General features: G+C 46.3%; 1 protein-coding gene across 1 annotated transcript; it reads right to left on the bottom strand.

Annotated features, from left to right (window-relative positions):
- Positions 1–90345: 90345 nt before the first annotated feature.
- On the bottom strand, positions 90346–265256 carry LOC147665628 (low-density lipoprotein receptor-related protein 6-like). Its single transcript, XM_086949634.1, has 7 exons — positions 264717–265256; positions 205732–205857; positions 200608–200715; positions 178440–178679; positions 167315–167774; positions 133175–133304; positions 90346–90452 (listed from the first exon to the last, which is right to left on the bottom strand). The coding sequence occupies exons 1-7, from the start codon at positions 265177–265179 to the stop codon at positions 90423–90425; spliced, it is 1557 nt and encodes a 518-aa protein (XP_086805760.1). The 5' UTR covers positions 265180–265256; the 3' UTR covers positions 90346–90422.
- Between the last annotated feature and the right edge of the window lie 23102 nt (positions 265257–288358).

The raw sequence follows: 288358 nt of genomic DNA, 5'->3' as shown, positions 1-288358 counted from the left end.
ATTGATCATTGTACTAGCATATTTGTGCCATGGCTGTGACCTTTAAAAAGTGTTAAATCTTTTTCCTGGATTTCCTGTCATTGCTCCATGCTGTGCTGTGTATTTATTAATATCATGATCATTACTGATTATCTCTGTTATTGGCAAATGTGTTTTTCTTATCCCATACCAAGACAACTGTAAGAAGTGGGTTTCTTTATCATTTTTGTATCACACTGTTTATGTTGTTGTTGTTGCGTACCTGCGAGCTGTGGTTACTAGCGCTCATCACCTTCCTTGAGTAAGCTGTGGTCTGCTTTGATTTGCTGCGCTGAGACAGTCAAGTGCTACAAGGGGTTACTTGGTTCTCAGTAATTGCACCATTATTACTTGTGTAATTGAGCCCTTATTACTTGTTAAGCACTCGAATCCTTCCCAATTAATAATACAATTTCTTATAATAACAGAGATGTGCATTTTTCATCCAGTAATGGGTAAACGGTGGTATTGGAATTAAGGCTGAGGGATGTGGGGAGGCCTGGGAGTGCAGCAGCATCCCCAGATATCCAGTGCCATCAAAAACAAACTGACACTAGGTAGGCCCATTCATCTAAGTGCTGCTAATTCTTTTACATGGGGAGCTGCGTTTACTGATTCTTTCTCTGACTGCCATTTTATTTTGTAATTCTAAGTATTTACATATAGATAAAATACAAAACGTGGACAATTTAGAAAGAGATTAACAAATATACCTCAAAATATATATATCAGGATAATGGAAAGTACAAACGAGGCACCGCCCAGCACTCCCCCTCAGAAAAATGCCTGCAATAGTGCGGGCACACCTGAAAAGCTTATGGTAAACGACAGTAACACACAGTTCACTTAAAACAATTACTCATATATCCAGCATTTAATCATTTTCATATTCTAAAATGGCAACAGAGTTTAAATGCTCTGAAACAATAGTCCTCATTTAAAAAAGCCATAGAGCTCACTCGTATTTACCTCACTTAAATGATTACAGTAAACGTAGAGGTAAATGTTGCTACTAACTGTTCATCCAAAGCAAGGTTGCTTACTTTTCCCGAAGTTTGTCGATCGAACCGGAAATGCTAACATGTTGGGACACTAAACCCGTCCTTGTGAACAGCGTGGCTCAGAGACTGTCCTGTTGCGCACTTGCACATGAGCTGTAACAGCCAGGCTGCGCTTTTTGAGATACAGAAGCCCCGCCGCAGAATGAGAGTGTCTGCGCTGAACGGCAGCACATTAATTGGCAGCGATTGTGGTAGCGGGTTTCTAGAGGTATGAATCGGGAGGCGGGAGACTAGTCTTCAAATCGGTAGTCTCCCGCCTGAATCGGGAGGGTTGGCATGTATGCTATAGACTCCTGTGCTCACGTTTGTCCGCTCGCCTAGGCATGGTCAGATCAGGGGCTGCACCTGGACCCTTCCTGAAGCACGTTGTATACAGTAATGCCCAGAGCTGACCATGATGTTGGATTAGCAGGATGAAGGTGCGGTGCTGAAACCCAGACTATTCGATGTCCATGTCCTTATTTGCAAAAGTGTTCGCGCTGTGCATTAGCCTCAGTGGTTGTTGCGCTTTACCACCGCCGCCCTGCCTCCACTTTGCGAGGATGTACCCTGGCAGGCATGTACTTTAAATACAGTTCAGATTCAGTTATTTGTTTTATTTGTGGAGCGGTCCTAATTAAGAACCATTCCCTTCCTTTGCGTGCACCTCCGTTTACCTTTCCTTAGCGAGTGTGGTACATATTAAGCCTTCCCCTACTGCCTCTCCTCGCCCCCCGTTCGCATGCCTTGGATTTGGGCATACAGCCATAACTGTATTTTTGGAGGGGGGATTACTTTATACCGGATCTGCCACGGTTTTTTCCTAAACAAAAAATGTTATGCGTCTGTAATTTCCATATTTTCCATTCCTATATGCTTGGTCAGCTTTGCATGTTTACTTCACATTAATCAGTAAGGTTATTAAAGGGAATACACGCGATTTGTCCTTACTTCTTTTCCTTCACATACAATGTGCCAAATTAGTTTTAGCTCTGTTCCAAGGTTTTAGGTTGTCTGCATCAACATGTGTTTCAGGCATCCACTTTGTATCTCAGTAGAATAGGGTGAGGCAGGCAATTACTACGGTTGCTTCCAAGGCCACGCCCAGGTCCTGACATTGTATTTTATTAGTATTTGTATACTGCTTTCCTACTCATTGCAAAGCCCAAAGCACTTTGGGTGGTTACGGAAGGCAGCTATGCACTTTATCATCTGCAGGCATGTGCATCGAGTGGCTCCTGAGCTAGCAGTAGCTCTCCATCTCCATTTGAGTAGCTTGCCTGTGTGCAGCCTAGCCTACTTATACAGAAGCTTTAGCTTGGTTGAATTATTATATGTATACCTATATACAAAAACACTTATTCAAAAATGAAAAAGGTGTGCATTTTCAGAACTCAAAAGCTGATGTTTGGAGAGAAAAAAGGTTGAATTTTCAAATTGTATTGAAAGATATTTGAGATGGTGAGACTTTTTACTCGCATCATTTTTTGGCTTGCAAACTGCTGCTGAAATCAAGTGTTAAGTAGCCAATATCATGCATGATTCAGGTTACCAGAAGGCTCCATGTTATTGTTAGTATTAAAATCACCATCTCTATCACCCAGATGCCTTGTGTCAATCCACTGGCATACGGAATCAGTGGAATTTGGTAATTATGCTGCCAGTTTAGTTTAATGAAGGGGAAAGTAACTGGCAAATTTCAGATGTGTGTTGTTCAATAACTATTTACACCAAGAGGGTGTGAGTATTTTAAAGCACAGTGGTTTGGTGTTCTCGGTTTACTTGCTCTTTCCACTTAGTGTAAAGGCTGTTGTGTTTCCAGTGGGCACCATGTTGCAAGGTTGTTAAAGCAAAAGAATAGCATTTCCCTTTACTTATGTGAGTGTGCATCACATCTAGACGCACACTTCCTCAATTTTATGTATGGGCCATGTGTTAAAAGCTCACTGCAGATACCAGTGGGCTGTTCTAAAATACAAGTACAGGTCTTGGCTCCACAGACATTGACAATGTCAGTAGTTCTCAGATTACCAAGACCTATCGGCTTTGTCAATGCTTTTATCATTTACCATGGTCCGGCAAAGAAGTGGGCCTGATGCTGCGAATACAGGATGCTGAAGAAGCTGAAGCGACTAAAGAGATGTGTGGAGTGTTCCTGGGCCACCCTAATATCCAAGATAGGCAGGGGTCATCTCCGGACTCAATCTTTGGGTTACAGAGATACCTGCTGTTCCTTGCAGGTAAGTAAAGTAAAAGTTACTTACCTTCGGTAAAATAATATGTGGTAGAGATACAGTCTAGCCACAGATTAATTAACTTCTGAATTCTCCCCAGGCACCAGTCTGGATCCGTAAATTTTTCAGCAATACCACTGTACACAGTTTATTTTTTATTTATATGTTCTATTACAGTGATCATGGATTCGATTAAGAGCCAGGCATTTGTTTTGCTATTGCTACGTACATTTGGTCGGTTGTTAGTTTTAGAAAAGGGCGATTCTCTTTAAGACCTTTTGTAGGAATAGTTTGCAGACCCGCCTCTAGGGGGTATAGCTATGGTATTTAATTCAAAAGTGAATGAATCTGCAGCTAGATGTCTATCAGATGTAAAAGTTTACCTTTGGTAACTTAATATAGCCTTATAGCCCGCCGTAGAGGGCTATACCGGCTATTAAAGGCACTCTCCAGCGTTAAAGGCCCCGAGGCGAGGGCCTTTAACAAGGGAGAGGGATTTTAATAGCGGTATAGCCCATCTACGAAGGGCTATAAGGCTATTAGAACATTCTGTCACTAGAGGACAGAATGTTCTAACAAAAAAAACAAAGCCTTTTAGGAGCATGAGGGGATTGGAATCCCCTCCGGTTCCCTGAAGCCTTTGTCATAACCAGTGCTGTGAACAAAGAAACATTGGAATGTTGGCGCTCCGGGCTTATACCAGCCATTATAAGCCCAGAGCACTCCATTGTTTTCAATGGAGCTCCCAACATTCCAATGTTCTAATATCTGGTAAAGACAGTCCAGCTGCAGATTCATCAACTCTCTGCCCATCCTCACCGCTCTGCGAACGACCGATGAATTAAGGATTATACCAGTGGTTCCCAAATTTTTTTGACCCGTGGCTCCCTTGACCTAATTGGCAATTGGCCGTGGCTCCCCACCATTTTTTTTACCCGTGGTGAGGATGTAAGCCCAACCTCTGGAGTACTTCCTGTTGTCTTCCTTAAATTAATTGGGATGCAATGAAGGTATTATAATCATATTTGTAAAAAAAATAAGAGAACAGTTGTTTAATAAAAACTAAATCTGAGACCCACATCTGCTTCTCTCTTTTCGACTTATTTTTCACCTCTGTCTCTTGCGATTTGCCTTTCTTTCACCTCTTTTCAGTTTTGCCTTTCTGTGCTTTTGGCTTTTCCTCTCGCCACTTTCACCCTTTTGCCCCTTTTTATCATCTTTAAGGCCGTGGTTCCCAAACTGTGATGAGCATTTCACTATCATTATTTTTACTGTAAAAATGGAGCACATTAGAAATGAGACGTAAAATATAAGCCAAGCTAAGGCCATCACTCAGAGAGCAGAAGGCCTTGGCTTAAATTTTATGTCTGATTTCTATCGTGCTCCGTTTTTACAGTAAAAATAATGCTGGGATGTGGGTGTAAAGCGAAGGTTGGGCAGGGGATCGGCATGGCTGTTAGTAAGACGAACCTCTGCTTTTAGTACCCACAAATGTGGAACTTTTTTTTCAATATCGCTCTCATTTGAGTGTGTGGCTTTAAACTTTTTTATAGCACCCAGCTTGATTCTAATTGAATCTTGGAGCTGACTGTACTGCCCTCCATATGAATACAGGGAATTACCCACCCTTGTGCTCTCAATAGCAATGCATTCAGCCTGTGCCTGCCTATGATGTGTAATGCCTTGCTTCTGGGTCTGGAACATGAGGCTAAAAAGGTCTGATCAGCTCGCTCAGTGATGTTAGTTTACATTTTTGCAGGTCACTCTTGCACTTTCTGGCCTCAGAATTTGTCTTTGTTTCAGTTTCGTCAGATCTCCATTGAAGCCCTGGGAATGAACTGCTAGAAATGTGTGGCCTGTCTCTGCTGGCCCAAAACAAATGCTTGTGTTCAGTTTTTGCCCTTCCAAACTGCCGCCCTGTTTGTGGTTAGTATTTAAATTATCCAGGCACAGGCCGATGCTAAAAGCGCACTATTGGCATACAGCTCGAAAATGAAGAGCGAAACATAAGAAAATAAATACCAGAGTGTCGTGTCTATTCACTAATAAAGACAGACACGTGGGTAGCTATTCAGGAGCTTTATTATATACCTCTTATCACGTCCCTGTCCCTACTCTATCTAACCCCATCCTGTCTACTCTCTTCCTCTTCCCTTCCACCCCAGCTAGCTCCGCCCACCCAGCTACTAGACTGCTAACCACATAACATCTCCCCCTTCTTAACAAAATAACAGAACAGTGTGCTAGTCCATTTCTTCAATGAGTCTCTTTGGCGGCTGGATATCTCGACGGGGTCGCATAGACATAGCTCCAGTAGCAGCACCAATCAGGGGTTCACTTGGCGGACCCCTGCTCTCTCGGTCACCTTGGTCACACTCTTACAGAGTGAGCATGTCGGTCACACCCATCAAAGGTCCTTTCAGGTTTCGAGAACATTTCTTGAAATGCGATATGTTTCTGGTAACTCGCCGTTGCTCAGATTCAGCAGTTAGCATGGTGCCCTTCTGCTGGGTAACCAGCAAAGGTTCGTCTCGGAATCGACAGTCACTCTTTCTTTGTTACTCTTGCTTGACGAAAACAATCTCCTTCGTGCAAGGACGGTGACCTCGCTCTCCTCTTGGTATCAGCATATGATTTCATTTTTTCCTTGTTGCGCTTATCAGTCACCATCATCTCTTGATGATTGTGGATTGGTGATACAGCTTGTAAGGCCCCTTCCCAGGTTGGGATGCGATTTCTCATAGGACGCCCTAGCATGAGTGTTGCAGGGCACTTTCCAGTGGTCGAATGAGGGGTTGTCCTATATGCCCTGCGAATCTCGTTGAGGGCCACTTGCAGGTCCTTCTTGTCAGCTGTGGCTTGTTGGAATGTCTTTTTGATAGTGGCCATAAACCTTTCAACAGTGCCATTCACTTGTGGCCATAGGGGTGTAATTTTTCTATGATTGAAGTCCAGGTGCTTTGCAAATGCACTGAACTCATGCCCATTGAATGGAGGTCCAGTCTGTTTTCACCTCTCTGGGGACGCCCCATGTTGCGAACACTTCATCCAGCACCTTGAGAGTGCTGGCGGCGCTTGTGGATGGCACGAATTGCGCGATGGGATATCGCGATTTTTCGTCGATTATGGCTAACACGTATTTGCCAGAGGATAATGGTCCGTAGAAATCCATGGCGAGCTCTTGCCATACTCCATTTGGTAGAGTGGTCATTTGCAGTGGGGCCGGTGGGTCACCTTTGTTGGTCAGCTGGCACAGATGGCAATCTTTCAAGGTGGACTCCACCATTTGATCAAGGGTGGGAAACCGGACGCGTTCCCTGAGGGCTCGCTTTGTTGATACTACTCCCCGATGCCCTTCATGTGCAAGGTCGATGACACCTTGCCGCAGTTGACTGGGGACCACGATCCGCTGACCTCGTAGTATTGATCCATCTGTGGTAGCAGACAGTTCGTCACAGACGTGTCGGAATGCTTGCATCTCCTGCTTGACAGCCGGGTCATTGTCTTCTTCTTCAGGATCATGTCTCCACCGGTTGGTTTGAATTCTGCGGAGTACTTTCTGCAGGATAGCTTCTTGCATTGTGACTTCTCGGATGACTTCCATGGGAATGGCTGGTGGCAATGCTTGGTCGGCCACGAAGTGGATGTCTTCCTCGGCGATGGAAGGGTTGGAGTCTGATGATGCATGAGGATGACGGGACATATAGTCAGCCGGGTTCTCTGCCTTCTCGGGTTTGTGAACAATGGTAAAAGTATATTCCTGGAGTCTCAGGCCCCACCTCTCGATTCTCGGAGGCATTTTGGATCTGGGTTGCCTTAGATGGTGACTAGCGCCTGATGATCGGTGATCAAAGTAAAGTGCTTGCCATAGATGAAAACATGAAAATGTTCACATGCCCAGACCACCGCAAGACTCTCTCAGGTTGCGAGTATGCCCTTTCAGGATCGAACAAACTGCGACTGGCATAGGCAACGATGCGCCTCTGGTCAGAGTCATTATCATATTGTGCTAAGATAGCCCACAGCCCTACAGGGCTAGCATCTACAGTGATTTCAGTCTTCCGTTTAGGATTGAAGTACGAGAGGTTATCAGCAGACTCCACTGCACGTTTGATCTCCCTGAACGCCTGTTCACACTGGGGCGTCCAGTCAAATGGTTGGCCTTGTTTGGTGAGGATGCGAAGAGGATGGCTGACGGTCGCATAGTCTCTGATGTAACGAGCACAGTAGTTGGCCATCCCTAGGAACAATCTCAGTTCGCTGACATCCTGAGGACTCTTGGTGTTCAGAGTCGCTATCTTATCTGGATCGGGTTTCATCCCTGCACCCGAGAAAATGTGGCCAAAGAATTTCAAAGTGGACTGGTGGAACTCACACTTGTCTTTGTTTAATGTCAGGTTCGCATCTAGCAGGGCGCGGCAGACGCGATCAAGTGCTATGTCGTGTTCATGGACATCCGAGCCATACACAAGGATGTCGTCGCTGTAATTTAGAGTGTTTGGGATATGTTGAATGATTTGCCGGATCGCCTCCTGAAAGATTTCCGCGGCTGATGACACCAAAGCTCAATCTCTTGTATCTGAAGAGTCCTAAATGGGTTGCAAATATTGTGATGTAACGGGACTTAACATCCAATTCGAGCTGGTGATAGCCTTTGTTTAAATCCAGCTTCGAGAACACCCTCGCCCCGTTCAAAGCAGAGATCATGTCGCTCAAATATGGCCCAGGATGTCGTTCTCTCTCAATCGCGGTGTTGGGCAATCGCATGTCGACACACAGCCTCACCTTGCTGGTGGTGCTTTTCTTGGGCACGATGACCACTGGCGATACCCATGGGGTCGGACCATTCGTCCGTTCGATGATGTCTGCTGACAGAAGGTCATGAAGTTCATCCTCGACGGCTTTCTGGAGATGGAATGGTACACGTCGAGGGTGCTGTGCTACAGGCCTGATCTGTTCATTGATGTGTAGATGTATTTGACAGCCCTTCATCTTTCCTAGCCCTTGGAACAGCCTGGGAAACTTGCTGACAATGTCCTGGTCATCATTGACCTTGAAAAGGATCTCAACAAGGCGGAGACGCTCCGCAGTTGGCAGGCTGAGTAGACAGTCGGCCTCTGGGCCCTTGATGACATGTATTATTGCCGGTATGGTGATGTGTGTTTGAGTGTGGTTGGGAATTTTCCCAAGCATTGAAGTGGTCTCTTGGACATCCAAGTGAAAACTCGGACTGGTGCATACGTCAGTGGAGGCTTAGGGCTCATCCTCTCATATTCTGTGACTGGGATATAGTTCAGCGAAGCCCCACTATCTAGCACAAATTTGGTGTCATGATTCCCTACTTTTATGTTCAAGCGTGGATATTTTTTGAGTTGGTCAGGGTCCGCAATCATGTTCACGTATTCAACTGTGTATGCAGAGTCTCTGGATGATGATCTGGAGTCCCGGGATGGTGATCTACGCTCCCACCGGGATCTTCGCGACTCTCGGCTCGAGTGTGATGAACCTGAGGATAATGTGGTCTTTCCTTGAACGGCCCTTATGTGGTGTTTTCTGGTGTCAGAGCGAGACGACCTCGTCGGTTCACTTTGCCTCTCTTTGTGATAGTCCCCACACATCGCTTCGAAGTGGTTCGTCCGCCCACATTTCCTACATCTCTGACCCATGGCAGGACAGGCATCCACATGAGGGTAGTCATATCCACACCTGTAGCATTTTTTTGTCCTTTCTTGTCTCCTTTCTCTCCGCCCAGGTTCTCGCCTTTTATGCTCTGGGTATCTTTGATAAGATGACTGTTGTGATCTCCACTGCTTATCTTTCGAGCTTCTTCGACTGCTGCCTTTAGCTTGAACGCGACGCACTTGTTCATGGCTCACGTTGCACCCTGTTTCAATGTTGGTGGCGTGTTTCCCTGCCTAATCATAGACGCGCGTCATTTCTTCAATCTCGTCTAGGTCATGAGGTTTTCTTAGCAGCCGCTTCCTGAGAGTTTCTGGATGACACCCATCTATGATTTGCGATTTTATGGCAGCATCTGTTGAAAAGGTGTCGAATTCAAAATGTCTGGATAGCCGTCGCAGTCGGGTGATGAATGCGCTCATCGCCTCATCCTTCCCTTGGCGCGCTTGGTGAAACGCATGACGTTCGTAGTCCACATTTCTCTTATGGAGAAATTTCCTGTTCAGTGCTTCACGTACTTTGTCATAGGTTCCGGCATCTGCAGGGGGAAGATCTTTAATTATTTTGCTTATCTCTCGACCTGCCAGGTTGCGGAGAGCAATTAATTTCTCTTTATCAACAGTCACTTTAGATCCCTCAATGTAGTCTTCGAAATCTTCAAGCCACTCTTGCCACTTGGGGCCCATGCCCCCTCCTGTGGTCAATGTTAGGGGTTCCGGGGCCCGCAGGTGCGACCCTCCTGCAACGATGGGCTTGACTTCATTTTGCTGTGGGGATACATCTGGGGTCACAATCTTGGGGACGCGTGCTTCCCGCCTTTTCTGCCTCTAGTCGACCTGTTTGAGGGTGCTTGGATAGGTTGATTGCGGTCGTTTCTCTTTCACTGCTAATTTAGCTTTGCTCGTTTCTTTTTGGTCACTCGTTTCGTCTCACACTAGTTATGCGTGTCTTTGTGGCTCGTGTGTGTCGTTTCACTGGCAAAATAATATGCCTGACTTCAAGATGGCCGCCCCACCATGACCAATGGGTATGTCCTCAAATTTGCCTGACTTCAAGATGGCCGCCGTTGCTATCTGCACACAATGCTTTCTCCCTCTCACTCGGCACCCAGCTGGTTCACTCAGGACTCACCGGCAGGCGATTTCAGGAGGCAGCACCCTTCAGGATTAGTTCTCCCTAACAGCTGCTACAACCAGGTGAGGTTGGGGTGGGCTCCCGCCTTGCTGTGCCAGGTACCGCGTTTACTCGGGTCTGTGAAGCACTCAACCGCAAGTTCTTGCACAAAAAGAATGTTGATTATGAGCGATATACATTCAACCTGGCATCGCAAGAGAAAGGCGAGCAAATGAGTATTTGTCACACACCTGAGATGCTTAGCAAGATATTGTGACTTTGATAAGTTCTCCACCGAGGATGCCATCCGACTGCGAATTATAGAAGGCTGTCTGTCAGAGCCCTTGAGACGGAAACTGCTCAAGAAAATCTACCTGCTAGAGGAGATTGAGGAAATGACAAGAGTTGATGATCAAGCAGACGAGCATGCAAAGAAGATGGAAGCCGGGAGGAGTGAGAAACATGAACAGGCGTTCAGGATGCAGTCTCGACAAGCGCACAGACGGTCCCCACCTCACGCGCGCTCCTCCAGATCCAAGAAGCAATACCACTCTTCAAGTAGTCAACGCAGAAGCGCAAGTCGCACCAAGAAAAGGCCAGAAAGACAACTAAAATGCTACAGATGTGGCTATGACTTTCCACATGCAGACGCATGCCCAGCCCTAGGACAACGATGTCGGCAGTGTGGTAGAGACAACCATTTCGAAAGCATGTGTGGGATGTCACACAAGGATGACCAACGAGAACATGCCCGGCAATTGCACCCCTCGAGCAGTCATCATCATGTCCGAGCAGTACAGGATAGACGAGACTCATCCACTGGGTCGTCACAATCCAGCTGCCACTCCTGCCGAACATATCAATCTCGACGATCATCAAGTGAGTCAAGATCCCTATCACCTACCTCACAAGACCGAGATGAATATGTATATTTTGTAGCAGATCCGGATCGTCTAAAAGAGTTTCCACGGCTAGACCTCAGAGTTGGCTCTCATCACACCAAGTTTGTGCTGGACAGTGGGGCGTCACTAAACTACCTACCTGTGGCGGAGTATCAAAGAATGAGGCCACCTCCCAAATAGCGCATTCATTGCCTACAACCCGCTGTGACAGCAGACCCCCGGTTACGGCCAACCTTCCTGATTGTCAGGACTCGCCAGTACCGCTCGCTGCCCAGACGGAAGAATTATTCAGTAACCTTGGACGATCGCGTCTATAACCAGGATTTCAACCACGTCATCCTGCCAAAGCTTGAGTCACTGTTCTCATCGACAACCCCGTCCTGATGAGGATCCCGAACAACTGGGATCGAAACGCCGTCGACTAGACAGCTTGAATCTCACGACGCATTTCACGTCTTGTGCTCCCATTCCAATAATTGTGTTTCAAGTAATGGTTACTTGTCTCTGTTGGGGCCATTTTCTGATGTTTGAAATCTTGATCAATGCGTCGCCATTGCTGTTGTTTTTAAACACTTGCACACTCACTTGTCACTGATTGTATATAGCACCTGCACCAAGTGTCACCGGGTTGTCACAAGATCCACTCTGTACAGTGCTGCTTTAACTGTATTGACCTTTGAAAGTTTCTTACCACTTATGAAAATAAGACTACCTTCTCTGAAAATTTCTTGACTCCTTGGTTTCCTTTCTTTGTAATGCATATTGCATACGTTTTCTAAATTGTCTCCGCATAATACCTGTTGGGAACTGTTTCTACTCACATGATACACCCATCCCAACGTGGTTTATGGGTTTTCTCCTGTTATTTTCATACACCTCCCAAATTGGTCAGCGCCCATGTGCAAGTATATACGTGGATGTCAAAGAAACCACTCCCCTGTCTTGGGAAGTTCGCTACCGATCTATTGTATCAAAATCGCACGATTCAAGCCTACATTCACGTCATCGAAGGGCCTGAGGCAGACTGCCTACTAAGACTGCCCACCACAGAACGACTAAGGCTGGTAGACATACTGTACAAAGTGGATGACAAACCAGACATCATTAAGAAGTTCCCCAAGCTCTTCCAAGGTCTAGGGAAGATGAAAAACTGCCAAATCAGACTGCACATCAACGAGCAAATCACACCAGTGGCACAACACCATCGTTTTATCTGCAGGAAGCCGTGGAGAAAGAGCTCCAAGACTTACTCGAGGCTGACATCATAGAGAGGACTGATGGGCCAACCCCATGGGTCTAGCCGGTTGTAGTGGATCCAAAGAAAGGAGAGACAAACAGAGTTAGTCTATTTGTGGACATGAAAGCACCCAACACAGCGATAGAGAGGGAGAGGCACACAGGCCCTCACATCAGTGACATGATCACGTCACTCAACTGAGCCAAAATATTTTCAAAATTGGATCTTAACAAAGGATATCACCAGTTAGAGTTGCATGAGCGGTCCCGATATATCACGACATTCTCAACACATCTAGGGCTGTTCAGGTACAAAAGACTACATTTTGGGGTGTCCTCAGCAGCAGAAATCTTTCAAGAAGCAATCAGGAGAACAATTCATCATGTTCCCCATGTACTGAACTATAGCGATGACATCCTGGTCTATGGAGCAACCACTCAAGAACATGACAGGGCGCTAGATCGGGTCTGTCATGCACTGACGGAAGCCAACCTCACACTCAATCAGGACAAGTGTGAATTTCATAAGCCAACGCTGAAATTCTTTGGCCACGTCTTCTCTGGAAATGGCATGAAACCTGACCCCGAAAAGGTAGCAGTGCTAAATGACACACCGATCCCAGCTGACGGTGACGTACGCTCATTCCTGGGCATGGCTAGCTACTGCTCCAGATACATTCCAGACTACGCCACAATAAGTCACCCCCTGAGAACGCTCACCAAACAAGGGCAGCCGTTTGAGTGGTCCACCCAATGGGAACGGGCGTTCAGAGAGATCAAGGAAGCTGTGGAGTCGGCTAAAAACATGGCTTACTTCAATCCAAAAAAGAAGACAGAAATAACAGTGGATGCCAGCACAATATGACAGAGGTGAGGACCAACGGCACATTGTAGCATATGCCAGTAGGAGTCTAACAGACACGGAGAGAGCATACTCCCAGCCAGAAAAGGAAAGTTTAGCTGTCGTATGGGCTTGTGAACATTTCCACATATTCATCTTCGGAAAGCACTTCACTCTGGCCACTGATCATCAAGCCCTGATTACAGTTTTTGGAAACCCTCGAGCAAAAATGCCGCCACGAATAGAGAGATGGGGCCTCAGGCTGCAAGAATACACCTACAACATTATACACAAGCCAGGGAAAGCCGCAAACCCTGCCGACATCATGTCCAGACACCCCACTAGGACCAGCAAATCGGAACAATCAATTGCAGACGAATACATCCACTTCATGGTAGATCAGGCTAGACCTCCTGCAGTTCCGCTGGAAGCCATCTGTGAGGTGACACAGTCCGACGTCACCCTACAAGAAGTGAAACGCCGGATACAAACCAATAGCTGGCGACATTCACAAACAAATGGACAAAACGACCAAGAGATGGCAGCGTTCAAACATTTCCACGAAGAACTGTCAATAGCGATAAATGGGCTCATCCTAAGAGACACTCGAATTGTGATCCCACGACAACTAATGAAGGACCGGGTTTTTTAGAACCCAGCGGCGTCAGGGAGAACGCCTGAAACCTTCGAGTTCCCCTGTCTTGGCAAACAGACACGGGATACTTCTTGATGACGTCAAAGACCAAAGTTTATTGGCTGCAACCAGGAACAGAGATCCACGAAGCACACACGGGTGGTTCGTTAGAGACTGCACAAATTCAATAAGCGGAGCATGGTCTTTTATGCCAAAAATCAAGCCTCAGGCAACATTTCAAATTAGCATTCGGTGCATACAAACTGACCAATGACAGTGTAACATTTTGAAAGTAGCGTATGATGACAATCTCAGACAATCCCATTTTCCATTGTCCAGCCCACCAGAAGTGACCACGCACATTTCCAAGTTTCCTGTTCGATCAGGCCGGACAAACCCATCATAAAGCCTTCAACCCAAATCAATGATTATGTCGTAAAGGAAAGGCAGAAACAGATTAGAAAGGAGATAAAAAGGTGGGAGCAGTGTACCATAAACTCGGGCACGTCCTGCTCTTTGATCTTTATCAGACCAGCTGCTGAACAAGGAACTGGCTCAGCGAGGTCGGCCTCGGGCAAGGAGTCAGTTCGGCCAGGTCACCCAGAAGTCAGCTAAGGCATAAGTGTCTCAAGGACTCGTTCGGCCACAGTCATCGGGCCTATGTTAGGGCAACCACACAAAATGGCTGCCGTATACAAAATGGAACCCGGAGGTTCAAACTATATCCTCCAATACAGAGTGTTCTCCTATATCGATTCATACGAAAACACTCAGACACACTACACTCGCCATTTGTGGTCTGCTGACACCAAAATCGTCCATTTCCGACAATCTTTAGTGTACGGGTTCGGAACCATCGAACCCAGTTCGCGAACCACGGAACCACACTAAGACTAGGAGTAATAAATCTAGCACATGAAGGACACTGGGGCATAGTAGCCACAAAACGAGCAATCCGCGAGAGAGTCTGGTTTCCAACACTGGATCTAATGGTGGAAACAACACTGAAGGACTGCCCACAATGTCAGCTAGTGAGCCGTCCAGATCCCCCTGCACCGCTGCAAATGTCTCCACTGCCGGAGGGTGTCTGGCAACACGTTGCATTTGATTTCTTTGGACCAGTCAAGTCCGGCCAATATGTCCTGGTCATCATGGACGAATACTCCAGGTTCCCCATTGCACAGTTGTGCACATCCATAAAAGCCTCCAGCGCCATACCAATTCTAGAGGAAGTATTTGCTGCGTGGGGCATTCCTCACGTGGTGAAATCTGACAATGGGCCCCCATTCAACAGCCACAACTTCGCCGAATTTGCTCAACACCTAAACTTCAAACACCGGAAGATCACACCACTATGGCCTCAGGCGAGCGGAATGATTAAACGCTTCATGGCCACGGTCAAGAAATCCATTCAGCAGGCGGAGCTCACTCGAAAGAACATTCAGACAGCACTCAACGAGGTACTACGAGCCTACCGAAACACGCCCCACTCCATCACGGGCAAATGTCCTGCCACACTCATGCTAGGCCGATCAGTGCGCACTAGATTACCAATGATGAGCATCCCAGCGAGTGAACAGTATCCCGATTCTGACCATGAGGAGATCGCGGCCATAGATAAGCTGAAAAGAAAGAAAAAATGAAGGACTATGTGGATGAACGTCGACATGCCTCTCGCGCTGAAATTCGAGAAGGAGACTGGGTTCTGTCACGCCAAGAGTAGCACCGAAAGACTGACAGCAAATATCATGAGAATCCGCTGAAAGTGGTGCAACAAAAAGGAACTATGATTACCGCGGAAACCAACGGAAGGCGAGTCACCAGGAATGTGACGCACTTTAAGAAGTGCAGCCCTAATGTCAAAGAATTAGTGACTGAACTGCGAGCTAAGAAAAGGGAACCAGAGACATCACCCAACCGCAGTCAAGTACTGATGGAGATCGTTGATGAACATGAGCGAGACATCCCTGATCATCAGTCGCGCCCCAGACGGACCATGAGAAAACCGTCTCGCCTCATTGAAGAACTGTCAGCGACGTGAAAGCAAAGGGTGTAGATAGATTGATGTGTTTTTTTTTGTTTTTTTATTTTTGTTTACAGAGGGAGAGATGTAATGATGGACACATATGGGCTCTAGGACCTGCCCTAGGAAGGACGAGGGCGGAAAGGGAGGGACCAGGGACGGCAGTTAGCCGATGACCACGAACGCAGAAGGATACCAAATAAAGCAGCTCTCGACTAAACCCTGTGTCTGCGTCTGTATCTGCCAAGCAGGACACTACAGTGTTACACCCGGGTGGCCATCAGTTGGGGAGAGTTTGTTATCTGCACTGTGGGTGGGGGAGGTGGGTTCTAGAGCCCCTATTGGCGCTCCACAGATCTGGAGAGGAGGGCTGATTTTTTCAGACTCGTAAATTGAAATGGGGGTTACCACATGCAAGACTAGGGGAAAAAACAAAGAGACTTGTCTACGACTGATTGGAGGGCGGCCATGTGGAATATCTAGGGCCTGTCAGCTGTCCTAAGTGCATAGAGTATACTCCTACCAATACAATACAGGGTTCAGACTGCTGTCCTCCAATAGTCCCATCTACTAAGGGCAGAGATATCCAAACTAGGGAAACACTGGAGGGGACATATAGCCTCTTACTCCACTATTGTCAGGGAAGCTGTGACCTGGATTGCTGCTGGGGTTCAATTTCTGGAGTGGTCTGCTGAGGTGGCCCCACTGGGCAGCTGTGGTCTTAACTGGGCTCTTTGACGGGAATGAGAATGGTCCTGTGAACACATATGTGCCAAATGTGGAGGAGGCGCAGTTTTATTCAGACATGAGGGCCTGCTTAGCGCCTTATATAGGCATTTGGTTTATTTGGGTGGGGAACTTCACTTACATACTAAACTGGCAGATGGATAAACAACCTCCAGGGCCAGGTGCCAAGCCTAAAATGGAGGCAGTGCTTCAGGGTGCTTTGACGGACCTTAACCTCTTTGAAGTGTGATGGCATCAAGACCCCTGGGACAGGTCTTTCTCTTTCTACTCTCTGGTCCATAGCAGGCTGGACTTTGTGCTTAGATGCACAGATTCTTCTGACTTCTATACACATTCTGCATATCTTAACATATATCTCAGATTACTTGCAGTAGCTTGTGGTGCTGTCCCTGGATTGGCAAAGGCCCAGGATTCCGCTGTGGTGCCTCAACGCTGTGACTCTTGTGGCCCTGAGGGGAGAATGCTTCGCAGTTATCCATGTGGTACGTAGGCAACTGGAGGCAGACTTTAATGACCCGGAGAGCGAACTGGTCTGGGCAAGAGCCCTGGGTCCTTCAAAATGTAACTGCAGTGAAGCAGCGGATTGGCAAAGTGTGGGCACGGTTAGAGAAGTATATTAGGATTCAATGCAGGCTACGGGCTGACGGGCACCCTATCATAGGCAGGGAAAAGATGAAAACTTTCCCAGACTACCTGAAGCTGGAGTTCACAGGCATGGAAGATGCTGCACACGCCTAGCTTGATTGCAAGCTCTGAGATTTAACTGCCTCACCTCATGGTTGAACAGAGACAGCTTCTAGACCCTCTAATTGTGCTAGAAGAGATTAGGACTGCCCTCGTAAAGGCGCCAGGGGCTGACGGGATGCCTGCAGAATACCAGTCCCTGCTGGTCTCCATCCCGGAGAGGCTCCTTGAAGTTCTTCTGGAGGTGAGTGAGAGAAGGATACTGCCCCCTACATTGAGAGAAGTGGTGTTGGTCCTTATCCCCAAGGAGGGTTGGTATCCACTAGTCCTGGCCTCCTATGGGCCACTCTCTATGTTGAATACAGGTTTAAAACTGTTGTGCAAGGTCCTAGCTGAGAGGCTCTTCTGGGTGGTGGTAGCCCTTGCGCACCCAGATCAGACTGGGTTTATCCCATGCAGGTTAGGTGCAGAAACCATGTTCTACATATGCTGGACTCCTCTCAGGAGGACTATGTTCTTGCTGTCCTGATCTCGAATGAGTCTTTGACACAGTGGTGTGGCAATATATGTGGGTGGTCCTCTGAAGGATGGTGTTGGAACGCAGTTTATCCAGCGGTTTCAGCTTTTGTATACAGATCCAACGGCTAGAGTGCATATTGGCAGAGTTGTCTCAGAAGCTTAGGCAGTTTAGTGGGGAAGCAGACAGGGGTGTCCACTCTTTTTGGTGCTATTTGTGCTCTAACCCCTGGCATGCCTACTGAGAGCGAGACTTGTGCCCTGGGGATTCAGAATTGCAGGTACTTTGCATGAGGTGTCCATGTAGACGGACAACACCATGGTGTACGGAAGACCTGGAGCAGTATCTCTGTTTGGATGAGCTAAGCATGTTTGCCCCAATGTCAAGATTGCATAAGAGCGAAATGAAAGCTGTCCCATCTGGGGACGCTTGGATACTGTGTTGGGCCTGCTCAAACATCTGTAGTGGTAGGGACACTGGTTCCGCTAGAATCTGGGTGAGGCATGATCCTAAAGAGGATTACAAACTGAGTGTGGGGAGGGTCCTGTCCATCCTGGAACAGTCAGTGGAGTTCTGCACTGCCCTACCACAGTCATTGATGGGCTACATGGCTGGTGAAATTGGAGCTCCTCCCCCAGTGCATGTATGTACTGCTAAATGTGATGTGTCCAGTCCTGAGAGCTACTTATGCACACTTAGACTGCTGGAAAACGAAGTAGGGTCAAACTACATCCTGAAGCTCCTGTGCTGGAGGATGGGCTGAGATTGCCTGACAAATAAGTTCTTTGGTAACAATGTATCTGTATGAAACACATTCGCTATAGATTCCTTACCTTAGAATTACCCCCAGGCGTCAGACTGGATCTAGAGAAATATTTTCATAGCAGTAGCCTTGTACATCGGCAGGTGACGTCTGTCGACTCTGTGTCCATAGTCTGCCTCGTGGTTGCCTGGATGACGTTGCAGTGTCTTAGACGCCGCCCCTGCATGTTGACAACCGTTCTACTTTCCACGCCAGAAGCGCAGAGCCATGCAAGACACTGACCACTGGTGCAAAAAACTAAAGCCCTGTAAGGGAGTCCCTATCCCTAGAAATCAGTTCACAGAACAGGGAGGATTGGTGGGGCGGTAAGGAATCTATAACTAATATATGTCTCTTACAGATACATTGTTACCGAAGGTAAGTAACTTGTTCATCTGAAAGACAAAACTAGTTACTTACCTGTACACTATGGTTCTCTGGAATTATCTTTCATAGATTCACATGCTTGTATCTTCCCCATCGTCATGGTGGGAATCTCCCGGTAAAAAGAATAACCATAGCAGTAGAAGAAAAAACTGCATGGAAACCATAGAGGAACATAATATTAGGCAAACTCTCCTCCTCCTTATGTGGTCCAAACCACCTCAGCTGTCACACCATCCCCAGCTGAGCCGGCATACCTCAGATTTCCAATAGCCCAAGAGTGAGCTACGGAAAAAAACAGAGATAAAGGTGGTCTACCTTAGAAGAAACAGGTAGGTGGGCGGGCCATATGTGAATCTATGAAAAATAATACTGGAGAACCATAGTGTACAGGTACGTAACTAGTTTTTTCTCCAGTTTTGAATCTTTCATAGATTCACATGCTTGTATCAGAATAGATAGCAGTCCTTTTTCCAAAAGGCGTTTCTAGGCTAGACCCCTTTGTCTCAGGGCTCTGCTGTGTCTTTTTAAATACATGACTTATTAAGAATGTTGCAACAGCTTTTTACAATTGAAAATATCTGTCTATATACACAATCACACAATTAACGAATTGTAATGAGAGAAAACAAGTACCTTAGTGAAACAGGTGCCGCAGAACTGCTTGACCCACTGCTAAATCTGCTTTCCACTGTGTCCAGACAATGTCTGGTAAATGTATGCACATTTGACCAAGTTGCTGCTCTGCAAATGTCTGGGAGCGAGACGCCTGCCAGTAATGCTGTTGAGGTCGCCATATTTCGAGTAGAATGAGCACGCACTCTTGTGCACAAGGGCTTTCCCGCTTTTTCATGACAGAAGACTATGGCGGATGCAATCCATCTGGAAATGGAGGTTCTTGAGAGAGCTAAACCTTTCCTTGGTCCAGAATAAGCTATGAACGATTGATTTGATTTACGAAAAAACTTCTCTATGTAAAAATTTAGACATCTCCCAATGTCCAAAGTGTGCAAAGACTTTTCTGCTGTGGTGGAAGGGTTCTTGAAATATGTATGCAGAATCACTGGTTCATTGAGATGAAAAGATGAAGGAATTTTAGGGATAAACTTCGGATTTGTTCTGAGAATTACCTTATCTGATCTGAACTGTAGGAATGGATCCAGAATGGAAAAGGCTTGGATCTCGCGGACTGTCCTTCCTTGCTGAAGTGAGAGCAAGAAGTAAGGCTACTTTCCATGAAATAAATTGCAACTCAGCTTTGTGAATTGGTTTGAAAGGACCTCTCATGAGCTGCGACAAGACCGTGTTGAGCTGCCAAGGAGGCGGTGGATGTTTAACTGGAGGAAATTTCCTGAATAAACCTTTTAGGAATTAATTAATTAGCCTTTGAGACCAAAGTGACGGACAGTCTGGAGATCTGCGGTATCTGGAGATTGCCGCTAAATGAACTTTTATTGAAGTATGAGATCTGGCTAACAGAAGCAGATATTGGAGAATTTGCTCTGGAGAAGACTTAAAAGGATGTACATTATTTGACATACACCAGTTACAAAATCTCTTCCATTTTGCTGTATGTCTAGTTAGTAGACATTGCTGTAGAGCTCACCAGTATTTCACGACATTCTTGAGGAATATTTAGTGACTGAAATTCATGTTCATAAGGTTCCAAGCTGATAATCTTAGAGGTCAATTGTGGGTGAAGAACTTGGCATTGGTTCATGGAAATCAAATTCTGGATTAACAGCAACTCTATCCTGGGTTCCACCGACAATCAGAGAAGTTGCGTGTACCAAAACTGTCTCGGCCAAGCTGGGGCTATTAATATTATGTGGCATGGTTCTGATCTCATCTTTCTCAATATCTTTCGGAATTAGAGGGAATGGTGGAAACGCAGAAGCGAACATCCCTGTCCAGCGACGATGTAGAGCATTTCCTCTGGATCATTTTTGTGGGAATCTGCTTGAGAAATGTTTGAATTTCTTGTTGCCTCGATTCTCAAACAAGTCCAAATTCGGATTGCCCCATAGGTTGAATATTCAAAGAAGTTGATCTTGATTTAGTTTCCACTTGTGGCAAATGGCAGATCTGCTTAACAAATCTGCCCTTGTGTTGTCCACTCCCGAAACATGTTCCACCTGTAGAGTAATGTGATGCAAAAGCCAATTCCAAATTTTCTGGGCTTGAGCAGACAGGGGCTTTGACCTCGTGCCACCCTGTTTTATAAGATAAAACATTGTTGTTGTACTGTCTGTCCTTACCAGTACCGAAGAGCCACAAATTTAGGGAAGAAAGGCTTGAAGACCCAGGAAAACTGCTTTCAATTCCAAAAGATTGATGTGTAGTTTTGCCTCTCGAGGTGATTAATGACCTTGAATCGCTAGGTATTCCAGGTGCGCTCCCCAACCCTGCAATGAAGCGTCTGATGTCATGACGTAACTGGGAGATTGAGATTCAAACAGAAGGCCCTTTGTCAAGTTGCTCCCGATACCCCACCATGACATTGCACATGTGATCTGAGTGTTGATGACAAGTTAGTCCTCGAATGAACCTAGGGCTTGAACCCATTGCTTGTCTAGGGATTCTTGCTGTGGTCCCATATGCAAACAGCAGTTGGGAACTAAGGGGATGCAGGATGACATCATTCCCAGTAAAGACTTGAAGATCCTGATTGCAGTGGACCTTTTTGATTTTATGGATGCTGTCAAATTTAAAATCTTTGCTATGCGTTCCTCCGAGGGAAAAGCTTTCGCTTCCTGAGTTTTTAATAGGGCTCCAAGGAATTGGAGTGATTGTGTTGGAGTAAGGGAAGACTTTTCTCTGTTTATCCGAAGACCTAATTTTCGGAAAAGATCCATACAAATTAGTAGAGACTGTTGCGTCTCCTGGTACGATGCGCCTTTTATCATCCAGTCATCTTGATATGGAAACATTTGGAGACCTTGTTGCCTTAAATGAGCTGCAATTGGCGCCATACATTTTGTGAAAACCCTTGGGGCCGATTTGAGGCCAAAGGGCAATACTTTGAACTAGTAATGGCGCCCTGCAACCATGAACCGCAGATACTGTTTGTGTTTTTTGTGGATTGGGATATGGAAATATGCATCCAAGAGATCTAAAGAAACCATACTTGTGAAGTAAAATGAGGATTTCCTGTAAGGACAGCATGCGGAACGAGATTGTATTTGTTCAGGTCTCTGAGGTCCATTACCAGCCTCCATTTGGTAGAATGCTTTTTCTTTATTAGGAAAACGTGCAAAGAGAATCCTGTCCCTTGTTGTTCTGGTGGAACTTCTATTGCCCCTTTCATAATGAGAGTTAAAATTTCCATTTTGAGGGCTGATAGATGGTTTTGATTTCTGTAAATCAGTGGGCGATTTGGAGGTTTTTGTGAGAATTCTAGGGTGTGACCTTGTGTTATGATATCTAACACCCATTTGTCTGATGTTATTGATTCAAAGGATGGTGGTCTGAGCAGTCCGAAGTTAAAACTAACTAAATTAATCCAAAACTTTTTTTCTAATATTTAGATCAGTGTGCAGTGCCTGACAGTGTACCACAACACTCCAGGTAGAAACTAAAGTGTAGGCTAGCTAGCTAAACTGCCTGCTAGACTCAGGTATGCACTACTGTGAGAAGTTGGCCTGATATATAGTGCTCACTATTCTAGTGATCACTCTGTACCATTCCAAACAACCCTTATTGATGATTGGTTGTAAGTCAACCTTATAGACCAGCTATCCTAGTAGCATGGACAAGAGCAGTCTTTAGGCTAAACTCTAGAGGGCGCGTTAAGCGAGCTGTTTTACCATCACATATACCCCTTGAACACCAAGTGATAGGACACCACACAAGTTGTTATAAAAATAAAGTGTATTTATTAATAACAAGACTACCCTGAACTCTTTATGAGTCAGGGAGCTAAGCACAATACAAAACTCTTAAGAAAATACTGTAAGTTGCACAAATAACACAAATGCCCGAGGGGCACGAAAAACCATATACTCTAAAAGTGGAATGCGAAATACTAGCAGGTAAGTAACACGATCCAGAGGCTTCAGGACCGCTAGGACTACCTTACTGGACCCTTAGGTTAGGAGCAGGGGGCCTAGGGAACCCGGGTGCAGAGTGTGAACTCTTACGCGGGATGCGGGACAAAGTCTATGGGTGCTAGCAATTCTAAAGTTACTGTTTCCGGACGAATCCGACTAGGTAGACTAAACACGAAAGAGGATCTGGACACTAGGATAGTGAACCTGTGCTGGAGCACCAAAATGCTCGGGTTACCTAGCCCAGGGGCTGCGGCTGCATAGGGTTCAAATGACTTTGGGAATCCTCGTTGTAGTCTATGGAGCCTGAAAGAAGATGTTGCTGGCAGGCGACCAGTGAAGATGTTCGGTGTGATCCAAGGCTGGATCAGTGAAGAAGACGACCTGAAAGCAGAGGGGACTCAGTTCTCAATCACTAGCCAGTGATTGTGTGGGCACCAGAATGGCACCGGATGAAGTCACCGCGATCAGGTGAGTGGGTGACGCTGGACTCTGCAGCCACACGGGCCAGGAGGCGTTGTCGGCGACCAGGCTGGAGGTGCGAGCTGTCGCACGATGGTGTCTGCTGTCGGCAATGCTGAATCAGGATTGGAGCAACAAGCCTTGGCAAAGGCAAGCCCACGCGGCCGAGTCAAAATGGCGTCTGGAGTGGACCAGGAGGGTCCAGGGCACTTCTTGTTGAACAAGGAGCAAGGGCCAGTCTAGAGGACCTAGACCAGCGGTGAAACGGCGTGGTACGTCGTCAGGAGGGCCACTAGCCAACGGGCAAGTGAACGGACAACGTGGCAAACAGCAAGGCAGCAGAAGGGCCCCACGCAGATCTCGTGGACGCTGGGGGGCTGGACTTCGGTGCTGGAGCTGCTCAGGGTTGGGGCTTCTCAAACCCCAGTGCACCCACTCGAGGATCCCTCGGCAGTCGTGCTAGTTAAGCGTCGTGCAGGTCTTGAAGATAGCCGGTCCCACGGGTCTCGTCGCACCCATGAATCTCAGCTGGGCTGATGATGCAGGTAGAGGTCAGAGATGGCAGGGAATCCGGGTCTCGTCGAGCTGGTCAGTCTTGATCCGGAGGATGGACGTGCAGCAAACCGCAAGCGCTTAGGTGGTGCCTGCTGGTGCAGGGTGGCTACTCCTTAGCCACAAGGGAGAGTCTTCAGAGAATGACAAGAGTTCCTTTCGTCGAAAGTAGTTCAAGTTTCAAGATTATCCAATTTGGGAAGGGTGCCCGCTCCTACCTTTATTCTAAGAAAAGGGGCTGGCACGCGACTAGGTCCTGCCCATGGGTGGGACCATGAGGGGGTGGTTACACCCCTCACCTTTGTCCAGTCTCTCCCCAGCTCAGGGGCTGGTGTGCCCCTGGAACTGGTTTGAGCCGGCATATGCACAGTGAGCACCGGGGTGCCACTTGCAGTCACCTTCCTCTCAGCCCTGCCTACCTGGGATACACAAAATCCTGTCTGGGATGGTGCTGGCACCGCCCCTGACAGGAAACCCTTTGTCCAGGCCTCCCTCGCTGGAAGGACTCCCAGCAGCAGGAGGTCAGACTCGTGTCTCAGTGGCAGCATCCATTTTGTGGAGCTGAGGCTGTGTTTAACTTTAACCGGGGTTACAGCTACCAACATGTCTTCTCCCTCTAGAGGGGTGGAATGCTACCCCCGTCGCCAGAACTGGAGAGGGGGTAGTATTCCAAAGCGTATGACACCTTACACGACATGTTTAGATAATGTCAGACCAAAGTTACCATAACCGCGAGGATTATAAGGCACTTAAAAGTATATGGTCTGACGCTATCATGGAAACGGCTAAGGGATAGATCCCGAAGGCCGCAGACAGGCTCAGCTCATGCCAGAGCACCATCTCACACGATTCCATGTACTCTGCCTTCAGGATTGTTAAGGCCTGCCATAGGAGTGACTGATAGGATATCTGTGTGCCCATTTTAGGTTTAGATATAGGTATACTATATCTAAAGCAAGGGTGATTACACCAACTTGCCCCAGCTGTCATGCAGCCAGTTGTGTCAGATTTGGATGGCCAGCCAGGGGTGGCATAATACATGCTGCAGCCCCTGGTAGGCCCTGGGTACACCTAGGCCTTGGGTACCTAAGGTACACTGTACAGGGACTGATAAGGTGACTCAGTATCCAATTGGGTATGCACCTAAGGTACATGGAATCTATTTTACAGAGAGAGCAGTGGGCCTGGGGTCCTGAATAGCAGGGCCCCAGGTCAACTAAGTCGAAAAACCAGCAAAACACCAGGCAAAAAGTTGGGGGCAACCATAGTCCGATATCCACCTTCCTACATAACCCCCCCCCCCCCAAACAAAAGGAGATCAGGCTATCCTTGACCAGGTAAGCCTATATTACCTGAGTGGCCATATTAGGTGGTATATGCACTGGCATGGTTACCCCCTATCTCATGGTCCACTAAGCAATCCCTCACCCTAAGGGTATCTGAGGGTCTCCACCATAGGGAATCTCAACCTGTGGTGTGTTTTGGAAAAGTAAAAGGCTGGTGCTGGGATGGAGTACTGAAGTGAGACTCCACTAATGTTGGGCTCAACTTCCTCCAATCACTATTCACCATATATGCCTTTCTTTCCAGGACTGAGTTGCTGTATGCTCTCAGGGTCAACCTCTGGCTACCTAAAGCTGGAGGCTGGGTCCCTGTGTTTGGCTTACTGGAGGGACAGGTCAGGTTTGGGGCCCTCAGGTCCCAGGTTTGGCTGTGCCCAACAGTGTCCATCTGTGGGAGGTCCCTAGCTAATTTTAAGGGGGATCCCTCAGGAGCTGGTTTTATTTTCACTTGGCTAGGACTACTAGCTTCAGTGCCCTTAATCTGCTGATTGGGGAGTTCTTTTGGACAGGGGGCCCTTTGGGGCCCACCACTGGCCTCCCTGACCTCTACAGCCCTGGGCTGACTGAGGCAGGGTAGAGAGGGGCAGGTTACCTGCTCCAGACTGGGTCCCACCTTGGAAGGGTCCACTGACGTCAGGGGTTCTGCCAGGCTAGGCCTGACTACCTCTGGGGCAGTTCCTTCACAAGGGGTCAGATCAGTTCCCTGAGGAGGCTGATCCTTTCCTAAAGTCTGGTGGGAGGGAAATTTATCTTCCTCCTCAATGCTCTGAGTGGAGTGATCCATAGTTTCAGGCTTCACAACACTATTATCTGTCTGAGTTTGAGCTGTGGCCATCACAACTCCACCAACCTTTTCGGAAAGGGACTCAGTTTGGGTATGGGCTGTGACCATCACAGCCTTGCCAACCTGTTCAGGGAAGGAATCTGTCTGAGATTGGGCTGTGACTGGCACAGCCCTCCTGACCTGTTCAGGGAGGACATCTTGGACTGGGGCTGTGGCTATCACTGCCCCACTAACCTTACCATGGAGGTTTACCATTTTAAAATGGGTTTCTTGCTCTACCTCAGCCCAGGCTGAGATCTCTAAATCATTCCCCAGTAGGCAATCTACAGGCAAGTTTGATGACACTGCCACTCTCTTGGGGCCAGTGACACCTCCCCAGCTGAGATTGACCACTGCTATGGGATGATCTCTCTGCACTCCATCAATGTTGGTCACCTGGTATGTGGCTCCAGGTATAAGTTGCCTTGAGGGGACTAGGTTCTCAGTCACCATGGTGATGCTAGCCCCTGTGTCTCTGTAGGCTTTAACCTTTGAACCATTGATGAGGGGCTCCTGTCTGTACTTGTCCAAAGTGTTGGGACAAGCTGTGAAGTTGGCAAACCCCATGCCAGTCTCACAGGCAAGAGTATCTAAGTCAGGGGACCTGGTTAGGCCAGAGTCCCCAGGAACTCCCAAAGTAAATGCACCCAAATTCTTGGGGGCACTCCCACCACCTGGGGGATTACTACTAGTAGTAACAGGAGGCTGGGAAGTGTTACTTGGGGGTATGTTCTCCTTATTGTTGTTGGCCCTTGGGCAACTGCTATCAGTTTTCCAATGGCCTACCTGTTTGCAGGTATGGCAATAAGGTTTCTTTTGGGTATTGGAAGGATTCTGGGACCCACCCTTTTCAGAGGATTTTTGGGGCCCTGATGTGGTTTGATCTGAAGATTTATTCCCACCCTTCTCTTGAGGCTTGGTTGATTCCTTCTTTTGGTCACCATCCTGGTTCTTAGGCCTAATCCTGGTTCTGACCCATTTGTCTGCCCTCTTACCCAATTCTTGTGGAGAGGTCAGATCAGAGTCTACCAGGTGCTGGTGTAATAACTGGTTCTGACAATAATTTAAGACTTGCTCTCTCATAATAAGATTATACAATCCTGTGAAGTCAGTAACTTTACTACCCAGTAGCCAGTCTTCCAAAGCCTTAGTGGCACAATCAACGAAATCAGTCCAATCCTGAGCCTGTGTTTTCTGGGTGTCCCTGAACAGCAACCTGTACTGCTCAGTGGTTATTGCAAACCCATCAATTAAGGCACTTTTCAGGACTGGGTATGTGTTTGCATCCTCTTTCCTAACAGAGAGGAGCTGGTCTCTTCCTTTACCCTCAAAGGAGAGCCACAGTATAGCTGCCCACTGACTTTGGGGTACCTGCTGAACTTTGCAGGCCCTCTCCAAAGCAGTTATCCACTTGTGGATGTCATCACCTATCTTGTAGGGGGGGCACAATTTTGCTCAGGTGTCTAGTATCAACCCTGTCTTTAGTATCTCTGTCCCTAGGGACAGAGCAGCCACCAGTGGGTTCCTGCCCACACAGTCTTTGTTCCCTGGCAAAGGCAAGTTTCTCTTTGGCAAGGGCAAGTTCTTCTCTCTCAATCCTCAGATTAACTTCCCTCACCTTGGCATCATACATCATCCTCTCAGGGGTAGTTAACCTCCTTGGAGGAGGGTTGTTGAAGCCATGGTACACAACAGAACGCCTGGACTCACGAGATGGAGACCTGTTCCTTCTGTTGTGGTGGTTAAGGCCATATGGGATAAAGCCTGAGGGTCCCCCAGTATTCATCTCATGCAGTCTTAAGTTGGCCTGACTCAATTGACTAATTGGTCTCTCGCCTATGTCTACCTCTCCCTCAGATTCTTCATCCTCCTCCTCTCTACCATTTACATTTCCTGTATCTGGTAGAGGGGTATCCTGATTGTCCTCTGCAGAGGGTATGCCTCCATCTATGTTGCCTTCTAAGGCATCTGAAGCTTCTAAGAGCTCTAACAGCTGGAGGGTGGTAGGGTTAGAACCCTGTCTCAGGTTCCTAGAGGTGGCCAATTGCCTCAACTCAGGGAACTTGAGGAATGAATATCTGGAAGGTACCTGTGGCAGGTTACCAGCAAGGGGTGCTCCTGTGGAGACTCCTCGGTCAGACATTCTGTCTAGTGTAAGTGTGGTGTACACTACCTACACTATGGGTTTACCTACTGATCCCTCGCTAGAGTTGTAGTTAGGGTATGCTAAGTCCTGTTACACTACAACAGCTAGTTCAGTAGAACTCAGAGTATTCTAAGCTAAGTTATATGTACCTTGGTACTTATGTGATCTTTCAAATGATATTCTTAGGATACGTGTGTGGTAAAACAGCAAGCTCAAATCCCAACCGCTGTTCACCAATGTGAGAAGTTGGCCTGATATATGTTTCCAATTCTGGAACCACCTTGTATCAGTCCAAACAATCCCTTATGGTGTCTGCTGTCGGCGATGCTGGATCCAGGATTGGAGCAACAAGCCTTGGCAAAGGCAAGCCCACGCGGTCAAGTCAAAATGGCGTCTGGAGTGGACCAGGAGGGTCCAGGGCACTTCTTGTTGAACAAGGAGCAAGGGCCAGTCTAGAGGACCTAGACCAGCGGTGAAACGTTGTGGTACGTCGTCAGGAGGGCCACTAGCCAACGGGCAAGTGACCGGACAACGTGGCAAACAGCAAGCCAGCAGAAGGGCCCCACGCAGATCTCGTGGACGCTGGGGGGCTGGACTTCAGTGCTGGAGCTGCTCAGGGTTGGGGCTTCTCAAACCCCAGTGCACCCACTCGAGGATCCCTCGGCGGTCGTGCTGGTTAAGCGTCATGCAGGTCTTGAAGATAGCCGGTCCCACGGGTCTCGTCGCACCCACGAATCTCAGCTGGGCTGATGATGCAGGTAGAGGTCAGAGATGGCATGGAATCTGGGTCTCGTCGAGTTGGTCAGTCTTTATCCGGAGGATGGACGTGCCGCAAACCGCAAGCGCTTAGGTGGTGCCTGCTGGTGCAGGGTGGCTACTCCTTAGCCACAAGGGAGAGTCTTCAGAGAATGACAAGAGTTCCTTTCGTGGAAAGTAGTTCAAGTTTCAAGATTATCCAATTTGGGAAGGGTGCCCGCTCCTACCTTTATTCTAAGAAAAGGAGCTGGCACGCGACTAGGTCCTGCCCATGGGTGGGACCAGGAGGGGGGTGGTTACACCCCTCTTTGTCCGGTCTCTCCCCAGCTCAGGGGCTGGTGTGCCCCTGGAACTGGTTTGAGCCGGCATATGCACAGTGAGCACCGGGGTGCCACTTGCAGTCACCTTCCTCTCAGCCCTGCCTACCTGGGATACACAAAATCCTGTCTGGGATGGTGCTGGCACCGCCCCTGACAGGAAACCCTTTGTCCAGGCCTCCCTCGCTGGAAGGACTCCCAGCAGCAGGAGGTCAGACTCGTGTCTCAGTGGCAGCATCCATTTTGTGGAGCTGAGGCTGTGTTTAACTTTAACCGGGGTTACACCTACCAACATGTCTTCTCCCTCTAGAGGGGTGGAATGCTACCCCTGTCGCCAGAACTGGTGAGGGGGTAGTATTCCAAAGCGTATGACACCTTACACGACATGTTTAGATCATGTCAGACCAAAGTTACCATAACCGTGAGGATTATAAGGCACTTAAAAGTATATGGTCTGACGCTATCATGGAAACAGCTAAGGGATAGATCCCAAAGGCCGCAGACAGGCTCAGCTCATGCCAGAGCACCATCTCACACGATTCCACGCACTCTGCCTTCAGGATTGTTAAGGCCTGCCATAGGAGTGACTGATAGGAGATCTGTGTGCCCATTTTAAGTTTAGATATAGGTGTACTATATCTAAAGCAAGGATGATTACACCAACTTGCCCCAGCTGTCATGCAGCCAGTTGTGTCAGATTTGGATGGCCAGCCAGGGGTGGCATAATACATGCTGCAGCCCCTGGTAGGCCCTGGGTACACCTAGGCCTTGGCTACCTAAGGTACACTGTACAGGGACTGATAAGGTGACTCAGTATCCAATTGGGTATTCACCTAAGGTACATGGAATCTATTTTACAGAGAGCAGTGGGCCTGGGGTCCTGAATAGCAGGGCCCCAGGTCAACTAAGTCGAAAAACCAGCAAAACACCAGGCAAAAAGTTGGGAGCAACCATAGTCCGATATCCACCTTCCTACAACTACTATTGTTGATATACAAATCGTTCAATGATGGTTTAAACAAAGTTCATTCACTTCAATTTATTTTTCACAAAATGTTTTTTTGTTATGGTTATTCAACTTCCAATTTTTTTTTCTTCTTTTCTTGGATGAAACATTAATCAAATAGATGCAGACAGTATTATGTGTGAACAAAAAATCCAAAATGTATAATAACTTTCTTCAATCAAAATAGATGTTGAGAGCCCAAAGCATTTCGGGACGTTGTCATAGTCCCTTCATCAGGGGAAACACTGAATCAAAAACATGTAAATCAGCACATTTAAGAAGATCCATAAGCATCATATTATTTAGCCAAAACAATGTCAAAATTATCAACTTGTTTTCTACCATCATAGGAGTATATAAAAAAAATCTATTCAAATTGTAAAAATGTCATAATACAAGTCTCATGAATTAAACAGTCAGTACATTAATTGAGTAGTGGTATTATTGCAGATTAACCAGCACTGATGTTTTGTTATAAGCGTGTAAAATGAGAGAAAGCCACCACCTTTTAAGACACCCAGGTGTACAACCTCCAAAAGAAATATTACTTACTCCAAGTTCTAGAAAATATCACCCTTCTAGGTGTTTAACTAATGTAGCAATCCAACAAATAACCTAATCAGTAAAAACAAGAAATGACAACCAGTCACCCTCCATAACCAAGAATTTCATATTTTCATAAGGATAAAGCCACTTCGCAATACTTACGAAGGCTTGAGTTTCCTCTGTTGCTCACCCTCAAGATTCAACCCAAGAAAAATACTATAAGGGCATAATACAGGAGACTTGACTATTATAAAGTCCCAGGATACAGAGCAATCCCTTAACGTACCTTGTAGAAAAGAACGTGAACTTTCACTTCTTACTCGCGTTGTATGCCAATGTTCTGCTGAAACAATCCCTACAAAATCAAGAGTCAAAAACTAAGGAAACTAATCTATTGTACAGAAATCTTAAACACCGGATCCGAACACTATTCTTCGCTTACCTCAATGTAGGAAAGATTGGGTGTCTCAAGCGTCTCCTCGTTCGTTCGTGCAATAACAGGTCATATGACACTCAAACGCGAACGCGATTTTAAACTCGCAGACCGGATTGGCATTCTTCATTACGTACCTACGTCACCTAGAAGGCTGAACACCTCTAGCATCTCATTCAAGGGAATACCGGTCACATGAGCGAGTGCAATTACGTGTCAACTATGCCAATGCCAAATGGTGCTTGGTCGTTGCCTAACCAACCTTTTCTCACAACAAAAAGCCTGATTCATGCGAAACTTTATTGAGCGCTATGCCCAATTCGCAAAACAAATTCAGACTATTATTCCTCTGACTTAATCGATCAAATCTTTAAAAGACAGGAGGAGGAGCTTAGCGCGCATCCAAGATGGTCGCGTGAGCTGTGAGCTCCTGAAACCCTCGCCGCCTCCACTGTCTATCCTGGAATAAATCCTGTTTCTGACGACGGGTACTAATAGCTAAGACTCTCCTAATCTGAATGGCCTTTTTCAGATTTTGAATCGGATACCGGACGCCCAAATTACTCGTTCCTGAAGCCTGGAGGCCTACACCGGGGCTCATCCCGGGACTTGGGCATCTGGAGCACCCCGAAAGTAATTGAACAACAACGGCCAGTGGTAGGGGACAGCTACCCGGGGCGTACTTTCGGTTTCGATTTCTTTGGCTACAAAGACTGGAGGTGGCTGCTTAGTGACCAAGCTGGCCTGTGAGTGCTGTCGCGTGACAGATCTTCGTAGTCGCCCTGCATTTCAGTCTCTCGTTCTCCCTTGTGGGGAGCCATTTACACCAGGTCCCAAAAGCCCCTGAGGGGCGCGCAACCCACCATGGCGGCCAAGTCTGATAGTGAAAAGCGGTCCCTCAAGAACACGACTCGCGGTGGTGGGACTCAGACCACCATTATGGACAGATTTGCGCGCAATAAAGGCTCGCCCAGCGGGACTGGTAAAACCCCGGAGGACCTTTGTGGTGGCCCCCCTGAGTCGGAGGACCCAACTCTTCGAGACGTGATGGGCGCCATCGCTAGCATACAATCGTTGATGGGCCAACAGTACGAAACCTTGGCAGCCAAGATCGACACAGTGGCGGTGGATGTGGGCCTGATCAGGGCGAACTTGGCCAAGACCAACGAAAGAGTCAAATCGTTGGATGTCAAGACAGCCAGTCTCGGGGGAGGAGCCAAGATGGCGATCGACACGGACGTGTAAGCTCCCGGCTCCGTATGCCTTTGAGCCCCGCAAGACTATCCTGAGCACGATTTCGGCATTAAATGACAGCGGGGCGAGGGCGAATGCGCGCAGAAGCCGGATGCGCTGTTCCGGTGTCCCTCCCGGCCCCGCGGACGGACATATTGGTGGAGTTAACCGATGGCCTTCCACGACCCTGAGCCGCGCCCTAGACTGCTACATAGGGCCGGGCACTGACTCATCGGCGGCGGCCGGCGAGACCTGGGCGGAGTCGGCCCATCGGGAAGCAGCAACTCCGAGCGGTCCTCTCTGAGGGAGCCCCGGCTGTCGCATAGTGCGGATGGAGTGCATCCTCGGAATGGTGGTTCGGTACCTGAAATTGACTACGGAATTCGAGAGGTGAGCCTTTCGGCTTTGTTTACTATCCCGCCCGGATATTGCTGGCCGCTCCTGTATTTAAGAATGGGATTGAGCCGGGAAGGAGATGGCCAGCGCCACTGATTGCTTTTTGGGTCCCGACTTTGGAAGCCCTCGAGACTCAAGCAACGATCTGCCTGAACCGGACCCGGCCCTGCCCAGCCTTTGTTCTCCTATCCAGCTGGAAACGCTTAACGGGTGCCTACACAAGATGGAGTATTACACCCTGTCCACTGAAGTGCTGCGTGAGGGCGAGTGTGAGGCGCCGAATGGCTCTTCGACGTGGGGATCTCAGCCTGTGCTGTCCCGCTGCGACATCCTTGCGGCTCTGCTTGACTTTCAGTCTGCTTGGAGTGATGGCTGCCGGGCGCTTGGTGGAAGGCTTGACGATATTGCGATCGCACTAAGGCAACTGCGTTCAGATGCCCCCCAGATTCGTGAGGTATTGTCCCCATCTATGTCAGAGGAGGATCCTGCGGTTTTGCTTGGATGCGGAGGGGACTGGACGATCCCGGATAGTGTGGATGTCTGGGACAGAATGCCTACATGTCTCCATTGTTCTGAAGGACGCCTTCCCCAACATCTGATGATGGCCCCGTCCGCTACAGCGCCGCTGACGACCCAGACACTGGTTCAGCTGTTGATGCCTCTCATGACTGCCACTTCTTCCCTCGCCCCCGCATTTCGGCGGTGGTATGCTTTTTCAGCCTTGGAACTGGGAGTGATTATCTACAATGGAGGAGACTCTGTCTGTGGCCGGCGTCTTCCATTTTGTGATGGCGAGCTGCGCCCCAGCCAGATGTGGACATTTTGTTTTCCTTTGTTTGCTGGAACGGCATCTTCTTTGCGGGCATGGTGCAGGGGACTTACAAAAACGGGCCAGGGCTAAATGTTCTCCACTGGTGTTTGGGGTCTGTGTGGCTGGGGGGGGAAGCGGACTGGCGAGTTCCTACGATATGCTTATCGGCGCACTACGTGATGTTTTGTCCCCATTTTTACTGTAGTAAGTGACTGTACTAGTCGATTGTTTCTTTTGGGGTGGCGATTATACTAATGGCAAGGGAGACCGGGAGCCTGTTAGGTTTGTCCTCCTCCGGTGTTATATTAATTCTTTTTCTTTTCCTTTTTCCCTTCTCTTACTCTAAACTTCGGGTTTCGGTTTTTCGGGCGACAGGCACACTGCTAGGGGGGGGGGGGGGGGGGGGGGGGTAGGCCGTAGCCTCCGCATGCGTGCAGGGTGGGGGGTTGGGGGGTAGGGTCTTCTGTTTCGTTTCAGTTTCTATGGGCCTTATTTTTCTCCTCTCTTCTTGGTTCTTTTTCTTTTTCTTTCTTATCTTGGGTCAGTACGGTGGTTAGGTGTTACGCTGCTTATTGTTTTTGTTGTTAGGCTTCACTAACATTGGTTACGATGTTCCACATCCATGGGGCGGGCAATGACCAGTGGGTATTGTGAATATGTGCTATCATCCTGAAAAGTATCTTTTTATGCTGATTTTTCAATTGCTACCCTCCGTTTTGTTGATATCTTGCTGTTATCATTGCCCGCTATGTGCTTTCGGTGGATTGAATGCGTCTGATCCTTCTTATCTAAAAAACTTTTTAAAAATTAACCTAACTTATCCTGTATCCAGCGGTCCCCTTTCCCCATACGTCATGTTCTGGATACTTGCTGCTCTTCGTCTCCGGGACTGCTGGTTTGTTCTATCCTTGCTTTTTGTGCTATCAATCGATTTCGCGGCCGGCCAGAATGGTTGTGGGCCCGTACCTGTATGCTTATGTTGCACAATAAAGGTTTCAAAAATTTAAAAAAAAAAAAAAAAAAAGACAGCCAGTCTCACCACAGATGTCTCCGAACTCCAGACTGAGATCCGGACTCTTCGGACTTCAGGTGACCAGTTGGCTCGCCGGCTTGAGGACTTTGAAAGTCGCGCTAGGCCCAATAATGTCCGCATAGTCGGAGTTCCGGAGTCCTCGGCCGATCAATCGACGGACTTGCTGGTGGAAGATCTGATCCTTAACCACCTCGCCCCTAAGGGCCTGAGTAACCTATTTGCCGTGGAGCGTGCCCACAGAATTCCGGGCGGCAGACGCAAGCAGGGGACTGCCCCGCGACCCATCATTTAACTTCAGAGACAGGGACGCCATTTTGCAGGCCTCGAGGTCTAGCGGCCCCACTAAGTTCGAGAATGCGTCCATTAACTTTTACCCGGATTTTACCCCTTCGGTGCAGAAGCAGAGACTGGGATTTTCTGGGGTGAAGCGGAGATTAAGGGACCTGGGCATGAAGTATGCTATGCTTTTCCCCGCCCGACTGTGCATCAAACATAATGAGCGGGTGCTCTTCTTTGACATGCCAGTGGTGGTCAGTGACTGGTTGGACACGCTACCTATGCCACGGGAGAATGCGGAACAATCCAGAGGTGCCGAAGACAGCCAACGGGACCAGGAGGAGTAAGGGAGCCGGTGTGTGCCACCATCGTATTGTGTTACGGTGGATTGTTATCCTTATTGGGTCGAGGACTTTCTTACAGACAAGCCCTGGGGCGGCGGGGAGTTCGGGACTTTTTCCTCCTCCGGGGGTGTTTCCTTTTCTACTTGTAGTTTAGTTTTTTGGGGTAGGGCGACAGACACACTGCTGAATGGGGTGGTTTTTTGGTTTCATTGCAGGGGTGCAGGGTGGGGGGTTGTTGTTTTGGTATCTTGGGGGAGGGGGAGGGGGAGGGGCTTTCTTTTTCTCGTTTGTATTGTTCTTGAGGCTACGTATTGTTGCATGACTTATTTTGTGTTTCCTTCGTGGGGTTTGGGGGACCCGACTGCTCATTTTCAGGGTGGGGGTAGGGGGTTGAGAGTCTTGAGTTGGAATGTCAACGGCTTGGGGGACAAAATAAAGCAGGGAATTGTACTCCAATATGTGAAGTGCCATTATCCAGACATTGTCCTACTGCAAGAAACGCATCTGGTGGGGAACATGTTCCATGCAATGAACCGGAGGGGCTACCGGCTGGTGGCACACTCAGGATTCACTTCGGGCTCTAGAGGGGCTGGTGTTATGATCCGTAGTTCCCTTCCCTTGGAGATTGATGAAACGATACTAGATGACAGGGGAAGGTATGCAGCGATTGTTGGTAGGTGGGAGGGGAGAACGGTTGCCATCCTCTCGATATATGTCCCCCCCCCGGGTTTGCAGGCCACTACATTTGTCGACCTTGAGAAATTGGTACTGCGGCTTCCGGAGGGGCTCCTGGTGGTTGGAGGGGAATTCAACTCAGTGGTTGATGGTCTGGAAGATCAACATCCTCCCAGGGCTCTTACACCGTCACAGTCCTGCCTAAACAGTTTCTTGGAAACGTTTGGTATGGTGGATTGTTGGCGGATGCTTCACCCAGGTCAGGCCCAATATACTTTCCACTCCGGGGCCCATGGGAGCTTCGACAGACTTGACTATATTCTTGTGCCCGCAGCCCAGGCCACGACGGTGCGAGAGGCCCGACATTTGCCCAGAGGCATCTCGGATCACTCCCCGCTTTGGATCCATATAGATCTCCATTTAGACGCAGGAGGTCGGGTCGCCCCAATTAATCCCTGGCATTTCCGGGTTCCAGAGACGAGGGCTGGGGTGCTTAAAGCTATAGACCATTACTTCGCTGACAATGTGGGATCGGTGTCCTCGTCTGTGTCCTTATGGGAGGCCTTTAAAACTGTGATACGGGGTCAGACACTGTCGCTGGTCGCCAGCTCCAAGAAGCGCCACAATGAGGAGGTTGAACAACTGGAGTCTGATATAGCGGCTTTGGACAAGGATCTAGAGTGTGGGGTAACGCGTGAAAAAGTGCATGTTTTGCAACTGAAGCAGTCTGATTATAGAGCCTTGGTTACGAATGCCGCGAAAGCTAATAGTCGTGAACAACAGGGCCATTTGTATGATGTGGGCGATAAGGCGGGGAAGTTGATAGCTTGGTTGGACAAGAGGGAGAGATTGAATCGTGTAGTGCCTGTGGTTGAACGAGTGGATGGTGTACGTGTGACTGATCCATTGGAGATTGTGGAGGAGTTTGCTTGCCACTTTCGTAAGGTGTACGCTCCGGTCTCAGATCGGCCGGAGCAAGACTCCCATCTTTTGCTTAGGGATATCGCTTTGCCTTGCCTGTCCGACTGATAGAGAGCTAATGGAGGCGGACTTCTCCACTGATGAAGTAGCGCTCGCTATTCGCTCCATCCGCTCTGGAAAAGCCACGGGCCCAAACGGCATCCCCATCGAGCTGTACAAGTTGTGTCCGAACAAAATGGCGTCATATCTTCGCTCGATGTTTTTGGAGTCCAGGGAGAGGGGTTCGCTTCCCCGTGACCAGCGCTTAGCATCTATCGTGGGGATCCCTAAAGAAGGAAAGCCCCATGACTTCTGTACCTCCTATAGGCCTATTTCACTTCGGAATGCGGAACCTAAAGTTTTGGCGAAAAAATTAGCTAACCGTCTGATTAAAGTGATCTGAGATCTGGTGCATCCAGATCAGTCTGGCTTTATTCCAGCCCGTAATAGCGCGCTGAATTTACGGCGTCTTCATGGCGTGCTGGCGAGGGCGGAAACGCTGCGTGAACCGGCCATTTTGGTTTCTTTAGATGCCACTATGGCATTTGACACAGTGGAGTGGCCATATCTATGGGCGGCTCTGGCGAAGTTCGGTTTCGGGCCGGTGTTCATCGGGTGGGTCCGCTTACTTTATGAGGAGCCCCTGGCCCAGGTAGTCATTAACGGTCAAGTGTCGGCTCCCTTTGTTCTGGGGAGGGGTACGCGGCAAGGATGCCCTCTCTCTCCGTTGCTTTTTGCCTTGGCTCTTGAGCCCTTGGCCGCTTGGTTGCGATGAGAGCCGTCCCTCAAGGGTATCAGGTGGGCCCCCGGTTTTGAAGATCGCATCTCACTTTATGCGGACGATATTTTCCTTTACCTCACCTCGGAAATCACTGGGGGTCTTGTTCGACGTCCTTAATTCCTTTGGGAGGAACTCTGGACTGGTCATCAATTGGGGCAAGTCTTGTGTGTATTCGCTCACAGACGATAATCCACTCGTACCGCGCAACTGTCCAATACAAATTTCGTCCACCGGGTTTAAATATTTAGGTATTTATGTTTCGCCTGATTCGGCTGTCGGGTATCAGCGCAACTTACTCCCCCCGCTAATTCGCTCAAAAGCAGACGTGAAAGCCTGGAGCAGGCTGCCGCTGTCCCTGGTGGGCAGAGCAGCCTTATTCAAAATGATGTCCCTTCCCAGGTTTTTGTATGTGCTTCTGAATACATTGGCTCTTGTGCCTTCCAGCTATTTCCATGAGATCGAGTGCTTACAAAGGAAACGGCTGTGGGTCGGACGTCCCCGGATTGCCTTGGCTAAGCTTACGCTGCCTTGGTATGATGGCGGTATTGCGCTGCCGGATATACGACGGTATTACTGGGCCTCACAACTGAGCTCTGTTAATCATGCGATGTATGGTCCAGCTTCTAACCCGGCTTTCGCTATGGATAAATGGCTGCTGCCGGGCGGAGACTATAACAGGGCGCTTTATTCCAAACGGTCCGATGTGGCTTTGACCGGGCCTACCAGAGTAGCGGTGCGGGTCTGGTACAACGCTAATGCCGCTATGGGCTGGTCGGATACTCTCACTCGAGCGACTCCACTTTACGCTGCTGAGAGGTTGGGCAATTTGTGGACTACCAAGGGTTTTGATAAATGGGACCTTATTGGAATTAGCAAGGTGGGGGACCTTTGGCGGAAAGACAAGATAAAGTCTTTTGAAGAGTTGCAACTAGAATTCAAACTCAGTCATCGAGAATACTTTCGGTACCTACAGGTCCGACACGCCCTTTCCTATGTTTTTCCGGCTGGCACGCCTGTCCCAGAATCCTCACCACTGGAGGACAGAGTACTCGATGGACACGTCCCGGACAGCACAATCTCTCTTATATACAAAAAACTGATAAACGACCGAGCTGACCTTTTACAGCTCCGTACGGCTTGGACCGGCGATGGACTGGAACTTGATGATGAAGACTGGCAGGCGGCGATATCCTCCCCGAAGGAGGTAGCAATCTCGGCCCTTCTGAGACTGGTGCAGTTAAAAATCCTACACCGTGTGTATATGACGGGTCCTCGCTTGTTGTGTATGGGGTATGTCTCTGATGATTTCTGTAAGCGTGGGTGTGGCATGGTGGGTACGTTCCTTCATATACTGTGGGAGTGTCCGGAGGTGGCGTCCTTTTGGAATCGTGTGCATGGGGTTATGACTGAGGTGGCGGGTTTCTCGCTTTCGCCCGAGGCCCGAAGGGGTCTATTGAATGTGTGGGAGCCTAATGATTATAATGTGGCACAGACGCAGTGGGTCTCCCTGGGTAATAGGATCGCTAAGCGCGACATTGCGCAACTGTGGGGATCGTCTAGGGCACCCAGCCTGTCGGCCTGGTCTAGAAACATGGACTGGTGCATGTTTCGTGAAAAAACAGTTTACATCGCCCGGGGCAGGCCCAAGAAATGGGGGAGGGTATGGAATCAGTGGAATCAATATTGTGGCGAAATATGTACCCCCCCATTTGAGCCTCCACCGGAAGTGCTGCACTCCCCCTAGCGTGATGTTCCTTCTGGTTGGGAATTGTCTATATATCGCTTGCTATCTCTCTTCCCCCCCCCCCCCCCCCTCCTCCCGTCTGCTCTTCCTATAAACTATGACACAGTTGTGGATGTGGTACTCCCTCCCCAGAAGGATCACTTATGTCTTTGTCTTCAGTTTTAGCCTCTGCAGTTTTTTCCTTTTTTGGTTGGTTGGTCCTTTTTAAAAAACACAAAACAAAAACCTGATTCCTCCTGTGATGTAATGTACGACACAACATGATTATCTAATTGCCGCCGGGCCCTAGGGTTGTCGGCTGAAGGGCTGTGTATTTCTTCATCCTGTTATGATTTTTGGAAAGGTTGCCAGCCGACCCGATGTGGCTGTATGATTGCAAATTGTATCTTCATGTTCATTAATAAAGGGTATAAAAAAATAAAAAAATAAATCTTTAAAAGACATCAAGATATGTCATGTAGACCACGTCAGTAATCTCCACGTATACTTTAAAGTTTGCAAGGTACTCAAAACAATTATTTTTCTCTGAGCTTCAAATGAAGAGACCAGCTTATAAATTCAAAAAATAAAACCGCAATGACTGGAATAAAACAGAAGCATTTACTCAATACAGAGACAATGCCCATATATTTCCACTGAAACAATCTACACCTAGTAATCAAACCATGATGACTGAAATAAAACAAAGGCAATTGCATATGGCCATGTCTGAACTGGGGTGGTGTGGAGTGCAAAAAAACAATGGATTTAGGCCCAGATCTCTGTACTGGGGTGAATGTATGACATTGTTCTGTATTCTGTCCATCAACTGTGGTTTTTGCATTTGTCACCCCGAGTGGGATGGGTATGCTCAGACGTGAGTCCCATGCTCTCCACACCACTGGATTCAAGCAAGCTGGGCTGAAGACGGCTGGAATGCCAGAAACCGGCCCTCGAAAGCTTGTTTCCGGTCCAGGGAAGGCATGGCTTGGCAGTTCGGGCTGGACTGTTCCCATGAGGCACAGGGTCAGACTGATTTGCATATGGCCATGTCTGAACTGGGGTGGTGTGGAGTGCAAAAAAATATGGATTTAGGCCCGGATCTCTGTACTGGGGTGAATGTATGACATTGTTCTGCATTCGGTCCATCAACTGTGGTTTTTGCATTTGTCACCCCGAGTGGGATGGGTATGCTCAGACGTGAGTCCCATGCTCTCCACACCACTGGATTCAAGCAAGCTGGGCTGAAGACTGCTGGAATGCCAGAAACCGGTCCTCGGAAGCTTGTTTCCGGTCCGGGGAAGGCATGGCTTGGCAGTTTGGGCTGGACTGTTCCCATGAGGCACAGGGTCAGACTAATTTGCATATGGCCATGTCTGAACTGGGGTGGTGTGGAGTGCAAAAAAACGATGGATTTAGGCCCAGATCTCTGTACTGGGGTGAATGTATGACATTGTTCTGCATTCTGTCCATCAACTGTGGTTTTTGAAATAAACCAAAAGCATACTCACAGTGCAAAAACATCACCAATACTCTAAACCCACTGAAAACAAAGTCTTCACCTGCTGATCAATCTCATTCGATATGAACAAAATACCACCTAATGAATCAATAAATAGTGTGATGTGAAAATAAGAAATTGAGAAATTGAGGATATATGTTTTGGTTAATAATTCAAGGGATGTATTAAAAAAGAGAAAGAAGTGCAATCAATCACTGCATATATACATTTAATCACAAGAAGCAACTCATTTCCAATCGGTCATTAAGACCCCCTGGGGTCATTGTGCCCGATCGTTTTATCCAGAATGTCTCCCTTTGGAGCAATCTTTTATTCATGTCTGTACCATCTATTTCTGACACCAACTCTATGATTTGAAATCTCATCTGCGCTATTGTGGGGTGTTTTTCCGACTAATGTGTTGCTAGTGCAGAGGTAGACCCTTATTTCTGATTCTACTTTTATGTTCAGAAATCTGTATTTTGACCTTTCTTTCAGTTTTGTCCACGTAGAGTAACCCACATGGACACTTTATTGCATAAATCCCGCTGCTCGTATTGCAATCTCCCTTGTAGTATAACTTGATCTTTTCTCCAGTGTGTAGATGGGAAATAATGTTACTTTGAATAACATTGTTACAGTGTACACAGTTTGCGCATCTCCGCATGCCAACATCTTCACGTTTTGATGGTATGTTTTTCCTTTTGCTTAGTAGTTCCTTAATGTTTTTTGACCAAGTATAAGCGAATAGTGGTCGTTCAGAACAGATATTTTCAAAATCTGTTTCTGACTGAAGTAGTCCCCATCGTTTATTGATGATGTTCCTCATTTTTTGTGAATTTATTGCAAATTTTGATACAAAAACATTCCTTTTGTTTTCTATTTCACTAGGAGAGTGCGACTTTTCTGTTCCAATGCTTTTGTAGCCGCATCATCAAGAGGTTTAACAGGATACCCTCTTCTGTCATACTTTGCGTTGAAGTCAGAAATGTTCTCAAGACAATCTTCTTTGGAAACTATGTGCTTGAGTCTCAAAAACTGAATATGGCAAGCTGTTTAATAAACTTTGAGGGAGACTTCCCCCCTCCATCATGGAACAAAGCTTCCATTACGCTTATCTTGAAACCAGGCAAAGTAGCTACAGCCTGTGGCTCATATCGCCCAATTTCAGTCCTCAACGCTGACTATAAGATTTTCGCGTCTATACTAGCTAAACGAATGGGACAGGTAGCCCCCTTAATTTTACACTCTAACCAGAAGGGTTTTGTTAAGGGTCGCCAACTCTACGAATTAATTTACGACCTTATAGGTGCAATTGACATGGCAACTACTTCATCACTGCCCTTGGCCATTCTTGCTTTAGACACTGCCAAGGCCTTCGACAGGGTCAATTGGAAATACCTGTCGGGGGCCTTGGAAAAATTTGGGGTGGGCCGAGCTTTTCGTAGAACGGTGGAACTATTATACCATGAACCTTCAGCCTCGGTCTTGGTCAACGGTGGGCTGTCGGAACCCTTTACCATTACAAGAGGCACCCGGCAGGGTTGCCCGCTCTCGCCCTTACTTTTTGATATCTATATGGAGCCTTTCGCCCAATTGATTCGTGAAGAAATTAACATCGCTCCATTTAGTCACAGAAATTGGGAAAAAAAAGTGTCTCTATACGCGGATGATCTCATGATCTTAACTTCTGATATCAACACAGCATTCCCATTAGTAATTAATCTTGCACAAAAATTCGGCAAAATTTCCGGCTATGAAATCAACGCCACAAAAACCGAGGTAATGGTATGGAACATCACTAATACGACATTTCCAGTACAACCCTGTGACAATATGAGATATTTAGGTATTAAAATTTTAAATGATATCAACCAGATTGCCCACATAAATTTTACCCAGGTAGCCAAAGACTGCAGGAACTTAATGAATTCTTGGAGACATCTCCCATTGACGCTCTTAGGCCGCTCGAATCTGGTCAAGATGTCCATCCTGCCTAAATTGACCTTTATTTTCAACAGTTTACCACTTTACTTTGAGAAGAAAATGATAGCAAAGATGCAAAGTGACATTACTTCATTTATATGGAGGAATAAGTCTGTAAGAATCTCTTGGAATAAACTAAGGCGCCGTAGGGAGAAGGGGGGTCTGGCTGGCCCCGATATCCAAATCTATGCCTGGGCATTTCAGTTGGCACATGCTCAAATCCTATTTAAAACTCCAAATGATCAGGGCATAGGCCTTATGTTTTCTACACTACTAAAATGTGAAGGTTTAAATCAAACAGGATTTTTATTTAAGTTTGGAGATCCAAAATTTTTTAAGAAAATTAAGTTGAAGATACTACAGGGCCTAGCAAGAACCTGGTACAACCTTAGAACTACTACCAAAATAGGCTACTATTCCAACGGTTCTCCTATATGGGATCTTCCAGCTCCACCTGAATGGACTAAAGATGCATTGATAAGCCCGCTAAAAGAAGCTGGGATTTTGACTTGGGGAGATCTCTTTTTTGAAGGGGAAATGTACTCCTGGGAACATCTAGTGAGTAGGGTAGGCTCAAACTTATCAAGACTGAAATTTCTCCTGATCTCTAGTTGGGCGGCAGCACAAAAATCTGACTCCAATCGCCGAATAATCCCTTCATTGGGTGGTATCAGCCAACTAGAATCCTCCCTACTTGACAATGCCCTAAAAACCAAAGAGGTTTCCCATTTCTACAATTTAATCTTAGAGGAAATAGACGGAATATTCCATCTTCCAGATCATCTTTGGGGTCGTCTATTGCCGATAACTAATCTGCATGAACTATGGGAAATATCCTTTACCGTGTTATGGGATATTGTAAAACCAGCGTGGCTGCGAAGAAACCACTTCTTTACCCTCCATAGGGCTTATTATTCGCCTCAGAGGTTGTCCAAATTCTCACCTGGTACACCAGTGGCTTGCCCTCGGTGTGGACAAGTCGAAGCCTCAGATGCACATATGTTTCACGATTGCCCACATTTAACATCTTACTGGCAATCAATAAGCAACAGACTAACATCTTCTACAGGCACCATGGTGAATATAGATCTAGGCCTTGTAATCTTTGGAGTAAACGACAAAAAGCGTAGTGCAAATAATAACCTTTTGTTCTACTCAATATTGGTGGCTCGACGAGAGATTTGTAAGCGTTGGAAAGAGGCCTCCCCCCCGACACTACAAGATTGGAGTTCCTCCATGCTTTCTATATCGAAACTAGATTTATCTAGAGGAGGTAAACCAGAAAAAAGAGCTTTTTGGTTGAAACTCGATTGGTCTCAATAAGTAGAAACTGGGTTTTTTTTTTTTTTTTTCCCAGTTCCTATGATTACGAAGCCATGTCGAACTCCCTTTTGCTTACTCACATCTGTCCTTCATACCCAAGGTCAATTGTGGCATAGGCGGTGGTGTAATTTGGCTAATGGCAAGTTCCATCTTATATTGTTAAAGGGGTTGTGACTTAGTGTTAAGCTAATCTAGCTGTAGGGTCTTGGCGCTCCCTCTTAAATCACCGACCCCTACCAGTCATGTACTGAGACAGCACTTTAGTCTTTCAAGTCACACTCTTGCGAGCCCATGGCTCTGATGGTTCAGCCATGGTTGAGATGAGGAACAAAAAAAAAAATAAATAAATAAACTTTGAGGGTGAAAGCTGCAATAATGTTGCAAACTGTTTGTCTGTGGATTTCTGATGCAAGCAATTAATTGATGGTTAGAGATCTCTACCCAAACGTCCAAAAATGCAATCTTTTGACTACTCAATGAGTGTGTGAACTGTATCCTGGGATTTTTTGAATTCAAGTTGATGTTTTGAACCAATTTGGATTCTGTGTCAGACCAGACAATAAAATTATCATCAATGTATCGGCAAAAAAATGTAAGGTCTTTGATCCAATCACTGGTTTGAAAGATATGTTACTCCTCATAATTCGGCATAAAAGTATTGGCGTAAGCAGGAGCCCCGGCAAAACCCACTGATGTTCCATTCAATTGCATGAAAAATGTGTTGGCCCATTCAAAATAACTTCGATGTAGACAAAAATGAGTGAGTTCTAGTAGAAAGACAGGGTTTATCTCAAGTTCAGGATGTTGTAAAAGCATTAATTCTTGCGCTTCAAGTCCTTCCTAATGGGCAATTGATGTGTACAGTGATACTACATCAATAGTACACAGTATATATGTTTTATCAGTTGATAAAATGATTTTCTCTAACTTCAAGATGAAATCCGATGTGTCCTGAATATATGTGTGCCATTTCTGAATCAATGGTTGCAAACAAAAATTATGATTTTGCCAGCTGGTTCGAAAAGTGAGCCGCATCCCGACACGATAGGTCGAAATGGGGGATCTTCCAAGCTTTTATGCACTTTCGGCAACATATATAATTTTGGTCTCCTTGGAAATTGTCATGAGAAACCCAGCCATCTTGTCAGTTATCCAGTCCATGTCAAGCACTTTGTTTATAAGTTGAAGCAGTCTCAGTATCTCTAATGTGGGATCTTGTTCTAATGGCATGTAAATATTAGTGTCTTCCACATGAAGATTAACCTTGGTGTTATAAAATTCTGTGTCCATAATGACAAGAGCGCCGCCTTTATCAGTTTTTTGAAAGGTTAATTCCGGTCTGTTACCTAATTGGGTTAGAATGCTTTTTTTTCGCTCTACTCAAATTACTGGGCATCCTGTAATTCCGCTTGTAATTCAATTTTTTCAGATCTTTCAATACTAGAGCTTTAAACAGATCAAATGTTTTATGTGAAATAGGAGCTTCGAATGTACTCTTAGGTCTGAAGACATCAAATTGTGATCTTGCAGTTTCTTGGGGTGGAACAATGTTTTCAAAAAAATCTTTAATCTTCGGATCGTCATGAATTTATAAAAGGAAACTTTGTCCTCAAAATTTGACCCTGAATATGTTGGAACAAATGTAATGCCTTTATTCAGAATTTATTCTTCCTTGGATGTCAAGTTATGTTTCGAAATATTAATTACAAGTGTTTCCCCTGACTCCTCAGACCTTTTTTCCTTTTCTCTTTCTCCTTTTCTTTTTCCTCGCCTTGTTTTATGTTTTCTTTTTGACTGGCTGTGTCCGGCATTTGTTTCAAGTCTGTGACCCGAGATAAAAAAGTAATCTGTTGGCCCGAGGTACCAGGTTTATCTGTTGATTTTTCTAGAACAGATGGTTGTAACAGTTTAATTGGAGCTCTTGATGCATCAGTATCTCTGTCCGTGACTAAACTCTCCTCCAATGATATATTTGGGTGTCTATTGAACCATCTTTGGGCATATACCTCTGACCAGGTATATGCCTCGTTTAATTTATAATCAATAGTATCCCGTTAAAATTTACTGAGTTTGGTCTCTTGGAGTTCTTTGCCATATTCATCACATTTTAAATTTAGGTCTTCCAGGAATCTCCTCCAATCGCCCTCTGGCATTCTATCCGAAGGAATGCTTGAAATCTCAATATTTAGTTCCTCAATAGTTTTAGCAAGTTCTTCTATGATTAGAAGGATCAAGTCCAGAGAGCACTTATTTAAAATCTGGAACCACTTCTCCATGAATTAGGGGTTATGCTGTAATCGATAGAGCATTGGTTTAATAGATAATCTTAAGCCCCGTGGGATCCTCTTGAACTTGTGGTATTGGATGAGTGTTGATGCATGGAGACACCGATTCAATTCTCTTCTTGCACTGAATTCCAACTGTTTTAATTGAGGACTTATGGACCCTCTATGTGCTTGTGATGAAGCGAGATACAGAAGATTGTGTGTACCTCATTCAGATCAATCACCTCCATAATAAAGTAATATATTAATTATGATTGCTATGTATTAACCAAAACACACACATTACATGTGGGAAATGCTTTGCACTAACAGGTTTAAATAACATTAATTGGTGATGTAAAACACATGTTTAATCTATTTTGTGCATTTAAGTTGTGTAAAATGCATGTCTGTGTTATAATGTGCATTGTGCATCTGCATGTTGCTTTTCTGCTTTATTTTAATGGCTTGCAGTGAGATGCTTTTCTGCTAGGTAACAGTTTTAAAGGGTAAATATTAGCATTGGTGGTTGGGGGGACAAAAAACACATTTTATGTATTCACATTGTCTTTTTCTGTTTATCGTACTTTTGGTGGGTTGCCATATCCAAAATGGCTTCGCTTTTCCCGGTTCTGCGCAGTAGAAAGGCTTAAAAATCATTTCGCTGAAAGAAACTGACAAACTTCACGACCTCAGCTAACTGATTCGAGGCCACTTGATAATGAATGCTGGTGAAGTGGCTAGAGGGCAATGTGATAACCACGAGAACAGTTAATGTCTGCCAAGGACAAAAGCATAGTGCCTTTCAAAAATGACCACATGGAAACAGCAGAATCACTGAAAATGATCGTTTAAACAAAAAGGCCTAATGTCGAACAGGAACTGTCGAACGTTTATTTATCAGTTTGCAAACAAAGTTATTCACGTACATCCTGGAAGTTTGAGAAATGTATGAACAGTCGAATTCGTATCTGTCAGCTTTTAATCAGCACGTTATTCATGGACATCCTGAAAATTAACAAATACATTGTGGATTAACGAACATCCTGGAAGCTAATAATTTCAATGTCATGTCCAATCAGAGAATGGAAACCGGAAAGTGTTGAAACATTTGAGAGTAGTGAGCCAGAAACTTCAGTATAAATATTAGAGCACAATTGGGGTTTTAATGTCATTGGAGCTGATCGCAGAGGGAGAAGCTGTTTGCACTGCAGCTGTTTGCAGAGATGCTGGAAGCCTGAAACTATGCCAGACTTGCTTGCTGATAACCCCTGTAGGTTGGAGATTCGTTGCGGGTCACTGAGAGCCTGGGTGAGGGACTGCGTCTGAGGAGACTTTGGATTAGTAAGTATAGCTTTGGGTTTAGTGCTCGGTAGGCAGGTTTTTAGTGTAGAAATCTTTAGAATTAAATACATGTTTTAACTATGGTTCTCTGATCTTTTCATGCAGAATTTCACTTTCAGTTGCATTGACCAAGGTTTGATGTTTTATTTTAGAGAATAATGCAATTAATGTGAACCTGATATTTCTCTTTAGGATTAAACAGTTTTACTTGATTTATTGCCTGAATTAATAGCCATGCTCAGTGAGAATTAATGACAGAATAAATGCTAATTTTCTTTTATGCAAATTAATTACATAAAATCTTTTAAATAAAAATTAGATAAATGAAGTAAAAGCTGGTCTTTGATTCTTCCTACGCCTAATTTTCGTTCTAGCAGATCCATTGCCATTATGGTGGTGTGTCTGAATAAATAGGTGTTTAAATGAAACCATGGTAATAGTTTTAAAACTGCAAGTGTAATTAATAAATAGTTAAATAAGTTTAGACACTCCACCAATGTTATAGTAGGACTCCTGGGTTGTTGACCAGATCTTTGAAGCTGAATTATATGAACAGAGTAAGTATGCAGTGTAATTGGCCCCACTGTTGAATGTTGTGTGTTTCTGAGGTTTTAGAGAAATTGCCATGGCAAATTTGAGTTAATTTCTGGAGTCGTGCTGTAGCACTTGCAAATTGCTGACCTCATTGTTTAAACTGTAAACTTCAGATGATTGTTCCGTTGTATATGCTCTTGTGCTTGCTCTATGGTCTGTTAAAGAAGCTATCGATTCAAATTACATTTTTAATCCAATGGGTGCTCTAGAGCAAAAGTGGGTAAATATCAAATCAAAGGATAATGGTCTGAGCACTCCTAAGTTAAAACAAACTAAACTAATCCAAATAATTTTTACTAATATTTAGATCAGTGTTCAGTACCTGACAGAGTGTACCACAACACTCCAGGTAGAAACTAAAGTGTAGGCTAGCTGGTTAAACTGCCTGCTAGACTCGGGTATGCACTACTATTGTTGATATATAAATCGTTCAATGAAGGTTTAAACAAAGTTCATTCACTTCAATTTATTTTTAACAAAATGATTTTTTGTTATGGTTATTCAACTTTCAAAACATTTTTTTTTCTTTTCTTGGATGAAACATTAATCAAATAGATACAGACAGTATTATGTGTGTACAAAAACCCAAAATGTATAATCACTTTCTTCAATCAAAATAGATGTTGATAGCCCAATGCATTTCGGGACGTTGTCATAGTCCCTTCGTCAGGGGCAACACTGTGAATCAAAAAATTTAAATCAGCACATTTAAGAAGATCCATAAGCATCATCTTATTTAGCCAAAACAATGTCAAAATTATCAACTTGTTTTCTACCATCATAGGAGTATATAAAAAAATCAACTCAAATTGTAAACATGTCATAATACAAGTCTCATGAATTAAACAGTCAGTACATTAAATGAGTAATATTATTGCAGTGGTTAACCAGCACTGATGTTTTGTTATAAGCATGTAAAATGAGAGAAAGCCACCACCTTTTTAGACACCAAGGTGTACAACCTCCAAAAGAAATATTACTCCAAGTTCTAGAAAATATCACCCGTCTCTGTGTTTACCTAATGTAGCATTCAACGAATAACCTAATCAGTAAGAAGAAATGACAACCAGTCACCCTCCATAACCTGGAATTGCATATTTTCATGTGGATAAAGCCACTTCGCAATACTTACGAAGGCTTGAGTTTTCTCTGTTGCTCTGTTGTAAATTTAAACGGGATACTATTGATTATAAATTAAACGAGGCATATACCTGGGCAGAGGTATATGCCCAAAGACGGTTCAATAGACGCCCAAATATATCATCGGAGGTGAGTTTAGCCACGGATAGAGATACTGATGCATCAAGAGCTCCAATTAAACTGTTGCAACCATCTGTTATAGAAAACGCCAGACACAGCCAGTCAAAAAGAAAACAGAAAACAAGGCGAGGAAAAGGAAAAAGAGAAAAGCAAAAAAGGTCTGAGGAGTCAGGGGAAACCCTCGTAATTAATATTTCGAAACATAACGACATCCAAGGTAGAAGAAATTCTGAATAAAGGCATTACATTTGTTCCAACATATTCAGGGTCAAATTTTGAGAACAAACTTTCCTTTTATAAATTCATGAGGAGCTTAAGATTAAGGATTTTTTTTAAAAACATTGTTCCACCCCAAGAAACTGCAAGATCACAATTTGATGTCTTCAGACCTAAGAGTACATTCGAAGCTCGTATTTCACATAAAACATTGGATCTGTTTGAAGCTCTAGTATTAAAAGATCTGAAAAAAAATGTATTACAAGAGGAACCACAGGATGCCCAGTAATTTGAGTAGAGCGGAAAAAAGCATTCTAACCCAATTAGGTAACAGACCGATATTAACCTTTCAAAATGCTGATAAAGGTGGCGCTCTTGTCCTTATGGACACAGAATTTTAGAACGCCAAGGTTAATCTTCATGTGGAAGACACTAATATTTACATGCCATTAGAACAAGATCCCACAATAGAGGTACTGAGACTCCTTCAACAACTTATTGACAAAGCGCTTGACATGGACTGGATAACTGACAAGATAGCTTGATTTCTCATGACAAAGTTTCCAAGGAGGCCAAGATTATATATGTTGCTGAAAGTGCATAAAAGCTTGGAAGATCCCCCATTCCAAACTATCGTGTCGGGATGGGGCTCACTTTCGAACCAGCTGGCAAAATTATAGATTTTTTGTTCACAACCATTTATTCAGAAATGGCACACATTCAGGACACATCAGATTTCATCTTGAAGTTGGAGAAAATCATTTTATCAACTCATAAAACATATATACTGTGTACTATTGATGTAGTATCACTGTACACATCAATTCCCCATTCAGATGGACTTGAAGCGCAAGAATGGATGCTTTTGCAACATCCTGAACTTGAGATAAACCCTGTCTTTCTACTTGAACTCACTCATTTTTGTCTACATCAAAGTTATTTTGAATGTGAGACTTCGCATTTGAATCAACTTTATTAATGTCGGGGACCCGATCCAAAATGGCCACCCGACGTCGGATGACACGATACGCCACGCGTCATCACGTGGGCAGGTGCCTCTGCTGGTGTTTATTTGGGAGGCGGCAGCGGAAGCAAGTGTGAGAAGCGTTCTTGGCTGAGAGGCGGGCTGTGGAATGCGCTGTGGGCAGCCGGGTGATAACTATTTGAAAGACCGAATCCTTAGCGCTCAGTTGTTTTTTTGGAGTCGTGTCCCTGTTTATGAGAATTGGGCGCACTTTGAGAGTAGCGCCACAAGCCGCGTCTGTATGTAAGTCAAGGCAATATAGTTTGAGAAAATGGGATCGCTAGTCGGCTTTCTCAATGTTGGGCTCCAGACGCACAGTATAATGTCAGTGCAGAGGCATAATGATGGAGTGTCCTTGGGTTGTCTGTGTGTTTTGTTCTGCAGGGGGCCAGATATTTATTGCGCCACCAGAAGACATGTGATTTATTGACACACGGTCTAATGCTTTTGATGGTTGCAGGTATGCAGTAACTAGCAACCATCAGGTAACAGTGAATTCAGTCATTGCTGTGTGTCTTTCATATGTTTCATGTTGCTGTTTTTACATTTGTGGATATATGAAGTCCTTTGCTGTGGACTCATATTTTCTTCTGCTGTGTTTGTTTTTAAATATCACTACAGGTCCTGTGAACCAACAAGAGTAAAGATTGAAAACAGAACCCCAATTTTGCCCTGACGAAGTTGCTGAAGTTTATAGCAATGAAACATGTCGGCATCAAGTAAAAATGTATGGTATATTACGAACTATTTTTAATTGGGAAGTCTTGCAGCATCAGAATAAAGTGATAAAGCCAGCAAGTCTTACCACATTTTAGTAGTGATTGCCAATTGCTCTTGGCTATCACAGGGGTTCTAGGTGTACACATTTTCTTCACCTTTTTTGGATTAGTGGACATATAGGTTCTGTTCACTATTCGTGCACCACACTAGTATCAGTTGGGGAATCACTGTTTGTTGTTTTTTCCTTTTTTTTCTTTACTCACAACAAAGAGAGTGGCCGATGATGAGAAGTGGGTAAACTGGCAATTGTTTGCCAGGAACCCCCTCGGGTGTTGCCACCGTGAGGTACTCTCTCTCTGTTCACTTTATTTTTAAATTTTTAGAGTGGGACCAGACCTGGGTGTTACTTATACCCAATAGATTAGTGTTTAAGGAACACATCTAGGGCAGCAGTACAAATTGCCACTTAACTCTGCTAATGGTTCAATGAGAATAGGTGCGAGGTGGGTGAGGCCCTTGTTGTTGAATACGTAATGAAGAATGCCAATCCGGTCAGCGAGTTTAAAATCGCGTTCGCGTTTGAATGTCATGTGACCAGTTATTGCACGAAAGAAGAGCCGCTTCAGACGCCCGGTATTTCCTACATTGAGGTAAGCGAAGAATAGTTTTAGGATCCGGTGTTTGTGATTTCTGTACAATAGATTAGTTTCCTCAGTTTTTGACCCTTTATGTTGTAGGGATTGTTTCGGTGGAACATTGCCACACAAAGCGAGTAAGAAGTGAAAGTTCACGTTCTTTTGTACAAGGTACGTTATGGGATTGTTCAGTATCCTGGGACTTCATAATAGTCAAATCTCCTGTATTATGTCCTTATAGTATTTTTCTTGGGTGGAATTTTCAAGGTGAGCAACAGAGGAAAAACAAGCCTTCGTAAGTATTGCGAAGTGGCTTTATCCACATGAAAATATGCAATTCTTGGTTACGGAGGGTGACTGGTTGTCATTTCTTGTTTTTACTGATTAGGTTATTCGTTGGATTGCTACACTAGTTAAACACCCAGAAGGGTGATATTTTCTAGAACTTTGAGTGAGTAAGATTTCTTTTAGAGGTTGTACACCTGGGTGTCTAAAAAGGTGGTGGCTCTCTCTTTTACATGCTTATAACAAAACATCAGTGCTGGTTAATCACTGCTATAATACTACTAATTTAATGTACTGACTGTTTAATACATGAGACTTGTATTATGACATTTTTACAATTTGAGTTGATATTTTGATATACTCCTATGATAGTAGAAAACAAATTGATAATTTTGACATTGTTTTGGCTAAATAAGATGATGCTTATGGATCTTCTTAAATGTGCTGATTTACATGTTTTTGATTCACAGTGTTGCCCCTAACGAAGGGACTATGACAACATCCCGAAATGCATTGGGCTATCAACATCTATTTTGATTGAAGAAAGTTATTCTACATTTTGGATTTTTGTTCACACAATACTGTCTATCTATTTGATTAATGTTTCATCCAAGAAAAGAAAAAATATTTTTTGAAAGTTGAAGAACCATAACAAAAAATCATTTTGTGAAAAATAAATTGAAGTGAATGAACTTTGTTTAAACCTTCATTGAATGATTTGTATATCAACAATAGAAGTGCATATCCAGGTCTAGGAGGCAGTTTAGCTAGCTAGCTTACACTTTAGTTTTGATGTTATTGATTGTCAATAATTTAGAAATTGAGAGAGGAAATGGAACTGTTTGAGATGAGACGGGCCGGTGGCGCCAAAAGAACATCAATGTCTTCCACCAGAGTCTTGCGCATTTGCTCTTGCAGCAGATTTTCTCCTTCCTTGCTGTTGATATGATGTGTTAGAGGACCGATACTGCTGATTGTTGGAGAACTGACGGGTACCCCTGTTGATGAGAAGGCTGGTACCTTTTCAATTGAAAAAAGGAGCGTTGAGGGAATGGTCCTCTCGATTCTCTGCCACGAAAATATTGAAAGCCGCCTTGTTGTAAAGACCCCAGAGCTCTAGCTGTGTCAGTGTCTGCTTTTATTCCTTGAAGCGCCTCATCAATGTGCTTCCCGAACAGACTTTCTCCATCAAAAGGCATGTCTATGATTTTTGATTGACCTCAGGCCTTAAAGATGTTGACTTTAGCCATCTTTGCCTACTAAGAGCCACCACTCCAATAATTTGTCGAAATCCTACGGACACAATATCCATAGCTACATCAACGGACTCAGACGCTGATCTGGCTCCATCTTGAAGAATTGCAGTTGCTTCTTTTTTGTCCTCTGGGAAATGGGACAGAATTGGTGCGATGTCCGACCACATCTGCCTATTGAATTTACTGATTAGTGCCAGTGCATTTGCTGCCTTGATCGAAGCTGGCGCCTGTAGGAAGGTGGATATCTGACTATGGTTGCCCCCAACTTTTTGCCTGGTGTTTTGCTGGTTTTTCTACTTAGTTGACCTGGGGCCCTGCTATTCAGGACCCCAGGCCCACTGCTCTCTCTGTAAAATGGATTCCATGTACTCTAGGTACATATCTAATTGGATACTGGGTCACCTTATCAGCCCCTGTACAGTGTACCTTAGGTACCCAGAGCATAGGTGCACTCAGGGCCTACCAGGGGCTGCAGCATGTATTATGCCACCCCTGGCTGGCCATCCAAATCTGACACAACTGGCTGATCAATCAGCTGGGGCAAGGCGGTGTAGTCACCCTTTGCTTTAGATATAGTATCCCTATATCTAAACCTAAAATGGACACATATCCTCCTATCAGTCACTCCTATGGCAGGCCTTATCAATCCTGAAGGCACAGTGCTGGGAATTATGTGAGATGGTGCTCTAGCATGAGCTGAGCCTGTCTGCAGCTTTCGGAACCAAGTCCTTTAGCTGTTTCCATGATAACGCTATACCATATACTCTTAAGTGCATTATAATCCTCGCGGTTATTGCTAACTTTGGTATAGGATTATCAAAACATGTCGAGTAAGGTGTCATACGAATTGGAATACTACCCCCTCGCCAATTCTGGCGACGGGGGTAGCATTCCACCCTTCTAGAGGGACACGACATGTATGTAACTGTGAACCCCGGTTAAAGTTAACTCTAGCCTCAGCATCACAAAATGGATGCTGCTGCCACCACAGACACAAGTCTGACCTCCTGCTGCTGGGAGTCCTTCCAGCGAGGGAGGCTTGGACAAAGGGTTTCCTGCCTTGGGAGGTGCTAGCACCACCCCAGACAGGATTTTGTGTATTAGGTAGGACAGGGCTGAAAGGAATGACATGCCTGGGGCACACAAGGTGTCCCTGTGCATACACCGGTCTAAACCAGTTCCTGGGGCACCCCAGCCCCGAAGCTGGCGCAAGACCGGACAAAGGAAAGGGGGTGTAACCACCCCCCTTCCTGGTCCCACCCAGAGGAGGGACCTAGTCGTAGTGCAGCCCCCCTTTAGCCGGATAAAGGTAGGAGCTGGTCCCATTCCAAATTAGATTATCCTGAACAACTTTGCAAGAAGAAACTCTGGACTTCGACGTTCTGCTCCACAGAAGACTGAAGAAATCTCCCTTGTGGGCAGGGAGTGTCCACCCTGCACAAGGAGGCACCATCAGCGTACAGCAGCTTCCCTTTGTCGTCTTCCTGCAAGGATCCAGACTTCAGAGCCCGACGAGACCCGGATTCCCAGACCTCTCCGACCTCAACCTACATCTGCAGCACAGCTGAGATCCGTGGGTGCGATGAGACACGTGGGACCGGCCATCTTGAAAGAAGCAGCACTTGATCCAGCACGACTTCAGAGGCATCCTCGTCCAAGTGCTTTGGGGACTGAGAAGCCCCAACCCAGAGCAGCTCCTGCACCGAAGACCAGCCCTCCAGCATCCACGACATCTGCGTGGGGCCCTTCTGCCTGTTTGCTGATCGACGCGTTGTCTGGTCACTTGCCGGCTGGCTAGTGGCCTCCTAGACGACGAACTGTGAAATCTTCACTGCTGGTCTGGTTGCTCCTGACTGGCCCTTGCTCCCTTCCAAAAGAGGAGCACCCCGGACCCTCCTGGTCCACTCCAGACGCCGTTTCCACTCACCGCGTGGGTTGCCTTTGCCAAGGCCTGTTGACTCCTAATCCGAAGACAACACCGCCGACAGCGAGAGCCTGCGTGGGACAGCTCGTGCCTCCATCCTGGTCGTCGAAGACACCACCTGTTCCACGTGGCTGCAGAGACAAGCGTCCACCTTCACCTGATCGCGACAACGACAGCTGGTTCCACTCCTGGTTCCACTCCAGTCACTGGCTAGTGACTTTGAACATTGTCCCCTCTGCTTTCAGGTTCTTCTCTTCACTGATCCACCCTTGGATAGCTCCGGACATCTTCCTCCTGACCGCCTGCAGCATCTTTTCCTCCAGGCTCCAGAGACTTCAACGCCGGAACCCGACACAACTTGGCACCTATGCATCCGCAGCCTGTGGGTGAGGTAAGACGAGAATCTCGGTTCTCAAGGGTAGCTTGACTCTCCTAGTGTCCAGTTCCACAGTCGTTTTGGTCCTATTTAGTCAGGGACGTCTGTACTCACCTTTTTCTTAAAACTGTACTGTCCATAGACGTTTGTACGCATCTCACGTGTGAGTTCACACTCTGCACACGCGTTCCGTGGGCCTCCTATTACTTACCTCAAGTTAGTATAGCGTGGTCCCAGCGATCCTACAGCCTCTGGACAGCTCCATTCCTTTGATTGACTTTCACATTCCACTTACTTAGTATATGGTTTGTCGTGCCCCTAGGGCACCATTGTAAATCGTGCAACTTAAACGTATTTTTCCTACGAGTTTGTCATGTGCTTAGCCCTCTGACCTCATAAAGAGTCCAGAGGTGTATGTTAGTTAATAAATACTTGTTTATTTTCATAACAACCTGTGTGGTGTCCTTTCACTTGGTATTCAAGGGGTTATATGTGGTAAAACAGCTGGCTTCACATGCCAAAAGAGTTTAGCCTAAAGACTGCTTTTGTCCATGCTACCATTAGGATAGCTGGTCTATAAGGTTGACTTACAACCAATCACCATAAGGGTTGTTTGGACTGATACAAGGTGATCACTAGAACTAGTGAGCATCATATCAGGCCAACTTCTCACAGCGCCAAAACAGCAAAGCGTTTTCCTATATTATCCATTCTTTTACCTTCTTTATCAGGAGGAGCCAAACGGGCAGTCACCGGATTTTTGGAGCGCCTCTGCGCCGCTTGTGTAACAACTGACTCAGGACGAGGATGTCCAATCAGGCATGCTGGGTTTGTCTCAGGAGCACGTTATTTCTTTTCAATTTTTGGAATTGAGGCTGGAACTGAGGCCGGATTTTTCATTAATTTCAGTCCTTCATCCCATATATGCTGCATTATCAGAATATCTCTTACTGACGTTTGAGAGGATTCTTTAAAATCATAAAGAAAACATTCACTTTCTTTTACAGGCATTGTAAGTTAAAATCTCTTTGCAACTTTTTCAATCAGGTCATGGAAACTGGCTATATCCTCTGGTGGAAAACTCGCTTAAGGTAACAGTGACGAAGGCGAAGTTGGAACAATGTATTGATCCCATTCATCCCCAACTAGGTCATTTTGGGGAATCTCTCCTGCTGCTTGGTCTTCATGATCACTCTCCATTAGGTCATCCCTAATAGTTATTATTTTCGGGGTGTCTATTCTTTGCACTAGAGGCGGAGATTGAACCACTGGTGTTTCAGGTACAGGTTGAGAAATACTCGCAGGAGCAGAGGCTGAAGTTTTATCCTCCGGAAAACGGCAATAATAACTGTCAAACATGTGCCTCAAATCAGAGATTAAGGATAAAGGAACCAACATAGCCTCTTCCTGAATACTAGGACTCACTTCTTCCTCCTCTTCATAATTATATGCCTGATAGAATGATTCATATCGCTTTAAACCTTGTGCTGGTCGATCTTTAAAAGAAAATTGCTACTGAACTTCCTGAAAATCATTCTGATTCCTGACTTTTAATGTGCAGTTGAGAGGGACTATAGGCTGCTCCATAAGGACCTTCATTCTCAGATTCTTGGCAATGTATAATTGTGGATGGCAGAAGTGGAGAAATTTTAGGTGTTGAAAATTCAGCTTTTTTGCCAGTCGACAAGCCCGTCGATGGTGTAAATCACTTAATAGATATAAGGGTTGAAGTTTTCATCATCGATGGAGATTTAAATACTGTCACAGTCGACGACTTGCTAGTCGATGACGGGATCAGACAGAATCGTCGACCGAATCGCCAACGGGATCGTCGATGGACTAGTCGTCGACGTGGATGTTGACGTCGACAAAGGTCTAACTCACCGTCGACGGAGTGGTCATCATAATCGCTGTCGACAACGCAGTCATTGTCATAGTCGTCGGGGTAGTCGATGCCTTCGTCGGCAATCTGACCGGAATTTCTTTCGTTTGACAGCGGCAGTGATGACGGACTCTTCTTTTCTAAGGTAGACTTGTGAGGAGTTTGAGTTAGAGAAGAATAAGAAGATTCACCTTCTTTGATTTTTCCTTATTTTTGTCTCTTTTGATCTCCTTTCTCCTCGGAGGACTCTCTTGTGTTTTCTAGAGGAATGTTCTTTAGCATCTCCATCAGACTCAGTCTGTTGCTTTCTTCTTCTGAAGCCTAAGTAATAAGCGTGCTTCTCTGTCCTTAAGTGTTTTAGCAGAGAAGGGACGACAATGATTGCAGTCCTAAGGAACATGCTTGAGATACAAGCAGTACAAGCATTCCTTATGTGGGTCTTCAGAACACAATCTGGATTTTCCACAGGATCTGCAAGATCTGAACAGTCTCTTTTTAGAGCCTTCAGACATCTTTAAAGAAATAAGATGGAAAATCAGTACCTCACTTCCAACTGTAGAAGGTCAAATGTTCAGCAAAGATCAATCTGAGCTCAGCTCAGGGAGACTCCTTCTCACACGAAGGCAGTTGGCAATCTGAAGTATGGTGGCTCTGTTGGGGATGGTGTATCTTGGGGCTGACAGCTGATTGGCTGTGGTTTGGACCAGATAATGAGGAGGAGAGGTTGCCTAATGTTATTTTCCTCTATGGTTTCCAGGCAGTTTTTTCTTTTACTGCTACGGTTATTCTTTTTACCGGGAGACTCCCACCATGACGACGGGGAAGATACAAGCATGTGAATCTATGAAAGATTCAATACTGGAGAATATTAGGTATAGATTCCTTACCTTACATTAGATAACCTAGCAATCCCAACCAGAGGTGGGTCTGCAAACTAAGTTCACACCAGGAAGTCCTGGGGAACAGAACGGCCTAAGAACCAGTCCCTCCAGACTTGGCTATCCAGGCAGTAATGCTTTGTAAACTTGTGCAAGGATGCGGATGTGGCTGCCTGGCAGATGTCAAGTAAGGGAACTCCACGCCCAAAAGCTGTATTGGCTGCCGTCGCCAAGGTAGAGTGGGTGTGCAGTCCCACTGGAGGATCATTTTTAACCAAAGAATAGCATATTTTAAAGCAAAAGAAAACCCATCGAGAGATGGTACTTTTGTGCACTGCCTGGCCTGTCTTGGAGCCCACATAACCCACGAAGAGTTGATCATCCATCCGGAAGACTTTAGTGCGGTCAAGATAGAAAGACCGCGCACGTTTGAGGTCAAGACGGTGGAGTCTCTCCTCCTCTTTGGAAGTGTGTGGAGACGGGAAGAATGTAGGTAATGTAATTGTCTGACCTATGTGGAAAGAGGTAACCACTTTGGGCAGAAAAGAGGGCCTAGTATTGAAGACTACTTTGTCCGGATGGACAGAAAGAAAGGGAGGCTTGGAAGAGAAGACCTGGAGCTTACTCACCCTGCGAGCAGAGGTGACGGCAAGCAAGAAAGCAGTCTTTAAAGTACTAAAGGAGACGTAGAGGAAAATTATGTAGTAGCTCAAAGGGAGCACACAAGATAAGAGGACACAGTTCAAGTCCCACTGGGGCATTACGAAAGGAGGAGGAAAGAGATTAGTAATGCCCTTCAGAAATCCTTTAACTATTGGGGACTTGAAAAGAGAAGGTTGATCAGGAAGGCGAAGACATGAGGAAAGATAGCCTTTAAGAGTGCCCAGAGCAGAGCCCTGCTGGGCCAAAGAAAGAATTAAGAGGAGAACCTCTGAAAGAGGGCCAGAAAGGGGATCCACAGGCTTTGCTGTGTTACCATGCCACAAATTTGTTCCATCTACAGCTGTATACCGTTTTAATGGAGGGACGCTTGGGTGCCAAGATTACATTACAGACTTTGGGAGGAAGGTCGAAACCTGTCATCTGTCGCTGCTCAATCTCCACGCAAGGAGCTGGAGGCTTGACCGGTTCGGGTGGAGGACCATCCCCAGCTGCTCCGACTGAAGATCCTCCCAAACAGGTAGTCTGATCGGAGGATCGATGGCCATGCTCAAGAGCTTGTGGTACCAGACTATTCGTGCCCAGTCCATAGCTACAAGAGTGACTTGGGCACAGTTGCGCTTGATCTTCAGCACTCTGGGTAGACGTGGTACAGGCGGAAAGGTGTACAGGAGGCCGTGAGTCCACTCGCGATGAAGTGTCGCCGAGCAAGTGCCGCCTTGGAAACTCTAATGTGAAGAACTGCTGACATTGAGCGTTCTCTTCGGTGGAGAATAGATCTAACCAAGGCTCTCCCCACTGCTGAAAGACTGTGCACCACCTCAGAGTGAAGACGCCATTTGTGATCTGTCATGCACCGGCGGCTGAGTTTGTCCGCCCTTGCAATCAGGGAACCTGTCAGATGTTGAACCACCAGAGATATGCCCTGATGTTCCAGCCATGTCCAAAGGCAAAGTGCCTCTTGACATAGGGTCCACAACCCCACCCCACCTTGTTTGTTGCAGTACCACAGGGGGGTGGTGGTGTCTGTGAACCACTGTACTACTCTTCCTTTGACAGAAGGAAGGAATGCCTTCAGTGCAAGACTAATCGCCCGGAGCTCCAGAAGGCTGATGTGGAGCCCAGACTCCGCCGTAGACCAGAGGACACTGATCTGCACCACTCCCATGTGGCCGCCCTATCCCAGGAGTGATGCATCCGTCACTACTGTGAACTCCGGTTGGGGAAGGAGAGGGATCTGCCATTGACTCAATCCTGGTTCGCTAGCCATCACTGCAACGGACTTGTAACCCCCTGCGAGCTCTGGACATCAGGGAGATTCCCCTGATGCTGCGCCCACTGGAACTTCAGGTCCCACTACAGAGCCCGCATACACCACCAGGCATGATGCACCCGCAGGATGGCGGCCATGAGGCCAAGCATCCACTGGGTAATTCTCACTGAAATCCGGGATAGAGGCTGAAGCATCGGTATCATAGCCAGAATATCCCAGACTTGCTGCTTGAGAGGATAAACCCAAACTGCACTGTATCCAGAACTACTCAGATGAAAAGGAGCTTCTGAGAGGTAATCAGGTGTGATTTCGGCACATTGATATTGAACCCAGCAAATGCAGGAGGTCCGCCGTAGTCTGGAGGTGGGAGACGACACCCTGGGGCGAGTCCGCCTTCAACAGCCAGTCGAGATAGGAAAGACTGGAACCCCTGATCTGCGCAGATTAGCTGCAACCACCTCCATCACTTTCGTAAACACCCGAGAGTTGCTGGTAAGGCCAAAGGGGAGCACCGTAAACTGAAAATGCTCGTGGACTACTGTGAACCGTAGGTAATGCATGGTGGGCAGGCAAGACGGGGATTTGAAAATAAGAGTCCTGCAAATCCAACACTACCATCCTGACTCCAGGGTCGAGGGCAGACAAGAACTGAGTCAAGGTTAACATTTTTAACTTCCCCTTCCGGAGGAAGCGATTGACGTTCCGGAGGTCTAAGATAGGACGCAGGCCTTTGTCCTTCTTGGATAGCAGTAAGTAGTGGAAGTAGCAACCACGACCTACTTCTGGCCCAGGGACTTGATAGATAGCTCCCTTGGCCAAGAGAGCCGTAACTTCCTGGCGGAGAAGAGCCAAGTGATCCTCTGACATGCGATGGAGTGTTGGTGGTATGGAGGGAGGGGTAGTCTCGAAGGGGAGGGATTAGCCCCTTCAGACAATTTGCAAAACACTTTCCGACTTGATGTTGCACCAGTGGGGGAGGAGATGGAGAATCCTGCCGCCCACTGGCAACTGGTGGCCCTGGAAGGTCGGACTAGGAAGGTTTGGAGACAGCTGAGAGGGGGGCATTGGTGGGCTGGCCTGCCCACCTGCCCGGACCTACGACACTGGGTCCCACATCCCAGGCTGTGCAGAGGATGGGTATCTTGCGCAGGCCTGTGGCTCTGGGGGGATTGTGGTGTGGCATCCCTTCTATAGCCATGAAAGGCAGACTGCATGGGGAGAGAGGTGGCAGCGAGGCCCAAGGATTTGGCTGTAGCCCTAGAGTCATTGAAACACTCTGGCGCGTTGTCCGCCTTGTCGCCAAATTGGCACCAGCCATCCAAGGGCATGTCCAAAAGGGTCAATTGGAAATCCCCAGAGAAGCCAGTGGACCTCAGCTAGGTGTATCCTCTCAGGACTACTGACGTTGAAATAGTCCTACCCAGCCAGTGTGCGGTACCCAGCCCACACCGGATGGCAAACTTCGCTGCGTCTCTATCCTCTGCGATAGTGCGTGAGCACGGCCCGGGCCTTCTCCAGGCACAGTGGCAGCACTTGCGCAACCATGTCCCACACAGAGCGTGTGTAATGGCCCAAGAGACATGCAGTGTTCACTGACCGCAGTCCTAAGCTGGCAGAAGAAAACTTCTTCCCGAGATGGTCCAGCTTGTTGGATTCCCTATCTGGGGTAGCAGTAGGGAACGTGCCTTTGGATGTTGAGGCTTGACCACCAAGCTCTCGGGGTTAGGGTGTTGGGAGAGGAATCATCCTATCCACAGGAGCCCCTGTGCTGGGCTTGGACCAAGTGCCCAGAAGGATGTCAGTAAGGGCCTCATTAAAAGGCAGCAGGGGCTCCGAAGAGGCCACTGCCGGCTGAAGCACCTTGGTCAGGCGGTTAGTCCTGACTGCCACAGTAGGAAGATCAAGGCCCAAGGCCTCAGCTGCCCTAAGCAACACTACACCGTAGGAGGCTCCCTCCTCCGTGGCAACGGTAGGGGGGAAAAAACATACCAAGTCTGGGGAGATATCCAGGCCCCTGGCATCCGCCAACTCCTCTCGCCAGTCCTGCTCCTCAAGTTGGTCTGATAGAGCAGAGTTCTTCAATCTGCGGGGCGCCCCCCCTGGGAGGGCACGACACCATCTCAGGGGGGGGCACGCACTCAACCCTAAAATCTTACTTTTGTTCGTCTCACTGTCACGCCATGAAAGTATTCACCCATTTCAAATGGGGTTTCTTTTTCTTGTAGAACTCCGGTAACAGAGGCTTGGAGGGGGGAGGGAGGGTAAATTGACGAGGCACTACGTGCCTGTGCTTTTGTTCTGTTAAGAGCAGAGGCATTAACCGTCCCATGAGGGGGTTAATTCGTATAACTGAAATGCTTCAGCTGGAGGCAGGATGTCTCTCTCCTCTGCTAAAACCGAAAGCAAACAAACTGACTGTTTGTTCCTTTGCTTTCTATTTCATAGCAGAGGAGACTCCTTGCCTCCCACTGCAGCTGAAGCATTTCAGCTCCACAAATTAATGACAGTGCTTAATTTGTAAAATAAAGTGCCAGTGCTAAATATTTCTCAGAAGAACGTGGTCATTGCTATCAAAGGTCGAGGTGGTGAATACTAAGGCTGTGTTGTCTTGATTTTGATTTCACCTCATGCCTCTCGCATTCACCACCAGAACTCCCTGTCCCTTTACCCCCCACTTTCACATTAATTTTCCTCCTTTTTCTCCCTTTGTCACTATTTTTCAGTTTTTCTCTTCCTCCTTTTCCCTTTTTGAATTTTCTCTCTTACTTGGGATCAAATTATGTTAAGAAAAAATAAATGCTAGTACCTAAAATAAGTGTTGGTGGGTCCTACCAGCAAACACTGGCTTGAAATAAAGATTGCAATACTGTAAATGGGACAGAACTGATAATTCGCTATAAAACCTTATATATTCAAGTGTGAAGTGCCTGCCCTGTTCAAAAGCAAGCACAACTTTTAATGAACCGATTTTCAGTATACCAGGCACTGTTCAGCAGAAGTACATTACTCTATGTGGGAACAGATACTTCAAAACAACTATTTTTAGTGGCACAGCACTGACAGCAGCAATATAAGCAACGAAGAGTATGCCACTTCCCAGCAGAACAGCAACTTTTCTTTCTTGTACTTTTGGGGGACTGTACATAAGCACCTGGTGTATGTTTATATCCTCCTCTGTTTTTAACCCACACCAGTGCGTATTAATGTATAAATTAGTAGCATAAAACAGGTGTCAAGTGTGAGGATCGATGATGGCGAGAAAGGGAAAGAGCAACTAAGTGAGATAGAAAAGAAAAGAGAGGAACGGAATACAAGGCAGAGTGTGGTAGAGATCAAATGAAGGAGAGAATTAGAGGGAGAGATTGCTCTGTTTTCCTATGCAGCGTGAAATGACAAAACATGCTGTAGCAACCGCTATGTAAAAGCAAAACAACAATGCACTCTAATTTCATGCCCTGAAGGTACTAATTCAATAATTCACATTTTCATTGTTAGTATGCGGAGCTATATAGAGAAGTTATTTAAGAATAATGTTATTAACCACCCAGAGGGAATTTAGGTTGTGCCACGCAACATACAGTGGCCCATAGTAACATCGATACTATGGAACACAAAAGGTCTGGACTAGATACCCAAAGTTGTGTGTCTTAGCTGTCAAGCACTTGGAGGTGTTAGGAACTAGAAATACTCGGTTATGCAGGCATGAATCTTGGCTCATGCTCTCACAGCCGTAACACTCATTGGGACTCGAGAGATGAGAACACTCTGCGCTGAGTCAGAGTTAATTATATCATGAATGCCATATGTGATGTGCAGACGCGTGTAGACCCGGCCCTGATACGCAAGTGCCGGAGCGAAGCAGCGGAAAGCACTGGCACAAATTAAGCACTGATTAATGAATGGTGTACAGTATAACCAATGAGACATTGAAACAAATAAAATATGCACAAAGAAACACTGGAACAAATATAATAAACATTAATATGTACTTATTGTCTGTGTGACTAAAAAAGTCGGATTTGTGAACTATTAATAGGTGCCTATAGTCAGTGTAGCTAAAAAGGAAGGATCACCTGTGGCATCAACTCGAGCATGGGTAGGGGAGAAAATGAAGGAGTCATTGAGTTAAGAATGTTATTAAAGTTGCACAAAACAGAGCACATGGGGAGCTAAATCCAGAATGGGTGTGTTCTGAAAAAACGTTATGGGTTTTATATACTCAGGATGGGCTCAACTTGAGCTATATGAAGCAAAATCATGAGTTGCTTGCAGGTTTGGGGGTTGTACGTCTTCAGAAATCTAAATGTCTGCTTTAAGTCCGGTCTGTCAAATTCAAAAACAGGTGATGGACAGAATGCAGAACAAGGTCATACATTCACCCCAGTACAGAGATCTGGGCCTAAATCCATTGTTTCAATCCATCGGATCAAACCCAGATCTGTGACTGGGGGTGAATGTTTTGCCATTTTGCAACATACCATCCATCTTGTGTGTTTTGCTGTTCACCCTGTTTGGGAAGGGTATGCCCAGACGTGGGTCCTGTGCTCACTACGCCACTGGAGTCCAGCTATCCTGGCTGAAGACGGCTGACAGCTAGAAACCGGTCCTAGGATGCTTGATTTTCCAGTATTAGGGGTGTCTTTCATAGATTCACATGCTTGAATATTCCCAGTCGGCGCAGTGTGAGTCCCACGGTACATAAAATAGCAGTAATATATGCATAAGTAAAATTATTATAATTATAAAAAATACATATATATACAATACAGTAAACCCAAAAGTACCATAGAACTTAATAGGCCCATAGAAAGCCTAAGGGAGAAAATCAACTTGGTAACATATCAGTGTCATTATGTTTTGGTCCAAATTCCAGCCAATCAGGCTGTAGTTCCCTCTAGAACCTTCTCCTCAGAAGCACAAGACCTCAGATTTTCTACCGCACGTCATGTGAAGGGAGTCTCCCTGAGCTCTGCTCAGTTTTCTTCAACTCTATCTGTTTATTTCTGCAAGAAATGTCTTCAAATAAGAAATCTTTGTTTAAAGACTGCCCCTCTTGTGGTAAACTGCGCCTTTTCTATGAGGATCCACACAGTAAATGCATTTACTGTCTCTACCAAGACCACAAAGTAAAAAACTGTAAGTACTGTCGCACTTTTCCTCCCAAGACTCTGAGGGATACAGAGGCCCGTCTCCTTCTGTGGCTACAGAAGTTGAAGACTTCAGAGTCTGTGGTTTCTGAGGTAGAAAGTTTGTCATCTGGTATTTCTAAATCCTCTCAGAAGCGTGGGTCTGAAACTGAGGTTCCATCTCCTTTTCTGAAGAAGAGCAGACTGTTGGAATCCTCCAGGATTGTTTCCCCACAGGATTTGCTTCAGGGCACGACTACGGGACCTGGTTCTCCGATGTCTGCGCCCAAAGCCTTGCCTTCCTCAAAAATCTGGCATTGGCTCGTCGACAGGCTCGTCGACGTCTTCAGCGACGACGAAGACTGTGGCTGTAGCCTCTACGTCGACATGTACTATGTCATCCAGTACTGCGTCGACGACGATCACCTCGTCGACGACAGCCCAGGAGGAGAGAACCATTACTTCCATTGTAAAGATCTCGTCGACTAGTGTCAAATCAGTACCGTCGACGAAGAAATCATCGTCGACACGTCCATCGTCGACGCGAACACAGTCGACGCTCCCATCGTCGACGCGAACGCCGTCGACAAAGACCAAGTCATCTAAAAGCAGCTCGTCGACGGGCCCATCATAGTCGACGGCAGTCTCGTCGGCGGCACCTCCGTCGACGGCCATCATATCGTCGACGACTTTGTCGACGGCTGTCATCCCGTCGACGTCTACATCATCGTTGACGAGTAAAACTCCAATCTCGTCGACAGCTCCGTCGACGGACAAGAAATCTTCGTCGACAAAGAAAAAGCCTTCAATTTCAGCGTCGATTACATCTATGACGACGACGCAAACACCTCAGGTTGGTTGTAAAACTGCCGCAGTTACGTCAACGGGCTCGTCGACATCTCATCTACCTTTGGCCACTGCTGCCACTTTTACAGTGGTTACTGCTTCTTCTTTAAGGACAGTGCCTCTCATTCAACTGAGTCCAGTGAGGAGTGGAACCCGTCTTCCAGACAAATTGTTTCAGTCTGGTGGGGAAGAATCCGGAAACGATTCAGAGGTGGAACAACTGTTTGGATAGGCATCTAGTCCATCTGATTTGCACATTAAGTGCCAGGAATATAGTGATGAGGGTGACGAAGAGGAAAACGTTGAAGATGGGAACGAATTATTTCCTGTTGACGAATCAGAAGCAGTAACCTCAGAGCCGGTTACGCAAATACCATTATCTTTGGTCATGAATTTGCAGCACATGCTTGATGACTATAACCGCAGGTTCCCTCCATCTACACCTGCCTCTCCAGCATCATAACTTCCTCCACAGCCTCAACCTCCACAAGCACCTGTACCTGTTCCACCCGCGTCACCGGGGGGTACTCATCCCGACACAGACAACGAGGATCCTGATCCTCACAACACTGATGACGACGACAATGACGTTGATATGACTGATTGGGACAATTATAGGGCTCAAACACCTTCCACTCCGCCCACCTCGCCTCTTGCATCGCCTCCAGTGGACATTGCAAATTTCCCTACTTTGATGGTCCGTGCTGCAAAGCGCTTTCATCTCACTGTCGAAAAACAACAACATGAAATTGAATGCTTCTTCTATGATTTTAAGGACGTTTCACAAAGGCAATCCCACACAATACCAATCATTGACTTTATTTGGCAGGAGGGCCTTAAATTAATGGAACATCCAAATTCAGTACCTGCAGTCTTGCCCAGGTTAGACAAGTATAAGGCTCCGGCGTCTGCTCCGGCCTGTTTGGTGTCACAACCAAAAGCAGATTCGGTTATCACTCAAGCAGCACAGAAAAGCTCTCTCAATCCTGCTACACCACTCACGTCTCCTCCTGATCAGGAAGGCCGCAAGTTGGACTCTATAGGGAAAAAATTTACAACAATGGCGGCTACTACTGTCAGAGCGGCAAATACCTTGGCTATTTTGGGCTGTTACGACCGCCAAATGTGGTCCGAAATTGCCGCAATGATTCCTCAAATACCGAGGCCATCCGGGCAGAAGCGCAGGCCATTATTCAGGAGGGAGAGATAATTTCGTCCGAAATTATCGAATGCGCGCTCGACATTTCCTCCACAGGCTTTCGACAATTGGCTGGGGCTGCAGTCTTGAGGCGTCAAGGCTGCCTGAAATCTACCACCTTCCGTCCAGAGGTACAAGCAAAAGTCCTGGACTTGCAGTACGATGGGGAGTCTTTATTTGGCAAGCATGTAGACGATGCCCTTGAGGCGATAAAAAAGGACACCGACACTGCAAAGTCCTTAGCTACCCTCCAGTACAAGAAACGGCCCTTTCGGGGGCACGAGGTAGAGGCGGAGGTTCCTCTACTTTGAGGATCAGGCCAATATCGTTCGTACAATACCTACAACGATAACCGGCAGAGGGGTTCTTACCAAACCCAAAATAGTCAGTCCTCCACCAGACCATACCAACGGAAAACAACTTATAGAGGTGGCGCAAACAACAAAAAGCAGTGACAGTCTCAGTTCCTTTCTTCTGCCGACTGCGCATCTTGGAGGTCGCATCTCAAAATAGTTTCGCAAATGGTCCGAAATCACCTCTGACCAATGGGTCCTGGACGTTATCTTTAAAGGACATACCCTGGAGTTTACAAAATGTCCTCCCACTCGTCCACCTTCGGGGCCACCCTCTCCCCACCTCAAAGAACTTTTGGCCCAGGTAAAATTGATGATCAAAAAAGGAGCCATCGAGGTAGTGCCGCAAAGTCAACGCGGCAAGGGATTCTATTCCCGATTTTTCTTAGTCAAGAAAAAGTCGGGAGAATGGCGTCCAATTTTGGATTTACGGGGCCTGAACAAATTTATCATTTCAAAACCTTTCCAGATGTTAACTCTGCTTCAAATTCTAAATTCTCAATCCAGGGGAATTCTTTTCATCCATCAACCTCCAAGACGCATATTTCCATGTGCCAATTCACCCCAGACACAGGAAGTATCTACGCTTCACAGTCGGACAGTTGCACTTCCAATTCAAAGTCCTACCATTCGGCCTCTGTTCAGCACCGAGGGTCTTTACCAAAATCATGGCCCCGGTAGCTGCCTTTCTGCGTCTACAAAGCATACAGTTTTATCCATACCTGGACGACTGTCTCAGAAAGGCTCCGAACCTCCAACTGGCAATCCAGCATACACAGTCCTGCCTCTCCCTGTTTCAAGACTTGGGCCTTTCCATCAATTTCCAGAAGTCACACTTTCGCCCATCTCAGCGGCGAGATTTTCTAGGACCCTCACTAGATTCTCAGCTGGCAATGGTTTTTGTCTCCCAGGAAAGACAAGACCGTATGCTCCAGATGGTACGGTCCCTCCAGTCAAAACTGTCCGTTTCAGTCCAGATGTTGAAATCAATCCTCGGCATGGCTTCCTCTGCCATACAGTTGATTCCCCACTGCAGACTACATAGGAGGGTCATCCAAGAGGAGTTAGACAAGCAGTGAAAACAGATTTCAGGATCATTCAACAACAGGTCCCTGGAGGGCTCGGGAGCACATCTTGAAGGTCTATCAGTACAAGGAAAATTGACTGCGGTCCAACGCACTTGGCATATAAACCGCCTAGAGCTTCTGGCGATCTTCCTTGCCCTGAAGTCTTTTCAACAGATTGTTCAGGGTCAATCTCTGCTGGTGAGGACAGACAACACCACCAGCATGCATTACCTGAACAAGCAGGGCTGCACAAGGTCCCTTTTGCTTTCCCAACAAGCACAGGAGATATGGAATTGGGCGATTAGTCATCAAATTCATCTAAGAGCCATCCATGTGCCGGGTGCTTCCAATGTTCTGGCGGATTCACTTAGTAGGTCTTTCTCGGACAACCACGAGTGGGAACTCAATCAACCAACTCTCGAGTTCATTTTCCGCCAGTGGGGCCAGCCGCAGATGGATCTTTTAGCGACTATCACCAACAGGAAATGCCAACGCTTTGCAAGTCTTCATCCCCACAGAGAGTCGAGAGGAAATGCATTTTCTATCAGCTGGTTGAACGCATTCAGCTACGCTTTCCCTCCGCTTCCTCCGATTCTGCGCTTGTTGCACAGGATGAGGCTTCAACCCTGCCACATCATCCTGATCGCACCCAAGTGGCTGCGGCGCCCATGGTTCTCTGATCTACTCTTGTTCTCCCAGAACGAGCCAATTCTGCTTCATCCACTGCCTCACCTCCTCACGATGCAGCAGGGGCAGATTTGCCATCCGGATCCAGCATACCTCCAGCTCCATGCCTGGAACCTGAACACCACGAATTTGCGCGTCTGACCATCAACGCAGACTGTAGAGAGGTGTTAGCGCACGCCCGTGCTCCTTCCACCAGCTCCTTCCACCATTAAAACCTATCAGTTGAAGTGAAAGCGTTTGTGTCTGGTGCCACACCAAAGCCTTGGATCCGATGACCGCCAAACCAGAACAGATCCTGCCTTTCTTCCTATTCCTTGCAAAGTCAGGACTTTCCCACTCCACTCTGAAGGTATTTCTAGCGGCTCTCTCCCGCTTCAGTCATGATGGTTCTACCTCACTGTATTAGTCTAGAATCATTCAACAGTTTTTCACAGGCCTCTTCCGTATGTTTCCACCCATTCAGCGTCCTCCGCCTGTTTGGCGCTTAAATCTGGTTTTGTCTCAGCTCCTCCTAACTCCTTTTGAACCCATCCACTCAGCAAGCTTAAAATTCCTCACGTGGAAAGTTGCCCTATTGCTCGCCTTGACGTCATCTAGGCGTGTCAGTGACATTCAGGCATTCACAATTCAGCCTCCTTTTCTCCAGTTCTCAAAAGAGGCTGTTACACTACGTACTAATCCGAAATTTATTCCGAAAGTTCTCAGTGATTTTCATCTCAACGAACCAATCATTTTAAAAACGGTCTTTTCTTATCCACAAACTCCTGCGGAACGTTCATTACATTCCCTGGATGTGAAACGTTGTCTTAAGTTTTACATTCAGCGTACTGCATCCATCAGGAAATCTGATCAACTGTTCGTGGCCTACGGCCCGATCTGCAAAGGACAACCTGTTACCAAACAATCTATTACTAGGTGGATTTCTTCCGCCATTACCTTCTGTCATCAACAGGCTGGTAAGCCTCTTCCAGCTCCAGTACGTGCTCATTCAACTAGAGCTGTGTCAGCTTCTACTGCCCTCTTTGCGGGGGTACCTCTGCGACACATTTGCAGGGCTGCTACGTGGTCGAGCAGCCATACTTTTACGAAGCACTACTGTCTGCAGTCAACAGATGCTGCAGATGCAGCAGTAGGACAAGCGGTGCTGCAGAATATTTTCCATTAAAGGTGAGCCTCTGTTGCTACCCGCCTCCAGTCAAAGGTTTTTTCTCCTTAATATGATATGTTTATTATATGCTTGAATTTACTGTTACCTTTATGACTTATATGATGATTACTGCTTTCTACTCTTATTCAAGCATGTGAATCTATGAAAGACACCCCTAATACTGGAGAAGAACATAAGTTACTTAACTGTAAACTGTGGTTCTCCAGTATTGGTGTCTTTCATAGATTCACATGCGACCCTCCCGTCCTCCCCTCAGAGGCTCTCTTCAGGCACTTTTGGTTACTCTGTGCTACGAAAATCTGAGGTCTTGGGCTCCTGCGGAGAAGGTTCTAGAGGGAACTACAGCCTGATTGGCTGGAATTTGGACCAAAACATAATGACACTGATATGTTACCAAGTTGAGTTTCTCCCTAAGGCTTTCTATGGGCCTATTCAGTTCTATGGTACTTTTGAGTTTACTGTATTGTATATATATGTATTTTTTATAATTATAATAATTTTACTTATATATGCATATATTACTGCTATTTTATGTACCGTGGGACTCCCACTTAGACGACGGGGAATATTCAAGCATGTGAATCTATGAAAGACAAACACTGGAGAACCACAGTTTACAGGTAAGTAACTTATGTTCTTCCGGTCCAGGGAAGACATGTCTTGGCAGTTCGGCTTGGACTGTTCCCATGAGACACAGGGTCAAGGCTGATTTGCATATGGCCATGTCTGAACTGGGGTGGCTTGGTGAGCAAAATAACACTGGATTAAACCCAGATCTGTGACCGGGGGTTAATGTTTTGCCATTTTGCAACATTCCGTCCATCATCTTGTGTGCTTTAAGTCCATTTTCCTACCATCTGAGGTTTTCGATCTCCGGTGTGTTTTTCAGCATTATCCTGCCTTCACACGTAAAAGAAGCCTGACTGTTCGCAGAAGGCCCATATACTGTATATCGTTTTACACCAAAATACCAAGACCGCAATCTCTATTCCGGTGTTGCTGAATATATTCTTACCTATTTGGGAGGCTCGCATTGACGGGGGGGGCAAGCGCGTTCGTGTTTATGTATACCTCTATGCGCCAATGTCTCCACGAATAGATTTATCAACACTACGCCACTTCTTTGGATGACTAAGAAATCGCTTTATGATCCAAGGGAATTTTAAGAAGAATCACGTGTTATTTCATTATCAACAGTGAAGGAGGGATTACGTTGTGAACGTCCACATCCCAGACCCAAGCTTTTATCAATTGCGTGTTGTCATTTACATCAATTTGCTGAATCTGAGCACATCAACAAAATTATATCATCGTCCTCAAACAACTGAACTGTGTGGCTCCTGAAGAAGGCATTTTTGAATACGCCGAAACGCGCGTCGAGTTTACTCGCCACTGCTCCAGAACACCAATCATAATTATATAAACTTCTTTCTCTAGGGTGTTCCTGCTTTATTTAATTCTGTGTATAAACTGTAGGATTTTTTAATGATTGTATTGTTAACATATAGTCTCTGTTGTTCAGTATTCTATATGATTTTTAATTATGTTTATTAAAATTATGATGGTTTTTAATTGCCTTTTCTCATCCCTTCCTTTGCTGTCATTTTAAGTCACTTGTTTTCCTAATACTGTAACTGCCTGGGAATTCTTTTCACACATTGTTATCCCTGCCCTAGGAGTTGTTTGACACTATTGTCCAGGGGTCCTTGATTTTTTTCAATCCCTGTTCCCATGAGGCACAGGGTCAAGGCTGATTTGCATATGGCCATGTCTGAACTGGGGTGGCTTGGTGAGCAAAATAACGATGGATTAAACCCAGATCTGTGACTGGGGTGAATGTTTGGCCATTTTGCAACATTCAGTCAATCATCTTGTGTGTTTTGCTGTTCACCCTATGTGGAAAGGTAATGCCCAGACGTGGGTCCCGTGCTTACTACGCCACTGGAGTCAAGCTATCCTGGCTGAAGACGGCTGATAGCCAGAAACCGGTCCTAGGATGCTTGATTCCGGTCCAGGGAAGACATGTCTTGGCAGTTCGGCCTGGACTGTTCCCATGAGGCACAGGGTCAAGGCTGATTTGCATATGACCATGTCTGAACTGGGGTGGCTTTGTGAGCAAAATAACAATGGATTAAACCCAGATCTGTGACTGGGGGTGAATGTTTTGCCATTTTGCAACATTCCGTCCATCATCTTGTGTGCTTTAAGTCCGGTCTGTGAAAGGGGACCAACATTTTAAAGCAGGAGTTTTAAAGTTTATGCTGACCTTTCCAGACTAACTACTCTGTAGGCATGTTTGCAAGTTACACTGCAGCTGAAATGGGTCTGTTCCTTGTTTTTGGTTTTAGCAGAGGAGATGTCCTGCCTCCCACTGCAGCTGAAGCATTTCAGCTTTACGAATTTAACCCCATCTTGGGAGGGTTAGGTCTTCCCAGAAAGGAGACAATGTTTTTTTTTAAAATTACACAAGCAGACGTGCAACGCCCACCAGGCTGAAAGGGCTTCAAGTTGCCAAAAGAAGAATGCCAGCCATGTGTTTAAACAGCCTGCAAATTGCTTGTCTTGACTCTAAATAGGGTTATAAATAAAAATGGATGTATTCATTAGTAATGTGACTTTTCTGACTTTACCTTTTATGATCAGCCATGGATCATTCAAGCTGCCCTAGAACACAATTAAAAGTGCTTTCTATTTAGATATGCTGTTCGAAGTATGCACAGACAAGTGCTGACAATACAGCTTTAGGTGACTGCTTTTATTTGTACGGCCTGGGACATCAAAATAATGAGCTGGCAACACTAATAAAACTGGAAGTTTGTTGCAAGATCAGCACATTTCCTCCACCCTAGATCCCTGGTTAATGCCATAATAGCAATAGTTTAACTTATATCTCAAACCCTGCTGTCAATAACATGCTAAGTTTCTTCAAGTGTTTGGGAATGCACCTTGCATTCAGACAACTCGCTCCTCATGCTCACCCTTCACTTTCACGCTCACCCGGCACTCACAGCGATCACATTACACCAACACTGATCCCCTTGCACTCACACCATTCACCCGCTCACCCTGCACTCAGTGATCACTCTTCACTTACAATGCACTTGCTGTGTTCACCCTGCAGTCATTCAAGCACACTAATCAACCCGCACTCATGTGGCACTTCACTCAGCTGTCCCCCTCACTGCCTAATCTGAAGTCTCACTCAAGTAAGCACATCGCTAACCATTCATTCATTCATCCCACTCTGCACTTACATCCGCACTCAAATTCATATGGTCACCTCACACACGCTACAGTCACTCCTTTTACCCTACTCTCAAACTGTTGCATGGCTCACATGCACTCACAAGGGCCCTTCTGCCACCCACACAGCGAGGTGGTTTAAAAAAGGTGAACATTATTTGCCGGATATGGCTCGGGATATGCGTGTGGCAGTCGATTATGTAGTGTACCAGATTCCAGAAATTTCTGTTAGGTAGTGGGGGTGGGGATTGGGGGAACCCAACATCTAAGAAAATTCAGCTGGTGGGGCTCAACTTCCAGAAGTTTGAATACCTCTGTGCTAGAGGGTCACCAGTCCCCTCCCATTCCTCCTCCTCTGGCTGCCACTCAGAGCGGTAGGGTACCCCTGGGATGAACAGTGGTACAAAAGTACCCTCCAGTGCCAGGACAGACGTCAGTCGACGTCGATCCAGCGCTGTGTCAAAGTCAGAGGTGAGGCTGGGGTCCACACCAGCTGGGGGTGCTGCCAGCGTTGGGGGTGTCACCACTGGGATCGGGGAAGGTGCCATGAGGTCAACCGGCACCTATCCCGATCTAGGCCTGAATCCATGGGGCCCTGCGGTGTAGAGGCCAGAGCCGCCACCATCGAAGGCCTCGAGCCCCCAGTCGAGTCCGCAGGACCCAACGGTGCACCGCCAGAGTCGGGCTGTCCAAAGATGGAGTGGAGGGCTTCATAAAAGGAACAAAGCTGGGCAGGGGTCACTCCAACTCCCGGAACGGGAGCGAAGTGTGGAGCCGTCCCAGCGGGCTCAAAAACCAGAGCCGGGGAGCGGCTATGCTCCGGGTCCTGCGTTGTGTCGGCTGATGGATGGCAAGAAGGCGAGGAGCAGTGATGCTTCTTCGTCTTCTTGTGCTTCAAGTTACCCGATTAATGCGAACAAATTAGACGACGAATGGTGATGTCTCTGCACTGGTCCCACGACCTCCCCCTCGACCGGGACCTCCAGCAGCATGGAGCGGACTGCCGAGTCTCCAGGAGCTTTCAGGATCGCTCCCACAAAGACTTCAGGTTCAGGGCCAGACAGCCTGAGCACGACTTCGGGTCGTGCTCATGCTCCAGGCATCAAAGGCACACAAAGTGCAGATCAGTTATCGACATCAACTTGTGACAGGAGTTACAGGGCTTGAAACGGGGAAGACAGCTGGACATCCCTCATGCACCAGGCATCGTTAGACTCAAAGATGTTGACAAAACTCGAAAAAGAGTTAATCAAAAAGTGAATAAGGGCACGTTCTCTCCAGATCTGCGCTGGCTGGCGCAGAAAAGGAAGAACTGACGCCAGCATGCATGGGCGGCGTCTATATGGACACCGCAATGTCATCCCGGCGACCACAACGCCAATGAGTGACGCGAAGTTGACCATTGCCACCTGCCGACCCGCTATGGTACTGCTACGAAAAAAATTCTCCGGATCCAGTCTGACGCCTAGGGGTAATTCTAAAGCAAGGAATCTTTAACTAATAGTCTCTTTCACATTTTCCTTTACTACGGGGTGGCACAGCTCCAGCACACTGAGCTGGTTTAATATGGGCCCAGAGGGAAAAAGGGCATTCTGGCTAGCACCAATTGCATGCACTCTCCCAGAGCTTTTCTTAATGGGGAGAAGCGTTGCAACCAGCATCCCCATATCTGGTTCACTTGACTACCATTGCATGGCACAGTGTGGTCACTAGAATTTTTTGTTAGGCTCCCTTTGGGGAGAGACTGCCCCTGTAGTCACAAACTATTCAACAATTTGCAGATGAACATGAGTTGTGCAGCATGGCTGACTGGCCGCTGTCTGACAGTGGGTGATTTGGACTTAAATAAAGGATGCATCACCTTTGCTGAGACACAGAGCAGTTTCCCCTTCCTGCTGCTGCGTCCCCTGTGGCCCGCCTCCGCCAGCTCGCACATTCAATCCCACACCAGCCTCCCAGCTGATCCTCCCTCCCACCTCCCCTTCTTAATGGGGCCGCGCTGCTGGCGTGCCATAGGCGCACCTAAGGCAAGCCAGTCTGCGCCTGTCCGTGCCTCGACCGTGCCCAACCCCCTGGCCCCCGCGAGCTACGACACCCGACGCCAACTTCCTCCACAAACTCAACACTGGCTGATAATCCACCTGCTTCCAGGCCACCCCGATGCTCACCCACAGACCCTTCTCCTGCCGTAGCTGCAGCTTAACCAGCCACTGAACATCGGCACGTGCTGCCCCTCCCACCAGGGCAGGTCGCAACCACCTCAGATGCATACTAAACACCCGCTCCGTCCACAAGCATGCCATCGAACTCTGGGACCTACTCAACTCATCCTCTCCGGACGTCGCCTTCCTGCGGGAGACCTGGATGAACCCCTCCTCGGCACCCGACATTGCCATAACCATACCGGATGGCTATAAGATCACCCGCAGGGACCACACCAACAAACCAGGAGGAGGAATCGCCATCGTCCACAGGAATGCCCTCGGAATTTCAACCAGCACCAAAGACACTCTCAGCACTGCCAAACACCTGCACTTCCAGATCTACATCAAACCCAACACCACCCTCAGAGGAACCCTCATCTACAGACCCCCGGACCTCGACCACAGTTCTGCGACTCCATCACTGACGTAGTCAGCATGCACGCCCTTGCTTCCACAGATTACATCCTCCTCGGAGACCTGAACTTCTACCTCGAGAACACCAACAACAGCAACTCCACCACCCTGCTCGACAACCCTGCCAACTTTGGACTGAAACAGCTTGTCATGATACGCTTGACCCCATCTTTTCCACCAGCAACCACGTCACTGAAAGCCACACCACTGAACTCCAATGGACCGACCACTGCTGCATCCACTTCTCTTTCAAGAAACACACCATGCACAACCCACAACGAATCCCCCACCACAGCTGGAACAAGGTCAAAGACCAGCTAATCACCACCCTCGCCAGAGACCCACCAACCAATCCCACTGACACAGCCGCCCGCAACTTCAGGCAATGGATCGACCACTGCGCCAACACTCTCTCCCCGATCAGGAAACCCTCAAACAGACGCACCGACAAGAGGGCCATCTGGTTCACCCCTGACCTCCAGGCAGCCAAGCAGACTTGGCGAAGACTCGAGAAGAAGTAGCGCCACAGACAGACACCGGACAACCATGCAGCCCTCATGAACGCCAGCTGCAAGCACCACCAGCTCATTCGTACCGCCAAAAGGACCTCCTTCAAGGAACGCATCAACAATGCGCACAACAGCAAAGAGTTCTTCAACATCGTGAAAGAAGTGAACTCTCTAACCCCAGCGACATCCCGTCATCGCAAAACCTCTGCGACTCCCTAGCCACCTTCTACCACCGCAAGATCCCAGACATCCACGACCGCTTCAACACGCAGACCCCCCGACAGCTGCCGACACTTCAAACTCACCACCCTCCAACCACATCAGCCTCCTGCTCTCCTAGAACTAAGTCAACGACGAAGACACCATCAAAATCATGAACACCATCCACTGCAGCTCACCATCCGACCCCTGCCCTCACCACATCTTCAAAGCGAGCTCCATCATCGCACCCCAACTCCAGAAGATCATCAACAGCTCCTTCGAGACAGCCACCTTCCCTGTGAGCTGGAAAAACGCTGAGATCAACGTCCTACTCAAGAAACCCAAAGCGGACCCAAATGACCTCAAGAACTTCCGGCCCATCTCCCTGCTCCCATTACCAGCGAAAGTCATTGAGAAGACTCAACAGGCAACTGACCCGCTTCCTCGAGAACATCCTAGACTCATCCCAATCTGAACTCTGACAAGACAGAGGTCCTCATCCTCGGTCCCACCCCCTCCGCCTGGTACTACTCCTGGTGGCCAGCACACTGGGAGCTACACAGACACCCACCAACTACGCACGCAACCTGGGCATCATCCTGGACTCAACACTATCCATGACCCAGCAAGTCAACGCCGTCTTCTCCTCCTGCTTCAACACCCACTGCATGCTTCGCAAGATCTACAGATGGATCCCGACTGGAACCAGAAGGATAGTCACCCAAGCCCTCGTCAGCAGCAGTCTGAACTACGGCCACGCCCTCTACGCAGGAACCACAGCCAAACTCCAGGGAGGACTTCAATGCATACAGAATGCCTTCTCTCACCTTATCCTCGACATCCCGCCACAACCACATCACTGCCCACCTGAGGGACCTGCACTGGCTCCCCATCAACAAGAGGATCAATGTCATGCTCCTCACACACGCTCACAAAGCACTCCACAACACCAGACCAACATAACTCAAATGACCCACCTACACCCCGAACCGCCAGCCTCGCTCTGCTGACCTCGCCACCATTCCACGCATCCACCGAACTACCAACGGCGGCAGATCATTCTCCCACCTCGCTGCCAAGACATGGAGCACAAGTTACTACTTGTGTAACGATATATCTGTAAGAGACATTAGTTAGTGATAGATTCCTTACCTTAGAATATCCCCAGGCGTCAGACTGGATCCAGACAATTTTGCTTAGCAATACCCCTGCGCGTCGGTAGGCGTTGTCTGCAGCTCCGCGTCAGTCGTCGGCGTCGTTAGCGCCGGAATGACGTCGGAGCACTTAGAGGCCGCCCATGCGCGCCGACGTCAGTTCTGATACACAGCTTTTCCGCGCCAGATACGCAGAGCCATGATAGAACCAACACTGGTGCCATGAAATTAGGGCCCTGAAAGGGGATGACCTTAACCCTAGATATCGGTTCGCAGAACGGGGTGGATGGGTGGGTCGGTAAGGAATCTATCACTAACTAATGTCTCTTACAGATATATCATTACACAAATAGTAACTTGTGCATCTGAAAGAGACACGTTAGTGATAGATTCCTTACCTTAGAATAGATACCCCAGCAATACCAACCCCGGTGGTGGGTCTGCGAACCAATAATCACACCAGAAAGTCCTGGAGGACGGAACGGCCAAAGAAGCCATCCCTCCGGACTTGACTGTCCAGGCAGTAGTGTCTTGCAAACGTGTGCAGCAAGGCCCATGTAGCTGCCTGGCAAATGTCCTGTAAGGGGACTCCTCGGCCCAGGGCAGTTGTTGTTGCCGTGGCTAGAGTGGAATGAGCCCGCAATCCAGCAGGGGGCTCCTTTTTGGCCATGGAGTAGCATGCCTGAATACACAAGATAATCCACCGCGAAATGGTCCTCTTGTGTACCGCCTTACCCTTCTTCGCACCCACGTAACCAACTAAGAGTTGGTCATCCACCCGGAACTGGCGTGTGCGATCTATGTAATAAGAGCGCACGTTTTGGGTCCAAACGGTGGAGCCTCTCTTCCTCTTTTGAGGGATGCGGAGGCGGAAAGAAGGTGGGCAAGGTAATGGACTGCCCGATGTGGAAGGCCGTGACAACCTTGGGCAGAAAGGAAGGTCTTGTCCGCAACACCACCTTGTCCGGATAAACAGAGAGGAAAGGTGGAGTAGAAGAAAGAGGCTGGAGCTCACTCACTCTCCTGGCAGAGGTGATGGCAACCAGGAAAGCAGTCTTCAGGGTAAGAAGACGGAGAGGACAGTTATGGAGCGGCTCAAAGGGAGCACACATCAGATAAGTGAGAACAAGATTCAAGTCCCACTGGGGCATCACGAAGGGAACAGGAGGGATTCATGTGTGTGATGCCCTTCAGAAATCTACTTACAATGGGGGACTTGAATAAGGAAGGCTGATCAGGTAGCTGTAAGAAGGCGGAAAGAGCAGAAAGGTACCCCTTAAGAGTGCCCAGAGCAGAGCCCTGCTGGGCAAGGTAAAGAAGGAAGAGTAGAACTTCAGAAAGGGGTGCAGAGAGAGGGTCCCCACGTGCAGGCGTATACCGACTTTGTGGAGGGACGCCTGGCTGCCAGAATGATATCACAGACTTCGGGAGGCAAGTCGAATGGCCTCAACTGCCGCCGCTCAATCTCCAAGCTTTTAGGTGGAGACTGGACAGGTTCGGGTGCAGGACCGTCCCCTGCTGCTGCGACAGAAGGTCCTCCCGAAGAGGCAGACGAATCGGGGGATCGACTGACATGCTGAGTAGCTCGGGATACCAGTAGCTTCGTGCCCAGTCCGGAGCCACAAGGATAAACTGGGCCCGGTCGCGCCTGATCTTCTTCAGCACTCTGGGCAGAAGTGGTATAGGCGGAAAGGCGTACAATAGACCGCAACTCCACTCGCGACGAAAAGCGTCTCCGAGCGAGTGCTGCCTTGGAAATTCCAACGCGCTGAACTGATGACATTGCGCGTTCTCTTCTGTGGCGAATAGATCTAACCAAGGCTCTCCCCATTGCTGAAAGAGGCCTTGCGCCACGTCCGAGTTCAGACGCCATTCATGATCCATCATGCACCGATGGCTGAGTTCGTCCGTCCTGGCATTCAGAGAGCCTGCCAGGTGATTAACCACCAGGGTCACGCCCTGATGTTCCAGCCACTGCCAGAGGCACAGAGCCTCTTGGCATAGGGTCCACGACCCCACCCCACCTTGTTTGTTGCAGTACCACATGGCGGTGGTGTTGTCCATGAACACCTGCACTACACTCCCCCGGACAGAGGGGAGGAATGCCTTCGTTGCTAGACGATTCGCCCGCCTCTCCAAAAGGTTGATATGGAGCCGGGACTCCGCCAGAGACCAGAGGCCTCTGATCTCCGCCTCTCCCATGTGGCCTCCCCAGCCCTGGAGGGACGCGTCCATCACAACCACGTGCTCCAGGTGGGGTAGGGAGAGGGATCTGCCACTGACCCAGTCGCGGTCCGTGAGCCACCACTGCAGTTGTCTCGCAGTGCCCTCCGAGATCAAGACCTGATCGGACAGGTTGCCCTGATGCTGGGCCCACTGAAACTTCAGGTCCCACTGCAGAGCCTGCATCCGCCACTGGGCGTGATGCACCAGAAGGATGCAGGAGGCCATCAGCCCCAGAAGCTGCAGCGTCAACCTGACCGAGACTCGGGATAACGGCTGAAAGATGAGAATCAGAGCCTGGATATCCCGAACCCGCTGTTCGGGAGGGTAAAACCGAAACTGCGCCGAGTTGAGAACCGCTCCGATGAAGAGGAGCTTCTGAGAGGGACACAGGTGCGACTTCGGCACATTGATGGAGAACCCCGGCAAATGCAGGAGGTCGGCCGTGGTCTGGAGGTGGCTGACGACTGTCTGGGGCGAGCCCGCCTTCAACAACCAGTCGTCTAGGTAGGGGAAGACTGACACCTCTAACCTGCGCAGATGAGCTGCGACCACCGCCATCACCTTCGTGAACACCCGTGGGGCGCTGGTAAGGCCGAAGGGGAGCACGGTAAACTGAAAGTGCTCTTGGCCTACCGTGAACCGCAGGTAACGCCGGTGGGCAGGCAGGACGGAGATGTGGAAATAAGCGTCCTGCAAGTCCAACGCTACTAGCCAGTCTTCTGGGTCCAGGGCAGCTAGGACCTGAGCCAAAGTCAGCATCTTGAACTTCTCCTTCCGGAGGAAGCCGTTGACGTTCCGCAGGTCCAAGATAGGGCGTAGGCCCCCTTTGCCCTTCTTGGGTACCAGAAAGTAGTGGGAGTAACATCCACACCCTACTTCTGGCCCAGGAACGCACTCGATGGCCCCCTTGGCCAAGAGTGCCGTGACTTCCTCTTGCAGAAGTTGCAAGTGATCCCCCGACATGCGGTGTCATTGCGGTGGCATGGATGGAGGGGTCGCCTCGAAGGGGAGGGAGTAGCCCCTCCGGACGATCTGCAGCACCCACCTGTCCGACGTGATAGTGCGCCAGTGGGAGAGGTGATGGCGTACCCTGCCTCCCACAGGCGTCACATGGGCCTGAAAACTCTGACTAGGAAGGTTTCGAGGCGGGTGCTGTGGAGGGAGGTGTGGACTGGCCTCTCCATTGTCCCCGACGCCGCCACAGTGGTTTCCACGGCCGCCACCGCGCTGTTGAACATTTTGCGGCGCGTGGCTGGCAGCACGTGTGGGGGCGCCCCTTCCCTGGCCACGAAAGGAGCGAAAGTCACCCGTTTGCTGGCGTGGGGCAGAGAGGCTCAAGGACTTGGCCGTAGCCCTGGAGTCCTTAAAACGTTCCAGTGCATGGTCTGCCTTGTCGCCGAAGAGGCGACGGCCATCGAACGGCATGTCCAGAAGTGTGGCCTGGACATCGGCCGAGAAGGTGGCGGACCTCAACCAGGCATGGCGTCAAACCGCCACAGTCGTTGCCATTGTCCTGCCCAGTGAGTCCGTGGTATCCAGCCCACACCGGATGGAATAACGCGCTCCATCTCGGCCCTCCGCAAGGGTTTGGGAGAGTTTAGCCTGGACCTCCTCCGGACATTGTTTTTTTTTTTTTTTTTTTTTTATTGAGAGTTCATATATAACAATACAGTACAGTACAAGAGACATAACATATTTGAAATCCAATTAATACAGTCTAGAAGAAAAAAATATTGAAAACAACCATACAGTTTTTAGTTATAACATTTAAATTATAGAGTGCAAAATTGTGTAAAAGCAAACAGGCAACAGACTTTCACTAATAATCAAACGATTTTGTTAGAATTAAGATAATATAGGAACTTTAATCTCCCTGTGAGATTTCTCCATTAATTTTTCATAGCTAGATTTGTAAAGTGCATCGTGCATATGCATAACGAACTCAATAAACCAATTTTAAATCCGATTGAATAGCAGCAAGGCAAATTTAAGGATCAAACCCACTCCAAAATTTATCATATTTTTTCAGAGCCCCTGATCTTAAAGCATATTTTCTTTCCCTATCCTGGATTCGGAGTAATTTTATCTTCCATGCTTGGAAAGATGGGACAAGGTCTGTTTTCCAGGACTGTAATATAAGGGATTTAGCTATTAAAGAAGCTATAAAAAGGGACTCATCGTGTTGAGTATGAATAGAAGAGCAACCTAGGACGGAAGTCAATTCATCCAGGACAATATTAGTTTTAAGGACAATTGAGAGATATTTTTCTATTTCCTTCCATAATACCTGGATTTTGGGGCATTCCCAAACAATGTGTTTCCACGTGCCTTTTCCTTCACATCGGAAACATTTGTCAGCTATTTGGGGGAAAATATTATGCAAAAAGGACGGAGTTCTATATATCAACCATTTGTTAAAGAATTGCATACGTTTAAAATTTGCTCCTCGAAAAATGGTTTTATTAAACTTATTTATTTTGTCCCATACCTGTTGATTAATTGTAATATCTTCCTTCTTTTTCCATCTTTCAGTAATCTTGCTGTAGAGGTCCTGATCTTTACCTTCTCTTAGTGTTTTAATCCAAATACTCATTTTCTTTTGTGTTTTGTTGTTAAGGATAGTGGAAATATTTTCTTTCATGAATAGATTTCCTATAGTGAGTTCTCTAAATTTTGGATTTATCCTGAAGAAGGACCAGTTCAGTATGCAGTGCGAATGGATTAACTGACTATTGATTTCATCCCAGGATTTCCATCTGTTACCCAAGAGGAAGTCTTCAATTTTCTCGAAGCCATTCTCCTTCCAAATAGTTAATATATATTTGTCCATACATCCAGCGTCTCCCAAGCTAAAATTCATTAAATTTGTCTTGCTGCTAAAATTAGGTAATCCATAGAACTTAAAAAACTGAGTTTTCATCTTAAAGACCCACTGCAGGGATTTATAGCGTACTTTTTTGGGATCTCCGGACATTGTGACAGCACGTCCACAACCGCGTCCCACAGAGTGTGGGTGTAGCGGCCCAAGAGACAGGCGGTATTGACAGACCGCAGCCCTAGGCTTACAGACTAGAACACCTTCTTCCCGAACTGTTCGTATCTCTTGGATTCCCGGTCGGGCGGGGCCGACAGGAATGCGGTCTGGGAATTGGAGGCTTAGATGACCAGGCTCTCGGGGTGGGATGGGTGGACAAAAAGCATGGGTCGCCCGGGGCCGGGCGGTAGCATCTGGTCACGTTCCTATCCACAGGCAGACCTGTGGCGGGCTTGGACCAAGTGCCCACAAGAACGTCACACAAGGCCTCATTGAATGGCAGCAGAGGCTCCCTGGAGCTTGACTGCGTTTTGAGGACCTCAGTGAGGAGGTTAGTCCTCACGGCCGCGACGGGGAGCTCAAGGTGTAAGGCCTTGGCCGCCCTCGTCAACACTACACTATATGTAGACCCCTCCTCCGAAGCCACGGTCGGAGGGGAGACAAATCCAGTGTCTGGCGAAGTGTCAATACCACTGGCCTCCCCAAGCTCATATGCCCAGTCCTGTTGAGACTGGCACTCCAGTGCCAGAGGGTCCTCAGACCCCTACCAATCTTCCTCGTCACCCGTTCCCTGCAAAACAGGATTAGTAGACTGGGCCTCCTCATGGAAATAATAATCTCCAAAGGCCGTCGGAAGCGGCGTCGTTCTGGCGCCAGAGTCGGACCGTAGGGAACATTGGGGACAGCGTCCACAGTGGGCGCCGGGGGCGACACCCGTGGGGCCGGCGCCGGTGAGGTCGTGAGGTCGACCGGCGACGACCCGGATCCGGAAGCGGATCCAGTGAGGTCCTGCGGCGCAGAGACCGAAGTCGCCGGCAGCGTCGGGCCGAAGCACCTGACGGCGTCGGGGCCGAAGCACCTGACGGCGTCGGGGCCGAAGCACCCTAGGGCCTCCAGTCGGGACCGTCGGGCCCGGAGGCGCCACGGAACCCGACTGAGGAGGGAGGGACCTCATGGCCAAGAGGTACCGCTCGATCTCCTCCGGTGTCGCGCCGTGCCCAGGGTACCGAAGTTGTGGGGCAGGTGGCGACGCTTGCGACTCCCGCGGAGCCGCGCGAGTGGTGCCGCCCGAGCCCCCGGCCGCATCGTGCGAGCGTCGGGGTGGGTCGGAGGAACGATGACGTCTCTCCGACCTCTCATGCCTCTTACCTGAGGACTTGGAGCCTGACGACCGGTGTCCACTCCCGGAGCTGCGATGACTCCGACCCCGCGACCTGTCCCTCGACCTCCCGAGGGACCGGGACCTGGAGCGGCACGGGACCGACTGCCGGAGCTCGAGTCGCTTGCGGGACTGCTCCCGCCTAGCCTTCGACGTCAGGGCCCGGCAGTCGGAGCAGGTGCGGTCGTCGTGATCAAGGCCTAAGCACTTCAGGCACCGGCGATGGGGGTCCGTGACCGACATCAGTCGGTTGCACTTCGAGCAGGGCTTGAACCCGGGCATCCCTACCGGCACCGATAGAGTCGAAGACTCGAAGAAAGAGAATGATCAAAAGATCAAAAAGTTCAGTCAAAAAATGACTAGGGGTATAGCTTCTCCGGCTCTGCGCTAGCTGGTGCGGAAAAAAGAAGAACTGACGTCAGCGCGCATGGGCGGCGTCTAAGTACTCCGACGACGTCATTCCGGCGCTAACGACGCCGACGACGGACGTGGAGCCGCAGACGACGCCTACCGACGCGCAGGGGTATTGCTAAGCAAAAATTTCCAGATCCAGTCTGACGCCTGGGAATATTCTAAGGTAAGGAATCTATCACTAACGTGTCTCTTTCAGATATACCCTCTCCATCCACTTGCGACAGACCCAGGACCTACTGACCTTCAGGAGACTTCTCAAGACCTGGTTGTTAGAGCAGTAGCAGCACCCTCCCCACAGCACCTTGAGACCCTTACGGGTGAGTAGCGTGCTCTACAAATGATAGATTGGTTCGGCCTGGGTGCTGTGCAGTTTTTACACTATGCCTGCATCGTGCACACAGGCATGGATATGGCTGTCCATCTCAGATGAACTACTGGGGCATGCTAGCTCCTAGACCTTACTGGCTGTTGGTGACTGATCAACTTACATGTGGCTCAGGTGACTGATAGAGGGGTCACAACAGACCAAGCAAGGGACAGGTAGTGTTTGGACTGTGAAACCGGTTTGACAGACTGACTGAAGAGAGTTTGCGAGCAAGTTAAACTGAGGTTACATACAATGATATTCAAGGTTATTCAATTCCACTATCTGACTAGAACATACTACCACACCTCAAACTGTCCAGGATACACCCAAACAGTCAGGATATGTGCGCAATGTGAAGTCCCAGAGGCCAACTTTCTCTACATGACATTGACATGCTCACAACTGACTACTTTCTGGGTAGAAGTATTGCAATGGTTGAAAGATTTAATGGGAGTGCAGTTTCAGGACTCTGACAAAACCTGCCTGCTTGGGGTGCGGCGGTGCCATGCTGAAGGCATTCTAAGTTGCAGACTTGAATGATGGCACAGGGTTTGGGACAGGTGCAACAACTCTTCATGATCCAATGGGTGTTGGCAAGGACCCTGGAGATTAAGCTGTGGATCTCTTGGAGTGGGCTGTTGCTGATGAGTGCATATACAAAATGCAGATAGCTAGGGTGCCTTGTCTGGGAACGAGGAGGGAAGGAGTGAAGGGTAGGCCCACGGCTAGGAGAGGGGCCGTTTTTCTTTAGGCGGGGACTGGAACACTGTATACTGGAATTTGCATTTATGTTCACAGGGACTTGCTTGTGGTTGGGATATAGATGGGGCTGCTCGGGTGGGGGAGGATCATTGACAGTTTGTTTTAGGTTTTCCACTCTAAATAGCTAATTAAAAAAAGCTGACTCACTTAACTTTGCCTTTTCAACTTTGTGTCAAAAGCGTTGAAGGGCCTGACATCAGTCCCATGCTTACAGCCCTCACCCCAAAATTGACCTCAATGAAATTAAATGAGGGGGAGGGACTCCAATCTCCTCGACTGATCTATCGTTAAAATCTATTGATGGATCTTCCGTCTATTGAAATAATCCTCCCAAGCCTAAGTGCGACCAGAGTTTGGCTTCCAAAAGCAGAGTCTAGTCAGGCGAGGAGCATTTCTCAAATTAGGTAATTGGTTCAAGCACCATGACGCCCCCTGACAGTGCACAGCACAGCATTACAAAACCTCCAACTCTGGACCCGTGGGAAGCATTTCCCTTGTTTGCAGACTTTGATTTTGGAAAAGAAAATGTTTGTGGTATTTGCCCTAAAAACATTTTCTTTAGTAGTTCTGTGAATGACCAGTGTAAATCCACAGCACGGTCAAGTTATTGCTGTAGACATCAATGGGTCGCCTGTCCTAAAGCAGTAAAAACATACCAAATCCATGAAGCTCTATGTTCTGTCCAACAAGAATTGACAGCAAGCTGCAGGGATATGATGTCCACATTAGACTAACTTCTTTGTTCCATGATCATAGAGAACTTCTCCAGTTCCAGGATTCCTCCCTCAGATGGTATGTTTATGGGACTGGGAAACTGAAAAAGCACAGTGGCCAAAGAATGGTGGCAGGTGCTCCTAGTTGCCACGCAAAGACAAGAGAAAGTTTCAGTTGCCGTACAGTCTATGGAGAAGAAGCTCGAGAGAAAATAGTGAGAAGTACAGAGAAGAGCGAATAGAGCGAAGAGGTTCTAGAAGAGGAGAGAGACTGAGAAAGGAGAAAACATACAAAAAAGCAAGAGAGCAGGAGACATAGGAATGGAAAGAGATGCACCAGCAAACAAAGATAGTGGGGAAAAGGTTGAGAGGCAGTGGGAACAGGTTAGGAAATTGGGGTAGAACAGAGAAAGTAAGAAAGCTCAAAGGAGCAAAATGAGAGCTAGGTACCCTGAAGAAAAGATTCATGAGTTTGCGTGGAATTCATAGCTTATGTTTTGAGCAAAACACCTGGCCCAATAGCATTTCAATGCACAATTTTGCACTTCATTTTTCCGAAAGGGATCTTTGTGTATGATCCAAAAATCACCTTGCATAGTGGGCTTTAAAATCCTAATAAGGTCTAACCATTGCTACTTGATTCGTAGTGCTTTTTGCAAATTGCTTAACAATGGCACACTGATGTTATTTATTACTGTATGCTTTTGGTATGAAGTGCTGACACCTCAATGCACGTCAGCCCTTCCTACATTTGCTGGTATAGTCACTGTAAAGTACAGCCTACTTGCTGAGCAGCTCAAGTTATTACGGAGAAAATTTGGCTTTCTAGTGTATATATAAATATGGCAGTCCCTTAACTGTATCATAACATGAAACTTTACTTTGATCTGTGCCTGTAATAATGCCTAACATTCCACCCCTGCAGATAATTCTCATTTCTAGTACATATCAGGTTTCCATGCTTTCTACGTTCACCACTCAAAAATGCAAGTTCGTCCAAGCAATGTTAGCCACATAGAGGGTGCCAACTTGAGGATTCTATGCAAGGGGTCTACAGCTTGTGAAATAATGGGAATGTCCAGAATTCTAGAATTGGAGGACTCTGCAGCATCCAAATGGGAGGTGCCATGCAAGCAGCACCGGATCACCTTGAAAAGGATAGCGATTAAAGTGGGCTCTTAACCCCATTAATTAAGACTCCCATTTCATACAGAAGGGCTCCATGGCTCAGGTACACTTGGGCAGACAGCCCTTTTGCTTGCTTCAGAGGGGAACATAGAATTTGTTTCCTAGTCACTCATACTGGAGACCTCTATCGCTAGTCAAAGCAGGGGCCAGTCATTGTACCCGAGGATTTACCGGGCATTATGTTTTTTTTGTTTACAGAACAGATAAGGGGGCAGTGTAATACAATGCTTGGTGTGCAGTTAACAGTGGGCATGAAAAAGTCAACTCCTTTATTAAAGCAAAACAGCAAAATCAAATGTATTTTGAAATCTCCACAAAGAGATGGGTTTCCCAACAGGCTCACTTATAAAAGATGATGCTTTCAAAGTCATTGGTATTTGAAAATTCCCTCCCAATCTGCAATTATGCTAATAAAAAAACATGCAAACCTTTGCTTCAAATTCTAACCATGATTATTCAATAAAATTAGAGAGATTTCACCTACAAACCATATAGATGCTATTTCTCAGGTTTTACAGAGCATAGAGGAGTGAGGTTGGTCTTGTGTGGGCGGGTATCTTTCCAAATGTGTGACTACAAGGTCTGCCCGCCTCTAATGCCCTGTGGGGCCTTCAAAAATTAACTAATTAATACATGGCTGAGGAAAGTCCTCAGTGTGGTTGGTATTAATGGCATGTTTTAGCAAATGCGAGTGAATGGGGTTGAATGAGCCCAAAATATAGGGCACTGCAGGATTATAACTAACATGAAATAGGAGACATTATAGGGATCTCTCAAATAACAAGCCTGAAGAAAGCCTCATGACCATAAAAGCAAAACAGGAGTGGTGTAGGAGTACACTGCATACTCTGACATCACCCCTTTTCTTTTAACATTGCCAAAGGATCTTTAGAATACATTTTGAAAGCGTTTAGGATTCCTTTAGACAATTTTGATCCCTACACAAACTCTCTAAAGGGCTCCCTTGGCTAGCAAGGTTGAGCCCACTCAGATACATTAAAGTATCTGGGTGAGGACTATGAAGCAAGCCACTGGAAAAACATAGTGAGAACGTCCTTTTACAAAAAAAGAAGAAAAAAAAAGTTTTCCGGCTGTAAGAAGTGAGAGAGCATAAAGGGCTACAGTGAGTTACCTAACTTTTTGGATGGTTTAACAGCGGAGAAGCGCAGTATACTTTCAATTAAACTTCCCACTTCCTCTTTTTAATATAAGTTAACAGTTAGTTTACAAAAGAACACTTGGAACCCAGATATCAGACGTACAAGTACTGAAATGATTTGAATGCTACCATAATTTGATAACACATTTAAGATTGGCACCGGAGGGTTAATAGTCTAAATTCTAAAATTGCACAAAACATTACCTTTTTATAAAAAAAAGTATGAATACACAAAATCAGTTGTACAAAACTTTAATTTCATGACAGTACATGACCTCAACTCCATTTTGGACATCACAATTTTGGCAGAAATTCATTTTGATTGCAGAGGGGTTGCCAGCTCCTGTGGTAAGATAAAATGGGAACAATGCTCAATTGTATTGAAACGGATCTTTGGATAGTTTTCAAAAGGCCTACACTGCAATCGTATTATGAGAGAAAATACATTTTCATTTGGGTATACATGCATATATATGTTTTCTTCACTGGAAAAACCTTAGTTAAAGTGTGAGTTATGATACTGCTCAAACTTGTCCAAACCACTGAAATGCAGCAGTTAAGGTTACAAATGCACACCCAACATGCCTTAACTTGCACCACCCACCATGGCGCCACTTTGTTAGCTTGATAGTTTCAGTCCCTTTGCCAAGTTGGCGTTTTGTGCACGACTGGTGGCGCAAATTGTCTTAGCTGTGCGCAGAAGGGCTCACAGCAAGGCCCTGCTCTCAACCCGACATGGCCGCCCAACCCCTTCTGTGCATGCCTGTCATACCAAACTCTGCGATGTGCTTGGCCTTTGGCCACGCCCTGCACCCAAACACCTTCGGCTGTGTGCAGCAATGGTTGGTTTCACGACTTGTCTAGCCTTGGACTGGGATTAATCTGCTAGATGAAACATTTCATGCAGATTAACCACCACCAAAGTTCTTAGTGAATGAAACTAATTACCTATCCTTTAATCTTTGCCCCGTTTTATCTGCTCAAAATTTGATATAACCAACAGTACAACCTGCAAAACTTCGCCACCCTTGATGGACATGCATGATATCTAGAAATTCGAGAGTAGGTAAATCTGCTAAAATTAAACATTTTTTGCAGATCCATTAGTGAAACATGTAATAGTAAATCAAAATTGTTTTGAGCCGTTCTAACTTCTATAACTTTCTCCTTTTGAATCTGCAAAATAACTGAAATACCTATACCGTGAGTGTCTTGCCAACTGCCTGCCATGTTTGATGCAGATGAACAAGTTACTCACCTTCTGTAACACATTATCTGGTAGAGACTATCTAGCAGCAGATTCCTTACCTTTGAATTTACCAGGTGTCATGCTGGATCTGGAAACTCTAGCTGAGCAATATCCCTTGCACGGGGCATCTTGTGGCTCCATTCAACTCTGCACGACGTCGTTGGCAGCGTCAGTTATGATGTTGCAGTGGCTACATAGGCACCACCCATTCGCGTGGATATAAGTACTTTTCGTTTTTTCCACGCCAGAAGCACAGAGCCAATAAGTAACTGACGTAGTCGTGTGCAAAACTAGAGCCCTGAAAAGAAGAATAACTTTAGCCCTACAACATTAGTCCAAAAAACTGGAAGGCATGGGTGGGGCTGTAAGGAATCTGCAAATAGAGTCCCTACCAGATAATGAGTTACGGAAGGTAACTTGTTCATTTGTTAGAGCCTTCTAGCTGCAGATTATTTTACCTTTTAATTAGATACTCAAGCCTTACCATCCTGGCGGTGGGCTGTGGACCAATATCCTATACTAGGAAGTCCTGCAGGACCGAGCGAAAAAGTGCTCATCCCTGCGGACCAGACATTTCAGTCAGTAGTGTTTTGCAAACTTGTACAAAGATGCCAACGTTGCTGGCTGACAGATGTATTGGAGTGGGACACCCTGAGCCAAGACAGTAGTCTCAACCTTTCCCCTTGTGGAATGGGCCCTTAATCCCTCAGGGGGCTGCTCCTTTGCCAGGGCAGAACAGATCATAATGCAGAGAATGACCCAGCAAGAAATGGTCCTTTTCTGCACTGCCCTTCTTCGCTTCCATGCTCCCCACAAAGAGTTGGTCATCCACTTGGAATTCTTTAGTGCGGTCAAGGGAGAACGACAATGCTCTTTTTGGGTCCGGTTGGTGGAGACGCTCCTCTTCCTTGGAGGGATGCGGGGGAGCAAAGAATGTGGGCAGCGTGATGGACTGACTGATGAAAAGGGGTCACAACGTTCGGTAAAAAGGATGCCCGGGTGTTAAGCACCACTTTGCCGGGTAAAGACAAAGGCTAAGAAGGCAAGCAAGATAACACCTTCAGTTTGCTCCCCCTCCGGGCCGATGTAATCACCACTAAGAAGGCAGTTTTGATGGTGAACCGCCAGCGGGGACAATTGTGTAATGGCTCAAAGGGAGCACACATCAAATAGGTGAGGACCAAATTTAGGTCCCACTACAGCACAACAAAGGGCATAGGTGAAATCTATGTACAATGGGAGATTTGACGAGAGGTTTGGTCTGGCAGCCGCAAAAAAGCAGAGAGGGTCAATATTCCTTTCTGTACAGTATAATACAAATTTCTGCCAACAGCAGGCATATACAGTCTTAGTGGAGGGCTGCCTGGCTGCCAGAACAATATTACAGACATCAGGAGGGTCAAAAGCTATCAACTATTGCCCCTCAATTTCCATACATGGAGGTGCAAAGTTGACAGGTTTAGGTGGAGAACCCTCCTCTGCTGCTGTGACAGAGGATCCACCCGAAGGGGCAGCCTGATCGGAGGAATAATGCTCATTCTCAGAAGCTCTGGATACCAGACACTCCTTGTACAGCCCGGAGCCACAAGGATGACTTGGGCCTGGTGTTTCCTGATCTTCAGAACCCCGGGCAGGAGTGGTATGGGCTGAAAGGCATACAGGAGGCCTGAGGTCCACTCGTGACGAAAGGCGTCACCAAGTGATAGCCGTCTTGGAAACTCAAACATGCAGAACTGCCGACTCTGCACGTTCTCTTCAGAAACGAAGAAATCTAACCAAGGTTCTCCCCATTGCTGAGAGACCTTGTGCCACCTTCAACTGGAGATGCCATTCATGATCCGCTAGGCATAGACTGCTGAGTTAGTCTGCCCTGGTGTTCAGAGAACCTGCCAGGTGTTGAACCTCCAGGGTTATGCCATGCTGTTTCAGCCATGTCCAGAAACACAGGGCCTCTCAAAGGATCCACAACTCCACCCAGCCCTACTTGTTGCAGTACCACATGACAGTGGTGTTGTCCATGAACACCTGCACTAGCTACCGCTTGACAGAGGGAAGAAATGCTTTCAATGACAATCAAATCGCTCAAAGCTCCACTTATGTATGTGGAGCCCTGACTGCCAGAGACCAGTGTCCCTGATCTCCACCTCTCCCAGATGGCAACCTCATTCCAGAAGTGACATCTGACACGTTGTAATATCTGGTTGAGGAAGGGAGAAGGGGTATGCCATTGATCCAATTGCAGTTAGTCAACCACCACTGCAGATTTCTCACAGTTCCTTCCAAGATCTGGACCATGTCTGTGAGATTTCCCCGATGCTATGACCACTGGAACTTAAGGTCCCACTGTAGAGCCCGCATACACCACCTGGAATGCTTCAACAGGATGCAGGAGGCCATGAGGCCCAACAGCCTCATAGTCACTCACTGAAATTCAAGATAGAGGCTGAAACATCAGAATCAAATCTTGAATATCATGGACATGCCGTTCTGGACGATAGGCCTGAAACTGCACTGTGTCTAGAACTGCCCCAATGAAAGGGAGCATCTGAGAAGGAGTCAGGTGTGACTTCAGCACATTTATAGAGAACCCCAGCAAATTCAGAAGGTTCACCCCAGTCTGAAGATGTGAGACTTCTGCCTGGGGCGAAGACTCCTTCAACAGCCAGTCGTCGAGGAAAGGGAAGACTAACACCCCTAACCTGCGCAGAATAGCTGCGGCCATTGCCATCACTTTGGTGAACACATTAGAGGCACTGGTAAGACCCTTTTTTTATTTTTTATTTTTTATTGAAAAAGACCTGGTATAGACAACAATAAATAAAAACATATTATCCAATCATATGACTTATTTAAAATCCATCCAATATATCACATTGAAAATATACGAACCAATTTCCGTAGTAAAAATAGTATTTTCTCGAAAAAGGAACAATAATAACAGCGGGCAGCAGATAATTCATAAATAGTGAGTCACAATTCAATTTTCCGATCATATTATCCCGCATGCAATTAGACATAGGGTAGACACTATATATGCTGGGTCGCCCACCTAGTGATAGGTCCCCAGATGAACTGCCCCCAAACAAATTTTTTTACCCCTGCGTGAATAGAGAGCAGATTCGACATAGATCCCTAGAAGTCTAGCCAACCACTACTGATAAGAAGGCGGTACTACATCTTTCCAGCCAGCAGCTGGTAATAGCTGAAGGACAGCTACATTTGGAGTTCTGGACTAATTACGGTCCAGAGGTGTCAGGGATAACACCCGAAGACCCCTGAGTTCTACCTGTCTCGGTGCACAGATAAACAGAAACACGGGCTTCTCGATGGTGGCGTCAAAGACCAAAGGTTTATTACTGCAGGGATACAGAAGTCACAGAAACTACACACGGGCAGATTCTAGGAGCCTGTTCGATTTGTACTAAGTGAGTTGCTCCTTAAATACACGATTTTTAGTTGTAGGCAACATTCTTCACATACTCGTACATTTCTTAAACTTTGTATTCTAAACAATAAATATTTGGCGTCAAACAGGAACAGTCAACGAAGTTCTGATGTCAAACATTACGAATGAGGGGTTCCCACTGTTCAATCATAATCTCATGTCATCTTCTCATTCAAGAGCCGGACCGCCTTATCATAAATTTCGTTATCTCCCCATAATAAAGGGCCAGAAGAAAAGGAGCAGAGCCAGGTGTAGAAGATAGAAAAGCAGGATAAGAGATGTTTGTGGGTCGTAAATGGGCAAGGCTACTGTCTTCGGCCGCCTAATCATGATCAGGCCAACGAGCACGAGAACCAGTATAGCAGGACTGGCCTCAGGCAGAGGAGGCAGCTTCTGCCGAGTCATGCGGCCACAGCGTTTCTGAACTAAGGTGTACGTGTCATTAACAAGGTGAATTGCCGGGCTAAAGCCTACATGTCCTTTAGCGAAATGAATTGATCAGAGGTCACTGTTTGTTCATTGACTATGTGAGGGCAAGAATAGAAGATGGATGCCGTATTCTAAGATGGATGCCATTGGTGTACCGGAAATGTGCTCATAACAAGAGTGCTCTTGCTCATAGCATAGCGAAAACACCAGGATATACTATATGGATCATTTACGGTTCACTGGTACCGGAATTATAGGTTTACGACAATGTCGAAAACACGGGTTCGAATCGTCACGGAACCTCACATTAATAAATATGAAGGCTTCATTCTCCTTATTAAGATTCAAGTTGTTATCCATTCCTATTAGCATTAGGGTAGGGGATAGGTCGATCTTAAATCCTAGCAGCCCCCCCAAAATTTCTCAATCTCTCCCCTAATTAAAACTAATGTATCACAATGAAAAAACATATGTAGCAAGTTGGCTGGACCTTCGTAACATCTCGGGCACTTGTCATCCTCTCTTTTCCCCCAATTAAATAGTTTGGCTGGGGTAAAATACAAGTTAAAAACCGTCTTGTAATGTTAAGCTTTCAAGTTTGATGAGCGGAATACTCCATCAGCCAACTGCAAAGATTTACATAAATCCACGTCCGGGTCAGCCAATTTAGATACCCATGTCATTGCGCATTTTTACCGGTCATCCAGTGTACTTGACAATAACGAGCCATAGATCATTTTAATTTTAATACCACCTCTTAACAAATACTCCATCATATTAATCTGGCCTCCTGGAACAAATCGAGGCCTAATACGGTTTAGAAGGCCAGAGATTTGTATAAACTTAAAACTCTGACTCAGAGGGATTCCAAATTTCTGCTGCAACTCTTTAAAACCCAAAAGATTATTGCCTTCATATAGGTCACTTATTCTTCTGACCCCTTGTTGCTCCCATAATGTTCGTATACTATCATAACTGAGTTGCAGAAAGATGTTAGAATGCCATAGGGGTATGTAGTAATTGATATTAGGAATTTCCACACCTTACAAACTCTTTTCCAGACTTCCCAGAGGCTGTCTGGGACCTCATCGTACATCTTCTTGTAATATCGCCTATTATTTTTCCATAACAGGAGTCCGCGGGCCTCTCTGCCTAGAAACAGCTAATATATAGACGGGATTTCCTGATGAGCATACCAGGTGCCATATATTTTCGTCGCAGGCACAAGTACTTTAGCCATATGGCTCAGGAGACAGGCCAGTTGATAAAATCTAATGTTGGTTATTGCCAGCCCTCCCCTTTGTTGTGGGAGTGACATATATTTGTTATGTTATCTTAGTTACTCTTTTATAGCGCGCAAATCACCCTGGGGCATCTCAGCGCTAGAGAAACGTCACTGGTAGCGGGGTCCTGGGTTGTAGTAATCTAATACAAGAAGTCCTTTGGGTGTTTCCTGAAGGTTCCATATGACAGAGTATCCATCATGGCCTTAGGCAAGCTGTTCCAGTACTTGGGCGCTAGGTAGGAAAAATCTCTGCCTCCAGTACGATTCAGAGGGATGCGAGGGATTTGAAGCAATTGCAGGGAGCCAGATCTCAGATTACGGCCTGGAATGTGTTTTTTCAATTTCTTTTGTAAATAGTGCGGGCCTCGGCCATTTAAAGCGTTGAATGACAAACGGCAAATTTTAAAGATGGATCATTTTTTTACCGGTAACCAGTGCAGTTCTTTTAGCAGAGGTACGGAGGGGGAGCCTGCTGGCATATTTGAGATCATTCTGGCGGCGGTATTTTGAATGACCTGTAATTTATTTAGTAGTGTCACACCCACCTTGGCCAGCAAGGCATTTCCGTAGTCCAAGCGGCTGATCACCATTGCTTGGACCAGCGTTCTACAATGGGCAGTCGAGCAGGAACTCGTTGTGGCTGCTACGTGATCCTTCATTGACAACAATTGATCCACCTTTACGCCCAGATTTTTAACACACTGCTTGGCGACGGGTGTGATACCCAACTGCGGGGGCCACCAATCATTAGACCAGACTGCCGAGGCATTTCCAAGTAACATGACTTCCGTTTTACCTGGGTTCAACTGGAGACAGTTCTTAGTCATCCAATTGGATATCGCCAATATACCCTTGGAGAAACGGGATTTGTCAGATTCTGGATTGGGGCCGATGGTAAACGGCAGCTGGGTGTCATCAGCATATGAAATAGTTTCAAAACCCAGGGCTTCTACTGCTTTTGCCAAAGGGGCCATATAAATGTTAAAAAGGGTTGGGCTTAAGCAGGAGCCCTGAGGAACACCCTTGTCCAGTAGTATTTTATCGGACTGAAATGGGCCCAAGATGACTGTTTGGGTTCTGTCAGCCAGAAAGTTCTGAAACCATTTAAGGGCTACTCCCTGAATGCCACAGGAGGTTAACCTCTCCGTGAGCCTTGTGTGGGAGATGGTATCAAAGGCCGCGGAGAGGTTGAGAAGGATTAGTATAGCTGATCCACCTGCATCTATTGTCGTCCTCAGGGAGTCCGTCACGGCTAATAGGGCAGTCTCCGTGCTGAAACCTGGACAGAATCCTGATTGTGAGGGTGCAGGATAATGTTGGTTCCAAGGTAGCTACTCAGTTGCCGGTTAATAATACTTTCTAGCATTTTGGCCAGTAATGGAAGCAGGGAAATTGGCGATAATTGCCAAGGACCTGTAGGTTTGCCAAGGCTTTTTCTCAAGAAAGGCCGCACAAACACTTCCTTCCAGGCTGTGGTTATGATACCAGATTGAATAGATTGATTAAACATTTTTTGAATGGCCGGGGCACAACTGGGGGTCAGGAGAGCCATGATTTTGGGAGGGCAAGGATCTGTGGGTGAACCAGATTTAGCCGAGCACAGTGCTTTGGTTATCTCTTCCAGTGAGGCAGGTGCTAAGCAGTCAAGAGAGCAATCTGCCATTATTGTAGGTCCTTCAGGGTAAGCCGGAGGTCGCAGATTTAACGTGGCCGATGATGGAAAATTAGGATAGATGTTTGTGATTTTCTCCTGAAAGAAGACTGCTAGGGAGTTAAAGAATTCTTGGGATTCCAAGGGAGTTTGTTTACAAACATGAGGTGATACAAAGTCTCTGACAATGTCAAAGAGAGCTTTAGAGGAATTGCTGGAACACTCAATTTGATTTAGAATGTACATACGTCTGGCTAACTTTAGGTTACGATAGTAGTTAGACAGGGCTTGTTTGTACACCAGTCGATTCTGTGGGGTCTTACTCACTCGCCAGCATCTCTCTAATTGCTTACAAGAAGATTTTTCCTGCCTTAACTCTGTGGAGTACCACTGTGCTGAGGTTTGCCTTGGGGACGGGCCAAGGTTATTTTTTATTGGGATCATCAAGTCTAAGGCTTTCACAAATGACTTGAAGGAGGCCAACATTTTGAATACTTCTAGTTCATTTATTTGCGGTTCCATTTGGAACACCTTGTCAAAGGCCTCTAACGAGAGATTGCGTCAGGGTCTATTGGCTAAATGTTTACTGCTTGCAGTCTGAGGTAAGATTTTTGAGCGAAGATTAGGGATGGAAAACTATCATAGAGTGGTCCATCCAGGTAAGGGGTCAAGGAGATTCACAGGTCAGATGGTCGACGTTGGAAAAGATTAAGTCCAAAGTATGGCCCGCCAAGTGTGTTGGGCCATTAACTCTTTGGGTTAGACCAAGCTGCTCCAGACCAGAGAGGAGTTGGTTTACCTCTTGGGTTGTGTGTGATTTACAATGAAAATTAAAGTCTCCCAGCATCAAGAAATTATTTGAAGCGAGAATGTGAATGGCTATATAGTCTATAAGTTTATCTGAAATTGGCTCTAGGGCCAGGGGGCCGGTATACTAGGGCTCCATTCCAGCTTTCCGTGGGTGATAAAGTGACCTTAAAGATGCCTTTTCTAAGCTCTCGTTAGTTAGAGTGGATAGACAAAATATACTAAGATGGTTCTTAAAGGCGATGGCTATTCCACCTCCTGTTTTACCCACCCGATCGAGGTGAAGGAACTTATAGTTCTCTGGGATGGCTAAATTTATGATGGGATGGTTTGAGGGATTCAGCCAGGTTTCCATGAGGAAACAAATCTCAGGGGAATGTTAGGTAATCAGGTCCCAAGTTTCGAAAGGGTGTTTGGCTAAGGAGCGTACATTAGATGTTGGATGGGCCCTCGGTTGGATTAACTGTCAGAAGCCTAGATGGCAACGAGTAAGATACAAACAGATCGCTTTGAAAAGAACAGTGTCTGCAAGCTACCGGGCCTTCCAGTGTACTAGGGAACTTCTTTAAGCAGCTTATGTTTGAGCATCGTTTGGCTGATCCTGCAGCTCTGATGTTGTATAATGTGTCAGCAGAGTATGATGTATAGGTAGGATAAGTAGATTCTACCCGATTTTGAGCAAGGTTCGTGCCCTCTGGGCTCGTGCGGGCGCGCGCAGACGGGCTTGCCTTTGGCACGCCTTTGGCGTGCCACAACTGCGCCCGCTGCGCGAAAGCATTCCCGTCTTCCTTTATGTGCCCGCTGAGCATGGAAAAAGACTAGCCCACCACCCTGCGTGACTCCTAAGATGGCCGCTCGTTTCAACCGGCTGCCTCCGTTGTCATGCAGCACTCAGCGCCTAATCGGCTGAGTGGTAGAGGGCGAGTGCGGCAAAGATTAATGGCAGTTTTAAAAAGGTGAGCAAATTACAAAGCAATACAAGGTTAAAAGTACAGAGTACGACAGCTCCCGGCTTCTGCCTAAGGAGTATTCTAGGACTGGCGCCTGCGCGTTTCCCCTTCCTTTATGTGCCCGCTGAGCACGGAAAAAGACTAACCCACCACCCTGCGTGACTCCCAAGATGGCCTCTCGCTTCCCCCGGCTGCTTCCGTGGTCATGCGGCCCTCAGTGCCTAATCGGCTGAGTGGTAGAGGGTGAGTGCGGCAAAGATTAATGGCAGTTTTTATGGACCGCCTGATTTTACCATATTGCCAGATAAAATTCATGAAAATGGACGCAATTGATTTTAGTATTAGTCGATCAGATAGGAAATTGAGCGGAAAAGATATAGTATCTTGGGGAGCATGGTCATCTTGAGTACATTTACTCTTCCGGTTATGGAAAGATGGAGCACATCTATTCTCCTACGGTCTGTATCAATTGATTTTATCAGCGGGTTATAATTATCTTTTACAATTTCACTTCTCAGAATTTATCCTAACTCCCAGATAGACTGCTGAATCTTGAAACCACAGATCTTAAAATATTGCTTGTACATATCTGTGTTTTGCTCTCGTTTAGGAGATATCCTGAATTCCGCTCAAACTCCTTAGCTATGCCCGCAATCGCTACCATGGCTTTATCTGGTTCTGGAGTAATAATAGCCAAGTCGTCAGCGTACGCCAACAGTTTTGTTTCAAAGCCATTGCAGACCACTGGTTCAATTTCCATACATTCTAATAAATATTGTACCAGCGGGTCTATATACATAGCAAAAAGAATGGGCGAACAGGGACACCCCTGACGTGTCCCCCTGGAGATACAGAATGGTTCCGAAGAGCCTCCCATTAATTGAATCCTGGCCTTTGGACCGGAATACATCGCCTTGATTGCTCTCATGATCTTAGGGCCAAAACCTCTTCGATCAAATATCCCCTACGCAACACGATCAAAGGCCTTTTCGGCGTCCAGGAGGAGCATGGCCATCCGGCCCCCCGTGGCATCCATTCATCGAATAGAGAAATGGCACGTCTGATGTGATCGTAGTGCTCCGGCCTGGGCTAAACCGATGCTGCCATGGAAAAACCAGACTGCCGATGACCCCCCCCTAGCCTCCTGGCCAAGATCTTCGCATAAATCTTTATGTCCGTGTTAATGAGGGATATTGGACGGTAAGAGCCCGGTTTTTCCTTAGGTTTACCTTTCTTATGAAATATGACGATGTTAGTTTCCTGCCACGAGTATGGTACCTCATGGGAGAAAATACCATTAAATAAGTCCAATAATATAGGAGCAATCTCATTCTGTAGACTTTTATATACCTTGAGGGGGATACTATCTGGCCCCAAGGCCTTCCCTGATGCTAGCTCCTGCATGGCTACCAGACCTCTTCTATATCCATGTCCCTATTAAGCCTCGTACTCTCTGCAGCAGCCAACTGGGGGCCCTCGTCCATAAAATCTATACGGGGGAAAACACTCTGCGTCTCTTCCATGTACAGTTTCTGGAAAAAAAATGTAAACCCCTTTACAATATCTTCCGGCTTTGTAAAATTCTGAGTACCCTCTTCTACTGTTGCTATGATATTGCTACTAGAGTCCTGTCTAATTCTTAGAGCTAAGAGTTTACCTGCCTGCTCCCCTGTCTCATAAAGGCTGCCTTTAGGAGTGATACTCATCTGCCGCTTTCTAGGCAGACCCAAGGGAAGCACGCACAGTAAGTTGAAAGTGAGCAGGGCCTACCTTGAACCGCAGGTAACGCCTTTGGCCTGGTAGGATGAGGATGTGAGAATACGCATCTTGAAGGTCCAATGCTACAATCCAGTCTCCTTGGTCTAGGGCAGACAAGACGTGAGCCAGAGTAAGCATCTTGAATTCCTCCTTCTTGAGGAAGAGATGGACGGTCCTAAGATCTAAAATGGGTTGTAGCCCCTTAGTAGCAGGAACAACCATTGCCTACTTCTAAAACCGGGACCCTTTCTATAGCTTTCTTGGCCAAGAAAGCTGTAACTTTCTCATAGAGCACCTTTAAATGATCCTCTGTCAGCTGTTCTTGATTTGGCAGAATGAGAAGAGGAAAAGAAAGGAAGGGTAGAGAATGGCCCTCCTGGATGATCAGCAAGGCCAACTTATCCTATGTTATTGATCTCCAGTGGGGGAAGACAACTAATATTCCCACCAATTGAAGTAGTGTGGTGCTGCAGAATCAGCCTAGGAGTGCTTGGAGGCTGCGGCTGCAGGGGGAAAGGATGGCAGACTACTTCTGGCCTCCATTACAGGATCAGAATGTACAGTGTCCGTGTCCTTGCAAGACTTGGGCAGTCTGTGCAGGACAGTGTCGAGGATAGGGCTGGCGTGGCTGGAAACCCCTTCCATTGCCATGAAAGGGATGAAAAGAAGGCGGGTCATAAGGAGTGGAGGAGAGGCCCAAGGATCTGGCCGTAGCTCAAGAGTCCTTGAACCGGACACAGGTTCCATCAAAGGGCATGTTCATCAGTTTAGCCTGGAAATCCCCCAAGAAGCCAGGCGAGGCGCCTCAATGCCACTGTAGTTGAAATTGATCTGACAAACACATCCATCGTACCTAAGCCACACCTTATGGTGAATTATGCTGCATCTCTCCCATCCTTGACCGCTTGGGAGAGCACATCCCGGGCCTCCTCCGGAATGTGTGGCAGCACTTGCACAACGGTCACAAAAATGGGAATGGAAGAAACAGCCCAATACGCATGCGATATTCACAGACCACAATGCCAGGCTGGAGGAAGGAAACCATTTTTTTCCAAATGCATCCAACCTCTTGGATTCTCTATCTGGAGGGGCAGAAGAGAACGTGCCCTGGAACGTAGAGGCCTACACCACCAAACTTTCTGGGGTGGAGCATTGGTGAGGGAATTAGGGTCACCCAGAGCTGGGCGATGGCAGCATGCAATCATCCTATTCACAGGAGCCCATGTGCTAGGCTTGGACAACGTGCCAAGAAGGACGTCCATAAGTGCTTGATTAAAAGGCAAAAGGGTTTCGGAAGTGTCAGCCTCTGGTTAAAGCACCTTGGTCAGATTGACTAGAGCTGCTCTCAGTGCAGGTCAGGACTAAAGGACCTTGGCTGCCCTCTTTACCACCATGGCATCGGATGCCTGCTTCTCCGTAGCCACTGTTGACGGAGAGAGCATGCCAGTATCTGGGGAGGTGTCCCTTCCACTGGCCTCCCCAAGTTCCCCTTAGCAGTCTAAGTTCTCCTCGGAGACATCCTGGTGTTCTAGAGGGTCCACAGACCCCTCCTATTCCTCTCCTGAGCCTAGCACATCCTCAAAGTGCTCCGGCAACTACATGGAACCACTGGGTTCAATCGGCACCTGAATGTCATCGGATGAGGATGGGAAGGCGCCGCCAATGGGCACCGGCAGCAATGCAGGTACCGACTTCGGGTCCAATGCCGGAGAAGGTCGTGAAGGCACGACCAGTGTTGACCCGGATCGGATCCTTGAGGCCCCGCCAGAGCACACTGCGTTGAACCCAATTGGTCCCTTTCTGAATTTACGAGGCCAGAGGGCTCACCAGCGGGGTCATTCCACTCAAATATGCAGCGCATGGCCTCAAAAAACTCTTTTGAGCGGGAGTCACTCCAGCTCCCGGAAAGGGTGGGAGACGCAAAGTCTACTCTGGCTCCGGTTCTGCAGAACCGTGCTTAGAAAGTCAGTGCTCCTTACCTCTCTTGATGACAGATGTCTGCCAAGGTGAAGATGGAGTCCGTTTGGACTACTTTCGCCTCTTCCCAGTGTCCCGAGGACCTTGAATGGGATGTAAAGGACTTAGGGCTCCAGGAGCAGAACTGCAACCACCTCTTCAATCGATCAGGACCTCCGCTGAATTTCACCGGATGATGTCGACTGCTAGGCTGCAAGGACCTTCATCACTCCCTCCCTCAAGGCCTTCAGAGCTATGTCCCGGCAGTCTGAACAAAAATTTGGATAGTGGTTGCGCTCGAGATAGACAGATGAGGTGGGGGATCGGTAACCAACATCATGCGGTGGCAAGCACTGCACAGCTTGAAACTTGTCTTCATCAAAGACATCCCTCACACAAAGTAGAAAAAAATTCTGAATTCGATAAAAGACTAGAAAAATCTGCCAAAAAGTGGCAGAGGGGTGGCTCTTCCCAGAAAAGTGCTTAACTGGGGCAGAAAGAAAAGAACTGATGTCTGCCTGCCTGGGTGGCGCCTATATAAGCACCACGACGTAATAACAGACGCCACCGTCACGTGGAGCTGAATGGAGCTAACCGATGCTGCGCGCAATGGGTATTGCTAAGCAAAAGTTTAAGCCTGGGAAATTCAAAGTTGAGGAATCTGCCGCTAGAAGCCTATCAGATTCATTATGTAGGGCTAAAGTTATAAACCGGTAAACATTGTAATGCCCCTGCCTCCTTGCAGTGGCAAGCTCAAGTTCAAGTTCGGGCATTTATATAGCGCACTACTCACCCAGAGGGTCTCAAGGCGTTAGGGGAAGGGGTTCATTATTTGTCGAATAGGCATGTTTTAAGTTCTTTTCTGAAGGAGATGTGGTTTTGAGTAAGGCAGAGGTGAGTGGGGAGTGAGTTCCAGGTCTTTGCAGCCAGAAAGGAGAAAGATCTGCCACCCATGGTGGATTTTCGGATGCGCAGGACTGCGGCGAGGGCTTGATTGGACGATCTAAGTTGGCGGGTGGGTTTGTAGAAGGACAGTCGAGTGTTGAGGCATTCAGGTCCTAGATTGTAGAGGGCCTTGTGTGCGTGGGTAAGAAGACGGAATGTAATTCTTTTGTTGACGGGAAGCCAGTGGAGGTCTTTTAGGTGCCCGGTGATGTGATCTTGGCTAGGGATGTCCAATATGAGTCTCGCTGAAGCGTTTTGGATGCGTTGGAGTTTTTTCTGTAATTTTGCTGTGATTCCGGAGTATAGTGTGTTACCATAATCCAGTCGACTCGTGACCAGTGCGTGGGTGACAGTCTTTCTTGTCTCGAGGGGGATCCAGCGGAAGATCTTTTTGATAATGCGAAGTACGTTGAAGCAGGAGGATGAAACTGCGTTGACTTGTCTGGACATCGAGAGAGAGGAGTCTAGGATCAAGCCAAGGTTACGTGCATGGTCTGTGGGTGTGGGTGCTGTGCCCAAAGCAGAAGGCCACCAAGAGTCGTCCCAGGCAGATGGGGAAGATCCTAGGATGAGCACCTCCGTTTTGTCTGAGTTGAGTTTTAGGCGGCTATGTTTCATCCATTCGGCTACTTCTTTCATGCCTTCGTGAAGATTTGTTTTGGCGGTGTTAGGGTCTTTGGTGAGGGAAAGGATTAATTGGGTGTCGTCGGCGTAAGAGATGATGTTGAGGTTGTGTTGGCGCGTGATGGATGCGAGTGGGCTCATGTAAACGTTGAAGAGGGTGGGACTGAGTGATGATCCTTGTGGTACTCCACAGATGACTTCAGTGGCCTCTGAGTTGAATGGGGAAGTTGGACTCTCTGGGTTCTCCCAGCTAGGAACGAGGTGATCCAGTCCAAGGCTTTTCCTTGTATGCCGATGTTCCTGAGGCGTTGTATAAGGGTGCTGTGGCAGACTGTGTCGAAAGCGGCGGAGAAGTCGAGTAGAATGAGGGCCGCTGTTTCTCAGTTATCCGTTAGTGTTCGGATGTCGTCTGTTGCTGCAATGAGGGCGGTTTTGGTGCTGTGTTTGGCTCAAAATCCGGATTGAGATGGATCGAGGGAGTTGTTGGATTCAAGGAAGGCGGCGAGCTGGCTGTTGACGGCTTTCTCAATGACTTTGGCCGGGAATAGGAGGAGGGATATGGGTCGGTAGTTTTTAAGTTCAGAGGGGTCTGCTGTGGGTTTCTTCAAAAGGGCGCTGAGTTAGGCGTGTTTCCAGCTTTCTGAGAAGGTGGCTGAGTTGAACGAGCAGTTGATGACATCACGGAGATGGGGTGCGATGATGGAGTCAGCTTTGTTGAAGATGTGGTGGGGGCAGGGGTCGGTTGGCGAGCCAGAGCTGATTGAGTTCATTAGGCAGATGGTGTCTTCAGTGGTGATTGGGTTCCAGGCGCTAAGGTTGTTAGTTGGCGGAGTAGGATCTGCGGGGGGTGGGGAGGGTTGATCGCTGGGAGTATTCTCGAAGCTGTTGTGGATGTCAGCAATTTTATTGTAGAAGGAGGATAACGCATCGCAGAGGTCTTGGGAGGGAGTGATGTCGTTAGCTGCTGCGGTGGGGTTGGCAAATTCTTTGACTATGTTGAAAAGTTCTTTGCTGTTGTGAGTGTTGTTGTCGAGATGATCCTTGAATGCTGATTTCTTGGCGGACCAGCACGAAAGTAGAAGCACTAAAATAAGGTCAAAAATGTTAAGCTCCTGCTAAATTTCATTCAGATCCATCAAAGTTAATAGTAGATCAAAAATATATTAATTCCACCTTTTATCTTGCCCCCATCGTTTTACGTGACCTAATAAACTTGCGCATCACTTGCTAACTACATGACACGACATAGGTCGATCAAATAATACCAAACTTAAGAAATTAAATTACTATTGACCACCCTTTAAAAAAATTTTTTTTTTTAATTGTAATAGATTTTCACTATAACATATCGCACATGCTTTTTTGTTGCCAAAAGTTATGCAAGTAGAAACAATGATAAAAATTATGTAAACCAGGAATCGCAACATCACTTCATGAGCACACCCCTTACATGGAAGTAGGTGGGAAGATGCTGGGCCGGGCCTAGAGGGGTGACCATCGGGGTTGGTGGGGGCAAGACACAGACGAGAGAGAGAGCGTCGAGGGTTACACATCTTATGTGCTTGGCCAGCAAACGGAATGCCTGTGATGTTCTCTTCCTGTCGGATTCTAATATTCAGTGGCTCAACTACCAGCACAAACAAGCATTGGAAATGCAATAGGTCTCGCATTAGGAAAGTTTGAGCTATTGGTCTTATAAATGATTTTTTTAAAATGTATGTGTTTTTTAAAATAGCTAAGTTGATAGCTTTGTCATTTACAATGCCAATAGTTATAACTTTCGCAAATGTGACACCTATAGCATTTGTAATGAAACATGTTTTGTATTTAAGTGACTTAGATGTATTGATATTACAATTAACAATGGCTTTTAATTTTTTTAAATAATTAATACTTAATTTATTCAATTTGTAATGTCAATAGCTTAAACTTCTGTAAATAACTTTCGTGAAGATTATGTTCAGTGTTTTTTATTGTGACGAAAATCCAAGAACAGAAGTAAATATTAACATATTTTTGTGATTTGTAATAAAGCTTAAAAACAGCTTGAAACATTGAAAGAACATATTTGAACCAGTGATGCTGTGGCTGCGCCGAGTGATGCTGGGGCTGCGCCGAGTGATGCTGGGGCTGCGCCGAGTGATGCTGGGGCTGCGCCGAGTGATGCTGGGGCTGCGCCGAGTGATGCTGGGGTGATGCAGAGTGATGCTGGGGTGATGCAGAGTGATGCTGGGGTGATGCAGAGTGATGCTGGGGTGATGCAGAGTGATGCTGGGGTGATGCAGAGTGATGCTGGGGTGATGCAGAGTGGTGATGCTGGGGCTGCGCCGAGTGATGCTGGGGTGATGCAGAGTGGTGATGCTGGGGTGATGCAGAGTGGTGATGCTGGGGTGATGCAGAGTGGTGATGCTGGGGTGATGCAGAGTGGTGATGCTGGGGCTGCGCCGAGTGATGCTGGGGCTGCGCCGAGTGATGCTGGGGCTGCGCCGAGTGATGCTGGGGCTGCGCCGAGTGATGCTGGGGCTGCGCCGGGTGATGCAGAGTGGTGATGCAGAGTGGTGATGCAGAGTGGTGATGCAGAGTGGTGATGCAGAGTGGTGATGCAGAGTGGTGATGCAGAGTGGTGATGCAGAGTGGTGATGCAGAGTGGTGATGCAGAGTGGTGATGCAGAGTGGTGATGCAGAGTGGTGATGCAGAGTGGTGATGCAGAGTGGTGATGCAGAGTGGTGATGCAGAGTGGTGATGCAGAGTGGTGATGCAGAGTGGTGATGCAGAGTGGTGATGCAGAGTGGTGATGCAGAGTGGTGATGCAGAGTGGTGATGCAGAGTGGTGATGCAGAGTGGTGATGCTGGGGTGATGCAAAGTGGTGATGCTGGGGAGAGGAGAGAGGGGTAGAGGGTAAAAAGGGTGAGAGGGTAAAAAGGGTGAGAGGGTAAAAAGGGTGAGGGTAAAAAGGGTGAGGGTAAAAAGGGTGAGAGGGTAAAAAGGGTGAGAGGGCAGAAGAGAACGTGCCCTGGAACGTAGAGGCCTACACCACCAAACTTTCTGGGGTGGATCATTGGTGAGGGAATTAGGGTCACCCAGAGCTGGGCGATGGCAGCATGCAATCATCCTATTCACAGGAGCCCATGTGCTAGGCTTGGACAACGTGCCAAGAAGGACGTCCATAAGTGCTTGATTAAAAGGCAAAAGGGTTTCGGAAGTGTCAGCCTCTGGTTAAAGCACCTTGGTCAGATTGACTAGAGCTGCTCTCAGTGCAGGTCAGGACTAAAGGACCTTGGCTGCCCTCTTTACCACCATGGCATCGGATGCCTGCTTCTCCGTAGCCACTGTTGACGGAGAGAGCATGCCAGTATCTGGGGAGGTGTCCCTTCCACTGGCCTCCCCAAGTTCCCCTTAGCAGTCTAAGTTCTCCTCGGAGACATCCTGGTGTTCTAGAGGGTCCACAGACCCCTCCTATTCCTCTCCTGAGCCTAGCACATCCTCAAAGTGCTCCGGCAACTACATGGAACCACTGGGTTCAATCGGCACCTGAATGTCATCGGATGAGGATGGGAAGGCGCCGCCAATGGGCACCGGCAGCAATGCAGGTACCGACTTCGGGTCCAATGCCGGAGAAGGTCGTGAAGGCACGACCAGTGTTGACCCGGATCGGATCCTTGAGGCCCCGCCAGAGCACACTGCGTTGAACCCAATTGGTCCCTTTCTGAATTTACGAGGCCAGAGGGCTCACCAGCGGGGTCATTCCACTCAAATATGCAGCGCATGGCCTCAAAAAACTCTTTTGAGCGGGAGTCACTCCAGCTCCCGGAAAGGGTGGGAGACGCAAAGTCTACTCTGGCTCCGGTTCTGCAGAACCGTGCTTAGAAAGTCAGTGCTCCTTACCTCTCTTGATGACAGATGTCTGCCAAGGTGAAGATGGAGTCCGTTTGGACTACTTTCGCCTCTGTGATGCTGGGGCTGCGCCGAGTGATGCTGGGGTGATGCAGAGTGATGCTGGGGTGATGCAGAGTGATGCTGGGGTGATGCAGAGTGATGCTGGGGTGATGCAGAGTGATGCTGGGGTGATGCAGAGTGGTGATGCTGGGGTGATGCAGAGTGGTGATGCTGGGGTGATGCAGAGTGGTGATGCTGGGGCTGCGCCGAGTGATGCTGGGGTGATGCAGAGTGGTGATGCTGGGGCTGCGCCGAGTGATGCTGGGGTGATGCAGAGTGGTGATGCTGGGGCTGCGCCGAGTGATGCTGGGGTGATGCAGAGTGGTGATGCTGGGGCTGCGCCGAGTGATGCTGGGGCTGCGCCGAGTGATGCTGGGGCTGCGCCGAGTGATGCAGAGTGGTGATGCAGAGTGGTGATGCAGAGTGGTGATGCAGAGTGGTGATGCAGAGTGGTGATGCAGAGTGGTGATGCAGAGTGGTGATGCAGAGTGGTGATGCAGAGTGGTGATGCAGAGTGGTGATGCAGAGTGGTGATGCAGAGTGGTGATGCAGAGTGGTGATGCTGGGGTGATGCAAAGTGGTGATGCTGGGGAGAGGAGAGAGGGGTAGAGGGTAAAAAGGGTGAGAGGGTAAAAAGGGTGAGAGGGTAAAAAGGGTGAGAGGGTAAAAAGGGTGAGAGGGTAAAAAGGGTGAGGGTAAAAAGGGTGAGGGTAAAAAGGGTGAGAGGGTAAAAAGGGTGAGAGGGTAAAAAGGGTGAGAGGGTAAAAAGGGTGAGAGGGTAAAAAGGGTGAGAGGGGGAGAGGGGAGAGAGGGGGAGAGGGGAGAGAGGGGAGAGAGGGGGAGAGAGGGGGAGAGGGGAGAGAGGGGGAGAGAGGGGTAGAGGGTAAAAAGGGGGAGGGTAAAAAGGGGGAGAGAGAGGAGAGAGAGAGAGGGCGAGAGAGGAGAGAGGGGGCGAGAGAGGAGAGAGGGGGGAGAGAGGAGAGAGGGGGGAGAGAGGAGAGAGGGGGGAGAGAGAAGAGAGGGGGGAGAGAGAGGAGAGAGGGGGGGAGAGAGGAGAGAGAGGGGGAGACTGGGAGAGAGAGGGGGGAGACTGGGAGAGAGAGAGGGGGAGACGGGGAGAGAGAGAGAGGGGGAGACGGGGAGAGAGAGAGGGGGAGACGGGGAGAGAGAGAGGGGGAGACGGGGAGAGAGAGAGGGGGAGACGGGGAGAGAGAGGGGGGGAGACGGGGAGAGAGAGGGGGGAGACGGGGAGAGAGAGGGGGAGACGGGGAGAGAGAGGGGGGAGACGGGGAGAGAGAGAGGGGGAGACGGGGAGAGAGAGGGGGAGACGGGGAGAGAGAGAGGGGGAGACGGGGAGAGAGAGAGGGGGAGACGGGGAGAGAGAGAGGGGGAGACGGGGAGAGAGAGAGGGGGAGACGGGGAGAGAGAGAGGGGGAGACGGGGAGAGAGAGAGGGGGAGACAGGGAGAGAGAGAGGGGGAGACAGGGAGAGAGAGAGGGGGAGACGGGAGAGAGAGAGGGGGAGACGGGGAGAGAGAGAGGGGGAGACTGGGAGAGAGAGAGGGGGAGACTGGGAGAGAGAGAGGGGGAGACGGGGAGAGAGAGAGGGGGAGACGGGGAGAGAGAGAGGGGGAGACGGGGAGAGAGAGAGGGGGAGACGGGGAGAGAGAGAGGGGGAGACGGGGAGAGAGAGGGGGAGAGACGGGGAGAGAGAGGGGGAGAGACGGGGAGAGAGAGGGGGGAGACGGGGCGAGAGAGGGGGAGACGGGGAGAGAGAGGGGGAGACGGGGAGAGAGAGGGGGAGACGGGGAGAGAGAGGGGGAGACGGGGAGAGAGAGGGGGAGACGGGGAGAGGGAAGTGAGGGAAAGGGAGAGAGGGAAGACGAGAGCGAAGGACAGAGGGGAGAGAAAGGGGAGGGAGGGAGAGAGAGGAGAGCAAGCAGAGGGGGAGATGGGGAGGGGGAGAAAAAGGAGAGCAGGGGGAAGGTAAAGAGGGAGAGAGGAGAGAGGGGGAGAGAGGAGAGAGAGAGAGAAGGAGAGGGTGAGAGAGGAAAGTGAGGGAAAGGGAGAGAGGTAGACGGAGAGAGGGCGAGTGAGAGAGTGAGGGGAGATTGAGAGGCATTAGAAATGAGGGGCGACAGAAAATATTTATACCGGCGAACCTAAATGTAGATACAGTATGTACTCAAAGATCCAGAAGAGACAGGGCGGCGCTATACAAAAGTCCGGGGAGTATCTTTGTTTGCACAGCAGCGTGGTCTGGGAACAAAATGAATTTGATTGGTCAAAACTTAACACCTTGGCTGCTAGGGATATTTTTTACCTGTGCTGCATTCCCACATTTACCATTGTTCATGACGAGCTCAGCTCGTCATCAGCACAGCTCAACTGTGCCTCATGACGAGCTGAGCTCGTCATGAGCATGGAAGGGGTTAAGCATGAACCTCTCAGGTGATGAAGTAAAGCACAAGTGACAAGGTGCAATGTTGATTTGGATTTATTGTTTGTCGTGTGGGCGGGCACTGCTGAGGTGACAGACAAGAAATAAGAAATTTAAGAAATGTAAGAAAGGAGGACGCGGTGAAGGAAGGACCGAGATGATTCAAGGGTCATGTTCTGAAGGTTTCGGAAATCCCGCTTCTCTGGTGAGGTGGGTGGTGTGCCTTCCTCCTGGTGAATAACACGCCTTTGGATGTTGACGACTGTGGTCGGGTGAAAAATTTGGAGTACGCAGTGGACGCACAGATGCCAGCAAAAGAAACAGCCTAACTGTCAGACTCTCCCAGACCTCAACCTGAATCAGTGAATTGTCTTTGAAACGTGCAAGTCCTGGATTCACAGTAAATTGGAGTGCATAGACCAGAAAGACGGTCGTGCTGTTTGATGTAGCTGGCAAACCTGGCAGGCTTCCCGTGCGTGCGCTGGTGAAGGTAGTCCCCTGGCAGAGTCGTTGGCACTCGAGAGTGATATGAAATGATGTAGCCTTGCCCCATTTCTAGGAATGTGTATAATGCCTTGTTTACAGACGCAGCCCGGCGCTGTGAGACCTATCCCCGTGGAAATGCTCAGACACCAAGTGTGCCGCCTCGTGTCTTTTTTACATCTACTCAGCTGGTCTGGGGATTTGCACGCATGTGTAGTTAGTCTTTTTTGCAATGCCGAGTACATGCACAGCACTATGACATTTTTATTATATACAGAGGGGTACTTATTTTGTACCAATCTATGACCGATGTTAATGTAAGGGTTGTAGATGGTGGGTTGCGCATGCCTTGTTTTCATTTCCATTATAATGACAATAATCCTTTCTTTGACCCTGTGCTCAATCAACGTGGACTGTATTACAGTGAATACGAGGGGCTTAGATAAAGAAATAGGAGAGGCGAGGAGGAAGGGAAACTGGGGTAAGGAACAGCCGATGGAGTAGAACAAGACTGAGGGCATTGCTGGGGGGAGGGGGGAGGAGAAATGCTTCACGGCGGGCAGGGGAGGGGGCGGAGCGGGGAGAGCGGCGATGAGGGTGTGAAGCAGCAGGGGCTTAGCTTCACTTCAAAAGGTGTGGGAGGAGTGCGGCTGAGGGAACAGATGGCGATTTGATGATGTGCACGCGCATTTTAGGTCAATGCGCAAGCGCATTGACCTAAAAGCGCACGGGCACAGCACCAAATCGCCCAGTTGGGTAAAGTCTGTTTAAGTCGCTATAGTCTCGCTCTGCTCAATGAGCATGCACATTGAGAGGCGAGACCTAAAAAGGGGCGATAATGGGCAACCCTGGCTTGTTTCCAAAGTAAGGACGATGGGGGCAGAGCGTCGCCCATTAAGACTGAGCAATGCAGAGGGGGCAGTATAGGCCGCCAGATTTTTTTCCCAAAAGCCACTTGGGAACTGCAGACAGTTTCCCCGAAGATCTTAATCATGCAGTTCACCATGTCAAACACTCTGCGAAGGAACATAGCAGGGCTGGGATCTCACATCTCTGGGCTTTTTCAATCGGGTGAACCAGGCAGCATAGATAGTCAGTCCCTTGTCAGTTGCAGATGAACCCTACCCGATTCCGTCCAATGAAGCCTGAAAGCAAACTGTCTAAGCATATTGGCATTATTTTGTAAAGATTTTTGCAACCGCATTTAAGAGAGCGATAGCATGTGCATTCTGATGGGTATTTACCTGGTTTGGGCATTAAGGGGATATCTGCCTCCTGCATAGTTGGGGTCAGGTCAATGGTAGAGGTGAAGGAGTTTTAGCGCGGCGGTTTACTGCAGGGCTGGTAAGAATGCTTTGTAAAATTCAAACAGCATGCTGCCTGGCCATGGGGTTTTCCTGGCCGGTACAGCTTTAACTGCCTTGCGCATTTCAGCCTATTCTATGGTAGCCTCTAAAAAACAAGCATTTGCAATGCAATAGGTCTCGCATTAGGAAAGTTTGAGCTATTGGTATTGTAAATTAAATTTTTTATTTAGGTGTTGATTTTGAAAATAGCTAAATTAATAGCTTTGTCATTTACAATGCCAATAGTTATAACTTTCGCAAATGTGACACCTGTAGCATTTGTAATGCAATATGTGTTGTATTTATGTGACTTAGATGTATTGATATTACAAATAACAATGGCTTTTAATTTTTTTTATAATTAATACTTAAATAAAAGTTACTATAATTTATAATGACAATAGCTTAAACTTTTGTAAATAACTTTTGTGAAGATTAGGTTTAGTGTATTTTTGTGACATTTGTAATAAAGCTTGAAACATTGAGAGAACATTTGAACCAGTTGTTGAATGGTTGCACAGATTGATGCGGTTGTAGCGCATACTGCTGTGGTGGGGGATAGAGTGGGGGCGATGGATAGAGTGGGGGCGATGGATAGAGTGGGGGGCGATGGATAGAGTGGGGGGCGATGGATAGAGTGGGGGGCGATGGATAGAGTGGGGGGCGATGGATAGAGTGGGGGGCGATGGATAGAGTGGGGGGCGATGGATAGAGTGGGGGGCGATGGATAGAGTGGGGGCGATGGATAGAGTGGGGGCGATGGATAGAGTGGGGGCGATGGATAGAGTGGGGGCGATGGATAGAGTGGGGGCGATGGATAGAGTGGGGGCGATGGATAGAGTGGGGGCGATGGATAGAGTGGGGGCGATGGATAGAGTGGGGGCGATGGATAGAGTGGGGGCGATGGATAGAGTGGGGGCGATGGATAGAGTGGGGGCGATGGATAGAGTGGGGGCGATGGATAGAGTGGGGGCGATGGATAGAGTGGGGGCGATGGATAGAGTGGGGGCGATGGATAGAGTGGGGGCGATGGATAGAGTGGGGGCGATGGATAGAGTGGGGGCGATGGATAGAGTGGGGGCGATGGATAGAGTGGGGGCGATGGATAGAGTGGGGGCGATGGATAGAGTGAGGGCGATGGATAGAGTGAGGGCGATGGATAGAGTGAGGGCGATGGATAGAGTGAGGGCGATGGATAGAGTGAGGGCGATGGATAGAGTGAGGGCGATGGAGGGAGGGCAATAGATACAGATTGAGGGCGATAGATAGAGTAAATATGTGGCATGTAATTATGTGGCACTGAGTGGTAGTATGAGGAGTGTATGTTGTATTCAGTAGAGTGTAATTGTGTGGCGTGTAATTATGTGGCACTGAGTGGTATTGTTTGGAGTGTATGTTGCATTGTAATTATGTGACTATTAGCAGGATCCGGATGGGACGCTTGCCATCGTTTCACTATTCCAGATTCATCTCTTCTAACCAGATTCCGAGACATTGTGCCTTCCCATCTACCTTTCCAGGCGAAATATCCGGCCTCCAGTAGGATACCGAGCCTTACGCCTCTCAACTACCTTTCCAGGCTAAACATTCGACCTTCAGTAGGACTGTCATCCACTCCCCGAACGGTCTTGAGAAAGACCCGCCGTGACCACCCATTGGGGCACCACAGGGTCGAAACGTCGACGCTTTACTTTAGGACCAGCATCAACAAGACTCTATACTTGAACAGATAGAAATCTTAGTTTTTGAAAACAGTCATCTGGCCGATCCTTATTTTATTTGTACATATGTATATGTCTGCACTGTATATAATGTTCACCTCCTGAGCACTTTGCACAATTGTCACCCCCTTCTGTTTTGTATCTCGCTTGACAGTCTGTATTACCATATTGTATTTATCAGTGAATTAATTAATTCCGAGATAAATGTTCTTCTATAAGCAATTGTTTTCTTCATGACTTATTCATTAAGTATTGTTGTGTGTCAGAGGACTTAATTTGCAGACACCATTGATAGCATCCTTTTACTTATGTTTGCTATACCCAACAGAACCATTTTTGTTATATTTGCATTGTAATTATGTAGCATATAATTATGTGGCACTGACTGGGATTGTGTGGAGTGTGTTGATTTCAGTAGAGTGTAATTATGTGGCGTGTAATTATGTGGCGTGTAATTATGTGGCATGTAATTATGTGGCATGTAATTATGTGGCATGTAATTATGTGGCACTGAGTTGTATTTGGAGTGTATGTTGCATTGAGTGCAGTGTAATTAAGTGGCGTGTAATTATGTGGCACTGAGTGGTATTGTGTGGAGTGTATGTTGCATTGAGTGCAGTGTAATTATGTAGCATATAATTATGTCGCACCAAGTGGTATTGTGTGGAGTGTTTGTTGCATTCAGTAGAGTGTAATTATGTAGAATGTAATTATGTGGCACTGAGTGGTATTTGGAGTGTATGTTGCATTGAGTGCAGTGTAATTATGTAGCATATAATTATGTGGCACTGAGTGGTATTGTGTATAGTGTGTGTTGCATTCAGTAGAGTAATTATGTGGCATGTAATTATGTGGTATTTGGAGTGTATGTTGCATTGAGTCAGTGTAATTATGTGGCGTGTAATTATGTGGCGCTGAATGGTATTTGGAGTGTATGTTGCATGGAGTGCAGTGTAAATATGTGGCGTGTAATTATGTGGCACTGAGTGGTATTTGGAGTGTATGTAGCATTGAGTGCAGTGTAATTTTGTGGTGTGTAATTATGACGCACTGAGTGGTTTTTGGAGTGTATGTTGCACTGAGGGCAGTGTAAGTATGTGGTGTGTAATGTGGCACTGAGTGGTATTTGGTGTGTATGTTGCATTGAGTGCAGTGTAATTATGTAGCATCTAATTATGTGGCACCGAGTGGTATTGTGTGGAGTGTGTGTTGCATTCAGTAGAGTGTAATTATGTAGAGTGTAATTATGTGGCACTGAGTGGTATTTGGAGTGTATGTTACATTGAGCGCAGTGTAATTATGTAGCATATAATTATGTGGCACTGAGTCGTATTGTGTGGAGTGTATGTTGTATTCAGTAGAGTGTAATTGTGTGGCGGATAATTATGTGGTACAAAAAGGGGTGGTGATGGACGGAGCATCTGAATCAATCAAACACTCACACCCAGTCAAAAGATCTGGGTTTAATCCATCACCGTTCTTTAGCCCACTCTGCCACCCCAGTTCAGACATGGCTATATGCAAATCAGTCTGACCCTGTGCCTCATGGGAACAGTCCAGCCCAAACTGCCAAGCCATGTCTTCCCTGAACCGGAAACAAGCTTCCGAGGACCGGTTTCTGGCATTCCAGCCGTCTTCAGCCCCGCTTGCTTGAATCCAGTGGCAAAGTGAGCAAGGGACTCATGTCTGAGTATACCCTGCCACACTTATGGCAGCCAAAAGCGGTACAAAAGGGGGTGGTGATGGATGGAGCATCTGAATCGAACACTCATACCCAGTCAAAAGATCTGGGTTTAAACTATCACCGTTCTTTAGCCCACTCTGCCACCCCAGTTTAGACATGGCTATATGCAAATCAGTCTGACCCTGTGCCTCATGGGAACAGTCCAGCCCGAACTGCCAAGCCATGCCTTCCCTGGACCGGAAACAAGCTTCCGAGGACCGGTTTCTGGCATTCTCTGATGGCACCTTGGCCCAAGGCTAAGGTACAGGTCGAGACAGCCAAGCCATTTGGTCTGTTCCATTATATATTTTAGCCAAGGAATGTGTAAAGCCCCCTCAAGTGCAGAGCAGTCCGTGATTATGAGTTGGTATAATTTGGGATCGGACAGGCCCAGGCCCCCTTTTGTACCGCTTTTGGCCGCCATAAGTGTGGCAGGGTATGCTCAGACGTGAGTCCCTTGCTCACTTTGCCACTGGATTCAAGCAAGCCGTGCTGAAGACGGCTGGAATGCCAGAAACCGGTCCTCGGAAGCTTGTGGCAGAGTGGACTAAAGAACGGTGATGGATTAAACCCAGATCTTTTGACTGGGTGTGTGTTTGATTGATTCAGATGCTCCGTCCATCACCACCCCCTTTTGTACCGTTGTTGCCAAAAGGGCAAATGCAATCAAAGGGCATGTCCATCGAGGTGTTTTGAACATCCCCCGAAAAACCAGTTCTCAGCCAGGCGTGGAACCGAAGCCCCACAGTCGTGGAAATCGCCCTGCCCAGCGAGTCAGCGTTATCAAGCCCACAACGGATGGTGAACTTAGCTGCGTCCCTCCCAGCTGCAATAGCTTGGGCGAGTACTGTCTGGGCCTCCTCCGGACAGTTGGGCAGCACCTGCGCTACCGTGTCCCACACAGAGTGGGATTAATGGCCCAAGAGGCATTCAGCCTTCACTGACCACAGGCTTAAGCTGGCAGATGAAAACAGCTTCTTGCCAAGCTACTTCAGCTTCTTGGATTCGCTATACGGAGGTGCAGAAGGTAATGTGCTATGGGATGCAGAGGCTTGGACAACCAAGATCTCAGGGGTGGGGTGTTGGGAGCGAAAGAGGGGTTCGCTCGGAGCCAGGCGATGGCTTAGGGCCACGTTCCTGTCCACAGGAGCCTGTATTGGGCCTGGACCAAGTGCCCAAAAGAACGTCAGACAATGCATCATTAAAAGGCAGCAAGGGTTCCAAAGAGGTTGCCGCCGGTTGAAGCAATTCAGTCACGTGGTTAGTCCACTGTAGGGAGTTCGAGGTGGAGAGCCGCGGCCGCCCTACGCAACACCACTGCATAACTTGCTCCCTCCTACGTAGCCACAGAAGGAGGAGACAACATGCCAAGTTCAGGCGAGGTGTCAAGACCACTGGCATCCCCCAAATCCTCTGCCCAGTCTGGATCACCACACTGTTGTTCGAGAGGGTCCTCAGATCCCTCCCAGTCCTCCCCTTCCTCCAAAGTCTATGAAACAGGCTGAAAATAAGGAGGACGGATGTAGGGGTTAGAAAGGCCGATCAATGCAGTTCCGGCACCGCGTCCGGTTCAGGGCTGAAACCGGGGACAACGTCTGCAGTAGTACCGGACGACGTCGAAGGTGGGCCGAGGTGGGGTCGACACTGTGGAAGTGTTATCAGGTCAACCGATGCTGCGCGGGATCCGAGCCCAGATCCAGGGGGGTCTTGCGGTGATGGGCCGAAGCCACCAGCATCGGGAGAACAGGACCTCCAGTCAGGCTCAAAGGCGCGCATCGGGCCATGGCAGCAAGAAACTTTCACCTGTGCAGGTTTCGCCGAAGAACCCGGATAAGGTGGGTAGGCCTGCGGCGATGCCGCAGGCTCTGCCGGGGCCGCTGGGGTGGCACCACCCACACCCTCAGTCACGGCGTATGATGGGAAGTCAAAGAGCGACGGCGCTTCTTCGACTTCTTGGAATGCTTCGACTTACCTGACCCAAAGTGTGAAGACTTAGATCCAGAGGAACGAGGTGATGGCTCCCTGCCCGGTCCCTCGACCTCCCACGGGACCAGGACCTTGAGAGGTGCAGCGCAGACTGCCAGACTTCCAGCAACTTTCAGGAATGCTCCCGCAAAGTTTCCGACACCATGGTCCAGCAGTCGGGGCACAACTTGGTCGTGGTCGTGCCCCAGGCAGTAGAGACACACGGTGTGGGTCCATCACCGACATACTGCAGTGACAGTCCCGACAGTTCTTGAAGTCTGGCATCCCTACGACACCAGGAGTCGATAGACTAAGAAGTGAGGTAAAAGGCCTATAAAAAGCTCAGTCAAAAATTGACTGGGGTACTTGCTCTTCCTGGATCTGCGCTTGCTGGCATGGAATAAAAAGAACGGATGTCAGCGTGTGTGGGCGCGTCTAAGTAGCTCGAGGGACGTCATTCCATCGCCGACGACACCGACCGACGCGCAGGGGTACTGCTGACGAAAAACTTTTCGGATCCAGTCTGACGCCTGGGGGGTAATTCTAAGATCAGGAATCTATCACTACGCGTTTCTTTCAAATAGTGAAAATTCCAGCTAGTCTCCTGGTAACTGGAAAGGGCAACAAGGTACGTTGACAGTTGGAGCTGGGCGTTAAAAAGGATTTGCGTTGGTTACAACGGAGAGCCTATTAGCAGTGATTTGAATTTAAGCAATCAATTTGGATGCAGTAATGTGTGATGTCATGTGGTGGAACTATGCAAAATTAGAAAAGAAGCCTTGGTTGAAGTAGGATCGTTCCACAAAGCTTCACGTTTTTGTTCAGTGACGTGCACAGACCAGAGAATGTGTTAAGGAATTGACTAATGTGGGCTTGGCATTCAAAGAGCATCTAGGGGCCAGTCACAACCCGGTAGAGGGCCCAAGGTGCTTAAAATGTGTCCTAGAGGATAGGCACGGTGCCCCTTCCAGCTGAAGGAGCACAAAGATGACAAGCAAAGTTGGAGCTCTGTACATACTTACGCCAAGGGTATGTCAGAAGTGGAGAAATTGGGGCAAGACACACTTAGCCCGGTGAGGTGTCAAAAGAGTGCAGCAACATTGGTCCAGCCCAGCAAATAAAAAAAATAGGCAGTTCATAAGGTAAAGGGCAATTCACCAGTGTTGGAAAATGAGGTAGTATCTGCGAGGTCTGCACAAATACCATGTAACATTTATACTTCACTGGGAACCAAACGCCCTATTGTAGCGCTTGACTGAGGACAGAGTTGCAGAACAGTCTAAGGCTTACTATAGGGGGAGGGGTGTAGGCTAGTAAGCGCCATTTACCAGTACGCATAAATAACAGTCAATAATTGATTGTCCAGTCTGTACTTTATTTATATAAAAAAAAAAAGAGTTCATTTATTAAAACACAGTACTCAATACTATGCACCAATTTACAAATATAAATAAGCTGTTGGAATTACTTTGAGACTTAGGGAGGGACTTTTCTCTTCATGCCGGGCGAGGCTGCCTTGCTCCTGCAGCTCCCCTGGCACACATTTCTTGGTGACGCGATACTCCTGGGGCCACCACAAGCAGAATTACAGCTGCTTCCCCTGCAGGCCGGTCCAGGCCTGCAAGGCATTAGGAGGCGCTTTCTCCAGCCCAGTGAATAGAGCAGCGGCTCACCCGCTGCTCCGGGAGAACCGCGCTGCCCTTGTGGGTTTGCCTCACTCCACTGCCAGGTCTTGGTGGGGTGCCTGGACCCACCTACACCCACAAGTGAGTTATGCAGCTTGGGAAGCCCATCCCCGGCTGCTCTTCGGGGGCCATGTCCCACCCGGGCCCCTGGTGCCTCTCTCTGCATTGCCAAGTGTTGGAGAGCCACCTGGGGAGCCCAACCCCGGTGGCTCCAGCCTGCTCCCAGCTTGGCCTGCACCCTCTGGTGTGGCCGCCGGAATGTCCATTTCGGTCTGCCCGCTCTGACGGACAGAGGCGGCTTCTCCCTTGGCAGGTCTTCGGGGGAGCGCGATGACACTCCCCCAGCCTTCCTGCTCTCGCGGGGGGAGTGCTGCAGCACTCCCCCCTTCTTCCCCACCGCACGGGGGCCTGGAGTTGGGGATCTCAGGCCCACCGCTGGGGCACCATCATGCGAAACGCGACTGTGTGCCCAGACTTGGCTTTTGCATTGGGCCCGGAGTTTGAGTCCCGGAAGAATCTTCACTGGAAGTACAAAGACGTGCCCCTGCTTATCTTCACCCGCGAGGGGGTTTGTGCGACAACACGCCCCCCTCTGCTTCACCACCATCACCGGAGACGGGGTCCCGGGCTCCCAAACTTTCTTTGACGGGGCGCAGAGGCACCCCCCTCCTCCGATGTCATTGGGGACAGGGTGGGCTCCTGGCACCCCTCCTTGGCATTTTCACTGGGAGCACAATGGCGCTCCCCGACTTTACTTCTTCCGGGACAATCCCCGGTACCCGACTCACCCCAGGGGCATATTTGAGACCGGCAGCAGAGCCCCACACTCTTATACGTCGGTCCAGTTAGAAGTCAAAGGTCACCTAACTTCTGGGGGGGGGGGGCAGGTGTCTGATTTTCACCATCTTGGCCTCTTCTTGCTCCTGGTGGCGCTCCCCAGCCACTGGGAGCACTTTCCTGGTCTCAAGGAGGGTGAACTCAATAGGGAGCAGTCTTCACTGGCTCCCTGTGCCAGCCTTTCGCCTGGCTCTCCTCCTGGGCCTCTACTTTCCTTGCGCCTAGGCCCAGGCTTCTGCTCACTGGTCCTGGTCTCCCCTTGTGGCACAAGTCAGGGTCCTGGGCCTGTCTGGAGGTTCTTGCTTCCAGCTGCCCATGGCACCAGGCTCCAGCACCAGTCTTCCTCAGCCGACCACACCCCAGAGAGCTCCTCTTCCTGTGCAACCTCTTAAAATAATTTGGAGGGGTCTGGCAGGAAGTCTCTGCTTTCCCTATCAAACCGCTACACCTCGCCTTTCTGCCCCTACTCCCTTCTCTTGCCCAGGCCTCTCGCTTAGTGGAAAATGCATTTGTCCAGGGGTCTCATGCCACATGGTCTCTGAAAGCCCCTTCCTACCTAGCTGCCTTCTCCCCAGAGCAGCTTGGTGTCTGGCACCAGGTGACCGCTGCTGGTGGATTAATGTGTAGGTCTACCCATCTTCTCTCCCTTTTGGAGAAGAGAACTTCGCCCCTTGGAATGCTAGTCGTGAAGGACTAGGCCTCTGATGCTACAGCTTGGGGAGGAAGGTCATTAATCCAGCCTGGCAGGGTCAGCCCCAGCCAGGCTCTGGTTATGAGCCAAGTCAGAGGAATATGACATTTCTGAATGACCCAAAAGCAGTACAGATATGACTTTGGACTCAGCAGAATAGTACTTTTCACCCAAATTACAGTGGACTTAAGTGCGTGTCTGGAATTTGTAGGCCCTAGGGAAGTGGAACTATCCTATGGGATCCCCATGCTCAAAGGAGAATAATGAAGTGGCCCTTCAGTGAAAACTGTAAAGCACACTAACTTTCCCTTACATGTTACTTCCCATTGTATAATGCCTGTTCCATGTCACCACCCAGCTCTGCATAATTCCTGCCACACCGTTCAATTTGTAACTACTCCTGGGCTGCACATGCCAGGAATCTCCCCTGCGCAGTCCATACACGTGTGCAGACACGTGTCTGCATGTAACCAGCCAGTGCCAGTTACTCCAGCAGCAGTGCTGCGGCCTAATCTCACCAAGGGGACACAAGTAAAATCCACATGCAGTCACTTTCATCATGAGTTCACTGTGGGTGACTCCCAACTTATGAGGCTCTCCCTCAGTAAAAGCTCAACATTTAGGTGTTCAGTAAGCGAAAAATCCAGGCAACTCAGATGGTCAGAAGCACTGTTAGACCTGGCACCATTGGTGTGGGTCTCCCTTCCATTTTTTGCCTCATGTATTTTTGCTGGTGTTAGATGCTTTGGGCACTATGCCACTGCTATTCAGTGCCTCAGTGCAAGTGCTCCCCATTGTAAATTGATTTATCGATTAGTGATTCCATGTTTGGCTACTTTGGTTTACTTGTCAGACCCTAGTGTAGTGCACCGAGTGTGCCCAGTGCATGTAAATCCAAATGCTGCTAGTGGGCCTGCAGCACAGGTTGTGCCACCCACAGAAGCAGCCTTGTAAAATGTGTCTAAGGTCTGCCATTGCAGAGCCTGCGTGCAGTCTTGTACTGTCATGCTGACTGGGCAAGTGCACCCACTTGCCAGTCCCTAAACTTTCCCTTTTCTTCATATTATCACCACTATGGTAGGCCCAAAGGCAGGGTGTATTGTAAGTGTAAGGTAGGACAAACCCTGATGTGTGTGGCATGTCCTAATAGTGAATTACAGCCATTTTCGTTTTTCACTATTGCAAGGCTACCTATTCCCCCATAGGATAGAATGGGTGCAGGATTGTTACATGCTTATAATCCTAGCAGACTCAGGGAACATGGTAGAAATTCGAGTTTAGTATGCCTGGACTCAGAATAATAAAATACATCTTTTATTAAATATTCTGTGTTTGCAAATACCACTTTTAGAAAGTAGGTATGTGCTTGTCTAACCATTCAAACCTGCCTCTGCTACTTTGTGTATTCCTATGTCTGGTTTTGAGAGTGACAGGGCTGGGGAATTCCAGGAGACAGGCTGAGTCACCCAGTGGTGAATAGAGATCTGCATCTAGATGGGAGGGAGGAGTGCACCTGATCTCTGAATAGGGCTGTGCCTGCCTCCCACAATGCTGGCACCACCCCCTGGGGAGTGGCTGATGTCTCTGCCCTGCACACTGAAAGAAGAGAAGGAGTCCTGTCAACAAAGTGCTCTAGGACTGTACTTGCCTTCCGCAATGCTGGCTCCACCTCCTGTGGGGCGTCTGATGTTTCTGCTCTGCACTGTGAAAGGAAAGGAGAGGTCTGGTAAACAGAGTGCTTCAGAACTGGTTTGTACTGGGCAAAGGCCCCTCTCCCCTCAGAGAACAAAGGATTTCTGGGTTAAATATTGGGACCCTGATCCCATGAAATTAGATCACTTTGGACTACAAGAAGAAACCTTTACTGAGGAGAGGAACCTGAAGAAACTGAGGAGAGTCTATTCTCAAGCTGAAGGGCTGCTTGGGGTATTGGCCTGTGGTAGTTGCCTTACTGCCAAAGGAAGGAGAAAGGAACTTTGTGTGCTTTGCTTTCAACTTGTGAAGGATCTCCAAGGACTTGGAAAAGAGCTTGCCTCCTGCTGAAGTCTCAGGGACAACAGACTTCACCCCCATCTCCCCAGAGTTCTTTTGGAAGTGCCTGCTACTGTTTTGGGCCTTCTGAGGAACTGCGGGTCGCAAGGAGCTGGAAGCGCGACTCAACGAGAAGAAGCATGTCGCCGTCGCTATGCCTGCCGTCGCAACTCCGGAGAAAGGAGGGTGTCGCAGCTGGAACTGTCGCACTGCACTGCATTGGAGAGAAGCGTGCCGCAACGAAGAGGAAGCGTGTCGCCGTCGCTGCTGCTGTCGCAACTCCGAAGGAGGGTGTCGATGCTGTGGTTGTCGCACTGCACCGCATCAGGAGAAGAATCTTGCAACGAGGTCGGAGCATGTCGCCGTCGCTGTGCCTGCCGTCGCAACTCCGAAGCCAGAGGGTGTCGCCGCTGGAACTGTCACATTGCAGCGCATCGACCAAGAGCAACTTGCATCCCCGAGAAGCACGCCGCCGTCTGAGCTGCTGCAGTCGCATCTTGGATGTTGCCGCTGTAGTTGTCACATCGAGCGGAAGCTTCACGCATCGAGGGAGAAGAGTGTTGCCGCAGGAGCGGTCGCCGCTGCAGTCCATGCATCGGACCGAGAGCTTCTCGCATCCCAGAGAAGCGTGCCGCATCTGTAAGATCTTCACGTCTTTATTTCTTTGCACCTGAACTTTGTTGCATTTCCCATTGCCGCAACATTGCTTGTCGTGGAAGCGCAACGCAACTTAAGGTACATTGACACAGAGTGTCGCACCTAAGAACTGAACTGACCTAAGCTTAATCCACCCTCAAAGTAATCATAGTGTGTATTTTTGTTGTTTATGGTCTTGTGGTATCTCTATATAAAGTCTACTTATTTTTTATATAAAACCTGTGTGGTGCCATTTGTAGTGTTGCCACTAGGTTACTGTATGTGGTCACAAATGCTTAACTTACAACGCCTCTGAAGTAAAGCCTTGCTGCTCGCGCCACGCAACCTAGAGGGAGAGCAGGGGTTATTTTAGGTGTGTAATCCCCCTAACCCTGACTAGAGGAGAGGGTCCCTGCTTGTCACAAGTACCTACCTGTGCCAACTAAAGACCCCCAAATCTAACAACCACCTTTTAACAAACAGGATATAAAAACCTATTCATGCGACAAAAAAAGCTCTTAATTTGTAGTCCATTATGTGCCACTCCATGGCGGAGGATGCGCAGGAGAGGGTGTGGCATAAAGTAACCAGTGTTCACATCCAAAACCTCCAGGTCAAGTTTGCGCTATATAAAACTGTGGGATATCACACTCGCATGTCGAGCTTAAAGCATGAGGAAACTAAGAAAATGGGAAGTAAGAATCACATCAGTCGGCGTCATTCATGATTAATTATAAGACTATTCATTGATGAAGCAGCCTTGTATGACAAGATAGGTTTCCATGGGTTCCTTAGATAATGTCATGTAGGCAGTAGCCTGTGATCTCAAGGCTGCATATAGGTCTTCGGACAATGGCCTGATTTCAGGTTGCATTTAAAGCAACCCTTGTCAAGAAACACTGCAGTGCTTTATAGCAACAGAATGAAACACTTAGAGAGAACAGGGCATATGCGCATACTGCACTTTGTATCGCGCAAAGCAGTCATACATTAGTGCTACTAGTGTTACAAATGTTATTCACAAACCTTTGTGTAGAGACCTTCGCGTCTACCTTCTGTGCAGAGATTTCTGCACATGTAGGTATACATTTCAGTAGTAAATGTGGAGGGGCATATGGTGGTGGTGCGGAAATGGAGAATACTTACTCCTAATGGGAGAGTTTTAGGGGAATTTAGAGTTTAAGGGGAGGGGGGGCATGCCAATACAAACATACCATACTATTCAGAAACGAAACTTCTAAAGTTACTACAGTCTGAAAGGTGTCAAAAGGAGTGTGTATGTAGTTTAGCTCTGCTCAGCCTTGGCGTAAGCCAAGCACTACATGTCAACTCACAGGCACTGCAGCAGGCTCTTAAAACAGGCAGGGAAATAAAACACTACATAAGACTTAAAGTTATAAAATTACTTTAACATTTAAATAATCTATATTTAATTTCAATGTTAAACAATTATATACAACTTAAATATTTATGTTATTCTGTTAAAAGTTAACAAAATAAACTTAAATTAGGTTTAATTTCTTGATAACATTTACTACACAGTAACAAATCATGTTAGTAAAGGAATTTGTTTTATATTTTAACTAGCAGCCCGTCCAGACGTTGTCCAGGTATGAATTGCTGCCGGCCAGTAGTATATGGTTTAGTTGGATTTCGTTTTGATAGCATTTCTTATCTGTGACAGGCCTGTGAAACGCTCTGATTCACAGTGCACTGCTGATGCACTTAAGAGTGCACGTTCAGTAGTGTGTGAACTCTAGTTTCCCTACTTTATTTTTCCCTGCAATATTATATAGCGCAAACTCGACAACATGGCATGAGCACAATTTACATTACAGAAGAACACATTCATTTGTGGTAGGCACGGGGAGACAAAGCGATTTGCCTGGAATCACAGGATGTTGAGCTGATGCCGAGATTCAAACGTAGCTCCTCAGCTCTAAAGTTCGCAATTCTAGAACTTGTGGCGGGAGGTGTGTCTAAAAGTGTATGTCGTGCTGGCCATCAATGAGAGAAACCTGTGCATTTTTCAAATGGGTGGTGATATGAGTATGTTGCTGGAGATGTGGGCCGCCGTGCCACCAATGTACTTACCAGGGGAGGGTAAACACCCATTATTCTGCAACTTTCTGTCCGCATACTTTCATTACGAAAGTACTATGACTCCGCAATGCCATTATAACGCATGGCATTACATTTTATATACTTTTACCACACATTTACAACGAAATTCGTTGTAAATGCATGAATGGTAAAAGCATGTTTTTTTTTAAATGTTTGGATAAGGTAGGTATGGTTATAGGGGTATATGTTTTGAGGTGTTTGGATATTTTAAGGGTTCAGATATAGTTTTGGGTTATGGGGTACAGGGGTAGTTTTAGGGTTTAGGGATAGGTATGGGTTTTGGGGTGTTTGGGTATTTTAAGCTTTCAGATATAGTTTTGGGTTATGGGGTAGAGGGGTAGTTTTAGGTATAGGTATGGGTTTTGGGGTACAGGGTTATTTTTAGGGTTCAGGGATAGGTTTGGGTTTTGGGGTACAGGGGTACTTTTAGGGTTCAGGGGTGGTTTTGGGGTACAGGGTTATTTTAAGGGCTCAGGGCTAGGTTTGGGTTTTGGGTACAGGGGTATGTTTGGGGGTACATTGTATTTTTTGGGTTCAGGGCTAGGTTTGGGGGTTCAGGGGTAGGTTTGAGTTTTGGGGCACAGTGGTATTTTTAGGGTTCAGGGCTAGGTTTGGATTTTGGAGTACAGGGGTATTTTTAGGGTTCAGGGGTAGGTTTGGGTTTTGAGGTACAGGGGTATTTTTAGGGTTCAGGAGTAGTTTTGGGGTACAGGGGTATTTATAGGATTCAGGGCTAGGTTTGGGTTTTGGGGTACAGTGGTATTTTTAGGGTTTAGGGATAGGTTTGGGGTACAGGGTATATTTATAGGGTTCAGATGGGTTAGTGTTTAAGGGTGTTGGGGTATTTTAAGGAGTAAGGGTGGGTTATGATTATGGGGTGCAGGGGTATTTAAAAGGAGCATGGTGGGATTAGCACACAAAATGAGACATGGCATGAAGGCCGGAACGTACCACACGCCCCCAGCGTTTGTCACGCCTCCAGCACACGCCCTCAGCACAACGCAGACACGCCCACAAACGACTACTTTGCTGGCATGGTTCTTTTACCTTTTAAATGTATATGGTGGGCGTCTGCATAGCCTATGTCCTTCTGCTGCAACTTTCCAACGCTGTATTGGGTGTTGTGATTGGTGCTGTGGTTCCTGAGATTACCCGCCTCAAAGGTTTGGGCTCTCTTTATTAGATTAGTATGGATAATTACACATTAAAATATACATTTAATACACACAACTGGTTGAGGTATGTGCTGTAACATTATTTCTATCTTAAAAATATTTATAATATATTTACATTTTACATAATTGATTGCAATTTTTTTTTTAAAATAGTAAACTATAATAATTTTCTCTACTTTTCACAAATGGAGATCTCCACTTAAGTTACTAGTTTTAGGTTTACACGCCATCCTGTTCGTATTGGACCGAACGTATCATTGAACGATATTATTCACGAGTGAGAAAGTATATTGCCAGAGCAAAGACTGCCACCTGGTGGAAAAATAGTAAAAATGGATAGATCGCTTGATGGCTAATCTTTGCAATTACATAGGTATACTTGGAGCCGATCATCTTCTAACTTCACATTGTTAAGAAAGTAATCCGGTTGACAAATTATGAATGCAACAAGCGGTTTTAAAATGTAAAGTCGTGATTACATTGGGCCCCGGAAAAGTGACAGAAAACCAAATTCCCCAAGGCATAAATTAAATAAAATACACTACAAAAAGTGTTGTCCCAGAATACAACAGCAGCAGGTAAAGCCTTGGGGTGAAATCGTAAATTACAGAGTAAAGAGCGTGGCCTGACTTTAGATTAGGAGGGACGATTTTGATCGAGATAACATTGAAACTCCGAGAAAAACACAGGTAGGTAAGAACTAATATGGCTTGGCTTTCAGGAAAATACATTTCAATGGGGACCTTATATAAGACCAGTAACTGAACTTCTGGGAGCCCAAAATATATTCGAACAAAATCTCTGCCCTAAGCTAACTGCCAAAAATGTAAAAATTAAAGCAAAGGAAGAAGCTACGCACTACCAAGACCAGGAAAAAGAGCAATACCCATTTAGCCCCAAGAAAATGACGCTCAAAAAAAGACCAAAAAACACAGTTGATGGACAGAATGTAGAACAATGTCATACATTCACCCCAGTACAAGGATCTGGGCCTAAATCCATCGTATTTTTACACTCCACACCACCCTGGGTTAGACATTGGCTATATGCAAATCAGCCTTGACCCTATGCCTCATGGGAACAGTCCAGTCCGAACTACCAAGCCATGTCTTTCCCAGACCGGAATCAAGCATCCAAGGACCGGTTTCTGGCTATCCGCCTTCATCAGCCTCGATAGCTTGACCCCATGAGGCACAGGGTCAGAGCTGATTTGCACATAGCCAGTGTCTAACCCAGGGAGGTGTGGAGTGCTAAAAAACGATGGATTTAGGCCCAGATCCTTGTACTGGGGTGAATGTATGACATTGTTCTACATTCTGTCCATCAACTGTGTTTTTTTCTCAAAAAAAGACAGCATGAGGATGCGATGTGGGCTAATTCCCTAAAACTAAATAAATGTGAACGCTTCAAAGATTTTACTGATGAGCATTATCGATTGTGTAACTTTAGGCAGGAATCTTTGATGCACATTATTTGTCTGTCCCAGACTTTAAATGTTTAGGAGTTACTGGTTAAAGCCAATATTTCCGTATTTAGGTATGTGTAATAAAGCAGTAAGGGCATGCTTGAGTGGCTCAGATGTGCAAATCTCAGCCATGCTTCATGCACCTCGGACAGTTAAAAGAGGCTGCTGCCTAGTGGTCCTCAAGTTAAAACAGATGTTTATCGAGTAATGTTACATTTTACATTTCTCTGGTAGAAGTACCCTCAAATTAAATAAATCTAGTGGGCTGGAATAACTGTAAAGCATAAGGTTCTTTAAGAAATTGACCTGACTGATAAGTAAGATTTGATTAATTGTGACATCACCTGATTTTGCATGGTTTTGAACTGTTTAGGCATTTTGTGATGCATTGTAATGGTTTTAAATAACTAGAAACAATAAAATATCCATCTAGATTGATTCATAAAAATCTGCTCTGAATCAGATAAGTGCAGGCTATCTAGACATTTTTATAAACCCTCCAGGGTAAGATCAAACATTATTACGTTGTCTGCATACAATAAGCAGGATGAATTTCATCCGCCTAAACTTTTTTTTGGGGGGGTAGTTGGGAGGGGGAGAATACCCACAATATGCATAAACAACAAAAGGAAGAGAGACCATGGTCCCCTCGCAGTGACACTTGATACCAATTGGAAAGGAAGAGGTATGGTGCAGCGGCCAAGGCGGCTGACTCCGGAACACAGGGCCTCAGTTCGATCCCCGGTGCCACCAGCACCATGTGACTCTGGGCAATCGCTCTGGCCGGGCAATCTTTCAAGAGGTACCTGGGCGCTTTACAAATGCCGATATTTCATTTCAAGTACAAGTTTGAATGGCAATAATTAATCGCATTGAATTTTGAGGAATCTTTGAAGTTAATCATTTTCTCCACAGAATGATCTGTTCAAATGATTGAATGCAGTAGAGAAATATCTAAAGGCCAAATAAATCAACTGACCGATTGATTACATATTTTTCGTTGATTGTCATATACCAATATTATCTAACAAAGAACTGTTAACCTTAGAATCTGTTTGCTCAATTAGCATTATGTAATTCTGTCATCCAACATTGAAGATGTCCTTTAATAGTTTGTTCAAATATTTTCTACTGCATCAAACAGTGCTATTTGCCTATAATTGCAGGGTGAACAACACCATCGCTTTATGTATCAGAACTATTATGCTACCAGCCCAGGAAGTTGGAATTTCTCCAGAATCAGCAATTGGAGAAAACCAGAGAAAGTGAGATCAGAGCAATGCTGCCCATTTTATAACTGGTATAGGGATTTCATTAATCTCCCCCCCACCCCCCGCACCCCTCCCAGAAGATCTGGCTCAGAATAAATACTTCAAATTGTTTTGTAGAAAATGTACCATATTCATCACGGGTGGGAAAGTATTATGTAAGATGATCTTAGAATGGTTTTGAGTGTTAGAAACAAAGATTTATTAGATGATGCACCTAATGTTGATAGCGAATAGGCATGGGTTCAGCCACCACCCCGTTTCGGCATTTTTCTGCAATTATATTCCAATATCTGAATATGTTTTTGAGACCATAGTTCAATCCAGGGACAGTCTGCCTGAAGACATTTATAGGCAATTTGACTCCTTGTTCTTTTTAAACTACTGATAATTTTACCTCTGGTTGAGGAAAAAAACAGTTTTCGAATAGTCCATCTTATAGATAGTGGTCCTTGACAATGAAGAGGATTTTTTTTCAACATTGTGTGTGATGTGCTGGGTACTGTAGGTGAACAAATAGCCAATGCATCTTTAATCCCTGCCAAATATGTTGAATGGGATACCATTCCCATGTTGAATGGGAATGACAAGCGTTCTTGCTCTTTCACTAATCCCTAGATTTCCAGGTTTGAGGAAAGTGTGGGCTTTACTTCATGCGAAAAAGCACCTTCCCTCTACATTTCAACTTATTCCTCCTTCATCTCATGACACTATCCTAGTGGTGAACTCCTGCTGTCCTCGTCCTCAATGTTCGACATTTGTTGTTAAACTTCATATTCAACTAAGTTAGCACCCACAGAGGCACAACACATACAGTACATTAGGATCATTGCCAGGACACTTCACAAATAATGAAGAAATAAAAAAAGATTGATGCCAGTTTGAAAAATATTTTACACTCCTGACTGTAGAAGAGTGAAAGTATAAACAATCAAGTTGGATGAAAAACACTAAGCCAGAAAAAAGAACTAAACCTCCAAGGTGCTTTTTAGTCCAAAACAACTGGATATGGAACCTGCTGGCTCCATAAAAGAGCAGTCAACTTTCCCACTTACCATTACTACTGTCATGCTGCATTTCCCCTTAGTTTCTTTCAGTTTTACTTTATTTCCTGGCAAACGTTTTACGGCAATGTAGATTTTTTAAATTTACATTTGGGGTTGATTTGTATATTCCGTTAATGCAACAAACAACTCAAAACAGGTAGCCTGGAATAGGCAACAGTTTTTCACCGTCATTTAAAATTGCTCAAGTACACCTTAATAAATGTTTATATATTTTTTTTCAAAATTATTCTGAGATTGTATCAATAAAGATCCTGTGATCCAATAATATTGTAATATGAAAATGCGTACCCTTAATCACTCTTCCATATTTAGCAAAACTGCCATTTCTTGTGTATTTTTATTGACCTTACAAACGAGTGGGAAGAAATTTCGTAGGAAGCTAGTATATAGTCTTCATCATCCTATCACACTAACATTTTTACTTCATTTTCAACAAGTTTCTATTCACCTCCTACTTCTTATTGCAAATGCTTTTAAGAGTAGCACTCATTGCGTTTTCAACTTAACTTTAATAAGCTCTTGTTTAGGACCCAAAACTCGTGCTAAAACCATGGGTCATTTTTAGTTGTCTGAATTGGACCTAAGAGGGTACTTTATAAAAATGTACCCGTCTCCGATAAATTGAGAACCAGTTCAAAGCCCAGTATAACGTTTGAAAATGGGCATATATTCCACATTACTCGTGGTTCATTCGGATTCAAGGTGCCCTACCTCTGTTCCTCCCCTCCCAGAAATACCTTGAGCAATACAAGATGACCAACATCACACAGGATTGTTACATAGTCTCACATCACAACTTCTGGTTTGAAAGTTTAACCACTTTCATCTTTCTTTGCTATTGGACAAGGTAAGCAAATTGGAAAGCAGATTTCACATTTTATATTTTAGTACTGTTAAAGAGCAGAATAATATTAAATAGAATCTGCAATTTATGATGTGCACATATGGAACTGCCCCTTGTTAATTATAAAAATAGATGTTAATACTGACCATAATGGTACTTATTTTTGGCATACACAAATAAAGATCTGAATGAGCGCATCCACATTCAAACATGTATGGCACGGCTAGCGGAGCCAAACATTTTGGATTACTTCATTTTTCAACAAAGATATTGATGGTGCAACACAGATCTTGAGCACAAAATCATCAAGTTGACTGTTCTATCAGTTTTAGGGGTTTGACTGGAAATGTTCTTTTAGATTATTTTTATTATCTTCACAGAAGGCTGAGACATGAAAGGGTCTGGGTTGATACAAAAAGCAACCCTAATCACAAAATATATTTATATGTCCTTGAAATCCACCAAATGGCAATCGAATGATTGAGATAGATTTTACATGTGAGTTGACCAATCAGACTTGTCATTTACCTCCTCTGTAGTAGCTTTGGCATCGTAGGCATCATTGACGAAGGTCTCCGCAGTGGTAAGGCTCTCATCAGGATCATACTCCATCATAACTTTTCTGGTCAGTGTAGTAGATGAAGCTGTGCTTGACGTCCTGCAATTGTACCACAATCGTTTTAATGTTACAGACCAAAGAGACCAGATTATGCTATATCCTAAATTCTCACATATTTCACACCCATTAAAACGAGGGACAGTGGACCAAGCAGTGTCGCTGTACAAAAGCAAGTTGAAGTGGGAATTTATTCGTATGACCATCAGACTGGTGCTACAGGTTTAACCACACTCATACAGTTACTTATGATGTGTTTTTTGGGTGGTTAGGAGATGCTTATTTCCTACACACGGTTGCAAATAATTAGAAATGGCTAACGATCAAGGCTATGAAGAGTGCACTTCATTAGGTATAGGTTGGTTTGTCATGCAAGCCCTGATATTTTGATAGCAACTGGAATGCTGTACTGCATACTTTCATAGAGTAGAACAAAGTTAACATTTCACATGTTCTCATCTTGCTTTACATACATTCAAACATGTCTTTGGGATTGTAAAAGTGTTCTACAGGTACAATTTGTTACAGATGTACAATCTGGTTTATTCCTAAGAGGTGTAATTTATCTACCATGCTATAGACTTGCATCACTGACATACTAAATCATGTAAAGGTCTGATACAAACAATAGATTAAACTGAAATGTTTGATTATATTTTTTTAACTGCTCAAAACAGTAAAATACAGGTTAGACATCTCTAGAGTGTTTTTAGATGAAATATCATGAAAATCAGGAATGAGTTATCTACAGTCTGACAAACCCAACACCAGCCATTCAACAAATATAAATTGCTTTGCACTACGAATGCTGAAGATTGCCAGTTCCACAGCAGACTAAGATCTGTTAAGTTATAATAAACTAGTCAGTTTCACCCATCAGATCTATATTACTGTGCATTTACTTGTAGAAAGATATTCTATTGTAATGTGGCATTTAACAAAGATTAAGAATGCAATTAAAATTACTTCTTTCCATTGGTATTATCTTAGCCTTTCTGGCTCTTTATAAAATTCCCAAAGAGGTGTTAAAGAAACCAACAAAAACAAAGGGATTAAGTTTTCCGTCCAAAAATGCTTTCGGATTATGCTTTTGCTATATAAAATACTATTATGAAGACACCAGCTTTCCATGAAGATTACGTAAAAATGCCTGACCGCACCAGAGTGGCAAGACAAGAAGGAACTCTTACAGTAAATCTTTAGTGAGAACTTGCTGGGTATGCATTTGGCTAAATGGATATCAAAATCAACCTGAATGCTACTCCAGAATAAAGAAAAAACCTTTCTGAAAAAGGAAGTGTAAAAGTAAAGTCATTAATGCACCAAAAGTGTTTTGTTTTTAATCAGTCTTTTTCTTAATTTGATGTGGTATTTTGAGGGTAACATTTTTTTTGCTCTGATTGTCAAGGACAATCAGAGTGATCCGATGGTAGATGCCTTATTCCCATTCATGAACCTCTTCACTGGGGAAAAAACATAAATGAGAAGGAAATTACCAGTTGAATATCAGAGTAGAATTATGCCAGAAAATCAATGCATTACTGACCTTGCATTGGACTGCTTAAAACTAAAGCACCATACATTCGTAGAAGTCCTGTTCAAGTGGTTTTCCCACAACTCTTCTTTGTGCACTTTAGCACAGCACCATGCCTCTAGTCGGAGGAGTGTGCCTACATCTCCGTCAGAGAACTATCTTAGCCCCATTTTTCTTGGAAGCTGGAGCAGCCCAATAGGGAGCAGGAGCGACTGTCAATACATTAAGAGGCAGGAAAAGCATTTGCACGACTCTAGATATAGCGGTCGCGAAGCCTTATTTGACCAGCTCTCCAACTATCCTCTATAGCCCAAAATTTAAAGCTCAGCATCCTTAGTTATAGGGCCAATACAGGTGTTACCCATTTTTTGGGGGTTTGTGTTTTCAACTTTGGGAGCCTGAAAAAGAGGTACTGTGTAACCTCCCATGGTATCTGTGGGGCAAAGGGAGCACTCAATCCCTGGATACTGCCCCAAGCACCAGAGCCTGAATGAACTGCGCACCTTTCAGTGCACAACCCTGTCTGATACAGGAAAATCCTGTCATGTTACACCAGTACATGAAACAAACAGAGCAAGCTTCAGGCATACACGGGAAACAGCTTTTACAATGCTGTCAGTACAACGCAGTGCCATTACAATACAGTCAGTAAGACGACCACGTTTGTTTGAGTAGTACTATTTAAATTGAGTTTGGTCTAGTTTTATGATATTATTGCCTTTCAGGAGACCTGGTCCGTGAGTACTATTTTTCGACCAGGTTATTTGGCCTTCGGTAAACCAAATATTGCAAACTCTAAGGGGCGACCTTCAGAGGATTAACGGTGTGGGTAACACAGCAAGCGGGCCTCCAGGCTGAAGAACTTGGGATTGATAACCCAGACATGCAGGTTCTTAAATTAAATTCTGAATACGACCCTGGTCTATGCTAGAGGCATGGCCGGAGGGAAAGCCTCACCGACCATCTCTAGCCTGGATCATTTTATTAAGTCAATGGAAGGGACAAGTAACTGGGTTATTGTGGGAGATTTTTAATTGTACGTTTGAGCCCCTTGGTCTAGAAGACGCTAGTCTTACTAGCGATGCGGATGCAAGTTGAGGAGTTCCGTCTTTAACTCTCCCCCCAATCAATAAATGGACGTAGGCAGTATTACAATAAAAAAGTTTGACAATGGAGGTGGGCTCCGGGCTGTCAATGGGAGAACCACATTGGATGGTAAAGGTCATCCCACCTTTAATAATGGGAGAAGTAGCAGCAGAATTGACTACTATCTTATTAACTTAGAATTGTGGTCAAGATTGAAGGATATGGAGGTTTTAAATAGACCAGAGAGTGATCACAACCCATTGTCATTGAGACTAGAGGTTAAGGGTCACCCACTGGGGAGGGGCGGCACGGAGATTGCTACGGCAGATGTTATGTCTCTCGACTGCCGAAGACTAAAATGGGCACATGTATCTGAGGATGAGGGCACAGATAAGGTCCACTCTTGAAGAGTCTCTTGTAGCCCTATCCCTTCTTGACTCCAGCGAGGCTAGCCTTACAACCCTTACAGAAGTCCATGAGTCCCTGTTTATTAAGCTGAAAACCTATTTCACAAAAAATATAAAAAGATTTAATGTGCTCCCCATCCATAAAGCCGCAAAATGGTATGATGGGGCATTCAGGTTAGCTTTCAGACAATTGTCCCAAGCAATAAGGGTGGGATCTACGCAGGAGATAAGGGAACTCAGGGCAGATTACAAGACCACTCAATTTAGGGCAAAGAAGGCTTATGATGAAAATAGATGGAGGTACTTCCTAGACGCAACCATTGGGAAAAATTGGTGTTGGTTTTGGCACTTAATAAAATGGAGCAACGGTAGTGCTGGCCTGGCTCCTGTTAATAACGTTCCCCCAGAAGTATGGGTCGCACACTATCAGGCCCAATTTTCATCGCCCGAAGACTGTACTGGGCACCAACCCTATGTAGAGACAGACTCAGCCCTATCCTTTACACTAGGGGAAATTGAGAGAGCCCTTGATGGAGTGGCTGCAGGCAGAGCACCTGGACCGGACTGTAGTCCGGCGGATATGTATATAAATCAGATCGGGAAAACTGGCTAAAATATATCCATATCTTTGTAAATGGTTTGGCTAGAGGCGCCCCCATTCCAGAATCCGGAGGTGGGGCTGAAATAATCCCCATTTATAAAAAGGGCAATTGCGCCTGTCCATCTAATTACAGGCCCATAAGCCTTATAGACACTCTTCAAAAAATTGTGGCGAGATTAGTGCTAAGTAGGGTAAATGGGTGGATTGATTAGAACAAAGTACTATCCACTTATCAAGCAGGATTTCGTTCCCATGTTAGCACTATCGACCAAGTCTTTAGATTCATTTTGATATACTGGAACACAGTGGTCTTAGCAGGGGGGACACTATGCAGTATTCATAGATCTCAACTCTGCTTTTGACTTAATTCCCCGCCCTAAGGTGTGGGATACCCTGAGGGAAGCAGGGATGCCTCCTGAGATCTTATCTTATTGTAAAACTACATGAATCAACATACGCCCAAGTACGTTGGGGTCAGCAGGGTGAGTTAACAGAACGCTTTCCTGTGAGCAAGGGAGTAAGGCAGAGGTGTTTTGGCCCCCACCCTTTTCTCTTTGTTCATAAATGATACCTCACACTACACTGAATATCCCACGGATGCACCTACTCTTGAAGGATCCAGAGTACTGCTTTTTAATGTTTGCAGACGACACTTTAATTTTGTCCAATACGCAATCTTGTCTGCAACGTGCCCTTGATCGATTCATCTTGTTCTGCAATGACCATGATTTAGTAATTATCGATAAGACGAAGTTCATGGTCTTGCACAAACACAAAGTATTGAAAGCTGGAGTGGAAATGAATGCGCCCCTGGAACAAACTAACTCCTTTGCATATTTGGGTGTTACTTTGGTGAAACGTTTGAACTGGAAGCCACAGTTAGTTGTATTAGTCGTAAGGCATAATCAATTAGCAGGAGCCCTCTTAAAAGAATTCCGGTTGTCTCAAACCAAACCAGTGGGACCAAGGGAAGGTTAGAGCTTCAATAATTTATGGGGCGGAACTCTGGGGGTTCCAAAATTTAGCTCTATTAATCTTAGCCCAGAATAAGTTTGAGGGCACTGACCGGCCTTCCTCAATCTTCGCCTCTGAGGCCTCTACTTTTAGATTTAGGATGTATTTCCTTTGAGGAGGCAGCGGGTTTTAGACCACTTGCCTACTTGCGAAGACTTTGGACTACCACGGAGCTTGCACCCTATGCAAGAGCTGTTAAGTTTATTAGAGAAGCAGACAAGTCAAATAAAATCTTAAATTGTTATTAGATATGGGCCTCACTCACATGTGGGAGGACCCGGAAGGGAATTTATTCCAGTCCAAAAAAGATTTGAAAGCCTTCTATAGGGACAAGGTTTATGTAAAGTCTCTGTCCTCAATTGCTAGTGGCTCCCTAGCATGCCTCTTTCTAGATTTTAAGTGTGAGTATAAGTTTGAGGCCTATTGGGACATCATCACATGTCCTGGTGATAGAAAACTCTTCCCACCAATTTAGATTGGGAACACTCCCCCTAAAATCTTTCACTAATAAGTAGGGGGATGACCGGGATACAAAATGTGATACTTGTTTAACTGAGGATGAGACTTTATTGCATGTCCTGTTTGTGTGCCCTGCTTACAAGGGCCCTCAACAGAAATGGCTCAAGCTGGTTTGTAGAATCCTTCGTACAAGAAATTTTCAAATAGCCCTGCGTATTCTAAAAAACGGAACTACTGAAGTCATGGTCATTTCCATGTCTAAGTTCCTAAGCTGGACTTGGGTCCTTAGAATAAAGAACTTGTGAGGCAATATGTAACCTGTTTGCTTATATGTTGGTGTTCCCACGTCCCCCCCCCAAAATATTTACTTTAAATATTGGGGGCTATAATTAAGCCCTGTGCAATTCTGCCTTAACACCCTTTGATTTTGAATTCTCCCTTTTTAAACAATCATTGCTTTAAACAGATTTGGGATTTTAAAGTGATATGCTCTTTTAAAAAAATATATATATTTTTGTATGAGATTTTATGTATTTTATATCAGATTGTACTGTTTATATGTGTCTTATGATTGATTATGATCGAATTGAGTAGTACCATCACCAGAGACAGAGGTTATAAATAGGAATTTGTGAATCCTGTTACTTTAGACCAGAATGTGCATGTATGCATCTCCAGTGCTCTCTAGTTACTGCACTTGCACAGTTAGGACGGGAGAGAACATCTCTAGATAAAAGTGGGTTTCAGAGGAGTAACCTTTGTATCGAAGACAATAGGTGGAGAGGTGGAGATATATCAACTCAGGTGGATAAGATTCTTGCCCTCCTTTTATGGACCAGAACATGCCACAACTCATCTTAAAAAAACATGTTTAACCTGAGAGGGTAAACGTTGAGGATGAGTAGAATAACTGGAATAAAGAAGACTTATTACATTATTTTAGCCTAGCAATTAAGTTGGCCAAGGACTAGAGTGCTAGAATAATTTCAAATTGTGACCATATACCAATACAAGAGCATGACAGTTTATAGCATCTTAGAGGCATCTCACAGCCCTAATATTTAAGAGCTTGGCTGTTTGGAGATCAAAAGCAGCATATATTTCATACCATGCAGCCTGAACTCTCGAGGTAGGTCTTTAGGGAAAGTGACAGCTGATATTTAAATCATGGCAAAAAATTGTCAATTACATCTGTGTACCCGTGGAGCATTATCCATGCTGCAAAAAAACAGGTCTCCCACTGATAGTTGGCTTTACCTCAAATCCCACTTAGGAACTGACTATTTTGGTAAGACACATCCAATCCCTAAACAGAGAAGTTTGGTCATGAGATTCAAACATAACGAGCATATGTGTGGGAGACTCTTCTAATTTCAACTAAGTATGAGCTCACAGAGCATAGATATTGGTGATGCCCTACACGTGTATCAGGATAACATAATTAACTTTACCAATTGTGGCCCCGATTTGAAGTTCGGCGGAGCGAAATTACATTGGATTTCACTCAGTTCAGAGTGGGTAGTTTTTTTCAGATGTGGGAGAACCTTCCCTGATTGTTCTTGCAGGTAATTCCCACAAGACAAAAAAATATTGTATGAGGCTTTGGCTGCAGCACCAGCCAAGCTTCACTCCCATTTCGTTTTTTTCTTTAAAGGTGGAGACACAAAGGTATCATCTGCTAGTTAAAAACCTTCTCCTTCCCTCCCTTATACCCAAATACCCACCCCAGGTCCCAGCAAACATTTACCACATGCTCAGAAAAGATGGAACAAGTAAGCGTTAATACCCCATGGAATTGTGAATTGCATGTCGTTTTACCACAGGAAAATAAATACTGGTCCTACACGGAATCCTCATTCCAAGGGGTTTTATTCATTATTGCATGGTACAGGTGTATGCGATGTGACCGTTCCCCAGGTATATGCAGCTTGTAATTAGGCCCAATGTGCGCAAGTCCCTTAAATGTCAAGTAGAGGTCACATTGTAATGAAATTAGCTAGGGTGATTTAGTATAGTGCCAGCTGCATTTAATGTTTGAAAAACACTTGGGGTCAGGGGTGGGAGTAATGCTCTGAGGGATACAGGCAGCCATAAAATGGCATCAACATCCACCAAGGGCTGAATGAAAGACTTAAATTAAAGGCTTGACAGAAGTCTTCGTGTCCAGACAGACTATACAAAATGTTTCGAAGATGGACAATGAAAGGATCAATAAGGATGCACCAAAGTCAGATTTATAAATCTTTGGACAATGTAGTATTTCCTTGGTTCACCAGCAGGGTAAACATATCGAAAAGCATTGTTGCAATTAATTACATGTGATAATACACATAGAAGTATTAAAGAATAAGTTACTTACCTTTGGTGATTATCTCTTTGTCGAGTACTCCAACTAAAAATTATTCACCTTTAGAATATCCCCAGGTTTCAGAATGGAACGACAGAATCCTTTAGCAATGCTCCAGCACACAGGTAGGTGGTGCCCAGATGACTCCCTGGGCATTCTACTGCCCCGCAAGTGATTAAACAGAACTGCATACAAGTGCCACTCAAGCATACTGACAAGTTTCTTGCACTTTTGAATGTCATGCAGAGATAAAATAGTGTCTGAGCCAGTGTGCGGATTCCCATTCTGGGGCCTTTTTTTTATATGGTAGAGGCCACTCCATAGAGAAAATGAAACCCGTTGGCTGAGCTGAATGTTCTATTAACATATGGGAAATATTAATTTGAAATAAAGACGTTTCATACAACAAGAGTGACTAGGACTTCATTGCCTGGCGTACACCCACTTACAGCTGCTTTTTCAGGATCTGGGACACAGAGGCATCATGTAACGGTTGGTGCCGGGGTATCAGTGCGCATGACTTTTGAATTCAGGAAACTTGCCTGAGGAGCAAGATTTAAAAATCCGCCATCGAAGAAGGTGTTTTTGTATTCTAATTTAGCTGTATAATTGCACACAACGGAGCCTGCCCATGCTGGAGAAGACTTAAGTTCTCTGCTTGAAGTCCGACGGCTGAAGAGAATATATTATTTCATCTCTGCGAGTAGAAGGATCTGGGTGTGGTTCTCAAACCACAGGTAGTGGTACAATTTTCTCAGGAATATAATGTCCATTCAGTAGCAGCACAACAATTAGTGTGATGAACCACATTAGTAGGAAGAACACTCCTGTAGCAATCCAGAAGAAATACCATGGTTGCATTAGATACCGGTCATGAAGACAATAACAAGCAAGGAGCAGTTTGTGATGCGCAGGGACTGTGGCATGATTCGTGGGGGTTCATAGTAAACCACAGCAATATTGGGGACTGTTGAAATGGTACAAAGTGAAGCACCAGTTTCTTGCATGAAAACTGACAATGTAACACTTGGAGGCACCACAAGCTTGGTAGTCCCAGATTGTTGCTGTACTCTTCTAGGGGGTAGAGCCTTCAGACTAGGGAGAAATTGCAGGATCCGGGGGGTCCGCGCTGATCTTGTCACCTTAGAGAGTCTTCTCTGTTGGCAAATATGACATTTTCGGACATAGTTCTTAGCTTTAGGTAAAAATGGCCAGCAGTATCTCTGCTGTAGCATGGCTACTGTGGCACTTATGCCAGCATTGGAAGGTGCTGACCTCTGATGAGCGCTTTATTTAGATCTAATGTAACCTGCTCCTTCAGTATTACCCGATCTTGCATTCCTAATAAAAATACCAGTGGAGTGCTTTCTGAATTGATGGTGAAAGAATATTTACCAGAGCTTTTTACCATTAGTTGTTGCTTGCATCACTGACTAAATGTCTGCCGATCTTTGTTTGAGGTCGGTTTCTGCTGCTACTTTATAGGTATGAACCACTTTATAAGTATGAACCACAAAAGTCGGCCACACAGTTAATTTAGGGAAAAATTTATTGGTTTTCCATGCACAAAGACGATCTTTCAAAATGGTCATCTGCGAGGGAGCAAAGCGTGCTTCAGCTGCAGAATACACATGTTCTTTTTTAACCAATAGGAGGTACACTGTGCCCCTTACTGTAAACTATGCAAGTGTAGCCTGGCATGCTGCGGACAATTTTAATAATGTGCGTCTTGTTAACTATAGTCTGTAAATAATTTCTATTTTGTATGCCTGCTTGGATTGCTTGCAAGATAGCTGTGGGGTTTTCAGTCCACTGTTTTGCAGAAAACGTGGGAGAAATTTAAGCATGCAAAATTCTTACCTCGCTCTAAATGTGACTAATACGTCCTTCCAAAGTTAAGAAATCCCATCAGGGCTTGTAACATATTTGGAGGTTGCAAGGTATTAATTTTGTACCACATGAAGTCAATAGTTTACCTATCTGGTCCGCCCAAGTCAGGTGTGTAATTAATCATCTGTGACTAAAATGGTGTAAGTATAAGATAGTACCTAGTGACCTGGTTGTTCGACCTCCATAAAGCGTGCTGCAAGTAAGCCAGGACTATATTAGCCCATGGATAATAGTTTAAACAAAAATTGAAGTACACTGAAGGAAAAAGCAGTTAGATACTCGCTTTCAAGCACTATGTTCTGACAGAAAATCCCATTTGAAATGCCCAGGTTTTTGTATTTTTCTGCACCAGATTTGTCATGACACTACTACTGTCAGCGCTTTGACCTGCACAAGAGTAAGTTTACATTTATATAATCGTAGACTACTCTAAATTATATGCCTGGTTTTAAAACAGGGAACAGAGGGGTGTTACTTGCTATACAATAAGGTGCCTAATTCCCTGATATTGTAGCTGGTGAAAAATAGGTTTTATAGTTGTGCTTTGCTTCTGGCTTCAGAGCATATTGAGCCTGTATTTGGGGCTATGACATGTGCAATAGAATGCTTATCCCATCCAGCTTGGTTTCTATACAAGCCTAGTGCTGGTTTAAACTTAAATTGCTGTAAATATTTTCCAGAGTTCTTCAGGTACTAAGTAGAAACATGCAACTCAGTACTTCTTCGCCTTGAGGTGCATCCCTCATTAGGAAAGGATGGAGGCTAACCATTCTCTGCAGGGATGTCTAAAGTGGCAAATAAGTGCTGCCAGAATACTGCAGTAAATTGCACTGTATATCACCCTCAATCTGTTTTTTTACATTCTAAACCCTGTCTGATTGATGCATATATACAGGTTGAGACTCCAGGTAGACATTTAGATCTTACAATTTCACCACCAGATACTCCTGGAGAGCCTGGTGCTCTTTAGTCACCTCTGCTGCACTGATAAGGAGGACTGGCACCCAAGGCCCATTCTGCAGAAGTATCTGTTTGAATGGCATTTTTTTTTAGCTAATTCGGCTTTCTTTTTTTTCTTTTTTTTTTTAAACAGTGCTTTAGAATCAGGATATTTATTTTTTAACACCCTCTCTGCATAACGTCCAGATTCACCTTTCAGTTTTCTATACTTTTTTCTGCAATACTTGTCCGTCAACTTTTCTGTTCTTTAACTGTCGGAGTCCTGAAAAAAACTGGAAGAACAGCAGAATATGGACACCGATCCGGCCTTTTCCTTTTATCATGGTCACTCAAATTGTAACCACCCCTTCTGGATTCCTGAGTTGAAGGAAATCCAGTCCATTTTACTCTCTGCTTTTTAGTTTGATGTTTATTTTCCCTTATCAGAAACCTCCGTCTTACCTTTAGTTTTGAGATTTAGTTTTGCAGCTCATAATCCCAGAGTGTCATGGCCCACAGATGAAGGTTTCTAAAAAAAAAAAATTTTCACACCCGTTCATGCTCTTGAATGTGAGTCACTGTCGACCTCGGTTAAAATAGCAAAAGCTGCCGATTCTCCATGAATTTAACTAAGAATGACTAAGGAAGCACCCCAAAATGTCCCATGAATTACATTACTAAACCAAAGCTGGTAGAGCGCCATGCTCATTTTGTATTAATAAGTCTTGATGAACCATTAACGTGGGCGTACCATGAGTAGTTCTATACATACATGCAAAGTCACTTGTGTAGAGGAGTTTCACTCCTCTACAGGTTGCACCATCCCAAAGGGAAGGCAGTCCAAATTCTATGCTTGTCCTGAGGTGTTGTGTGAGGCTAGTCTGCTTCCAACTGGATGGTCCTATGAGAAATCCAGAAGGTACTTTGTCTTGTTTCACAGGCACCTTGCCCATGATCGCATTTATAGTCTGTGGAGAGATTGTCAATATGGCAATCTGTGCCTGTAGTGCAACTCTTACAGAAGCTTCCATGCCTGTTAGATTTTGCATTACCTACTGTCTGAGTCATCTATACACAGACTGTGTGATTCAATATCCCTATTACAGCAACAAGTAGATTTGAAGGAGCAGAATATGACCAGGTGGCCCCTTTACTACTTAGTGAACCCAGTATGACATTAATGTGTGTGTGTGGTAGTAACCCACCAAACCAGTTCTGCTGTTTATGGTAGGTTAAACGAACCTTCAGGCCGTGCTGTGCTTGATAGCATATTTAACAACAAGGGGTGGTGATGGACACAGTTTCTGAATTAAGCAGAATACTCTCACCCAGTCAAGAGATCAGGGCTAGATCCAACACAGTTTTTTAGCTCACTGCACCATCCCAGCTCAGAACCTGGCTATATGCAAATTAGTCTGTTCCTGTCCCAGTGCATGATGGGAACAGGGCAAACCAAACGACCAAGCCAATTCTTACACTGGGAAGAAAACAAGCTTCCGGGGACCGGTTTCTGGCATTTCAGCCGTCGTCGGCCCGGCTTGCTTGAATCCGGATGGTGCAATGAGCAAGGGACTCACATCTGAGTATACCCTTCCACGCTTAGGGTGGACAAAATATTTAACAACAAGGGGTGGTGATGGACAGAGTTTCTGAATTAAGCAGAATACTCTCACCCAGTCAAGAGATCAGGGCTAGATCCAACACCGTTTTTTAGCTCACTGCACCATCCCAGCTCAGAACCTGGCTATATGCAAATTAGTCTGTTCCTGTCCCAGTGCATGATGGGAACAGGGCAAACCAAACTACCAAGCCAATTCTTACACTGGGAAGAAAATAAGCTTCCGGGGATCAGTTTCTGACATTTCAGCCGTCGTCGGCCAGGCTTGCTTGAATCCTGATGGTGCAATGAGCAAGGAGTCAGGAGGATTACTTCAGTCAATAAATAGAAATCCTGGGAGTACACTACAAAAACTAGACCATCAAGTGACTTAACCACAGCCCATTTTGGTCCCTTAAAAATTCCCCTTCCTGGACTTCATATAGTATCCTTCCCATTTCCCCTGTCGTACTGTATTTAAATAAGCTTTCAAAACAGAGTACCCTGTATTACCTTCAATAGGTCCATATATGAAAGAAAAACATGCTTTCTTGCTGTTGAATAGTGTGTTCCTGAATACATTTATTTGCCATCGCGTTTCAGTGTATTGCTTGTTCACCATTGTGAAAAAGTGAGCCACATTGAAGGTTGCCTCAACTATGCTTTCGGAAGAACTTCGACATTTTATTATTTATATTAGTTTGTGATGCACTATGAATTATTTGAAAATTTTGCAATCTCAAATTACTGCAAGGCCACTACTCAAACATGTTTGCTTGAAACCAAAAGCAATCATTTAAATTGATGGTGGCAACAGGTTTACTTTAAAAAAAGGTTGTTCATTACTGACCAGGAACTCTACCCCATTAGGAACTCCAACCTAATTAGGTCAACCCCCATTGAGATTTTTCCCAATATGAAAAGTTCATGAAATATTGTTTGGTTTCTCAACTATCCTTTGCGACTTTACCATAGTCATTTGTTTCACTGGACTCATGCCCTCCCCCTTGTTTCTTTTTAAGTCCCATGGTTACTCTTCTTGGATATATGATCTATAATGTATTTTTTGTATGGTCCTTGCTATAAGTTCATACAATATTTCAGTGTTTGACTAATAAATATTATCTTAGTTGATTTGTTATAACACTAACATTTTCTGACAGATGGCAAAATCAACTCTGACTGACTGGAGACACAGTCTGGCAGATTAAGCTGGAAAAACGATGGTAAAACTCTGGAGGTTTTCCATGTCTGCACTGAATAGTCAGTGCAATAAAAGTATTGTGCGCGTTCAAGTTGTGCTTTGTGCTTTGCCCCCATTATAGAGGCATGGCTACTAGAACCAGAATAGAAGAAACCAACACTATCTACTCATGCTTGCCACAATCGCTTCTAGTTTTTACTGGTGGTGTTTCCATCCCCAATCTAACCAATAGAAATTCCCAAAACTTGGGCACACTCCTGTGTTTATTACCAAGTGAGCAGATGGAACCATCACAGGAGTTGCCTTGTACTTCCCAAACTTGCATTCCCCATTTCCTGCCCTAAAACAAATCTGAAAAGCACAATAGGAAAACACTTGTCAATATTGGCCTTTCATACGGGGGGAAAAACATAAATAAACATGGCACTAAAGTGGCAAAAGTATCAACGGAAGCTCCTTACTTGTTTGATGCCAGCCCTGACAAGTCTGGCCAACAAAGGGATGTGCCAATTTTCTCCTAATGGAGATTAGTAACCCTACAGAATGACCTGGGTGTGCTTTGGCACACCCATAGAGGAAGACTATCACTGCATAATGTTCTCCATCTTCCACAAGCTCATTTCAAGGCTGGATAACAAGTGTTGGAAATGCAACCATTCTCGCATTAGTTTGCCTTAGGGCTATAGGCATTGTAGATAGCAATGGGCTTCCTTCTGGTGGCCATTTTGGCCACACACATTTGGCCTGATTAGTTCAAAAAGCCCATTCATGGTCCCCAGTCACATCTACAACTGACTTGGCAGGAAACAGTCACACTGAAGGTATGGCCAATGCTCATTCCTTAGGTCCTCCTGGATTGAGAATCAGACACCCCACACAATCATGTTTTGACATGCAGAATCCCAGTTCCAACATTACTCAACAGAAGCCTTCACCCTACAATACAGAAGCAACGCTTTTCAAGTGTGCCAAAATATATACTACTGCAAAAACTAGAAGTGCTCAATTTCAGTTAAAGAGCCTTAAAGTATTTCCAGAGAGAGATCTTTAAATACTGATGCTGCAGCCGGAATGTCTTGTGCCAAATTAACAACCCACCTGTTTAGGTAAGGGTAAAAACGAAAGGAAAAGAAAGGATTTTGACAGAACTTTACAAAGAAAACACTGCATGAACCCAGCAAAGCCCTTTGAATGCTAGAAAACGAATTGGCATCACAAAAAGCAGTTATGCTCCAAGCTGAGTCACTATGATTCGCAGATGAATACAATTCACCACAGGTCTCTCTCTAGCAGGGAAAGAGAGCGAAGGGAGAAGCTACATTGACAGAGGTGTGAAAATGCTCATGGCCTAGTGGGTTTCCTGGGAAGGAGATTGGGAGGGATGCGGTCTACAATAGATTTGATCGACAAGGGAGGAAAGCAGAAATGTATCTAGGAGTTTGAAGATCTTGATTCCCTTAAGAACAAAGTAATCTACTGGTTCAGGACCACCCAACACTGCCAGTCAATTATAAGAGACGACCTCAAGTTTGCTGAAAGACTATCATTCCCGGGGAAGCAAAAGGATGCGATTAAAGTACCCTTCTCCCATATTGCTACAACTCTCACATAATCCCCACTGCTAATACCTCAATTGCCATCAGATTTATACCACCAGAAGGGATGGCTACTCCCCCCACTGTGGGTACATTGGAAAGCGGGCACCAAACAAATTCAGGCTATGCAGTAAGGCAGGGATGACTACCCCAGTTAGGTGGATTGTTACAAATAGCTGACGCTGCAGGGATGCTTGGCAAAATGAGTTCTCATATCTGCCAGAAGTATGTCAGCCTCCAAAGCAGGCTACATCTTCAGATGTAATACGCGGGCCTCCAAATGCTGATCTAGGGAGGGGATGGTCAATCTACCTGTGAGTGAGGCAGGGGGAGGCCCTGGTTTCCCTGGTACTGCTGGAGGCAACACTACTCACCATAGATTCTTTAAGGTTCTGGTATGGCATGTGGCTGGGGTCGCCAAATTGTTAGTAGATCCTGATTGGTGTTTTTGTGGATCTTCATAATGTGATCCTATTCCAAGAAACCTGGAGCTTACATGCCCCTCACAGGAACGAGTTTGTCTCATCTTATCTAAGTGCCACTAGAAAAAAACGGGGGAGGCCTTCAGGAGATCTAGAAACCTGGGTAAAAAACGCTCTGCACATCAGAGTAGAGCAGGTACATGTAGATTGCCAAGATATTTTAGTTGTAGATCTGGCTGTCCACTGTGGCTGGAAATCCAGGATTTTTAATGTACGCAATAGTCTTGTTCGTGGCTCGGAGGAAACCAGTGCTATTCGTACCTTAGACCTTGCATTAACTGAACTCCCTGTTAACATACCAGCCATAGTAGCTGATTATTTCAACTGTATTTTTGAGCCACTCTTTTACCCCATTAGATCCGACTGAGGAGTGGGATTGTAAGTGGCAAATCCCCCATATCGATCTTCCCTTAGTGAGATGTACAAAGAGGTGGCCAGGTGCTAGCCCTCACTCTCCAGCATGATCTGAGAGCAACTAATGGAAGGATGAAATCTGACTTAATGGGCGAACCTATCTTTAATAGACCTGGCCACTCCACTAGAATGGATTAATGCCTGGTGGCTAATGAACTTTGGTCTGCTGTCCATGATATGTTGGTAGTTAAAACAGACAGCGACCATAATGCTCTCAGTCTTACCCTTCAAATTCAGGGCAAACAAGAACTTGGTGTCAAGAACAGGCCTGACCTGGTTGCCCAATCTATCTCCAGCAACCAGTGGACAATTAGATGGAACTGGGTAGAAGCCAATCCAAGGGCCCGTGAAACAGTTAAAGGCAAGGTTTGTTTGGTGGTTGAAGACCTGACACAAAAACATAACTATGCAGTCTTGAGGGAACTGGGCTCTCACCGCGAACTTCTGTACAACGAGATTAGAGATCAGTTGGGCAAACCATGTTCAGACCATAATCCGGATTTTTTTTTAAAAACAACCACCGAATAGTGATCCACATGCAATATGGTATAATCGGGAATGTAGGAAAACAAAGGGGGACCTGGTACAGGCTGTTAAATCTATTATGTGCCCTGAGGTAGTTGCATGTAGAGCTAGATATAGACAAGCTGTTGCGCTAGCCAAGAGAAACTGGGAAGATTCTCTATGGTCCTCACTGCAAAAGGCACTAACAGATGCCAAGCCGTTTTGTCAAAAGGCAGCCCATTGGCAATAGGATTACATTGGAGTTCACTGTACAGCCTGACGAATGGGTGTCTCACTTTGGACGTCTCTACGCAGTGGGCAATTTACAGTTTCTATAAGACTATAGAAAGGGGGGATGGGCTCATCAGGAGTGGCTGATGCTCTAGTCTCTCTGGAAGAAACACTTGTTGCAGTTCACTTGTGTCCCCGCCAGAACTCTCATCCCAGATAAAATTCCAAATGATCTGTACAGGGAGGACCCCAACAGTCTGGGGTTTGTACATTAAAATGCTAACAAATGCCATCACACTGGGCATGGAGATTCCACCATCAAGGAAACTATCTGAAATAGTGCCAATTTACAAGAAGGGTGATCAAGCAGACCATGCTAGCTATAGGCCCATACGCCTTATTGACTCTCTCCAGAAGTTCTTTTGCAAGCAGGTCCTAGCAAAAATCCAGGCTTGGATCATAGAGTCCAGTACTCTAAACGGCAATCCAGCTGGGTTCCGTGCAAATATTAGCATGGTGGACCAGGCTTTCTGCTTACTCTGTCTAGATTGGAAGGAAGTGACCATCAAAGGTGGGAAATTATATGTGGCATTTGTTGACGAGAGAGCCGCATTCGACCTAGTTTGCCGAGCCAATATGGAGAGTGCTGAAAGAAATGAGCTTACCTCACAACCTCCTAGACATTCTAATCAGATTGCATTCATCTAATTCTGCCCAAGTGAGATAGGGCACGAACAACCAATTAACAAAGACATTCAGAATCTAATGCGAGTGAGACAGAGGTGAGTCCTCCGCCCACGCTCTTCTCACTTTTTAGGTCGAGCTTGCGTAGGCTACGCATGCGCAGTCTTGCTGGCGAGATCTAATGATTTTTAGGATCTTTCACTAGCGGGCTTTAAGCCCCCCCCCCCCCTCCCTCTTACCCATTGGCCAGAATCACCGTTTATGCTAATTGGGAAAGAGCATTCCTTGATGAAGACTTTTCTATTATTCAGACGGCCCACTTGGACGGGTTCGCCTGATTTACGTTAGTCGTAAAAGCTCTTATCTTTATGGGACCATGGCCCCATAAAGACAAGAAAGCTTTCAGACAGACGAAAGTGAAAACGGCACATCGCACACCTCAAGGACAACTCCCCGCCCACCAACACAATCTCGTCACAACTGCTCTCACTCAATCTGTGTTTTTAAATATCCCCTTACCTTGGTGGTCCAGTTACTGCACTGTTGGTTTGCTCCGTGAACCTTTGACACAATTTTCGTGCCAGTAGTACTACTAAATATGAGGTCAGCATTTTTCCCCTCTGCGGAGACTGCCCACAGAGGCGCTAAACATGATTACCCACGGCAAACTTTGGTTCCCGCCGCTGGGGCGCCTGTCAACTGGAAACTGGACCACAACCAAATAATGCACAGAAAGATCGCTGCACATGCAGTGAGAAAATGTGGGATCGCCATCATTGGCTGCGTACCCAACACATGAAACCGCTGATATCATTTGATCTAATTAAAAAAATCCAGTGGAAAGCTGAAGTCTGGGTTCACTGCTGTCGTCTGCTTGGGTCAAATGCATTCTTAATACCCCGTAAGTGACTAAAGAGCCTCAGCACTCTGAAGTAGTGTGGCTCACTGGTTAGAGGCGGCAGACCCAAGAGCAGAGGACGGCCCGGGACCAGGGTTCGATTCCCGACGCGGCAGGTTTCTGGACCAGGGTCAGCGGACTCGATAATTCTCTCGCCTCGGTGCCCACTCTGATCAGCGATCACACTCGGCAACTCTGGGCACTAGCTTGCCTCATCTTCACTAACGGCCCCACCAGACCGCCGGGGATGCCTGGTCTCACCCTGGAGATACCCACTAAGGGACCATCTCTCAGGGAAGCCAGGAAGGGTTTCGCAGCGGTCGAAGCGCGGAGATACTCCTCCGGGAGTCGATCCTAGCGCTATATAAACCTGCAATTAATTAATTAATTAATACTGTGGCTTAATGTGCTCCTTTATGCACCCCAGCAGAACATGCACTCTAGTTATGTGAATGCTTCTTTGCATGTATGAGAACACATTTACCCGCCAACAGTTGTCTAACATTTGCCAAAGCATGTTTAATCAGCTTTGATGTTCGTGTTTACTGCCAGACTGTCAGGAACAAGCAAAGTTTCTTCTTTTACGTACTGCCAGTACCAAATGCTACCTGTGCAGGGCACTGCGTTTGCAGTCCAGTGCTTTTCATTTACAAATTGTCAAGAGTGTTATTCGCATGGGCGCATTTTCTTCCCTTTAACTGCCAGGAAACATGCATGTCCGTTTGAAATGGGATGCCCTGTCAAGTAGCAAAGCTCCTGTTGAGCTCTTTCGCTTTTGGGTAATTTAGACCACCTGTCATCCACGGTCTTCGGGGCTAGATGACATGACAAATGTACGTCTTGTGTCTTCACAGCTCTGCATATAGTTAGTGCTATTTGTGCAATGTGTGTACGTCTGTCATCAAATATGTTCTTTTCAGAATCCTAGGAGCAAATGACCAAACTCTTGCTCCTCTGGATGGGTTGGCCAAGCTAAGCATTAATGCTCCATCAGACACTTCTCACAAGATATTTTTCTTTGAGACCTTGAGCTGCTGCTGTGATTTCTGACTGCACAGTTATAGTTTTAATTGCACACAAGGCAGGGCATACAATGAGGGTTTTTTGCTTGCGCCTCATGTGCTTGCACCCTGTATTCCTGCTCAGGTGAGGGTGGAGCCTGCTGTCCCCTGCATTGTTTCATTTTCACTGCAGCAGCAGTCCAGTTATTTTTGTCCTGGGCAGAATGGTGTCTCTGATTGCCTCACAAGATGTTCTTACTATTCTAGCAAGCCTGCTGCACACTCCGTCTCTGCTGGGTCCCCAGGGGCTGCATTTTGGTTCAGGCTCTTACCAACCTGTAGATTACTTACAAATGATGTTGATATCCTTCGGGATCAGGGCAGCAGCCCAGGATCAGTACAGCAGCAGTATATTTGCTATTTATTCTTCCCCCTCCCACTCACCCTGCCTGGTGCTCAGTCCATAGCGCGTGCATGCCACTCCACATCAAACAATACCACCTCACATAATTACACTCCTTGACACACAATCCCATTCCACATAATTCAACTACACTCAATACCACAGAATTACTACCCACATAATCCCAATGCACACAATGCCACATAATTGAACTACATGTAACTCCACTCAACACCACACATTTCTATGCCAAATAATTCCACTCCACATATACCCACTTCAATCCACAACGCATAGGTAAAAGACAGTAGATTGACAACCGGCAATAGCTTTCAGATTGCAGACATATTGGCTTTGCCAATACTGGTCTAGTTCCCCACCAGTTAAGTGAGCAAATACCTGGGGTGCAGGGCTGTGGTTGGGCATCAAACCGCTTATAAAGCTCTGTATAAAAACCTGGTGTCTGTAACACTGACTATACGCAACTTTTGAAAATGGTATGTGCTTGTTTATAGAACAGGAGAAGAAAAGTGCAAAACGTTTTGGAAGCAGGTATTTTATGTAATACTAAAGGATATCTGGCTACAAATCAGATTTTCACTAACCTACTCTAAGGTTATTTTAGGCATAGTTTCTTGCCTTAAAGTTTCCGTAGATTTTGAAACGCATGTTAGCTGCCGTGGGTTTGCATCAGGTTATGGGCAAGCAACTCTTTCTAGGTATTCTGGATGAGGTGAGATATCAAATTGAACATGCTGTAATTGAGTGAATACAGTACTTGAACCTTGGTGTTTCTGATGCGCCTTTAAAGCGGTTTAATAGTGTTCTGTGCCCTTCTGTAATTAACCACTTCATGTCAACATCATAGAATCTGTAACATGGTGCCATGATTTGGTTTTATTTTTTTTCATATTTGTTTGCTTACGGAGTCAAAGGAGACAGAAGAATGATGAAAGATGTGTTGAGTATAACCTATTCAACCATAAACTTATTGCCGGCTTACACTTGTCATGTACTGCTTGTTGGATACATTCCGTTGGAGGATCTTATTGGTGTTTATTTTGGATAAATTAGTAGGGGGCGTTGTCTTTAACAATGGATATTTGCCTTCAAAGATTTGTGTTACCTAGGACCTTTTTCTGAGTAGGCCGCTAATGGCCAGTCGGGCACAAACAGATTTCTGGGCCACATTTTTTACATCAAATTCTCAAATTTTGTATTAACCACTGCAAAAATGAAATGATTCAATTTGACAAAACTGCTGGCTCTGAGTTTTGTGACTTGCATAGTGTTAAACATGAGTAAAACCATAGGCACTTCCTTTTGCATTCTTTGGGCTGTAGAAAATTGCTTTTTAAGATCTCTTAAACTTAACCCCAGCACCCCTTTGACTCCTTTACACCTGGATTTTGCCCAGAGAAAATTAACTAACAAGCTTGATTGCAAATTACTTCTGTTCCGACATCGCCTGTGGTCTGTTGATGAGTTAGTCTCATACAGTGCAGCATTGACTAGCTTTTTGCACTATTCCCAGATAAATTCGATGTCCTGGTTCAATTGTTTGAGAGGCTTACTCCGGCATTCAGGGCTGGAGTCTTAATGGTTAAATCAGAAAAGTATATCGTTAATGGCAAGGGTCAAATCGATCTACTGGAAAAAAAAGTAATGGAGAAGGAAACTTCTAATCTGGTGGGTTCCTTGACCAGGTTTTTTAAAATGTTATTTTTAAAGATTTGAAACCAACTGCACGGTGTGAAGAAACAATTGATGAAATTGTGCCTCTTTTGGCTCGCAAATTATTTGTACAATTTTATGTAATATGGTGGGTTATTTTATGGGAGAACCAAGGGCAGGTAACCATCTGGGCTGCCTGATGAGTCAAGCCGCACTGAGGCGGACCCAATCCGTGCTACCCCTTCTGGTGATCCTCTTCCCGGATCACGTGACATGGTCCCTTCTTACTCACGCCCCTTTCGCGGCAGAGCGTAGCATGGCAAGCCCCCGATTGTTCAGGCCCACAACCCCCTTAAAGACTAACGGGGCACCGACACGACTTTCCAGAAACCTCCCATGAGGCTCCTGTGATTTGGATCTGGCACCCCTATTGTGCCACGCAGAGGTACCCTTCTGTACTCCTTTGCTTCCAGATCGCCCTGTAACTCCGCTACAGCTCTGGAGGTAGCCACCGCCACCACCAGAGCCCCCTACCAAACAGCTATGATCTTACCTGCAACCTCTCATCTCTAGCGCCTCTCGCAAATCTACAAGGGAAAAGGTCCATCCCTACTGGCGATAAGTGAACCCCATCCGCCTCAAAGTATCCTTTCACCTTTTCTTGAATCATCTTATGTCTGATAAATCCCAGACCCCTCTTGTCCGTGAACTTGCGTATTGACCCTTTCACTCGCTTCTGAGAATGCTCAACAGCCTCCCCAGACTTAGCCCCTTGCCACACACTGCGTGGAATCTGACCAACAGACCTCACATCGCCCCACGCACTTGCTGATTTCACCCAAGTCACTTTTCATGGCCTGCAAGAGTAACCTCCTACCCATGGCAATGAGGTTGCTGTCCCCCAGGTGAATCACTAAAAAATGTGGGGACCCCAGTAGAGATAGTCTCCATTTCAAAATGTTGCTGAGGCCGCTCCATCTCATTCCAGGGAAACCAATTCACTCATACTGGTCTGTGAAAATCCCCGCATCCAGTTCCAGCGCGCCGCCCATTGGGCCACTCTGGAGATGTACGAATGCCCGATCATCCATACCTGGAACCCTGGTAAAGTAAAGGACACCATTTTCACGTTGTGCTCTTTTAATGTTAATTTCCATCCATCACGCGTAATATGACATGTAGTACACTCCAAATCACTGCACACCATGATTACAAAACAAATTACTTCAAGGGCGGATGTAACGCTTGTAGCATTCAGATTCCCGACGCCCCACCTTTTTTACACCCTCTGGCTCCATGCCTGCCTTGAACGCGGCTGTGGTCGCCCCTATCCTGACGGAGTGGCTGGAGTATTTTTTGTCTGGCTGGGCAAGACCTGCCCGTGTTAAGTTAGCCCTCATCAAGCGTTCCATCTGGTACTTAGTCTAGGGGCACTGGTCGGCATGAATCAATAGATAGCCGGGGGCATTGGGGTGAAGCGCCAAGTACTCTTTGACCTTGGCGACAGGGCAATATCTATGGTCCCCAAGCGGCCTTAGCACCATACCGACCCCCAAGGGCCCTCCCTGCTCAGTTTTGGACCTCCTGGGTTGGATGGACAGGGTGCCCATAAGGACGACATCCTGAATGCTTAAGGCATCGCCCGACCTGTCTTGGAGCTGGCCACCAATTCACGGATACGAAATGCAACAAGGAACGCCAAGCAGAAGTCTGCCGCAAAAAGTGCAGCCTCAAAATGCAAATAGGTGGCCCCCTCTATTGCACCCAGCATACCCTGGAGTGTTAAAATCGATGAGGGCCCTGTTGTCTGGGACCCTGTGCTCTTCCCTGGCCCAACCCTTGAGGGCCGCCCTGATGAGGGACTTGTTTGGGTCGTGCCCCCCATCAGCTTGGCGTTGTGGCTCACAGCCAAGTGGCCTCATACCCAGGAGTGGCTACTCCCCTGTTCCTAAGCCCATACTACAAATGCTTGCACTCTGCGCTCAACTGGTAGCGAGGAAAGTCTCAGGGTTTGTGATGCTTTCTTGAAGGTGGCCAGGTGTGCCCTATATCGCTTCCTGGGACCTGGGGCCAGCGATTATTCTCCCAGTGCTCTGTCATTCCTCCACTGCAAGACTCTCCAGAGGTGTGCCGGGAAGGGGGGGGGGGGGTCATCTCTGCTCTCGCTCGCGGCCAGGCCTCCTGGAAACAGAGCCACTGAAAACGAGAAAGAGCATCAGCTGCCATTTTCTTGCACCCCTCAATATGCCTCGCCCGAAATTCAACATTGCAGCGCAGGCATGCCCTAACTAACTCTCTGAGCAAGCAGAGCACCAACGGGCACTTGGCTGTCTGCCCATTGATGGCCTGCACTACCCTCATGTTATCAGATCAGAATAGGATCTTTCTGTCTGATAGCGTCTCAAGCCACAGATGTAATGCAATGACAATTGGGAACAACTCCAGGACCGTGATGTTTGCTGTGATGTTGCGGAACCGGAATTGATTTCCGGTTATGTAAAGCATATAATCGATTATTTAGAATTAGCATGATGTATCTAGATAGCTTACCGCAAAGTATGCGACACTAGCATACACCCGAATTGCAGTAACTTAGGGTTCTAACATACACTGCTTTGCACGTTTTACACTTGCTTGACTTGACCAACGCTATTTGTGTGGCCTCGCTCGAAGCCATACATTAGCAGACCTTATTCAATTATTACACCAAAGTCATTCCCCTGAGAAATAGCCCAACTGTTGCAATACTGCTGTCTCAGCTCGTTAGGCCTGTCAAGGTTATAGGTAGCAGGAGGAGGCCCGATAATCACCTTACGGGAGGGGTGCGGGGTGGACTCTCTCGGAGTTAGCAGAAGGGAGTCACCCATACGACCTTGCTAATCTAGGATGAGCTAAACCAAGAACACTTTGTCTCCCATATATGATCTTTCCCTCTGCACCAACCTGTACCAACTTGTATTTTTCCATCTTAGGTAACGGTTTCGAGAATGTAACTGCATATATGTGATGTTCTGATAATGTGCCAGCAGTCTTCTTGGCAGACCTCGTGGGGTTAGGTCGCAAGGAGCTCCTCTGGCAGAGTTTTGTTCGTTATAATAAAACATTGGACCAACTGCACTGATTATTGGTAATGGGATCTGTTATTGGTAATGGGATTGGTTGTGAATATAACTAATTGGGAGGTGGTAAATATTTTCCGGTACTTCAGTGTTGGGCCACTCCTGGCCACACCATTGGGCACCCAAAACTGCCCCAAAGCCTTCTCTACCTGATGCATCAGTAAAGAGACAGAGCTCAGGACTGTCTGGCCAAGGTCGCTTCCAAATAACTGTCCCGTTGAACTGCGTAAGGAACTTGCACCACATGGCAAGGTCTTTCTTCAAGCCTTTTGCCAGCCAAACCAGGTGATGTTTCTTCTTGACCTTTGCTGTTGGCCCTAGCAAACCTTCTGGCGAACATCCTCCCAACCGGGATCACTTTAGCTGCAAAGTTGAGCTTTCACAAGAGGCATTGGATGGCACCCAGTGGGGCTTTGTCCTTCCCTAGCAACGCCTGAATGTCCTGAAAAGGAGTCTGTACCTTTTCCGCAGGGAGTCTGGACTTGCCCTTAATAGTGTCCAGTTCAATGCCTGAAAAGTCAGAACTTACACCGGACCTTCCGTCTTCACAGGTGCCCTTAGGTGCCTGGCCATGTCTTGAAAGCATTGCAAGCCTCTGCTGCACTCCTGCGTACCTCCGCCCCCGATTAACAGAAAGTCGTCCAGGTAGTGGGTTACACCCTCCACGTTAAACGTCCTTGAGGGCACCCACTGCAGGAAAGAGCTGAAAGCCTCAAAATAGGCACAAGACACTGCGCACCCCATGGGCATGCATTTATCAAAGAATAATTCACCCTGCCAGTTGAAACCCAGGAGATGCTGGCTATCCGGGATGCCAACTCAATGTCTGCCTTTGCCAACCATGCTCCCCTGCCCGCCCTCCTGACCATATCCACCGCCATGTCCAGGAGCAGTAAGAAACCAAACAGGTGCCCTCCTCTAACCAGTAGTTTACCGAGTTGCCTTCTGGGTAGGACAGGTGCTGAATAAACCTAAAGGCCCCTGGCTCTTTCTTGGGGACCACCCCAAGCAGGGAGATTAAGTTGTTAAGTGGGGGCTGCTTGAAGGGGCCAGCCACCCTCCTTATTGCGGCTTTCTTTTGAATCTTCCCCAATACAACTTCGGGCAGCTCCCTGGCCTATTTAAGGTTCTCAGCGTCCCTGCACACTAGGGGGCCAGGTAAGGTATTTTGAATCCTTCCACGAACCCCTCAGCTAGGAGCAGTCTGTCCTTGGGGTTCAGACACTTGTGGATAAGGGGGAGGAGGTTGGAGATAATGGGTGACGGAATTTTACATGGGCATCGTGGAAGGCCCACCCTGGGAGGGTAAGCCGGGGATGTCACTGCTGGGTGGAAGTGGTGGTGACTGGGGGGAGGGGCTTGGAGGGCCGAACAATACGACTGGACTTTTTATCTTGCCATCCAGGCAGCAGTGAGGGACCCTCTCGCTTGTTACAGGAGGTGTCTGGATGTGTGTACCCACACTTGCTACAGGTATGGGAGACCCTGCAGGTTTTGCCCCAGGAGCAGGACCCTGCGTTGTACAACCTACGGGTCCCATTGTAAACTTTCCTTGCTCCCTGCTTCTGACCACCTCCTTGACCTCCCCGAAAGGACTTGTTGAACTGACCCATGGTCTCCTGCTTCTGACCCTGGAGCTTGCCCCCCACCCATTGTCGTTTTTGCTTATCTTGTCCTTCCCTTTAGCCGTGTGCTTCCCCATATGCTGGACCTAGAAACTCACCTCCATTTCATCCCACTGAAGTTTGGGACACATGGCCATCTTTTTACGGAATTCACAATCATAGCGGTACCATCCCATCCCCCTGTTTGTCTCCGCCTCATTGGTTATCGTGCTTGCACACTTAAAAAATCCCTGGCCCCTGTTCCAGGTATTTTTCCATTACTACTGCGGCCAGGATGGCGAAAGCTTGTCCCCATGGTGCAATATTTTTCTCCGGCCAGGCTTGGAACCGCTCCTTGTCCTCTTCCTTACCTCCCATCTTTCTTGTGTCAATCCCCTCAGCCCCTTGCATGAGCAGGGTAAATAGGTTGATAAACTTTCACCTACAAATCCCCTCCTTGGCCGCTAAAGGCACCTCCACGCCAAGGAGCACTGTCCCGAAACCATTGGTGCCTTGTGATAAATGGCTTTGACGCCCCAGCTGTTTTGGGCAATTCTGCAGAACGTGCGAGTGCTGACTACCTGAGGTGCAATGGGCGGGATCCCCACCAGGGGCAGAACCATGGAGGGGGCAGGGGGGACACTTACAGGAGATGGAGTAGCCACCGCCGCCCGCTGCTGCCCCCCCATCTCTGCGAGGGCTGCCAATTGACACATCGCCGCCCTGGGTGAGTGCTGCCATTTCCCCTCACCCAGGATCTGCTTAGGCCCCTGGTTCCCTGCATTGGCGGCTCCCTCGGGAGCTCTCTGCCTGCTTGCTGTGCTGACGTACCCTCCCCAGACGGGATGCCAAGCGCACCGCCAGCAGGAGCTGCAGCAGCCCCTACATCCCCACTATTACCACTGGTGCCCTTGGCAAGCGTGCTGGCCCCAACAAAGAGCGAAGCCTGATCGGACTTCTGCCATGAAGTTCCTCAAAGTGTCTGTGAGCTTACCCAAGTCCTTTGTTGTGGGGTAGCTCGCCGGTGGTGTGCTGCTGCCCTGGGGCGGTACTGGTCCTGGTGTGGGAGGCGGGTGGGCATGCAACGTAGTGGCAGCAATGCGGGGGCGGCCATAGAGCGACTCCTGGTTGGCAGCAGGTCTGCCGAGAAGTCCTTGACTGTGGGCCTGCATGTCATCTTCGACATAGTGGGGCATGCCTCCTCACTGTGCTCCTGCTCTGTGGTTGGGACCACACTGGTGAAACTGGAGTCCACTGGATTATTGGCCTTCAAGAGTTCGGTGGACCAAGCCAATCCCTTGGTCTTGCCCAGCTTGCAGCCTTCATCGAGATGGCTATCTTGGGAGGTGCCCGGCTGAGTTTTTTCTACTTGAGACATCTGCGAGTACAGGGGAGGGGATCCCTAGCTATCCATGTTGCTCCCTGCGTCTGCTGACTCAGTCTAAGAAAAATACAACTTCAAGCTACTCCGACCTCGCAAGTGAGCCAGGCACAACCCTCCTCTTTCCAAGTCCCCGCCGCATCGTCCCACCCCTAGCCCTGTACTTACTTCACTGCCCGTGGGCTATCGAGTTTAAGCTGATGACGCTCAGAGGGTCCTTCGATGAACTATGCATGCGGAAATGAAGATGGTGGTTAAGTACCCTCACCCCATACCTCCCCCTGCTCCGTGCACTCAGCCCCTGCGCCCCACTAGGCTCTGTGGAGTGACAAAACGCTACCCCTGCCATACCTTCTGTAACCCTATGTCAAGGTGAAGGACTGCTCACTCTACCTGGCTGCTAGGCTTTGCTTACGCAGTGGCATGCGCCTCCGGGGGTTCACCCGGGCCGTGCACTAGTACCTGCTGCGGGATCGTGGGTGCACTTCTAACATACACGCACGTTAGCTATGGGATCTATTCCTTGACTGGAAGTGCAAAATTAGATATAATCTGAAATAGAGAAACAGAGCGTTACTTGCATGCCAGGTGTCCCCTGGCGCCTTTCTCCACCTTGCTAGTGCTCCACTTCTTTTGACCACTGCACTATCATCACAGCAGGCAATCGCATTAAATACCCCATATGAACATTTCCCACCATGTGCTACTTTTAGCCAGGGTCTTCAGGATCAGGGGCCCTTGTCCAGTGTGACCCAGTGCCACCAGACATCCAAGACCTACCCCCTGATAAATTGTTCCTTGTTGGGCCTCCACCAACGATGTGTACCTGTCCAGTAAGCCTGCACTTAATGAACGCTCCCTGCAGCCGGGCCCGTTTCACAATATCGCCACCTGCAAGATCGCGTCGAATCGAAACCATTTTCAGTCCCTGTGAAGGCCCGGTCTGAACCTTTACCACCCTGTGATGCTTTGCAAGGTTAGGCAGCACTGGGACCATAGTCCTGTCTGTCGCCAGGGACCCACGACTTACCATTGAACCCTCTTTCCTTGGTGCCCTCCCGCAAACGCTGTATACCTGTGCAGAGCGTGCACTCAACACCAAGCCCACTGCATCCCGATCCCCTGTAATTACTGTCGGGGCACCCGGCCGGCAGCGATGTTCTACTAGGCAAGCTGGGCAGAGGGAGTAGCGGCAGGGTGGGATGTGGAGAACCTCAGCACAATGCGGGCCAGCACTTAGAGCGTTTACATGCCTATCAAACTTTTGGCGGCTGTCCCCAACAATGCATATTTCGCCCGGGCAGATGCTGCGTGGGTGGTTCTGCACTGATTTTGGAATGCACCCACCCTCCTTAGAACATCTGCACGCACTGCCCTAAAGGCATATCCGCGATCACTCCCGGGCCTGGGCGCGTGCTGCATCATGACCACGGCTCTAGCGCCAGTAGCCGTGTACGGCGACGGGGAGCTCCGTGTGAAATGGAGGACCCTGTTCGCGAAAGAGCGGCAGTCAGCCTCACACCCCACAACACAGTAAACCCCCTAAGGAGCAGCGTGCTCTGCCAACCGTAATATGCATTGGGGCAGAGAGCAATGAGCGCCGCAAACAATGGAGGGGTGCAGAAACCGAACCAATACAGGGCTCCACAGCCAGGGACAGAAACCGGACACGGGCGCTAGTCGTGACCTGTGTGTGCCAGGACCGCTGATGCGCAGGAGGGAGAAGCAGCACAAACCCCGGCACATGGAGCAAGGGAAACACTTGTGCTGAAGCGAAGATTCGCTGCATGCAGTGGCGACCGGGACAGGCCGAGACTACACGACCCGGGGTCCGCGGGCCACCCTGCTGTGCTTCATGAATGTTCTGAAAGGGGAGGGGGCCACCCAACGATGTGCCCTTGCCGCCCCCCGTCAAGATGTCAGGCCTGGGGGATTAGCCAACTTTCTCCTGCATCATTCCGCTCCCACTGCTCACTCTTCGGCTCAAACCTACGTTCCATCGTACGGGGCAAGGTGGGGGCCCACATTGTGACTGTGAGCCCCCTCTGGCACCATGTGATGCAAACACTGAGCCTGCTACTTCTAAGAGCTCCTAACCACCCCGGAGCTTGGAGGGTTGTTTGGAAGCCCATGGCATTGGAGGAAGCCCCGGGAATTTAAACTCTGGAGCATGCCTGAACCGGTTGCCCCCATCTTACCCCACCCCCTCACATGGCCCACGCTGCGGCCTGCCACGACCTTGCGGGCCTCAGCTAGGCCCAGTCAAGATATCCTCGGAGCCCACGAACTCCGCAAGCTCGGACCGCAGTGGGCAGTAGCTTACTGGTAGGGGGCTCTCAACTCAGCGCTACGACGGCAAACCCTGGACCAGCACGATAAACAATCCCAAACGAAAGACGACCCTCCACATTGAAAGACCACTACGATGGAACAACCCTAGACGGCGTGTCTGGCGCACGAAAGAGGACGTCCAGATGGTGGGGGAGGCTTATATACTGTAGGAAGGGGGAGGCTCTAGTTGGCGCAGTGCAACACTAGCGACAAGCAGGGACTCTCTCTTCCTCGTCAGGGCTGAGGGTTACCTTCCAGACAACCTCTGCTTACCCTCTAGGTAGTGTGGCTTAAGCAGTCGTAGGCTAATCTTTGGGGCACATAGGGTTAAACACTTGCAATAGTATACCGTCACAACCAACCCACCACACAATGAGACCAGACTGTATTCTGTAAAAATATATATCTTTATATAGACTTCAAGCAGGCTTATGAATACAGTTATCAGACTTTCAAATAGCGGTTCCAAGTTACTTAGTTCAAGTTGCCACAGATCGTTCTAGCAATAAGAGTTCTTTAGGGCCTTCTGCCCAGTTCAACACAGTTCTTGTGGAGCAGGCGGCTCCCAGGGGATCTGTCCCACGTTGCGTTGCCTTCCCGGGGTCGCTGTTCGTTGCGGCTCTCAGCCGAGCAGTTCACGGGTCATCCGGGGCAGCGGTGTTCTGTGGCAGCAGGGTCCTTTCCTCGTCGTCCGCTCCGACCCTGGAGGCGGCGGTTGCGTGGTGGCGGCAAGTGGCAGTACGGTCCTCAAGTGCAGGACGTACCCAGCCAAGTGCCGGTGCAGCTGTGCGCTCACAGCTGGCTGTCGGGCAAGGTACCGACCTAGGGGACTCTCACAGGGCGACTGTCCGTCTTTGCAAGTGGATTGGCTGCTCGTTGCGCAGTCAACTCGAGAGCTTGGACCGGACGGGTCCTCCTTCGCTTTGCTCTCGGGCTCCCGGTGCAGTTGCGGTCACGGTGTTCGGGCCAGCGGCGGCTGGTCCTCACTTTGCTTTCGCTGTTGCTCTGGGCCCCGGTCACGGTGGTCAGGTGGATGTCGTTGCCTTGGAGGAGATTCCTCCGTCGGTACTTGCCACGAGGAGCAGCACACGCAGTTGCTTTCTTCAGGGTGTAGCGCCCACTGGTCCTGGGGCGCTGGTCAGGGGGCAAGTTCAGTTTCAAGCCCTTGGAGATCTTTTAGCAGAGTTCGGCACAAAGTTTTGTAAAGCAAAAGTCTTTTCGTAGTCTTTCCTTTTTCCTCTCCTTCGGCAGCAAGGCACCAGACACAGGCAAGAGTCAGCACCCTTCCTTGTCTCTCACGGTCCTTCTCGTCGGGCAGAGTTCCTTCTGTAGCCCAAACCGGATCTAATTTCCAAGGAGCAGGGCTCCTTTTTTTATACATGGCATTTCTTTTGTTCTCGCAGGCCAGGGGGGCCTTTGCATAGCCACTCTCAGTCCTTGAGTACCCTGGCGGGTGTACTCCGGCTTCTGCTTTCAGTGTGAGGGGCAGGCGCATCAGACGCCCCACAGGAGGTGGAGCCAGCATTGTGCGGACAGGGGCGGCCAGAGTACCTTGTTGATGGGGCTTCGCCCTTCCTGGGCCAGGTGTCGGCTGAGTCATCCGACGCTCCCCAGGAGGGTGGAGCCAGCATTGTGGTGGCAGAGCACAGCAAGATCCAGAGTCAAGAGCCACTCCTACCTCCCACTAAGGTGTAATCTGCGCATTCACCACCTGTCATCCTCCCAGCCCTGTCACTCACACGTCCCAGACAGTCAGATACACATACCAGCAGAGGCGGGCTGAAATGGTTAGGCAAGCAAAGGCTAACTTTCTAAAAGTAGCATTTGCAAACCCAGGATACTAAAATAAACTTTACTAAAAGAAATATTTTATCATCCTGAGTTCAGGCATACTAAACACAACGCGCTACTATGCTCCTTGAGCCTGCTGGGATTATAGGGTGTAATAACTCCAGCAGCTCAGGTCTGGCCTAATGGAGCAGGTAGCCTTCAATAGTGAAATACGGTTTTGGTTGTAAGTCACTACTAGGACATGCCACACACATCAAGGCTTGTCCTACCTTACACCTACAACGCACCCTGCCCGCAGGCCTACCATAGGGGTGACTAATATGTAGTCAAGGGAAGGTTCGGGGGCTGGCAAGTGGGTGCACTTGCCCAGCTAGCGTGACAGTACGAGACCGCACGCGGGTTCTGCGGTCGCAGTTCCCAGACACATCTTTACGGCTGCTTCGGTGGGTGGCGCAACCCGCGCTGCAGGCCCACCAGCAGTATTGGCATCTACAAGCCCCGGCACTCCTAGTGCACTTTACTAGGGACTAACAGTAAATCCAATGAACCAATCATGGATACCAATCGCATGTACAATTTACAGTAGGGAGCACTTGCACTGCGGCACGGGTCAGCCGTGGCGCAGTGCCCTGAGTATCAGAAAACCAGCAAAACATCGGAGGCACATCAGCAAAAAGTGGAAGGGAGACTCACGCCAAGGTGCCATGTCTAACATATACCCTTCCCCGTCCTCGTGCACAGGAAGTGACGCTCGCATTGCACACTGCCACAAGGCTGGGGGACTCCTCCCCGAGTTCCTGCCCCTAAGGGGGTGTGGGGTGCCCAAATGGCACTAGAGGGCGGCCCTCTTAAGAGGCCCCCTGCGGGGGCCTCAGACATCTGCAGAGAGTGCAAGTCAGCGATTCTAAAATGGAGACGACCAGGAGGAAGCAGCTTTAATAGAACTTTAAACTGGCAGCAGCAAAAGAGGGTAACGCAGGACTCCGAAAGCACACAACACGCTACCTTCTATTATCAAGTGATGGGCTGCTTGCACGCTGAATGTAAAAGCATGTCCTGCATGCAATAAGAGAAACTCAAAGAAAATAGTGCTTACAGACTAAATAAGATGCATTGTGGAAGAACCAAAGTAAAGGGGCCAGTCGCCATGGGCGGTTACTAAAGATGACAAGGCGGTACCAAGAATTTACGATTCAGAAGCCCGTATTTACGAAGGACAATGACCAGGGTGACCAGAATTTTTAAAGCAAAAAAACGGGACATTTCACAAAAATAGAAGGAATATAATTTTACGTCAACCGAGCGCACGGAATGACAGCGCTCCTCAGTAGAGAATTACAAAAAAGGAAGTAAGAACATACACAAGAGGCAATTTTTAAACCCAGTAGCTTGCCTGTCAATTAAATTGCTTTATTAGAACAACTGCTAACTATTCCTGCTTTGTGAAACAAAAAAACACCAACCCAGTGTTAGTCGACCCTCTCCAAAAACCAGGACATGAGCTAAATTTCTCGAAACCTGCCCGGACAGCTGATGAAAAACAGGGCCCGTCATGACCAATTCGGGATGCCTGGTCACCCTAACAATGACTCAAGCCAATGACCAATATTGAAGGAGAGGGAGCGGGGCTTCTCTTCCATACTCTACTACAGCAGATTGCCAGAGCAGCCTGTGCTCAGGCTCGACCTGTAAATTCCTGTTGTACCTATGTATGACGAGGACTTTCATGTAATTTCAGGGACAGAACTTTATATATTTTTTAACAATTCAACACTACTGAAAGGGACACCAGATGATGAAAACTCAACTTCCAAACAAAAGTAACCTCATAAAATCCATTCAGGATTTCAAGTTTGGGCATGTTATATATCTTTGACAAAGAACTTTAATGTTGAAAGGGCCATTTATAAAAATTTGTAACTAAACTCCATAGTTTTTAACATTGAAAGAAACGTAGGAACAAGTTGTATAGATAAGTAAACTACCATTTTAAAACTGGTTATTAACCATAAATGACTAACCAATTTGATTTTTAACTCCTGGGAAATTTTACAGCCAAAAAAGTCCTTTAAATCATTTATAGACAAGCACAGTTTTATTTAATCTCCGCATAATAAAGTTGGGCATTATTCCCTAAAAGTTGTGATACTTATTATGAAGTAATTAGTCCGATCTTAATTATTACCTAGTTAACTGTAGCTGTATTGCCTCAACTTTTCCAAAGTAAAGTAACACCAGCATTTTGAAGTTGTGTTTTTTCCATGATGAAAACATGAAAATAAACTGTTTTAAATCTGTGAACAACTTTTCAACCATACTATTTATAAAAAGGTACTCGGTCTTCGCTGCAGCATAGAAAAAATACCTTTATCTTCATGAAATGGACAAGTTATCAAAGGGGTATTTCCATGTTCTTCCTGCAATGCGTTAGGTGAGTGACAATATGTAAGTACTGTAAATGTTTGACTGTTAAATCATTTCACAACCATGAAAGACTTCACGAAGCCTCTTACTGTTTAAATTTGAAAAAAAGTTGCAATTTTTAAGTGTATATTAATGTCTACCCTTGATGCCTTAACTGCAAGAATTCGGATATTGCAATTAAATTTTTTAAAGGAAATAAAACAAGCGAAAAGACAAATCAATATCCTACTTTACCAATATTATGAATCATATTCAGTGTGGATGTGCCACCAACCTCCCTCAGACTACTGTTTAGGAGGTAGGTGCACCCTAAAAAACAATACTTTTGCACTTCAAGCAAAATTAATTGCGTTAGTGTTGAACAGAATGAATTTGTATTCTTTAGATCATGTGACAATTATACGTTATTTTGTATCGCATGCACTCAGATTTACTGACCTCTTCAACGCTTTTCTTTTTTTGACAAAGGCAAACAGAATGGCTGTTGCCACAATGGATAGCAAGACTGCAAAGGTCACACCAGTAGCTTTGCCAGCTAAAGACGCCAGTACTTGCTCGTCACAAAAAGTCCCATGGTAATTTGCCTCACACTTGCATTTCACTTTCCCATCCTCAACACCACAGGTTCCTCTCTCATTACAGGTTTCGGATGTGCAGGTCACAGACTCCATGTTCCTTCCAAAGTCCGCATCAAGGGGAGTCTCGTTATTTTGGTCGTATTTCTCCGTAGTCGTTCCCTGGCCTGGAGTAGTGGCAAGCACGGCTGGTGACATTCTAAACCTGTCACGTGCATCCTCGGTAGGCAATTGTCGAGATAAGGTTGTCAGTCTTTCGGGAGGTGCGATTTTTGTTTGTGGTGGCGTTTTGGGGATTGGCTTTACTTTTTCTATCAAGTCACCTAAAAAAAGAAAAAAAAATCTTTAACAATGGCATGTGCGCATCATGGTTAAGCAGGTAAAGCAGTACAGATGGGGAAACAACACACTGAGTTATGCTTTGCAGCTTAGAGTTTGCCCATTTAAGTGTAAATGCATCATTTCGTTTTCACCTGATGAAGTGGAGAAGTCTTATATAAGTCACTAAATCGAACTTCGCAATGAAAAGAAGAATTCGTATGCAAGGGAAAAAAACCCCTTTCTTCCCGAACAAATGGGGAAAATTCCCAGTATATTTAGGTTCCAACCCACTTGGGCTATATTTTTTTTTTAAAAAAACAAATTTCATTCGTCTGCATACCCCCCCCCCCCCCCCCCCCCCCACCCCAAAATGCATAGCTCCGTAACCCGGAGTCTGCTGCACACAGCATTTAACAATAATTACACCGTCAGACGTTTTCATGGAATATCAACACCCCCCCCCCCCCCCCCCCAATTGCGCTGCTGCCGTTCACTAAATAACAAAGAAAGGTCAATACATACAGTGAATACATGCCAATACCATCAGAGCACCACCCGAGCCCAGTCAACGACCCCCAGCTGTTAAATTGACAGAAGGGCATCACTCTCAGGAGGGGGGTCCAAGTCCAGACCCGGTAGTCGGCCCACCTCTTCCATATCCTGAAGTGCTTACGGGGGCACTCCCTGGGCAGAAATATGGGCTGCTCCATCCCCATGCAGAAGTCCATGCCGCTCTTCCAGGCAGCCAAGGGCGGGGCCTGGGGCGCCTTCCAAGCTCTAGCAATGTCTCGTTTTGCCAACATTAGGCCAAGAAACAATAGGTGGCGTTTATACCGATTACTCCCCACCCCCTCCATGTCATGTAGTAAGGCAAGTTTCGGGTCCCTAGAAAGCTCCCTAGCAAGAACCTCCGATAAACACCGAAAGACCCCGGTCCAAAACCTATGTAGCGCTGAGCACCCCCAAGTGGTGTGTAGAAGTGTGCCCACCTCCGACCCGCACCCCCACTTGGGCTATATTTTGATTAATGACTATTTCCATTATATTCCTAAACACTGGATAATGTTATTTATCCTTTCAGACTTAGAATAAAAGTTAACTTTTTCAAGCTATTTCATTGACTTGCAAAAACCTTTACTTAGCCACCAGGAAATACGCACGTATCCCTATATCATATATCCAAACCTGAATAGGTAAAGGAAGTATACACTAAGGCAAACAGATTGGAGAAACTCTATTTGAACAGAACAATCCCTTGCATGGTGATGGACATGCATTCCTGCCCTGAGGGCCCCAGCTGCATCGATGTCGGGATTCCTGGTTTTGATTTCGGTTGTCATGGGAGAACAGGGATAATGTGTGTGCACCATGACCCAGACCTGTGTTGGATTACGGTACTTTTAGGTTAGAGACAGGCTAAAGTACTACCTTCATTGTGGTGAAATGCAATTGCCTTTGCCAGGATTTAAACCAACTTGAGCACGATGGTGGCAGCATACCTTGTAGTGATCATTAGGACTGAACAGGACTTTTTTTCCTGTGTTACCGGAATGAGCCTACAGGCTCATGCATCTAAAGTTCTGCTGCTGTGTGCTTAACTCACTGTTGGCCTACAGAGCGCTAGTATGTAGAGCTGGGCAGTGCATGTGTTATACATGTGGTGTGTTTGTGTGTGTTCCTCTACATGGTACAATACAGGGTAGATTTTGGTTTCTGTTCTGGGAGACCCAGGGCTAACTGGAAGAACAGGAGATGGTAAAGTAACCCCAAACCCCCAGACATATTTATGGTTTGCTGCATTCTTGTGAGCTGGTTGCAACACCCTGGATGAAGTGAGAACCAGGCTCCTCGGTACACTTCCAAAGGTGCTCTTTCAATCAGAGAGGTCACTGGGAATGGACCTGGGAACTTCTCAGGAAGGAGACTGGACTGATAAGAGAATAAAAGATTAGGACTGAGGCGCTGCTGCAACCTTTTGTACTCAATGTGGCTTAATTCCAGGTACGAACGCTAGTCACTTCCTTGGCCTGTGTTGTGGGCTTTCAGATTGGACTCACTCCTGCTGCGACAGGCTGCTTTCTGGAGGCAAAGGAGAGCGTTTAAAGGGAAGCAGACCCCAAAGAAACGTCAGACTCAGACTCTAAATCACATTTGGTGTCTTGAAAGGGACTATAAGAAGGGGAACAAGAGGCCCCAAAATGTGTCAACTGTCATGCAGCCAGTCTGGCTGTGCAAGAAGAAGCCCTGCCAGACTTTTGAATGACCAAGACTGGGGGCCAAGGCCTGTTACTCTCCCAGCTGGGTGAGGGGACATCACCAAGGGAATCCAAGACCACCTGCCTGTGGAGCACCCGTGCCTGTCTGCTTGCCAAGACTAGTAAGCTCCGTGTGGAGGGAGTGAGGTCCAGTGGGGGATAATTACAATTGTATCCCTGTAGCGAGGTGTGAGGAGACGGCAACTGCACCAATAGGGTCACTGACGCGAGCATGGTAAAACAAATGACCATCAAATGCCAGAGGAGGGCCGCTGTGAAGTGAGGTGGGAAAATTGCTACCTGCTGATTGAGCCAGAGCCCAAGTTGCCAAGTGGGGGTCACCGTGAAGATTGTTGACCCTTATCTGAGTGAGGACTTTGATTCTGTATGCCCGGGGAGGGGGGTGGGCACCAGGACAGGGGAAGGAGCGTGGTCTGGTCAATACAGTCTCCATGAGAAGGAGATTGCTGTAGTGACCAGGGAAGGGCCATACCCCCCAACTGAGACCAGTACCAGGACATTGAAGCCCTCCGCCCCCAACTGTGGCAAGCATCCCGGAAATCTTATCAGCATTAGAGTAGCATCATGGACCCTCAACTCGGTCCAAAAAATGGCTGCTGCTATGCGGGATTTTCGTCTGTGCATGCGTCTGTCATACTCACGTGACATGACGTACTCGCAGATTCACATGCGAGAAGCTTGCACTGCTGCTTATGCTAAGCTGTTCGTTCTGCCTAATGCTATAGTTTATTATAAAGTAATAGGTATAGAGTAGAAATTCATGGTATACAGTGTATTCATTTATTCTGTGTTCTAAAACTGTTTCTTTTTCATTTCATGTTACACTTTGAAAACTGGCCTGGCTTGTACCGCTGTACTTCATCTTTGTTGAAACTGCGACTGATCGAGAATCGCAAGTCTCTGGAACAATGACCTTTGGACTATAGCCAAGGAGCTGACTGAGAAGATGCTCCTGGGAACTTGCCCCATGAACTCAAAAATATACAATGTAATTTAATAGAACATCCATTGTTGGGTGGAATGAACCAGCCTGAGAACCTGAATTTGATGGGTGTGAACGTAAATTTGAATGGGAGACATCAAAATTCTAAATTTTAGGTGGTGTGATGACCCGTCCTACTTTGTCCAATCGAAATTGGGGATCCTTATACTTCCAACATTGGGGGGTGGTACACTGACGTGGAAAACAGTATAACTAGCGTAGGTTTAGCTAGAGAAATTGTCTGACTTTCCAAATAGCTGACCTGTCACTGACCCGTCACTGACCCAATGCACTCAATAGGTGACTAAGAGCTGAAGTGCTGGCGGAGCACTTTGCTGGTGAATGCTTTAACCGAATCGGGGTTTTGGCTGATACCTTGCAGAGAGGGAGTAGCGCAGGCATTGCAACTGAACTGCAGGTGCTGGTCTTAACATTTCGTGGTCCGGTCCTGATCCACATCTGGGTTTTTTCTGTCCTGATTTCCAATCTGCGCCTGCTGGCCTACTGGCACTGCAACTTTTGGGGTTCTACCGTCCTTTTCAATTGACCCGTGGCCACGGTTGGTCTTCACACCATTCTAGGTAAATTTAATTCTGTGTGAGAAATAGTCAATATAATTTGCGTCCTTTTTCCTACCCTCCCCAATTTGCTAAAGTTTTGATTGCATATGTTCCTTATCTTACCCTTCCCTTGGTAAATGATAGTCGTGTTTTGCTGTGTTATTAGCATGTTCCCCTTTCTTACCCTCCTTATAGTTGAATGCTAAAACATTTTTTCATAATTACATAAGTGTTCCCTTTTTCACCCTCCCTTCAACGCGATTTAAACTTGGTTATTCGGTTTATTAGTGTGTTCCATTTCTTACCCTCCCTACAGTCATATGCTAAAATTGTTTTCGTAGTTGCATATTATGTTCCCTCTTTTTACCTACCCTTTAAATAATAGTTTAAAATATGCCATTTAGCATGTTCCTTTTCTTTACCCTCCTTTAGTCAAGTTGAGAAAGTCTGTTTTCAAAAATAGCATGTTCCTTATTTTTACCTTCCCTTTATTTCAATTTGCTGAATGGTTGGCATAATATATCTTTTGTATAGTTATACACTATTTCTGATCTTGGTTATTGATAGTCTTATTGCTTTCAATCTTTGGATCATGACTTTTGATGATGATTAGATAAAGAGTTTAAAACTTCCCAGAGTCTGTGGTTATTATTTGAGTGCTAATGTTATTGTATTATTGACTGCCTTCTTTAAAACTAACTCCCTGATCCATGAGGTCATAGGTACCAGTGACAAGGATTGGTAAGTCAATGGTATAAGAATTAGTGGAATAAAATATCTGGTAGTCGACTGTGGGTTACCTGATCATGTAAATGTGGTAAGAGGAATTATGGGCCCAGGTGAGTATTGGAAAATTTTGTAGTCTGGTGACCTACACGCTCTATCAGATCCATTACCAAGCAATGGCTTTACCACACATTACCTTTACACCACATTACTTTATATCAGAAGGCAAGAATATATAAGGCATGTGTGTGTGTGGCTGCATATATATGTATACACATATAGTCAGTCAATTAGCTTTATTTTGATACAAAATATCTTAAAAGCATTACAAGAGAAAACAGTAAAACACCATAAACTAAAAACATTGGCTAAGAATTCGGATAAAAAAGCTTTCCAATAAATTAGATAAAAATGGTGGTAATACATGACCACAATTAAACAATGATTTTTAACCTCTTAAGACTAATTGACCATGCCCAGCGCAAATATTTAGCCATACCACAGACAATCAGCGGACGGGTATCAGACATTAGTATTCGTAAAGAGTCTTTGTAGTGTCTGGTAGCCAGCCCTCTACATATTGGTTTTAACCACATAGATCTTGGAGATTTGTAGGCAGGGCATTCAAATATAAAGTGGGCAATGGACTCCACTCTGGATGTACAAAATATGCAAAAAGGAGTGGTTTGCCCCAGAATTTTCCAACGGGCCGACAGTTCTCTTAGGGGAAGAAGACTCACCCTAAACCTGAAGTACAGGGCTCAATCAAAGGGCTTTGAAATAAAGTCCAGGTAGGGTTCATATAAAGGTACATCTTTAGTTTTGAGGAACTCCATAGCGGTTCTGCATTCCTTGGGATTGGAGTTTGATTGGTTGGCTACCCACTGCCAGTATATAGTCTTGAGGGCAGCTTTCGGGAGGGCACATCTGGAAGACCAAGCGTCTGCAAGACCCAATTCACCAAGCAGAGTTTTGACATTACTAAGCCACCCTATTTTGGACCAGCCCAGCATACCCAGTATTTCTGACAGTCCTTCCGCATAACTAGGAAGTTCAGGCACCCTCCATAGGAGAGCCCATAATAGTAGCAGTCGGAGATGGGCCTGGTCACTAATTGAGCGACAGCCCATATCCAACAGCAGCTCCTTCAAAAATTTGTTTTCAGAGCAGGAGAGGAGATTGATCTTGGAAAAACCCCAAAGTTCAGCCCCATATAGCACTGCACTGACTCCTCTTGCTTTATACATTTCTAGAACAGGGGCAATAGGTTTAAAGGAGGACTAGCGCTGCTCTTTAAGAAGTGACCCAACAACCCTTTTATGGTCCAACAACAGTTTTTGGAGGTGAGGGCTCCACTGCATAGAGTCAGCCAAGCGGATGCCCAGGTAGTCAAATTCCCTGACTCTTTCCAGGGGGACACAGTTCAATACAGGGGGTTGGCCAAGCTTTTTTGGTGGATTCAATACCAGGTACTTAGTTTTATCGGTGTTAATCCTAAGCCCCCTACTGGTGCAGAAGATCTGGAAATTGTCCAAAAGGCTCTGTAGGCCCATGGGTGACAGATGAGGAGGGTATCATCGGCAAATAGGAGGGTTGGTATTTTCTTACCCGCCAGGGACGGAGCATCAGATGGTTTGCTCAGGAGGTGCTCTACCACTCCATTCACATACAATGAGAAAAGAGTGGGGGCAAGGACACATCATTGGCGGACCCCCCTATTCACAGTAATTTTTCCCATCTTTTGGCCCTGGGTACCCCACCTCACCTGGGCAAAGTTCCCAGTATGCAACTTCACCAACAAGGACAAAATATAGCCCGGCATCCCCAGATCAGAAAGTACCGCCCATAGGCGGTCACGGGGTACTAGGTCAAAGGCAGTCTTTAAATAAATAAAAGCGAGATAGAGCCTTACCTTGCCTAGCACTACCACCTTCCAGTATATGAGCATTAGTCTAAAGACTTGCTCAATGGTGCCCGTGCCTGTCCTAAACACTGCTTGGAACTCCGAGAGGATGTTATTTTCAACCTCCCACTGGAGCCCTCTCCCTAGAATCACCTTCCCAGCAACCTTCTGAGTAGAATCTATAAGGCTTATGGGCTGGTAGTTTGCTGGGTCCTCCCAACAGCCCTTTTTAAAAACCAGGACGACCTTAGCCCCCTTCCAGGAATCCGGGATTGCCATGCCATCAAGATTAAAGTTGAGCAAAGATGAAATAAGCAGTCCCCATTCCTTAGGATTCAGGCAAAGCAAGTCCCCCGGTATCCCATCAGGGCCAGCGGCCTTATTTGGCACTAAGGATTTGATCACATCTTCCACCTCCCTAGCTGTAAAGTGGATGGCCGCACTCTCACCAGAGTAGCCCAAAAATGGTAATGAAAGCAACCCTTGCCCATCATTTGTATTGGTAGAATAGAGGAGGGAGAAGTGATCAAACCATGTTTGCCCAGTGATGTTGCACGTAATGAGGCTGCTATCAGGCCTATTCCTAGTCCTAATCAGATTCCAGAAGCCTCTGGGGTCCCTCCCTGCGCTGGACAACTTTAGGTCACACCAAAATTGGTCATCCCAATCCCTTTTTGCTTCATTAATAGACAGTCTGTAATCTTTCCTAGCAACCTGGATCAGTTGTTGATCTTTCGATTTAACGGCCTGCACCAGTGCTGTTTTCATATGTGGGCACTTTTTGGCAAACCAACCTATGGTGCCCTTCGGTTTCTTGGGCACCCTTGCATGGGAGTGTCTGCTTGTTTTTATAAATAGGTTGTCCAAGGATTTAATCGTATTGCAAAAGAGCCCAAGGACCTCGGGGATTCCTGGGGGAGAACATCCAGCTTAGACAGGGCTCCCGCCATTGTGGCCCCTATGTTTTGTAACTTCCTCGTCCAGGCCAACCGTACGCCAATTAAGTGACCTCCCTCCCTTCGAGGTGCAAATTTCTGATGTTAATTTTAATGAGAAAGCAGGTACATCGTCTAAGAGTGGCCACAGAGAGTCTATGCTTAATGATAGCGGATTGTGATCGCCATCTACCGTGGGCAAGACTTCCATGTCAAGCAAAGGTCTCCAGAGTCCAAAGTCGAGTAGAATGGAATCTATCCTTGGGGAGTGGTCTACCCTGTTGTATGTGTGGGCACCAGAAGGGTCCGATGGGGTTCTACCATTCACTGCCCTTAAGCCGAATTCCAGTGTTAAGGTGTTCAACTGGATGGACCTTTGGGACCATCTTGATGGGCGGGATGGTCAGGGCAGGAATACACACATACACATACAGATAAATACTGAAAAAACTAAAATTAAAGTAACCTTAGAATTAGGTGAATTTGTCAGTTACCACCTTAGCGTTTTGAACAAAAAAAACGCATCAATTCTAGTTACCAGAGACAACTAATTTGCGCCCGCCATGCACTGCTTATGATCTCACATTAGACATCACTCATGACATGTTCTGTGATATCACTCATGACATCTCAAAATAAATCCTTGATGACATCGTAGATTAAATCATCCACACTTATTAAATGGGTATAGCATTAGAGCCCTGAATAAAAGTACAAAAATACGAGGCATTATTAATGCCAGCACAGAAAACTTAGCGCAGTCCCCCTCTTTAATAAAAGGGAAAGGATTTGGGGGATGGGGTCTCCAGGGCCAGGCCCTATAGCCAAGCCCCACCACACATGGTCGAAGGCAGTGCCCAGCATGGGTTGCATTTACACATGGTAATAAAGTGTTACTTTACATTTAAAAAATCCTCGAAATTCAACGTAACATTCTAGTTCGAGGTGATGAAGTTTTTTTTTTAAACGTTCGAAATTGACTGAAAAAAAAACAAAGGTTACGGTAACATAGTTGGGTGAATAGGTTTGACTAACTTTAAATAAATAAAAATAATGTATCAGTTATGGTAAGCAAAGCTAACTATAACTTGAGCCAATGCACTGCTTAGGATCTCATTACTTTACTCTTGATGTGTTCTTTGACATAATTTATGCCATAATTTATTACATCATTGAGGACATCCCTACTTCACACTGTGAGCTTAGACAATGAGATTGTGCTCTTGGTCTGCTTAAATAACTATGTTAATAACTAATGCATGTAGAAGAACAGTGTGGCATTAACCATACATGCAGAGTACGATGATATTTATTAATATGTTCCCTGGATCCTTCACTTTGTGAATCATAGCTCCCTTTACACATTCAACAGCAGAAAGCAATATATGTATATGTAATGTTACTTCAACCTTTGTTATACAAGCCACTGTGAAGTTATTGTTAGGACCTAGCTACCATAGGATGAAGTTTGAAGGAACCTTCCTGCTGCCAGGGCCTGTGGCCAAACCCCAAGCAGGATACCAACAGGGCACAGCCTTTGGCGTGTGCAGCATAGGACTGGCATTCGGGTCCCCATCTCCTGGGACAAAACCTACATATTAAGGGGCTGGGGGCAAGCCAACCCCTCCCCAATCAATAATACGTCGCAGAAACCCCCATCCCAAGGGCCATTTCATATAAAATAGCGAGGGGGCACGCAGCACCCTCGCCCAGTGACCCCATCCCCATGGGCCAACATTTAATGGTTGGGGGCATTGGAGCCCTCTCCCTGATCCTCCATAGGCCCCATGGACTCCATCCCCCCAAAGTCATTCCCAATAAAAAAGGGGATGGGCAGTGTGCCCCCCTGAGCCTCATTAAGCCTGGGGGACCAACATCCACCAGGGCCCCATGTATTTTAAAAGGGATAGGGGCCCCACAGCCCCCTCCCCAAGCCTCTTTCCGCCCTAGGGACCTCATCCACCAGGCCCTTTTTTATTTAAATGGAAAAGGGGCCATATGGCCCCCTTCATGAATCTCAGGGCCTCAAGTATGTTAAAAGGGAGAGGGTCCACGTGCCCCCCCCTCTAAGCCTCATTAGGCCCCAAGGACCCATCCTCCAGGGCCAATTTATTATTATTTTTTTTTTTTTAAAGGGGAGCGGGTGGAGCAGCCTCCCTGCCCAAAACTGTTCTGGGCCTGTAGACACCATCACACAGGACTTGTGTTTAATATAGGTGTGTACCCACCCAGGGCACCCCACCGCACACAACGTGGTCCACAAGCAAAAGCCCCAGGGCCCACATGGCCCTAACTGGCACCCTGCATGAGCTTGCTTTACTCCCACCCACTGGGAGCAGCTATTTATGCTTCTCTCCGGGAGGGAGCAATATTTTAATGTTTTTCCCTGCCCGTCCCTGGGAGCAGACTTTGCGTTTGCTCACATTTGGCAGGTTTGGGTGGGGGGGCATGGTATCCATTTCATGCCCACTTACATTACTTTTTTTTTAAAACTTCAGGATAGGGGGATTAAGTCTCAGAGTCCTGTAATAGTTGCCAGCAAAATCTTTCCGATGTTGATAACCAATACAAACACTGGCTTATACGGGAGAGAATTGGCCCAACTAAGAAAAATTACCTGAGCCAACCAGAATACACAATTTTTAAATTGACGCTCCTGCAAGAATCGCAAGCCTCTCGTGGACCCAACCATCCAGATATACAAATATTTGTGAACATTATTTTCTAAAAACCACTCAACGTATTTACACCAAATCACAAAAAGCAAGTTTCGGACCAAGAGCCATCTTCTTGCTAAATTTGATGTAATTCAGTTCAGCAATTTTTTCTATACCCTTTTCTAAAGAAGACTATGCATGGGCATTTTGCGCTTTGGGACACATTTTCTCTAGACTCTTGCCAGATTGCTCGCCCCAAAACATTCAATGTACAAACTAGTCAAAAAGTAGCAACTTTTTGAAAGTTTTGTGGAGATTCATCAAACGGGACCAAAGTTACCATCAACGCAAAAACACTTTACCTATAGAAGAGCGGACCTAACAAACTACCCAGTGGTGACCTTCATAGAGTGTGTGATATATATATATATATATATATATCACAAACCAGAGCCACCAAGAGCATTTATACTTTGTTCTTATGGACTTTTTGTATCCACCTGCCAGCCAGGTAGTAGGGGTAGTATCTTGAAATTCCCTCAGCACAGTCTCTCCCACTAGCCCCAAAACCCATGTGAGATACACAATTGGAAAACAATGCCACTGATTGATGCTCTCAGATACTCACAGTTGGTCTCATCCGATCTGTCCAAACAGTCCGCCCAGCCATCACAGACTTGCACTTGCGAAATGCACCTCAGCCCATCTTTGCACGGACGAGATCCTTCAATGCACTTTATATCTTCTGTACAGCCCACACCATCTTCCGCTGTATGATAACCAATAGAGCACGTGCAAACACGCCCCTCTGGGTTTGGCAGGCAGAGATGTCTGCATTCACCATTATATTCTGAGCATCCATTCGTACCTAGGATACAGAAAGCATGAACAATAGGATCAATTTCAGTATCTGAACTGGCTTTTTCAGATCTCTGTACATTGTCACTGCAATACCACTTAACAGGTACATGTATGTACAATTCCCTAAGGCTTGTCATACTTTCAAACTCATGCAACAGCCTCAGCAGGCCCAACTCACAGAAAATCTGCCCATATTGATAGAAAGAACAAAGTCCGGGAAAAATCGGACTTTTGAAGGGAAACGTAGTAGGGTCCATCCAGAGGACTGAACAAGTAGTTAAGAACAGCTACTTCTGATGTTCCAATAATAGCATTTTTGTGTTGCGTAAGGCTATAGATCAGAACACATTAGAAAAATGTGGTAACCGGAGATTTCATATAAGCCATGACTGTGTCCAAACAGCGGTGGTCTGGTGAACAAAAGAACAATGGATTAAACCCAGATCTTTGTGAGCGAGGTGCCTGTCTGCATTGTTCAGTATTCCGTCCATAAATTGTTCCTTTTGCTTTTATTAAATAGAAGCAGTCAAGAATTTAAAACACTCCAACTCCCAAGGACCTTACACCATGCTAGCCAAAGGGTAAATGAAACAGTATGCATCACAAACAATCAAAAGAGCGTAACATGTAGAACCCATTAGCTTGACTGCGAACAGCCCCTTTCCTGCTGCTCGCAGTCAAGCTAACATTACATTGCATTGCTCAGTACAAATCTGCTTTTAATTGGATGCTATGTTCTTATGGTTTGATATTTCTTTTGTGCAATAGGTTTCCGTTCCGGTGTTGGCGTGCGCTGGTGCTCTGTAGTGCGCGTCCCAAGTTCGCCCTTTTGTGGCGCACTTCTTCATTAGTGCCTCTCCAATTCTTAAATTGCTGGATTTATTCCCACCTACTTTCTGATTTCCAGTGCCCCATAAGTCTTCCATGTTGCTCCAATCAACGTCTGCTGCTGACTTGGAGTTCAGCCACTCCCACGGGGCATGGCAGTTGTTCCTGCCTCAGTTTTTTCGGCTTCTGATTCACTGTCCACATGCCTATTGAGAGGGAACTTTTTTCTTCTTCTCCCACTGAGAAATTAACCCATTTTCTGTCCAATTCCTCTTATATAGCAATTTTGGGTCACCTTGAAGTCACTCTGGATGACCATGGTGGCATTTGGAATTGGTTATCTAGCTATAGCATTAGTGCAGACATTGTATAAGAATTTGGTGGCTAAAACTGACGGGCTTTTTTTTCGTGGCACGCGTCTGGATTGCCCACTTTCCCCTCTGTTTGCTCTGTATATAGAGCCTTATATAAGGCACCTGGTGATGAACAAGGACATACAGCCAATTAGATTAAATGGCATTGAGCTTAAAGTAACTGCTTACGCAGATGAAATAGCAGTTCATGCTACTAACCTAAGTATAGCCATCAATCTTCTATTTAGTGAGGCAGAAAAATGTGGCACATTTTCAGGGCATAAGCTCAATCTCAAAAAAACACTTCTTTAATTATAAAACATCTACCCCCTTAATGGGAGTTCTGGATATCGCCACCTATCTTGGGATACAGCTTAGTGAGGTGGAATACGTTAAACTTGATTATGAGCTGCTTTTAAAGATAGTTGTTACTAAGCTACAGCATCGGCTTCCCTTAAGTATCCTGGGACAATGCAAGATCATTAAAATTAATATTCTACCCAAATTTCTTTATCTATTTTGCTCTATACCACTGCGGGTTGCCGATCTATGTTTTAGACGTCTTGAGGGGGGAAATTGCTAGTTTCATATGGGGGTACAGGAGGGCTAGACAAACTATCTGGTACATGAAACTCCCTTATGAGCAAGGAGGATTCAAGTTGCTGGATTTCAAATTGTATTTTTGTGCTTCGTTCATGGGTCGGATCCAAAACTGATTGACTGGGAGTAAACCTGGGGGAGTGCAGAGAGTATCAATTAGCATTGGGTTTAGATATTTGGTATGCAATGCATAAGTTAGTTGACCCTAACTATTTCAAGAGGGTTAGATTTAAGGTGATAATGGACATGGTTCAGGTTTGGCTGGAAATCTGCATCAAGTTTTCTTTACCAACTGTTCATTCTCTTATTGCATTGTGGGGAAATCCATCACTTCCTTACATTTCACGTGTGTGGGGCAAACCTGGGGGAATATGGGCCTATATAACTTTGGCCAGCTATTTGACACACAAGGGCTTCGGTGTATGTACCTTACTTCAGTAAATAGTTGGGCTTCTGCAGAGTTTAAAAAAAAATATATCTCCAGGTTAGGGACTTTTTCCTTAATAAATGCGAGTACAATAAGGAGCAAGAGAACTCTACAACCCTTGTGTCTCTGTATCAACCTTTAAGAGAGTCAGGCCAGTGCAAAATAAATATAATAGATCAGGATACATTATAGGGAGGATGACAGTGCATAGATGGCGTCAAGGTGGAGTCACCGATTAGTGACTATAGTAACTTACTGAAATACAGGAAACACTAGATCGCTCATTAATATCGGTCAGCCTAAAATTACAGCAAATTAAGACTGTTTATGCTTTATCATACGCCTGAGTGCATTGCTAAGTGGGCCTCATTCAGCAATTCATCATGGTCATATTGTCCCAAGTGTCATCTGTATGCTGCTGATATAGTGCATAGGTTTGTATAGTGTCCGGGGCTAAAAGAGTTCTGGGATAGTCCATTCCAATTAATATCTATACAGTTGGGACTAGAATTCAGTTTAAATTGTAAAGAAATACTAATTGGCCTGAAACCCGAAGGGGACTCCAATCTCCGGTCTCTAATTTCAATCATCATATTAAATGCACACTTCTATATTGCTAAGGCTTGGATAGACTCCGCACCACCCAGTGCCGGAATTCTGGGCCATGCTCCGACAGATTTATGAATGTGAAATTGCAGTCGCCGAGGACCGAGAGCAGTAAAAAAAGGTGGAAAGAATCTGGCAACAACTTCAGTGGTTGTAGTATTCTGTACTATACCTCCTTGCTGTTATATGAACCCAAACGACGTAAGCATTTTTCGCATGTAATTCGTACTTTTTTTGTGTCTTTACAAATTTTCATCTACCTTCCTCATGATTTTTTTCTTTATTATCCCTCTACGTGTCTTAATTTGGGAATTGCATGTAACGTGTGCATAATTATTTATCTGGCAAAAATGAAGTAATACCTAAATTGCTCGGACTTGTGAGGTAATATGCAATACAACTATTTAAAACATTTTTTTAAGAACGTTGCAACACACCAGCATTAAAGCAAGCCTAGGGGAGGTGTGCTAATGAATTTATGTCATTCAAATCCTCAAACTTGTATAAAATATTACCTAGGGTGTAGATTGTGAGGGTAGCAATATAAAAGAGTTCTTTGTCCTTAGACTGATATATTCAATCTTGCTTAATTTTTGAGGAATAAGGAATTATTCTCAACACGGAAAAATGTTGAGATAATTTCAATGTTTTTAGATTAATTCTTAAAGACATTCAATTAAAAAAAAACATTTGCGGGACTCGTTCTCTCACGATGGCGATGCATACCTTTTTCCTGTGGTAATGAAGAGGGAAGAATTTTAAAATGCCCTGAATGATTTTATCATTCATCTGTAGAAGAAGCTGTGGCAGCCTCCATGGATAAATAAAAATATATGGAAAATTAAGAGGTGACTATCACGTTGGCACTTTTGGCCCATTCTGCGGGGGTAAAGCAGACCACAAAGAAACATGACTTAACCTACATCGTTACAGACTGTACAAATAGCTACTCCGGAGGTTGCACTTCTGACTAGTGAGGCTTCAACACACTGCCGAGAAAGCTGCTCCTCCCAGGCCTACTAATGAGGGGAATATTAGGGCATTTAAGTGCAAAGTAAAATCCCAAAATATTCAGGAGAAGTCATCAAAATTAGCATTTCTCTGATCCTTGATACGGATGTCAATATGGGAACCCAGTAACAGACAAATGTTGGGGCCACTGATCCTTTTGCTGCCCCTCCGCCCACAAAGTCCAAAGGGTTGTCTCCCTCTCATGACCCCTTTGTGGCTTAAACGGTCTTCTATGCAGAAGGTATATCTATTTTTGATTCTGGTCTTATATACCATCCCAATTCAATAGAATGATTTCCAGCTGATCACATGGGGATTACATTTCTTCTGTTCTCAGTTTACCTTTAGACAAACAAACCAGGGCTAAATTGATCTGTATGCTTACTTATATCTTTATCCTCAAATATCTCTTCCACTCCTGCAATTGACCCTACATTGCTTATTTTCTTTTCTAGAGTTGGCAAAGATCTATGCAAAGCAGTTGACAATTCGCAGTCCATTTGCTACTACAGGCTACTTGACATTATTGGTCCTCTGGCCCGCATTTTTGATATAGCAGAAGCAGCTAGATTTGACGACACCACCATTGATCCGGAAGACCAGGCTTTTTGGCTCCACAGGGCATTTTTCATACTGGGAACCACAAATTCTGCTATCAACCACGAGCGAAGGAAAGGCCTCAATGAAATTGGACCCTAAATTGGCGAATCTAGCTACCCTGGACCTGGTAACAAGGCAGAGTGACTTGTTTTGGAACTCCTTCATTAAAGAACTAAGCAAATATGTAACCACTTTCACTTCCATACATAAGGCCCAACAATCACTTTTCACAACACGTTTTTGCACAGGTAGGTGCAGAAGCCGCTTAACCGACCATAACGATTGTAACCAAGGATCAAGAGACTCCTACAATTAAAACTCCTATTCCACAAACCTTCGTTCTATCCCCAGAAAAGCAGAGTGTATCTAAGTCAGGGACAAAAGAGCTTGAAAGTTACTATTTCAGGTGAGTCCTTTTTCTGGCCAACCTCCTGTAGGAGGTCGCCTTTGTTATTTCCTCAAACAGTGGCAAATTATAACTGCAGATCCAAGGGTTTTAAATACAATATATGGTTTTGTTACAGAACGTTACGCAAAGCCTTTCCAAACTATTCCCGCCTCCAAAGTCCTCTTCTGAAATGTCAAATCTGATCTCAAGAAATTCAGTCTCCTACAAAAAAAAGCAATTCAACTTTCTTTCCCAGATTCCTCAGGTTTTTTCAGTTCTCTTTTCCTAGTACAAAAGAAAAACAAAAAGATGAGACCAATTATCAGTCTCAAACTCTGTACCCAGTTTGTTGTTTCGGACTATTTTGTTATAGGGGGAAGATATTGCAGCTATACTGCAAAACCGTCAACCGGTAACAAAATCGGCCACATGGGAGTCCAAAACTGGCCCCCACCTTGGGGGGGGGGGGGCTTAGAAAATGCCTGGTGCCCGCTACAGCCAGTACGGTCCGGATTTCAGGGATTCTTTGCTTCAGCAAGACTGGATGGTCAGACTCGATCTGCAAGATTCATCTCTCTCAATTCCAATTCTTCAATGTCACAGGAAATTTTTACAGTTCCAACGGCAGGGACAAACGTTTTGGTTTTCCTCGCTCACCTTCAGGCTTTCTTCGGCACCATGGTGCTTCACAAAACTGAAGGAACCAATAATCACTTCTCAGAGCTCAAGGTATCAGACTTCTTATCTACCTAGACTATCAGCCTGATTCATGAACGGGCCGTTTTGCGAGGCTCAAATAGCGAATCATAAGGAATCGCTATTTGAGACTCGCAAAACGGTATTCATGTAGGAATCGCAATATTAATTGCGATTCCCACTGATTCCTTATTTGCGATTAGCTAATTGCTAATCGCAAATAAGGAATAACTCCCCATGCATTCCTATGGGCCAAAAGGCCCATAGGAATGCATGGGGAGTCATTCCTCATTTGCGATTAGCAATTAGCTAATCGCAAATGAGATTGCGAGTACAAGGGTGCCAGGGGTGTCCAAAGGACACCCTGTAGCACCCCTGCAATGGAAATTAACACAGGTGTTGCACACACACATGTCCAAAGGACATGTGTGTGTGTAACATGCAACTCAGAAAAATGCATTTAAATGCATTTTTCTGAGTTTTCGCAATTTACCACGAGGTTTGACCTCGCGGTAAATTGCGGGCCGAAATTGCGATTTCGCAATTGGAAAATGGATGATGAATTACATTTAAGGAATCTCAAATAGAGATTCCTTAAATGTAATTCCTCGCAAATATGGGAATTAGCAAATAGCGATTTTTGCATTTGGGATGTTAAATCCCAAATGCAAAAATCGCACTCGCAAAGGGACAGATTCTCAGAATCTGGCCCTTTGCGAGCCGATTTAGGCTTCATGAATTAGGCTGACAATTCTTGTAATGTGCCAAATCCGCCAAACTACTACCTCAACTATAAGACATCTGTTCTCTTCTTCCAGTTAGGTTCTCTCATCAATAGAAGAATCACTACTCCTGCCATCAAATCAGAATTCCTAGTATTTCTTGTAAATTCATACACTACCACTCTTCTGCCCCCGGCAAAGTAAAGGCAATAATATTTGAGATTCTGCAAACTCATTGTAGTTTTTTTATTTCTCTCAGGTTTCCGGCAAGAATTGTGAGTCTCCTGTCTTCTTCCAATCAGGCCATCTTTCTGGGTTCGCTTCATTATCCCTTCATCCCGTGCTGACTTACATAGTGACAATTGCAAACAAAACAGGTGATGGACAGAATGTGGATCAATGTCACACACTCACCCCAGTCCAAAGATCTGGGCCCAAATCCATCGTTTTTTTGCACTCCACACCACCCCGGGTTAGACAATGGTGATATGCAAATCAGCTCTGACCCTGTGCCCCATGGGACAGTCCAGTCCGAACTACAAAAGCCATGTCCTTCCCAGAACGGAATCAAGCATCCGAAGACCGGACCGGTTTCGAGGTAACACCTCTCATCAGCCCGGCTAGCTTGACTCCAGTGGTGTGGAGTGCCTGGGACCCACGTCTGAGCATCCCCAGCGCACTTATGGCGGCAATTGCAAACAAAACAGGTGATGGACAGAATGTGGACAGAAAGTGGATCAATGTCACACACTCACCCCAGTCCAAAGATTTGGGCCCAAATCCATCGTTTTTTTGCACTCCACACCACCCCGGGTTAGACAATGGCAATATGCAAATCAGCCCGGCTAGCTTGAAAAAAAAACGATGGATTTGGGCCCAGATCTTTGGACGCACCTGTTTTGTTTGCAAATTCCGCCATAAGTGCGCTGGGGATGCTCAGACGTGGGTCCCAGGCACTCCACACCACTGGAGTCAAGCTAGCCGGGCTGATGAGGTGTTACCTCGGAACCGGTCCGGTCCTCGGATGCTGGATTCCGTTCTGGGAAGGACATGGCTTTTGTAGTTCGGACTGGACTGTTTCCATGGGGCACAGGGTCAGAGCTGATTTGCATATCGCCATTGTCTAACCCAGGGTGGTGTGGAGTGCAAAAAAACGATGGATTTGGGCCCAGATCTTTGGACTGGGGTGAGTGTGTGACATTGATCCACATTCTGTCCATCACCTGTTTTGTTTGGCTTACATAGTGAGGCCCCTGTGCCTCCAATCACAAACATTTCATACCCCTAAAATTCCCTCCCCTGCTACTTACCTCATGTTCCTTTTCTGTGTCCCATCTATGGGCACGCAAGGTGTGCCTGCTTCAATGTGTCACTGTTCCTGGCTGTGCAGTGCCTGCGGGTTTGGGGAGGTCGGGAGGACTGGATTGTGGGACCCTGTTTAATTTCACCTCCTCCAACTTTTGCAGTGGCCAATCGTTCACATGGAGCATACAGCATGATCTAGCACTTCAGGCGAGGGAGGGGGGCCGGGCCCACCGGTGGTGCAGCAGGTTGGGGCTTCTTCCAGCACCCCTTTCATGCAGCTGGTCCGGAGGTATGCGGTGCTTGCTCAGCTGACTAGAGGATGTGTACCAATTGCCAGGTAGATTGTCACCTCAAAAAGCAGACTTTCGGCTAGGCCCACCTCTGGTGGTGGGGCCGTAGTGTTTACAAGGATGGCCCACAGGCTCTGCTGCTCTGACTTCAGTTTTGTTTTCCTCCTTATTTCTGCTTACATGGTTTGCTATTTATTGGCTCCTGGTTTTCATGGGCTTTTGAGTGACCGACCATGCATATTTGATTTTTACTGGGTAATCACTTTCGGATGTTTCCCCTCAACCCCCTACTCCCCCAATGGTGGCCTTTTGAGTCCAATTCATTTATAGGATTTAGGAGTTTGTTAATTTGGTGCATATGATGGATAAGCGTGGGGCGAAGAGAAGGAGGTCTTGTTCCCCACATTCGGAGAACAGTGGTTCCCCTCAGAATATGCCAGATTGTGGTGCCAGTGTTGTCCCGGCTGGGGCTTCAGTATCCTGGACTGCCTTCAGCCCTGCCTGATGATGGAGACTATACTGACTCAGATGTCTGGTCTTGAGAGGCACGTGATGCCTGGTGGGGAAGTTATCTCCCAGGATGAGCTGTCAGACATTCTAGCCAATATTAGAGAATCTGGGCACAATCTCCTCCAGTGGAGAGGGCTGCAGAAGATCTATTCCAGTAATTCGCTAATCCTGAGGCCCTGACTTTGCCTTTGCATCTGAAAATCAAGCAGGCAATTATCAGGTCTTGGGAGGAACATTGCCAGGTTCCTAGTTTCCTCCTAAAATCCTTTGTATTGGAAGATGGGGATAACCTGTTGCCTCATTCTGTGAAGGTGGATTAAAATTGGACTCCTCATTGGGCATTTGTCTCTGAATCCAGATAACTGTTTGCAGTCCGATCATATTGATCACAAGGTGGATGATGGCCTTCAGAAGTCTTTCACAGCTTCCAACCTGGGTAACATCATATGGGGCGCGGACAGCTCAGTTGTTGGTGAAGGACTTTGAGGCCACGGCAGAAGCCATGCCGGAGGGTGCCAATGTGAGTGATGTTCTGGTTCACAGAGCAAAAGGCAAAATTTCTGGTGGTTGTGTCTGCGGTCATCAAGGCAGCTTCTGTGGCTTCCTCTTCTACTGTCATTGCCAGGCATAAACTGCAGTTGAGACACTGGAAGATGGATCTGGCAGCGAAGACTTAATTTCCTTTGAGGGTGGCAAGATGTTCAGGGAGTGGTTGGATGGTTTGATATGGAAATCATTTTAGGACAAGAAACAAACTTGGTCCTACAGGTCCTCGTATAGCAAGAAGGCTATCTTGAAATTGCTCTGATGCCAGAGACTGCTGGGATTTCCCTTGCAAGGACAACGGTTTATGCCATATAAAAAAGACAATATTAAAAAATTTACATCTGTGCTTCTCAGCAATGTCCAAAATAATAATCAACAGACTGCTTTCTACCAGTTAAGGTGGCATTGCAATCCAAACAGTATGTAGCCACACAGCGTAATTGAGAAAAGATATCTGGCTGGTGACTCAGCACCTCAGATGGCAATCTAGTTACTCTTGCAGGTGGTGCTGTTGTAGATGTGCTTGGCTGGTCTCGGATCATTTTCAATTGCCTTTTATGGTATGTTTTTTACGTGGCATAGCATTTAAGTAATACCATAAGAGCAGTTCTTGGCAATACCACCTGAAGGTTTATGCACAAAGAATTTCTTTTTTTGCAGGAGTCTTGCTCAAACCCATTTGGATTGGAAAGTAATTCTAAGCCACACTGCTTGTTGGGTGGTGGCTCTTCATCGGGATCTTCCTCTCCTGCTGGCACCTCCTTATCTTGAGATTGGCTGGGCAGCTGTTCTTCCTTAGTTGACCCTGATGCCATTTATTTTTGCAAAAAGCACAAAAAATACGAAAATTCTCCCTTTTTTTTTTTTTACAAATCTACTCAGCAGAGCTCCAAAAGTGTTCCAATGCAACAGAGGAACATTCAAGAAGGAAGAAAGAGGTGGGAGCTTCCTTCCAATATTACTGAAAACTGACTCCTCCAATCAAATGTCTTCACTTCCAAATCACATGATGTTCGCCTGTACTGGTGTATTCGTGATCACAGAAGTCACAGCGAAAATTGTAAAACACCAAGTAAAAGTGGTTGTCAACACTTTCTACTACTCTCAAAATTGCTTTAAATGTGTACGTCTCAGACTTTCCAAAAAACACATGCTCTTCGAGATTAGTGACATCTAGACTTTCGGTGTCACCGCAAAAACACCAAGTAAAGGTGGTTTCCTTGAAAAAGCATTAGAGACAACTTTAAAGAGCATATTACTGAACAACATGTTAAACAGCAATAAAAATAGTTTTTTTGTTTAGAGTTTTATATAGCGTGCACTACACCCAAAGATATCAGGTATCAGAGCTTTACATGAGCACCAGTTTTGTTACAGATGGACACATTCATTTTTCTTAGGTACACGGAGATTAAGCGATTTGCCCAGAATCACAGGATGTTGAGCGCTGCTGTCGTGACTCGAACCCGGTTACCAAGCTTTGAGGTAGACCGCTTTACCCATAAGGCTACATCCTCTCCCCACTGTTTCATAGTGTCTAAAAAATACACGCTTTGTGGCATAATTGCAGGGATCGCAAAGACATCACAAAGATAAATAAGAAACAAACGTATTAATCTACTGATACAAATAATTGCAACATTACTAAAATGTTCCTCCGGCACGTTTGTATAAAAAATTGGGTAGGGTTTTCCATGCCTAAGAATACAGGCATTATCTGCACCACACAACCACTAAGTTCTGCAAAGTAGAAAACAAATAATGAAATGGACTCAAAAAACTAAAAATTAAAGGAATGTTCTAGTTAGGAAATAGTTTTAAATCAACCCTAGAAATTCACTGAAAAAAAGAATGGTTACAGGGACGTTCTAGTAAGGCTGACATTTCACTTGTACAAAACCAGAGAAATTCTGCAGATAGCTAAATAACTCACTCCCCCGCAATGCACTGCTTAGGACTTCACACATTACATCATCCATGACATGGTCAGTGACATCACTCATGACTCTCACATGACACTGATGATATAATCCACAGAACCCCTCACAGACTCACTTACATCACTGTACAATATCTTATACACCCAATTCCACTCATTTAGTCATATCCAAGCACACACACACTGTCACTGATCCATAGGGGTACTCCTACTCAACTCTGCTATGTGGCCACTAATGCAACCACTAACTTAGATATACAACCACTGATGGGCTTACTCACTGACCAATACAGCCATTGAGACATCCAGGCATGCACGCAAACAGGCACTAACACACCCCCTCATACCACACCTTCACTCACACACTAAATCAGTCACCCATACAGCTACTCACTTACCAATGCAGTTACTCACTGCTCAATTTCTCAGATCTAATAAAACATTTAATCTCACACATAAAAAGTCACTGACAACCATATACTGTCCCATACAATCTCACACACAACTATAAAACCACTTAGTCATTCACTCCCCAGACAGCCACTAATACACCCATTCTATCACCCATCTATCCACTTACAGAACCATTGACGTACCTACACAGGCAATCAAATTTCCTCACTCACCCATACAGACTTCCATACCTGTTCACTCATTCATACACCCTCTCATTAACCATTTACATCCACTGATATAACCGTTCAAACACACATACACTCATTCACCATGGCAGCTACATACATACCAACTCACTGAGCCATACACATACTCACACAGCTACTCACTTATTCATACACCCACTGAAACACCCAGTCGCTCACCCATAACAGTCACTCATGTTTAAAGCCTCACAAGAGCTGTCGAGAGAGAGCGAGAGCTGTCCAGAGAGAGCGAGAGCTGTCCAGAGAGAGCGAGAGCTGTCCAGAGAGAGCGAGAGCTGTCCAGAGAGAGCGAGAGCTGTCCACAGAGAGAGATGTCCACAGAGAGAGAGATGTCCACAGAGAGAGAGATGTCCACAGAGAGAGAGATGTCCACAGAGAGAGAGATGTCCACAGAGAGAGAGATGTCCACAGAGAGAGAGATGTCCACAGAGAGAGAGATGTCCACAGAGAGAGAGATGTCCACAGAGAGAGAGATGTCCAGAGAGAGAGATGTCCAGAGAGAGAGATGTCCAGAGAGAGAGATGTCCAGAGAGAGAGATGTCCAGAGAGAGAGATGTCCAGAGAGAGAGATGTCCAGAGAGAGAGATGTCCAGAGCGAGAGCTGTCCAGAGAGAGCGAGAGCTGTCCAGAGAGAGCGAGAGCTGTCCAGAGAGAGCGAGAGTTGTCCAGAGAGAGCGAGAGCTGTCCACAGAGAGAGCTGTCCACAGAGAGAGATGTCCAGAGAGAGAGATGTCCAGAGAGAGAGATGTCCAGAGAGAGAGATGTCCAGAGAGAGAGATGTCCAGAGAGAGAGATGTCCAGAGAGAGAGATGTCCAGAGAGAGAGATGTCCAGAGAGAGAGAGAGATGTCCAGAGAGAGAGAGAGATGTCCAGAGAGAGAGAGAGATGTCCAGAGAGAGAGAGATGTCCAGAGAGAGAGAGAGATGTCCAGAGAGAGAGAGAGATGTCCAGAGAGAGAGATGTCCAGAGAGAGAGATGTCCAGAGAGAGATGTCCAGAGAGAGATGTCCAGAGAGAGAGATGTCCAGAGAGAGAGATGTCCAGAGAGAGAGATGTCCAGAGAGAGAGATGTCCAGAGAGAGAGAGAGATGTCCAGAGAGAGAGAGAGATGTCCAGAGAGAGAGAGAGATGTCCAGAGAGAGAGAGAGAGATGTCCAGAGAGAGAGAGAGAGATGTCCAGAGAGAGAGAGAGAGATGTCCAGAGAGAGAGAGAGAGATGTCCAGAGAGAGAGAGAGATGTCCAGAGAGAGAGAGAGATGTCCAGAGAGAGAGAGAGATGTCCAGAGAGAGAGAGAGATGTCCAGAGAGAGAGAGAGATGTCCAGAGAGAGAGAGAGATGTCCAGAGAGAGAGAGAGATGTCCAGAGAGAGAGAGAGATGTCCAGAGAGAGAGAGAGATGTCCAGAGAGAGAGAGATGTCCAGAGAGAGAGAGATGTCCAGAGAGAGAGAGAGATGTCCAGAGAGAGAGAGAGATGTCCAGAGAGAGAGAGATGTCCAGAGAGAGAGATGTCCGGAGAGAGAGATGTCCAGAGAGAGAGAGATGTCCAGAGAGAGAGAGATGTCCAGAGAGAGAGAGAGAGAGATGTCGAGAGAGAGAGAGAGAGAGAGAGATGTCGAGAGAGAGAGAGAGAGAGAGAGAGATGTCGAGAGAGAGAGAGAGAGAGAGATGTCGAGAGAGAGAGAGAGAGAGAGAGATGTCGAGAGAGAGAGAGAGAGATGTCGAGAGAGAGAGAGAGAGATGTCGAGAGAGAGAGAGAGAGATGTCGAGAGAGAGAGAAAGATGTCGAGAGAGAGAGACACATCGAGAGAGATGTCGAGAGAGAGATGTCGAGAGAAAGAGCGCGAGAGCTGTCGAAAGAGAGATGTCGAGAGAAAGAGCGCGAGAGCTGTCGAAAGAGATGTCGAGAGAAAGAGCGCGAGAGCTGTCGAAAGAGAGAGATGTCGAGAGAAAGAGCGCGAGAGCTGTCGAAAGAGAGAGATGTCGAGAGAAAGAGCGCGAGAGATGTCCAGAGAGAGATGTCCAGAGAGAGAGATGTCCAGAGAGAGAGATGTCCAGAGAGAGAGATGTCCAGAGAGAGAGAGATGTCCAGAGAGAGAGAGATGTCCAGAGAGAGAGAGATGTCCAGAGAGAGAGAGATGTCCAGAGAGAGAGAGATGTCCAGAGAGAGAGAGATGTCCAGAGAGAGAGAGATGTCCAGAGAGAGAGATGTCCAGAGAGAGAGATGTCCAGAGAGAGAGATATGTCCAGAGAGAGAGAGATGTCCAGAGAGAGAGAGATGTCCAGAGAGAGAGAGATGTCCAGAGAGAGAGAGATGTCCAGAGAGAGAGAGATGTCCAGAGAGAGAGAGATGTCCAGAGAGAGAGAGATGTCCAGAGAGAGAGAGATGTCCAGAGAGAGAGAGATGTCCAGAGAGAGAGAGATGTCCAGAGAGAGAGAGATGTCCAGAGAGAGAGAGATGTCCAGAGAGAGAGATGTCCAGATGTCCAGAGAGAGAGATGTCGAGAGAGAGAGAGAGATGTCCAGATGTCCAGAGAGAGAGATGTCGAGAGAGAGAGAGAGATGTCGAGAGAGAGAGAGATGTCGAGAGATGTCGAGAGAGAGATGTCGAGAGAGAGAGAGAGATGTCGAGAGAGAGAGAGATGTCAAGAGAGAGAGAGATGTCAAGAGATGTCGAGAGAGAGAGGTCGAGAGATGTCGAGAGAGAGAGAGAGGTCGAAAGAGAGAGAGGTCGAAAGAAAGAGCGCGAGAGCTGTCGAAAGAGATGTCAAGAGAGAGAGACATCGAGAGAGGTCGAGAGATGTCGAGAGAGAGAGGTCGAGAGATGTCGAGAGAGAGAGAGAGGTCGAGAGATGTCGAGAGAGAGAGAGAGGTCGAGAGATGTCGAGAGAGAGAGAGAGGTCGAGAGATGTCGAGAGAGAGAGAGAGGTCGAAAGAAAGAGCGCGAGAGCTGTCGAAAGAGAGATGTCCAGAGAGAGAGAGATGTCGAGAGAGAGAGAGAGATGTCGAGAGAGAGAGAGAGATGTCGAGAGAGAGAGAGAGATGTCGAGAGAGAGATGTCGAGAGAGAGAGGTCGAGAGAGAGGTCGAGAGAGAGGTCGAGAGAGAGGTCGAGAGAGAGGTCGAGAGAGAGGTCGAGAGAGAGGTCGAGAGAGAGGTCGAGAGAGAGGTCGAGAGAGAGGTCGAGAGAGAGGTCGAGAGAGAGGTCGAGAGAGAGGTCGAGAGAGAGGTCGAGAGAGAGGTCGAGAGAGAGGTCGAGAGAGAGGTCGAGAGAGAGGTCGAGAGAGAGGTCGAGAGATGTCGAGAGAGGTCGAAAGAAAGAGCGCGAGAGCTGTCGAAAGAGAGAGATGTCCAGAGAGAGAGATGTCCAGAGAGAGAGATGTCCAGAGAGAGAGATGTCCAGAGAGAGAGATGTCCAGAGAGAGAGATGTCCAGAGAGAGAGATGTCCAGAGAGAGAGATGTCCAGAGAGAGAGATGTCCAGAGAGAGAGATGTCCAGAGAGAGAGATGTCCAGAGAGAGAGATGTCCAGAGAGAGAGATGTCCAGAGAGAGAGATGTCCAGAGAGAGAGATGTCCAGAGAGAGAGAGAGATGTCCAGAGAGAGAGAGAGATGTCCAGAGAGAGAGAGAGATGTCCAGAGAGAGAGAGATGTCCAGAGAGAGAGAGATGTCCAGAGAGAGAGAGATGTCCAGAGAGAGAGAGATGTCCAGAGAGAGAGAGATGTCCAGAGAGAGAGAGATGTCCAGAGAGAGAGAGATGTCGAGAAAGAGAGAGCTGTCGAGAAAGAGAGAGCTGTCGAGAGAGAGAGAGAGAGAGCTGTCGAGAGAGAGAGAGAGAGCTGTCGAGAGAGAGAGAGCTGTCGAGAGAGAGAGAGAGAGCTGTCGAGAGAGAGAGAGCTGTCGAGAGAGATGTCGAGAGAGAGCACGAGAGCTGTCGAGAGAGAGCACGAGAGCTGTCGAGAGAGAGAGCACGAGAGCTGTCGAGAGAGAGAGCACGAGAGCTGTCGAGAGAGAGAGCACGAGAGCTGTCGAGAGAGAGAGCACGAGAGCTGTCGAGAGAGAGAGCACGAGAGCTGTCGAGAGAGAGAGCACGAGAGCTGTCGAGAGAGAGAGCACGAGAGCTGTCGAGAGAGAGAGCACGAGAGCTGTCGAGAGAGAGAGCACGAGAGCTGTCGAGAGAGACACATCGAGAGATGTCGAGAGAGAGACACATCGAGAGAGAGACGTGTCGAGAGAGAGAGAGACGCGTCGAGAGAGAGATGCGTCGAGAGAGATGCGTCGAGAGAGATGCGTCGAGAGAGATGCGTCGAGAGAGATGCATCGAGAGAGAGATCGAGAGAGAGATCGAGAGAGAGATCGAGAGAGATCGAGAGAGATCGAGAGAGAGATGTGTTGAGAGAGAGAGAGATGTGTTGAGAGAGAGAGAGATGTGTTGAGAGAGAGATCGAGATGTGTTGAGAGAGAGATCGAGATGTGTTGAGAGAGAGATCGAGATGTGTTGAGAGAGAGAGAGATGTGTTGAGAGAGAGATCGAGATGTGTTGAGAGAGAGATCGAGATGTGTTGAGAGAGAGATCGAGATGTGTTGAGAGAGAGATCAAGATGTGTTGAGAGAGATCGAGATGTGTTGAGAGAGATCGAGATGTGTTGAGAGAGATCGAGATGTGTTGAGAGAGATCGAGATGTGTTGAGAGAGATCGAGATGTGTTGAGAGAGATCGAGATGTGTTGAGAGAGATCGAGATGTGTTGAGAGAGATCGAGATGTGTTGAGAGAGATCGAGATGTGTTGAGAGAGATCGAGATGTGTTGAGAGGTCGAGAGAGATATAGATGTCGAGAGAGATATAGATGTCGAGAGAGATATAGATGTCGAGAGAGATATAGATGTCGAGAGAGATATAGATGTCGAGAGAGATATAGATGTCGAGAGAGATAGATGTCGAGAGAGATAGATGTCGAGAGAGATAGATGTCGAGAGAGATAGATGTCGAGAGAGATAGATGTCGAGAGAGATAGATGTCGAGAGAGATAGATGTCGAGAGAGATAGATGTCGAGAGAGATAGATGTCGAGAGAGAGAGAGAGATGTCGAGAGAGATGTCGAGAGAGAGAGAGAGAGATGTCAAGAGAGAGAGACATCAAGAGAGATGTCGAGAGAGAGAGAGGTCGAGAGATGTCGAGAGAGAGAGAGGTCGAAAGAGAGAGGTCGAAAGAAAGAGCGCGAGAGCTGTCGAAAGAGAGAGATGTCGAGAGGTCGAGAGATGTCGAGAGAGAGAGAGATGTCGAGAGAGAGAGAGATGTCGAGAGAGAGATGTCGAGAGAGATGTCGAGAGAGAGAGAGAGAGGTCGAGAGAGAGAGGTCGAGAGAGAGAGAGAGGTCGAGAGAGAGAGAGAGAGGTCGAGAGAGAGAGAGAGAGGTCGAGAGAGAGAGAGAGGTCGAGAGAGAGAGAGAGGTCGAGAGAGAGAGAGAGAGGTCGAGAGAGAGAGAGAGAGGTCGAGAGAGAGAGAGAGAGGTCGAGAGAGAGAGATGTCGAGAGAGAGAGAGAGAGGTCGAAAGAAAGAGCGCAAGAGCTTTCGAAAGAGAGATGTCAAGAGAGAGAGACATCGAGAGAGGTCGAGAGATGTCGAGAGAGAGAGAGAGAGAGAGATGTCGAGAGAGAGAGAGAGGTCGAAAGAAAGAGCGCGAGAGCTGTCGAAAGAGAGAGATGTCCAGAGAGAGATGTCGAGAGAGAGAGAGAGATGTCAAGAGAGAGACATCGAGAGATGTCGAGAGAGATGTCGAGAGAGAGAGAGAGGTCGAGAGAGGTCGAGAGAGAGAGAGAGAGGTCGAGAGAGAGAGAGAGGTCGAGAGAGGTCGAGAGAGAGAGAGAGAGGTCGAGAGAGAGAGAGAGGTCGAGAGAGAGAGAGGTCGAGAGAGGTCGAGAGAGGTCGAGAGAGGTCGAGAGAGAGAGAGAGAGGTCGAGAGAGAGAGAGAGGTCGAGAGAGAGAGAGGTCGAGAGAGAGAGAGAGAGAGGTCGAGAGAGAGAGAGAGAGAGGTCGAGAGAGAGAGAGAGAGGTCGAGAGAGAGAGGTCGAAAGAGAGAGAGGTCGAAAGAAAGAGCGCAAGAGCTTTCGAAAGAGAGATGTCGAGAGAGAGAGATGTCGAGAGAGAGAGAGGTCGAAAGAAAGAGCGCAAGAGCTTTCGAAAGAGATGTCGAGAGAGAGAGAGGTCGAAAGAAAGAGCGCAAGAGCTTTCGAAAGAGAGATGTCGAGAGAGAGAGATGTCGAGAGAGAGAGATGTCGAGAGAGAGAGATGTCGAGAGAGAGAGATGTCGAGAGAGAGAGATGTCCAGAGAGAGAGATGTCCAGAGAGAGAGATGTCCAGAGAGAGAGATGTCCAGAGAGAGAGATGTCCAGAGAGAGAGATGTCCAGAGAGAGAGATGTCCAGAGAGAGAGAGAGAGATGTCCAGAGAGAGAGAGAGAGAGAGAGAGATGTCGAGAGAGAGAGAGAGGTCGAGAGAGAGAGAGAGAGGTCGAGAGAGAGAGAGAGAGGTCGAGAGAGAGAGAGAGAGGTCGAGAGAGAGAGATGTCGAGAGAGAGAGAGAGAGGTCGAAAGAAAGAGCGCAAGAGCTTTCGAAAGAGAGATGTCAAGAGAGAGAGACATCGAGAGAGGTCGAGAGATGTCGAGAGAGAGAGAGAGAGAGAGATGTCGAGAGAGAGAGAGAGAGAGAGATGTCGAGAGAGAGAGAGAGAGAGAGATGTCCAGAGAGAGAGATGTCCAGAGAGAGAGATGTCCAGAGAGAGAGATGTCCAGAGAGAGAGATGTCCAGAGATGTCCAGAGATGTCCAGAGATGTCCAGAGATGTCCAGAGATGTCCAGAGATGTCCAGAGATGTCCAGAGATGTCCAGAGATGTCCAGAGATGTCCAGAGATGTCCAGAGATGTCGAGAGAGAGAGAGAGCTGTCGAGAGAGAGAGAGCTGTCGAGAGAGAGAGAGCTGTAGAGAGAGAGAGAGCTGTCGAGAGAGAGAGAGCTGTCGAGAGAGAGAGAGCTGTCGAGAGAGAGAGAGCTGTCGAGAGAGAGAGAGCTGTCGAGAGAGAGAGAGAGCTGTCGAGAGAGAGAGAGCTGTCGAGAGAGAGCTGTCGAGAGCTGTCGAGAGAGATGTCGAGAGAGAGAGCACGAGAGCTGTTGAGAGAGCACGAGAGCTGTTGAGAGCACGAGAGCTGTCGAGAGAGAGAGCACGAGAGCTGTCGAGAGAGAGAGACACATCGAGAGAGAGACGTGTCGAGAGAGAGAGAGACGTGTCGAGAGAGAGAGAGACGTGTCGAGAGAGAGACGCGTCGAGAGAGATGCGTCGAGAGAGAGATGCGTCGAGAGAGAGATGCGTCGAGAGAGAGATCCGTCGAGAGAGAGATCCGTCGAGAGAGATAGATGTCGAGAGAGATAGATGTCGAGAGATGTCGAGAGAGAGAGAGAGATGTCAAGAGAGAGAGACATCGAGAGAGATGTCGAGAGAGAGAGAGGTCGAGAGAGGTCGAGAGAGAGAGAGGTCGAAAGAAAGAGCGCGAGAGCTGTCGAAAGAGAGATGTCAAGAGAGAGAGACATCGAGAGAGGTCGAGAGAGAGAGAGAGGTCGAGAGATGTCGAGAGAGAGAGAGAGAGGTCGAAAGAAAGAGCGCGAGAGCTGTCGAAAGAGAGAGATGTCGAGAGAGAGAGAGATGTCGAGAGAGAGAGATGTCGAGAGATGTCGAGAGAGAGAGAGATGTCGAGAGAGAGAGAGATGTCGAGAGAGAGAGAGATGTCGAGAGAGAGAGAGATGTCGAGAGAGAGATGTCGAGAGAGATAGGTCGAGAGAGATAGGTCGAGAGAGAGAGAGAGGTCGAGAGAGAGAGAGAGAGGTCGAGAGAGAGAGAGAGAGGTCGAGAGAGAGAGAGAGAGGTCGAGAGAGAGAGAGAGAGAGAGAGAGAGAGGTCGAGAGAGAGAGAGAGAGGTCGAGAGAGAGATCGAGAGAGAGAGAGATGTCGAGAGAGAGAGAGAGAGGTCGAAAGAAAGAGCGCAAGAGCTTTCGAAAGAGAGATGTCAAGAGAGAGAGACATCGAGAGAGGTCGAGAGATGTCGAGAGAGAGAGAGAGAGATGTCGAGAGAGAGAGAGAGGTCGAAAGAAAGAGCGCGAGAGCTGTCGAAAGAGAGAGATGTCCAGAGAGAGATGTCGAGAGAGAGAGAGAGATGTCCAGAGAGAGATGTTGAGAGAGAGAGATGTCCAGAGAGAGATGTCGAGAGAGAGAGAGAGATGTCGAGAGATGTCGAGAGAGAGAGAGAGATGTCGAGAGAGAGAGATGTCAAGAGAGAGACATCGAGAGATGTCGAGAGAGAGAGAGGTCGAGAGAGAGAGAGAGAGGTCGAGAGAGAGAGAGAGAGGTCGAGAGAGAGAGAGAGAGGTCGAGAGAGAGGTCGAGAGAGAGAGAGAGAGAGGTCGAGAGAGAGAGAGAGAGAGGTCGAGAGAGAGAGAGAGAGGTCGAGAGAGAGAGAGAGAGGTCGAGAGAGAGAGAGAGAGAGGTCGAGAGAGAGAGAGAGAGGTCGAAAGAGAGAGAGAGGTCGAAAGAGAGAGAGAGGTCGAAAGAAAGAGCGCAAGAGCTTTCGAAAGAGAGATGTCGAGAGAGAGAGATGTCCAGAGATGTCCAGAGATGTCCAGAGATGTCCAGAGATGTCCAGAGATGTCCAGAGATGTCCAGAGATGTCCAGAGAGAGAGAGCTGTTGAGAGAGAGAGAGAGCTGTCGAGAGAGAGAGAGCTGTCGAGAGAGAGAGAGCTGTCGAGAGAGAGCTGTCGAGAGAGAGAGAGCTGTCGAGAGAGCGAGAGCTGTCGAGAGAGCGAGAGAGCTGTCGAGAGAGCGAGAGAGCTGTCGAGAGAGAGAGAGCTGTCGAGAGAGAGAGAGCTGTCGAGAGCTGTCGAGAGAGATGTCGAGAGAGAGAGCACGAGAGCTGTTGAGAGAGCACGAGAGCTGTTGAGAGAGCACGAGAGCTGTCGAGAGAGAGAGACACATCGAGAGAGAGACGTGTCGAGAGAGAGATGCGTCGAGAGAGAGATGCGTTGAGAGAGAGAGATGCGTCGAGAGAGAGAGATGCGTCGAGAGAGAGATGCGTCGAGAGAGAGATGCGTCGAGAGAGAGATGCGTCGAGAGAGAGATGCGTCGAGAGAGAGATGCGTCGAGAGAGAGATGCGTCGAGAGAGAGATGCGTCGAGAGAGAGATGCGTCGAGAGAGAGATGCGTCGAGAGAGAGATCCGTCGAGAGAGATCCGTCGAGAGAGATCCGTCGAGAGAGATCCGTCGAGAGAGAGATCGAGAGAGATGCGGAGAGATGTGTTGAGAGAGAGAGAGAGATGTGTTGAGAGAGTTCGAGATGTGTTGAGAGAGATCGAGATGTGTTGAGAGAGATCGAGATGTGTTGAGAGAGATCGAGATGTGTTGAGAGAGATCGAGATGTGTTGAGAGAGATCGAGATGTGTTGAGAGAGATCGAGATGTGTTGAGAGAGATCGAGATGTGTTGAGAGAGATCGAGATGTGTTGAGAGAGATCGAGATGTGTTGAGAGAGATCGAGAGAGATATAGATGTCGAGAGAGATATAGATGTCGAGAGAGATATAGATGTCGAGAGAGATATAGATGTCGAGAGAGATATAGATGTCGAGAGAGATATAGATGTCGAGAGAGATATAGATGTCGAGAGAGATATAGATGTCGAGAGAGATATAGATGTCGAGAGAGATATAGATGTCGAGAGAGATATAGATGTCGAGAGAGATATAGATGTCGAGAGAGATATAGATGTCGAGAGAGAGATAGATGTCGAGAGAGAGATAGATGTCGAGAGAGAGATAGATGTCGAGAGAGAGATAGATGTCGAGAGAGAGATAGATGTCGAGAGAGAGATAGATGTCGAGAGAGAGATAGATGTCGAGAGAGATAGATGTCGAGAGAGATAGATGTCGAGAGAGATAGATGTCGAGAGAGATAGATGTCGAGAGAGATAGATGTCGAGAGAGATAGATGTCGAGAGAGATAGATGTCGAGAGAGAAATATGTCTAGAGAGAAATATGTCTAGAGAGAAAGATGTCTAGAGAGAAAGATGTCTAGAGAGAAAGATGTCTAGAGAGAAAGATGTCTAGAGAGAAAGATGTCTAGAGAGAAAGATGTCTAGAGAGAAAGATGTCTAGAGAGAAAGACAGAAAGACCGATGTCGGGAGAGAGATGTCGAGAGAGAGATGTAGAGATGACGAGAGAGGAAAAAACATCGACGCCATATTTGAGAGGTCCCAAAAAAAACTTAAAACACTTGTAATAACTTCTAAATGCTCCCTTAAACTGCATATCTAATTGGGAAACAGATTGATGCACTTTACATTGTAGATCCTAATCACACACATACTTAAATTACACTTCTTATATTTGTAAGAGAGGCAGCAAAAATATAACCTACCTTGTTGTGAGAATTTGCTGTACATTTTTAAATCTACAATCCTTTGATCTACCTGGACCCAAAGGTTTTCGGAAAGTTCCAGTTTGCTATAATAAAGTTTTGTTGTGCCTAGTGACAGATCAGAAAAAAAGTAATCCATGTTTACACAATGCTGAACAGTCCGCTGTTTACAGTAGCACCAACAAAGTAAATAGACAACCATGAAATAAGGTATGCATCTAAGAAAAACATTCTGGAACACAGTTAAGATTGTGTGGACAGTGAAGAGAAACTTAAGAAAATTTGAATGTAGGGGTATAGAGGAAAAAAGTGTTTCATCCTCAACATTTGCAATTTTAGACTTCCACGAAACAAAGAAAAAAAAATAGCAACACTTTGCTTACATTGGTGTTTAATTATCATACAGTGTATGATGTTCATGCATTTAAACTGAAAAATCTTAAAGATTAATTATGGATTCTTACAGTACACAAGCAGGATATTTGCACAGTTAGTATATTATGAACATCCATGGCATATTTACTTGTAAAATCACTTTTACCTCAGTGGAAAAAACTATTTCCTGAATCTCAAAATATAAGGAGGGAGGAGTGTAACTGACATAGGAAGACACTATTCACTTGTGAAGTAGGGGGTGGAATTTTAAAGTATTTGGCTTTCATATATTTGGTATCACGTCTAAGCATGCAATGGACTAAAATACACATCATACGCACAATAATACATTTACACATTAGTAACAATAGCAAATCTTATCATTCTTCTGCAGAAATGCGTACCCGGAGACAAGAACCAAAACTCTAATCACACTTGAAAATAATATTACGGAACCCAGGGCAGAAAAAGGTGCTAATTAGCGATGGCTTCTGCACAGTTAACCAAGACTCAAGTTAATCCGCATGGCATTAGTGGTTCTAAGTTTCGGGGCAGTAGATTATTCGAATCAAAGTTCACCTACGAAGGTGTGAAATCCGCAATCATGGAAGATATTTACCATCGAACATTTAGAGACTGGGATGGGAAGATAGAGCTTCAGAGGGTAAGCTATGCAAAATGAATGGAAAACCCACAAATGTAAGTTCTGGGGGTATTTCCATACACTTTGTCTGATCTTTCCCATTCAGGAAACTGCTGCAAAGGAACAGCTTCTAAGGTGTGAATGGGGAGGTGGAAGGGTGGGAACTGAAATTTCATAGAAGGTAAATAAATCCATTGCGGTCACATTTTTGGAAAACTCGTGGGGAAAGTCAGAAATTTCTTCCAAAGATAGGAGGAAAGCTACAGGAGTAGATTTCCATTTTTTTTTTAGATGGTTTGAGTATTTGAAGAAAATCAATGAGGGCCATATAAACATTGGAAAAGAGCTGCTCTTTTTCAGTACAGGGATAGTGAGGATAGAATGTACTTATGATGCAAAGGTGCCTGTTATTTTCTTGAACTCCACTGAACAGACCCCAGATAAACATGTTCATGTTTAAATGTTAGTGAAGGGAATCCGTGACAGACTACGCAGAAGAACTTGAAGTTATTCATGTAAAAATTACAATGGAGAGACATTAGCTATCAAGGCTATGGGAACGTGATCAGATACAGGTTTAATTTAAAGACCACCACAGATAAATCCTTGCAGGTATTTTTTATACTGTTTACTTGGATCAGTTTCCTATTGAAGCCATTACTAACCTTTCAATGGTGCACTAACTCTTCCATATTAGATTTGTTTTTATAAAAAAATTAAATTAATACGTTTCTAGCCTATTAGTATACATTTGTTAAATCAGGCGCAATGTTTTTGAATTTCAATATATTTACTTTATCATGGATTTAGTTAACTTGTAGGATTCATTATTTGTAGTGATAATAATATTGTGTGCATATAGGAAGCTTAGAACCTTTTTCTAAATACTAGAACCAACCAATATCTTGATCAGCCAGATTCAGGATTGATAACATTAGGCTGAGAGTGGCCACAAGAATGCTTGCAAAGATCTTTGCATCTACAACTAGTTCTGATATTGCCCTAAAAAAACAGAGGGGTCTTTTCTTGGAATAGCAATCACTATCTGGGCTTCCCAAATCATAGCATTAGTTATGTGCTATTTCAAGAAAGGAGTAATACAGTCTTGTCAGGTCCAGGGCAAGCAAGACAAAATGTTTTTAAACTTGGCTATGAAGTCATCAGGCCCAGAACATTCTCTTGCAACCCGGCGAGAAACATCATCACCTCCTGTTTTGGTGGAGGACTGGGGAAGCTCCATTAGCAGTCTATAAGTTTTGTACACTAGTTTCTTTTTAGACAGGACTCATCTCTGCCTCAAGGGGATCAGCTTTACTATAAAGTTTATTGTAAAAGGAGCTAGAAAACCTCTCTATATCCTGATCAGTTTCCAAACTCCCAACTCATCCTTTTTCAATTTGGCTCTATTCATTCTTTGTACACCAAGGCTGCGTGCCAATGTGCAGCCTTGGTGTTTTCACTGTAGAAACACAGCTTTGTCCTAGTTCCTCAGCCATATCCATGTCAAGAGCCTTTACCTGGGCTCTAGCTACAACAAGGTTCTTCCAGGTCTTCATTGAGCCCTTTTTGTGAATCCACTCTCATTTCTTCAACTATACTTAGTTTCATCAGAATTAAACCCTTCTCTAAGTAAGTCTGGCAGATGATGCTATTAACTTTCTTGTCATGACAAATTTAATGGCAACCGTTATGGTTTCGTGGAACAATTCTTCCTCGTCATTCTGTACCAGATCTGGTTGAACAGTGTTCCCTATATTTGATGCATCATTTTACAGGAGGATGGCAGATTCATCTGCAGTGTCTTATCAGCCATTAGACTATCGCTGTATAAAATATTTTAGGTAGGGTCTGAGAGAGATTATAGGTCCCCTATGTGTCCGCTGCACAGCACACTTGAAGTAATGGTTGCAACCTTAGTCTTGCTAAATTCGATGGTTGGTTGAGAAAAGTGAAATCTGCCTCCACGGGGTGTTCTGTCCACCAAATGTCTACGAGGCCAAGTTCCATCAACCATACCCAGTTATCACCAAATCACTGTCTGTCTACCTATTATGTTCAGCTATTATCAGGATCCTTGCCAATCGACTTCAAGGGTACTTGCACACTACTGCATCACGTTTAGATGTTTCATTCCACAGCATAACACCTCATTGAACATCAGGTGACTGTGCAGGATTCTTATTGAGACCATAGAGAGACTTCCCTATACTGCTGATCCCATCCATAAACTTGTGCAAAGGGTTTCGCGCAGTGAACTGGGGGTACATGCGTGAAGTAATAAGACAAATGCACATGGGAGTTGGATGGGACAAATCTGGCAGTCTCTTATATTCTGGGGCTCAGGCACACACTTATTGTATATCTGAGGCCTTTGGGTGCACAGCCAGACAAGGCAGGGATGCCCTCCCTCAAAGCCATTAGCATTGGCGATCAAACCATTTGCTAGCCTAATGAGAACTGAGGGATGAGGAAAGGGCATACCATTACAGGACAGAGAGTGCAATATCACTATATGCGGACTACATCCTCCTGTACATATGAGATTTGGAGATTGAAACCTCTTGGAAGAGGCATCACTTTAGACTTTGGGGAGGGTGTGGGGCCTCAGAACTAGAAGTACCTGTGCCTTTCCAGTCTCACCCTTAGTGCTTAATGCTCCACTGGTGGTTTTGCATTTGACCATAAGATGGAAACCTCAAGTTCTTAAATACCTGGGGGTGCGAGTGTATCATACTGATGGACAGTAGATAGGGCAATTTGGGAGGGATTTTCGGAGCATAAAGAGAAATTGTAGCAATCTGGTGCGCATTGAAATTAACCATGGCACGAGTTGCCCTTTCCAAAACAGTGGTTTTACCACAAGTACTATATTAAAGTGTACATCTGCAAGTCTGGATACCACAGAGCCAGTTTAGGGTGATGACCACCCTAGTGCTGGAGTTGATGTGGGAAGGGTGCTGTAACAATCTCCTTGAATACGGTCATCCCACACTAGCTGGGGGTTTAGGAGTCAAAGACTTTGAATTATACTTATTGGCTCAGCTTCAGTGTCTGGCAAGATGGCTTTTGGGACTGAACTTGGAGAAAGTGGTAAGATAGCAGTGCTCACCTAGTGTGGATCCTCTAACTGAGATTATGGGAATCCGGTTTATTCAGATGCAGCAACCCAAACTCCTTGCAATGGCCATGCGCTGCTGGGAAGTGGTGCTTAAAAGACCAGGCAGTCTGAGACCCATACCCCTGCCACTTTCATTAGTGGGCTTGCCCACACGAGGAGGGGTTCTTCACAAAGCCGCCTGACGAACAGGCAAAGGCTGGGATAGAAACCACAGGTGATTGATTGCTACTTCATGGGAAGTTCCAGTGCTGTCGATGGTTGCCAGTGGGGACCACTGGCACTTATTTTTTCACACCAGATATTTGCCAAGTGCAAGAAAAGGAAAAACAAACAGATCTGAAAGACTGAGGAAGAGACAGTAAAACAGCCAAACTGGGAAAGCAGGGATCTACAAGAGTGAGTTGCACCGGCCGTCAGCTGTTTCTCTAGTCTTCACATTTGGACTCTGCTGTTCCAAGAGCCTTGGAGAAAAACCCCTGGGACCACTTGCTTTCAGTTAAATCCAATCTTAATTTCTATTCGGTGTCGCTAAGTGCCAAAAAGCTTTCCCTCACCCACTGATAGATGTGGTTGAGATAGTGACAGCTCGATCTTTGTTTACCAGACCAATGTGGATTAGAGTGGTGTTCATGTACCACTAGACTAGCATTTTAGACTAAATTAACTGAATCAGGCGCATACCAAGTTGACCAGCAGTGGCTGTAACAACCTCTTAAGCACATTAAGATCTTCCCAGTAGGTGGCCTTAATCGATCACAGTTAGAAGTACAAAAGACATTTATTTGAATCTGAGGTCTGAACTAGTTTTAAAAAGTAATATTAATGTAATGTTATAATTGCTCCCCTATTTCGCACTTATTGTTTGCACTAGTATTTCTACTGTGCGTTATACATTTATAAAGCATAGCGGTATATGAAAGTCCATTGTATTGATCATGCTTCAGTGTTTCGTATATATGGATAGATCAACCATGTTTTGCAAGCTTACCATTAACAAGTGTTGTCCAGAACAGCATGCCTTCGCCAAACGTGAAAAGACCAATTCCTCGCAGCCCACTACGCAACATTCTGTACTTCGATCCATCCAACTGAACAGTCTCAATCACCCCACGCACTGTAAAAAAACAAGATGAATGAGTTTGCCAGAAACAGTTCACAGCATTTCCCTAGAAATGGTTCATGACATCACCTTACACACCAGTAAGATAGACATTTTCAATTAATGTGAATATGTACTTCGTCAACTGGATGATTATATAATTTTTAAACCCTCTTTGAGCCTTCAAAAGAAAACCAGCAGCATCATACATACATTTTACTGTTATTCATATCACCTGTCCCAATCCACTGGGAAGGCATGCACCTTTGAGTGACAGGAGGCATGGGTTCCTCTTTCTTTAGAGTCCCAGGAATTAACATTGGGGGTGCCTCATTGGCTCCGCCCTGAACCCCATGCTGTTAAACATTTATCTTACACCACTTGCACAGCTGGTGGAAGCCTTAGGTGCAAAAGTAAACTCCTACGCAGATGACATGGTTGCTATTTTTTTGTAGGAAGGGAGAAGAGATTGCAAGGGAATAAATTAAATCTTGTTTGGCGGGTGTATTCTACTGGAGGACCAATCAATCGAAGTATAATGCTGAGAAAGCTAAAATTAAGTTTTTTGATTACAATTCCCTGCCAACTTGGCATATCTTTTGGCTGGATGCTCTCCCCCCCCCCCCCCACCCCCGGGCCCACAGGTGGGAGTAGTCGAAAATAGCGCTGTCAAATTTGACCACTGTCTCTTTTCAACCACAAATTAATTTTGGGGAAGCTCTTGCTTTGGTCTGTTGCACATTCTGAAAAAATACTGCCATTTTCTGTCATTCTCAGCCAGAATATCGGTCTTCCAGGCACTTATCCCAATTAGGCTGAACTTTATGAATGCTTTATATTTGGACCTGCTGGACTACCTGGTCAATAGACTTCAGGTGGCAGCGGCATTCTCCTTAGGCTGCTATTGAGAACACGTGTCCCTCATCTTCGCTCATTTCACTGGCTCTCAATGATAAAGAGGATCCAGTTTCCCAATTCTGGTTCATAAAGCACTTCATCACCTGGGGCTGGGCTACTTGGGCGACACAAACAGCTTCTGCCTACCCATCAGGAACCTGAGTTTCACCAACAGCCTACGGGCAAAGGTACCCAAGATACTCTATGCCAGAGCAGGAGGACATACTTTATCCTATCTGGGGCCATCAACATGGAATAGGCTCCCTCTTGAGCTCTGCTTCATGGAATCAAGCACCATGCTAAACACAAGACGGTAGACATGGTTAATTGCTCAAGAGTAAGAAGACTTGCTGTCAATGTCTGATTAGCAACGTCTAATCTGTTTTTATGTTATCACTATTGAATGCACCACATTATTCATACACCCATGATCAAGGCACAATAACTGAATTATAAAAAAATGTAGAATCTGCAATTTGTATTAAAGTGTACAAACAAATGACAATTAAAATATGACAAATATATTTAAGTTAATACATTTTCAAAGTAAATACATTAAGATAAATACAATTAAATATATTAACTTAAATAAAATAACTGTCCTCATCCAAATTGGAAAATACAACAAACTGGATAACTGTTGTAGGTTAGGTACTGCAAACATCTATACTCTTGCTCAAATTTAACAATCACATTTTTCAATCAGCAGTTTTATACAGTTTTATTTACTGGTTAGTGATTTTGAAAATGGAACTGTACAGGTCTGTGGTCTTATATAAATGTATCAATTACTTCTTCAATTAGCTGTTTGTTTTCATTAATGTTTGCTTGATGTATGCTCACCATGATCGAACCTGATGAGCATTCATCTGCCATTGTCGACTCAACCAAGTCTTCACCCTTCTCGTTGTGCTGAAAGAGCTTTCTGCTGCACAAGTGGTCACTGGTAATGTGAGCAATGAGAATTGCTTGCTGGTCTGATGGAAATAAATCTGTGTGGTTTTGCAAATCCAGAAATCCATTGTCAAGCTGCTCATCCTTCATTGACCAGATCTCAATCCATCGGCTTCCAGGTTTTCAATGTCGTAAACATCTGATGTTTGCAATCTGGCATTTTTATTGCTCAAGTGTCATTTTGGGTTGTGTTTTGGGTAAAGTGAGAACAGACAGGTTTTTCTGGTTTTATTTCCAAACTGGCAAATGATGCGATGATCAAGTATGGTGCATAAATAGAATGTCAATAGTATACTTCCACAGAAGAGGAACCTAAAGTAGAACAGAATACTTGCTGGCACACTGTCTGGAATCACAAAGTTCTAAGTTACATTTTTCTGCCAATGTTTGAAAATCTGAACAAATTTCTTTAAATCGCTCTTCTGATTTTTGTCTGATCACGGAGCAGTCAGGTGTGCATGCGATTACACACCTTGAGGAGATCAAGCTGAACAGCTTGGAGAGCCAGGCTTACAGATTCTAATCTTGATCAGTAATTTGAAAATCTGGACAAGCAAAAGAGAACACTCACTGTGCTTGAGGAACATTGCAATGGATATGCACCACAACAGGTTTCCAAGATGCTGTAGTAACTAGTACATTGAATTGCTTAAAAAGCTCTTCAAACTACAAGCTAAAAATTCTAATGCTCTTGTATTTTGCTGTCCATTGTGTCACTCAGCAATGGCACATTGGGAATAACAGATCGTTTTGGACTCACAGAAAAACGTAATGAAGGCTTTCACTATGCCAATAGAATTCCGTATATTAGGAACCGCATTCAGGTCATTACCAAATTAGGTTTATGTTCAGCACAGGGAGCAAAAGCAGGTTTAGGATATTTTCTCTTTATTATTACTTGAACACCAGCCTTCCTTTCCTGCCTCTGTGGAGCATCCATCATATCCTTGGCCAGGGAGTTTTTCTAAATGTAATCCAAATTTAGAACATGTATCCACAATCCCTTTTGCAATTGAGATATCATCCATTTCTTTTAAGGTTGCAAATCCAAAGAATTCTCGGATGACAGCTACGGTACTACCGGTGTCTACAAAACTTATTACAAGTGACATCTGCTCTTTTCAGACTATGTTAGCACTTTCATCAGCAATGATTGAAAATCCATTAGACATATTGACTAAGGATACCAGATCTTCTCTTAATGTTTCTTCACATAATGTAATCATTTTATTTTCAACTCAAACTGATGTATAACATGCATTAACTGGTGCATTTTCCAGATGGCTCTTTATGGTTTAAGATGACCTTGCATAAGGATTAGTTACTTACCTGTAATACTAGTTCTCATCCAGGGGTATACTCAAAGTCATAATCTATGAATAATCCCCGCCTATGTGGGGGATCCTGGAGCATATAGAAAATACATATAAATATATATGTATATATATGTGAAATCATATTTGTAGCCTAAAAAAATTCCCAACTGCCAAAATTGCCGCAGAATTACATAAATTAGCAGACACCGTAGTATTCTCCCAACCCCTAAGGAAGAAAGAGCAGTAAACATTTGCATACAACAATGCTTTATTACCATAGGAAAAACCTGTAATTGCAGGCATTTGCCAGTAGTCTGATGTTAGAACTGGGGGTCTCTAGTTGGCAGAGGTAGGTACCACTGTCCAAATAGGGACCCTTGATTCTTGTCCGGGTAAGGAGGAAACCCTTCGAGATACCCCCTGCTCACCCTCTAGGTAGCTTGGCACGAGCAGTCAAGGCTATTCAGGAGGCAATGTGTGAAGTATTTGTACCAACACTCACAGTAACACAGCAAAAACACAACAAACTGACTCTACAATAGTTTAGAAAAATAAAAGGTATTTATTCTAAACTACACAAGACCAAAGCGACAAAAATCCAACATGCACAGTTCAAAAATATGGTTTCAAAAGAGTTCTTAAGGTTGGAATAAAAAGTTCCACAGTTGCGTGAAAAGTTCAGTTGCATCAGGTTTCAGACACAGTACCTTTAGTTGCGACAAAGTTCCAAATGCAAAAGCTGGTGCAGTGGAAAACAAGCGATGCGTTGCTGCTGAGACCCTGGGGAGGCGATGCGACAGCCCCGCTGCAGCAGCGGGCGTGTTGCGACAAATCCGGTCTGTATGGGGAGGAAGGTCACTTGTATCCGTTCCGCAGGAAGTTTGTTCTCGCAAAGGCACGATGAGACGATCTCTGGAGTTGCGACGATCTCCGGGGCAAGTATGCGCGAACCAGTGGTGATCTCTTCCGCAGCTCCTCGATGCAATGGCTTCGGCGACGACACTCGCAGCGCCGTGATGCGGTCCGCAAGCAAGCAGTGCAGCGATCTCAACCAGTGACGACAGGCTCTGAGACCACACTCGCAGCGATGTTAAGGTTCCCGCACCGATCGGGTGCGTTCCATAAACGAAGGATGCAACGGCTCTGACAGCGTCAACAGGCGCTGCGACGATCTCGACCTTCGTAGCGGCGGGAAAACTTCTCGCACTGTCGGGGATGCAGTCCGCAGCGAGCGATGCAATAACTTTTCAATTGCAAAAAGTCTCTCAAGCTCAATTTCAAGCTTCCCAGCACAGGTACAACTTCCAGAGGCCCCACAACTGGATCAAGCACTCTAGGAAGGACAGAACTCTCAGCAGAGTTCAGGGAAGTTGGGGGTGAAGATCTTTTGTTCCTGGGACTTCAGAACAGGGAGCCTGCTCTTCTCAGGCCCTTGGAGATTCCTTCAAGACCGGGACGCAGCACACCAGCAAAGTCCCTCCCCTCTCCTTGGCAGCAAAGCAACAGGTCAGTCCAGCAGAGCAACAGCAGGACAGTCTTCCTTCTTCAGATTCAGCTTTCTCCTTGGCAGAGGTTCCTTCTTGATTCCAGGATGATCTAATCTTCTGTTGTCAGGGGTCCTATACTTATATCCCTAAAAGTCTTTGTTCTTTTTGTGCATGTGGGCCCTGAGCCCGGTCTAAACCAGTTCTGGGTGTTTGAGTACTTTGTTTTCCTGGCTTCTCCTTTCCTTTCAGAGTGAGGGGCAGGGTCGTCAGCCGCCCAGCAGGAGGTGGAGCCAGCATTGTGGCAGGCAGGCACAGCCCTATTCAGGCCCAGGTGCTAACTCCTCCCACCACTCAGGTTGCAAATGCAGTCATTCAGCCTAGGGCTAACTCAGCCAGCCTCCTGGGGAATCCCCAGCACCGGTCACTCTCAAACCAGACAGTCAATACACAAACAGGCCAAGGCACACAGAAGGTTCAGACAAGAGAACAGCAACTTTCTAAAAGTGCTGTTCTCAAACACAGGATTTAAAAACCAACTTTCCTAAAAGAGGTGTTATTAAATTCGGAGTTCAGGGATACTAGATACTTATATCCTATCTTGTTCCTATGAGAAGAAATGCTGGTAGCCACTGTAGCCAGCATCCCCCATGTTAATCTAAGGAGCAAGATAGCCTTACCATAGTGAAAAACGAAAATGGCTGCCTTTCACTACCAGAGCATGTCACCTGCACCAGTACATGCTCTACCTTTCACATACACTGCACCCTGCCCAGGGGGGTACCTTGGGCCTTCCATAGGGGTGACTAGTGTGCACAAATAGGGACGGGTTAGGCCTGGTCAGTGGGGACACTGACCAGGAGGACATGGCAGTTCCTAGACTGCACACAGGCACTGCAGTGGCTGGCCCGAGACACCACTTTAGGGCTACTCATGTGGGTGGCACAATCAGTGCTGCAGGCCCACTAGTAGCATTTGTCATCACCAGCCCTGGCACACCCAGTGCACTTCACTAGTGATTTCATGGTGATACAAATATGCCAATCATGTATATCCAATCATGATAACAATTTACCTAGGGAGCACTTACACTCAGGCACAGATCAGCAGTGGCAGAGTGTCCAAAGCATCTAAATCAGCAAAAACGAAATCCAGCACAGCATCAAAAATACAGGAGGTAGAGGTAAAAAGATAGTGGGAAACCACGGCAGAGATGGCAGGTCTCTGTGACAAAAAACAAGGACCCCACTTGTTTGCGATCTTTAGTGAAACTAAAAAATAAACATTTCCTGTAATACGAAATGTAAACAAATAGTTAGGCTCCTAACATAACATACAAAATTAGTTTTTCTTGTAAAGAGCAAGACCTTTCTCTGGGGTTAACAGCATAAGAAATAAAAATGTAAATAGAATCTCTAATACGAAGGTAAACACACAGTCCCCATCTTGCATAAACGTGCTACCCAATAACGGGACTTTTCCCTTTAAGAAATTAGGCATTAGGTGGGACCAATTAACATCCTTCTTACATAAGGAACTTCAAAAATGAGCGCGATGTTATTCCTTTGGAAAACTGACTCGCGCAGCAGTGTATCTGGATACGTCGCACCATTGTGCGTTCACCGGTAAGAGACCGTCTTTTCCCCACCATTTAACTTAGTTAAATAAGGTTGCTTCATGCCTAACTATACATGGTTTCCATTTTTAAACTAGACATATCGAATATACGGGCTGGAAACAGTGAAGCAGAAATAAACATATCCCCACCCTGAAACGCCGCACAAAAATGCAATTAGCGGTAAGAAACTGTCACCGCTTCGTTATTTAACCTAGTTATAACAATGGTGTTTCATGTCTAAGACACAGGGTCTCTTTTCTCTTTAAATTAGATATATCGTGCAAACGGCTTACAAGCAGCGGAAAAATAATCACTATACACCCACGCCGTTGTCCAACACGTGTAAACCAAACACGCTCACGGCTGGATTGCTTATGGCATAACGCTACTTAATTTAGGTAAGCGTTAGCCATGCGGAAACAAAATCTAACTGATGTTCCTTATATTTTTTTGTCTCCAATTGCCTGCCTTTTTATATTCATAGATTAAAACTCTCCAAAATCAGCATTCGAAGATACCGTTGCTTCGCTTTCCATGGAGTTATAACCCATATGAAAATTATCGTTCTTAATCCCAGGGTAAGAAAGGTTAAGTTTTCGTGTAAATGGTACATTTAATAACTTTTTTAGAAGAGTCACTAATATGATAATGTTTTCCTGTTTATAGGCAGTCGTAGTGTAGTGGACTCTATTTATTCCATGCTTTCAATAAGAAAATCGAAACCTTACACAAAATGTATTTATCAAATCAAGGTGAACATGATCACTTTCTATAGTGGCACCAATCTGCCTAGCTGAAGCCCTAAAATTTAAAGGTCAAGCCTTGAAATACCACAATATTTCCTTTAATTGCAGATAACTCATTGTTTGGAAATTAGAAATCTGAATATCCAACTTTACACCGGGTTAAATTGTCCTGGCATACAATTCTAGAAAGGTAAGAGTCTGAAACTGATATATAGTGCGACTAAACATATTTCTTGGAACTAGACCTCTCCATAAGGTTTATGCCCAATTTAAGGTTTTAACCATCTAGCTCGAAATGAATACGATATGAGCAGGGAAACCTATTAGACAAATAGACTTGGATGGAATTATAGAGACACTGAATTATGAATGTATTGTTGAACCCTGAGCTTATAGGACTCTCGATTTAAATAACATACAGAGTATAGGAATACAGAGTATAGGAATAGTTACCCCAACTTATCTTTTACTTACTAATCTTTTTCTTCTCCATCTATGCTATTCTTGGTTTTCTTACTAAAATTCTCTATTTATGTCTACTCTTTAATTTCAGCAAAATATCATTCACTCATGAACCCTTATCAAAATCCTGAACAGAATCATGTAATGTTATCGATTTATGAAGCAAAGAATGTTAACCAACCAATATAAGTATGTAGGAAATGCTAATTGTACTTGCTAGTAAGAAAAAGAGAATAATTTAACCATTGTTTATATTATATCAAGTGTGGCTAGAGGTTAAAGACATTTGTGTTTTTCACATTAGCCTTAAGGAATATATAATGCATATGTATTACACATGAATTAAAGCTTTTTGTTTATTAAGACGTATATCATGATCTGGATAAATAATTGGCAATAGAATGTTTTGGCAAACGTAAACTGGTTCAATTATATTGTGACAATAGTAAGAAATTAAATGTTAAAACATTTTTTATAATCTTTCTACAGAATTATGATGGTTTAAGTCCTGATGAAGGCATAGCTTGTATGTCGAAACGCGTCGACAGGAAACCATCTACCTTTTTAAGAATAATTCCTTTTTATTGTGTAAACATATGTATTAATACAATGTTATTTTATCAATTTTGATCAATGTATTGATTTTTACTGTGTGTCTTTATCATATTAAATATGTATTTTCTCAAATTGAATTAGTTGTGTGTTTGCCTAATCTAGGGTGCCATTATCTTGGTTGTGTGCCTGGGATTGTTACTTCACATATATAAAGATGCCAGGTCTAACAGCTGCAGTAGAGTATAAAGCAACAAAGAAAACAGACACCTTGCCTTTAAGGCATTGGAGTAGGGGTACAGTGCCTTTAAGGCCTGAGGGCGACCCCCTGCTCCCATGGTGCACCACAGGTGGCAGTTGGGTCAGTTCTTTTTGGAGGTGTATAACACCCGAGTAGATCCAGAGTAGAACATCTCATAACTTTATGAACATGCTAGTCTGGGGAGGTGGGTGGGAGCTTATGACTGATAAGTATACCCCTGGATTAGAACTAGTATTACAGGTAAGTAACTAATCCTTCTCATCCAGGGGATACTCATCAATAGTCATCATCTATGAATAGATTAGGAAGCTCATACCCAAAGTCTTGCGGATGAGCAAGAAAGAATACATCAAAGACTGAGAAAGTCACACATTGCAAATACATCTTATGCAAATAAGTTCCTTAAAGAGGCCTGCCCTACTCATGCATCGGTCTGAGTATCTGAGTCCAGGCAATAATGGCGGGTAAAGGTATGCACAGACCGCCAAGTTGCCGCTTTAAACATTTCAGAAATAGGAACATTACGGAGGAGAGCTGTAGTTTAAGCTTTCCCCCTAGTAGAATGTGCATGAGGTTTACCCTGTAAGGTCTTGTTAGCTAGTTGGTAAGCTAAGGCTATACAGGAGACAATCCAGCGTGAAATGGACCGTTTAGAGGCTGACAGGCCAGTATTAGCGCTGCCATAATTAACAAAAAGCCGGTCAGACTTTCCAAGTGGAAGGGTTTTAGCCAAGTAGAACTTCAGGACCCTACGGAGATCTAGAGAGTGTAATGACCTCTCCGGGGGAGTGGAAGGTTGAGGAAAAAAGGTAGGTAAGGTAATAGACTGGTTGATATGAATGTCTGAAACTACCTTAGGCAGAAAATCTGGGTGCGTTAATAGGACCACCCTGTTGGCATGAAAAACTGTGTACGGTTCCTTACAACACAAGGTCTGGATTTCACTGACCCTACGGGCAGAGGTAATCGCCACTAGAAAAGCAGCTTTCCAGGTCAAGTGCTGCAAAGAAGCCTTATGTGTAGGCTCGAAAGGAGCACTCATCAGTTTAGTCAGGACGATATTAAGCTCCCAGGGAGGGTAGGGGGACCTCACCGGTGGGAAGACTTTCTCAAGTCCTTTTAAGAAATCTTTAACTACAGGCATAAGGAAGAAAGATGTTTTAGAAGGTGTCTTCCTATATGCGGTGATGGCAGCTAAATGAACCCTGATGGAGGGGTATTTTAGGCCTGATCTCGCTAAATGCAACAGATAAGGTAAAATCACCTTGCTCTTGGCCATGTACTGGGTCGAGTCGAGAGAGTGCTCATGACACCATAAGAATAACCTCTTCCACTTGAAAGCATATGACTTCCTAGTGGAGGGTCGTTTTGCTTTTTTAAGAATGGTCATGCAGTCTGCTGGGAGGTCTAGGTGTCCATACTGGATGACCTCAGGAGCCATGCCATCAAGCGAAGGAAGGGGAGGGGAGATTGGGGTGAAACACCTTCCCCTGGTCAACAAGTCTGGACGGCAAGGAAGTCGCCGGTGCAGGACTTCAGACAGCTGTAGAAGATCAGGGTACCACCACTGGCGTGGCCACTGGTGCTACCACTGGCGTGGCCACTCTGGTGCTATCAGGATCATCCTGGTGTTGGTCCTGTAGAATTTCTGGATCACCACCGGGATCAGCGGCAGGGGAGGAAAGGCGTAGAGTAATGTCTGCGACCAGCTGATCAAAAGTCCGTTCCTCAGTGATCCCTGTTGGGGGAACCTGGACGCGAAGATGGGGCATTTTGCATTGGCTGCATCTGCGAACAGGTCTATGTCCGGTACCCCCCAGCTCAGAAAAACCTCCTGCGTGACTTCCTCGTCGAGCATCCAATTGTGCGCTTCTATGAACACTCTGCTTAGGCAGTCTGCTTGGATGTTTTGAAGACCTGGTAGATGAATTGTCACGATGGAAAGGCCCCTTGTCAGGAGTCAGTGCCAAATGGCTTGTGCTTCCAGACACAAGACTCTTGACCTCGTGCCTCCCTATTTGTTCAGATAGAACATAGTTGTCGTGCTGTCCGTCTGAATCCGGAGATAGTTGGTGCGCAGAGAAGGGTAAAGAGACTTGAGAGCCAGATGAACTGCTCGAAGCTCCAGGAAGTTGATATGGTAGCCTTGCTCTACTTCAGACCAGAGGCCTTGAACTTGGAGCTGGTCCATGTGAGCACCCCAGACTTTAAGGGAGCCATCCATGACGAGTGATAGATGGAGGAAGACGATGGAATGGAACCCCCGGAGGAGCTTGGACAGTTTAAACCACCATCTTATTGAGTCCCTGGCTTCTTGAGGAAGCAAGACCCCGGTCTTCCGAGTGATCCGATCTGAGACCATTGGTCCACGAGGGCTTGCTGCAGAGGCCTCATGTGAAGACGAGCATTGGGCACAATGCAGATGCACGAGGCCATCGACCCCAGAAGAGAGGACACTTTCCTGGCAGTGGGGGCGTGAGTTTCCAGTAGAAGGTGGCCCTTCAGGAGCATAGATGACAACCTCTCCTCCGAAGGGCACACGCTTGCCTGTACCAAGTCCAGGGAAGCGCCCAGGTAGTGAATGCGTTAGGAAGGGTTGAGTACTGACTTCTTCAGATTGACTTCAAGACCCAACGAGTCCATCATTTTGAGGCAGAACGACAGATGGTTCTGAAGCAGAGTCGGAGTGGAGCTTTTCAACAGCCAATCGTCTAGATATGGATAGACGAAGATCTTTCTTTTGCGAAGAAAAGCGGCCACTACCACCATGCACTTGGAGAATGTCTGAGGTGCAGATTTCAGGCCAAACGGAAGCACTCGATACTGGTAGTGATGGCGTCCGATCTGAAAACTTAGAAATTTTCGGTGAAGATCTGGTGCAGGGCGGGCATGTAGAACCTTTCTTTTTGTATGAATTTGTTCAGCCGTCAATCCAGAATGGACCTGTATTCTTTGACTGTTCCTCTTTTTTGAACCAAGAAATACCAGGAGTATACTCCCTGATTTCTTTGCACGGGGGAACCTCCTCTATGGCCATCTTCTTGAGGAGTACGGAGACTTCGTCTTGCAGCAGTTGACTTCTGTCTTGTTATGGATCTCCACTCTGCCAGATGATGAGAAACACTCCCTCCCACCGGAGTGGCGAACAGTCGTGAAGGAAGCAACAGCTCAGGGCTTGGGAGGCTGCTTGGAGGCACACTGCTGCTTGTTATTGTTGCCTCTTCCTCTGCCAGGACGTTGCTGCTGGAACTGCATTTTCTGCTGAGACTGGGATGACCACTGAGGGGTTTGAACCCTCTGCTGAAAAGACCTCCTGTCTCCCTGGCGAAAGCGCATCTTGAATTCCTTGCGCTTTTCTAATCCACAGCCTTGACAGTGTCCATTTCCGCTTTCATTTTGGACATTTCGTCGTCCGCATGTGTCCCAAAAAGAGAATTACCATTGAAGGGGAGGTTCAATATCCTTTTCTGGGCGTCCGGTTTGAGTCCTGCCAGGCGGAGCCAGGCCGAACGACGGGAGCAAATACCATGCAAGTAGCCATGGGCCGCAAGGTCAGAGGCATCCACTGCAGCGCTGATGACCTGATTGTTGAAATTATACAGGAAGGAGGGCTCGTAGCCAAAGTCTTGCCGATCTTCCTTAGGAAGCTTTTCTGCAAAGCGAGTCAAGGAGTCCCAAAGGGACCTGTCATACCTTCCAAGCAAGGCAGAGGCACTAGCGGCCTTCATATATGAAGAGGAGGTGTTGCTTACCTTCTGCCAAACGAGTCCATGAGTTTGTTGTCTTTTTCAGGTGGTACTGAGGAGGAGGTAGTGCCCGAATGGGACTTCATGGCAGCCGCCACAATTATAGAGTCCGCAGGAGGATCCGATCTGAGGAACGAGGGATCCTCTGCCAGGGCCTTGTACTTCTTGGCTATCCGAGATGGAACAAATCCCACAACAGCCGGTGTGAGGAAAGTAGCCATAGCCGGTTGTAGGAGGCCAGGAACCAGGGGCAGCAGAGGCCTGGGCGCTGTGCGATGATTAAGGGTATCAAAAATCACATAAGTGGGTACCACTGGTGTAAGCAGCGTAATGTTGAGCTTTTTTGTTCCCCTGGCCAGATTATCTGAGAAAGTCGCAATGTCATCGATTGGAGAGAGTCGCAATGGAGGTGTCGAGGAGAAGGTCAGGGAGTAATTTCGGAAAGACTAACTAGTGGAAGACTACCATGATGACAATCTTGTGCGCCGCCTCTTAGGGGGCCTTTCACAATGCCTGCTGTGACTGTCCCTAGACCTAGAGCGATGTCTTGACGGAGGTCTCGGTCTAGGAGACGGTCTTGGCCTGGTAGGTGTTCTTGGCCACAATGGAGAACGTGATCTGGCCGGAGATCTTGGTCTGGGTGAAACCCGGGGCCTCCGAGGAGACCTAGACAGTCTGGCCAGGGTTCTTGCAGAAGACAGAGTATGTGCTGGAGTAATCCGAGCCCAGACTACTATGACCGCCAGATACAGCCCCTTGAGGATGAGGAGTTACCAAGCTGTGTGATCTGTCCGCAGATCTGGGGGAAGGTTCCGGGGAGATCTCCATGATATTTATTCCAGGAGATGATGATTTTTCTCCTGAAGACCTGGAACCAGGAGACTCCACCACGACAGTCACCTGATCCATCGACGGCAAAAGCTTAGACGTCGAAGAAGTATGTGACCAATGGCGTTGAGCGGGGTCTTGATGCTCTCGACGGCGATCGCCCACGCCGTGAGGGGCTCGACTGCGAACCTAGACGTTGATCCGGTGACTTAGACGTCGATCTTCCTCGACGTCTGTCAGATGGAGAGCCTCTATGATGTCGTGTCGACGACTACCCTCGACGATGACCTGTTTAGACAGTGACCTTAACTGGAGTCGCCTCTACGTCTACCTCCTTGGCGTCGAATGGTGGGATCTTAAAGTCCCTCTCGACGGTGGCATGCCAGTCGGCGGCGACCTGGATGCAGTCTTAGCTCTCGACGCTGACCCCCTCGGGAGCGGCGGAGAGTGTCTCGACGTCAACGGAAGCCTATACGTCGACAGACTTAAGAGATGGTAGCAGCCACAGAATTCTAGCCCGAAGTGTGGCGTCTCGACGCCGACTTACTAGAATGCGGCGGCGATCTTAAACGTTGTGATGGTAATCTGGGCCTCTTCGAAGGTGACCTCGAAGGAGTTCTTTGACTTTCCTTCCTCTTTCTGGGGGCAGGAGAAGCGGAACGACGCCATTTTGGCCATGCTTGCTTGTAGGAGAAGATCTGGGGGCTGCAGGAGCACCCACCTGGTGACTTCTGTCTCTCTCCAGCATGGCATGAAGTCTAATTCTCTCCCTGTTGAGAAGAGTCCGTCTTTTTGACAGTGGTGGCACTGGTCAGGGTTGTGTGCAGATGGAAGGCATACAATACACACTGTGTGTGGGTCAGCCAGAGCAATCTTCTTATCACAAGAAGGAACTTTACAGAACAAAGCGAGCATTCTGACAGGAAATTATTGTGGGTTACCATAGAAAACCAAATTAGAAGCCTTAATAAGCCAGAAGATGTCGAATATTCTGAGAAATACCTAAAAATCACAATTTCAGTTAAAAACTGAACAGCTCAAGCTCCAGGATCCTCACAGAAGGAGCCGGAAAAAAGAACTGACCCAACTGCCACCTGTGGTGCACCATGGGAGCAGGGGGGTCGCCTTCAGGCCTTAAAGGCACGGTACCCCTACTCCAATGCCTTAAAGGCAAGGTGCCAGTTTTCTTTGTTGCTTTATACTCTACTGCAGCCTACTGGCAAATGCCTGCAATTACAGGTTTTTCCTATGGAAATAAAGCATTGTTGTATGCAAATGTTTACTGCTCTCTTTCTTCCTTAGGGGTTGGGAGAGTACTACTGTGCGTCTGCTAATTCATGTAATTCTGCCACAATTTTGCCAGTTGGGAAATGTTTTAGGCTGCAAATATGTTTTCACATATATATACATATATATTTATATGTATTTTCTATATGCTCCGGGATCCCGCACATAGGCGGGGATTAATCTTAGATTATGACTTTGATGAGTGTCCCCTGGATGAGAACACATAGTTATGTTGGCAAAATGAAATTTGTGAACTTCAAATAACTCAACTACAATGCACAATTAATAATAAATACAGCCCTGTGTATGCAGTAATAGAACCTTAAAAAATGAAGTATGTGAGTATATATGCACATTATATATTCACACATATAGACACATACTGTAGTGCTAGATTTCACTTGCCACAGCACCAGATAGCATGCACAGCAGTTGGCACAGCACTGGATAGCAAACAGCACCAGATTGCACCCAAAACACCAACAATAGCACCAGCTACAAACCCACAGCCCTTTTGGTACTGGATGGCATCCACATCACCAGGTACAATCCCACATCACCAGGTATACCCCCAAAATACTAGATATAACCCCCATGGCACAACATATAACCCACTGCTTTCTCCTGCTTTCTTTTTTAAAACAATTTTTATTGTGTCAAAATTATACAGCGCAGTGCTCCTTAACCCAGGAAACATCTACCATATCAAGCATTGCAAGCCATTGACTGACAGATTTACATTTTTTTTATCAATACCAAAAGATACAATATAACATGAACACTGTAAACCCCCCCCCCCCCCCCCCCCATGGCACTTGCACACAGCCACACTTCATTTATTACCACAAGTCCCATCTTCAGCAACACTGTCCGACCATTACATTTCCAGTCCCCTATTCTAGTAACCACGAATCAGGGCTGATATAGATGCATCCACCGGGGGTATTGGGTCAAAGTCCAGGCCCCGGTAATTTGCCTAGGTTTTCCAAATTTCAGGGTGTTTTTGCGGACAGCCTGTAGGAAGGTGGATACCCGACTATGGTTACCCCAGATTTTTTGCCTAGTGTTTAGCTGGTTTTCGACTTAGTTGGCCTGGGATCCTGCTAATCAGAGCCCCAGGCTATCTGCTCTCTCTGTAAAATGGACTCCATGTACCTTATGTACATCTCCAATTGGATATTGGGTCACCTTATCAGCCCCTGTACAGTGTACTATAGGTACCCAGGGCATAGGTGCATCCAAGGCCTACCAGGGGCTGCAGCATATCTTTTGCCACACCTGGATGGCCATCCAAAATGACAAATGGCTGATCACTCAGCTGGGGCAAGGTGGTGTAATCACCCCTTGCCTAGATATAGTATACCTATATCTAAACCTATATCTAGACACATACACCTATAAGTCACTCCTATGGCAGGCCTTAACAATCCTGGAGGCAGAGTGCTTGGTTTTATGTGAGATGGTGCTCTAGCATGAGATGAGCCTGTCTGCAGATTTCGGTACCATGTCCCTTAGCTGTTGATATTGCCATACCATATACTCTTAGTGCATTATAATCCTTGCGGTTATTTGCTAACTTTGGTTTGGCTTTATCAAAACATGTTGTGTAAGGTGTCATACGCTTTGGAATACTACCCCCTCGCCAGTCCTGGTGACGGGTGTAGCATTCCACCCTTCTAGAGGTAGAAGACATGTTACTTTCCTTAAACGCGGTTAAATCTAACCAGAGCCTCAGCATCACAAAATGGATGCTGCTGCCACAGACACGAGTCTGGCCTCCTGCTGCTGACCGAAACTCCGGCAGGGGAGGCCTGGACAAAAGGTTTCCTGTCACAGGGAGGTGTTACACCACCCCAGACAGGAGATAGTGGATTGGGGCAGGGAGGGTTGAATGAAACTCGACACTGCCTGGGGCACACATGGTGTCCCATGCAAAGTGCAGTTCAAACCGGTGCAGGGGCACTCCAGCCCCAGTGCGAAACTGGACAAAGGGAAAGGGGTGTAACCACCCCCTTCCTGGGTCCCACCCATAGGAGGGACCTAGCAGGTGATCCAGTCCCTTGATTTGGAATAAAGGTAGGAGCTGTGCCAATGCACATCAGATCATCCTGACTGAAACTTTGAAACGAAACTCTGGACCCTTCGACATCCTACTCGACGTAGAAGACTGAAAAATCTCCCTTGTGGTCAAGGAGTGGCCACCCTGTGCAAGCAGGAACCAACAGCCCATCAAGGCTTTCTTTGTCGTTGCTCCCGCCGGAGCTCGAGCAACAGAGACTAACAAGACCCAGACTCCCAGACATCCGACAGCCTGATCCACAGTCCCAGCAAAGCTGAGACCCGTGGCGGCAACACGAGATGTGGGACCGGCCATCTTGGAAAGTCGACAAAGTTCTTCCTGTGCAGCTCCAAAGGCACCATCGATGCTGTACTTTGGGGTTTGAGAAGCCCCAGCCCCGAGCAGCCTGTGTACTGAAGATCACCTCTCCACACTCCCAAGACTGCTGCGTGGGGCCCTTTTGCACTTTTCCTGCTCGATGCGTTGTCCAGTCACTTGCCCGTTGGCTAGTGGCCTCAGAGATGACGAACCTACGATTTTGAACTGCTGGTCTGGTTGCTCCAGACTGGCCCCAGATCCTCTGAAAAGGAGCCACCGATCTGACCTTCCCGGTCCGATCCAGAAGACATCTTCGAGTCCTGCATGGGTTGCATTTGCCAAGGCTTGGTGACTCTGATTCGAGAACCGACACCACCGACAGCAAGAGCCTTCGTGGGACAGCTCATGTTCACAAGATGGTCTTCCTCGATCCTTCCTTGTCCACGTGGCAGCGGAGACAAACTACTCAACAGCACCTGATCGCAACCAGACATTGCCTGGTTCCATCCTGGTCACTGGCTAGTGACCTAGACTCTGTCCTCTCTGCTTTCAGGTACTCTAGGTCTTCGATCCACCCTTGAATCCAAACGAACTCTTCTCTCCTGGTCGCCTGCAGCATCTTTTCCTCCAGGCTCCATAGAACTCCACGAAGAAACCAGACGCACTTTGGCACCTATGCACCCGCTTCCTGTGGGTGAGGTAACTAGGGTACTCCGGTGCCCCTGTAGTGATTTACATCCCTAGTGTCCTAGTTTCAAGTGGCTAAGTTCTAGTCCAGTCGGAAGTCTCCGAAACCTATAACTTTCTGATTTTTACGCACCATTAACTTGTATGGTAAACGCGGTTGCCTATAGACACTGTACCCACATCCTGTTGGCCTCCTATGTCCTAACCTTCATTAGTCCAGTGTAGGCCCAGCGATTCCCACTACCCTAGGCCTTACCATTGTTCCTGACGTGGTACTTATACCACTTTAATATATGGTTTGAGTGGCCACCCGGCCTATCCATAATTGTGCAACTTATTGTATGTTATATTGAGTTCTTTGTTTAACGCTTGTGCTAATTTGCTCATAAAGAGTATAGGGGATTATTCTAGAAATACATACATATATTTTGTAATATATAACTTGTGTGGTGTCCTTTCATTTGGTATTTAAAGGATTGCATATGGTAAAACAGCTGGTTTCACATGCCCTCTTGAGTTTAGCCTAAGACTGCTTTTGTCCATGCTACCACTAGGATAGCTGGTCAATAAGGTTGACTTACAACCAATCACCATAAGGGTCGTTTGGACTGGTGCAAGGTGCTCACTAGAATTAGTGATCATCATATACCAGTCCAACTTCTCGCACAGCCCCTGAACTTAAATATCAGAATCTCCACCCCCATGCTAAAATCCAACCCATTCTTCCATGCCAAAAGTGAGGGTGGGGTCGCCGCCTTTCACAGCCTTGCTATGTCGCTCTTACCTAAAGTCAGTCCCAGCAACAGTAAGTGCCTCATATATGTTACCCCCATATCCTCCATAGTATGCAGAATTGTCAGTTTTGGTGAGGCAGGGAGTTCCCACCACAATACCTCTGCCAAGCAGGCCAACACCCCTCTCCAAAATGTTCTAAGTGCTGTACAGTGCCTGATAGTGTGAATAAGGGACCCCTCTTCTCGTCCACATCTCAGGCACAGCAGGGATGCTAACAGACCAGCCCTCCATAGCTTGAGCCTTGTGTAATAGACTCAGTGAAGGTATTTGAATTGAATGAGATATAGCCACATCGATATAGCTGCTGCTCTAGGGGAGACCGGTACAAAAGGGGGTGGTGATGGACGGAGCATCTGAATCAATCAAACACTCACACCCAGTCAAAAGATCTGGGTTTAATCCATCACCGTTCTTTAGCCCACTCTGCCACCCCAGTTCAGACATGGCTATATGCAAATCAGTCTGACCCTGTGCCTCATGGGAACAGTCCAGCCTGAACTGCCAAACTGCCAAGCCATGTCTTCCCTGGACCGGAAACAAGCTTCCGAGGACCGGTTTCTGGCATTCCAGCAGTCTTCAGCCCAGCTTGCTTGAATCCATCACCGTTCTTAAGCCCAGAGTGTGGCAGGGTATGCTCAGACGTGAGTCCCTTGCTCACTTTGCCACTGGATTCAAGCAAGCCGGGCTGAAGACGGCTGGAATGCCCGAAACCGGTCCTCGGAAGCTTGTTTCCGGTCCAGGGAAGACATGGCTTGGCAGTTCGGGCAGGACTGTTCCCATGAGGCACAGTGTCAGACTGATTTGCATATAGCCATGTCTGAACTGGGGTGGCAGAGTGGGCTAAAGAACGGTGATGGATTAAACCCAGATCTTTTGACTGGGTGTGAGTGTTCGATTGATGCAGATGCTCTGTCCATCACCACCCCCTTTTGTACCGCTCTAGGGGAGACCAGCGCGTCTGTCCAGTCGTCCAGTCATCCCCATCCAATTGCCCCATGTCCACCTACCAGGCCTCTCTGAGTTGATCTAGCGTAGTGGAGCTGTGAGTCACCAGGGATTGATAGATCTTTCTAATCTTATGATCCTGTAAATCCCCCATGAATACTTTGGCCTCAATTAGACTGAATTCAGGAAGAAACGCCACCAACCCTCAAATACTCGGGCAGACAACATGTTGACACTTGAGTATTTATAGAATTTACTTATTTGGCATATGGTACTCTTGTTGAAGCTCTTGGAAAGATTCGAGGACAGTGCCACGCATTACATCCCCCAATGTGGAGATACCTATGTTGTCCCAACCTTTGAATCCAGCTAACGTTGCAAGCTGCTGTAGCCAGCCAGTATACCACAGTTGGGTCTCCCTATTTAGTTTATTCCACCCTCCCATTGTAGCAGGGTTTCCGTTCTCCCAAAGAACTGTGCATAGAGATCTAGAACCTCAGTGAGTTAGGATGATCCAAAAACTCATCTCAGTGTCAGAAATCCCCTTACCTAGCTAGCTACAGTGTCTCATGGATCATTATGGAATGATCCATGTCTTAGACAAACCAGAACATGATCTTTAGAATACCTCAGGAGTCGTGGAACACATGAACACTCTTTCGTTATATAATCATTTCAAACCAAAACTGAGAGTCAAAGAACACAAGTGCAAGTTTGAAATATTTATTATTCAATGCAAAGTTCTCAAACGCAGTATCTTGTATAATACCAAAATGCAGATTATAAAAATCAGAGTCAGCAGCATAGTCACTAATCCATAGTAAGCAAAAGGTGCTAGCATATTATAATGCAATTTCTATAGAAATCTATATCACCTATATTTCGCGCACCCTATCTAGCATATTATTTTATATCTAAGAAGGTCTCATTCGGGCTTTAGCAGGGCGGCCCCATACCTCTCAATGTCAGTAGGAGCAGATCACATCAACAGCTACCAGCTCTCTTCATGCGCAGCACCAAGTGTCTGCGTTCATTCCGTGTAAGTCTATCTTAAACCCGCGTAGAGCCCAAAATGTTGGCATCAACATTATTTGTGTTATGTCTAATGTGGTGCGAGGATCAAGCCTCCCAGCAACCTTGTGTTAGGTTAATTTTAGAGTGTGCAGCTCTCAGTGTGCAGACAGTTGTACCAAGTGTACCAGGCAAAGCTGATAGCATAGAAATAACATATTATTCTCAAATAAACCACCTCACCGCTTCTAGGGTGAAGGCGACAACAACAAGTATGTGTTGTGTGCAAAACTGAAGCCGAAGGAAAAAAGGCTGTTTAAACATGTAATGCACTCATGCTAACTTAACGCAATATATGTAACGAAGTATCCATATGACACCCCCCCCATTGGTCCGAGCACCGTCAAACATAAGGGAAAAGGCAATACTAAATCAGATTCAAAAATTGAAAGCAAAGTTCAATAATCTTGAGCTAAAATAAGCTAAAAATATGTATGAATGAATATGTATGAATGCCTACAGTGGCCTTAAGTCTAAAAATAAAAACAAAACTTTCGAACCAAAAGTCATTCGCCAGGTCCCAAAAATATGAAAGTAGGACCAGTCCGCATCAATTCAAATGTCTGTAAGAGAAAAAACAAGGCACTTATCCGATATCCAAAGTCATGTGCCACAATGACGTTCTCCTCAGCGACATCACGTGATTGAACTCTCCATCAGCTGAACACACTCCATCTCTCTAATTCAGCGAGGGGAAAGTCATATTTCACAACAAAGCACTCCTCCCAGGCATGTCATGAATGGAAAGTATATGCAAAGAAAGTTGCAACAGCCTCCAGTATGAAATCACTGCCATCATCCGAAAATAGTTCAGCAATCCAATTCAGCAATGGGAAAGAACATACGTGCTCCTCCAGCATCGGATCCTCCTGTAACGCCAGAGGACAACTCGGTGGGTTCACCAGATCGCTGTGTGTCAGAAAGGCATCCGCCGCTGCAGAGATCTCCCATTGGCCCAGAACTCCATTTATCGCTGCCAAGGCCATAACTCTTTCGCCAGAACAGATCAGCTCATGAGCCACCACGGGACGCATTAGTTGATCAAAATCGACGTCAGGAGCAGTCCTCAAGCATAGGCACAAATCAATGGCCCAATCGAACTCGCAGCTCAGGCAGTGAAACACAGGTTGGACACACGTGAAGTCGGTGAACCGAAATGACAATCTATAGGCCGTGCTTAATGCTGCAAGCGGCAATGTTCTAGGGTGAAGGCGACAACAACAAGTATGTCGTGTGCAAAACTGAAGCCGAAGGAAAAAAGGCTGTTTAAACATGTAATGCACTCATGCTAACTTAACGCAATATATGTAACGAAGTATCCATATGACACCATCTTACGTAGGGATTGCTTCCACACTCAAAACACCACCTGGGTGGCAGGCGGTAGAGAATTGCACAACGACTCAGTAGTGAATAGTATGCACGGTGGACTCCCATAATCCTCCATTCCACCGCATAGGCAGGATCCTCTCGATTACCAAACCACCATTCATTCAATACAAGTAGCTGTGAGGCCACAAAATACGACTGAACAGAAGTGGCCAGCCTCCCTGCAGTATGTGGACTGAAAGCTGGTCCGCAGCGCCACCCATGACTCCCCCCTGCCCATAGAAACGGTCCCAGCACCGCATTAACCTGACGAAACCAGGAGGGGAGCACCGGATATGGTTGATTCTGCAGTTGATATAGTAATTGCTAATCTGCCATATTTGGAAAGGGGCATATGAGACCAGGTTTCATCTCCCTTGTTCGTGCCCAGATTGAAACTATGTTCCTATCCCACACAACTCTGGGCAAGTCGGATAACACTCCCAGGTATTCATGCCATCCAATGACACTCGCACCGCCGTGGCCCAAGACCCCAAGTATCGCCTTTCCAAGTACCCTCAGCCTGGATTTGCTCTGATTCATATAGAGTCCAGACGTTTCTCCGAAGATTTGCATAACACGGAGGAGCCGTGGCCCAGTCCTGTTTACGTCCATTAGAAAAAGGAGGACATCGTCTGGGTAAAGAGTGATATGATCAGAAAGCCCTTGATACCACTCAAACCCCACCGCCTGTGCGTCTAGTCTCACCCACGCCGCTAGCCGCTCCATTGCCAGAGCAAAGAGATATAGCGACAGTGGACACCCCTGATGAGTGCCCCTGCCCACAGAAAACGTAGAGGACATGATCCCGCCACTCGGACCGATGCAGCGAGGTCCGTATAAATCAGTTTGAGGTACGTCAAGAAACGAGGACCCATGTTAAGATGATCCAGGTGCGCAAATAGATACACCCAACTGAAGGAATTGAACGCCCTATCCATGTCCGCCTATTTTTCAGAGTGCTTTCTTCTGCTTTGCTCGTTTTTTACTGCTTTCTTTTATCCTTTCTTTGAGGGCTTTCCCTCATTTTTCACTGCTTCTTTTTACCTCAACAGTGCAGGGTATGTTTCAAAACTGCCACATCTGAGTGAACCTACAAAAAAACCTGACAGCAAAAAAAACACGCTGACTAGGCAAATGCCATATGCATCGTACTCAATTTCTTTGTTTCTCTCTTAATTGCTCTCTCCTCCTCTTTGTGCCTCGCTCTTTCTTCAGCCACAGAGTCTCACTGTGTTTCTACCTCCTTTGTTCTTCCTCGACGTCTCACTTTTTTTATCATCTGTTCCTTTCTCCCCATTTTTCTCTTCCATCCAGGCTCCTTAGTCTTTTTTGCTCCATCTATTTAACTTTTCCTTTTTCTTGATTGCTCTCTCATCCTTGCCCTGTTTTGGTTGGTCTTTCTTTCCATATTTCTCCCTTCCTTCCTTCTCACTATCACACAGCTTAAGGGGCCATAGCCATGTGGCACCCATCCACTGCAGCAAAACATGTAGTTTGGGATTTGCGCAAGCGCAGCCTAATTTTCAAATTGCCAGTGCCGGGCAGCAAACTGAGGGAGGTTTGTTAAAATGCAGCAGGTCGGGGCCAAAAAGCATAATGAGCCACAGTAAACAGGGCCTATGCAGAGGGCTGCTGCAGCGCATGACACACTGCTTCTTGCTCCTGTTTCTTAGACATGAGCCTGCACACTATAATCAGGGCCATGACTTGGTAGGTGGTGCTGGGCGGGTGAACTTGGAGGTGACTGAGGTTGGATGCAGATTGGTCCGATTCTGGACACGCGAAGCGGCTTCAGCACAGTAGGAGGGGACTGGCTATGTACTTGCACTGACAGTGGTAGCTACCAGCTGCCCGGACCCACCCACAACCCGTGACAGGGACTGTTTTTGGTACTATACTATTAGTGCAGTGTAACACTAAGGCTGCCATAGTGTTAAGCTGCATGTTCTAAATCCACCAGGCAGCCAGTAAGTGACCCCGCAGCGAGTAGTGCTTTCCCCCGCACAAAATTGAAAAATGTAGGTCATTTGGGAGGTAAATCTCCCAATTGGATTTAATCCAGGGGCAAGCACCATCCCCTTACTCTCCCTTATGCGGACCCCATGTCTGCACGTCTTGGCTACAGCGGTCTTTCAGGCCGGTGAGCTGAGCTCAATACCAACAGCTTTACCCAGTGCAGCATATAGGTTAGTGATCCTGCGTTTTGTGGCGCTCCATGATCACAGTATTTGCAATGCGGGGTCTACGTCCAGTTCACTACCCCGGTTTCCCCATTTGTCACCAATGGCTCCTCGGATTGATGTAGGAGTTAAGTTTAGGGATAGTATAAATATCAGATCTTCAATTGGCAGGGTAGTTCCCTGCGCAAACAGCTGGACCAGGTAGACAATGGAGGCAAGTCGCCACTGACCAGCGTGTTGTCCTTCAGATTTTGGCAAAAGCCAGCAGTCACCACAGGGGCAGATCAGACAAGTATACTGTTAGCATGACCAGCAATACCAAGCCAGGCTTATGAAGAGTAGTGTCGGTCTGTCCCGGGGGGTCATACCCAGCAGTTTGCTGGGTATGCCCTCTCGTTCTTCGAGGTCAAAGGCTGGGAGCCTTAGGTGATGTGTGACACCATTGTAGTGGGCATGCTAGATACAATTTGTAGTCTGGTGCCCCCGTTGCAGTTTCTCCAGGGCCACGGGTCAACGCTGTTTAGCCCAGATCAGTTCTGAAAGCCAGCTAATCAGGTTGCTTAACACCTTGTGGGGTAATATAAGGGGCACATTAGGAAACATGTGTAGAAGTAGGGGTAAAGCCACCATTTTCACCAGCACCACTTGCCCCGTGGGTGATGTAACCACTCTGTCTAGGTAGCCCCCACAGAAATCTCCTGGGTCTCTATACACTAGGACACCAAGGTATGGAAAGGTGTGCATGGCTATTGCGACAGAGTAAGGACTGGTTCATTAAAAAGACGGCACACCAATACAACAATGGGAAGAGGCATGATTTCAGCACATTCACTTGTACCTGGACAGTTCACCACCGAACGAGTCCTGTAGTCTGAACATTGGTGTTAGCTAGGTGGTGACATCATGCAAGTATATTAGGATGTCTTCTGCATAAAGGGATATGGCATGCATCAATTTCCAGCCCATAGCCCGCCTCTCTCATGCCAACAGATCTACGGCAAGTGTGAACAGCAACAGGGGCAGTCCTGGCAGGTTCCTGTGTGCATCGGACATTGTTCCGAGTACTCGCATCCTAACCAAACTCTTACTCTGGGGGCAATGTATAACACCTGGATCCAGGCCAGCACTGATGCCTAAACTCCATGTTGTAAAGAAACCGCAAGAAGGTAGGCCTATGAGACACTGTCGAAAGCCTTCTCCATGTCCACTGAAACCACTATTGCTTGATGGAGTAAGGCCAGCGGATCAGCCATTATTTAAAAACAGCAGCTACATGTTCCAGGAGGGCTCCCCTCAGTAATTGAATCATTCTGGTCTGGGTAGATGAGGGATGGTAAGCGAGGTCTGATGCAATTTGTGATGATTTTCCCCAGGATCTTAGAACCCAAATCAAAGAGGGACATGGGTCTATAAGCCCTACTATTCAATGCTTCTTCGCTCCAGAATCATTACTATTAGGGCTTCTCAGGACAATACCTGCAGCCGTCCCACTTCTCACCCACTGCATACATTGTGCCAAGGGATTTAAGAGTTAAGCCTAGCTGTACTTATAAAATTCTAAGGGGAGACCATCACTATCAGGCATCTTGCCTGTCGCAAACAGTTTTAATCTCCTCGCTATTTTGCCTTCTATGATGTGGTTAGTCTTCTAGGGTCAGCGAGGTCACTGGTATGTCAGCAGGAAGATCAGCTTATGCAGTCACATTAGGCACTGGCCCCGTACAGAGCTTTATAGTAGTCAGATCACCACCACAATGTCGACCTGTCTGTTCATACGGTGCCCATCTGGGTGTCGGATGTCCATTATCGCAGTGTCTCTGCTCTCCTTGAGGTGCCTGAGCAATCCCCATCTGCAAGGGATTTTGCTACGTACTCCCCGTTGTCATGCAGAGCCAGTCTGGTTCCCAACTCAGCATGTTTTCTTCCGTCAGACCAGGTGTCGACAGGCCTCTGCTTCTGAGGCTGCACAAAGTTCCAAGCACCTGAGCATGTCCACCAAGCGCCTCAACTAGGACAACAGTGTGGAGCATAGAACACTGGAGGTCTTGATACAAATCCCCCAGATGCCTATAGGGCATCCGATTCTACTAACGGCGTAGAGGCTGTAACAAAGTTGATTTCGAAATGGTACACTGCTGCTCCACTCAGTCTCATGGCATCCCCCAGTGCAGAACATTGTAGTCACCAGGAGGGAACACTAGTCCTTGTTAGTCCCCATCATAAGACCACAAGAGGGCAATGGCCCAAGCACGTCCTTGAGGAATATTCTACATTGTGTCACTTCTGCCACGTGCTGGGAAGAGAAGCCTATCCTCGTATAGTGTGTATGATGGGAAAAGTGAGTAAGTATTCCCTTGTTAACAGGTGCACTAATTGCCATGCATTAAATAGCTACTAGTTCGACAGCCAGTCATGTAGCTGTTTCACCATCTTGTTGCCATCTGCCTCACTGTTGATGTCTGCCCCAACACCAGGAGTTGGGTCAGTGCCCTCGCCAGCATCCCCATCAGGTAGTGCAGGTATGCTGCTTAGCCAGCATTCGGGGAGCAATGGTCCAACATGTGCATTGGGGAGCCATCCATTCAGCCTTCCACTCACAAATGCATATCTGCCTTTCGTGTCAACACTATGCCAAACCAGTCTGAACTGTACTCCCGGCCAAACACATATCAGAACCCTCCCCCATAGTATGAAGAGTAAGTGGTGTAGAAGAGTTGCCCCCCAACAGCTGGCGGCAGCCGTTGCCACTCCTACCCAGTCAAATGTGTTTTCTGTAATATGGCAATGTACACTGTGTATCTTACAAAGTACGAGTCAACCAGAAGGCACATAGCCTGCATCTCCATTCCTTTGATGTTCCATGTGATAAAGTTAAAAGCAGAGCATTGTGCGGTGTTGGCCACCATGATGGCTTAGGTCTGTGGTGTAAACATTCCCTCCCACCACTATCCCAATGTCTCCTTCCAACCCCAAGTCTGGTCTTCCAACCGTCTCAACTATGTACTTTGGACCTCTCTAGGGCTCCCTAGGTGTGTAGCATCCTAATGTCTTCCACATGTAATATAAAAACAGCAAACAATAAAAACCCCAATGAAAACTCCCATCCCAGGGCTCAGCTACAAACCAAAGCGTACTCATTCAAGTAAAATAGGGAAACTGAGTTAGAAAGGTGGGCTTCCTTATGAAAGGCATATTAGGTTTGAGGGAAAGGACTGTGCGGAGGAAGTGTAAAGGACAGTGAACGTGGCCGGTTAAGGTTAGGCTGGACAGGGAAAAAGGAGGCTAACAAAAGTGAACAAATTAACTATTTCCAAAACAATTTAAAGTTGTGGGGATGGCACGGAGGAGGTGCTCTGGTTGCTGATTAGGAGGATTGAGCCAGAGTTTGAAGTGTTACTCCAGTCCACAACCCCTTCATGTGGCTGGGACGTCTCAGCAGCAGGCAGTCAACCAGGAGCATTGTTTTCCCGGGGTTGTGATGTAGCCTTCTTGCCGCAAGCTGCCTTTTGGTCAGACTGTTGCTGCCTTAATTAGCCATCCATATGTGGGTTTGAAACCAGGTACTTATCTGTGGATTGCGGAGTGACCTTTGGGAAGCTGCACCTTACAGGCCAGAAAGCCAAAGTCTTGTGTCTCCTTTGCACTCACTAGAACAAAGCTGTGTGTCTGTACATCTGTACACAGCTAGGATGTAATCCCACTGAATCCAGAAAAATTAGGCCTTTGCTGTGGTCTTCCTCATAGTGGACGGCCTGCCTAGTCGCACGAAGGACTTCCATGTCACAGAAGTGCAGGAGTTTGGCTACCACCGGCGGCGATGCCCTCACCTAGACCCGATGCACCTGCTCCAGGAAGAAGCGAAGTAGTCACTGGGGAAGACCACCTTCCCCAGCCAGTTTTCCACACCATGGACCATGTCCTGATTTTCGGTGTCCTCGGGGGACACCCGTTACGCAGGTGCTGCTGCGGCGGTTCTGGCACCCTGCATCATCCACCCTGTTATCTAGGATTCTGAGGCCATACAAGAGTTCACGTACCTGATGCTGATGGTCTTCTGTCAGAGAATGCATTTGTCAAGTGATTTCTCCATCAGGTGTAGTCTTGCAAAGTTTTTTGCTCCCTTGATCCAGCACAATTTCTAGCACCACAGCATCAATCTTTGCTTCCAAGGACGCTTCTGAAGAGTGTACCACAGCCAGGATCTGGGCAACCCAGTCAGTACTGAGTGGTGGAGTCACCAGCAAGGGCTCATCGCACCTTTCTGCTCCCAATCAGATCACTCATCTGTCCCGGAGTAGGATGTTGCTGCCAGAAGTACCTAGGTCTGTCTTCACATTTTGTAGTTCAGGAAAATGGGGTGGGGGGGAGGTCAAGCAGGTGACGTCTCACCCTTCACTCTGGTCTGCATCATCACAGCACACTTCAAAGGTCGGGGGAAGAGGCATCACGTAAAGTTTACCTACCGGATTCCTGTTCTCTAAAAGTTTGTGCAGTCTGCCTGGTTCCGCACCCGCCGGAAAGTGTTGCGGGGGGCCAGTCTCACCCCCTTATGGACGGTGTCACCTGGGTGTCTCCCCTCCACCTGCCTGCAACATTTAGGCCTCCGGCCCCCTTGCTTCAGGGCAGGGCATCCACTTAACTCTGTAGCCCCCAGGAGAGCAACCATCGTTACCAGGAGGTCACTTCAGCCTGGGGTCCCCCAGAAGTGCTGCAACACTCCTGTGCAAGAAAGTCTGTGGTTTCTGCTGTGGTGCTCCCCCTAGACCTCTTGGTCTTGCCATGCTTGTAATCAAGGGAGGAGGGGGGCATCCTCCGCTCCACTCCCAGTGGTCCAGGTGTCCATATTCAGGCTTGCTGCTTCACCCACCACGCAAGGTCCAGCAGGCCGCCCTGTGGTCCTCACTAGCTCCGTTGCTGCCAGCAGCCTGACAGCACACCAGAAGTGCAGAAATCTCTCCCGCAGCCACAGGGACTTTGTTGGTACAGGTTAGGGCTCAGTGCCCTATGGATGCTAAAGAATACAAGTGGCGGCCAGGGGGGAGCACTCTAAACTGCATCTACCATCTCCATTGTAGCCTGCCCCCAACCACTCGCTGTCAAACATGGGACCCCACTGTATTTCCAGCCCACACCTACGCTATTCAATGTGTGTATAGAGCTGGTCCGCTTCCTCCCTGACAAAGTATCAAAAAGCAATATGCTGACCAATCTCAAACATATTATAAGGCTTCCTTCACGTAAGACAAGGCCTGAGAATCGGAATTCACCAATAGATATAAGCTATAACCCCACAAGAAGTGGTTTTATACCATACAAATCCCTTGATTTTCCTACTCCCTTGGCACAAGAGCCGGTTTTCCAAGCTTTCAAATGAACTCAATCTGATCCGTCAAGGATTATGTACTAAATGGCATGGTGTTGGTTCTTCTGAAACCATCTCAAGACAGCAAGCTGTACCTTAATGAGGCCCAACAATATCTGCTGCTTCTGTTCCAATAAGAGGGGATGTGACCTATCTGTTCAGGCAGAACGGTCTAATTTTTGGGTGGTTCAAGATAGATTTACACATGAACTATACCAGTCTGTAGTGGCAGAGAGCCAAAAAAGAGACTGGAAGGTAGTCCACAGTAATTGGCAGCGGGTGGTGCAATCTAGGCATTCCATCCATAACTTTTTTTAATTTCTTAGCATTTCAAACATAGGTCTGGCACTGAAAGAATTATAAACTTAGGGTAAAGTACTTATTAACTTAGTGGAGTTCTGTGGAAAGGCAGTGGCACGTAACGTGTACAAAGTAAGGCAATCGAGACCCAATGGCTTTAGGCACTATTAACACGGGTCACTTCTCAGAAGTACAAATCAATGATTTGCTGTACCAATGTTCTATGTAGCTTTTTTTGAGGTGTATGACTAACCTGCACAATGACTTTTACTGCCAGATAGGTCTCATTTTAACACCAAATTATTAACTAGTCATCTTGTCAAATTTTGCTATTGAACTTGCTTGTACCTGGTCATCTGTATGGGGTTGTAATTTCAATGTGAGAGATTCTGTCTAGAAACTACCAACGCCTTCTCAAGCTTAAACATGGTGGTCGGTAGCCAGGCTGCCAATGGAGTAAGATGTATCTTGCTGCATCTCCGGTCCCCCGCAGCCAGCCATCACGGATCATGTAGCATCAGGATCCAGAGAATGCCCATCAAGACTGCCCTAACCCTCCTGCTGTAGTCTGAGTGCCGGAGGGGTCACAGGAACAGATTGGAGGACTGGCTGGCCTCTTCGACAAGCGACTGGAGCTGCCATCTTTAGGTCCACAGGGAGATACCCTGCTACTCCCTGGGAGCCCTTGGCCAACTTGCTCCCTATTTTCTGGACCCTGAGAGGTGCCCAGACTTCCCAGGAAGTCCCTCTTCCTCATTCCCTGCATCCTCAGGGACAGCCTGCCTGCGGAACCTCACACCACCATCTTGCTGCATCAGAGCCTAGTGGCGGGCACTGCATGAGGGGCAGCCGGGAGCCTGAGCCTGTGCTCCTCCTGTGGGCCCCATACGAAATAGTGCCAGGGCACCATTGAGTCACAATGTGACCCTCCTGCTTCCGGGGGGCGGAGAGGGCCCTACCAAATTGAGCGGTGCTGACCACAGAAGCGTAACTGAGGGGTTCTGAACTGTCTCCTGGCGGCGGGCCAACTACGGCAGTGCAACCACATCACAGAGGTGTGGCCTATCGAAGCAAGAACGAGGGACCTGAACTGCCAGTCTCCCAGCCCTGGGCCTACTGCAGTATACAGCTCAGAGATTTAGGAGGTGGGAGAAAATTCGGGCCCTTAACTGGCTAAAAGGCTACGTCAGAAAGGTTGCTAAAAGGATAGACTGCATTCAGGAAGAGTCGGGGCAAACTCATGAAGAACCTGCAGAAGTTTGAGGTTTTCTGTGCATTTTATGGTAAGCTATATATGGAGGAAATTACATGTGGTGTTGAAGATAGTGTAACAGATTTTAACGCTGGTATCCAAACTTCCACATTAACACCTGATCAGACTGAAGAATTAGTTACAGACATCACATGGGAAGAAGTGGAGGCAGCTTTATTATCATTGGCGATCGGCAAGGCGGTGGGCCCTGATTGCATCCCCCTTGAGTTTTTTTAGGCTCTAAAAGAAGAACTTATGCTATTTTTTTTGGAAGCACAGAAGGGGATTGCACCTTTGTCCTGGCGGAAATCCATAATTACAGTTTTAAAAAAAAAAGATAAACCACCCTTGTTGCCCTCTTCATATAGGCCTATTTCGCTTATCAACGCCGATAGCAAAATCTACTCGAAGATTTTAGCATTGCGTTGATCTGGCATAATTTCATCTCTGGTTTCAAAATTTCAGCACGTATTTATTCCAGAACGTGACACAACTGACCATGTTTGGCGTTTGATTGCTCTTGTGGATTGGGCACAAGCAACTCAATCCACAATGGGGGTAACACTGTTGGATGCCAAAAAGGCATTCAACAGGCTTTCCTGGCCATATATGTGGGATGTTTTAAGATTGAAGGGAGTTGGCCCTAAGATGCTGCTGGCACTGAAGGTTCTTTATTATTCCCCAACTGCTGGTATCCGTCTAGCAAGCCAGGAGTCTGTCTTGTTCTCAATCTTTTGTGGAACACGGCAAGGGTGTCAGTGTTTCCCGCTTATATTTGCTTTATACATAGATCTTTTTTTAAATAAGTTAAACCAGGCTGAGGATATTAAACCTATTTATTTGTGTCATAGATTACAGAGCCCTTGCCTATGCGGACGATATTGTAGTTGTCACCAGGGATATCGGCACGCATTACCAGCTATTGATGAATTGGCAGCTCGGTTTGGATCTTTCTCGGGCTATAAGTTAAATATCTCCATGACCCAGAATCTTTTTGTTGGTGAGGATCCTCCGGAAAATGTAATTACTGTCTCAGAAGTCAACTATCTAGGAATTAAAATCTCGCTACCAGTCTGTAATATCCCAGAGTTAAATATGAACTCTGTGTTGACTAAAGTAAACTCAATGCTGGAGAGACTAGATAACTTGCATTTATCGCTATACGGAATATCAAACGATTTAAAAATGCTGGTATTACCTAAATTTCTGTACATGTTTCGAACGATCCTGCTTGAATTCCCAGCTAGTTACTTTGAAAGATTAGAGGGGATTTCCTCTAGATTTCTGTGGGGATATAAGCGGCAAAGAAGGGCCTATAAAAAGATGGTCCTGACGAAAGATCGTGGGGGATACCTTATTTTATGTTTTATTATCTGGCAGCCGTGTTGCAATTCATTAGCCCGCTGGTAGTAGGGAATAGGGCCCGAATTCTGCCCTGCCATGCTCCTTCAATTTATGAATTAGGGTTGGGTGAGGCGCTTAGGGGTTGTTTGGTTAAAATAGTAGAACCTAGCTACTTAAAAAAACCAAAATTTACAATTCTTAAAGCAGCTTATATGGAGACTTGTTAAGCGTCAGTTGAGGGTCCCGAAGGTGAATGCGTACACTCAGTTTGCAGCACCCAAGATACTACCTTTTATCTTTCAGGATCAAATCGCCAACAGATGGTTCTCTAAATAAATTCAATCTTTAGTTGATTTGTTGCAAGATGTACATCTAGCATCGTTTACTGAGCTACAAAGGAAGTTTGGTTTGGCTGAACACAATTTTTTTTAAGTTCCTCCAAATTCAGAGTTATTTGAACATGTTAGGCCCTGAGATAGAACACCAATTGAGGAAATTTCCCCTCATCGAGAGTATGGGGGAAAAACATTGATAGGGCAATTTTACTCTTATCTTATTGCAGTACTGCCAGATCTTGAGAATTGCCAAGATAAGTGGGCAACTAAGCTAAGCTTAGAGTAAGTTAATGTTGCTGAATCATTAAGGTTAGCAAATCTGGTTTTGATCAATCAATCAATCATGACATTTGTATAGCGCGCTACTCACCCGGAAGGGTCTCAAGGCGCTGGGGGAGAGGGTCCGTTACTGATCGAAAAGCCAGGTCTTGTGTTGCTTCCTGAAGGAGATGATCCTGGGTTAGCTGAAGGTGGATGGGGAGGGAGTTCCATTTCTTGGCTGCCATGTAGGAGAATGAACTTCCTCCGGCGGTGGCTCTGTGGATGCGTGGAACGGCGGCGAGGGTGAGGCTAGTCGATCATAGCTGGCGGGTGGGCGTGTAGAAGGTCAGGCAGTTGTTGAGGTACTTGGGGCCCAGGTCGTGGAGGGCCTTGTGTGCTTGGGTGAGGAGTCTGAACGTGATCCTCTTGCTGACGGGGAGCCAGTGCAGGTCTCTCAGGTGACCGGAATTGTGGCTGTGTCGGGGGATGTCCAGGATGAGTCGTGCGGAGGCGTTCAGTATTCGTTGGAGTCTTTTCTGTAGTTTGGCTGTGGTTCCGGCGTAGAGGGTGTTTCCGTAGTCCAGACGGCTGGTGACGAGTGCCTGGGTGACCGTCTTTCTGGTTTCGGCGGCGATCCATCGGAAGATCTTTCGGAGCATGCGCAGGGTGTTTAAGCATGATGATACGGCGTTGACTTGTCTGGTCATCGAGAGGGAGGAGTCTAGGATGAAGCCCAGGTTGCGTGCGTGGTCCGTTGGCTTGGGAGTGGTGCCCAGGGCGGGGGGCCACCAGGAGTCCCAAGCAGAGGGCGATGATCCCAGGATGAGGACTTCCGTCTTATCTGAGTTCAGTTTCAGGCGGCTGTTCTTCATCCACTCAGCGACGTCTTTCATCCCTTCGTGTAGGCTGTTAGCTCGGAAACCAGACTGAGTGGTCGAGGGATCCGTTCGTCTCGAGGAAGGGGGCCAGCTGTCTGTTGACGGTCTTCTCTATGACTGGCAGGAAAAGAAAGGAGCGAGATGGGGCGGAAGTTCTTGAGGTCGGTGGGGTCCGCTGTTGGTTTTTCAGTAGGGCGCTGAGCTCGGCGTGCTTCCAGCTATCCGGGAAGGTGGCGGTGTTGAAGGAGGCGTTGATGTCCCAACATTTGGGGTGCGATGGAGTCAGCTTTGTTGAAGACGTGGTGGGGGCAGGGGTCGGTTGGAGATCCGGAGTGGATGGTGTTCATCGTGCGGGTGGTGTCTTCGGTGCTGATCGGTGTCCAGGCGCAGAGGGTGGTGGTGGTGGGGGGGGGGGCGTAGGTTCGGTGGTTGGGTGCGTGGTTGTTGCGCCAAAGCGGTTGTGTATTTCAGCGATCTTGCGGTGGAAGAACGAGGCGAGTGAGTCGCAGAGGTCTTGCGAGGGAGTGATGTCGTTTCCGGCGTTGGGGTTGGAGAGCTCTTTGACGATGCTGAAGAGTTCCTTGCTGTTGTGGGCATTGTTGTCCAGTCGTTCTTTGAATGCTGTCTTCTTGGTGGTGCAGATCAGCTGGTGGTGTTTGCGGGTGGCGTGCTTGAGGGCAGTCATGTTGTCTGTGGTCTGGTCGTTGCGCCAGGCTTTCTCGAGGGTGCAGCAGTTCTTCTTGGAGTTCTTAAGTTAGTCTGTGAACCAAGAGGCTTTCTTGCTGCTGTGTCTGCTGGGGGGGGGGGGGGGGGGGGGGGTCTTCAGTGGTGTGAGGTTGTCTGCGCAGTTGGTGATCCACTGTGTAAGGTTGCTGGCTGCTTCGTTGGGGTCAGTTGTGCTGGCGGGAGGGTTTTGGCTGAGGGAGGTGGTGAGCTGGTCGGCGGTGACCTTGTTCCAGTTCCTGCGAGGAGCCGGTTTCGGGTGTTGGTGGGTCGTGCTTCTTCTGAAGCTGAAGTGGACGCAGCTGTGGTCAGTCCAATGAAGTCCGGTGGAGTGGCTGAAGGAGATGTACTTGCTGGAGGAGAAGAGTGGGTCAAGCGTGTGGCCGGCGTAGTGGGGGGAGGGAGGGGTGTTCACCAGTTGCTTGAGACCGAGGTTGTCCACAGCAGGGTGGTGGTGTTGCTGTCCTTGTTGTTCTCCAGGTCGAAGTTTAGGTCCCCTAGGAGGATGTAGTCAGCGGAGGGGAGGGCGTGCGGGCTGATGAAGTCTGATGTCTTCGCTGAATTGTGTGCGTGGTCCCGTGGGTCTGTAGATGAGGGTGCCTCTGAGTGGTCTTGGAGTCGGTGTGTATCTGGAAGTGGAGGTGTTCGGCGGCAGTGAAGGTGTCGTCGGAGCTGGTCGTGATGCGGATGGTGTTTTTGTGTATGATGGCGATGCCTACTCCAGTCTGGTTGATGCGGTCCCTCCGGGTGATTTTGTATCCGTCCGGGATGGCGATGTCTGGCGCTGAGGAGGCGTTCATCCAGGTTTCCGTGAGGAAGGCAACGTCTGGTGATGTTGTGTCGAGCAGGTCCCAGAGTTCGACGGTGTGTCTGTGGACGGAGCGGGTGTTGAGCAGGATGCACTTGAGGTGGTTGCTGCTAGTTCTCGGCTTGGCGGGTGCTGTGCAGGTCCGAAGGCAGGTGTATTTGCAGGCTTGGCAGGTGAGGGGTCCGTGGGTGCGCCTCGGGGTGGCTCGATAGCAGGCGGGGGTTCGGCCGGCGTTGAGTGTGTTGAGGGTGGCAGCGTCGTAGGTCCGTCGTGTGGTCTGGCGTCGACGGGGGCCAGGGGTCCTGGCGCTGGGTGCGGTCCTGTGCAGACGGGCTTGCCTTTGGCGCGTCTTTGGCGCACAATCGCCGCGCCCGATGCGCGTGAACGCTGTGCGTACGCGTGTACTCCGCCATAAATGGCGAAGTGGGAGGGAGGAGCAGCTGGGAGGCGGGAGCGGGGCGGCGAATGGGAAGGTACACTGAAAGCAAAAGGGGGAGCAGAGGCGGGAGCGAGGAGAGGGCGGAAACGCGGCAGGGGCAAGACACAGAAAACAAACTATAGAGGCAAAATACAAACTATAAAAACGCAGCGAATACAGAGGCAAAGTACAGACAATAGAAACGTAGCAAAATACAGAGGCACAATACAAACTAGCTAAGGACCGGGAACTCAGCTGCAGGGCAGCGGCGAGACTCTGCAGGAGCGGGGGCAGCCTGGGCTCACTCACGGGGAGTGTGCGCGGTGAGTGGAGCGACCGGCCCAGAACAGGGACAGGATGGATGCGTACGCATTACATGGCCTTATATGATTTGTACTACACTCCAAGAAAGATATCTAAATGGGGGACTGTTGCTGGGACTAAATGCAATAGATGCGGTCAGTTTGCTGCTGATGCTGTTCATGTTTTTTTCTTGTCCCAAATTTTTCGAATTATTTTTCTCTATCGAACAATTTTTAGGATTAATAATGGGCTCACCAATAACTATAACTGGGGAATTGGTTTAGATTATTGTTAGCTCAGATACATCTGCTCACTCAAGATCTAAGACTGACATATTTTGTATTTGTATGGCTGTAGCACGCGCATGTATTACGAATGATTGGATCAATCCGGATCCTTCTTCCTTTTTTAGCTGGTGTGCAAGATTACTAGCTATGTATGACTTGGAATTGGCTATATACAAGACTAAAGGTAGAAGAAAGTTCCATGGGAGTTAAGATCTGGGCTGCTATAAGTGACTGGATTTAAAGAAGATTGCTCTTATTGGAAATGATGTACATGGTTTGTTTCTCTATATTTTTCTTTCCGTTTTCTTATGTTTCTCTAGGGTACAGGATATATGTCTGCTGTATTATCTCTTATTTAGGAGCTATATATTTGTATTGACTGCGTTTGTTGAATTTATTTAATATGTATGACCTGAACTCTACATTCCTTGCATAAAATGGGAAAAAACTAAAAAAAATATATATTTTTAAAACAATTCAAGTGGATAATATTGATTTTCTGATGGAATAGGCAACTCTGTGGCAAAGATAGGAACTTAGATGCCAAAGAAATTTGGCAGTACTCTTCCATATAGTTTAATTGTCTAATATCACTAAAACAATTTATTGTAGGAGATTCAGGATTCTCAGGCTGACTCAAGAAACAACATCATGTAATAACTTAGTAATCCATAAACACTCATAGGGTAGAAGTCGTGGCATGTTTTAGTCCTGTTAATGGGGAGGGTGGGGTTTGAAACTGTAAACACTTAATTTACGTATTGTTTCATCCAATCCTAAAACAGTGTTTTATCAGTGATATCTGGTTCCACTGCCTGCAAATTAGCTTTTTTTCTAACATAACTGGGGTTGAAAGCTGTCCATATATGTGAAAATCCCAGTTGAAAAAAAACAAAGCACTTTTACAGAATAGCAACAGCTTGTTGGGGAAGAGGTGTGGCGCCGTGGCCAGGGCGACTGACGCTGGAATCTGGGGCTCACGGTTCGATCCCCGGCGGCAGGTCAGCCCAGCACCAAGTGACTCTGGGCAATAGCTTGCTTAACAAATACTGGATTTGTTCCACTAGCAAGAGTGACCTTACATTCATTTGGGGGTTAGTGGACTACAGGTATTGGTCACAGGGAAGAAGGGAAAAGGCGGGTTTATGTAAGGAAAAAGTTACCATGATCCAAGTGCATTACAAAAATCCAATGTATGAAAAAATCTGCAATGCAAAAGTCTACACAGATGAAAATGCAATGCTACCATAGAGCGTCAAATAGATTAGCTCCTCTGTATTTTTATCACAACAAACACTTTGTGACTCCCAAAGGAAATTCAGTTGTACCTGCATAGCTGAGATCATTTGAATTTGAACTACACAGCTGAGATGTTTCTCACCATAAGCTACTCATGGGGGGCCCAGCCTTGGCTGGAACGAGGCCTTCTCAATTACCCACATTTGACTGCTAGATACAATGTAAAAACGGAGAGAGTTGATTCCAGGGTGGATGCAAGAATCTCCCTCTATAGGCTTTCAGATGATAGAGAAGCAGCAGATTGCCCTCAGATTCTTGAAGGTGTTTGAGGTGTAATAGGTCACTTATCTAAACACTGTACAGAAATATTGTGCTGGGGCTACATTATGGTCTCCGGTACAAGACCAGCAACTTTAACTAGATCTGAACATAAAAGCAAATACTGTTTACCAAGCCTAGCGAATGGACTGAAGCATATGGGTATGATACATGCCAAATTGTTGAAGTCTGATCAAGAGTAAAGGCAGAAATTCATGCAACACAGAAAATGCGGACTCCATATGTTAGGATAGGAATGTCCCCTGCTTGGTGTAAAGTTGTGTCTCCTGTTCTGCAGGACCAACTGAGTATCTGGTATTAGTGTTCCTGGAGTTGTGGTCCCTTCACCCTAATTTGGCCTGTGTGTGAAAAGCGGAGGCCTGTCCTTGGCAAGCCAGTCCCTGGACCTAAAAGAGGGCACATAGCAAGCCCTTAGTAGTTGCAGAAAGACTACTTCCCTGGTCACAGGTTCATGCATGTAGTACAGTGGTGGCAGAAGTTTTTTGTAGTAAATTTAGTATGCCATGGTCTTTCTAGCAAAGTCATGAATAGGAGCTTACTGGTTCACTCACAAGGTATACTGACTGCCCAGAATCCCAGAAAAAAAATCCTGTGCACATGGGTGTGCGCATGTATGTTAGTGAGGTGTACACTGCTCAAGTACCTGACTGAACCAGAGTTACACAGACCCCTGGGTACCATTATGGAAGCCTCTGGCCAGTTTACGTGCACAAGATGCGGATGAGCTTTCTTTCCCACACAGTGGAAGTGTACTACTGACACTACTAGAGAGGGAACTGAGACACGGAAGTAGGGAAAGAGGAGACCGCCTTCCTCTTAAAAATTAAAGTATGTACTTTCTGATACTGAGGGCTACTGATCAGTCTTCAGAAAACTGCCATTTGGTGGATGGTGCATGTGAAAGGGGGGTTGCAGTTTGTTGCGAGGGTATGAATGGTTCTTAGAAGAGTACCACCCCTTTGGCTCTCTTCCTGATGAGGCATCGACAGCCAGGTGCAAGCTGCTCGCACTTGTTTTTTATGTGGATGCTCCAGCCTGGAGACAACCTCGCAGTTAGGAGCATTACTCGAAACAAAGGCTGAGGCTGGAAGACAGCGTGAGAAGGGCATGAAGAGAAACCCAAAACGGTTATGTCCTAGAGACTACACCACTGAGACTCAGACCATTAGAGTGGTGGCAAAGGGTAGAAATGCTAGGAGGGGTACCACCTTGAGCATCATTGGACTCACACCCGTTAATAGGGTATCCCAAGACATTCATGTGTAATGTGTATCAGCGTCTGGTGACCTCCTGTAGGATAATATACTGGTTTTATTTCAAAAGCTGAGCACTGGGCCGACCCATCATGTTATTGTTGAGTGCTTACACCGTGTTGGTTACTGCATATTTAGGAGTGGGGAGCCTGTGCATAGCTGTCAAGTTTACCAGGTCCATGTGTGATTTACTACTCTAGTCCAGGCTTTTTGCATCTAATTCTGGGACTTGTAGTCCTGTTTTATAATTGAAGGCATAACACTACATAATTCAAAGAAATAAACGGGACTGAAACAGCACATTGAGCACAGGGCCGGAAAACTTGGCAGATGTGCCTGTGTACCCCCACACTAACTTCCCTGAGAAGGCCCGTGAAAATTAATGAAAAGTAGGGAGGGATAGGGGGTTACTGGCCGGTTACGGAAATAATGTAAATGTGTCCTTTAATGTTATTTTAAATTGTGCTTTTATGGTGTTTTCTAAGACTGAATAAAGATATGTTGATGTAGAACTTCCCTGAGAAGTCGGTGGCTGCTCGCTATCGCTATCATGGAGCCAAGTGCTGAAGTCGCTGTACTTGGCCTAGTTTACAAAGCCATAGTAGGACAGATCCTTTGGCAGTAGAGGCAAATAACCCTAGCATGCACGACTGGGGCCAGTAGCCCCAGCTTTCCTTGTGCACCCCGTACTTTGTCCGACATCAAGCCAGTGTGAGACCCATGAAAAGAAGAATGCTCTGCATTCAAGCTGAAGTGAATAGAGGTGCAAAACCGAGTTCATGGGCACAGGAGACTGAAGGGCTGAAGGTTCAAACTTTACCTTTAGCACAACAATTTAGTGAGCTGGCTGAACTACGGTTCCACATAATGCCAATCGTGATAATCAAAGGAAACAAGATGCTGAAAAATAAACTCTCCTAAATCACTTGTGATAAAGCGTAGAGGGTTGAATCGATACCAACAAGTACTGTACATTTATGGTGGTGCTAATTTATATATCAGTAAGCGCCATTGGAAGACAGGCTTGTACAGAACTATATTAATGACACCATACGAAAGGTACCATGTGGGAAATGGGAATCCTGAGTTAGGTAAAAGGACTAGTCTTCTACAGACATGGGAAGATTGCCTCCCGAAGGGATTAAGCCCTCACCCACTGGCCAGTTGGCATCCTACATTGGCATCCTAAACCATAGGGCTCCCCCTCCCACTCTAGGCGTTGGCTACAAACCTGCTTTTCAGGGAAGCTCTTAGTGTGTTCTAATCAGGACCCTATGGCGAGTGGGCAAAGGAGAAGGGGCTCAAGAGGGTCAGTGGAACCGTCTTGTGAAAGTGATTACAAATCTCTCAGGAAGCCTGACTTTATTTCGGTTTCCTGATGGGTATAGTTTAAGCAAAGAAGTGGCTAAAGAGCAGCAATTGTTTTCCCTTTTGTTTTCCCTTTTTTTTGTGTGTTGAAAACCAAATACAAAAACCTTTCGAACCAAAAATCAAAAAAGGAGCTGAAAAAACAAAATCCAGTACTTTGTTAGCGTGCACATGTGTGTGCCTACAAAATGACAGAGCTGCTACTGCTTTTTTTTGGCGATGTTGCACAATATTGGCCATTACAGCATAGCCAAAAGGCATTGGCAAAGCCAACAGGTCCATTGTCGAGATCTATTTGTTTTGCCAATGCTGGTCTTATCTCCACAACTTTTTCTTCGGTCATTAAACTTGAGGGCCGAGCTGCTTTCCATACAGCGCTACTGTATTGTCCCAGTGCAAGCCATCCTGCACAGCAAGCAGAGTCAATATTTGAATGGTCTTTAAACACAGCCAAAATGGCTGCCCATGAGTAAGCACGTGCAGCCATTTTGCAATGCTGTTACTTTTGTAAAAACAAATGACTGTACAGTCACCCATTTTCAAAATGGTTTATAAAAGTTTACTACAAAAATTATTTCAAAAGGGCCTGTCGTGCAAGTGCATACTAGTTTTGTCAATACAGCTTTACAAAAAACATGTAAAGAAAAAGCACTGGCAAGGCCAAAAGGACAAAGCCAATGCCAACTCTACTGGCTTTGCCAATGCTCGTTCTTGTGTTCACTATAGGCGAGGCAATGGAATGGTGGACTCCTGCCCCTTATCAGTGGTTCCCTAGTTGAAGGCATTTGAAGCCTCTGCTGGCTACAGCAAAATGTGTGCGTCAAGTCTAGATTGTTTATAAAAAAAAAAAAAAAAAAAAAACAAAGGGGGCTCATTGACCCCGACAAACTTCTCTCCCTGTACCTGCATTCTCACCTTTAACAATAACATTCATGGCGTTTACTCTGTTTAATCCCCATGCATTCTACCTTCAAACTTCAATCCGGAGTCCAGCCACAGAACCTTCCAGTACACCTGCCTGTACGCAGAGCTCGGATTTCCCAGGTCCATGTGGGAGTAGATTGTCCAGACCAGGCATTTGGTTTGGAGTCAGGGATATTGAATCCGGATTAAATAGAACAAGAAGTCACAAACCAAATAATAAACCTGTGTAGATTAGCAGCTCTTGCACTGGAAAATTTGAGAGCTCGGTGTTGGACCCCCAAGTCCCTTTTAAGTTTGCAAAACACGTGACGGAAACAGAACATGCATGAAATGCTCCCGCCTTAGAAATTGGCTGCAAGGATGCCAGAAACAATGAAGTTGGCAAGCATAAGTGCAACTGGGATCTAACACTAGTGCAGACCAATAGATCTTTCGAGTTCCAGTGTGGGTCTGGGTCACGTCTGAAAGAGCCTAAACATGTGCTATAAAATTTAACACCATTAAAAGGAAAACCTGCCTTTGCTTCAGAAATGAAATTGCATTTGAAAAGTGACAGCAGATATTTTGTGCTACAAAGTGAAAACATGAGCTTAGAAATTCATATTTTTTAGTCCGACACTTTCCGTTTATTAATTCATGTCAAGCACTGCACAATTAATTCATAACTTGCGTTAGATGTGTTTAGTTAGATTTTGTTCTCACTATGAAAATGTGATTTTAACTTGCAAAAATTTTATTATTAGAAAAGAACTAGTATTAGAATTAGGATGACATTTTATAAAGTAGAAAACAGAACCAGCTCGTAATTCAGCTCTGGCTCTGTGAGTTTGTTGGCCTTCAAGATAAGCAAAGGGATTCTCTCTCCGTATGAAGAGAACAATGGCATAATTTACATCTGTGACGTCGGTGGGAGCTTTGTCTCTGTACCTGTTGAAAATGTTAAACAAAACCTTATTTAAATTCTATGCTTTAGTGAGAATGGAAAACCCACGTAATTTTAAAAGTGCACTATCCTGTTTAATGTGCTTGCTTAATTAAAAGGTTCTTTTGCAGCTCAAGTTATGTGTTTCGATAGAAATATAATGTGTTTTATTAGAAGGTTAGGAGATGAAGTTCTAATCAATAAAGATGCAGAATATGCAGTGGGAAGGATCTTCACCTGTCTAAGAGATGGCGTATGAAATCTGCCGATGGGTGGAGGCCTCCATTTGGAGAATGCTGGATTCCAGTTGGAGGAAGAAAAAGTCACGCTACATGCTTTGTAGCATTATTCTCTGATAAACGTGTTCTTAGTTAGGAGTTTCAGAACACTTTCAGGAACTCTTTCGGAGCCCTTTGAGAGAGAGATGAGGTTCCGTGACAATTGTAAGTGGTGTTTTTGACTCGCACGAATATAGTCGAGTCTGGTATCTATGAACCGCAAATGACGAGTTTAGTGGATGTACGCAGTTTCGCTGTGCTAACCTAAACCGTTCGTTTGTTACGTGGGTATTTCTATCTGTACCCACGGGTTCCATCTTAGATACGGCATCCATTTTGTCTCTTGCCCTCAAGTAGCCAGCGAACGGACGTTGTCCGTTTCGCGACCCTGGGATTCCCAAGATATCTGCGGAAGACACATGTCCTTTGTGAGTGTCTTTATGATGAGGGGGATGATACTGTAAGGCAGATGGCGCCGCTCGAGGCTCATCTTGCCGTATCGGCTTATTGTCTCAGCCATGCATCTCATTAGGCACGTCCCTTTGATGCCTGTATCTCGTGTTTCCCGATACCTCCCCTTTTACACCCTTTCCGATCTCCCCACTGTCTCCATCTTCCTCTGCACCTGTCTTTGTTCCTATTCCGATCTGTTTTATTGTTGATTGGAATGCACTAATGGTGGGAAGATGGGTTTTTACAGTTGGGAACCGCCAAATGTTTCCGCACTTATGTCCCGGACCTTGTGTGTATCAAAGTGACCAAAGCGACCCCTCTGGGGGATAATTGTGGGAACCGGGTCATAAACTTTTGTGTCCAATGTAACTCTATGGGAAAATCGTGTATAAAAGGAGCGATCCGCAGAACCAATTTGAAGCAGTCACTCTGAACTACACTTGTTGTACTTCCGTGATTTCTGTGTTTCCCTGCAGCAAATAAACCTTGAATCTTTGACGCCGAAGGAAGTGTCCCGTGTCTCTGTGATTCGTACGCCGGAGCAGGTTACCCACGAAGGTTTCAGGTGTTGTGCCCTGGCACCGCTGGGTTCTAAATAACCCAGTCCTTCAGTTGGTGCCCAACGTGGGGCTGCATCAGTGGTACCGGTCCAAGCCCGACGATCGTGAGGAACTTCGTGTAAAATCTCCGAGGGAAGGTGCACTCCGCTTCATCGATCCTGTTGTCGAAACAAGTGGCCCGAAGACTTTTCCCGCAAAGATTCCCGCCTCCTGACGGCTGCGACGGACTGCTGCCCTGACTGTAGACCTGTTTTGGCGCCTGGCGTAGACCTTGGTAGAGCGAGACGATTGACGGGCCTTCCTGGTGACGCCATCGATCTTTGAGTTAAGTATCTGTGGGTCGCTCCCATAGTCCTTGGTTGTGGTTGCTTAGTGGTTGCATGGTTCCATTGCATTTGTAGTTCTTGGTACTTTGTTGTGTTGTTTGACGACTGCAGCCGCCAAAAACCGAGGGTTTTTGTTCTTTACGGGGACTTGGTAAATCCCGTAACCCTTGACGTTTGTGAAACTCGGCTAGTGTGCAAGATGCCTGGTCGCAGTACTTTGTTTAGTTGTTTCAGACCTTGTGGTGTGGATTCCCGACTGGAGGACTCGTGTCCGATACCTCCGGTTGGAACTCCGACTTATGAACTGTACAGTAAACATGGGCTAGACCCGATTACCTTTAACGATTACTGGATCCGTTACACTAAAAAGGATGGTGTCCTTAGTTGGCCACCTCATGGTAGCTTTGAGACCCCGATTTTAGATAACTTAGAGGCTAAATTGTTCGAGAAAAAGTCAAGGCCGGCCATGTTTGATGCTTTTCGGTTGTGGCGTAAAGAAGCCCGACAGAAAGAAATCAGACAGACTAAACGAAACCAGCGAGATAGTGTTGCTACCATTGTAAAGAAAGCAGAGCAATTTCAGCGCGATAAGGAGGTTAAGGAAAAGGAAGTGTTTGATAGACTACAGCGTATGACCATAGATAAATGTTATCCTACTTTGCCTACGGAGTCTGAAAAGAAGGAAGAGGCAGTTGAGGATTCTTTAATGTCCTATCTTATGAAGTCGCCACCTCCGTACGTACAGGGTGCCGCAGCTCCTGTGGTTCCTCCTGTACCTATTCTTCCACCTAACCTCCCTTTGCCTGTTCTTCAACCTGCACCCGTTCCTCCGACTGTTCCTGCTCCTTTGCCTGTTGCTATCCCTACTGCTCCTCCGCTTCCACATACTCCTGCTCCCGCTACTGCTCCTGTTCTGTTAACTCCTGCTGTTGCTACTGTTTCTACCCCTTCACTTGTTAGTCCTGTGTCCTATACTTCTCCCTCTACTCGTACTCGTACTACTCCTCTTGCGGCTAGCTTCTTTCATTCGCTCGGACCTGTTCTTGGGTCCGCTGGTTCCGATGGTCCTCAGAGACGTAGTCAGCTTCCTGGTAACAGAGAACGCGCTTCGCTATACAATATGGCGATGGGTTGGATGACACATCCTCTTAGAAATCCACCCCGTGTCGTACTCGACACATTTTGTCAATTCAATATACCTACCCAGAGATTTGTGTTCGAGGAAATGTGTAAGGTCCTTCGCGATCAGATATCGGCTGATGCACCTGACGAGGTGCTGACCGCTCTGTCTGATCTACAGCTACAGTTCTCGACTGGACTGATAGTGGATACCAACGTTCGACGTGCTGTCGAGCGGTTGCTATCTTTCCGTCCCACTCCTATACCCCAAGCCTTGTTTGTTGAGGATATTGAAAGACAGCCAGATGAATCTGGTCAATTTCCTATGCGAGAGGTTCCACCAGTGTGGATGCCAGCTAATCCTGGGGCGAACCCCCTGGTATTGGCGCATTTCCAGAGAGTGTGGATACATCTCCCATGGAAACGATCAGAAGTGTTACAGGTGAAGCAATCTTTGCCTGACCCTCGCAAAAATCCTACAGGGTACTATAAGGAATTATCGCAGCTTGTAGATGCTACGATAATGAATCTTGCCGATATTGATATGCTGTTCGGCAATGTCGTACCGCAACCGGTATGGGCTAAGATTCGTCAGGAAAATCATCCGAATGAATTAGGTGGTGCTTGGGCTGCCATTGTAGCGGCGGATGGTCGACAAACTGGTGGCACTAAACCCGAGCAGTTGATTGCTGATCTTCCGCAAAGAATAATAACGTTAATGAAAACTCTTATGCCAGCTATGAGGGTGAACTGGGACAAATTGTCAGCTTGTAAACAGAAGGACGAGAGTGTCTCCGACTTCTTTACGAGGTTCGAAGAGGCATTCATTGACCATAGTGGACAGGATATGGGTACTGAGGGTGGTCAGCGGTTGTTCGTGGATAAATTTGTTTCAAACTTATTGCCCGATTTGAGCAATAAATTAAAGAATTCAGAAAGTGCATGGGCCGTTTCTACCTCAGCTCAGATATTGGCCACAGCGCAATATTATGAGAATAGAGAAAAGGAGGAGAACGACCGTGCTGAAAAGAAAACGAAAGAGCTCAAAACTAAAGTGTTGCTACAGCAGGCGTTTCCTCCGCGTTCGAATCAGAATGCACCCCAACAGAATAGATCGCAGTCGCAATCGAACCAATCGCAGCCTCGTAATGACTCCTCCTCCCAAAGATCATCGTTAGGGTACAATCAATGTGCTTATTGTAGACAGGAGGGACATATCAAATTCAATTGCCCTGTTCTGAATGATCGCAATAGTGGTAATTCATCTAAAGGAGGTCGTGGTGGCTCGCATCAGGTATCACGCGGTAGGGGTCGTGGTGCTCAGAATGATCGTTCTGATAACTCATCTAATTCTAATAACTGTTTCGACCAACGTGGATCATCGCAAGGACGATCTGCGCAGTATAATGTAGACGATTATTACGTTGATCAGGGAACTGACGACAGTAATTACTAGGACAGCCACAGACAAGGAGAGGGAGTGGTATCAGTTCCGGTTGATCAGAGAGGGCCTTACGTCGCAGTTGCTACATCGGGCGTCGTTGAGCCTTTTCTGTTGGACACTGGTGCAGCGAAAAGTTCCATTAAGCATTCGAAACTCCCTGGCGCACCTTTGTCTGGCTTAACAAATGTTTCCGTTGGATTCTCTGGCGCCCCCGTTAGCAATCCTGTTTCGCGCCCTTTGCCCCTTACAATTGGGCCTTGTGAGCTCCAAGCTCCGTTGATTTTGACTACTGGTTGTGGTGAAAATCTCTTGGGCCTGGATTTGATTCAACGTTTGTATGCAACTCTGTATTGTTCTCCTGCGGGTGTAAAGCTTACGTTGGGAGAGAGGGTTGTCTCTCCTATGTACTGGTCTCTCGATAAGCTTCCACCGGAATTGAGTTCTCTTCCTGTGTCTTTGTGGGCAACAGGTCCCAATGATGTGGGCCTGCTTGACATCTCCCCTTATGTTGTTCAGTTGAAATCTAATGTGCGATTGCCACGTATTCCCCAGTACCGTATCTCCCTTGATGGTGAACGGGCACTGTTAGCGATTATTTATGATCTGATCGAGAAAGACGTTATTGAGGAGACTCGGGGAAACGTGTGCAACAGCCCTGTACTGCCCATTCTTAAACGTACTGATCCTTCGAAGCCACCTGTTTATCGTTTTGTTATCGATTTACGGGAGGTGAATAAAATTGTGATTCCTCAGTTCCCCGTTGTGCCTGACATCACGGCGCTACTGACTCTGATTCCAGCTTCTGCATCGTGGTTTTCGGTGATTGACTTGAAGAATGCGTTCTTCAGCATCCCGATTGCAGAGGAGAGCAGGGACCTTTTCGGTTTCTCTCTTGGTGGACGTAGCTTCCGGTTTAAACGCGCTCCTCAGGGCTACTGTGAAAGTCCATCGATTTACAGTCAAGCCTTGAAGGGTCAACTGGATGCGTTTAGGTTGCCGGCTGGTGCGGCCTTAATCCAATACGTCGATGACCTATTGGTGGCTGCTGATACTCAGGACATTTGCAAAATTGCTACGGTGTCGTTGCTGCAACATCTCTGAGTTAAATCACAAGGTGTCACCTTCTAAACTCCAATATTGTTGTCAAGAAGTAACCTATTTAGGTCACTTATTGTCAAAGGAGGGAAGACGGTTGACCCCAGAGAGAATTGCTGCAATTGCACGAATGGCTGTGCCAACAACCCAAAGAGATGTGCGTGCCTTTCTAGGTATCACGTCGTACTGCAGGCAATGGATTCCTAACTTTTCATTGCTGGCGAAACCATTAGTGGCTCTTACGTGCAAGGATGTTTCAACTCCTTTACCATGGACGGAGGAATGTCAGAAAAGTTTTTCTGAATTGCGTGATTCATTGTGTTCGGCTCCTGTGTTAGGTATCCCTGATTACAGTAAGCCGTTCACACTATATGTTCACGAAAGGGAAGGTTGTGCTTTGAGTGTTTTAACGCAACCTTTTGGTGGTAAGCAACGTCCATGTGCATATTTTTCCTCGGCCTTGGACCCGGTAGCTAGAGCATTGCCGAGTTGTTTAAGAGCAACAGCGGCAGCTGCGGTGTCCATCCGACAATCAGCAGGATTGGTCATGGATAATTTGCTTACGGGGATGGTTCCGCATGCAGTTGACACTCTTTTGAACCGTACAAAAACTCAGCACTTGACGAGTGCGAGATTGTCTGGGTACGAGTTGACGTTGCTGGCAAGTCATATCCAGATAAAACGTTGCAATGTTCTGAACCCGGCGACTTTGTTACCAATTAGCTCCGAGTCAGATGAAATAACAGAACACGATTGTTATTTGAGGACAGAAGAGGAAACAAAGGGTCGAGTGGACCTTAAAAACACCCCATTGGAAGACCCAGATGGAACGCTGTATGTGGATGGTTCATGTTTTAAGTTGCCGAATGGCGATGTGACTACTGCTTATGCTGTTGTAACGTTGAATACTGTTGTTGAGACTGCGAGGTTAAATCAGAATTCTGCCCAAGCTGCAGAGCTGATCGCTCTCACTAGAGCGTGTGTGTTAGCGAAAGGGAACCGTGTGAATGTGTTTACCGACAGCCAATATGCTTTTGGCGTCGCCCATAGCTTCGGACGATTGTGGAGAGAGAGAGGTTTTCTGACATCGCATGGTACGAAGATTCAGCATGGCCAGCTTGTGAATGATCTTTTGGATGCACCGACGTTGCCTAAGCAGGTAGCGATTGTTAAATGTAGTGCGCATCGTAAGGTGACGGATGATGTTGGTCGTGGTAATGCGTTTGCGGATGAGATTGCTAAGGAGACTGCACGGAACCTTAGCACTCGAATGTATGTGACGAGTTCGGTTAGGTGGCCTGCAGAGTCGAGCATGTGTGAAGACACTATTGAGAGTGTGAAAGAAATTCAGAATGAGGCCACCGAGACTGAAAAGACGAAGTGGAAAGAAAGTACGGGAAAGTTGGATACAAGTGGTTGTTGGATTGATTTATCGGACCAGAAAAGGTGGATGTTGCCTGATGCGTATGTGCTGGCCGTTGTGACAATGGCGCATGGGTTAGCACATATTAGCGCGAAAGGTATTTGTAAGCTGCGGTCCCCTGTGTGGAAGAATGATGGTATCACGAAATGTGCTGAACGTTTGGTTAAGAACTGTATGGTGTGCATGTTGTACAATCCTGGTAAGGGAACCCCAACTCCTCCTGGCAGTTTTGCTCCCCCTTCATGTCCCTTTGAGGTGATTCAATTGGACTTCATCCATATGGAGCGATGCAATAACCTGAAATACGTTTTAGTTGTGGTTTGCGCATTCTCCCGATGGATCGAGGCCTATCCTCTCAAAGACAATACTGCTTTGTCTACTGCGAAAATCCTACTGAAGGAATACTTTCCTCGGTACGGAATGCCTAGAGTCGTATGGTCAGATAACGGAAGTGAGTTTGTGGGGAGTGTGATGAAGAGTGTGTGTAAGGGCCTTGGAATTAATCAGAAATTCCACAGCGCCAATCATCCCCAGTCAGCTGGTTTGGTTGAAGGGTATAACGGCACCCTTAAACTAAAGCTAGCAAAGAATCAGGCTACGACTGGTCTCTCGTGGCCTGACGCTTTACCCTTAGCATTACTGTCAACTAGGGCGACTGTACACTCCCGAGTAGGGCTTAGTCCCTATGAAATAGTGTTTGGTCGTCCTGCGAATGTTTGGGGGGTTCCTAGGCCAGGTGTGTTCTGTGATCTTGAGTATCCAATGTTGATCGATTATCTTCATGACTTGACTGCTAAACTGAGGTTAATTCACCAACAGGTTTACGAAGCATTGCCGACGCAGACGGAGGGTCCAGGCCACCAGCTCCAGCCCGGAGACTGGGTGGTGACGCGGAACTTTTCGCGCAAGAGAAATCTGGAGCCAAGATTCACTGGACCCTACCAGGTTCTCCTTGCCACGAGGACTGCTGTTCGTCTTGAGGGACGGAAGAACTGGGTGCACGCCACCCACATGAAGAAAGTCCCTGAGGTGAGGAGAGGCATTGCAACAACTGAAACCAAAGGATTGCCGGCGTTTGTACCTTTTAGCGACGCACAACCTGTCGGAGAATCCTCAGTGCAGCAGAAAGACACTGTTGAACATTTGTTATCAAAAGACTCAAGATCAGAACACTCAACTGATCAGCAGGACGTCGTCTCTTCAACAGACCCTTTGTTTGACGAGCAGACACGTCCTGGGAAAACCCGATACTTTTTGCGATCTAGCACTAAAGACTAATAAAAGATCCTGCTTTGATTCATTGACAACTGCATTATCCAGTTTTCCGTGATCAGTTTGAACATTCGTAGTATTGTGCTTATTCTTGTATATATACATTGAGTTTCGTTCCTTATACTTTTTGCTTCCACAGCTGAGACATTGTTTTCGCATATATATATATATTTGTGAAATAAAGGCCGTAGGGCCGCGCGTGTACTTCCTTCTGGTTAGCAGGTCTTGACACTAGGTTAAAGACCGTTGGTTCCTGGGAACTCCTAGGGATTGACTGCTGCTACACGGAACGAAGTGCGTCAAGAGACGTTGCGGACGGTCGTAGGGGATGGCGTTTTCGAAGCTGATGGACTTGGAAGAAGCTCAGGCACAAAGATTCAAGTTACAACAACTCAGTCGTACCAAATGTTTTATATTCCAAATGTTTGTATTACTCTTGACTGTTTCTGCATTATTGGCGGGTGGGGTGTACTACATGATGTCTTGTTTTCTATCTCCTGTCATACCTACTCCTACACCTGATCCTAAACTTACCACTGTTGCATCTCCCCATTCCTTTCACATCTTACCCGAGCAGGCTAGACGTGCAGAATTCCGCAACAATTCCTTTATTCAGCTCCTTCACCAGCATCAGTTAGTGGTTAACACTACTAATTGTTGGGTGTGTGGGTTGATGCCACATACCACGGATAAGGGAATTCCATATCTGGTGTTACCGTATAGTTCCCAAGGGTCTGCTCGAGCATTTCAAACAATGTTTCGACGCGCACTAGGCTTCCACCCCATTCGAGAACCACGTTCCCCCTACTCTGGTCCTAGCTCGTATCAAAAACCTTTGTCTATAGCAATAGAGGACTTAGATAGCGATATCTATGATCCCTCGCTTATTCCAGAAGAAGAGGTACAAGCCTACAGGGTCCTGAGTAGAGGCGAGTATAGTGTGTTCACTAGTGAAAAACAGCTTAAAAGCTCGCCTCCGATATGGGTCGTACCACACATTGGTAATTTTTGTCTAATGGGTCGTGGCCGAAGATCGAAAGCCCGACTTGGAGAGAGTGCTTGCACTGAAAATTACATTCTGCCGATGGTCTCGTCTCCTGTGTTTCTGGCTGCCAAGGGTACATACTTTATCTGCCATGATCGTGCGTATGCATGGTTGCCCTCTGACTTCATGGGCTCATGCTTCATTGCAAATTTGTTGCCTCCGACGTTCACTGTAGATGCAGATTATCACAAGACTAGAGTTGTGAGAGGCGTAATTAGCGAAGAGGATACTGCCGGTCAAGAGGCAGGAGACTTTTTCAAGGGTTTCCTCCCGTTTTGGGGACCTATGGTTAATAGTAGGAACCTGAGACAGTCGACTCGAGTGGTAGAATCGACAGCTAATATTACTGCCAGTGCCCTTGGTAATCTCACCACAGAACTTCAGGCGGATAGACTCATGACGTTACAAAACCGTATGGTTTTAGACGTGATCTTAGCAGATCGAGGTGGGGTATGTAAGGTGATCCATTCGAGCTGCTGTATTTTCATTCCTGATAACGCTCCGACCGTTTATCAAGCCATCTCAAAGTTGCATAAAATCTCCGAATCCATACACGTGGATGTAGGGAATTGGACGCTACTTGGGTGGTTTTGGGGCCTGATGTCGACTTGGGGTTGGAAGATTCTGATGATCATCGGAGTTGTCGTGGCGTTCCTGTTCACGTGTTGCCTTTGTGTGCAGTGAGGTCCTGCCTTATGTGGCCTTTGTGCTACAACGTGTATGAGACAGCCGCCTGTTACCAATGGAACTCGGTTGGACAGAGCTATGCTACAGCAACATCTAGATGGTCTGATGAATATCGAGTATGATTCCGACTAGTGCTTGCCTACATGAGGGCAAAAGGAGCGTCTGAGGTTCCGTGACAATTGTAAGTGGTGTTTTTGACTCGCACAAATATAGTCGAGTCTGGTAACTATGAACCGCAAATGACGAGTTTAGTGGATGTACGCAGTTTCGCTGTGCTAACCTAAACCGTTCGTTTGTTACGTGGGTATTTCTATCTGTACCCACGGGTTCCATCTTAGATACGGCATCCATTTTGTCTCTTGCCCTCAAGTAGCCAGCGAACGGACGTTGTCCGTTTCGCGACCCTGGGATTCCCAAGATAACTGCGGAAGACACATGTCCTTTGCGAGTGTCTTTATGATGAGGGGGATGATACTGTAAGGCAGATGGCGCCGCTCGAGGCTCATCTTGCCGTATCGGCTTATTGTCTCAGCCGTGCATCTCATTAGGCACGTCCCTTTGATGCCTGTATCTCGTGTTTCCCGATACCTCCCCTTTTACACCCTTTCCGATCTCCCCACTGTCTCCATCTTCCTCTGCACCTGTCTTTGTTCCTATTCCGATCTGTTTTATTGTTGATTGGAATGCACTAATGGTGGGAAGATGGGTTTTTACAGTTGGGAACCGCCAAATGTTTCCGCACTTATGTCCCGGACCTTGTGTGTATCAAAGTGACCAAAGCGACCCCTCTGGGGGATAATTGTGGGAACCGGGTCATAAACTTGTGTCCAATGTAACTATGGGAAAATCGTGTATAAAAGGAGCGATCCGCAGAACCAATTTGAAGCAGTCACTCTGAACTACACTTGTTGTACTTCCGTGATTTCTGTGTTTCCCTGCAGCAAATAAACCTTGAATCTTTGACGCCGAAGGAAGTGTCCCGTGTCTCTGTGATTCGTACGCCGGAGCAGGTTACCCACGAAGGTTTCAGGTGTTGTGCCCTGGCACCGCTGGGTTCTAAATAACCCAGTCCTTCAGAGAGTCCGATTTAGAGATGCGAGGCTGCAGAGGAGTTTCAGACTCCAACGCAGAAATGAAGGGAGGCAAGCAGAAGTGATTTGCTGATGGAGTGAAGAAGAGGGCAGACCTGGGAGAGCAGAACGTAGGCAGATTAGATGTAGGTTTATTTCCATTCTGACTTTAACATCCCCAAGCTTTGTGCTGTGACTAACTGGGTTTGCCAAGCCTTGTTTGCTCTGTGCATTATTTCTCTTCATGGGAGATTCTGCAATTATTAATGATTGAAATAGCTTAATGCAAAGCTCCCTCTTGCTTCTAGAACCTTTCATGAGTTCCTACTGACATCATTTGTGTACCATTGTAGGAATTTTTTCCTTTATGGAAAGCGCTTATTGCAAATTATGATGCATTGTGCTAACTTCATTTTTCGGTTATCAGTTCTGTAACTTGATTGATAGACTACTGAATGAAGTCAGATTCTTATATTTGGATTAGAAAATAAATCCCTTTAGAAGTACTCAACTCTCATTGGCTAAAATGTTTATTTGCATTTTATTAATTGCTCATGTTTATGTAGGAGCTCCCTGGTCATAAACGGTAGCAAAGATCCATTGACCTTAAACGTAAACAAGAGTAGCGGTAATCAGAGGTAAATGTGCCACATTTCCTTGATTTTCCAAAGCGATAACTATGGGATTTCTGCTCCAACAGGATGGTAGCAGAGGTAAGGTTAAACACCTTGACCACAAGGAGCAGTTTAGGTTAATGCCCCAAATGGAGCTACAAAAAAAAGTTAGAATAAGGCCCAAGTCACAAAAAGGCCTGACTCGAAATGCCCAGAACCTGAAGACTGGCAAAGCGGCATTAGACGGCGGTCCGAAAAGGCAGTTACTGAAGTGGTGAGTATTAATAGGGAGCAGTGCATTTGCGGTTATTGGATTTCAGTAATTGCATTTGGGGTAATTGTGTTGGATTAGATCATGGGTTGCGGCAATGGAATTTGCAGTAATTTAATTAGATTAGATTGTGGTATGCAGTAATTCCAGTTGCGGTAATTGCATATGGAGTGTATTAGATTGCAGTGATTTGATGGTGTGATGTCTTGCGGAGTTGGGATGAGTAGAGTGATTTTGGTTTCAGGCTAAACACACGTGGTCCATGTGATATTAGATTAGGTTTTATAAAGCGCGTAGTCACCCGTAAGTATCCCAGCGCTAAGCTCCACACATTGAGGGCCACTGGGGCGGGGGGGAAGTCAGATCAGGGGAAAAGGTGCGTTTTTAGCCGCTTCCTGAATCGGAGATAGTCTGGTTCCGTTCTAAGGTCGCGGGGTAGAGAATTCCAGAGGCGGGCAGTGTTAACAGAAAAGCGCCGCCCACCCGTACACACCTTCTTGACTCTGGGGATGGTGATAAAGTATTCCTGATCGGATCGGAGGGCTCTTGGGGCTTTGTAGGGCCTGATAAATTTTCTCAAAATAGGCGGGCCTTTGCTTTGTAGAAGTCTGTGAGACAGACAAAGAACCTTGAACTTCACCCGCTCTCTTACTGGCAGCCAGTGGAGGAGTTTCAGGGCTGGTTTGGCCGAAGCTCTGGCCAGAGTATTGGTAAGGATCAGAGCTGCGGCGTTCTGGATCCTCTGTAATTTGTTAAGGGTTGCCTCGGGAGCGCCTAAGTAGATGGTGTTACTGTAATACAGCCTTGATAAAATAAGGCCTTGGATTAACAGTTTCTGGGAGGCAGAAGGAAGTAGGGGCAGAATCTTCCTGATTGATTTGATGAGCCCGAAGCAAGTCCCCGCGATTTTATTGGCTTGCGTCTTAAAAGACAGATCTTTTTTGAGCCAGATACCCAGGCTTTTAATCTCAGACTTGGGGGCAGGGGGATCACCCAGGCAGGGGGGCCAGATGTTCTGCGGGAGGGAAAGCCCCTGCTGGCCAAGGAGGAGAATATCTGTCTTTGAGCCGTTAAGTATTAAAGACGAGCCATTCATCCATCCTTGTATTTGTGTCAGACAGTTGTATAAATCCGAAGGTTCTTGGTTTGGGTGAGACAGGGACACCACTAGTTGAGTATCGTCAGCGTAGCTGACGATACTCACTCCGAACGGATTGACAACCTCCTCCAATGGGGACATGTAGTCATTGAATAATGTCGGGCTCAGGGATGAACCCTGAGGCACGCCACATTGGAGGGGGGTTTCGGGGGAACGTGTGTCATTCTCCCAGACCTGAAAGGATCGTTGGCTAAGGAAAGAAGTGAGCCAGGTCAGTGCAGTGCCCTCCACGCCGATATTCCTAAGTCGATGGATTAGGAGCCGGTGGTAACGGTGTCGAAGGCCGCACTGAGGTCCAGGAGGATCACTGCCACTGATCCTCCCGCGTCCAGAAGTGCTCTGGCCTCTTCAACCGCTGCGAGAAGGGCGATATCAGTGCCCTGCCCTGGGCTGAATCAGTCTGCGAGCACCTGAGCAGATTGTAGTTTTCCAGGTACTGCGAAAGTTTTTTATTCACAAGCTTTTCAGCAATTTTGCTGGTTCTAGGGAGATTGGCCTGTAGTTGGCCAGATCCAAGGGGTCCAGGGAGGGTTTTTTCAGTAGCGCTTTGATGACAGCCGCTTTCCAGCTCGAGGGAACAATTCCCTGTAGCAGTGAGGCATTAATGAGATGGGTGAGGGGAGGGACGATGGTCGGGGCTACTTTTTTAAGGATGCGTAGCAGAACAGGGTCCCTAGGAGATCCGCTTTTGATGGTGTCTAGCGTGGTGGCGACCTCTTCGGCTGTTACTGGTCCCCAGGAGGTTAGCCGGGGAGAGGTGGAAATCGTATTGGTTCCATCTTCCTCGCTAAAATTAGTAGGAGGAATGGAGACAAGGATTTTCTGAATCTTTTCCTCGAAGAAGTTGGCCAGTTTAAGGCATTTTTCTTCATCTGCTTTGGGGTCTGGCGGAGTTCTTGGTCCAGAGTGAGGGGCTTTAAGTAGTTCTTTTAAAATGATAAAAGTTCCCTTGCTGGAGCAAGAAGTTTTTTATCCTCTCCTGGAAAAATATGCTTTTAGGATTACGAAGGGCGTTCTTGTAATTTTTTAAGGAGGTATGGTAATCATCCTTCTTGGCAATCGACTTGTCCTTCCTCCAGGAGCGCTCCGTTTTTTAATATTCTTTCCGTAAAAGATTGAGCTCCGGAGTGTACCAAGGGGCAGGGCTCACTGTTTTGATTCGCCTGAGGGTGGTAGTTTTGGGGAGAAGTTTGTCCAATGAAGAGGTAAGCCAAGAATTGAACTGTTTATCAGCATTGGCTGGGTCTGAGATAGGGGAAGGGAGAGAATCCCCGAGAATGGTGATCCATTCGTCTGGCACAAGTTTGTGCCAGCGCCGGTCGGTGACCCGAGTTTTAGTCTGTTGGGTAGGTGGAATGGGGAAATTCCAGAAAATGGGAATTAAAAAGTGGTCTGTCCAGGGAAGGGGCAGGGGAGAGCTAGTGGTGATGTCCGTGATGTTGGTAAAGATAGGGTCCAGGAGGTGCCCCTTGTCGTGGGTAGGTCCTGCATTAACCAACCGGATGACGTGAGGTCACGAAGAAGTTCGGACGCGGTTAGATCTGTAGGGTCTGATATGTGTAGATTGAGGTCACCCACGAGAAGGAAGTTGGGAGAGGAGGATGCTATCTGAGAGACACTGTCAACAAGAGCACTAGGGAATTTCCCTGGAGTTCCCGGCGGGCGGTAGATCAGCAGCCCCGAGAGGGAATAGACAGGGGATATTTGAAGAGCGAAGTGGCAGCTCTCAGTCTTCAATATCGGCATTACTAATTCTGCAAGCGAGGTGTTCTCTGTGGATTATCGCAAGGCCGCCCCCTCTGTGTAGGGTTTGAATTAGGTAGCCTGGGGGTAGGGCGTTGACAATGTCAGCATCTGACCAATCAGTGAGCAAAGTTTCTGTAAGAAACAAAACGTCAAGACCATGATCCTGAATCAACAGGTTATGGGCGTGCTTTGGGAGGGACCGACAATTGAGAAGGGCCATCTGTGGTCCAGAGTTACCAGAGGTGATGGTATCAGGGTTACACAGTTCACAATTAATGTAAGGTTTACCTTCTGCATGGATGTAGCTACACTCCGGATTTTTTTCCAGGTGGAGAGCAAGGACCAGGTCATTCGTGTAGACCAGTCGGTCTTTTGATGAACTGGGCAGAGTAACTGGGCCTGGGTCCGGCTAGGCCCGTACGGGCCCAGACGGGCTTGCCTTAGGCGCGCCTTCGGTGCGCTGACGGCGCCCGTCCGCTGCGCGTATGTGGAAAGCACATCTTTTATAGGCAGAGGGGGCGTGGCCTCGAGCGATTGGGCGTGGCCACAAGACCGGCTCACTCGCTGATGGCGTCCAAGAGAAATAACAATCCCGCAGCAGCGTTTATCTCGGCTGCCCGGGTGAATCCAGATAAGGAAAGTGCCCCAAACGAAGTGCAGGCAAGGGGGGTGGTGAGTTTTAAAAAACAGATTAACACAATTTTTAAAAATTACGATGTTTAGCTGCAAAACGCTCCCGGCTGTGCCTCAGGAGTAAGATCTCTGAAGAGCTTGCAATCAGCTCGATTAATGATTTTGATGTCAGGCTCACCGAGTAGTCTAAGATCCCGGGATAGATTTGTGGTGTAGAAGACACCCAGTGTCATCATTTTCTGACCAGTGTTTGGCGGAGCCGTGAAGCGCTGTAGACGACCCATTGGAGATAGGGAACATGTTTGATAGAGTAGTGTGGGAAGCTAGTTCACAAGGGCAGACCACAGCGATTCGAGTGGCCAACACAGGTCATGGGTCACTGTACGTGAATGGGTTTGAGCGAGAGGATCCCATCGATTAGTTAACAGGACTGTCCGGCTGTTCGTGGGCAGATGGTCTGAGGTGATTGTCCGGTCATTTTGCAGACAGCTGCAAGAGTTGAGGCGGACAATTACTTGAGACTGTCCATGCGTTTCAGACAGTCTGTTATGTGTCTGTCCAGTCGTGTAGTGGACAGACAGTTACTTGATTCTATGAATGCAGTGTGTGAATGTGTAAGGAGGAGAATATTAAGGAGGGTGAACCGCTGTTAGGAAGAAGTGACATCAGAGTGTGCCGCACTGTGATAGGTCCATTGTGTGATTACCGTATTGAGATTGGTTGAAAGTCTTCATAAATTTACACTAACAGGATTGGAGGGAAAAATGTGACTTTACTGAATTGAGTCAAAACATTGGATTGAAATATTACAGAAATGAAATTTTTAAAGGTTAAGACTATTCTGAGAGGTAAATCAACAAGTTCAATGTGGGTCGTTGACGACGAGACCCCACCTGATGGAACGCCTGCACATTTTCTGTTAACGAAATTGGGTTTATTTTCATGTTTAAGGATTTGCCAATGGTGCAAGGTTACTGAGAAAGAGGGTCCGTTGAGTTTTCCAAAATATGGTACTTTTGAACTGCAATTTATTGACAGATTAGGAGAAATGTTACCTGAAATAAAGTCACCATCTAGAGCAGAACAATTTGAAGCTTCAAGCTTGTGGGAAAAGACAGCACGAGATCAGGAAAGAGGACAAAAGGGTAAAGGATCAGATACAGGAGAAGGAAATTACGGATGACAAAAAGCCTTAAACCGATAGTGATTTAGGGGAGGAAAAATTGAATGCATTTTTAACTGATAAGTGTACCAGCAAGTACAACAGTGGCTACGGCTTCTGTTGAACCTAGAGAAATACAGATTGAGAGAACTTTACCAACGTTTCAGATTTCCCCACCACTTCACTATGCAGACAGTGATACCTCCAGGTGTTACTGCTTCAATTATTTCGGATTTGGTAAAAATAATATGAACTGTTGCTGCACAAGCAATTGGTAGATCAATTTTGACTGTCCAAATTAATATGATCAACACAAGAAGCTCAAAAAACTGTAGAAGGAGTAATTGCATCAGGGTTTACCTAAAAATATCAGAGTTCACAGCTTATAGAACAGAAACTTCCTCAAACAGTTCAAGCATTAAAGATCAGAGTCAGAATTGATTATTTCTTCCAACCCCAACATTCTATTTCCAAAATTTTAGTTTGTCATGTTTTGTAATGAATCCACAACGCCCTTTAACTATGCGACTGAGTGTCCAAGTGGCATGAGTGCTAATGAAGACCTTGAAAACTGGATTAGTGCATATCTATCACGTTTTGCAAAAGAATAGGCGTTTACTTACATCTATCAGCCCAGTAAAGTCGCGCTCCATTATCCGCAAACACAAGCCCAACTGGCATTTTCAGCTTCTTCCACAGAACCTTCCTTCGGCTTCCGTCCATGGAAGCGCATTCTATCTTTGGAGCATTCTTTTGGTCCTCTGTGCCCAAGTCAGCATAACACATGACCCCAGTGGGTGGGTAGAGCACGAGAGCGGACGGGCTGTGGAGTCCATCGCTGACCAGCACACCTGTGTACATGCCATTGAAAGTGGCAACCTGAATGTATGGCTTTCGGGTACTGATCCAGTACATGTTGCCACTCACCCAGTCCACAGCAAAAGAGATTACTGTATCGTCCACCATCAAGACTTTTTTCCAGGACATGGCACCAGAGTCCTTGAGCTTGGACAATCCAATATAATCCCCTTTGGTGACTGCAAAGTAAAGAGCCCGCTCCCGCACAACGTAGTCCAAGGAAGACATCACATTCACGTTGTTTAGAGGGATACTGTTGTGGTCTGGTAGATATTTCCTATTGGAAGCGGGCAGTTTTCTCAAATAAATCTACAAATAAAAAGGAAATATACCAGTCAGTCACAATTTAGAAAACAATTGGTATCCGGAAAAATCAGAAAACATTTGTAACAATGAGTATCAATAACTTACACCTCGATGCCCAGTTCTAGATTAATTCCACGATTTTCAATTCCTTTTCGGACATTCCACTTACTTACCATTCCCTTTCGAGTGAGATTTTGCAGGGAAAACTAGGCGTATTAATTCTGTGCGCATTCTGCTTTACTAATGCTTGCTACCTCCTTGACTTGGCTGTAGCAAGACCTGATTCAACCCTAGGTGGAGTTCAAGGGGATAGCTAGTCCTGTGTCTTAGCATAGTAGCACTTTTGAAAGTCTCTACCAGGCCTTCACTACTGCTCTTGAACAGTTCTACCAGGCATTTAGTTTCATCACTCTACAAGCTGGGGCTCCATAAGGCCAAGCAATGTATCGTGAGAAGACACTAGACCTTGGCCAACAAGAGAGGGAAAGCAAGAGGCTAGGAGGAGAGCATTGCCCCCTCACAATCCCTGTAAAATTTTAAAGAATGACAGTTTTTCGTAGTTAAGACTTTGCTTATATTATCAATACAGTGACGAGCAGCACACATCGATCAGCACACATTGATGATAGTAACTGTTGGTCAAGAAACATGGATTTCTCCCCTCCAACAGTATTCAGGAGCGGGGCTTTGCCATCTGCAATACAGTGGGCCTGCTTGTCCTGTCTCTGGAACGAGTTGCTTCAGAAACACCCAACAGGTTTTGGGTACAGTCTTCAGCCATGCCCTGCACTAAGTGCCCATGCCGCCAGATCCCTGCGGGCAAGCCCTGATGCTCCTGTTCAGAATACCCACTGGGCGCTACTCAGTCTCTACTTGACTCAGTGTTTAACAGTGCTCAGCACACTGCAGGAGAAGGCAACACATTAGAATTCCAGAATACTACTTTCACCTGTCATTACACAATCTGCTCTATGCAGTCATAACTTGGAGGTGGGTGATAGGTGTCGGCAGGTTTAGGAGTGAAAGACCATCAGCAGAGGCATCCAAACCATTTACCAATGTAATAATGCTCTGTTATATCCGGATACACAGCCAGAACTGCACACATGCCATTCCTCCTGCCTATGCATTAAATGCTACTTTCCTCACTTAAATTGAACTCTGCAGAACTGTGATGCCCTTCTCAGTTTCCCTTCCTCATCAAACCACACAAGAAAGGGCCTTCAGCCACACGCAGCGCTTTTCACATGGCATACATTAAGACTACCCAATGAATCCTGCCTGCAGGCAAACACGCCTAAAGGGCATGTCCTTCATCAATGCTCTGTACAGTGATGCTTTCAACACCTTGTCCAAGGAAATCAACGGCTGACCCATTGCCACTTTCGGATTCATGGGCCTGGCATGCATTCTTATTACAACTTCCAAAAGGCGAGGTCCTCCCACATCTTTTGTCACCGCAAGACTCCTTTGGCTATACTGAGAGGCTACTGAATGTAGTACAAAGCGCTATTGACCTGCACCCATGTCCATCAGGTGGCTTCAATAATGCTGTGCAACCACTACCAGTCATTGCCACATGCCACCGCGCCACTCAGGGTGTCCATCATCCATATCCTGGGTTGTTACCCTTGCACCATTGAATTTGGTCACTGGAAGGAGGTTTGCGTTCTCATTAAACAAGAATTTCCTCTTGAAGTTTAAATGGAAATTGCAATTTGGGTCCTTTCCCATAAATACCACACATTTCCAAGACCAGACCAGCAAGGACATTTTATTGTTCAAATGTTTTGTTCACATTTATCATATACAGTCAAAGTTATAAGCAATTCAAATAATAATTTTATGGCTACAAACAGAAGACTGCACCAAACCTAACTGCCCCTGGAGACAGATCAGGCATCGGTGCACAATGGTTCCAGAGTAGAGTTCGGATTAAGTGTAGGTTTAGCGTTATAGGGCAAAGGTGTTTTAATTACACACCATTTCCCTTGAAAATATCTGTATAATGTCTGAGAACTGTTAGTGAACCCATAATATCAACCAGTTTTCTATCTGCAGTAAAGTTTTCTCTAATCTAACCCCTAGGGATAAGAGCCCACCTTTCAGTTGATATCTTGCAATGGTCTTAAAACCATTAAAAGATACACAAGCCAAAACAGAGGATCAGGTTGGACTTTGCTTAGAGGAAATGGGGGTTTCAAGGATATGCTGGGCTGAAAGAGTAAAGCACTGAAATACAGAAAGCAGGGACAGGAAAGGAGATTAGAACAGTGAGATCAAGGCGGGAGAGAAGAACAGCTCCGCTAATTACTACAGTGCAAGCAAGATCCATACATCAGCAGTGGAAAAAGGATGGAGAGCAAATGAAAGCATGACAATGCTAGTAAAAGGTGAGACTGAGAAGTGCAGGAGGGAACAGGATTAAGGGTAAATTTTAAGCAGAGAATGTTAGGGGGGAGGAGTTTAGGAGAAGCGCAAGAGTGAAAACATGGTATGGAGAGGAGTGGATGGACAAAAAGTAAAGAGGGGGAAAAAAGCAAAATATAGAATTACTATGTAAAAAACAAAAAAAAGCAGTGGTTGTGTCAGGGAAGATTGATTGACCAACGGTATTCAGCAGGACAGAATAGAAGCAAACTGGTGTGTTTGTGCAGAATACACTGTATATATTAGGGGGTTTTAGCGAAGCTTGCGCTGACGCTACAACATTTTCTGTTTGAGTAAGGCACACAAAAGCTGGGATCTGGAACAGAACAAACTGCCTGCTGGAGATGATCATGAAGACACAAGAAGGATAAGCTGTGTAGGACAAGTTAAACTCGTGGAGACAGTGCTACCAGTGAGATCTCCGTTTGCACAGAACCGGTTGCTAAATCACAAGTTTATTGAAGGATTGCTGTTACATGGACATCTGCTGTTCCCACCATCTTTCCGGCTGCCAATTTTTGGGAGCTACGAATCTGAAGTAGGTAGACAGGATGGTGACACTTTAAAAAGGTGGAGTTAATATGTTGCAATCATAAGTAGTATCTAGGCTGTGCACTTACCTGCAATTTACTTTGGTCTGCCTTTCAGAAATGTACTGATCAACTCTGTGTAAACAAAAAAGTTTTCCTTTCTGTGTTATTCACTATAAATCGACTCAAGACCTTGTCATACAGTTTAGATAAACCCTTAAGCATATACCGCCACACACACATTTTCATATGTTACCTTGATTTTTTTTAAAAAGCTGGCATTTAGTGCCTAAGTTCATAATTTTTTATACAATCAATACAATATTCATGATGTATCCAAAATTGTCAGAATTTAACAAAACACACAATGTACATTATATTAAAAACAAGTTGCAATTAAAAAGAAGTCCTTTTGTCGACGCGTTTCGGAGTCTTGTTCTTATTTTGTAAACACCTTCCTCAGGACAGGTCAATATTTAAAAAACATCAAATCTGAAAACAAATACATACAATTAATGTTTGGAAGATTTATGCGGATTTTCCTATACTTAATCTAGATTTTATAAGTATCATGACAAGATCAAGAGAGTCTTACTTTAAAACGTATATATTAAGTTTTTCAAGTTATCATTCGTAGTTGACCAGTAATAAACTTTTGGTCCTTCTTCCAGGGGTTCAGCGGGACATCCTCCTGTATTTAGAAATAGCATAGATAGGCTCTTAAGCATGGGCCATCTATTGGTAATAATCACTCATCCCTGTTACTCTTTTTCCAACTTCGGTAACTAGTTAGACTACTTACGTTTGTATCAGTATTTTCATCACATGATATTTTTTTTATTTTTTTAATGCAGGGGCATGTTCTTTGATACTTTTGCTCCGGAGGGGAAACGATTCCTCCTTGGCTATTTTTTTCGAATTCGCACTTCTCTTTATGGTGCCATTTTTCAATCCTCGGTGTACATAATTAGAAATGCACCTACAATTAAAGGAAGGTTTCATCAATCCTTCCATATATCCGTCATTTCGTTATTGGTTAAAAATCTCAGCATCCTGACTAGGTGTTCATAATCCCTTTCTGTTTTTACACTATAACTATCTTCAGTTTTAGTTTAAAGTTTGGGTGTGTTGACAAGCTTATTACTCCCTCTATACCCCTATTACTAAAGGATCAGTTTGGATCGTCTAGCGTTTCTTAACTTGTTCGAAACAAGCTTCTTGCTACCCATGTTGATTAAGGAAAGATTTCAAAAGTCTAACGCTTAAAAACCGTTGAAACCATTTTCTAGGGAGGAGCTCCAAAACAAATAGTTCAGGTTGTACACCTAACTAAAAGCCCACACACGCCTAAGCTGATTATAGTCTCCCGAGCGTGTTGGCGTATTCCTTACCTGGCGTTTAAGAGTGATCGTCAGCGTCGGCCACCTCCTGGGTCCTTAATGGCATGACTGCGGGATCCTCACTACGCCTATATATATCCCCCGCCTAGTTTTTTTAATTGAACAATTATACTGATTAATTGTATAATCGGTTGTCATTCTCATATTCGTAATCACGCTTCCGCATCACGTGATTTATCAGCGTACATGCGCATCACCGGATGTTTATGTATTTTTAACTTGCGCCCGCCATTTTAGTAGTTCTAAGTTCATATAATGACGGTATTGTTATATTATAGTAATAAAGGTACCCCAAAGTGCACGATAGTGGTGCTATTAATTCAATCACTCACATTCTGGACTTAGCCAGTATTATTTAAACTATTCGATTTCGGGTTTGTGAAACACAATCAATAACGCTAGATGATCCAAACCGATCCTTTAGTAATATGGGTATAGAGGGAGTAATAAGCTTGTCAACACGCCCAAACTTTAAACTAAAACTGAAGATAGTTATAGTGTAAAAACAGAAAGGATTTATGAACACCTAGTCAGGATGCTGAGTTTTTTAACCAATAACGAAATGACGGATATATAGAAGGATTGATGAAACCTTCCTTCAAGTGTAGGTGCATTTCTAATTATGTACTCAGAGGATTGAAAGGTGGCACCATAAAGAGAAGTGCGAATTCGAAAAAAATAGCCAAGGAAGAATAGTTTCCCCTCAGGAACAAAAGTATCAAAGAACATGCCCCGGCATTAAAAAAATAAAAAAATATCATGTGATGAAAATACTGATACAAACGTAAGTAGTCTAACTAGTTACCGAAGTTGGAAAAAGAGTAACAGGGATGAGTGATTTTTACCAATAGATGGCCCATGCTTAAGAGCCTATCTATGCTATTTCTAAATACAGGAGGATGTCCCGCTGAACCCCTGGAAGAAGGACCAAAAGTTTATTACTGGTCAACTACGAATGATAACTTTGAAAACTTAATATATACGTTTTAAAGTAAGACTCTCTTGATCTTGTCGTTATACTTATAAAATCTAGATTAAGTATAGGAAAATCTGCATAAATCTTCCGAACATTAATTGTATGTATTTGTTTTCAGATTTGATGTTTTTTAAATATTGACCTGTCCTAAGGAAGGTGTTTACAAAATAAGAACAAGACACCGAAACGCGTCGACAAAAGGACTTCTTTTTAATTGCAACTTGTTTTTAATATAAGTTACATTGTAAGTTTTGTTAAATTCTGACAATTTTGGATAGATCATGAATATTGTATTGATTGTATAAAAAATTATGAACTTGGGCACTAAATGCCAGCTTTTTAAATAAAATCAAGGTAACATATGAAAATTTGTGTGTGGAGGTATATGCTTAAGGGTTTATCTAAACTGTATGACAAGGCCTTGAGTCTAATTATAGTGAATAACACAGAAAACTTTTTTGTTTATACTGTTTGGATTTCCCAGTCCTTTCTGGTTTATGGGAAACTCTCTTCTTTGAAAAGACTGATCAACTCTGTGGACTTATTTCTTCACCCCTTTTTCCCCACGACAAACAGATGGTTTAGGGCTCTATGTTGAAATGTACATTAGGATAAAGGTTAGTCCATCACAAAGCATGATACGGGCCTGAACTGGCGTAGCCCTCCACAGAATCCATCAAATACTTCAGCTCCCTCCAAGCAAAATAGACCTAGTCATAAAACAAGGTACCAGCCCAGGTACTTGCGAATACCCACACCACACACATAGTAGTTGTAAATGTCTTTATTATGCTGTGTTTCAGTCCGAACTGAACATTCTAAGCCTGCCTTCAACTCATCACTTCAACACCTACGGTGTACAGTGGAAACTAAGGGAGTTCCAGCGCTCTTTTATTTACAAGACACTACATCTCCCGCTTTGTTAAATAAAAAGTTACAACTTTTCAAAGTAGAACAATGAAATACCTGAACAGATGACCATAGATATACCGCCAATAATAATTCTTCAATTAATAATCGTGGCACCTGAATATCACATCCTGATTGTGTCACTGGAACTGGTAGTCAAAGTGTCTGATCTGCACAGGTGAGGTGGAAGCAGACAATCATTAACAGCCTGACAGGAGGCAGTCCCTACATTGACAGATGCATGGTGAGTGATGGGCCACATGTCGAAAATATGGAACCTCACGTAAGGAACTTCCAAGCTTCCAAGGATGATGGGCAGTCACCATGTGTCCTTTTGTTAGAGATGGTAAATGGTTCAACTTCAAAAGAAGCATCAGACTTTTTCTAGGTTGTCTGACAAGCACGCAATCTCCCTCTTGAAAAGTTAACATCTGTAGGAGTGTAGGGTCTGCATCCTATGTTTACCCCCACTTTTTACTGTGATTCTCTGGTTTTTCGACTTTAGTGTGGCTGTGGGCCTGCCAATCTGACCCACAGCCCAGCTGTTCTTTCTCTAAATTGATACCATGTACTTTCGGTACATACCCGATTGGTTACTGGGTCACCCTTGTGAGCCCCTAAATAGTGTACCATAGGTACCCAGGGCATAGGTGCACCTTTGGCCTACCAGGGGCTGCAGCATGTATTGTGCCACTCCTGGTTTGCCTTACAAACTGACACCACAGGTCTGTTCACACAGCCTGGGTAAGGTGGTGTAATCACCCCTTACTTAGATATAGTATCCCTATAACTATATATACATATAGATACATATACACCTATAAGTCACTCCTATGGCAGGCCTTAACAATCCTAGTGGCAGAGTGCTTGGTTTTATGTGAGAGGGTACCCTAGCATGAGCTGAGCCCCTCTGCAGCTTTTGGAACCATTTCCTTATAGCTGATCTTTGATATAGCCATACCATATACTCTTAAGTGCATTATATTTCTCGCGGTTAATGCTAACTTTGGTTTTGGCTTTATCAAAACATGTTGTGTAAGGTGTCAAACACTTTGGAATACTACCCCCCCGCCCCCAACAGTTCTGGCGGCGGGGGTAGCATTCCACCCTTCTAGAGGGAGAAGACATGTAGTTATTGGTTTATCCAGTTAAAGTTAAACAGAGCCTTTGCATCACAAAATGGATGCTGCTGCCACAGACACGAGTCTGACCTCCTGCTACTGGATGAAACTCTGGCAGGGGAGGTCTGGACAATAGTTTTCCTGTCCAGGGAGGGGCTGGCACCGACCCAGACAGGCTTTTCGTGTATTGGGGCACACAGCCCCAGCTCTGGTGCAAAACTGGACAAAGGGAATGGGGTGTAACCACCCCCTTCCCAGGTCCACCCATAGGAGGGACCTAGCCAGGTAGTCCAGCCCCCATCCTTAGTTTAAGTATAGGAGCTGTGTCTAGGACTTTAGATTACCATGGACAAACCTTTTGAAGACATATGCTGGACCTTTGACGTTCCATTCTGACTGGAAGACGGAAGATTTCTCCCTTGTGGTCAAGGAGTGACCACCCTGTTCAAACAGGCACCAACAGCAACTTTGCTGGTCTGCATTTTCGAGGCTTCCGCCAAATCCGGAAGAATCTGCGACACAGGACACAGACTTCCAGACATCTGACCCCAACCCAAAACCACAGCAAAGCTGAGACATGTGGCAGACACGAGAGACGTGGGACCGGAACTCCTGCATTTTGCAAGCTGCACTCCAACGAGGTATCTCGAAGTTGTGCTTTGGGGTGCTTGAAGCCCCAGCCCCGACCACCATTGCACCAAAGCCCAGGACCCCACACTCCGCGAGTAGTCCGTGGGCTCCTCTTTTGCATTTGAGCATGACGCGTGTCATGGTTTCTTGCCCGTTGGCTAGTGAGCCCCCTGAAGACCTTCCCTTACAACAAACTTGCTTTCCTGGTTGCTCGCGCTTCCCTGCAAAGGAGAAGCGCCACAGACCTTGCTATTCTGCAACAGAGCCAATCTCCACATCCTGCGTGGGTTGCGGTTGCCAAGGCTAGTTGGGTCCAATCCGGATACCGACACCGCAGTCAACTAGATCCATTGTGGGACAGCTCAAATCCAGCGCCTGGTCATCGTCTATTTTATTTATTTATTTATGTTTTTATAAAGCGCCTGAATCAATCCCCGGAGGGATATCTTCGCGCTTGCGCTCCTATCTGATTGACTCAGTCATGATCATATACTGATAGCAAAAGTGTTTTAGGACTGGGTGAATAAATAGGTTTTAAGATTTTTTCTAAAGGATTCTAGGTTGGTGATTTGCTTCAGCATGGGGGGGGAGAGAATTCCAGAGGACAGGGCCTTTATAGGAGAGGGCGCGACCTCCCCGTCTAGTTCTTCTAAACCTTGGGACCTGAAGTAACTGGTGACACCTGGAGCGTAAAGTGCGTCCCGGGGTGTATGGTACAAACTTTTCCTTCAGGTATTTGGGTCCTGTGCCAAACAGATATTTGTGTATTGTACATCATGTCTTGAATTCTATGCGTTGCCTTATCGGCAGCCAATGGAGCTGATGAAGAAGAGGACGAGAGGGGGTTCTAGGTTGAGCATTCAGGACCATCCTCGCCGCAGTATTTTGGACCACTTGCAATTTTTTTAGTTGTTCCTCGTTGGCCGCGATAAGCAGGCCATTGCAGTAGTCCATCTTACCGATTACTAACGTCTGGACTAGTGTTTTCCTATAGTTATCGGGCAAGAATGGAAAAACACGCCGTAGCAGGCCGATAACGCGGAAACATGCTCCTGTAACTTGGTTGGTATGTTCTTTGAGTAGGAGTGCTTTGTCCAGACGTACTCCAAGATTTTTAACAACTTGTTTCGGGCTGGGAACAGGTCCCAACTCCAAAGGCCACCATTCTGGGGACCATAGGAGAGTAGCCCCACCGAACAACATGACTTCCGTCTTAGCTACATTACACTGTAGGTAATTTCGTGCCATCCAGTCTGACACTGCTCTCATCCCATCTGCAAAAGATTTTTGAATTGGGGGCGTGAGGGTCTGGAAGGGGAATAGGAGTTGGGTGTTGTCAGCATACGACATCGGGGTGAACCCGTATTTTCTTACAATGTACGCCAAGGGGGCCACGTACACGTTAAAAAGTGTGGGGCTTAGACATGAGCCCTGTGGCACTCCCTTGGTGAGCTCCCTTAGGATGGAATTATGGGAGCTCAACTTGACTCCTTGTAGACGACCCGAAAGAAAGCTTTCCAGCCAGGACAGGGCCATGCCTCCTATGCCCACCTCCCTCAAAAAGACCGAGAAGTATTTCATGCGACACCGTGTCGAAGGCAGCGGATAAATCTAACAGCACCAGAATCGTTGATCCCCTCCATCCAATGACATCCTGATGTTATCGGTCACTGAGATGAGGGCCGACTCGGTGCTGTGATTGGGCCTGAATCCAGATTGAGAGTGGTCCAGGCCCTCCGCTGTCTCGATGTAATTCGACAGATGGGTGTTCATATGCCTCTCGGTCATTTTGCTAAGGTATGGCAGGAGGGAGATGGGTCGGAGGTTGGAAAGGTCTGTCCATGGAAGTGCTGCATTCTTCCGGATAGGGTTCACCACCGCTTTTTTCCATTCCCCAGGCACGTGTCCTTCCCTGAGGGAGTGGTTTATTATATCTTGGAGTTGTGGTCCAAGAAGAATACTCAGGGGGGCCATCATTTTAGCTGGTAGGAAGTCGTTGGGGGATCCTGACTTTATGTGGCTGATAAGGGAGGTAAGCTCTGATTCACCGACTGGTGGAAAGGCTGTCAAGGAGACATTTCTTTGTGTAGGTGGAGGAATGGGAGCACAAATACTACTTTGATGGCTGGGAGCCTTCAATATTTTCTCGTAAATCAAGTTGATTTTATTTTCAAAGAACAGCGAAATGTCATTGCATAAGGATTGAGAGTAGTCGCCTGGGCTGTCACAGGCTGTCGGTTTTACAAATGCTTGTAATATTTTGTATAATTACTTGGAGGAATTGCCAGCCTCTGCGAGTTGCTGAGCGATGCTATTCTTCCGTGCCAACTTTATGTTCTTATAATAATTGGACTGAGCTTCATGGTGTGCTCTGCTATTTTCTTCTGTACGTGCTTTCTTCCATTTTTTTCTCTATCTTCCTACAGCCCTGCTTCTCTGCTCTCAGTGCCTCGGTGTACCATTTTTCTTGTTTACTTGCAGGGAATTGTTTATGCAGCTTCAGGGGGGGCAGTTTATCTATTGCTACAATTATGGAATCATTAAATTTAGCTAGGGCACCCTCCACATCATCTGTTGTCATAAGGTTAGGTTTTTCCCAGACCCTTTGTAACTCCTCCACCATTACCCTGTGCCAATATAGACGCCATACTGGTGGATGAGAGTTCTTATTAGGGCGTTTGTCCACTTCCGATAAACAGAATTCCAGCAAGAAATGATCTGACCAATCTAGCTGGACGGTGGATTGGCACTGGATTTTGGTGCAGTTTGAGAAAAGCAGGTCTAGAGAAAGGCCTCCCTTATGTGTGGGTCCGTTGTTCTGCAGCTCCAGACCTAAAGTGGACAGGTCAGCAAGTAAAGACTTAGTTTCAGGAAGCTCTAGGAAATCTGTGTGAATTTTAAAATCGCCAAGGAGCAAAAAATCTTCATTGGCTCTAAAGTGAGGAGCTAGAAGCTCCAGAAGAGAAAGAGTAAAACCTGAGTTAGGTCTTGGTGGGCGATAAACTAGCGCTCCCTTCCAGGACGCTCTTGTGGCAGTAATAACTAAAAACAATTATTTCCATATGTGGACTACATTTTTGTTCTAAGACAGTAACTTTCAAATGATCTTTGTATACAATGGCTATTCCACCGCCTACTTCATCTGGACGATCCATATTTAAAAACTTATACCCTTGAGGAACCCCTAAAGCTATGGCAGGTGTTGTGTGGGCTTTGAGCCAGGTCTCTGTAAAAAAAACTAGTTCGGGTTGTGATGTATGTAGTAAATCCCATATTTGCAATTGGGGCTTGGGCATAGAGCGGACATTTAAAAGTAAACACTTTATCCCTTTTGTCGGTGTGTACAGTATTTACCTTACTAGTGGTGTTTAAATAGGATGCTTGAAAATGACATTTAAAGCAAGAAAAAGGACCCTCCAGGCATGGCCATTTATCACTAATACAGTCAGGCAATGATGGTTGTCTAAGTTTTAATAGATGTTGGGCAGAATACCTGATTGTGGAATTCTCCATAGAAGAGCAGTCCGAGCGTGTGGAGCCTAAGGCCCCTGGTCCCGTCCTGTCGCGGACGGGCACAGACGGGCAGCTCTTTGGCTGCTCTTCGGCGTGTCTTCGGCTGCGCACTTGGTAGGGTGCGAGGGCTAAACAGCCCCAGAAGAAAACCACTAGAGCGCTACACGCTACAGTGGTTGCCGAAAGTTCCGGAAGTGCTTGGCTCTCACCCGCCCGCCCTCCGCATAACGGTACTAGTTACCCTGTCGGCGGACAGGAAGAAACGTTGAGCCAAACACTGCTTGCTGCCCTGATAATTGTAAATCTAAAAAGCTGCTTCCCCTTCTATCAATTCAGGTAGGGAAAGACTCGGCACGATGGTGCTCTGATTAAGTTAAGTTACACGCGTGATGTCAGCAGCCTGTAATGAGAGTGCAGGATTTTTAAAAGACTAGCCGATACACAAAATGGTCAAAAAAGATAAAATATACAATTTTCAAAGCGCAGCATAGATCGCTGTTGAGGAATCCAAAGCAGAAGCAAGCGGCTCGTGGACTCTGCCACCGTCACTTACCGCAGCTTCACTGTTACTGGTGCTCCGCCTAAATAGCCCCAGAAGAAAACCACTAGAGCGCTACCCGCTACAGTGGTTGCCGGAAGTTCCGGAAGTGCTTGGCTCTCACCTGCCCGCCCTCCGCACAACGGTACTAGTTACCCTGTCGGAACGAGGCGGACAGGAAGAAACGTTGAGCCAAAAACTGCTTGCTGCCCTGATAATTGTAAATCTGAAAAGCTACTTCCCCTCCTATCAATTCAGGTAGGAAAAGACTCGGCACAATGGTGCTCTGATTAAGTTAAGTTACACGCGTGATGTCAGGAGCATGTAATGTGAGTGCAGGATTTTTAAAAGACTAGCCGATACACAAAATGGTCAAAAAAGATAAAATATACAATTTTGCCTCCTGAACCTCGTGGCTGAAGGGATAAGTTAGACTACTTCACCTGAAATCACACAACATCGCCTGGTTCCTTCCTGGTCACTGGCTAGTGACCCAAACTCTTTCCCTTCTGCTTTCAGGTTCTTCAGATCTTCGATCCACCCGGACACTTTTCCTCTGGTCGCCTGCAGCACTTCGTTGCAGCTCTCCATAGAAAACGACAACAAAACCAGACACGAAAAGACACCTATGCACCCGGCTTCTCTGGGTGAGGTAACACAAGTACTTCGGTGCTCCCGTGGGTGTTGACTCTCGAAGTGTCCTAGTTTAAAAGGGTTCTATCCTAGTCCATCCGGAAGTGTCCTTAAATTGTATATTAGTAACTTTTACGATCTCCATAGAAAGTCAATGGTAACCCGCGCCTGTGTTTAGACACTACACGCGTCTCCCGTGGGCCTCCTATTACCTAACATTTGGTTAATTAGAGTAGCCCCAGCAATTCCACAGGCCCCAGGCCTGCTTTCTAATCCTCTTGTGGTTCTTTACTTAGTTTATGGTTTGTGAGGCCCCAGGGCATAAGGTATACTGTGCAACTTATCTTATATTAATTGTGTGACTTATTGTATTTTTACCTCTGACCTCAAAGAGTGCAGAGGGTTTGTGTTTAGCTGAAATACATATATATTTGATATATACCTTGTGTTGTGTCCTTTCATTTGGTATTCAAGGGATTATAGTTGGTAAAACAACTTGCTTAACTCGCCTACTGAAGTCTTAGCCTGATGACTGCTGGTTCACGCTACCACTAGGATAGCTTTCTATAAGGTTGACTTTACAACCACCATCAATAAGGGTTGATTAGACTGGTGCAAGGTGCCCACTAGAACTAGTGGACATCGTATGCCAGGCTAACTTCTCACAACATCTTTCAAATGAAGTCCTCTGTCAGCATACATTTTTATGTTAGCGACCAGTCTCAGAAATATGAATATGTTCCTCGTTCTTGGATCAGATGTTTTTCATTGGGGCAGCTTGGTCGTTATGGCTTTTCCAACTTGAGTCACAGGGTTCTCCCCGGTCGTGGAGTGAGGGGGTCGAATGGTAAGCCCGAAGAGTAGTGTTTACATTTTTTTGGGAGGAAGAGCTTTGCCAAAGCAGCACGCTGAAAACCTTTCTTTGGAGTACTCATGAGCTCTGCGGGGGCCAAAGAGGAGTGCTTTTCTAATGCTTTATATTGAGGTGATTTAAGAAAGTCTTTGAATTTGCGTCTATTAAAAGGTGGGCCGTTGTCAGATTTTAAGAATGCAAGTACACCCCATATTGCAAAGATGCCATCTAATCTTTGAATAACCTTTTCACTTTTAGTGGATGAAAGTTCTCCGACCAATGGAAAACAGGGTTATTTATCAATGACTAAAGGAGGATGTCCATTCTCAAGAGGAATAAATAAACCGCAATTCTCTCCAAAACATGTGGCAATTCGGACATGTTCAAAGACTGCTGAATAACTAGAGGAAAAAGACAGTTGCATATATGACAAGTCTAATTCTTTTTCAACCCTTTGGTTGAGATACTGAAACCAGACTGTCACGAAGAGCTCTTGGTGGCAACTATTCCTTGATGTCCTCATGAGACACATTTATCATTTGTAGTAGACTCTCGGGAATAAAAATATGTACCTCACAGAATGAGGCCTTCTTGAGTCACTGAAAGTTCATTTCTTACATTTTTGAACTTCAAATACTCGTCACTAGTGAGTGGTCTAGAGTCCTGGTTCCACAATTGATGGGTAAATGTCTTAACTTTAACACACCATTATCTTGGCTCATGGCAACAACAATTTATTATGAAGTTGTTACAGGTGGGATGCTCGATTTCACAATAAAATTGATGCAGGCCTCGGCTGTCTTAGATGGGGTACCAGGGCATTGCACTGGCACTCAAAACAATCATCTTCGCTTCCACACGCCAGAGCTGGGACTGTCTTTGCCCTAGCCATTTCCAATATGGGGCTGTACAATAGCCCATTCAGGTTCCTGAAAAGTACCCTGAGACCTGCTGCCTGGGTGAGCCCTTTCCTCTTTTTTTTTTCTCTCTGTACAGCTTGCAGTTTCCTTTGTCTAATGTGAGGCTGAGATATTTGTAATTAGTGACTTCTTCGACCTTTGTGGAATCAAGGAACCAGCTGATTTTGCTGCTCCTTCGTCTACAGCAATTCATTATTTTGTTTTTCATATTGCTGATAGCCAGGCTGTTTCCTAATGAGTAAGTCATGGATGGTATTCAGAAAGCGCTGCATCCCCACCTTGGTGCGGCTGATCAACACAAAGTCGTCAGCATATAGCAAGTTTGAGAGGGAAAAGGGAAAATTGCAGAACTTCAAGCATGAGAGGCACCCAAAGGTCTGCCAAGAATAGATTAAAAAGCTTTGGGGCCAGGACACAACCCTAAAAAAGAAAGCAGATTTCCCTTACCGGCCACACAAATCTAATGCAGATATGTCTCAAATTTATGATAAGATATTGGTGACAAAAGCTCAACAATATATTACATTCTTTCAAAAGATGTAAGTTTAATTTCATTTTTTTATCCCTGGATTGCCATTGCTTTTCATATACAGAAATTTCTTTACCAATTTTTCACAAAATAGAAAATTACCATTTTTTTTATAAAAGATTTTTTCATACATAGAGTAGAGAAAAAAGTGAAAAAAGAAGGCATAATAAAATACATACAATGCATAGCTATATACAAAAGTAATTTCTTACAAATTTACACAATTCATTATACCCCTGGTGGTAAACAATTAATCACAACATTATCACACATTCACAACATACACAACATTCTCACCCTATCTACATGCATCACCACACCATTTGAAACAAGGAAGTAAAATCGTGAATACAGGTCTCAAAGATCAATGCGAGACCCCGCACTTGGTCGACGCGCGTTTCGGCGGCTCAAGGCCACCTTCTTCAGGACCTCTTCCAATAAAAGCAACCCAGGTATATAGGGGATCTATAATATATATACAAAAAATTGTCACCAAAACAGTACATACATAATTAATGCATAACATTGTTTAGAACAACATGAAGACATCCCAATTGAGGCGACCAGCATGACAACTTTAAAAGAAAAAGAATAGAGGAAAGACATTCACATGTGCATAGAACATAAGGCCAATTTACATAAGGAGACAAGAGTGAGTGGAGACCAATATACTATCCTCTTCATCTTTCCGCTTTAAGATCTTCTATTCAATGCAACTATTAAGATCTGCAGTAGAACTGGTAATTAAATACGCCCTGTATTGTAAGTCAAGCTTTTAAATACTTACATAAAAGGGCAAATTTTATAGGCTATGGGGAGATTCTTGTGATTTTGTATTTGTATTGGATATTCCTAATTTGTGCATCTTCCAAAATGATATTCTGTAAGTAGAAGGACCAAATAGTAAATGTATGATCTCTCTAAAGCTAATAAGGTCATAGGTAATATGCATTTCTACAATTAGCTCTTACCCCTATGGAGGATTCTCAAAAAGTCACAGTAAAAATCAAGAAAAATGTTAAGGGATCACTATGACTACAGAGGTACATTCCGAGGAGGCTAAATCTGATATCTCATACCTACCTCTATAAGCAGTCTGGTATTTCCAAAGTGTATTTTGTATGCAGCTTCTATTTCAGTTATGCGTGAATGGACGCCTACCAATACCTCCCAGTGTCCTGTCAAAAAAGATATCCAAATCTAAATTCATGGAGAAAGGATGTATACATTGCGTGCCCGAACACATGGTTTACTACTGTTCTTGCTGCGGGCCACAACCGGGATAATATTAAGGGACGTCTTGAGCCAAAATGATTTTTTATCTTATGTGCTTAAAAGTAGCTCAAATGATGATATGAGACACTCGTTCATATACAAGTCTATAGATATAAGAAAAGACAGTATTGCCAATGATACTAAGCTATAGGGCAAGATATGTTGATAACGTTATAAATCTCGATGCCCCAAAAACATGATTCCCCATCAAAAACTACCAAAAGTAGCACCTAAGTATACTAATCAAGGTAGTGATATTCAGGGATATTGTATGAGACCTCTGAAGACATCAAAATGGGGCTGTCCGTTGGGACATATCGATAGCGTCTTCTGTCTTAATGTCACAAAAACGAGGCATAATTCCCCACCAAGGGCAACCAGGAAGGGCGCCTAAATATACTGATAACATTTTGATGTAGGCATATGCAAACGCCAAACCAACACGATTCGTAAATCAGCATACACTAAAGGTCCACTATGCATAATCGAAAAGTCGAATAAAAGATGTTACTGGTAACCAGTTCGGGATCCCCAAGTGAGAACAACCAAATCAGCCCGCTTAGGCCAACATGCACTAAGTTACACTAAAATCCTAACACTCACCTGGCCTCAAAATTGATATACGTGCCGGCGTGTCCTTCTCCTAGTTCGCCAGGCCAAAAGATTAAAAACCAGGTTACTCTCCGTGTTTTTAAACATCCGACTTCACAATAGAATATCGCGATGTTAAGCGTGTAACCGGAAATGAATGGCGTGAATGCGATGCGAAACTAAAAATAAACGACACACTAAAGTACAGTCATGATTGATGGGGCACTAGAACTGACTGCAAAATCCGGAACAAACGCAGATTCTGAAGCATGAATCGTGGCGCATCGGTATTGCCACACGATAACTAAGAAGAAGAAGCATGGACTAAACTTGCAGCATAAATAATGAGAATGCTGAAAAAAGTTGTAATATAATACACAAAATAAATTGTGTATATAATAGCATATCGTCATTAGAACAGAAAGAGAAAATGAGGAAAAAACATCTTATGAAAGAATAGCAAAATATCAGACCCTACACCTAAGCAGTGCACAAAAAGTGATAATAAATAAAGTTCAGAACTTTAATGTGAATGTACACATACTGTATCATGTACAATTTTCATCACATGTACAGTAAGATAACTAACAATTTAATTGATAAGTCACATTTAATTTCAAATATGTGACCTGGATACGAGGGAAGTTCAGATATAGATAGAAATATGAACATAGGAAGCATAGTTATTTGGTGACATACCAGTTTATTTCTTCATTGAGACCACGTTTAACGCAATCAAGATGGTAGATCCAAAACGTTTCTCATTTTTTGCGTGTGATTTCTATTGGCTGTCCTATTTTTAGTTGTACTTTTTCAAGAATGGACCATTTTAATTCTTGTTCACGGTGATTCATATATACGCAATATTGTACCAACGTTGCCGTCACCTTCTTAGTTCTGATAGACTTGTGTTCAATAAATCGTAGGCGAAATTCACGACCAGTTTCACCTTTGTAAGCTAGTCCACACAAGCAAAACAGAATATATATGACATTGATACTGCGACAATTGGATAGATGACGTAATTTATTTTCTTTTTCATTGTAAGAGATGACATCAGAAGTTCTGGCTGCATCACAAGCGTGGCAGGAGCCACACCTGTGATTGCCCAATGTCATTGGTAGGCCTGTAATGGATCGTTGGCCATCATACAGTGGTCTCTTTCCTTGATGCGTATGAATCGAGCGTCACCAGGATGTCAGTCACTGGATTGAATGGGATTTCTTCTATTTTGTTGATGATATTGCCAGTGTGGTGAATATAAGAGGTGTATTTATGTGTTAGAGGGCACAAAAAAGAATCAACATATTTTGATAAGGGTTCAGTGCTTGAGCCAATAGTTGATACTATAGGCCTCATGGGGGGTCAATTTTCGATTTATGAGTCTTAGGCAGACCATAGAGGGCAGAAGTTACTGGACAGACCTTATTAAGAAAAACGTATTCATCATCACAAATGAACCCATCTGTGAGAGCAGCAAGGGTCCTGGTGACGCTCGACATTGAAGCGTTGTATAACATCCCTCAGTGACAGGCGTTACTTGCGCTGTCAGCTCTACTGCAAAAATACCCAGATAATCGGCCAGATAATTTTATTCTGCAGTGTCTTGAGATGGTATTAATGAATAACAACTTCGAATATAATGGCTCTTTATTCAAACAAATCAAGGGCACTTCAATGGGGGCATCTTGTGCTCTAGTGTGGCGAATACGTTCATGGGAGAGTGGGATATACACAACATTTATAATAAGATGGCTCAGTTTTTCGAAAATGTATCTATATGGAAACGCTTCATAGATGACAATTTTTTTTATTTGGAGTGGTTCTGTTGAGATGTTACAGGCGTTTGTTCTTTGGCTTAATGCCAGCGATACTGATCTAAAGTTCACAGTGAATTACAGCCAATCCCAGGTAGACTTTCTGGATATTAAGATTGATGGTACCAGTGGACAACTGAAAGTGAGCCTATTTAGGAAAAATATGGCGAAGAATACGATTCTACAATTCAATAGTTATCATCCGAACTGCCAAAGGGAATCTATTCCATTTGGTGAGTTCTTACGTATTCACCGTAATTGTACGGATATGACTGCCTTCCATGAACATGGAGATGCACTAAAAGAGAGGCTACTCAAAAGGGGCTACACGCACAGGCTTGTGAGACACTCCTACAAGAGAGCGAAGTATTATGACAGGGAAGCGTTATTACAGGGGTCCAAACGTGTTAAACAGGATCGTATAACATGTGTAATTAACCATTCGACCCTTAACCTTAAAATAAGGAATATCAAATAAAAATTGGAAGATCTTGAATTTTGATGACAATGCCCCAGCTACACCGTTGCCACTGTTGGCGTATAGACGTAATAAGAACCTCAAAGATATGTTGGTTCATACGCGTCAAGGAAATAGACCACTGTATGATGGTCAACGATCCATTACAGGCCTACAAACGATATTGGGCAATCACAGGTGTGGCTCCTGCCACGCTTGTGATACAGCCATAAGAAAACAAGTTACTTACCTGTAACTTTGGTTCCCCAGTATTGGTAACTTTCATAGATTCCCATGCTTTGTAACATACCCCATCGTCGGAATGGGAGCCTCGGTAGTATCACAATCATAGAAACAAAAGAGAAAAAATAGGCCTAGGCCTCATCTCCTTTTGTATCCCATCACCCTCTTTGTGTAAAAGAGACCAAACTTTTGTCAGGACCAATCGGAGCAGCCTCACCCCCTAGAACCTTCCTGAGAGCTCAGAGCCTCAGATTTTCGTAGCCGTTGTGAAAAACCACCACATCTCTGTCAAAAAAACTGAGCTTTCCCAGGTGAGGAGGGTGGGCGCATGGGAATCTATGAAAGTTACCAATACTGGGGAACCAAAGTTACAGGTAAGTAACTTGTTTCTTGCCCTAGTATTGGAACCTTCATAGATTCCCATGCTGTGTATCAGAGTAGCAAGCGGTAATAACCAAGACACATTTTGTAGATACATGGCATCACATAACCATAAAGCATATAAACTTATAGCATAGCAAACAAGAAAACAAAATGTGCTCACCAGGATGGAGGGCTTGTAGGGAAAGCTCACCTCTCAATGGAACAGATTCCGCATAACTGCTTGACCAACAGCCGCGCCATCTCGTCCTGCAGACTCCAGGCAGTTGTGAATTTGAATGGGGATTTGTATGAATTTGAATGGGGATTTGTAAAGCGCGTAGCTACCCTAGGGCGTCCCAGCGCTGAATTGACCTATAGTTCCAGAGGGGGAGTAGAAGAAGTGAAAGATTATGGGAAGAGACAAGTTTTTAGTTGCCTACGAAAGGCCAAAAGATTGTGTTCTCTCCGCATGGCAAGTGGGATAGCGTTCCACAGTTTTGGGGCGTTGGAGAACAAGCGCCCCCCGGATCGGGACTTTTTTATTCTAGGAACTCTGGCCAGGGAGAGGGAATCTGATCTGAGCGGTTTGTTAGAGTAATGGGGTTTGACGAAGGATCTCAGAATTTGAGGGCCTCTGCCTTGCATTATTTTGTGTGAAATGCATAAGGTCTTAAAGGTGAACCTTTCTTTAACTGGAAGCCAGTGCAGGCTTTTGAGTGCTGGTTTAGCAGAGCATCTCGATTTGGTTCCGGTTAAGAGTCTGGCAGCAGCGTTCTGAGCGCATTGCAGTCTGTAAATAACTGATGCCGGTGCCCCCAGGTACAGGACGTTGCCATAGTCCAGTCTGGAGTTCACCAACCCCTGCAACAGCAGTTTCCTTGATTGGAAGGGGATCCGATGGAGGATTTTTCGCGCCATTTGAATGAGGCCAAAGCAAGTGCCCGTGGTTTTTCTGGCCTGAGTTTTGAAGTTGAGGTCTTGATCCAACCAGATGCCAAAGCTTTTGACTTCGGGTTTGGGGGTAGGAGGTGGCGGCCAAGAAAGGTATGGAGAGAGTTTGCGTGGATTTCCCAGAAGAAGTATCTCTGATTTTTCTCCGTTTAGTTTTAATCGAGATTCACACATCCAGTGGAAGACGCTCTCGAGACATCTTGCGAGATTGTCTAGGCTTTTGCTTTGCTTGTTTATAGAGATCACCAGCTGGGTGTAATCGGCATACATGACTGTTTTTATGCCGAATGGAGAAATAATGTCCTCTAAAGGGGACATGTAGACGTTAAAAAGTGTGGGGCTCAGGGAGGAGCCCTGGGGGACCCCACACTGTAGTGGCAGAGCTTTGGACACGGCTGTGCCATCCGACACTTGGAAGGTTCTTCCTTCCATAAAGGATTTGATCCAGGACAGGGCGGAGGCAGAGACTCCTATCAAACGTAGCCGGTGGATGAGGATGGCATGATCCACCGTGTCGAAGGCGGCACTCAGGTCAAGGAGGATCACTGCCACTGATCCTCCTGCGTCTATGATGGTTCTTGCCTCTTCGACCATGGCTAGCAGACCGCTGTCCATTCCCTGTCCAGGTCTAAACCCCGTCTGAGATTGGCGCAGGAGTTTATTGGATTCTAGGAAATTGGAAAGTTGGTGGTTGACAATTCGTTCGGCCACTTTGCTGATAGCTGGAAGAAGAGAGATGGGTCTGAAGTTGGTTGGGTCCGTGGGATCAAGGTTTTTTTTTTTTTAGAAGAGCCCTGACTGTCTTTCTTCCAGTTGGCTGGGACAGAGCCAAGTACGAAAGAGGCGTTAATGAGGGGGGTCAGAGGAGGGGCAACAGTGGAGGCGACCAGTTTTAATTTGCTCATGGGAGCTGGGTCTGATGGAGCACCACTTTTTACGGTTTGTAGAGTGGACAGAAATAGCTCTGTGGAAATTTGGGGTAAAGTTTGGAGGCATGGAGCCTCGGAGTGCTTCGTGAAGGTATGTGTACTGCTCCACGTTGCTGCCCTGCATATGTCCTTAATGGCCACTCCAGAGAAAAGAGCCACCGACGATGCCACAGACCTTGTGGAATGTGCACGGACTTTCCTGTCCAAAGGCTTGCCCGCCTCCTGATGGCAGAATTGGATCTCACTGGAGATCCAGCGGGAAATGCCACTCTTTGCCAAAGGAAACCCCTTCCGTGGTGCGCTGTAGGACACAAACAATTGGGATGATTTCTGAAAGGGTCGTGTGCGCTCTAAGTAGAATTTTAAGCATCTTTGAACATCCAAAGAATGTAATGTGCGTTCCGCAGGCGTTGAAGGGAGCGTAAAGAAAGACTTCAAAATCAAAGGTCCAATCAAGTGGAACTCAGACGGCACCTTAGGAATACATTTTGGATTGGTGCGAAGTATAAGGACATCTTCTTTGAATTGCAGGAATGGATGCACTATGGAGAGGGCTTGAAGCTCACTCACTCTTCTCGCTGATGTTAGAGCTAAGAGGAGGGAAAGTTTCCAAGACAGGAATTTCAAGTCCGCCTTGTGCACCAGCTCAAACAGAGCTTTCATGAGTGGAGCCAGGACAAGATTGAGTTGCCAAACTGGTGGAGGAGGGTGAACTGGAGAATACATTCGAAACAAGCCTTTTAAGAATTGTTTAACAATCCTAGAGGACCATAAGGAAGGGCCTGAAGAACTGCAACTAAACCTCGATCTGGCTGCAAGATGTACCCTAACAGATGAATGCGCCAACCCAGACTTTGCCAATGATAGTATTTATGGCAAAAGCTGATGAGGTAGAGATTTGTAGTGAAGGAGATCTTGTCTGACACCACAGGCAGAACCTCTTCCATTTAGCCTTGTAAGTTTTATTAGTGCTCAAGCTTGGGACAAAACTTCTTTACATTCCTGAGAGAGATTCAGATGACGGAACTCTGTGTTCAGGAGCCACGCTGTCAAGTGCAGTGATTTTGGATCCGGATGGTAAACTTGCCCTTGATTCCTCGACAATAGGGAAGGAATTGGTCGCAAGCGAATTGGATGAGTTTGGGAGAGTAGAAGGAGTTCTGTGTACCAAAATTTCCGGGGCCAAGCTGGTGCAATGAGAATCATCTTGCATGGATCTGCTTTCATTTTCCTGAGTATTCGAGGAATGAGGGGAATTGGCGGAAAAGCATAAAAGAATGCGCTGTACCAGGCCATCGAAAGGGCGTTCCCCAGAGATTCCTGATGGTAAACCTTGCTTGCGTAAAACCGGCATTTGGCGTTCACCGGAGAGGCAAAAAGGTCGATGGTTGGTGTCCCCCAGACCGAGAACACTCTCCAGAATGGACTGATTCAACTCCCATTCGTGATTCACCTCTGTCTGGCGACTCAGTGCATCCGCCTTGACATTGAGA

This window comes from Lissotriton vulgaris, unplaced genomic scaffold (genome assembly GCF_964263255.1).
Source record: "Lissotriton vulgaris unplaced genomic scaffold, aLisVul1.2 SCAFFOLD_1027, whole genome shotgun sequence".
NCBI lineage: Eukaryota > Metazoa > Chordata > Amphibia > Caudata > Salamandridae > Lissotriton > Lissotriton vulgaris.
This window is presented reverse-complemented; position numbering and strand designations above follow the sequence as displayed.

Coding starts and splice junctions, on each gene's coding strand:
- LOC147665628 (XM_086949634.1), bottom strand. CDS start 265,179: ATGTCTTCCTTGGACTACGTTGTGCGGGAGCGGGCTCTTTACTTTGCA. Junction 200,716..205,731: donor CTGGACAACACTTGTTAATG/GTAAGCTTGCAA, acceptor ATCTGTCACTAG/GCACAACAAAACTTTATTAT. Junction 90,453..133,174: donor CCAAAGCTACTACAGAGGAG/GTAAATGACAAG, acceptor ATCTTACCACAG/GAGCTGGCAACCCCTCTGCA.